This window comes from Pseudorasbora parva, chromosome 9 (assembly GCF_024679245.1).
Source record: "Pseudorasbora parva isolate DD20220531a chromosome 9, ASM2467924v1, whole genome shotgun sequence".
Classification (NCBI taxonomy): Eukaryota; Metazoa; Chordata; class Actinopteri; order Cypriniformes; family Gobionidae; genus Pseudorasbora; species Pseudorasbora parva.
The window spans coordinates 12,523,464-12,811,821 of record NC_090180.1 but is presented as its reverse complement, the minus strand read 5'-3'; the positions used below and the strand labels follow the sequence as shown (position 1 = coordinate 12,811,821).

Genomic DNA, 288,358 nt, shown 5'->3' with positions numbered 1-288,358 from the left:
TAACTTCTGCTATCGCGGATGTGAGATGCTCAGTTACAAAAGTCGCAGTTACAAAACTTACAAAACGCTTGACTGTCTCCCACCTGCTCCTCTTCAGAGAAATTAAATTCGCTGTCCCATTGATCATAGTATTTACATGAGGGGTTTTTTTTTTTTTTTTTGGCAGGAGTGCCTTCCGTCTTACGTCAATCATCCGTCTCTATTTTTATTTATTTTTTTCCGCGTTGTCACTCTTCATCTGACCTCACACACTAACCTCGCGATAACAGTAACCTACAGTACTGTAGGCTACTGCAGATGGCAGTTATCGCGAGGTTAGTTACAGAGCTCAGACTGGAAATGTTTTTGTTTTTTTCCCTCCGGTATTATTCTTTTTTAATAACGCAGGTTAAAATACGGGATATTTACAGGAAAACACTAATACGGGAGGACGGTGGGAAAGTATGGTAAAATATGGGACTGTCACGGCCAAAATGGGATACTTGACAGGTAGGCTATGGCCCAGTGCCCATAGTTGTATCCCTTAAAGGGTTAGTTTACCCAAAAATGAAAATTCTCTCAATAATTACTTACCCTAATGTCGTTTGACACCCGTAAGACCTCCGTTCATCTTCGGAACATAAACGAAGATTTCCGATGGCTCAGAAAGGCCTTCATTGACACCAATGTCATTTCCTCTCTCAAGACTCATAAAAGGCACTAAAGACGTCGTTACAAAGTCCATCTCACTACAGTTAGCCTGACGTGGTCATACTCAATTCTAGTCAGAATATGAGTCTGAAACCGCTCCATTGGGCTGTGATTATGAGGCGTGTTTCAACCGAACCAGGAAAGACATCAATTGGAGAGACCTTTATAGGTCTATCCAATTGATGTCTTTCCTGGTTCGGATGAAACACGCCTCATAATTGCAGCCCTATGGAGCAAACCAATCAGAGCAACGAAGTGACGCATTGTCAAATGTCAACAGACAGAGCTCAAATGCACTGTGTTGCCAAGTACGCGTTTTTTTCCGCGGTTATGTAACTATGTCCAAGGGTTGAAGGCAGCGTCTATTATGTGATATAGACCCATAAGTGCGAATTTTAGCAGGCAACCTTGCCAAAATAACACACATTTTACCCCCCAAACACCATTTTTCCCACGGAGAACCCCACGAGAAGCTATTGTTTAGGGCTAGTAGTTGGCGGGTTTTGTTGTAAAAACTTGGCAACCCTGTCTGCACACGCGCTGGAATAAACGATATTTGCCGGTGTTGTAAAAAAATAAAAGAATTTATTGATACACAGAGTACTTACCCAACATGATCATCATCTTTGAGAGAAATTATGAAGGTGAATGCATATACAAACAAGCTCTCTGTTTAGGATTCGAGTAAATATAATCCAAGCCCCTTTGATGACGTGCATGATTATGTTCCTGCTGATCATCTGTCCGTCATCGTCTAAAGCCCGCCCTGATGATTTCATTGGTCCGAACAATTTCTGTTCGGGGATAATTACTCCTCTATGGAGCAAGGCCAGACCGAATTGCCAGACCTTTTTTTTTTTTTTTTTTACGCAAAACCCCCTGAAATTACGATTTATATAGTGATGGGCCAATTTCAAAACAAATTTTAGAACGGTTATGAATCAGCATATTGATTAATGATTCGGATCACGTGTCAAACTGCTGAAATCACTTTGTTTTGAAATCGGCCCATCACTATATAAGTCATTATTTCGTGTGTTTTTTTGCGCACAAAAACTATTCTCGTCACTTCATAAAATTATTGTAGAACCACTGTAGTGAGATGGGCCTTGTAACAACGTCTTTAGTGCCTTTTATGGGTCTTGAGAGAGGAAATGACATTGGTGTCAATTGAGCCATGGGATTTCAACAAAAATATCTTTATTTGTGTTCCGAAGATGAACGGAGGTGTCGAACGACATTAGGGTAAGTAATTAATGAGAGAATTTTCTCATGCTTCTGAAACACCGGATCCGTGTGGACGAAACGCTGATGTGGTACAAATGTATACGTATACAGCTAAATGCGTCTCCGTGTGGACTGGGCCTTAGACCCCCCTTCACTGATAGTATGGCTTATGTTGACCTTTATTCTTGTACAAACAGAAGCATAAGGTATTGCATGACAATAATGTCTCTGAAATTTGACAATTATTGCATTTATTTCGAATCTTTAATAAAGTATGCAAACAGTGCGAGCATCACTACGGGAGGCAGAAATCGTTCGACTTGAAGTCTGTCATGTTTGTTTCTTTGCACCATGTGATCTCAGCTGTCTATTGTCCTAACCCCGCCCTTGTTATCTGATTATTGGTTAATTTAACCTGTCCTCCCTCGTTACCAGCTTTGTTTGCTCTCCCTATTTATTATCCTTGTGTCTCAGTCCTATGCCATTTTGTCGATTTATGTACCATTCATGTCCAGCCCTGCTTGATCCTAACATGCCCAGTCCTGCCTGATCCTACCGTGCCCAGTCCTGCCTCTTCCAGATTCCAGTCTTGTTTTCCTCCAGTGGGGTAGTTTTTGTTTGTCTTATTTTATTTTATTTTGTCAAAAGCCATTTCTCTGCATCTCAGTATTTGCCTTATCCTTCACCCAACCCTGTCAGGTTACAGAAATAGGCCTATCACATTTTTCTATCAATGTCCCTTTTTTCTCTCTCATGTCCCTTTAAACCCCCTTTTAGGAGCTTTAAGAGCAAAATCAAACAACAAACAGTGCTAATACACACTCAGTGTGCTGCAATACCAAAAAAATACTGATCCTAACCGTTATCTCCATACCGAAAGCTCTCCGTGTGGAGATAAAGGTTAGGATAAGGATTTTTTTTTTAGTGATTTGTCTTTTATGAATCATTAAAATATTGGTATCTGAGATGCCATAAGCCTTTAGTGTACACTGCAAGATTTTAAAAGATTAGCTTAAATGTGTGATATAAATAAACAGTGCTCATAAACGCTGTTGAGATGAAAATGAGTATTGGTTTGGACCCGGAAACTTGATTCTTTTTGTTCACAACATAATCGGATATTCATAAACTTTTTCTTTGTTTGTTGTCTGAAGAGAGTTCTGTATTTTACTTGGCAATGCACATTCAGAGTTACCATTTCAAGACAAACTTAAAAATGAATCATATGGCTAACTAAAAATTTAGTGGAACAAAACTAAGTCAATATTGCAGATAAATGAAAATAAAGCAAAAAGCTAAAGACCATGTCAGACTGCTCTACCAATGAGATGGTAGTTTTCTGGTCTAGTGCCACTGAGGTCTTCAACAGCCCTTTCAAAGCCGCAGATCGACAGCACTATTGATCTCCTGATTAATGCAGCACATTGCTATGAGCACTGTGTGTTAAAGGCACTGTTTTCATTTGTGCATGATATCTGGATTGCTGAATCCACAGAATCAAATGGCTCTGTTGGTACTTTTATTCCCAAACTGTTGCAAAGCTCTTTAATTAGCCCTAACATCTTGGATTAGCAGATATATAAATGATAAATGAAGATGAGATGCATCATCGTCCACAGTTTTATACTATGAACAACAATGTTATGAAAGCTTTTTCAATTGGTGAACTTATGTTAGTTGGTGATTAAATATGGAAAGGGGGAAAGCAGGAAAACGAGTGGGCATCTTGAAAGCACTACAGATTGCTATTAATATTTTTTCAGGTCAAATTGAATGTGTCATGTGAACTGGTCAAGTGTCATACCTGTTTCCAGGGAATTGTCATCTGTTATAATGTCAGTTTTCATTTTCCTGAGACTGCTTCTCTGGCCATTAGGCAGACACACTTCAGGTTTCTGGTTTCTGTCCGCCTCGCTGCTGAGTGGTTTGCATTTGGAGCTCTGTATAGCTTTGTTTTGAATCTCTACTTAGCCTAATATAATTCTTTGTTTATACTGCTAAATATAACTTAGACCCCGTTTACACGATGGAAAAATGCAGATATTTCCCTGCGTTTTGGCCTGTAATTTACACGAAAATGCCATTTTAATCCCAGAAAACGATTATTTCTAAAAACTAGGAGTTAGGAGAAACAGGTTTTTAGGTTCTCAAGCGTCACATTATGCGCCAGAAAATGCTTACGTCATGTGAGCGCCCTGTGTTTAGAGTTTGTTTGATCATGGATGCTGTCAAGCAGAGGTGGACAGTAAGGGTGCGTTCACCCTTGTAGTTCGGTTCGTTTGGTTCGTTTGGTCCGGACCAAAAAACAAAAACAAAACAAATGTAAAAATGCCAGTGTGAACCATACGGTTAGCGTTCACACTGGCATTTTTAACAGCGAACCTAAAGTTACCGAACCAAAGGCATAGGGAGACGGTAACAACCTGATTGGTCGGCTTATATGACGTAGGAGCTTGCTTACCGAACATTCAAAACAATGCTGTATGCTGGATTAAACGCGGTCATTTTACGCATGTACATATGGCATTATTTTTACCCGCTGATAACTCATGAAGAGCTCAATAAATGTTCAAAACATTCAAAACAGCAGCAGTATTTCCTCCGTTGTGCAGAAAAGAGTCGGGCGTCCCTTATGCAAAAGAGATGGCCGTTCTGTCGTCTGTACCTGCTAATAATGGGCAACACAGGTCCTTTGATGAGAAGAACCAGGTATGCTTTTTGTGCGTTTTGTCTAGCATTTTCGAAACATGCTCGTCTGACCAAATATTGATTAGGCACCTCCTCGTTGCTCCACGTTTGCCCTCTAACGTTAAAGTTATTCATTTTGGATACACCGATCTTTCCGCGTCGTCAAATCAGCTGACTATGCGTCGCATCTTGTGACATTACGTCCGGTTTTTGGTCCGTTTACATGTCTTTGGTCCGTGTTGCGTTCATATATCAATCGAACCGCACCAGAGTTCATTTGGAAGCGGACCGAGACCCATCCTTTTAGGGTGCTTTCACACCTGCCTCATTTAGTTCGGTTGAATCGTACTAGAGTTCGTTTCCCTCTTTGGTGCGGTTCGTTTGGTCAGGTCTGAAAGCAGCAATCGCACTCGGGTGCGCACCAAAAGCGGACCAAACAAGCGTACCGAGACCTCCTTGAAGAGGTGGTCTCGGTACGATTTCAAACGAACTCTGGAGCGGTTTGTTTGTGGTGAGAACGTGATCCGACCTCGAACAGAACCAACTGCAAAAGTACTGATCGTTTTTGGACTGAACCAGCTGCCGTAGTTAGCTGCGCTGACATTGTGTGCATGATATTATTACCTGATAGATCGTTGGCAATATTTTCGGAAGATGGAAGCATGTCGAGTTAATAATTAATGCACGCCTCCTCTTGAAGTGACGAGTGATGTGCGCTCGCCGTCTGCAGTGCATTAGAACGTTGTTTTCATGTCGCATCCGCGCTTCAGTATAGAAATGTTTTGTTTGCATACTGTGGTAAATACACACAGTGGTAGATTATGGCCAGGGACAAAACTGGCCCGCGCAGTCGTCTCTCCATAGTGTTATTATAGTTTGCTGGCTTTGCCTCTACTGTTGGAATTTTCCCACACGTAAATTCTGACCAATCGAAAAGCAGTTTAGGAAATACGCCATGGCCAATGAGTGATGTGGATGTTGTCATGTGCCTGCGTTTTGGTTCGTTTCAACTGGTTCGGACCAAAGCAATCAGTGTGGTGTGAAAAGGAACCAAAAAATCTGAAAAATGCAACAATGTTCGGATGGCAGCGTTCACATATGTTCAAATGAACCGCACTAAACGAGCAATCGCACCAGGGTTCGTTTTACCAAACCTGACAAGTGTGAACGCACCCTAACTCAGTACATTTACTTGAGTACTGTACTTAAGTACACTTTTTGAGTATCTGTACTTTACTGGAGTATTATTTTTTTCTGGAAACATATGACTTTACTTCACTACATTTGAAAGACAAATATCGTACTTTTTTACTCCACTACATGTCTATAGGTTGAAAGTCATTTCTGTAGCAGCTCTGAAAGTCGAAGGAGGATATTTTCCTTCTTCAAAAGGTTTTTTTGTTGTTGTTGTTGCAGATCAGGAATCACTCTTATAGGGTCATATACATTTTCCCAACTTTTTTTGAACACTGATCAGTTCATAGCAAAATGGAAGAAGATGGTTCCTAGGCACAAGTGTGTGCACCCATAGCCATACTTTGAAAGTATGTTTCAGGTTTTTTTTTTTTATAAAAAATTTAAGATTAGTTTAGTTGGCATACACTTGGTGCATGTCTTATAAAATATTACAAATATTAATGTCTGGGAGAAAGAAAAGAGTAAAGTTGGGAGAATATCAGATGTGTATCAGTGTATTGGATCCGTGCATTCTGCCTTAAAGTGACAGAAGCTTTGTAAAGAGCTTTGTAACTTATATACAAGTATGTAAATTTGTTTAAATTAGTCGTATGCTAGTTTGTCAGATGGAGCATCACTGAATGACTTAAACCATGATGACAGCGTGCATTTATACAACAATAATAAAATAATGTATTGGCATAAAAAAAGGAAATTTACTTTTGATACTTAAGTACTTTTGAAAACAAATACTCCTGTACTTTTACTTGAGTAAAAATCAGTTTTTATTAGGAGTAATATTTGACCAGTAGTACTTTTACTCAAGTAATAGAGTTGTGTATTTTGTCCACCTCTGCTGTTAAGGTGGTACTCATTTATACTTTTGTGCACACACTTTTAACTCCACTTCACTGTCTAACCATACAAACAAACCTCGCGTCATGTCTGTTGTTTTGTGCTATTTGTTGTTGTCGATTTTGAGGATTCTGATTGGCTTGCATTGCTTTATCCTTCTCCCTACGCTGCAGCCCAAAGGTTTGGTATAGTTATGATGGCCTGTCGAGCCCTGCACATTGCTAGTGTAACGGAGGCCAGCTAGTAGTTGCTGTGCAAGTAAACTTCAGTCCCCTGATCTCAAGAGACACTCTAGCGACAACCGCTAGAGGTTGCAGCCTTAAGCCTTCTTGTTAGAGGACCTGACTCTCATGCCAGCAGACTCGGGTTCGAGTTATGCTTGGAGCGGGCGATTCAAACAGGAGGGGTTACACTAGGTTCCAGTTGCAGAGCACCCGCAGCAGAGCAACTGGGTGACTGTGAGACGGCATAGTCTCAAGACAAATCACAACTGTTCTTTTCCCATTAGAACATTAAACAGGTTCTCCCCACTCAGTGATGCACCCACTGAGAAACCTGTGGAAATTGCCCTATTGTTATTGGGGATTCTATTGTAAGAAATGGGAAAATAGGGAATCCAGTCAACATTGTCACATGTTTGCCGGGAGCCAGAGCACCTGACATCAACCCTGAGAGCAATTTTAATAGTGTTAGCTTATGCTAAATGTAAATACTCTAAGATTATTATTCATTAATGATATACGACCTTGCCAGTTGGAGATCACTAAAACTAACATTAAAGAGAAGTGTGAACTCTCAAGTACAATGTCAGACACTGTAATATGCTCTAGAGTGATGAGATACATTAGACTGTTACTCAATGGCTGGCTGCTGAAGTGGTGTCCTGGAAATTACCCATATCGACAACCCATAGTTCATAGACAAATGGAAAAGTTTTTGTGGCAGACATGACCTGTTGAAAAGAGATGGTATTCATCCCACCCTGGGGTGGCACTGCTCTTCTCTCTAGTTTAAATTTGACTGTGTCCTATGTCAGGAAGCAGACATACTGGCTAAACTGACCATCTACTAGCCACCTCACATCACAGAAGTCAAATAAATCCCAAAAGATAGATAATTCTTAACCTAGATATCATCATAAAGAGACTGTGTCTGTTCCCCAAACTAGGAAATACAACAAACTCCCAAATTGTATTGATGTTCAACAAATAAAAAAACATATATAGTACAGATGAATAAATGCGGCACTGAATATTAGATCCCTTTCTACAAAAGCACTTTTTGTAAATTATATGATCACATACCATGACCTTACTATAAGTGTTTTTCATAAACCTGGCTAAAACCAGATGATTACATCACTTTAAATGAGTCTACTACCGCACAGCATTGTTATAAATATGAGCCTAGTCTGAAAGGCAAAAGGGGGAGGTGTTTGTGTAATTTATAGTAATATTTCCAGTATTACTCAGAGATCTAGTTTCAAGTATAATATTTTTGAAGTGATGGTGCTTATGTAACGTTATCTAGTTTAAGTGATAAATCCCATTTGACATTTATACTGGCCACTGTATACAGGCCATCAGGGCACCATACAGACTTTATCAAATAATTTGCTGATTTCCTGTCAAAATGACTGGCTGCATGTATACATGTTATACACTGTATTAACAGACGACACTCTACTGGAGTTAGACAACACATGTCAGGACCATTCATTGTTGTAATCAGGCGTTTTATATAATTTAGTCACATGGAATTGATTGGTGAAGAAATTCTGCAGCAGAGCGATGACATCTCAGATCATTATCTAGTCTTGTGTATACTCCATTTAGCCAAGGCTATCAATCAAACCCTCTCTTTCCAAATATGGTAGAAATAATAGCGCCAGCGTAAGTTCTAACTATAATGCCACGTCATTCATTCATAATAGGTCTGGACAATTACTGCTTGACACCTGGAGTTTATAATATTCAAAAATATGATTTATCTGACTGTACTGGTGCTGTTGAACAAGATACAACAAGATGCAGAATATACAAGATGCTAATATTAATATTATTAACAAAGTAAGAGGGATCAGAAAAATTGCTTGTTATTTTTTATTCTGTTCTGAATAAGCTGTTTCACATAATTAATGTTGACATATATAGTCCACAATACAAAATAATTGCTGAATATACACAAATAAATCAATTCAACGTTTAATCTTGAATCTCAATACTGTGTATTGTTATCTGGATGTTTTGTGACAGTTGTTCATGAGTCCCTTGTTTGTCCTGACTACTTGAGTTCTGTTCTTCCTCAAATTTTTTTAGCATCTTCTGCTCATTTAAACCCTTTTCAACAGTGACTGATTTTGAGATCCATCTTTACTAAGAACAACTGAGGGACTCAGACATATATTAGGTGAAAGTAAAAACATTCACTAATACTCAAGATAATGCATTATGGTAATGCTAGATGTATTAATATTTGTGGGCTATATATTTCCTTATTTGCTGTTCTTTCAATTTAGCATATTATACAGGCTTACACCTACTGGCTCTACTGCAAGGGGTATGCAAACATATAAGCAGAACTGTTTCTCCCAACAGAGTTACATTTATTGGTCTCATATCGATGCAAAAATGCCTTCTTGTCGATTGTGTCTTTGCTGTTTGTTCTGTTCAGCAGCCAATCAACTTAAATTATTTTTTTAATAGTCCACCAGCACTGGGACTTTTCAGTTTGCATCACTTACATCGTTACAACTGTTTCAAGTTACATTGTCGCACCAGTTAGCCTAGAAATCTAGACGCACCCTAGCGGCAGCAAATCTAATCTGCCCGCGAGTGTCGAACTCTCAATACTCTTCTGAGCTGTAAACACCAAACTCTGGTCGCGCCAATCACATCGTGTATAGAGTCGGTGGACAGGGCTTAACATAATGACGACGGCCGAGTTGCTTGCGTGCTTCTAGTAAACACAGAAACTGGTGAACGGCGGTCTTTCGAATCAGCTTTGACCACGACTCTGGAAGACTTGGAGTTAAGCTTTTCTCTGAGAAAAGAACAAAGAACGGCACTGAAGTCATTCTTAAAAAGGGAAAATGTGTTCGGAGTTTTGCTGACTGGATACGCAAATGTTTAATCTATCAACGAGCTCCGTTTCACCTCTCTGGTTGGTTGTAGCGCTATCCTATCGCGTGCAGAGGGAGTTTGAAAGACAACCGTTTATCCTGCCACCTCGGATTGAGCTGTCAATGGTGAGTTTCAGACCAAACATCTTGAGACCAAACATCTCCATCCAAACAACATGTGGGTCTGGCTTGTCAGGCTACGCACCAGTAGGTGGCGACAAGTAAGCCTATAGTGAGTCACTGATTCATTCAAGGAACGAATCACTACTACTGTTTTGTTTGGAGACATGTGACTGCTTCACTGCCACTTATTTTGGAAATATTTTTATTTTGTTTCACAAAAATAGAGAAATCAACTGGCAACATTGTATCTAAAATGTAAGTTAGGCCTACTCACTATTAATATACTGTTGTAGTTGTGCTGTTGGTCTGAATATTTAAGATATTGCAACTTTTAAATCTCATATCCTTAGCTTGCTTTGTAAACAGTACATTTTGCATTGATGTACAGCATTGCTGACGCTTTACACTGTTCATATTACAGTCTATGTATGTAACATTTTGGTAGATGTTTTGTCTAGATCATCTTACAATGCCTTAAAGTCACCATGAAATCAAAACGAACAATTTTTGAAAATTGCAGTGTTTATTAAGCGATCCGTGCACATCAATATATTTTTATTCATATGCCCTCGTATTCTTTAATAAAACTAATTTCCCCTCCCTCTTGAGGCAACATAATTTCTCTCCTGATGACGTGTTTGCTGGCATGAGTGCGGGACAACCTGTCATTTAGTCACATGAGATCAGAGTAATGGCAACCCACAACCATCTAATAATCCAATCAATTCCCATTGGACAAAATCAAGTCCTGCCCTACATTATGGCTGCTTCCGACCCCTAACATATAGTAGGCAAAAAACAGAATGTGTCCGAATTCACAATACTCATAAAAGAGTAGGCAAAATGTACCCGAAAGACCTACTACTTCTAGCGAGATTCTGATGTTTGCGTACCATAGATTAGGGCTGTGTATTGCCAAGAATCTGGCGATACAATGCGTATCACGATACAGGGGTTACGATACGATATAAGCATTTTTTTATATTTTTTTAGAAAGATTAATTTAAAAGAATAAAGAACACAACCATATGCATAAACCATGACAAGTAACTGTTTTATTTAATTAATACAGTATAATTTATATCACTAATCACTATTTTGTGCAATCTAAGTAAAGGGAAATAGTAAAGTGACTGCAGGATTCTTTATGTGTACATGTTTTAAAGGTTCACGGTATAGCAGTTTTTAATTTCTAAACTAGCAACAGAAAGTGCATAGTCCATTTGTTTTATATTTAATACTGTAAAGATGTTTTCTTTAACGCAATCTATTGTATAAAGTGCCATTTCAATTAGGATGAACTGCAGAGCTGGTGCATCCAAATCCACATCGCTATGATCAGGTGCTTTCGTTTTGCTGCCACCGCTCTCAGTTTTGGTGTGTGTTTATTTTGTTAATGAGAGGAAAATCTGCTTTATTCTATCGAAACGCTTCTCAGCAGCACGGATGACATTGGGATGTTAAACGAGCTCTCAGATTCAATGTTTCCTGAGTAGGCTACTGGGTTTTAACTTGGCCTATTTTGCAAACAAAATGACTCTTGTCGATTTCCTTAGTGGCTTCTTTGTAGCTGAAGCCAAAATGAGTCCACACTTCAGCTCTGTAAACCACGGGAGTGGAATAATTCTATCGTCTTGTGCATAGACTGTAAAAAAATATGGACGTAGTGTCTGTGATGTCACCCATAGGATTCCGATAAGCTGATCTGAAGCTGAAAGGGTTACTTCAGCGATTAGCATATGGCTTTGTATCAGTAGAGTATATTCGAATGATTGTGCTTCCCCCCCCCCCCCCCCTCATATCCCCCTGAGACAAGGGTTTATGCATTTTATTTCTGGAAAAATTCCTCCCATGACGCAAATGTCGTGAATTTGCGCCATCGGAGGAATTGTTGGCCAGAGGCCAAAGACTACAGCCAGCAGAGGGAGCCATTTTCAACTCGCTCGTGTGGGATGGGAGATCGCACTCACAGCACTCAGCTCGCAGCCTCAGGCATTCATATAAAAACGGTGTGGCCAGCAGAGCAAAGTACAGTGTTGGGCAGTAGCGAGCTACACGTAGCGACGCTACTAGCTTAACTACATTTTTCAGTAGCTTGTCAGTAGGTCAGTTACTTTTAAAACAGTGTATCTTTTCCAGTAGCTAACTACATTATACCGCAAGTAGCGGTGTAGCGCGACCAAAAGCTACATTCCGTTTTTGGGTTCTGAATCTGACGACCGACGAGAACGAGCGGTGATGGACGCTCAGCTCAATAATCTGCTCTATGCAGACGCGCTTCACTCCTGATCGAGCTGATCAGCGGTAAAACAACATTGTAAATAAACCAAAACTCAGCAGACTACTTGCCTCACAGATATGAGATATATCATGTATAGGCTATAGAAAGCTTGAAATGTACACGAAACCATTCGAAATGTAAATAAATATGCAAGCAAAGCGCCTGCACCGTTCACGCGAGCAGCTCATGATACTCTCAGCGGTTCCGTTCAGAATGCTGCGTTCCATCTCTGCATGTGCTGTGAGTTTAACCTGCATTTCAGACTAATCCTTACTAGGGTGACCACCCGTCCCGCTTTGCGTGTACCGTAGGCTACAGCATTTACACCCCTTGTCCTGCAAGTCGCATATTGAAAAAAATGTCCCACATTTCCATCTGTCTGTTAGTTTTTAATTATCATATTAATAAATGCATCTGTTCGGAAAACTACTGGATAATTCGGTATATTGGTTATATTGTTAATATATAATATAAATGAATATATAAAACGTTCAATGAAATAATTTCATGTTGATTTATATTTTATTTGTTCATTATTTATTTTGTTGGGTTTTAGTTGGACTTGGTCAGAACTCTTTCAGAAATAGTTTATCTGCATGATGCCTGCTGCCTTTGGGCTCAGTGAAATTACATTTAAATTACAAGTAAAATAAAGACATGTTATGTTACATTGTGATGTAATGATGTTTTCTGGTAGGGACTAAAGAACAAAATATTTTCATCAGCTGAAAGGCAGAATACAAATGTTTTTATTAACTTAGACATTGCATAACAGTTTCAGGTTATGTTTACGTGTTGGTAACATTTCTCAAATTGTCACACACAAACTTAGTAATTGTCCGACATTTGGTTTGTTTGATGGTGGTAAACCTAATCCTGACTCCTGAATTTTTAATTTAAGTTGCATAGATTTTATTCTTGCACTGATGTTACATTTTTAGCCATGTTGCACGTTGACAGTCAGTTTGAGATATAGGCTATATATTACATTATTGTGTTTATTGTATCAATTATTCAAATGATTCTGACAGTTTTTGCCTTTGAAATGACTGGAGAAAAAGGTGTCCCAATCAACCTGAATTCACACTATACTCTTTGAAATCAATTACATTGCATTATATTGCTTGAAACCCCAAATAGTATAACATTATTCATTAATTATTCAAAGTTATTTGTCATTGTAAAAAAAAAAAAGTAGTTTCAATGTAGCTAGCTACTTTTTGATCGTAACTTGTAGTGTAGCTAACTACTTTTTCAAAATGGTAGTTTGAATGTAACTTACTTTAACTTACAAGTAGCTTGTAGCTTGTAAAGCTACAGTTTCAGAGTAGCTTCCCCAACACTGGCAAAGTAAGTCATACTATATATAATGTACTTTTTTAGCGGTCATAGCTTAATTATTCAGAATAATTACCTGCTCAAGAGAGTAGGCTATGCGATTTCAGACGCAGTTTTTCTTCGAGAAGAAGACATTTCACTTGGACATATGTCCCAATGGGGAACAAACGACTATCACACCATCTGATTTTGTATGTGACAGCTTGTGACAACTAGCCCAAACCTTTTCAAAAACATGAACACTATGTAAGCTGTGACCACTTTTGTGTAGGTTAAACAAGACAGATTTCAAGCAGCTGTGTCGATGCCGCAGGGCTGTGATGTCTTTGAGGGAGTGAATGTTAGGGCGAATGGGAGATGGTGTGCTGGGAATGTTTTACATGCAGGAGTCGGAGAAGGTCTGCATAAGGATATTGATTACTGCTGGGATCACCGGGCAATGAGCATATCTCTGTCCAACAATGCAATCATCCAAACACCAATTGTAATTCACTAGATGCTATAGCCACATCAAAATGAGCCGCGTAATGGAGTCGGGGAGGGGGGCTGACAGAGGCTGAATGCATTTGCCCTCAGATGTCCTTCAGCTCATTACAGTCTCCATAGCACATACGTTTAATGCTCACAGCTTATAATGCTAAACTAATAGGGAAAACATGCTGATTACATTCATTAATAATCACACGGACATTTGATTATTGTATTTATTTAATATTTAGGAAATATATAGTGAACTTTAACATCTTTGATTAAATGTATATCAGTCATAAATACTGTAAATACTCTGTCATCATTTACTCACCCTCAAATCATTCGAAACATAGTATATAGTAGAATCAGAACTTGTATTTTATTTTTCTTCCCAAAAAACAGTTTGATTTATGCTTTCACTCAATAAACTGATCATGTCCTCGAGTTCAACTCACTCATTCAATGATCTGGATGCAGAGCAACACACTGGAGAAGATTAACAGTGATTATTAGCAATTAAAAAAATAATAATTCAGTCAAAGGAAGTCATATCACATTAGTAAATTGGACACTTTTTGTTTATGTAGCCTACTTTTAATTTCTTTTGAGGATTGAAAGCTCAGTTCCCCATTCATTAGTTGCATGGAAAATAGTAAGCATTATTCTGAGTTTCTTCTTTTGCTTTTAAAGGGATAATTCAGCCCAAAATGAAAATTCTGTCATCATTTACTCACCCTCAAATTGTTCCAAACCTGTATGTGTTTCTTTATGATGTTGAACACAAAATAAGATATTTTAAAGAATGTCAGTAACTAAACAGTTGATGGGCCCCATTGACTTTCATGCTATTTATTTTTTATTTACATGCTATATAAATCTCTTCATAAATCTTTTCTATAATATATATATATATTGAAGTCAATGAGGTACATCAACTGTTTGGCTACCCATATTATTTCAAATATCTTCTTTCTTCAGTTCAGCAGAAGAAAGAAATTCATAAATTCATACGGGTTTGATTCATTTTGAAGGTGATCAAATGACGACTGAATTTTCACTTTTGGGTGAACTATCCCTTTAACTAACAGAAGAAAGAAAGTCTTACAGCTTTGCAACAATATAAGAGTGAGTGAATAGTGATCGAATGGTTCTTTTTGGTTAAAAAGTGTCACAAAATCTAATCTTCTCCAGTAATTATAGAAAAGTGCATTAATTAAAAAAGATTGTTTAAGACCATGCCTATGGAATTATTTAACCTCTGAGAGGTGTGTGTTGAAAATACGAGATACTCGCCTGTCATCAGCTCAATTGATCCCTTGACAGGCATCACCTAACAACAAGTCAATCCAAAAAAGTTGCAGGCAGCGGCGGATTGTCAATACTCAATCAAGAAATGCCTTCTGGTGGTTAATGCTCAGGCTTGATCCTGGATAATAATGATATCCAGCTTCAGGTGAGGGCGAGGTTGTGAAGGTCTATCCTCCCTGGGTGTTCTGGATTGGCAGCAGGAATTAATCCTCCGCACCTGCACTTTGCAGACTGCCTCGTGAAACACAAAGTGTGGATTACACGACCAATGTTTGGACAAGGGGAAATGATTTCAAGGCATGAAATAGGGCTGAATTTTGCATGTTTAAAATTATAAGAGAGAAGTGTTGGCTGGAAAAGAAAGGACGTAATTATATTTTGCTGATAAAATGCAGGAGTGTTGGCAAAACCCACTGCATGCATAAGATGTTTTGCGCAACAATACTGTCTTGGTAAGTGAAAAGGGGACAAAACAGACCAGTATGTTCTCAAAGACTATAGTGATTGAACTGCTTTGTAGCCCATACCTTGTTGTTTTTAGCTCCTATGTGTTTTCTGACTATAGTCGAGCGAAGCTAATCGTCTTCAGCATATTGCCCTTTTCTGATGCCCAATACCAAATCAAGAAGGCATTTTGCACCAAGAATCCCCTTTTTATATAATCATCAAATGGCTCTGTTTCAGTAAAACGGCGCCTCTGTTAGTCAGGCTTGTCAAAGAAAAGTAAACAAACCTGAAACGCAGCTGTTCAAACTCACACAGAAATACACAAGTGAGCCGAGCAAAACAAACCACCAACACAAATGCTGGAAAGGAGAGATTGCTCTAGAAGTGCAGTCGGGTGCTCGAGCATTGGGAAATTCAGAAGGGATATGTCATTTGTCAGCGCATATCATATTTCTTGCATATGTTTTTTTTCTTTTTTTATATAGAGAAATTTTTGTCACTATTTAAAAGTAAACTTGAAATGATCATCTGAAAATGTATTTATACAATAAGGAAAATAATAATAAAATGTCTCCTTATGGTGATACTACTTTATCCTTAAAGGGGTACTTCAGCGCTGGGAAGATGAATCTGTATTTAAACTGGGTCCTCAATGTAGTAGAAATGTGAAATTATTTTTGAATTTGGTGCTTTCTAGACTCTCATGGGAATGAAAGACTACAATTCCCAGAATGCTTCGCTGCCCTGTGAGGCCATGCCCAAAGCCACCAACTTGATTACTGTGACTGAATTGGAGAAGACACTACAATTAAAAACTGAACGTGTCTGTTCAATATAATAAGTGAGTCACCGCGCGAGTATCACAGCACTGAGCACTAACTGCAGGATCAGATAAATGAGCTGATGAGCTCTCGTGATAAGAGCTGAGGTAATCGTGACTACACTCGCGGCCAACATTCACAACGTGAGTTCAGTCTGGCACGTTTCAGTTCATGCCTTTGCAAGCTTAAAGGGTTACTTCAGCGATTAGCATATGGCTTTGTATCAGTAGAAACCCTGGAGTATATTCAAATGATTGTGATTTCCCCCCTCATATCCCCCTGAGACAAGAGATTTATGCATTTTATTTCTGGAAAAATTCCTCCTATGATGCAAATTGACGATTTTTGCATCATCAGAGGAATGTTTGCCCAAAGGCTAAAGACTACAGCCAGCAGAGGGAGCCATTTCCGCATGTTTTGAACCCACGCATAGGGGATGGAGATCACACTCACAGCTCAGCTCAGCTGCAGGCACTCATTTAAACGGAGCTATGGTGAGCAATGGAAGTCTTTTAACTTCTCAAATTAATTTCAATGAAAGTTAAGCTTGTAAAGGCATGAACTGAAACGCGCCAGACTGAACTCGTGTTGTGAATGTATGCCGCGAGTGTAGTCGCGATTACCTCAGCTCTCATCACTCCTGCAGTCAGTGCTCAGTGCTGTGACACTCACGCGGTCACTCACTTATTATATTAAACACACACGTTTAGTTTTTAATTTCAGGGTCTTCTCTGTTCTCTAACTCAGTCACAGTAATCAAGTAGCGGTGGCTTTGGGAATGGCCTCACAGGGCAGTGAAGCATTCTGGGAATTGTAGTCTTTCATCCCCATGGGACAAAAATACATTTTCTATCTTTTCTCAGTCTAGAAGACACCAAATTCAAAAATAATTTCACATTTCTACTACATTGATGACCCAGATTAAATACAGATTCATCTTCCCAGCGCTGAAGTACCCCTTTAACTTTCATAGAAATTAATTTGAGAAGTTAAAAGACTTACATTGCTCACCATAGCTCCGTTTACATGAGTGCCTGTAGCAGCTGTCGCTGAGCTCTTAGTGTGATCTCCCATCCCCCGTGCGTGGGTACAAAACATGTGGAAATGGCTCCCTCCCTCTCTCATTTCTGTCAATAGGGGGGAGGGGGAGATGTGAGGGAGGATTTTTCAGGCGTGACTTTTTACTTTGATAAAGTCAAAGTACTCTCAGAAGTGCTGTTCTGCCATGCATAGTTCTCCTTTTTAATCCGCTTAGAAAAGCGCCACGTTTTATTTTATGTCACCACACTAGGTTGTTCAACTATTTGTGTAACTGTATTTAAATAGGGAAAACATGGAGGTGTTTGGTCACTTCTAACTTGATCTCTGTTTGGTACCATAGTGAATGAACTGGGCTTACTGGGCTAAGCTAAATGCTATCAGATCGTCACCGCGCGTCAGAGCGATTAAGTGCACGCACTCAGACGAGAGAGGGATGTATCAACTCGTTTTAGTTAAGGGAATAACATAGATTAATATGAAAAAGCGGTGAAGTATCCCTTTAATTTGCTCTCCCCTCTGCACTTCCAAAACGTTCGTCAATATGTCATGCTTCAGGTCAGGGGTTACTCTTAACTACGGCTAGTTGTGTAAATATGGATATTTTACACAAATGCATTGCTTCGCTTCAGAAGGCCTTTATTAATCCCCTCGGCCACGTGGAGCAGTTTTATGATGGATAGATGCACTTTTATGGACTTCAAAACAGATCAGCCATTCACTGTCATTATAAAGCTTGGAAGAAGCTTTAAGAATAATGAGAATAAATCGTCTGAAAGAATAATGTCATATACACCTAGGATGACTTGAGGGTGAGTAAAATTTCATTTTTGGGTGAATTAACCCTTTAATGCATTTTGATTTTTAAGTAAGGTAATTTTTCATAGTTGTCTACTAATGCGGCATTAACCAATGAAATTGTTATTTGCACTGGTTTTCTATTTATTCTGCTTATAGGAACTCTTTGTACCTGTATAAAAAGTGAGTTATCAGCTCCTTGTCCGACAGAACCATTTATAGTGGTGCTTCTTCTGCTGCCTTTTAGCACTAAAAGGAAGTCACATTCACCACAATGCAATGTTGAACTAGACAGCCATGAATTAATTGTTGCTGCAGCAAGGTGCTGTTCCTATAGGTACCATATTGATCGAATGGTTAAGTATGCAAAGCATCGGTTACACTTTGAGAAGAAAAACATCACCGTATACAAGAACTGACTGTGTGATTAATAGCTCCCTCCATATGAATATGTCATGGCAAAGTGAGTACGGTTTTACCCGTAAACACCTGGAGACTTGAGATGAGCGTGAAACGCTCTGTATGTCGTGTGAACACACTAAGTTTACTGCAAAAATGTTTTATTTAGTTCTCTTTGCACTTTTAACATCCTAGAAATGTAGAAATTACAACATAACTACTATCAATTCCTGAGGGATACTTAAAGGGATAGGGCAGCAGAAATAATCTGCGAATGAAATCTTTCTAAAAACTGATACGTTTACATGAGACCTTATGCACCAGACAAACAAGAATGTGGCCATGTAATTTTTTACACAATTTGAACTGTTGATCAAATAAATCCTGTCTTGATAAACTTTTGAATGGCAGTGAATTATTTTATGGTGTTTTAGAGATTATATATATAATATACACTCACCTAAGGATTAATAGGAACACCATACTAATACTGTGTTTGACCCTCTTTCACCTTCAGGACTGCCGTAATTCTACGTGGCACTGATTCAACAAGGTGCTGAAAGCATTCTTTAGAAATGTTGGCTCATATTGATAGGATAGCATCTTGCAGTTGATATTGATTTGTGGGATGCACATCAAGGGCACAAAGCTCCTGTTCCACCACCTCACAAAGATGCTCTATTGGGTTGAGATCTGGTGACTGTGGGGGCCATTTTAGTACAGTGAACTCATTGTCATGTTCAAAAAAACAATTTGAAATGATTTGAGCTTTGTGACATGGTGCATTATCCTGCTGGAAGTAGCCATCAGAGGATGGGTACATTGTGGTCATAAAGGGATGGACATGGTCAGAAATAATGTTCAAGTAGGCCGGGGCATTTAAATGACAAACTCAGAATAACAAGCCATGCAAGTGTGCTAAACACAAATAACAACCAAACAGAATAAAGTGAGGAACTTAAATATACAGTAATGATTAACTAAAAGACAAACAGATGTGCTGATTAGCGTAGGTGTCTATAGTGACTGATCAGTGGCAGGAAACCAAAGACAAAGAAACAAATGTCCATGACCTATAGAACACAACAGTGACAATAAGATATTATTTTGCAAAAAGATACGGAATGCCTGCCATTCTTAATCCATAGGGTTTACTATGGCATGGTCCCAACCTTTGCAGCTATAACAGCTTCAACTCTTCTGGGAAGGCTTTACACAAGGTTTAGGAGTGTGTTTATCTGAATTTTTGACCATTCTTCTTGAAGCGCATTTGTGGTCAGGCACTGATGTTGGACCAGAAGGCCTGGCTCACAGTCCAATGTTCTGTCGGGTTGAGGTCAGAACTCTGTGCAGGCCAGTCAAGTTCTTCCACATCAACCTCACTCATCCAGCGCAGTCATTTTGGAAGAGGAAGAGACCATCCCCAACTGTTCCCACAAAGTTTTGAGCATGAAATTGTCCAAAATGTCTTGGTATGATGAAACATTAAGAGTTAATTTCACTGGAACTAAGGAGACAAGCCCAATCCCTGAGAAACAACCCCAGACCATAATCCCCACTCCACCAATCTTTTACACTTACAGATAATTAACTACTTTTCACCAAAGCTTGCTCTATATTGCTGTAGATCATTAAACAGTTACAGTCCCTCAGAAATCTGTTAAGTATATAAAAATAAAGAGGAAAAAAGTTATAGATCACAAGATACTGACAACATGGTGGCTCTAGTACGTCTAGATTACATACTACACACAATACTACACACAATCATATTATATAGACCATACTTTTTTAGTGCTTGTGAAGAAATTAATTATTCAAAATCAGTGCCTACTCAAGAGAATATGCGATTTCAGATGCAGCCATTCCCATAGGAAAGAAAAATCCAACGTGAGATAACTTAAACATCTCAAATATTTCTCAAAAATGTGGTTAGTTCAAGATTAAATGGAAACTTTCGCTTGAGTCTCCTGTTTCTCACAATTGTCTGCTGAGACATAAACTCTAACACTCTCACAATGGTCTCCTTTAAAGGAAGTGTATGTAAGATTGTGGCCAAAACTGGTACTGCAATCACTTTCAAATGACTGTAGAGCGGTGTCTCCCTCTCCCCCTCCCCCCTGAGGTTGCCAGATAGGCTGCAGGATCCAGCAGGAACGTTTGTAGCTGCACCTGTGGTAACTAGAGCAGATCTGGCAACCCGGATGCCGAAATACTACTGACTTTGTGATTGGTAGATCGGTGGAGGGTGGAGCTTCAGGCCAAAACACAACATGTCGACATCAACATCAGTTGAGGGCTGCAACAACAACTTTTAAATGACAATATCCTGGCCGGACTATGTTGTCAGTAATATAAGTATTTGAAATTAACATGATTTCTTAATGTCAAGTGACATATCAGGGCCATTTTATGATTAATTGAAAGGCATTTCTTACATACAGTTCCTTTAAAGTTTTAGGATCTCAACAACATCACACACTGTGCTCAGATATTTCTCCTTAGTTAGAGTCTCTGGAATTTTCACTTTTGTCTCCTCTAAAGTTCCTCCCGCCAACTACTAGCCCTAAACAATAGCTTCTTGGGGGGTTCTCCGGGGGAAAAATGGCGTTTGGGGGGTAAAATGTGTGTAATTTTGGCAAGGTTGCCTACTAAAATTCGCACTCACGGGTCTATATATCACATAATAGTCGCTTCATCCCTCGGACATAGAAAACAACCTGTGAAAAAAACGCGGACTTGGCAACACAGTGCAGTTGAACTATGTTGACATTTGACAATGCGTTGCTTCGTTGCTCTGATTGGTTGTAGTTCTATCCAGTTGATGTCTTTCTTGGTTCAGTTGAAACACGTCCCATAATCACAGCCCAATGGAGCAGTTTCAGACTCATATTCTGACTAGAATTGAGTATGACCACGTCAGGCTAAGTTTTGACACTTTGTTAGTTGCATATTTCATTTTCTCCTTTTCTGCTGTTGGTTGTGCCTAGTGTACTGTTGTGTGGCTTTTCTTGTCTTGTTGTTGGATTACTCTCTTTTGTTTAGTTTTTTTGTAAGTGCAGTGCCTTTTAGTCCCTCCTTGCTTCATCTTCATCCAGGGGCCTATTGCACAAAACTAGGATAAGGGATGTCTTGGTGATCCTGGCTCAATTTATCTGCTAATATACAGTTATCTTTCGTTATCGTTATCGTTCTTGGTGTGAGTGTGCCTTCAGGGTACGTTTACATGACAGCGGTGTACTAAATTTTGCATACAGATGAAGAGATCACCAAGATATCCCGGCTTAATCCCTTATCCTAGTTTTGTGCAATAGGCCCCAGAACATTACATATTCATTCAGCAAACAATCTAGAAAATAAAACAAAAAATAATCACACCCACTTCTAACTGATGTGATTTGCAACTGCAATGCTTTCACTAATCTTGGGGATGTCGCTAAAGCTGTTTGTTTAGTGACATATGAGCTCCATTGTAGCAGGGTTGATTATTCTACTAAATTAAATCTGAAATGTCATTGAGCTCTGTAAAATGGTAATAGTTTACAATTAATAAACCATTGTGTTCTGTGTATAAAAAAAATCCCATCAGGACGCATTGGTCTAGAAGGATAAAATTGCAATAACAGGAAAAGGCTTTTGCACACTTGGGTGTGAAAAAATGAGTCATATTTACTTTGTACCTTAAAATAGAAAGATTGGTCTGGATATAAGAAATTTCCTGCCTTTTTTTCTGTGATGTATTTCCATGTGATCCCATGATTCCTCATCCCAGGGCCAAAGTGTATCTTCATCTCATCGGGGAGCATAGCTGTGTCATCTTTGTGGGATGAGATCAGAGCTTGGCCTCTGCAGCGCTGATGCTGCTTCATCTCCTCACCCAGGTGGCATTAAAATCAACCAGATCCCTGAGATGGCCTGCAGATTTAACCTCCGTTCGTCTGCTGCTCACTAAGCCATTGATTCTGAAGCTCAGCATAGGTAATGAGAAACATGATCACATATTCTCTTTGTGTGCTTTTGCCATCTTTCTGTGCGGATGACTTTTAGAGTTCTGATGCAGAATCAGCAAATTTGTAGCTGAAATGAAACCGAAGTAGCAATGGATCTTTTCTAATGCATTGTGATACCCCCTTTTCCATCAGCATAAACGGGTGCTAGTTCAGAGTCAGTTCTAGTGCCGGTTTGGAGTTGGTTCAACTGACGATTTGCCTTTCCACATGCTAGAGAGCCACCACAGAGCCAGATCTTACGTCACTGTATAGCCTACGTCTCATCTATCTTTCTCAGCAACGCTAGCGAGGCATTGGGAAACACAAACACACCAGGCTTGTTTGAGATGAATTGGCGCTGCGCAGACAGATCAGCGTATGATATCAAAGAACAGCAAGAGCGATTCAAAAGCATAAGGAGTCGTTTACGATCGGTCTGCACAGTGCCGATGCATCTTGAACAAGCCTTTCATCGGTGCAGGCTTTGTGATCCTACATCAGCATCAAAACACAGTGAATCCAAAGCATTCGTTCAGCTTGCCATAATTTGATAAACTGAGATAGACAAGCAGCTGTTAGCTCGATTAGCTGCTGTTTCAAAAAAGGCGGTCGCAAGTTTATTAGTCTTGTTGGTCACTGTAAACCTACCCCCAGCGCCTGACGCAAGCGGTTCTTACCTCTAGATCAGCAATGTTTTGGTGCTTAAAGGGTTAGTTCACCCCAAAATTTAATTGATGTCATTAAAAGACCTCCGTTCATCTTTGGAAGTTTAAGATATTTTATATTTAGACCGAGAGCATATGCAAGTGTATGCACACTATACTGTCCATGTCCAGAAAGGGAATAAAAACATCATCAAAGTAGTCCATATGTGACATCAGTTAGTTCATTAGATTCTCTTGAAGCATGGAAAATACATTTTGGTCCAAAAATCACAAAAACTACGACTTTATTAAGCATTGTCTTCTCTTCCGGTTTTGTTTTCGATCCTCAAATAAAGATTAAAACAGTTGTGAATCAGCGTATTGATTCATGATTCGGATTGCGTTTTAAACTGCCAAACTGCTGAAATCACGTGACATTGGCGATCCAAATCATGAATCAATACGCTGATTCACAACCATTTGAAGGATCGAAAACAAAACCGAAAGAGAAGACAATGCTGAATAAAGTCGTAGTTTTTGTGATTTTTGGACCAAAATGTATTTTCCATGCTTCAAGAGATTCTAATTAACTAACGGATGTCACATATGAACTACTTTGATGATGTTTTTATTCCCTTTCTGGACATGGACAGTATAGTGTACATACACTTGCATCTGCTCTCGGACTAAATTTAAAATATCTTAAACTGTGTTCTGAAGATGAACGGAGGTCTTACGAGTGTGGAACGACATTTGGGTGAGTTATTAATTATATACATTTCAATTGGGGTAAACTAACCGTTTAAGAAGCACTGACACTATTTCTGAACATTATTAGGCTCCGTGTAATTCATTTTAAAAACACATACCTGATTGACCAATAAGAATCAAGTACTAGTATAAGAATTTGAAATTTTGCCTTGGTTTCTTGTCTATTGTATTATTTAGTATGAAAAAACTGCAAGTTTATATCTTGTTCCAGGCTTTATTCCTATAAAAAATAACCATTTAGCTTAAATTTAATGGCTAGTATTTGCATAGTCAATAAATAAAATATAGTATGATACAAAATATACTATAACCTGAGAAAGCATAAACAGCACTATATAACATTGACTCAACGTTACTAAATCAGGGATGTCAAACTCAGTTCATGGAGAGCCACTGTACAGAAAATAACTCCTACAGAGGTCAATATGCGTTCTTGTCTGTACTTTTGTTCTCATGGACTTGTGAAACATCATCAGTCACTGCCCAAGTTTCAATTCAAAGTTCACATCTAGCCAAGTTCAAATCCCCAGATGTGTTCTTGTTCCGCACCTTTTATCAAGGATGCATCGAGAGGAGACTTGAGCAGACTTGAGACAGTCAGGTATCCCAGAATGCATCTCGCACTGACTAGCAAGCTTCAATAGAGGATGAGAAAACTCACATCATTTAAAAATACTACTGTTAATGTGTCACAAAATCTAGTTTTAAGATTTTTTCAGGTGAGAATGTACTTATTTAAAGCTCAAATCTGTGGTTTATTTATAAAGAGAGTGCAAATTTAAACAATAGGCTATGACGTTTTCGCAGTTGTGAGGTCCAGGCTCAGCGCTCAATAACAGAGTCTGAACCACATTTGTTTGGCCATTAATATGCTTATTTTTAATAAAAAGGAAGAGGTTGAGTGGTGTTTTATGACATATTTTGTTTTAGTGTAACCTAAAATATACACACAGAGATAAACGGAGTGTGAACAAGCTGAGTGATACAATCAAGAATACTGCTGTGACATTTGCAGAATCACCGGACTTGTGTCCTCCCGTCCTCTGGAGTTCTGTCTCCTGAGTCGAACCTGGCAAGTCTGAACTACCAAAGACACAAGTAAGAATTTTACGTACTTTGTATTGAGAAATGGCCAGAGTCTAGCGCCACCAACCCCAATTAAATACACCCGAACCCAGTTGTATGGATCACCAGTGGGGATTTCCACCCTCACCCTGAACGCGATTTCTATTGAGCCCCAAGATATCTTCCCCCCGGACAGAGGTCTGTGCGCGCTACTGCCTAAACCAGCTAATCAAGGCCTTCAGGGTTAGAAACTTCAGCTAGCACGCCTCTTGAAGCCAGGGGTGTGAGGTCTACATGCACATCTTGTACTAGCTTGCCTCCGTTACAATCGCCTGTCTAAATCTCACTCTAATCTGGGTCACTGCATCAAATGTAGCCCGTTGCACATCGTGCGAAATTCGGACCAGGATCTCCGGCATGGGAGGCAGGTATGGTAAGAAGGACGCTATAAAGGCCGCAGCTTGTAGCATCAGTCCCTAGCGCACCTCTTGTGGCCAGGGGAGTGAGGTTTACACACACATCTCTTATTGGCCTACATCTTTTAAATGCTCCCCCCTAAACCTCACTCCCACCTGGGTCACGGCACCAAAATGCAACCGGTCCTACTCAACCCACTCTGAGGGGGATTCTAACCAGGGTTTCTGGCATGGGAGGCAGGCACGCTAACAAGGACGCTAAAGTGGCACGCCTCTTGAGGACAGGGGAGTGAAGTTTACACACACAGCTCTTACTGGCCTATGTTGTTACACTTCCATCCATCCAGATTCATTTCATACCCTCTTAAAGGAACTGTATAGCCGCGTTTCCACCACAGGAACTTTACCTAGAAACTAGGAACTTTGGGGTGGTACTCGGTGTGTTTCGAACGCAGGAACCAGGGTCTAAATGAAGTTCCGGGTAAATATTTCCCCCTCTAAACGGCCCTGCCTTGCTAGGTAGTACTTTTTCAAAGCATTTTTAAAACATTGTCATTTTCAATCTAGCTTTACAAGCTTTCAGACTACGCTAGTTTTTTTCCCCGCCGTTTTTTCTTTTACCTTTTTAGTAAACCAATACATAACCAGCAAAAGCAGCACATCTTAAATCTTTGTTGGGGGGAGTCCCTTTAAAAAAAGTTTCTGGTGCAAATTGTTCTGGGGAATTTCGGTGGAAACGGGTTTATGTAAGAAATGTATTTCAATTAATCATAAAATGGCCCTCCTATGTCACTAGACATTAAGAAATATATATTATAACTGACAACAGTAGTCCGGCCAGGATATTGTCATTTAAAAGTTGTTGTTGCAGCCCTCAACTGATGTTGATGTTGACATGTTGTGTTTTGGCCTGAAGCTCCACCCTCCACCTATCGACCAATCACAAAGTCAGTAGTGTTTCGGCATCCGGGTTGCCAGATCTGCTCTAGTTACCACAGGTGCAGCTACAAACGTTCCTGCTGGATCCTGCAGCCTACCTGGCAACCTCGAGTCAGGGGGGAGGGGGAGAAGGAGACACCGCTCTACAGTCATTTGAAAATGATTGCAGTACCAGTTTTGGCCACAATCTTACATACACTTCCTTTAAAGTATTTTACAAAAAAACTTTATTATTCTGGCTTTAGTCCAAACATATGTCACAAATTAATTTGACAATGCATAGCAACAAACAAGTTTTGTGTTGGTGTTTGTTGCTATTTAGTAGGGGTGGGAACGAAAGGGCCTGTATTTCCCTGAGGGAATTTTAGCCCCATTGTTCCATACAATTAGAGCAAGAAGCTATTTAATGAGATGTTAGACTTTAAGAAATTATTCCACGATTCTTGTAGTTTCAGAAGATCAATAATCATTATCACAGTGTAACTGCCTTGTGACCCACAAATATCCAGGACTCACCTGATGCTGATGTGCATTATTTAAAAGATAGCTGAGGAGAATAAACAGACTGAATGCATGACAAGCCACTCAAATCTGAAGCCTGTAATAGGCCCCTAGTGGCTTTACCTTGCGGAGAAGATTTGCTCTGCTTACCCTTCCCAGCTCTGATAACATGCTGTTTTCAAAAACTTGACCTTGGGCGCTCAGGCGTAACCAGTCAAATCGCAGTGCTTCAGTCCAGTTGGGTAACGTTTTATCTCAGGATGAGCCTCTAATAAATATTTGAAATGTTGTGGCGTCCACAGTCCAGACTGTGTGGCTGTCTGATATGTTTTTTTTTCCGAGTGTTTGTTGCTGAATGCAACAAGTTCACTTTGTGCTGTATGACTAATGGGAACGGGCATAAAGCAGGGATGCCTGACGAACAGCCCAGGGCCTTCTGGGTACGCAAGTGTCCTCTTATTACTATTTCCAATGGTAAAGTGACCTGTCACACTAATTGCAGTTAATATCTGATGGAATATATCTAAACTAATTTGTTAATATTTATGATTGTATAAATGATATTCCACATCTTTAAATTCTTTTAAGGTGATGATGCAGATCTTGAAATGTGTTCAAACTATTGTAACTCTTTTTAAGTAGGCCAAAATTCCCAGTAAATAAGAGTATATAAATAAATGAAATAATGAATGTACTAATGGATAAACAGCCCATAAATAAATAAATCTTCACACTGGGTCGAAGAAAAGATGATAGACAGGTAGAATACTTGTTCAAAGTATTTTTGTCTTTTGGGGAAGTTGCGGAGAGGCAGTTTCCCTGACAACAACTCAGTCATAAATTATTGTGAAATTCCGTCAATCTGTCAACCCGTCGCATTGGAAATGTGTTCTTTTTTTTTTTTCCTCTTCATTTTTTTTTTTACGATTTTCAAAAGTATTTCATTACAGGCTAAATTATCATATCTGTCATATTTCTAGCCCAATCGCTCAGCTATTCAGAGATTCTGAATAATTTCCCCACTGTATAATGGAGAAGCACACAACATGTTATGATCATACACAATAATAAATTGTCAGTCAGTGAACCGATGACACAGGCAAAATATAAATGTAAAATCCAAATACATCCTAAAAGTAAAAACAATCGTTAGAGGGAAATTAATTGTAATTTCTGCCTTATAAGCTGACTTTCTGCAAGAGAAGTGAACCACATTTGGCTTAGTCTCAGGTGTGCAGGAGTCACTGTGAGTTTTCATTAAAATGTGTGTCACCCCTCCCCCTCTTCTAGCTTGCCCCGCTGTAAGCATATGGACCCCATACAGAGACCCATTACACTGGGAGAGTGAATTAACTTCCTGAAGAGAATGAGAGAGAGAGTCTGCTTCATGTATTTTCTGCAGCATACTCATAATCAGCTCTCAGTAATGTGTGTGCTTCACTGAGAGATCACAGACTGATTCATTTCCACTGCAAAACAGAATATTTAATATGTAGACTCTATTGAAGGACAAGCACGTTGAGGTGCACTGCACCTAAAAATAAAGGTTTCAAAAAGGGCTTTATGCAGAAGTGCCAACTATTATTTTTTTATTTGGTATTATTTTTTTATCAGCTCTTAAAGGGATAGCTCACCCAAAAAAGAAAAATGTCGTCATTTACTCACCCTAAAGTTGTCCCAAACCTGTATGAATTTCTTCTGCTGAACACACAAAAAGCTATTTTGAAGAATGTTGGTAACCAAACAGTTGATGAACCCTAATGACTTCCATAGTATTTCTTTTCTTATTCATACTATGGAAGTCTATGAGGTAGGGATGGGCATGATTAATCGATGATCGATAATTAATCGATAAGAATTTTGTCGATCACGTTAATTTGTTGTCAATTAATCTAATGATTTTTTTAATGGAGGTTGTAGTATGAGTCTTGAAGCAATTAAATGAATTTCACTGTGTGGCAGCAATTAAACATTTTGCCACCAGGGTGCAATATTTGACACCATACTCGGTTATTGGTGATCTTTCGTCATGGCGAACTGTGGCGTGGGACCATTTTGATTTAAAAACCGACATAGTTCACTGCAAACATTGCGATGGCGTGTATAAGTACAACACGGCCACAACTCAAATGATCTACCACTTAAACAAACTGTATCTGTCCCTGGTGAATGTTGGTGGTGGTGCATCCTGCTGGAAAAGTTAGTGGCAGAGGTAACTTACCTGTGCATCCCGGCAACGTCAATCCCCTCAGAGCTGGTGTTTCCGTGTCGTGTCCATTTTTATTCCAGCTCCCATGTTAACAGGTTAGAGTTTGCACACTGCCAGACGCGCTGGTCGAGCCGTGCAGAGACTGCGTGCATGCTAGAAATATAACCTACGCCTATTTTTCACGCGACACGCAAGCGTGTTGGAAGCGTTTCCAGGCTAAATAGGATAGGTTAAGATGTTTATATGTCATTTTGACACGAATGCATATTACTAAATTACATTTTGTATGTTTGAAAGTCTCTAGGTTGACATAAATGCAGATATAGGCCTAATTGTAATTTAAATTTTTAGTAGGCTATATATTTATGTTTAACATGAAGTATAGGCCTTCCCTGTACCACCTAGCAGCAGGGGCGCCGTGCCATACACGTTTCTGGTGTGCAAAGACATGCACAAAAAAAAAGACATGCACATAAACAAAAAAACGCCACGCAGCAGAAACGCATATGCACGCGTCGCGCACATATGTTCGGTTTGACTAACTGAACATAGTTTAACTGTCTGCTACAAGTTGATCTTGTAATCAAGGTCTCATCAAGGAAAAACACTGTATTTTTGAATTATAAAATTTAAATCATTAATTTTATTATAAAAATAAAGAGATAGTCGATCATTAATTCTCCCGCCAATTAATAAAATTTGATCAAATTCCCATCCCTACTATGAGGTCTAATCAACTGTTTGGTTACCCATATTCTTCAAAATATCTTCTTTTTCAGCAGAAATTCACACAGGTGTGGAACAACTTGAGGGTAAGTAAAGATGACAGAATTAAACATTTTTGGGGTTTACTTTCCCTTTAAGAGCTACTTTTAAATAATCTAAAGAACCCTTTTCCACTTTAAAGAATAAAGTGATATATATTTTTAATTGATTCATCTAATCATCTTTTTTTTGTGCATTGCACTTAAAATCTTTGCATGCTATACATTCCCTTATACTATTTTTGTAAATGGAACATCAGTATCCAAACATCTGATTTACCATGGCTTTTTCCAAATTTCAGTAATTTCAGAAATCAACAATTTTATCTTGTTACAAATATTACACATTTATATATATATATATATATATATATATATATATATATATATATATATATATATATATATATATATATATATATATATATATATATATTACTAACATTCTTAAAACACAATATTTAATTTTTAAAATAATAAGACCAGCATATGACCATTTTTTTTTCTTTAATTAATTTTATTTTTCTTATCCAGATTTCTTAGTTGTCCTCTTCTAAAAATAAACTCCACTATATTTTATGTTTTATCAGTACAGTTGTGGAATATAGTCGTATTATTTAAATCATCTTGTACTTGGTGACTGGTATTTTGCTTAAAAAAGGGGGAATATAAAATCTCTCACTTGACTTGGCCAAATTAACCTGTCCTATTGCAGATTTTAGTTAATTCCAAAGATTACCATTATGTGACCTGCCAGAATATGCTGCCCCGACACCACTCTCATTTGGGCCACCTGTCATTGAGGTACCAATCCTCTCAGACCCAATCAATCAATCAAGCTGCTGGCATAGAAACTAAAGAACAGCTCTCAGCAGAAACACGAGCACGGCCACGGCCATTTACACACGGTGATTACACACAAATAAGCTTAGCAAAAAAAAAAAAAAAAAGATTATAGCTGGAATAAAACATCATTGATCTGCAAATAACAGACTTCTGATATGAACTTCTGATATTCTCTTCTGATATGAAGAGAATTAGAGACATAGTTGATTGTTATTTAATCTCCTGGATTAATGCTTGTTTACCTTTGATGGCACATTATAAATTATTCCAACAAATGTACTAATGCCATGATGTTATCACACTATATGAGATAAGTTGTCACAATGGCTTTCCTGCAAAATGTTTGCAGTAAAATAATTATAAACACAAAACAGCCAAGAAGTTAAATATGACTTGTAATATATTGCTTTTGCCAACTAATTTTGTAAATTATAAATTGTATACATTTATTACATTTAAAGGATAGTTAACCTCAAAATTAAAATTATCCCATGATTTCCTTACCCTCAAGCCATCCTACGTGTATATGACTTTTTTTCTTTTAGATGAATACAATCGTAGTTATATTAAAAAGTATAATTTCTCATCCAAGCTTTATAATGAATAGTGAATAGTCCAAAAAAGTGCATCCATCCATCAAAAAAGTAATCCATACGACTCAATAAAGGCCCTCAGAAGTGATGGGTTTTTGTAAGAAAAATATCCATACTTAAAACTTTATAAACCAAATATAACTTCTGGCAGATGTCCTACGCAATTTTGCTCCTCTGTGCTTCCGCATTCGTCGAAACATAATGCTTCAGATCAGGGGTTACTCTTTCTACGTAATTCGAACACAGTTGTTTGTCAGAAGCTAGTTATTTTAGTTTATAATGTTTTATATATGGATGTTTTTCTTACACAAATGCATTGCTTCACTTCTGAAGGCCTTTATTAACCCTCGGACCCATGTGGAATACTTTAATTATGGACAAATGCACTTTTTTGGGCTTCAAAATCCGGACCTCTATTCACTGCCATTAGAAATCTTGGAAGAGTGAGGACATATAACTCAGATTTTATACGTCTGAAAGAAGAATGTCTAAAGCCCTGTTTATACCGAAATTACCTACAATTTGTCCCAGGAACTTTTTCCCTCTGACCTGTTTCTGTCTGTGTTTCCATCGCGGTCTGCACGTAGGACTGCGGGGAACTTTCCAGTTCCCGCTGGATTCCAACATCCATCTAACATCCATAAGCTTTATAAAGCCTGAACCTCGTCGTCAGTCCATCTGCACAATTTTTTAAACGTCATTGCTGATTTGAATAACAAACAGCTGCACGCACCACAAAAGACTTTTGAAAATGGTGGTTGAAATAAAATGCTGTGTGGAGTCAACCAATCAAAATGCTGCATGAAGTCAACTAATCAGCATGTTCAGAGCCCAAGTCCCACCCCCTGAAAGGGAAATATAGTCATAGTCCCTAGTTCCTGGGGGAAGTTCATGCAGTGCAAATGCGCCTATATACACCTAGGGTGGCATGAGGGTGAGTAAAAAAGTTGTCTGAGGTCAACTAATGACATTTGTGTGGTTTTTACATTCAGAAACATTGTATCTAATAAGTAATAGGCTATTTTCTACACTGGTTCTGAGGCTCTCTCCTGAACGCTGGGTTTTGATGAGCGTGAAGCACTGGAGACTTGAAAGTAAACGCCCACAGCTAGGAATGAATAAGATGTGCATATTTAATGAGCTTCAGCTCCTGTCATTATCTTTGTCAGTTCATTTCACATGAGGGAGGGGATGTTTTGAAAGTGTCAACCGGAATGATTCAAGTACGTCTTTATCAAACAAACACAATGATTTATTTCTCATCCAACCGCGATTGATTGGACTATTATTTTTGTATTACATAGCTCGCACAATCATTCGATATAAGCTCGAACTGCGCGCACACACATACATGTGCGCAAGCGCGCCCTTCTTATGTCAAGTCAAGAGAGAGAGAATAGCAGAACAAGAAAGGAATATTACATGCTTCCATTTTGGTAGCCCATCTGGAAAAAAACAGCAACGGGACTTTGGGCTTTGTGAGCCCTGGCCCATACATGTCTGAGTCCAGCGTGCTAAAGGTGTTCTGTTAGACATGTACACATAAGCAAAACAATCTATAACAATGCAATACTATTACATATAAAAACACGTTTTACTCACAAAAGTGTGTTGCACCATTCCTGCCGGATCCAATATAAAAGAATAGCATTGTGAGATTTGTTTACAAACGATCCCACAGTGAACTGAATTGAATATGTCTTCCCCACGTCAGCTGGAACTTCATTAAAAATAAAGTTCAACCACTCATTCCTAATATTAGGATCTGAAGTAAGCTTATGCAGCGATTGTGTTCTTCCACAATATCTTGCTATATTCTTCGGCATGTTTATTGCTCCTGGCTAGCGCAATCTGATGAGTCGGTGGGCGGGGCTACTGAATAACACGTGCTTATTATCCTGTAGAGGCGTGTTTCGTTAGTCGATGACGTAAATATGCGAACACAATCGTTTTCTGGGCCTGGTGCCTATAAAAGCTTTTCTTTGATTAACAAGGAAGTTTTCAGCTCTAAAACTAATGATGATTTGAGAAATCAACTTGATTGATTGATTTCTCAATTCATCACCCTTTAAGACACGAAACGATCGGTTTGTGTGAAAAACCGAAGAGCCTCGAATACAACACTATGTACAACAGCCGAGAGAGCGCCATCACTTTTGCTGGTTGAGGTGAAGTCACTTCACATTGAGATACGCCATATCATGCACATTTGACCTCACCCAGCGGAAGGGATGGCGCACTCTCGGCTGTTGGGCATAGTGGTGGAATCTTCATTTGTGTTCTCCTGAAGAAACAAAGACATCTACATCTTGGATGCCCTGGGGGTAAGCAGATAAACATAACATTTACATTTTTGGTTGAACTATCCTTTTAAACTTTCAGTTGAAATCTCCCTTTGTTATGTAGTTGTCTCTATGTTGTTGTGGTATTACCTACTGTAGAGTATATGTATGTTATTGAAATTTTAGTTTGAGGATAGATTTCACAAAAAGTAAACTGATTAAGAGGATTTTCATAACCCTCAACTCTTACTTTTTCTCTCTCTCTTACTTTTAAAGTTGCTTGTGTTGGGAATGAGCATGGGGGTTTGTATTGATGGGGAAAATCATGTGGCAGGTATGTGCCACAGTTTATCTGTGTGGAATCTAAACTGCAATATGCAGTGCGGTGTTCTGGATAGATGGGTCACAAACAGCTTTTGACATATTCTAAAGCTAGTGGACCCAGCCATGCAATTTTAATGCATTGTGTTGCCGTAGGGAGTCATATATTATTGAAATATTTCCGTGGACTTCCCTCGTGTTGAAAATGGCAAATTTGATCAAAATTGGTTGGAGAAGCCATTTTAAAACTGATGGAGCAGTCGGTAGTTACTTCATTACGCTTCGATTCATTTGTATAGTTTGAAATTATTAACTGAAACATTATTGCAAGCAGTTACATTTTAGATTTATCTTCGGGTTGTCTTTCCGCTACATGTCAAATAGCTTCCAAATTGTTTACATTACAATATAACATGTAATCTGTTGGTGTGTGATTTGTTTGCGAATCATTCATTCGTGATTCGGCAGTGGCATGTGTCAATACGCTTCTGATGCCGATTCTGTGCAGAATTTCATTCTGAGTTAGTAATCACATTCCTAGTGACAACAAATAAATAAAGTTTTTGCCTTGAGGCTATTTCTGAATTACGAGACCTTGTTTTAATCTACCCACCTGCCAATATGCTTTCTGTGATTATACACGTTCATAAATATTTAACTTTTTTTTTTCCTTGGCTCCATCGGTGTCAAAATAATTGATTTGACAAGTCGCAAAATAGTTGAGCTAGCTTTATTCATAGTGTCACGGCTGGTGACAGCATAGACTTGATCTATTTTTTGCACCGGCTCCAGTTACATCAACTAATGATTATTAAAATTGACGCTTTAAAATCGACTGCATTTTAAGTTGGAGCCGTCCTGTGAAATGTGATATTACAGATTGCATTTCAGCACATATCATTAGTCACGACAGGTTCATTGTGATACTTTGTTTAATTTCCACACTGTCATTAAAGTAGATAGTTCAGACAAAATTGTACATTTAAAGGGGTAATTCACAAAATGGGCTTTCCATAAATCTTGGCTTCCTATGTGGAAATAAATAAATATGTGCTACCTGACAAGAGAAAACAGGAAAAAAGACCATTGTCTTCCCTTTTGCCAAATAAGGAAGAAAATGTCAACACCTACATTGAACTGGGTATGTTGCCATCTAAGACCATTCCCAGCCTGCTCCTATTGGAGAGGTTTGACCTAAGTCAAATTCTGCCTGGATTATCTTACCCAACACTGGTTGAAAGTTTGGACCCATTAGCGAGACACGCAAACATGGCAGTCGGCTGTTAGACGTTTTTACTGTCTTTTTGTACTTGACTGTAATTGACACACCATTTCTTGCCACACTAATTTTACACATATTTGGCGCCACCTATTGTTACGGGTGTATTATTGACGTAAAAGTCTAGACCCGGTGAAAGTGTTTTTTTAGATGACTCTTAGAATATTTTTTTTTTTTTTATCGTCTTATATTCAGAACAATACGATACAGCGTTTTATCCCAGTGGTTCCATTGTATTGTTCATGGGTGCAAAATAACTGGGAGTGAGTTATTTTTTCGGATTCCAGAGAAGGATCCTGTGTGTTGTAGGCCAACGTGACATTATTTGCGCAAACATACACGCCACTTTCTAAAGCCAAGTGTCGTGTTATCTGTACGCATTCTGAGCTATCCGCATGTATGTGTACGCCGTGTGATTCCGTGTGTCTACGTCATGTGATTCCGCCAACCTGATCTCACAGAATTAATATTTATACCCTAATTTTTGTATTTTGGAGCAACTTACTCCACTTCTACCCTAAAGCTACCCACTCTCAACAATATAAAACATGTAACAGGGAAATAAATGTTCAGTCACATGTATTTATTGTAAAACTGACCAAAAAAACTGTAACAAAAAGTATTAATATTAAAGTATTAACTCGTAAGCATTCCAAGTCTTCTGTCATAAGATATCTTTATGTGAAGAACAGAGTTGATCTTATTGTGAACAGAACACACACGCACTTGTTAATATTTCTCATTCAAATGATACGCACGACGACTGTTTAGAATGACGCGATCGGTCACGAGACACACGAGAGCCAATGGCATTTTACAGTTAAAGCTGACGTAATGACGCAATTGGTCACGAGACACACAACAGCCAATGCTGTCAAAGACGATGTGACGTTTCTTCCGGCGGCAATATTTGAAATGTATTATTAATCTTTTGCGGATGGACTCGACTTTACTGATCATTTTTGGGGATTTTCTTCACACAAATCAATCGTTTGGCCTCGGAACACTTGGAATTTTTGTACTTTCTGAATAAATTGTGCCTGCAGTTGTATATGCCTGTTATATCCTGTTTTTTTATAATACACAAATGGGTAGGTTTAGGGAAGAGTTTGAGTTACTATGTTATTGAGTTATTATCAAAATATGTCTTTGTGTGTGTGTGTGTGTGTGTGTGTGTGTGTGTGTGTGTGTGTGTGTGTGTGTGTGTGTGTGTGTGTGTGTGTGTGTGTGTGTGATGGGTAGGTTTAGAGGTAGGGGCAGTGTAAGGGGATAGAATGAAACGGCATTGATAAACGATTATGCGTCTTGATAGCACGGCAAAATGGCATACGATTTGGCGTGTCATACATTTCATGAGATCAGTCTGTGTAGGCAGTGAAAATGCATGGTGCGTTCAGGTCCTCCTGGGATGTTCATATATTTACGAGATGAGAAGTTGTGTTTACGACATCATGTGCGTTCAAGTCTCTTTGGTCGGAGCAAGATGGCGGTGTACCTTCTTTTAATGGATTTCATGTAAATAGAGCAAGGTTTGTTAACTTAGCTTATAGAAAATGAAGAACAAAGAATGCCCATCATGTGAGTTTTAATATTTGAATTAATCTATGAAGGTAATGTAAACGGTAATGTTACATATTAATTATGCCAATTGTTATTTTACATTGCTAACTTACTTAGTTGTAAATGACAAAGCCTGACACGGCTAAATACCAGTTATATTCAACTACAGAGTTGCATCCATTGATTCCACCAAGTTTCTCACTGACAACTCATACAGATAAAAAGAAAATCCCGAACTTCCCACTGGTATTTACAGCTTTGTGGCGTTTATATGTGTTCAACTTGTAAATACGATCTTTACGACATGACTTGAATGCACCAACAGCTACGGACAATCTAAAAAACCTCCATGTTTGTAGTCTCCTCTTCAAACTGGATGACTACTAAAACAGTTTTAGCCCAAAGCAAAATACAATCGCGCACAGGTAAGAAGGCTAGTATTTTTTACCATAATGCTGTTTAAAAAGGAAACAAAATACAATAAAAACATTTATTGATAAACCTACAATTGTTCAGTTAAAAGCCCCCTGTCAATCTGACTGTCAGTGGTTTTCTTGAAAACCCTAGAGCTGTCAAAATTCTGCTGGATGATGTGTTTTGCGGACTTTTGCTGACAAAATAACTAGGAATCTCAGTCTTGGTAACACAGAGAAAGTGTAAAGTTCATTTACATACTACCGACATTGTAACAATACAAAGAGAGTTGAAAATCACAGAACTTAGGCTTTGAATCGACTCACCAATCATCTGAAATCATGTCACATTTCACAGTGATCTTTGTGTGTTGAGCCACCTGTAATGTGTTTATGTTAAGTCAAAAAAGTAATAAAGCAGCCGCAATATGTGCATGTGATTATAACCTGATGGAAAATCATCTCACAGAAGTGTGTGATGGGGTTTTAAGCACATGGGTAATGAGAGCAGAGGCCGTGATATGGCAGAGGTAGTCGAGGGTGGGCACGCGCTGCAGTACTCATGCTTCCATCTGCTCCTTCTCATCGCAGCTTGCTCTGCAGAGGGCTCAACGGGCCCCAGGAGCATTTGGAATGGGGCCCAGGGTCCGCCTCCAACATCGCTGGCAATTACTGGATAAACACATTTGAATTAGTGCCTGTATTTGGATTCCGTGGTGTTGTCATATCAGCTGCTGTCGGCTGTCAACAAACAGTCCATGGAAACGGCTGTTCAAACAATGGAGAGGCGAGAGCCATGGCTAGACGGTAAAATCTGTTGAAAGTTCCTTGAAATAATTTAGCCACATGTTGTGTAAATGTTTTAATAATATTGGCAGAGCATATGGATATGGATTTTTTTTTTTTTTGGATAGGGGCATGTTATCAATGCAAAGACATTCAATGGCATGATACTGGGCATTATATGAGGACTCTGCATGCTAGAATAGAATAGAGTGTTGTTCACGAGGCGTACACATTTTTGTGCAGTGCTCACATTTCAAGGTAATTTTTCTATAAAAAGGAAGGAACAATATTGGTTTACTTTTTTCTGCTTTCCCCTTGACTTTGTCCATGGATCAGCTTCATGCCACCTCCACCTTTGACCCCTGTGGTGACTGAAGAATGGGTAAATCGAGCAGATGAAATGATTAAACCAGAGCCAGTGGGGTGTACAGAAGACATCTGAGCACTCAACACATCCAACACACACATATTTACATAGTTAAATGAGGACATATTACTATAAGCAAACTACACAATGACACTAATTTTGTTTATTCAAAAAGGTATATTTTTGTATTTTATTTAAAATACAACATATCAAAGTTTGCTTATAATAATATGTATGGGTATATAAAAAATAGTGGACAAATTTTTCAAAAAGGAGTTTTTCAGAGAAAAATTATTGTTAGTTATTGAAGATGAAGTTATCATCATCTACAGTGCCTAATATCATCCAAAGATTCAGAGAATCTAAAGTAATCTCTGTGCTTAAGGGTCAAGGCGGGAAAACCATACTGGATGCCCGTGATCTTCGGGCCCTTAGACGGCACTGCATCACATACAGGAATGCTACTGTAATGAAAATCATTGCATGGACTCAGGAATACTTCCAGAAAACATTGTCGGTGAACACAATCCACCATGCAATTCACCATTGTTTGCTAAAACTCTATACAGTGCCTTGCAAAAGTATTCGGCCCCCTTGAACTTTGAGACCTTTTGCCACATTTCAGGCTTCAAACATAATGATATGAAACTGTAATTTTTTGTGAAGAATCAACAACAAGTGGGACACAATCATGAAGTGGAACGGAATTTATTGGATATTTCAAAACTTTTTTAACAAATCAAAAACTGAAAAATTGGGCGTGCAAAATTCTTCTGCCCCCTTAAGTTAATACTTTGTAGAGCCACCTTTTGCTGGAATTACAGCTGTAAGTCGCTTGGGGTATGTCTCATCAGTTTTGCACATCGAGAGACTGAAATTTTTGCCCATTCCTGCTTGCAGAATTCTATTCTACATTCTAACACCTGGATATGTTTATTTTTGAACCATTCCATCGTAGATTTTGCTTTATGTTTTGGATCATTGTCTTGTTAGAAGACAAATCTCCGTCCCAGTCTCAGGTCTTGTGCAGACTCCTCAGGTTCTTCCAGAATGGTCCTGTATTTGGCTCCATCCATCTTCCCATCAATTTTAACCATCTTCCCTGTCACTACTGAAGAAAAGCAGGCCCAAACCATGATGCTGCCACCACCATGTTTGACAGTGGGGATGGTGTGTTCAGGGTGATGAGCTGTGTTGCTTTTATGCCAAACATAACATTTTGCATTGTTGCCAAAAAGTTGACAATTTTGGTTTTATTTGACCAGAGCACCTTCTTCCACATGTTTGGTGTGTCTCCCAGGTGGCTTGTGGCAAACTTTAAACGACACTTTTTATGGATATCTTTAAGAAATGGCTTTCTTCTTGCCACTCTTCCATAAAGGCCAGATTCGTGCAGTACACGACCGATTGTGGTCCTATGGACAGAGTCTCCCACCTCAGCTGTAGATCTCTGCAGTTCATCCAGAGTGATCATGGGCCTCTTGGCTGCATCTCTGATCAGTCTTCTCCTTGTATGAGCTGAAAGTTTAGAGGGACGGCCAGGTCTTGGTAGATTTGCAGTGGTCTGATACTCCTTCCATTTCAATATTATTGCTTGCATAGTGCTCCTTGGAATGTTTAAAGCTTGGGAAATCTTTTTGTATCCAAATCCGGCTTTAAACTTCTCCACAACAGTATCTCGGACCTGCCTGCGCTTTAAACGGACCTCTGAGACTACCACAGTGCAGGTGCATTTATATGGAGACTTGATTACACACAGGTGGATTCTATTTATCATCATTAGTCATTTAGGTCAACATTGGATTATTTAGAGATCCTCACTGAACTTCTGGAGAGAGTTTGCTGCACTGAAAGTAAAGGGGCCGAATTATTTTGCACGCCCAATTTTTCAGTTTTTGATTTGTTAAAAAAGAATATTGCTTCAGAATAAATTATAGTTACAACATACACACACACACACACTAAATTAAAAAATATCGAACTTTTTCCCGGACAAGCAAATTTTTCACTCGGGCAAGTGAATGAACGATTTACTTGTCCGAAGAACAAGCACATGAACATGCTTAATCTCAAGCCCTGACACTATATTGCACTTATTATTACTTATTTGTTATTTCAGATGCCTTTTTAAAAGCCTACAATTGAAAAATTATTATATTATATATAAAATTCAACCCAGCAAACGGGCTAGGAGTGACTGCTGAAATACATCCATTTGGACGATGTTAATGTCAAAACAAATCAAATCATTCCACTTCATGATTGTGTCCCACTTGTTGTTGATTCTTCACAAAAAATTACAGTTTTATATCTTTATGTTTGAAGCCTGAAATGTGGCAAAAGGTCGCAAAGTTCAAGGGGGCCGAATACTTTCGCAAGGCACTGTATAGGTCAAAAAAGCCATATCTAAACATGATCCAGAAGCACAGCCGTTTTCTCTGGGCCAAGGCTCATTTAAAAGGGACTGTGGCAAAGTGGAAAACTGTTCTGTGGTCAGACGAATCAAAATGTTAAGTTCTTTTTGGAAAACTTGGATGTGGCATGTCATACGGACTAAAGAGGACAAGGATAACCCAAGTTGTTATCAGATTTGTTATCACAATTTGTACAGTGTCCCAACTTTTTTGGAACCGGGTTTGTATATATAGCAAGATATACCTGTAAAAAAAAAAAAAAATAATCCTCAGGAGGTCAAATAGATTCCCAAACTGAAGCTACTTAAAATCACACAAACATTTTTTGTATTTTTTATTTTGTAAAAATAAATATAATTCCATATACCCGGTGTTCTAGTTAAACAAGGACACTGGGTCACATCAATGATCTTTCTGGGATAATGCCATCTTTGCATCATCATTCACAGCAAGTGATCAATAAAGACAAAAAAAGAAGAAGTGATAAGTAGTGAGGTAATAATGCATTCCAGATCTTAATTCATCCCCTAGATTTTATTTTATTTTATATAAGAATAATACATGGACCTTCAGGAAACCTTTTCCAACTGTTTCCCCCCCTCCCATTTAGATGATTAGGAAAAAAAGTTTGTGGTTAGGCAGTCCACCATATGTGCACTGACAGTCAAGTTCACTGTGAGCATAATAAATTATAGAGCAAGGGACAGGGTTGTGGGTACAAGGGACAGTGTTGACGGCGATGTCAAAAAACATCAGTGAAAATGACATGTCTAAGCTTCTGACCTGCAACAGTGACACTTGAGCTTCTAATCGGAAGGTACAGCTCTCCGCTCCGTCCAACTCAGACAGACATGGGACAATTCAATTATTTATTGAATGCAATGGTGCTCTACAGTCTTATATATATCGCACACTTTCGTGCAATTTTTTACTTGCTTTCAATTAAGCATAGCTTCATCTTTTATCTTGTTTGACATGTTTATTTTGTCATCATTTGATATAACTATCAAAGCAAACCAGCAGTTTGAAGGGTGATTTTCACAAAACCTAGTTGGCGTATCATCTGGCCACACAGCGGTCAGATGTTTTGTTCATTTGACAAAGTACACTTTTTTTAATAACGATAAAATGTGAAAATTATAAAAAAGCTGCCATTGTTGTGGCGAATTTCGACCCCCTGCCAGATTATTAACCTCCTCATAAAGGTCGCTACCTGATTGCCTAATCCTAACCCCTCCCCCACACCTATTCCTAAACCAGTACTAGGGGGGTAATAATCTGGAGGTCAGAATTTGGCACAGCACCTGAATCAGAATATAGGAGGAGCTCAGGTTTTAAAGGTCCCGTTCTTTGCGATTCCATCTTTCAAACTTTAGTTAGTGTGTAATGTTGCTGTTAGAGCATAAATAATACCTGTAAAATTATAAAGCTCAAAGTTCAATGCCAAGCGAGATATTTTATTTAACAGAAGTTTCCTTTCAAAGCCGCTAACGGCTGGTTTGGACTACACATCTGCACTTCCTTCATGAATGACGTCACTAGAACCGTTTGTCGACTAACCCAGTCCCACAGTGAAATTCAAGCCCTGTAACACCAACGTTTCTTTATGTAAAGCACTTTGAGTACCCAGAAAAGCGTTATAAATTTTACGATTATTTAAAAAATATTCATCTATATCCTAAATCTATTATGAGGAAAATGAGTATCGGAAGCGTTTCAGTATAGAAAAATCTCTATTTTTGACAACACTCAGGGCTAGACATTAACATGTGTTAAAGAATTTTACTTGCCCGACGGACAAGAGCCTGATAAAAACAAAAAATAACTAGCGACTCACCAAAATGCAAGAATGATCGTACATTAATTTAGTGTAAGTGGCGATCGATAGTGGTGGATAACATATGATGAAATGACGATAACAAGGTGGCGCTGTTGACACTTGTGCCAACACTAGAGCGTTTAAACTGTTTCCTGAATACCATCACGACTGAAAATGACACTGCTTTCATATGACAGTTTCATAAACAATTCATTAACATTCACTTACATTTACATTCACTTAAAGTCACTTACATTTTAGATGCAATATTGAGTGCTTTTGTTTCGATTTCAGCAGCGAAAATCGTTCACACACAGCAGAACCATAACGCGTCTCACAGCAACAAGTGTGTTACTGAATGATTCAGTGTTTGAATGAATCGTTTGAATGAACCACTAAGACTGCTGCCACCTACTGGAGATTTATTTTCATGTTTAAACATACTTTCCAACATTTCTTTTTTGTCTATTCAAAACTACAAATCTCAAAACATTATTTAATGCAGTTGTAATTTTTCAGTGTAAATTAATGTCACAGTTCATGAATTCGTTGTCTCACACTTGTGTGTGTGTGTATAGTGCAGCTGCAGATCATCATCTCACCCTATTTAGACTCACTGCATTCTACCTGTCTTTGTCAGAGCGTTGTTTGGATGTTCCCTGTGTCCCACCTGTTCCTGTGTCTCTCCTGCCGTTGCCTGTGTCCTGAGTGTTCCTCATCATCGTCTTCATCATCACCTTCTTCATCCTCGAGGTCTGGGTTGTGCTACCAAGCGTTTCCTTCTCTCTGGATCTGCATCTCTTGTCATCGTCTGTGCTGCTGTTCTCAATAAAGAGACTTTTTACTTGCTATTGAATCCTGCCTTCTAGTATCATTACAATTATTTAATTTTATTGTTAACAGTGGCGGTTTCTTAATTTAATTTAATGTATTGATCAAATTTAACAATATAAAATTAAACCTGAAGTATAGCCTATATTTAATAAGATTAGGGGGGAAATGCCCTTTATAAAAGGTAAAAATATCACAAATTTGAAATGATTCAATAAAAAATAAATTAAAAAAAATTCACAAATATGCAGAATTAAATATGTCAAAGCTGATTAAACACTGGTGAGAATATTGCTTCAGAATAAATTATAGTTACAACACACACACACACTAAATTAAAAAATATCGAACTTTTTCCCGGACAAGCAAATTTTTCACTCGGGCAAGTGAATGAACGATTTACTTGTCCGAAGAACAAGCACATGAACATGCTTAATGCCAAGCCCTGACACTATATTGCACTTATTATTACTTATTTATTATTTCAGATGCCTTTTTAAAAGCCTACAAATGAAAAATTATTATATTATATATAAAATTCAACCCAGCAAACGGGCTAGGAGTGACTGCTGAAATACATCCATTTGGACGATGTTAATGTCAAGCCCTGTGTATATAGCCTATATATTAATAGAGAGTGAGTCAGGGAAACAAAGGTTACTCACTCTTCATATATCTGTATAATAAAGTTATTGTTATCCAGATTGTCATCAGACAAGTGTTGCCATGACGACAAAGTGGGATGGTGTGGTGAATGTCACCTTCGCTGTCTAAGCTCTCATGTCTGTAGCTCAGGTCTGTGTGTGTGTATATGTCGAGCTCTTGAGTGTGTGTGACGGGGCGCGGAGGGTGGCCCCCTGGGCCCCTGCTGCCCTGACGGCCCTGCCACAGCTGCACTCAGGTGAAACCGACGTGGTGGCAGCAGCATGAAAGCTCCAAAAACAGAAAGAAAACGTTCCTCCAAGATCAAAGAATGAACTCTGTTTCATGCTAACCAAATAGCTTGTATGGGGCGCTGTAGTAGAAATAACCAGAGCTCTCGCTAGATGCACTGAATGTGTTTTTCAATGGTTCTCACACAAATCTTTGGTGAAGGCAAACTTAAAGGGTTAGTTCACCCAAAAATGAAAATTATGTCATTAATGACTCACCGTAATGTTGTTCCACACCCGTAACACCTCCGTTCATCTTCAAAACACAATTTAAGTGTATCTACACTACTATACTCCAGATATGTCCAGAAAGGTAAAAACTTCATCAAAGTAGTCCATATGTGACATCAGTTAGTTAATTAGAATCTCTTATAATTAGAATATGTATGTATATATGTATATATGTATATATATATATATATATATATATATATATATATATATATATATATATATATATATATATATATATATATATATATATATATATATATATATATATTTGCCCTCATTGAAAACAACAAAAACTGTTTAGATAGAACCAAATTAAATACAAAATGTTTACATGTACTGAACACACACACACACACACACACACACACACACACACACACACATATATATATATATATATATATATATATATGTATGTATGTATCGTTACACCCCTATATATATATAGGGGTGTAACGATACACTCCTGTCACGAGTCGATATACTATCGCGATACTAATCTCACAATACGGTACATTTATTGATATATTTTAAGCAAAAATAAAAGGATGTTTTTTTATTATTATTATTGAAATAATATTATTGTTATTATATTATTATCAGGACACACAGATATTCCCCCATTGCATTACTATACATTATATTTAAAGGTGCACTATGTAAAAATCCTTCAGTAAAATATAAAAAAAACACTAGGCCAGTGTTACAAATGTTTCCAACAATTTGTAAATCGTGAGAAAATTGCTATTTTAACCAAGGAACCAGGACATGTGAGGGAGTGTGAACAAGTGTCACAGCAGCAGCTGAGCGGATGCACAGAGTAACGTCATAACATCATTTTAAACACACTCAAATTGATCTAATATGATAAACAGAGCTGTGTTACCTCATACTCATGGCCGAAATTGCACCAGCGACTGTGGCATAGTAAAAGTCCCGCTGTTGCGTAACATCTTATTAACTTTTAATAATCTTATTAACATATTATCTTATTAATTATATTAATTAACTTATTATCTTATTATGCCGCCACAGGGCCCTTACTCAGCTTTACAACACAATCCTGCTCTGCTTCATACTACAGTAATATTAATAATCTAGCGGACAGAAAAGTTACATAGTGCACCTTTAGCATTATGTACAGTATAGTATAGTATAGTATAGTATAGTATAGTACAGTATAGTATAGTACAGTACAGTACAGTACAGTATAGTAGAGTATAGTATAGTATAGTATAGTATAGTATAGTATAGTATTAATATAATGTTGTAATGTCACTGAAAATAGACCCCTCACGCAGTCCTTGTGCCACACGCGCACAGACTCTCCTGGTGCTTGCTATGTTCTGCCTCTCCTGCTATTTAATAAAAAATACTTGTACGAATAAAAAATCGAGGTTGCCAGACCCAAAACACTTTGAATAATCATACTACTAAAACTAAATGTGATATGGTGTCATTGTAAACCTGCTCATCTTACTTGGATTTGGATTTGACCACTCGATCAGTTATTTTTACGATGCACTTATGTTTTTTGGATCTGTAAAGTTTGAGAGGAATAGACTTAAAATGGAGGGAGAAAAATCTTTCTCTAGTTTCTTGAAAAAGATCTCATTTTAACAACGAAGAGCCTATATGAACTTTAAACATAAAGCCTTATGAATAAATGTTGTAAAATATTACTTAATGATATATGCATTAATTTTAAGTGTCACTGTTGGATTAACCAACAAGTTGTTTATTACTACTATTGACCCACTTCCCAGCATGCACTGGGGCATGAACCTGTCGATGCATTATTTGTTCATTCATGCTTTACATTGTTGTTGCTGATGTTGTTGTCATTTTTCACCTTGAGATATCAAAATGAGTTGATTGTTACCCTTGTCTGCTGCCTTTGAACACATCTTATGTTAAGATAATGCAACTTCCAATGGTTCTTTAAAGAAATCAGAATGCATCTAAACTTTTACCTAAAATGAAAATATTCTAATTGTTACCGTTTCACAATTAAATGGAGTTTTATTGACATTTATTCATGGTTAGGACTCATCAAAAGCTGCTCTCTGCGCTATTAAAGGCTATTGTTTAAGGGAATACATTTGTGTCACTTTTGATGTGAGACGGGAAATAGATTATGCATTATCTCGGGCCCTTTGGGTGTACTAGTCCATCTCAGCATTCGTTAAGGCAGGACCCTGCAGACCCTGCTGGGTTATGCTCTGCAATGTGTGGCCAGTATCTCTGACAGGTCATTATTGGCCATCATGCTGAGTGACGGACTGCAAGGACCGAGCTTGCATTCATTTCTTTTGCCTTTATTGAGGAAGAGAATCAGCTTTTTTCTCTCAGTCTTCATCGGAATGATCAGAGAAAAGCAAAACCAAGTACAGCGTGTTCAAAGTATCACAAGCATTTGTGCTGATGTGTGAGATACACCTGCACTAGGGCTGGGCGATATCTAAAAAATATCGAAATATCGAAATATATATATATATATATATTTGCCCTCATTAAAAACAACAAAAACTGTTTAGATAGAACCAAATTAAATACAAAATGTTTACGTGTACTGAACAGGTTGGGATGACCAAAATTTTAAATCATGATGAGTTATTTAATATGTATGTTTTAAATGTACTTTTATAATTACAATATAGATTTTAATTGTATCTTTGTTTTTTAAAATAAGCAAAATATGCAAATTACAAATAATATAACAAAAACTGTGTTTTTTTTCAGCTACAGTCAAGAAATAAACCAAATATCATTTTATATAGGCTATATAAAACTGTTCAGTCTTCATTCTATAAATTAACTAGAGGTTACACTGATTCTTAATAAATATATTAAAGTTGTTTAGCCAAGCATGGGGTGGCTTTTTGGGTGCGTCTCAATCAGCTCCCTAGTTCAGTTGTCAGGGCACTGATCAGGGAGTCAGCCCATTGACTTATGTCCTGATCAGTGCCCTGACTAGTGAACCAGGGAGCTGATTGAGACGCCGGGTAGTTGAATATGAGGTCCGGCCCTTTAAGACCTCCACGGACCAAATTCATTGTAACACGCGTTCTTTTATCTCTTAACTCTCTGTACGTTTACTAAAGATATACACTACTGTGTTTACCTTACTACTCAACAGGACGGACGTGCATCTTTACATTTGTTTGACAACTGAAACCCAATAATCCACGAAAGAACTGAATCGCGATCGTATTGTTGTCTGAAAGGTGTGTGCGCGCGCTTCAGGTCAGAGTCTGGCAGCGCGAGCACGTCCTGCGCCTCGCTATATCGTTCATGCACTCATGTTTCTGTTGATTTCTTTGTCATTCGCTGCGCGTTTATATTTAACTCTTTTGCTTCCAATGTTTAGTGAACAGTGGAAGAAGACCTCTGCGTTATCTGAGGTATTTGGGGGGGATTTGTTGAATTTTAAATATTCTATAATCACAATATTTTCAAATTTTACATCGTAGTCAAAATTATTGCGATATTATCGCTAATATTCGATATCGCCCTATGATATCGCCAAGTATTCAAGTATTTTAAAATCGTATAGTTCTTAAAGCTGAATTTCTAAACATTGGTCAAATAGAAAGGAGGACACAAAATGACAATGGTTTTAACTTGCGTGCAGCTTATTTATTGAAACGCCATTATTTAAAGTTTTGAATCTGCATGAATGGCAATAAACGGGTCTTCCTCCTGGTTGCTGATTCTGAAGGAAGCACGTCCATCTCCTCCAACTGTCACCTGTTTCCCAGTGCATCTGCCACCTTCCTTCTGACCAGAGATCACATCACAGTAGGTTCCTCCTGGCAGGCCAGTGTTCAGGGTCGCATTCAGCTCCCTAGAGCCCAAGTGAATATTATAGATTACATGCTGCTGGTAACATTGCGAGTAGCTACATCCACAGTAGCCTACACAAATTAGTTTGAAATACAGTATCTCTCAATAGAAAACTAAAATGTACCTTTCTTTAAAGAACTTTAAAGAAAATTCTTACCAGTCGTCATTGTTGAAGACAATGAACCCGCGATTGCCGCGGCTGAAAGAGATCTGGTTGCTTCCATTGTCCCACCAGTTAGAGAACGTCTGTCCATTTACAACATTACGGAAGGCCACCATGTTTCTGTGGAGAAATGTAAGTTTGCATTGTTTCAAACTCTTACTTTATAATTGCAATGACTGTACATTTTTTAGTACATTATGATTCAAATTTTGGGGTCAGATTTTGTTTTTGTTTTTGATGAAGTCTCTTATGCTAATCAAAGCTGCATTTGTTTGATAAAAAAAATACAGTAAAACCCATAATTTTGAGAAATATTATAATATTAAGTTAAAATTCATGTTTACTATGTTTAATATTTTTTTGTGTAATTTATTCCTGTGATGAAATCATTCTAATATGTTGGTGGTAACATTTGTTTTTATGTTGTGCTGCTTAATATTTTTTGACAATAACTCATCTTTGCAATGAAACTATATTGGAACTCACTTGATCTGACGCCATCTGTGCTCACACACCCAGCCGTTTCCACAGGTAGAGTCAGAGTTGATGGTAACAGGTTTGGTAGATCCATCACTATTGCTGGGAGGTCCTATCCAGTCATTTTTGTCCTGAGTAATGAAAAAGTGACTAATTATGAGGGGAGGGAGGGTTGGGGGATCCTTACAAGAAATATTAGCATTGTTTTCCCACTTGACAAAGCTTAAACATCTACCTGTCCATTCACAATGTTGCGGTCCCACCGATAGCTGGACATTACTCTGGTAAATCCGTACGGGTGGGCCAACATAAAGCCTACAGCCATTTTGTAAAGTCTAGAAAGAGAAGGATTACGGGTGAAAGGAAATGTTATGTTTCCATGTGGCATGCATGCATACAGTATACTGCTTTGTAAATTAAAATAAAATAAAGTTGTACCTGGCATCCCAGAATGTCACAATAGATGCACCTCCAGCACCGTGTCCTCTCTGGTTATCATGATTGTCAACAAACACCAGAGCTTTATCAGAAGGCATGAAGCCCCAGCCCTCACCCCAGTTCCTGAAGCAAAATAAAATCATCTGTTTCATCTAGTTTAGGTTTTACAATAAATAATCATGGTGAAATTTTTTTTTTTTGAATTAACAATAAAGTTACTTGTGTAATATCATACTCAATATCAACTTGTTTTTCTGTTTTATAGTTCAGAGCAACATTGAGACACACAATATTATCAGTTAGTATTGATAACGATACCATTAATATTATCATAGTAAATAAATGAAATCAGATGTGCTTTGATTCAATTGCTCACTCTCAAAAATGGTAACTCCATTCATTCCGGAATGAATCAAATGTGTGTCAAATGGATCATCTGTGTGAGTGATTCACTCACTCACTCACTCACTCACTCACTCACTCACTCACTCACTCACTCACTCACTCACTCACTCACTCACTCACTCACTCACTCACTCACTCACTCACTCACTCACTCACTCAAAAAAAACCACATGTGTTTATTTCCTGAATTAATCAGTATATTAAACAAATTGGCTGAGTGAATATTTTACATGCTTACTTAACAATGGTCACTTGTTTTGTCTTTGAATGAATCCGTTTAGAATGAATGGGTTGAGTGAATTATTCAATTACTAACACATAAATACAGTCACTTGTTTAATTCCTGAATGAATCGGTTGTTCCTTAGTGTTTTCAATGAATCCGTTGAATCAATGAATAACTTCAACTTTATTCATTTATAGCACATTTGACAGTCCCTCCAGTTTTTCGTGATTCCGCGATCGCTGAATACAATGCAAAATCAGAAAAATGACGCTTTTTTTTGCGATATTGCATAATTTGCCATTTCACCACAAAATAATCAATCAGTTGTGTATGACTATTGTGCATCTAACATAAAACATATGGTAAATGTGGTATCTTAATTATTTTAAAAAAACATCGCAAAATTTCATATTTTCATATTTCAAAATTTCATAATAATCATATTGATCGCAAAAATCACAAAAAAATATTGTGAAATCCTGGAGGGACTGATTTGACTGCAATTCCAATTGCTCAAAGTGCTTCACAATATCAGAGAGACATAAGCAATATCAAACTAGTTAATACAAAGGAATTTAAAACAAATTAAGAAATAAAGAATAAAATAGAATGCGTAAGGCGAGACAAATAAAGATCAAATGAAATAGTTGCTTGATACATTTATTATATTCTATCTCTAAACATGGTCTATTAAACACTAAATTAAAAAGATATGTTTGTAACTGAGACTTGAAAGTTGAAGCCTGCTGAATCTGCAATGGTAGGCTGTTCCACAGTTTTGGGGCGATGACCATGAAAGCTCTATCACCCCTAGATTTTTTTGAGGAGCGGGGAACTGCCAGTAAAAGTTTATCTCCTGATCTCAAAGACCTGACTGGAGTATGGTCCTTTAAGAGGTTGTTAATACAACTTAGCGCGATTTTGTGAAAAGCTTTAAAGAAACTATGTAAGAAATGTATTTCAACAATTCATAAAATGGCCCTGATATATCACTAGACATTATGAAATCATGTTAATTTCAAATGCTTACATCACTGACAACAGTAGTTCGTTCAGGATATCGTCATTTAAAAGTTATTGTAGCAGCCCTCAACTGATGTTGATGTTGACATGTTGTGTTTTGGCCTGAAGCTCCGCCCTCCACCTATCTACCAATCACGAAGTCAGTAGTGTTTCGGCATCTGGGTTGCCAGATCTGAACTAGTTACCACAGGTGCAGCTACAACTGTTCCTGCTGATCCTGCAGCCTATCTGGCAACCTCAGGGGGGAGGGGGAGGGGGAGACACCGCTCTACAGTCATTTGAAAATGATTGCAGTGCCAGTTTTGACCACAATCTTACATACACTTCCTTTAAAAATTAATAAAATTTTAAAATCAATCTTATACTGGACGTGAAGCCAGTGAAGAGTAGATACTGGAGTTATGTGTTCTCTAGTTTTTGTACCTGTTAAAAATCTATCTGCCGCCTTCTGCACTAATTGCAGACAAATAAGTGACCCATTCATACTTTTTACTCAATAAGACTTATTACGTATCACTATCACAGACTTATTATTATTCCTTATTACTTATCACCACCTTATTGCGTAACAATGTAACCTTCAGAGTTACCATTTGACTGGAATGTCCAAAGTTGAGGGATACAAACAGTGACAAGTCTCAGTGCTGTTGTATTGTGTTTGGTATATTGTTTGATCAATCAAATTTGAGGGTGTTGTATAATAAATAGCAATGCAAATCCACAACTTTACTTACTTGACGAAGGATAGTTTTTCTCCATTCCACTTGCGGATGACATTGCCCAGCTTGGCACCATACTTGAATTCCGTCACCCTTCCAATTCCATAATACTGATCTGATGTAATGGGCTCCCCACCGAGATCAATGACCTAATAACATAGCCGATAACAAGAACATCGCTATTAAATATTTTGCCACCTTTACACTGATGTTCCTTTTGGAAATAAATGGAAATACCTCTTGGAAGATAAAAGCTTTAGAGCCAGAGGGAAACCACTTAGTGTTCAGATTACGAAGACGGCCATAGACAGCAGAAAGATCCCCAGGCCACATGTGCTTGCAGGCGTCCACTCTGAATCCAGCCACTCCCATGTCAATCAGCTTGTTCATGTAGTCGACCACCTTACCACGCACATAGTCCTTCTCCAAAGCCAAGTCCAGAAGACCAACCAGACGACAGTTTCTCACCTGCCATTATTACAGTGATTAGAAAACCAAGACAACAAGAGACCAAACTGCACAATAAATCAGAGGTTGAAATGAACACTTAGACTTATCGTCTCATACTTGGTTGACATCGTTGTAATTCTCGATGTTTCCACTGCCAGTGTTGCATTTGCCATCATTGAAGTCCAAGTTGGAGTATGGCACTGTGGGGAAGTCCTTGTTGTTGGCATTGAAATATGAACCACAGCTTGAGTGGGTACCAGCTCCACCACCCGCTCCACACATGTGGTTGATGACTGCATCAACGTAGATGTACACCTACAAAAACAAAGCAAAGTGAATTTCCCGTTCGAATGATATGCAATGTGCTAGTTGTTCTCTATTTGTGAATAATAGCTGAATTTACCCCAACATTGTTGCACCTAGTGATCATGTCCCTCAGCTCATTTTCATTTCCTGATCTGGAACACAGATTGTAACCGATTGGCTGATATCTCTGCCACCAAGGGTGCCAGGGGTTTGTGACAACAATGCTCTCACTCGGAGGGGAGATCTGAAATAGAACAAATATGAATTTTTTATTATTACTATTTTATATTTTTACTTATAATAAAGCATTGAGTATTAACTACAATGATGTTTTTAAAAATACCTGAACTCCACCAAAGCCATTTGGTCCAAGGTAGCGCTCGCACTCCGCTGCGATATCAGCCCAACGCCACTCAAACAGGTGGACGATGGCAGTTCTTCCACTTTTAGTGTTTGGGTTGAACTGAGCGAGGCTCAGCCCGAGCAGCGTTGCCAAGATTAGAAGCTTCATCCTTCCCTGGTTCAGAGGGGAAAATAACAAAACAACCTAAGCTCATGTTTATATACAAAATGACATTTTTCCTCTGGCCAATCAGAGACCTTAAAGGCTGGAGAAAGACACTGCAGCTGAAAAACATTGCATATTTCCCATGCTACAAACTAAAAATAGACTTCTCTGAATAACCTTATCAGCATAAACATTATAAAACACTGTTAGGTAAGGAATGAAAAGTATCTTTGGGAATGGAAAAAAGTTTACCACTACAATCTATTATGAGAAAATACATTTAAACAATTAATAAATAAAAGGTTTATCCTTAATCATTATGACTTAAATGATCAGTAACTCTTACTGACATTAATAACACATTCTCAGTGTTAATAACCAGAACAAGAAAAGAAAGAAATACAGTAACCTATTATAGCATTTGCTGAAAAGTGCTGAAAACTTTTATCTGTGACTGCTCTTAAGTTCTTTCATTATATAACTCACTACTACTACTTATTTAGAGAAGACGGTGTATTACTTAAAATGTAACTTACTAAAAAACTGAAACCAAGCAAAACATAATATTTAAATTATACACCAATTATGAACATTTAGAATATGTACTTAATGCTAACTTCTACATTACAAATGTACTACTTTTAAAATGAAATAAAGAAATAAAATATAGCGTAAAGGGATAGTTTACCCAAAAATGAAAATGAGCCCATGATTTACTGACCCTCAAGTCATCCTAGGGGTTTATGACTTTCTTCTTTCAAACAAATACAATTGGAGTTATATTTAAAAATGTCCTGGCTCTCCCAAGATTTATAATGGCAGTGAGTGGAAGACAAAATTTTGAAGCAAGAATGCAAAGACATGTAAAATAAAACAAGCATTATCATGTTTTAAAGAAGACTGATTTGATTTAAGTGTTAGAAATAAGTAACAGATGATGAGCACAGCACAGGTAACACAAAACTCAGAGACATTTACAATTACACCCACCAATTAAAATGAATCATTTTTTTAATAGAATTTCTTGGTAAATGAGCTTAATTTAATGCCTTCTGAATTAACTGATCTTTTAAAAAAAAAAAAAAAAAATAAATCATTAAATCAATTCAATTATTAAATAGAAATAGCACATTAATGTTAAAGCTGCACTCTGGAACGGTTCCGTCCGCTAGAGATCGGCTATTCAAAACAAAGGCGTAGCTTAATGACACCAAGTTTATTAACGTTACTGTAGTATGAAGCAGATCGGGACTGAGTGTTGAGGGAGCTGAGCAAGGCCGTTGGAGCGATTGCTGGGCAACACACGAGCAAGCAGCGGGACTTTTATTATGACGGAACACAGTCGTGGGCGCCATTTCCTGCTTTTCCAGTCATGAGTATAAGGTGACAGCTCTTATTATATTAGATAAATTTTATTATGTTTAAAAGGATGTTATGATGTTACTCTGTGCATTCGCTTGGAAGCTGCTCTGACACTTGTTCACACTGCTAAGTAAGAGAAAAGCGCTTCTGCCAAATAAAACCGGAAACCGAGGGTAACGCAGATATGACGCAATTGACAGGTGACTCCCATCAGATGCCCCGGTTCCTTGATTAAAATAGCAATTTTCTCACAATTTACAAATAGTTGGACACATTTGGGATATTATAAGAACTCAACTGAACAAAATATATTACACTCTCTAGTGGTTTTTGGATATTTTACTGCAAAAATACTACATAGGGCAACTAAAAAAGTTACAACTGCATGACGTAACCTCTTTTTGTGTGTACATACGCTGGTATAATGAATGTTTTTGCTCAGGTGGCCAAAATTACCCCCAATCAAGATAAGTTTTACTCAGCAAGACAAAAAATAGAGGGAACATACTGGCCTCAAGCTGTCACACTTCTTGTCTATAAGCCAGTGGATCCTAAACTAGGGTATGCAAGGTGACAGCATGTATTCCTAACAGGCCAAATGCAGCATCTATTGTAAAAACAGGAAAATGTTAATATCCTACCGTAAAAGGCCAAATACATGACATCTAATCAAATGACCTCATCTCTTGTGACTGCAACCACCCAAGCAGGATGAGTATGATAGGTTGCCACAAGAGTATGCATGCATTAGCAAATCATGCTACATTACTGCCATTCTTTCTTGGCGACGTAACTTTGTAAAAGTGGGGATTTAGGACTTATTAGCATGAAAAACTAATTTATTGACATAGAGTGTGCATAGAAATCGATTTAAGACTCAAAACCTTGTCAATACAAAAACATAATCTGTGTGCGTTCTTGTTTTCAATGTGGATCACATATTATATGAGCAAGAATGCAATTGTTTCAGAATATCCACACAACTGCAAATGTGATGTTGATTTTATACAACAGTTCAGAAAGCAAAAGGGTAATATTAAGAGACATACATTATTGTCAATATTGTTTGCTCTATTTTGCAACAAAGCAGTGTTTCATTTGTGAACGAATCAGAAAGGTCAATGATTCAGTGACACATTCATAAATACAGCCACTTGCTTGAATAAATGAATGATTTAAAGAATTACTCTCAATTAAATTAACAGATTTTTCACAAAACATGACGCATTTAAAAGGGGTAGAAACAAACTTTACAAAGGGAAAATATACCTGGAAATCAATTTAAGGGGGCAAATATTGTCCCTTAACACTAGCCTAGAAATTTAGATGCACCCTAGCGGCAGCAAATCTAATTTGCAGTCAGGGTAGTCTAGCAACTCACCGTTGGATTGTGGGATGGATAAACCAAACTCTGGTCAGGCTAATCACACCATGTATTGAGTTAGTGGGCAGGCTTAACATGATGACGGCAGAGTTACTTATAAAAGCTGGCGGTCTTTCAAATCGGCTTTTGCCGTGATCCTGGAAGACTTGTTAAGCTTTTCTTTGAGAAAAGAACAAAGAACGGCACTGAAGTCATTCTTAAGAAGGGAAGGTTTGTCCAGAGTTTTGCCGACCAGATATGGCGAAAGTTAAATCAATCAACTGGCCGCTACACCTTCTTTGTTGATCTGGTTGGTTGTAGCGCTATCCAATTGTGTGCAGAGGCAAAACGCAACCGTTTATCCCGCCCCTGAGATTGAGCATCAATGGTATCAATGGTAAATTCCCAGACCCAACATCTTGATTGGGGTCTGGATTGTCAGGCTACCTTAACGCCACAATATGGAAGATTTCTGGATTAATAATATCTGGATTAATCATAATCAATTAATCATTAATCAATATCCCAAAACCACTAGAACAATGTTATATATTTGCTGACTTACATTAACAGTACATTATCCCACGTTTCCAAAAATATTTAAATCCAGAGAAATAAGAGAATTTCAACCAGGATAGGGACCATGTCCGTGCGTCGCCTATAAGTGACGTCCTACCAGTGTTACCCTTGATTTCTGGTTTTATTTAGTAGAAACCATGGAAAACACCAAAGACGCTTTATTATGTGTTTTATTAGACAGGTGAGCAACTGTTTGGATATATTCATCGACAGAAAACGAATCATTGTTATATCAACACAGTTAGTCTTATTGTTTACATCTAATTTTCTTGATTTACCTTAAGTACCATGTTTCACCATATTTATTAATATTAATTAATACTAATATTAATTTAGCTTACTGCAGTGAGCAACAAGTGTCTCATAGTAGCCGCAGTAGAAAGCAGAGTAGTCATACACATGAGCAGAAAAAGCGGAAGTGGTCGTCTGCAGCATAATAAAAGCGAAATGTGAAATCCAGGCTACGCATTTGTTTTAAACAAGAGATGTCTAGCGGCGACAAGTTTCATACTGTGGCTTTAATGGTAAATGTGTGACTGCAGTCTAGTGGAAAAGAGCCGACACGCAGAAGGATTTTAAATTCCTAATTGAAATGCCTGGCATTACAGTCTACAAACTTTATGATGTGACTGTTCTTGTGTTTGGCGATGCAGTTGTAGGTCAGAAAGCTGTACTGGTGGGATGATTTCACAGCCCTGCAATCCATCGGTGCCGAGTATGGCAGACGAGAAGTTTTGCTAAACAAGTTCCTCCCAAACTTTTGTTTATAAATCCATTAGTATTTAATTACTGTCATCAACAGCATATCATTTATAATATTCACTTTGTGCTCTAGGGAGCTGAATGGGAGCCTAAGCACTGGCCTGCCAGGAGGAGGTTCGAGGAGATGCACATGCTTTCTTCAGAAAAAAGCAACCAGGAAAACGACTTGAAAAGGTATGTTTAATAATTATGCAAAAATGCCTAAAGGCATTCTTGATTATCATGTTCTGAGAGGGCATCATTGTGGAATGATAATAATAATAATGAAAGTCATTTTAATTAAATCCTACTGTATAATTAAATTATTATATTATATATAATATTTTCTGAGATTGCATTGAATAATAATATAAAATATGATATTATTGAATAATTTATTATATTATAAAATAATTTGATCTGTGATAACAAGTATGAAATAAAAATAATAATGATAAATGTCATTGTGCATAAATAATAAATAATTGTAAAACTGTATTATTGTTCCACTCTGATATCATTATTATACTAATTGCAAAAAGTATTATTGTTTATAATACTACTAATACTACTAATTGTTTATTTTGCAATAATTATTTTAAAAATCCTTTATTTGAAATGTATAAAAAGTATTTGGTGCACTGGAAAAACAATAGGCAAGTACGTCATCCTAACTTATGAATAAAGGTGAAGCCATTATTCATGAGAATATTTACATTATCATTAATGTATCACAGTGTGTCATGACATCATCATTAAAGTCATCTTGACATTATTCCTTATTTTTTTAACATGACTGCTATAAAGTTGCTGTGTTGATTTGCAATGTGTCATTTACAATTTACATTTATATATTTAAAAAAAAAAAGACTTTCTGTGAGCATGTGAGAAAGTGCGCCAGCGCCACCATGAGACAGGAGATGGGTTTACAGACTGCATAACACATCTTGAAGTTATCTTAAAGACATCACAGTATGCTTACTGAACTACATTGCCTTTGATTGCAAAACTGTGAACTTTAAATCCAGTTCATGCTGATGAATGAGAGTCTGCAGTGAGCAAGTTAATGACTAGATGGCATTTGGTTAAGGACAATGTCTACAAACTCTGTAAACACCCATTAGTTTGACATCACACACAAACAACAGCCTTCATCAGTCAAGCGTTTGTTGTGAGATAATGTTATATACATTGAAATGAGTCCAGGACTTGACAGTCCAGGCAATTTTGAAGTTATCGTAAAGACAACTTTTATGTTGTCCCAAAATGTTTTGATAATTTACAGAACATAGTTAGATAAATGTTCCCTTTACCTTTACAGAGTACAATGTTTAGCTGTGTTTCAGTTTAGTGAGGATTTGGATTTTGTTTTGTGTTTAAATTACACTTTATATGATATCGTTGACAAATTTATATAGCATTACAGCATTACAAAAAAAACGTAATCATATTATTTGGCATAAGACGGATGGCAAATCTTTGTAAATGAGGGGAATAAGCAGCAAAGGGGCTAAAGCATGTGTTGGTGGATGGAAAGTTATCCACAAACGTACAGATGGAATCAATTTAATGGTCTCGTTTCATAGTAGTCAGCGGGAAGCTCAAGCAGAAAGACGTAACTGAGGGAAACATTCCTCTCTTTCTCTCTGTCTTGTCTAAATATTTAAGCACAGTATTAATGAGGAAATATAATTTTCTTGCATTTAAATTTCTGTTACACCTTTGTGTTATAGCCTGTGCAAGTTCATACCAAATTGTGGCTCTTTTCATTTTTGCAGCATTTCTTTTTTTTTCTCTCTCTCTCTCTCTCATGCAATTGACCACTCAAATTGTGTGATTTTCTTTTTATTGTACAACCCTAAAAATTCATTCATTTTGTAAAATCCATAAAATTTGCTATCCGCAAATTGACTGCCAAAAATCTAAACACATTAAATCTCATCTAGTTTTCTAACTTAAAGCCACAGTATGTAATTTTTCGCCATTAGATGTCGCTCATTCAAAACAAAGGTGCAGATTGATTACGTCTGGATTTCACTGAGCTTTTCTCATGCTTCAGACGTCGTGTACTTTTTCTGGTCCTGCGTATGTGGGGTAATGCAGCGCCTTTTTCACATATTAGTTACATTTTTTGAGTGTGTTAAAAGTTGGAACGCTGTTCTGTGTGTTCACCCAGCAGCTAATATGAGATTCTTGTTGCACACTACTGTCTAAGCTAGAAGGGCAAAACATACTCGCTGTCAATCAAGAAAATGATTGAATGATGAAAAATTAAGACTAATTGTGTTGATTTATATAACAATGATTTCTTTTCTATCTTTGAATGTATCCAAACATTTGCTCACCTGTCTAATAAAACACATATGGATTCTACAAAATAAAACCAGAAATTGTGGCTAATGCGGGTATGACGTCATTGATAGGCGACACACGGGAATGGTCCTGGTTAAAATAGCTTATTTCTCTGGATTTAAACATTCTTGAAAACATATGGGATAATGTAAGTACACAATTCAGCAAAATATATAACACTGGTCTAGTGGTTTTGGGATATTCTAGTCCAAATATCTTGCATATTGTGCCTTTAACTCTTAAATTAAGTGACTATATTAACCCTAATTATCACAGATTAAAGGTGCACTATGTAGTGTTTTTGCAGTAAAATATCCAAAAACCACAAGGCCAGTGTTATATATTTTGTTCAGTTGAGTTCTTACAATATCCCAAATGTTTCCAACTATTTGTAAAGTGTGAGAAAATTGCTTTTTTAACCAAGGAACCAGGACGTCTGAGCATAGCGTCTGAGGGAGTCACTTGTCAATTGCGTTATATCTGTGTTACCCTTGGTTTCTGGTTTTATTTGGCAGAAGCGCTTTTCTCTTACTTAGCAGTGTGAACAAGTGTCACAGCAGCCGCTGAGCGAACACACAGAGTAACGTCATTTCATCATTTTAAACACACTTAAATGTATCTAATATGATAAACAGAGATGCATTACCTCATACTCATGACTGGAAAAGCGGAAATAGCTCAGACGACTTTGTCCCGTCATAATAAAAGTCCCGGTGCTTTCGAGCCATGTGTTGATCAACAATCGCTCCAGCGGCCTTGCTTAGCTCCCACAACGCTCTGCCCTGCTCTGCTACATGCTACAGTAACGTTAATAATCGCATCCATGGACATGATTTCTGCCAGAGTCCTATCCCGATTATTTTCCATTGGCTTTGTTTTGAATAGGCACCCTCTAGCAGACGGAAAATCACATAGTGCAGCTTCAAAATGTACTAAAGCATAAGTTTTAAAGTAGCCTAGAAATCCAGACGCACCCTAGCGACAGCAAATCTAATTTGCAGCCAGTGTCGTCTAGCAACTCTTGATGGCTTAACATGATGACGGCAGAGTTGCGTTTGCGTGCTACTTGTAAGCAAAGAAGCTGGCGAACGGCGGTCTTTCGAATCGGCTTTGGCCACGAATCTGGAAGACTTGGAGTTACGCTTTTCTCTAAGAAAAGAGCAAAGAACCGCACTGAAATCATTATTAAAAAGGGAAGATGTGTTCAGACTTTTGCCGATAGGATACGGTGAAAGTTAAATCTGTCAACTAGCTCCGCTTCACATTCTTGGTTGCTCTGGTTGGTTGTAGCGCTATCCAATTGCGTGCAGAGGGAATTTGAAAGACAACCGTTTATCCCGCCCCTTGGATTGAACCCTGCCTTGGATTGAGAGTTCCCAGACCAAACATCTTGATGTGGGTCTAGCTTGTCAGGCTAGTTTTACAATATATCACCCATTAAATAACTGAAAGTACTAAATGTTTGTGTTTAACGAAACCAGTCCACACTAGTTACATGTAAACATTCGAACCCATCTTCCTTCAACTGACTAGTGTCCTTCCAGACTGTATGTGATTTTTGCTCGGATTAGTTTTGCCAACAGTTGTCAGAAATGCTTAAAAATTATAACCAAAATTCAAACCAATTCATTGCATTCATATTTTGACAATAGGAGTGTCCTGTTGGTTTCGAGTGGAAAGGGTGTCTGGAGCGAACAGAAGTTGACCAGATGATTCAGTGGCTGTGGAATTTATTTGTTTTTGATCATGGATACAGTTCACAGTATGTTCACAGTTTTGCCCCTTTTTGGTCCAACTTTCTGTCTTCGGCTGGCCTCATTCCCCTCAGACACACTGCCATAACAGTAGCCAAGAGAGGTTTCTGTCAGAAGCACTGGCACTGCCGCTCGGTCTGCTCCAGTACTGGGACAAAAAAAGAGACTCGCTTAGTACAGACAACTCAGCTTCACGTAGTCTTCAATCTCTCTGCTCTGTACTTTTACACTGCGTGGTTAGCCGTTCCTATAAATGCCTTTTCCAGTGGTTCTATTTGAGCTCGCAATTCTTTTTCTCTTTCACATATCGTCCCGCTCCCTCTTTTTGAGTTTGTCTTCTTTTTGAACTAAAATAAAACATTTATTCATTTCATTTATTCAACAGTATGGCTCAAAGAAAGATCCATGTAAAATCCTGTGTACCTTATTTCTTAAACTGAGGGGGATGGGCATGGTGCTACAAAAGTTCTCTCTAAATGGAAATTTTGATCACTCTGCACCTTGTTTGCCAGGCATCCCCTGATAGCATGATGAACGAATGGTCTTCAAAGGAGGAATATTGGCCTTGCGTGATCTGGCACTGGTATGAAGGTCATGGTCGGTCAGAGGCATGATAGGGCTGCATGGTACCAAATGGTCATCTTAGGTAACCTGAACATATGTGGTATTTCACAGCCACTATGTAAACTCTCAGAAGTATGTTTTTATTTTATGTTATTTTAAACTGAATTAAAATTCTTTAGTAAACGCAGCACATTTAAGTTTCTTTTTCAAGCAAGCCAAGCACATTTATTATCACTTACCTGCCATAAGAAACCTAAATCAGTTTTAAGCATAACCCTTTTATAACGGTTCAGACACGGATGGAATCATAAATCATTCCAAAATGAAAAAAATATTTACCAGTGATGAAAGACAAATAAACTGAAAGATATATTTTTGCTTTCAATTAAATGTATCTTATTTTAAGGGTGTATATAAGTGAAATAATCTATTTTTATATAGTTTAGTTATGCTGTATAATGCTGCATGTACTTTTGACCACTGGCTTGTAATCAAATTAGATTTTTGGCCCTTCCATCTCTGGTCTATATCTGAAATAAACTGTATGTAAAAGCAAAAAATCAGTGGTATGTTATGTTCGTATATGTGTGGTATGTGTCTGTGTGCGTGTGTTTGGTTCAAGTATGCCTTACGTTAGAGGGCAAAATGTCCCCACAAAGATGGCAGTATCCAAAATCCTTGACCTTTGCGTACATTACTTGGTCCCCATGAGGAAAACGGCTTATAAATCATACTGTGATGTTTTGGGTTTTTTTGTTAGTTTTTTTGGTGAAAATGCAGAAAGTTTTCTGTCATGGGTAGGGTTTGGGGATAGAATATGCAGTTTGTACAGTTTTAAAATCATAATGTCAATGGAAAGTCCCCATAAAACATGAAAACCCATTTAACCATATTTTAAATTGGAAATTTGTATGCATAAGTGAGATAAATCTGACATAACTTCTCATCAATTTTTTATTTTAAATGCAGAAAGTTTTCTTTTATGGTGTGGGTTAGGTTATAGTGTTTATATATAAAAACATAGAAGACTATGGATTGCTCCCATTTTGTTATTTGTGTGTGTGTGTGTGTGTGTGTGTGCGCGTGTGCGTGTGCGTCTCTCTCTCTCTCTCTGTGTGTGTGTGCGTGTGTGCGTGCGTGCGTGCGTGCGTGCGTCCTTGTTTATATTACCAAAAGTCCCCATAAGGATAGTAAAACCTGAGATTACCTACATTGTGGGGACCAGCCAGCGGTCCCCACTTTTCAAAAGTCTTATAAATCATATACGTTTTTTTTTTTGAGAATGTAAAAATGCAGAATGCTTCCTTTGATGGGTAGGTTTAGGGGCAGGGGCAGTGTAGGGGGATAGAATGTACAGTTTGTACAGTATAAAAACCATTATGTCAATGGAGAGTCCCCACAAAGATTGTGAACCGTGTGTGTGTGTGTTTTAGTGTACAAGTATGTAGCCGAACAATCCAGGAAGTTAACTTTGGCATGAGGCCACACAACTTTGATGGAGGCTCTTGTAGATTTGAATTAGGAGACAAAGATATGTGAAAAGGAGGTAGAGTTGGAAACAGAGCTTTTGTTGGCTCTGCAGTCAGACAGGGACTCCAAGCCGCACAAAAACATTTAAAACCCAAATTACTCTCTCTCCACTCTCTCCATGTGATCTTACAGAAGACAAAGGACCTGATAAATAATATGCTGATTATGAAAGGAGTCTGTTGAAGATGACATGGTTGAAAAGCAGTTTATTAATGCTGTCCTTGAAAACACCTCATATCATCACTGTCTATCAACTCTTTCCACTAGAGGACACTCCACACAATCAAATACCATATCGTATAATGACAGAGAACAGAATTGCTTTTCAAGAACTGATCTTTAGTTATTTTACATGTTCAACAGACAGTGAAAGGAAAGGCTATCATTTTACCAAAGGAAATGCTGCTTCCAAAATTACATACTTTGTCATAGGTTTGAAATGTATTTTTGGTGTGGTTTGGTCATTTGGTTTGAAACATACTTCTTACTTACACTTGTGTTTGATATAGTATAAATGTGTGTAGTATGAATGAAATTTGGAGATATTACATCTGCCATGTTGTCATTGTCATGTGAATGGCGTCAGTTATGTCGCTTCACTTGTTGCAGGGCAGATGTGATTTTGCGGGACACGTGTGTGAGAAATAAATTTTCTACTTGTGTGCTATGTAAATATTGATATACATTAGTTGTAAAGCCTGTTTGCCATCACATCTGATGACGTTGTAAATTGTCAGTACGCATTGTTAGTAGTGACGCGCTCTGTGACTGCCTGGCACTCAATTTTCCCAGATTCGAATGACAGTAATTTACTCTCCGGGACCTATTCTACTAAATATAATGGACTTAATAGCAGGCTAGTGTAAGTAAAAATAGCATTTTATTCTAAAATACAGTCATGCTAAATGTTTATTTTAATTAAATAAGAGGGATCATACAAAGCTTGTTACTTTTTTATTTAGAATAACATCATTTACGTAAAAGATGCTTACATATAGTCCACATTACAAAAAAAAAGCTGAATTTATAAAAATTGCATGCGTTTACTTAGACTACCCCTGACGGTGTCATTACCTAGATGATCCACAGCTGTTTTTTTTTGTTTTGTGATGGTTGTTCTCGAGTCCCTTGTTTGTTCTAAGCAGTTAAACTGCCCAATGTTCATCAGGTTTTCAGGGTCATTTGCGTATTTGAACCCTTGCCAGCAGTGACCGTGTGATTTTGAGATCTCCGTCCTGTTCCTCAAATGTTTAAACTAGAAAATGTATCATTTTAAGGGAAAATAAGTAGATTTTTAAATTTCATGGCAGCAACACATCTTAAAAAAGTTGGGACAAGGCCATGTTTACCACTGTGTGGCATCCCCTCTTCGTTTATAACAGTCTGGCTGTAAATGTCTGGGGATTGAGGAGACAAGTTGCTCAGAAATAGGAATGTTGTCCCATTTTTGTCTAATAGACTTCTAGTTGCTTAACTGTCTTAGGTCTTCTTTGTCGCTTCTTCTTTTTTATGATGCGCCAAATGTTTTCTATGGGTGAAAGATCTGGACTGCAGGCTGACCATTTCAGTACCTGGATCCTTCTTCTACGCACCCATGATATTGTAATTGATGCAGTATGTGGTCTGGCATTGTCATGTTGAAAAATGCCAGGTCTTCCCTGAAAGAGACAACATCTGAATGGGAGCATAAATATGTTGTTCTAGAACTTGGATATACCTTTCAGCATTGATGGTGCCTTTCGAGATGTGTAAGCTCCCAAATTCACACACACTCATGTGCAACCCCATACCATCAGAGATCCATGTTTTTGAACTGAGCACAACTTGGGTTGTCCCTGTCCTCTTTATTTTTTCTCTGAGAAATTCCTTTCTGATATTGCTCCTCTATCTTTTGACGCAGCATTGGGGGAATTGGTGATCCTCTGCCCATCTCAACATCTGAGAGACACTGCCACTCTGAGAGGCTAATTTTATACACAATCATGTTGCCAATTGACCTAATAAGCTGCAGATTAGTCCTCCAGCTGTTCCTTATATGTATGTTTAACTTTTCCAACCTCTTAAAGCTACCTGTCCCAACTTTTTTGGAATTTGTAGCTCTCATAAAATACAAAATGGGCCAATAATTGGCAAGACTTTTTAAAATGCCTCACTTTCAACATTTGATTTGTTATCGATATGATATTGTGAATAAAATATGATTTTATGAGATTTGTATTATTGCATTCCTTTTTTCTTATTGTGTCCCAGCTTTTTTGGAATCAGGTTTGTATTATCAGTGTTTGAATTGTGTCAAAGCTCTTTTTTTTCTGCCAGCGGCTATTTGCATTTACAGTATGTAAAAATATCAGTAGTTAGATACTATTTGCACCTCAGTATTTTAGTACATTATGAAAAAGTGATAATATACTGAAAATTATTAAATAAAGGTCACCTAATTGGGACAATAAAGCCCTCCCTACACCTAACCCTATCTGATAAACACTTTATTATTAAATATAACCGTTAGGCACTTCAATTCCACTTGTCACATATTTTATTCATATTTATTGAAAATAAATTCCTTTCCAATCTGATATGCGATGGGAAAAGGGAGAAGAGCGATTTTGGCAAAAGGCGAAATCAAACTCCGGTCGTAAAAAAAAGCGTAAATAAATCCCGAGGCGGGCTATAAGTGCATACTCCGATTTTTTTTGCACTTTACTTTTTTTGTGAGTTTCAGAACATGTTTCTTGCCGCTGAGCATTAACTCTGTGCGTAATTGATGAATGAAGACTTTTCTCTACAAGTAAAACATTTAAATTCGCTTCTTACTGGAGTATGAACCCTTTGGTGTCTACAGCATAAAATAGATTTTACGTGGAACAAATTATTGTTTTTTCTTGTGTAATTATTGTCCTGATTCATATATTTCGCTAATTGCAACTGTCTGATAGTAAGCTATATAACATTAAATAAGATAAGAGTTGCAGATCAACATTAAAATAATCTTGTGAATGTTCGTTTCTAAGATAAACTCGTTTTTGGTATCAGTAAATTATGTGTACCAAACATCTATCTTGCCATCTATCTTGCCTCTTGAAAATGAGGATCCACTTTGCCAGTGTCACAGTGACATTGCTCTCTGTAAATTCCTTAAGAAAAAAACATTGTGTACACACTCAGAAAAAAAGTACAACGCCAAGGTCATTTTTTGGGCCCCTTATAAAGGGTCCCTTTATGCTTATGGGAGATCTGCATGGGACCCGCCTTAAATTCGAAAACTGCCCACTATATATGGAAGTAGGCACATACAGATACAGAGAGAGTGACTCAATTTGTACTGAAAAACCCTCTTTCCCATTCGGATATGGTCATACGTTGACACTCACGGACCAGGATTTTGGGAGGGATTTCTCAGTGTGTGCCAAGCAGTCTTTAGCTTGGCACCAAAGGGCATGTCTCTAACCCTCATTTAGATTGGCCAGACCATTTTGCGTGTCTTCACTGACACACTGAACCGCCGCTCCCCCTGACATTATGCATTTTTCATGACTACAAGGTTCCCAGGCATTTTTAAGACTTTAAAACTAAACCAACCGCATGTGTGCAATCTTTGTCAAGGCATTCATTGACCCACTGGCTTCGTGATTGTCCATCACAGGGATTTTGAAACTGTATAAGCACTGCTTACATCCAAGACCATCATTAAGCAAGTGTTGCACATATTTGAAGCAAGCTTGACAAAGCCACAGTAGACTGGAATATGGTTCTGTGGTTTCATACTACTAACTGAAGCTTCTACTCTGTGACATCATGCCACCAATTACAGCGGTTTGATTGCAGGCTGTCGAAAATGAGCTGCAGGAAAAGCAGAACATTTATCACTTGAAAGCTTTTTCTGAAAAGCTCTGTGATGAAGGTGCGCTTTAAATTTTTTATTTGCAGCACTTTCTGCATTTAGAAAAAATTATATGCGCTGAATGTTATATTTATTTTTTATTTACTACTGTTTAATGAACTATTTGGGATCTGTAAGAATGTTTAATGTTTTTGACAGAAATCTCTCATATGCTCACCAAGGCTGCATTTTCTTCATCAGTAGAATACTAACTGCGATATTGTGAATGATTATTAGAGCTTAAATAGCTGTTTTCTTTTTGAATATGTTTTAATATGTAATTTATTCCTGTGATGACAGCTGAATTTTCAGTGTCATTACTCCAGTGCGTATTAGGTGTGACATGATTCTTCAGAAATTATTCTAATACGCAGATTTGCTGCTCAAGAAACATTTCTTGTTATTATTATAATATTGAAAACAGTGTTATTGCCTGTTTTTTATTATTTCTTTGGAAACCATGATATTTAAAATTTTAATATTCAGTGTTCTGTGATAAACAGAAAAAATAAACTGCTTTTATTTGCATTGAAATTTAAGTGATGCAGATGACATTACCCAGCATTTTCAGCTTTTTGTAAGTAGAGGACAAAAATGGTTGGAAGAACATCAATGTACACTACATAATTGTATATCCTCCCAAAAGTAAATCCACTTTTAAAGGTACAGTACCGCCTGGTTTAGAAACACTACCACTGCTTATGGGAAAAGCTGATTCCACATGAGGGAATTTGTCCTCTTTTTAACTGCTTCCAGATATGCTAAAAAGAAAAGCCTGTCACAGTTTTTTAAATCCATAACATCCATAGTTCATTTGTTTGATCAGAGCAGTGTCCCATCTGACACGTGTCAGCACATTTTTGACATGGCAGCAGGCCAGTTTTGCATATGGAAATGGTGCTGCTGTGTGCATATGGCTCGCTTTCCCTATCTCTTTCTATAAATTAGAGAAAATGTATTATAGATCAGAATTTCGGCTATGTTTCAAATCGCCATGCCCCTTCCAATGTCACAACTTGGCAACTCATGTATTTACTATATATAATTTAAAACTTCCATAATTCCAATATTTCAAACTTTTACTTGAAAGGCACATTGAAGACCGTTGGCAACATTGGTGTAAGAAATGCAGCACTGTCTGTTGGTAGCTTTTTAGGTTAGTGTTAGGTACACTCATCTAAAGGATTATTAGGAACACCATACTAATACTGTTTTTGACCCCATTTCGCTTTCAGAACTGCCTTAACGTGGCATTGATTCAACAAGGTGCTGAAAGCATTCTATAGAAATGTTGGCCAATATTGATAGGATAGCATCTTGCAGTTGATGGAGAGTTGTGGGATGCACATCCCGGGCACAAAACTCCCGTTCCACCACCTTCCAAAGATGCTCTATTGGGTTGAGATCTAGTGACTGTGGGAGCCATTTTAGTACAGTGAACTCATTGTCATGTTCAAGAAACCAATTTGAAATGATTCGAGCTTTGTGACATGGTGCATTATCCTGCTGGAAGTAGCCATCAGAGGATGGGTACATGGTGGTCATAAAGGCATAAACATGGTCAGAAACAATTCTCAGGTAGGCCGTGGCATTTAAACAATTCTCAATTTGGCACTAAGGGGCCTAAAGTGTTCCAAGAAAACATCCCCCACATCATTACACCACCACCAGCAGCCTGCACAGTGGTAACGAGGCATGATGGATCAATGTTCTCATTCTGTTTATACCTAATTCTTCCTCTATCATCTGAATGTCTCAACAGAAATTTAGACTCATCAGACCAGGCAACATTTTACAGTCTTCAACTGTCAACTTTTGGTCATGCAAATTGTAGCCTCTTTTTCCTATTTGTAGTGGAGATGAGTGGTATCCGGTGGGGTCTTTTGCTGTTGTAGCCCATCCGCATCAAGGTTGTGCTTGTTGTGGCTTCACAAATGCTTTGCTGCATACTTTAGTTGTAACAAGTGATTATTTCAGTCAAAGTTGCTCTTCTATTAGCTTGAATCAGTTGGCCCATTCTACTCTGACCTCTAGCATCAACAAGGCACTTTCACCCACAGGATTGCCGCATACTGGATGTTTTTTCCATTTCACAGCATTCTTTTTAAACCCTAGAAATGGTTGTGCGTGAAAATCCCAGTAACTGAGCAGATTGTGAAATACTCAGACCGACCCGTCATGCACCAACAACCATGCCACGCTCAATTTCTTAAATAACTTTCTTTCCCATTCTGACATTCAGTTTGGAGTTCAGGAGATTGTCTTGACCAGGACCACATCCCTAAATTCATTGAAGCAACTGCCATGTGATTGGTTGATTAAAGAAATTGAACCGGCGTTCCTAATAATCCTTTAGGTGAGTGTATAAGACTTTTTAGTTGACAGTTTTATGTAATTAAATCTGACTACTTTATCTAACACTTAATTTATTGATGTCACACACAAGAACAATCCTGAAGAGCCATTAAGTGCTTTTAAATTATTGCATATTTTAAAGATAATTTAACCGCTTTACCCACATAGGTAGAAAATCTGATGATGAATGTTTTCTTATCAATGGCCAAAATATGAATAAAAAATATGAGAAAATTACTCAAGCTATTTATGCAATTGGAACTCTGTGGATCACCAAGAATGCAAATGGAAACAAAGCTTTGACCACGTTGGTAAAGACCATAATGGAAAACCTGTGCGATTTCTTTCCAGTCAAACTGTTCCATCACACTATTGGAAGCAGATGCTTCAGGACAAGTAAAGTGTCAGCTTATGAATTGAAGAGGACACCAGTGGATCTCCCGTCCTGAGTGGGGCCATGAGGTAGGAGCACCTCCATTATCCTCATTTCATTAGTTTCAGCAATACTAGGCTCAATAAAAGTGCATAATAGTGCTTAACAGTGTTTATAGTCACAGCATCATCTGTAATCTTTTTAGTTGCTTAGAATCTCTCCAATCACATCCCATGATACTTTTATTAAATGTTATGCGAGTTTTTTCCAGTTCTAAGTCAAATATCCAGCATTCCGCAATTGTTTGATTTTTGCTGATGGACATTCTGTCTTTTCTCTCTGGGATGACCAGTCACCATTCCTTTCATTTTCCTTCCACTGAAAGTGATATGATTATGGTGCAGCTAATCCAGTGCATGTGTTTTTCCAAACCCTTGGCCAAAGCTGCCTCTTTGGTCTTTAGCTTGGGTTTACAGCAATAATTGGAAAGAAAATCAAACCAATATGTTTTTAATTTACGGTCTCTAGTGCAACTAGAAAGTGACATTTTTAAGTTTCTCTAACGTTTTCTAACACTTATATACACCAACAACCCCCACCCCGCATATTTTATTACATGCATTAAATATTTTTGTTAACAAATGTCAAAAGTCTCTTAATGTGACAATTCACAGTTCTCAAATCAAGATAGAAATGCAGGAATTATTAATAAAATTTATCAAAGCATAATGATTAAGAGCATTTATTTTACTCTCTCTCTCTCTTTTGTGATGGCACAGCCCTCCGAAAAAAAAAGAAAAAAAAATCAGAACAATATTTCATTTAATTTCATTTCAATGAGATAATGTAGTATTGAATTGTAATAACCCAGTTAGACCTTTAATTTAACTTTTAATTTTTTTTTAGATAAAGTCAGGTTATCTGTAAAAGTGGAACAGTGTTTATAGCAAATTTGTGACAGTTTCTTTTATTTAAAATTGTATTTTTTTATTTAAAGTGTTTTTTTGTTTTTGGACAAATGCCTAAATTTGGAGGCGAATGAGTGATCAATCACGCATTGTGTATTATCAATCGTATTAAGCTTCTTGTGAGCTATCATTTTTAAAGGGTTACTTCAGTGATTTAGCATTACACTTTGTATTTAAACTGGGTTATTAGTGTAGTAGAAATGTAAAAAAAAATGTTTTAATTTGGTGCCTTCTAGACTGAGAAAAGACAGAAAATATATTTTAGTTTCATGGGGATGAAAGACAACAACTCCCAGAATGCCCTTGCTTCGCTGCCCAACAAGACCACTCCCAAAGTCACTGCTACTGGATTACTAGATCACTTGCCCACCGCATTTATTTTCATAAAATCAGTTCAGTTAGAGAACAGACATTACAATTAAAGACTGAACATGTCTGTTCAATATACTGTGTGTGAGCTGAGCGAGAGTCACGGCACAAACGCAGCAGGAGTCAGATTACATTCATCACGAAATCTGAGGTAATCGTTACCGCGGCATTCATTCACAGTGCATGTTCAGTCTAGTGCATTTTAAGTTCATGTCTTCGGAAGCTTATAGGAATTAATTTGAAAAGTTTAGACACATTCACTATGCACCACACCGCTTCGTTTACATGAATGCCCGCAGCTGCCCAAGCTGTGCACTGTGAGTGAGATCCCACCCACCATGGACGGGTTGAAAACATGCGGAAATAGCTCCTTCTACTGGCTGTTGTCTTTAGCCTTTGGCCAAAAATTCCTCTGATGATGCAAAATTACGATATTTTCATCATTTGAGGATTTTTCCCCAGAAATAAAATACATAAAGCTCTTGTTCACTACTAAGTCAGTAGCTTTAAACAAATGGCACCACCAACACACACACATCAAGTTCCGCCCCCCCCTCTTCTGTTCCACCTGGGCTGCGTCCGAAACCTGGAAAATGCGGCCTTCGGAGGACACATTTCAAGGCAGGAGGGAATCAACTTTTGTCCGAATCTAATGTTTGCTTCACTTCCTGTCTCCTGAGAGACCTTCATCTGATTGATTTTTGAAGGCAGCATACATGTAGCATACAGGTATCCTTCGCTGCCTTTGATATCCCACATTCCTGTGCTTTCCTTTCAGTGACAGTTGAGCTTGGAAAATAAGATGGCATTCGAAAGTTGCGTTTGCTTGTCAGTGTGTAAATGTTTTTAACCAATATTTTCCACTTCTGATGTAGCTTCTAGCGACTTCTACCAAAGTTTGCACTATTTTGCTGTCGATCATTAAACTGTTACACTGCCTTAGAAGTCTGTCCGAAATTAGTTTGGTGAGGTGCCTTTGTGCACAAAACGCTGCCTTACAAGCCATTGTCTGATAAGGCAGCGAGGCAACGAGTCAGCTGCCTAGGTTTTCGGACACAGCCCTGGTGTCCTTTATCGTGAAGCACAGTTGATGATTGGTCAAGTTCCATGTCCATCATAATGAATGATCTCAATCAGCAACCAATCACAGCACTTAAACCTGAGTGACAGAGTAGAACAGAAAAGCGAGACAAGCAAACCACAGCGAAGGGGAGAAACACAACAAAACTACAAAAGGGGGAGGGAAACCAATTAAATCACGTAATAACCCTTTAATAACAATTCCAGTCTCGTACGAGATCTCTGCTCTCACGCACACACTATTTCCTTATCACTTCTCTCGCGTGTTTGGTTGTGAAACATAGTTTTCGGACCAGACAGAGTTGTCTGCGTTTCTTCCCATTGTAAAATCATGCAATGTGAAACCTGTCACCAATCCATCGTGCAGTGTGCACAGCAGCAACCGAATGCTACCCTATATAGTCGTGCAGTGTGAAAAGAACCCTGATCTGATGACTTTGTGCAGTGTGAACTCTTTTTTTTTTGTAGCAAACTTCTCGTGTTTATTACCTCTTAAGATGAATGGCTTGTTGGAATGTATTCCTCATATGTTAGTCGCTTTGAATGAAAGGGTCTGCTAAATGAATAAATGTAAAGAGCCTAACTACTTTTTCCAAATCACAAAGACCCATGTGGTTAATATTTGCAATTGATCACGAAACGTATTTGTTTAGCTTTCCCTGATGTCACATTTGCTGAGCCCACATTATACCAATCCCTTCCACTCTAAGGGCAACACTGAACGACCTTTAAGATGGTAATAAAGTATTAAATCTAAAAGACCCTCTCTAGAAGTCTTTGAATTTGCAGCACTTATACTGGCCATTCTTAAACTTCCTGTTTAGTCTGGAGAAGTCCCTGAGTGAATGGAGTCGTGAGGGAAAGGGATAATGTGTTTTCCAGAGCACCTAGTCTGTATTAGAGCCTGCAGTGTAAACCCCAAGTATGTACTTTGTTTACTTTTTTTTTTTTTTTCCAGAGATCTTGCTGTTTCCAATTCACTTTAAGCTGCATGCTGATTCACATTAATCAGCTTATCCAAATTAAGATATTGCTGTATATATAAATGTAAATATAGGATTTACTCCTCAAGACTGATTTGGTTTGTCTCTTGTGGTGTTCTTAGTCATTTGTAAAGCATGTCCCATGTGTAATCCTTGCTTCACCTCCTCCAATGGCTTTCCCTGTGTATCCACACCTAAGAAAACAGATACGACTGGCCAATGCTAATATGCTAGTAGAGCAGGGGTCCCCAATTTTGGTCCTTGAGGGCCACTGTCCTGTAGAGTTTAGTTCCAACTCCAATAAAACACACCTGAAACAGCTATGCTGCGTCCCAATTCGCCTAATTATACTACGTCCTAAAAAAGTATGTACTATTTTTGTGAAGAAAAAGTATATACTTTTGAGTGTGTAGCAGAAAAATATGCAAGCTTCGGGACATACTACTTCGCCATCTTTAACGGACTCTGTCACTTAGTTACGTGCATCCCTTCACCGTTTAACTGCCCTGTCAATCATCGTCAGATTCGTCACAGTTCAAATCCTCCACATTCAGATTAATCACCTACCGTATGGGAGAGAAATGTAGCCGCTCGTTGATCTGCCATTTGTTGGTCTTTAATGCAGAGACTCTTCTCATGTGTTTGCAGCTTAAATATAATGATGCATTTAAAAGTTAATGGCCAAATGTGTCATTACAAAAGTTCACAACACTGCTCCAGGTGATATATAATGTGAACAACACTGAATAAATATATTTTTGTTAGGTTAAATATTATTAGTTGGTCACTCAAACCCCTTTATCTAAACTTCTCTACTTAATCGTCGGACTCGCACATCCGCCATGTTTGTAGTTTTTAACGTCTTTTATCTGTGTTTGTAGTTCTAATCAAATCCTTGTCCAACTCGCAATGGGTTGTGGGCAATATCAACTGTTAGAGTGCCCATCGATCCGTACTTAGAATTCTGACCGGAAATAGTAAACCATCCAGGTATCTTTGGAATACTCTTTTCAACATACTACGATTTGGGACATACTAATTTTCGAATACTATTTAGGATGGATAGTATGCGAATTGGGACGCAGGGCTAATCAATGCCATATGCTATAAAGGCATTGATTAGCTGTTTCAGGTGTGTTTGATTGGAGTTGGAGCTAAACTGTGCAGGACCGAGGATCTCCAGAACCGAGATTGGGGACTCCTGTAGTAGAGAGTTGCCTATCTCTTACAGCCACCGATGTCAGTGAATTGACTCTATTGTAGTCAAAGTTGTTTAAACAATTCGTGCGATCATTTTAAAATGAAGAGCACTGGGAATAGGCTCTGCTGTAATTAATGTACAGACGTGCTGTGAACACATGCAGAGAATCTGGCGCTAATTATACAGTTCACAGTGATTTATCGTAAGCCATTTTCTCATTTAATATTTTATCATGGTTTTCATTTCTCATCAGCCTAGAATGTAAGATTTATAGGATGATTGTTTGTACACTATGCTGTATTTCTGAGCTACAAATCATAACAAGGACACAACACTATTGTATATGTTTCAAAGGGAATATATTCAAAACAAAAGGCTTCAGAGCACTGATGACATCGCTAGATTAAACCTCAGTGAAAACAGTGCTAATAAAGAACATGTAGAGACACTAAAACCACAACTACACCCTTGTAGGATCAATGCAAAAAGAAAAGAAAAAAAGATATTAGATTCCCATAGCATTTTGTTTTCAAAGAACATCTTTAAGGGTTAACTTAAAGTTTTTTTTAATTTATTTTTTTAGCATGATCCAGTACAGCAATGCACAGTATGTTTGATTTCAGTAGATTGGATGTTTCATGTGACACTCTATTGGTGTCTACAAGTAAAGCATGTGGCATTATTCAGTTGCTAAACCAAATAAGTGGCAAAAGGTGAAACCAAAAAGAAAATGAATTTCAACAAAAGCCTTTCTTAAAAACAATAATGTGTAATATAAACTCTGTGTAATATCTTGAATTGTAACATTTTTCTACTGTCTCTTTAAGTTGATGATAACCCAGCAATAGCCATAATTTCGCCGTCTTGGTTAACTAAAGACCCAAAATAGTCTTGCTATGAGTATCCAACTTCTAGCCAAAATAACTTGCAAGATGTATGATATTCCATCATGTAAGCAAAGTCAACAGTGATTACAATGTGTTTAGTTTGGTTTCATTTCTTTGACATGTTCATGTTCTAGATGACTATTCTATTCTTGGGCTATGGTTAGACATCTATTAAATGTTCATTATGACAGCCCAAATTTTGCTGAGTGAGCGCATGTTTTGAGTGGGAATGCTATACCAGCCAACGCCATGCTGACCAATGCCTGCTTCTTGTTCTCCAACTAACAATCTAAGCACTAAAGCTCAGAGTCCTCATCCCACAGTCATTAAAGTGTCGACCGGCGAGCAGGCCTTGCAACCAAAACAGCCTGCTTCTCAGGCTACAGTAAGCATTATAGTTCACTCTTCGGGTAAAGAGTTGGGGGAGGGGGGTGACTAGAAGAAAGGAAGAGGAAGGAAAAGAATGAGAAAGGGGCAGGCTGAGACCTCGTCCCTGCTCAATCACACACCAGATCTGTGTGTGACTTGATTCTCTTCATCCCCAGTTCCTCAGAAGAAAAGTTAGCTTTGACCACACTCGCCTTTTGCTCTTCTTCCTAGGAACTCGTTCCCGAAAAAGGGCACAGACAATCTGGGAGGATCTGAAAGGAAGGAAAAAGGGGCCAAGGACTTATGCAGCGGCCCAACACAGTCATTCCCCTTTTTTCAGCACCTGGTTCTATGAGGCTTACAATACAGTTTAACTTTGCCCACAGTTCCTCAAAAGGAGAGCTAGCTTTAGCCATACTCGCCTTTTTGCTCTTCTCCCTAGGAACTCGGTAAGAGCACAGATGAGTTGAAGTTAATGGGAAAAGGGGGCGAGAGCCCAGGCCTCAGCCCTGCCCAACCATTCTCCTCTTTTTTTGCCACACCCACAGCTCACCAATCTGTGTATGGCTTTCTCCTATGCTGCTGCCTTTACCGGCCACTCCTCAGAGCCGTGCTCGTCGTCTTCTCTTCTTCTTCAAGAACTTTAGTTATAATTTTTTAGGGATATACTTCCCAAACTGTTCTCACCTCTCTCAACCTGTGCACCACTGCCTCAACAGCAGTGCCAAACAGCCCAGAGGGTGGGACAGGGACATTAAAGGGTTAGTTCACCCAAAAATAAAATGTATGTCATTAATGACTCACCCTTATGTTGTTCCACACTCGTAAGACCTCCGTTCATCTTCAGAACACAGTTTAAGATATTTTATATTGATTCCGATATATTCTGTCTCTCCATTGAAAACGTATGCACAGTATACTGTCCCTATCCAGAAGGACCAGAAAGGTAATAAAACATCATCAAAGTAGTGTATATGTGACATCTGGATGTTGCCTAGCAACGAGGTGGAGAGGACGCTGGCTTTGTCTGTTCGCCGCTTCTCCATCCAAAAATCATGTAAACTGTACATTTAGAATTTGTTTTTTGTTTTTATGACTGTGACTAGTCAGTCAGAGCTACAGTTGGGACTGTTGCTGATTGCTGGCAGCCACTGAGAGGACGTTGTTCGCCGTTCACCGTTTTTCACTGCTTCTCTGCTGTTTTTGTGTGAATTCTTGCGGTTGCTTCTGGTTTGAAGGACATTTGATGTTGCTCACTGCGGCTGCTCTCTATTCTGGGTGTCGGCTGCTCACTGGTGGTCTCCCTCGGGCTTCTCCGTCTTGAATTGCGGCCGTGGAACGGCTTGGACTTCTGCGCCGACCCCAGTGTGTCCACAGAAGTGCCCGGAAATCTTTGTTTGCCTCCTGCATGGTGCTGCAGCAATTCCCACCATTTGGTCTTCATCTGCGTTTGCCATGCCTCGACAACGTCATCAGGACACTGCCGAATTGGGAATATGTAGCAATAGAGCCTATAGTGCTGGGAGAAATGTAATACATGGAGTGGACCACAGTGTACTGTGGAGCTTACAGAGATTTCCACCATCAGCTCTGTTTTCTGTTCAGAAAAGCTTTTAACTGTTGTGTGTTGGTTGATTGTTTAATTTATTATAATATATTTTTTTTTTTTTACTTTTTATTCATTTTTTGTTATTTTCCCCTTTTCTATTGTTGCACTTTGAGATTCTTTGGAATGAAAAGTGCGTTATAAATAAAATCTATTATTATAATTTATTATCTGCGGGTTAGTTAGAATCTCTTGAAGCGTCGAAAATACATTTTTGTCCCAAAATGACTTTATTCAGAAAATACATTTTCAGTCCTTAAAGAAATATTTGAACGGTTATAAAACAGCATATTGATTCAGGATTCGTATCACCATGTCACGTGATTTCAGCAGTTTGACACGCGATCCGAATCATGAATCAATACGCTGATTCACAACCATTTGAATCTTTTTTTGAGGATTAAAGACAAACACGGAAGAGAAGACAATGCTGAATAAAGTCGTAGTTTTTTATATTTTGGGACCAATATGCATTTTTGATGCTTCAATAGATTCTAATTAACCTACAGATGTCACATATGGACTACTTTGATGATGTTTTTATTCCCTTTCTGGTCCTTCTGGAAAGGGACAGTATACTGTGCACACTTTTTCAATGGAGAGACAGAATCTCTTGGACTAAATATAAAATATCTTAAACAGTGCTCCAAAGATGAACGGAGGTCTTACGGGTGTGGAACGACATTAGGGTGAGTCATTAATGACATCAATTTCATTTTTGGGTGAACTAACCCTTTAAGCAGAATAGCTTTATCTGACCCCTTGATACATGACAAATTAAACCAGCGATGTCTTTTTGTTGCCGCCACCATAGCAACTATGGACCAGGCAATACAGTGGACATTGTTTGGTGGCACAGAGAGCTTTATCTCATGAGATGAGGATGTCCCCAGGGAAAGGTAATTCGCTAAATTCCTTTCCACCTGAGGCATCCAGCCATAACCCTGCTTACTCAGCCCCTCTACATGCGAATAACTCAGAGCCGAACCACACAGGCTCAAGTCATAAATTTCACAAGTTCATCATATTCAGCGGTATGCTGTGTTGAGCAGGAAACAGATCTATTAAATGCATCCAGTTCAACTGACAACACACCTGATAACATCAGAATCACAGACACGCAATGATTCCTCGCTTTCCGCAGATGAAACAGATGAGCGTGCTTCAGCTTCTGGAACAAAGACAATAGAGCCCCGTCAGGAGAGGTGAGGAAAACTCCCTCAAGCTCTTTTACCAACTCCATCCGAGATTCCCATGATCATAACCTGTGTGCTGCCTCATGAAAAGAGCCAGCTAAGGGCAGTTTTCTCAGTGATAAATCACCTCAATGAATGCATCCATTCCTCTCGATGGCTGAACATGCATGCTCCACTCTCAGACAAATAACACACAGCTCATGACCATCAGCAGGCATTAAGAAACACAAGCATGGAGGAACATAGCGCTTTAATGGTCTGCTTGCAATTATTCTGCTTACATTCTGTACTTTTTTCACAGACTGCTGTCATCACACAGCACTCAAAAAAGCATCTTCCTGAAGACAAAGATGTTGATGAAGTGTTCTCAGATGCCCTTCTTATAAGCTGGAGTGCACCTTGTGACGTCATTGCACTGCGTCTACCATCAGCAGCGTCACATTTTTTACATTGCAGTACCGATTTGGTATCGCAGTCTGTACTTTTGACAACACTAGTTCAGAAATGCTTTCTGTAAGTTACACCACTGAGCCAGTAAGGAGGTCACATGCTTGTTATTTTTGCATGTTATGATATACTTGATTGTATTCACTTAAAGGGTTACTTCAGTGATTTAGCATTACACTTTGTATTTAAAATGGGTCATTTATATGGTAGAAATGTGAAGTTTTTTTTTATTTTATTTGATGCCTTCTAGACTGAGAAAAGACAGAAAATGTATTTTTGTCTCATGTGGATGAAAGACAACAAATCCCAGAATGCACTAGCTTCGCTGCCCTACGAGATCACTCCCAAAGCCACCGCTGGATTACTGGATCACTTGTCCACCGCATTTATTTTAATAAAATCAGTTCAGTTAGAAAACAGGCACTACAATTATAAACTGAACATCTCTGTTCAATAAGGTGTGTGTGAGCTGAGTGAGTGTCATGGCACAAACGCAACAGGAGTCAGATTACATTCATCATGAGAGCTGAGGTAAGCGCGTCCGCGGCATATATTCACAGCGTGTGATCAGTCTGGTGCGTTTTCAGTTCATGCCTTTGGAAGCTTAACTTTCATATTAATACATTTTTTCCCCCATGGACGGGTTGAAAACATGCGTAAATAGCTCGTTCTACTGACTTTAGTCTTTAGCCTCTGGCCAAAAAATCCTCAGATGACACAAAAAGATGAGGTTTGTGTGATCGGACGATCAATTGAATATACTCCTGGGTTTTCTACTGATACAAAGCCATATGCTAAATCACTGAAGTGACCCTTTAACCAACACTTTTTGAGTTTAGATTACATTATATAATTTTAATTATTTGTACCATTTCTCCTTGTGTACCTGATTGACTCGTATGCCCAACTGAATGAAGGACATGCCAGCTCCTGAAGTTCATTCAGTCAGCAAATCTTTGATACCCCAGTTTATTCAGTTAATTTCATATCAAACATGAAATTAAATGCTCATTCACAGTAGCCTGACAAGCCAGACCCACATCAAGATGTTTGGTCTGGAAACTCACCATAGACAGGGCTCAATCTAAGGGGCGGGATAAACGGTTGTCTTTCAAACTCCCTCTGCACGCGATAGGATAGCGCTACAACCAACCAGAGCAACAAAGGTGAAACAGAGCTTGTTGATAGATTAAACATTCGCCGTAACCGGTCGGCAAAACTCCGAACACATCTTCCCTTTTTAAGAATGACTTCAGTGCCGTTCTTTGTTCTTTTCTCAGAGAAAAGCTCAACTCCAAGTCCTCCAGAGTCGCGGTCAAAGCTGATTCGAAACACCGCCGTTCTCCAGTTTCTGTGTTTACTAGAAGCACGCAAACGCAACTCGGCCGTCGTCATTATGGCCCCGCCCACCGACTCTATACACGATGTGATTGGCCCGGCAAGAGTTAGGCCATTACAGCTCAGAAGGGTATTGAGAGTTGCTAGACGACACTCACGGGCAGATTAGATTTGCTGCCGCTAGGGTGCGTCTAGATTTCTAGGCTACATTCACAGCCCATACTATAATGATCTTTTGCTTGTGCGGATAGTCTTTAAAAAAGCAGGAAAGTGGTTGCATGCAAAAATATGATTCAGTGCAACTGGTTGACATATGTATTCAAAAACGTATATAAAGAATGACTATATCGAACAAATATTTCAAGATATCTATTGGAGGCTTAGTATACAGCATGCACAGCCACATTGCAATAGTCAAAACTTTGCAATAATTGCATTACCGTGCAATTTATGAGTTCATACAGAATGAATACAATGACATTGCTGCAATAAACAAGTAGATTTGACCACTTTTAAATAAATAAAGGGATTATTTTAAGCAGCTGGTTATTCTTTAGCAATGAAACTCATGCTTAGACTGGAACACATTCCAGAGTCTTGTGGTTTGGTGATCCTCCATAACCTACCCCACATTTTTACTCTGCCTACCTCAATAATTTCAACTAATGTCAGATAACGTTAAATATGACTGCATTAACCCTGTTGATCTCTCTCAACCAGCAGGATCACAGCACAACCATCCAGATGAGGATGAATTGCCAGAGTCATCTCAGGCCAAGACAGAAGTCAAGACAAAACCTCAAAAGCCAAGATGTTAGCAATGACCTAGTACAAGAAACTCTGAGGTCAAGATCTGACTGAAATCAGAAGGTTTGGAGCAGTGAACAGACAAGAGATCAGAGTTGTTGACTCATGTCTCAAAACCTGCGGTCGATCAACATATAGTATAAAATTATTTCAACTGCTTTTGAAGAACACACATCTAAAATGTCTGGCATGAGAGCGTATTTCTTTTGGGTTCAATTTGTACTGTAAGTTAAAACTAGTCAAACAAATTGAAAGGTTCGCTATGTCTAAAAACAACAAAAGTGAAGGCCATTCACTTACAATTATAGAATAATTATATAATGCATGGTATAACTTAGATGTATGCGCACTGATTTCTTAATCACATGGTTTATAGATAAATGAGAATAAATGTGGATCCTGCTGGCAACTGTATGTTCTGAATAAAAAAACTGTATAAAAACATTTAGAGTTGCATGTTTTTATATTCTCTTCTTGAACTCTTCTGCCTGTCCCAATAAAGGGGTCAGCATATGTTTAGGTTTTTTTTCTTCTTCTTTAGTTTTTAAGCAAAATGTCAATGAAAAGAAATAAGAAAATGATACGCTAAGGATTCACATAATTAGCATTTACAAACGTTGAATGGACAACGTTTGGGTTGATGTATTATCCATCTGAAAACCAGACAGAATGGTCTGGCAATGGTTACTCAAACCCCTATTGTGGGAAAAAAATGAATGCTGACTGCATAAGGTAGTGTTATCTATCTGACACATGGAAATCTTTCCATGTTCTCACTCTCAATACTTTATACAAAGCATGAATGTTCCAAGCTTGATAAATGTATTCGATTTTGCTTGGTTTTTAAGTATTAAACTTAATAATTCTGTTTAATTCTGTTGGCATTTTTCCCACTTAGCATCTTTTCTTAAAGTAAAACATGAGTTTGAACTCTGAACCCATCTTAGTGAATAGCTTCTCATTTTATACAGCATTTTGAAAGAAGATATACTACATGAAGCAATTTCTTTGTTTCATGTACTTTTATGGTTTCCCTCTGCATTTTCAAAAAGAATTCGCATGGCTCTAATTTATTGTGGGATAACACACAAAAATGGTTAATGTGTTCTGAATTTCAGTTACAGCTGTTATGCTGTCAATTATTCATCTAAACATTATACTGTGGAGAAAGAAACTGACTGCTGGATTATTACAAAGTCACCACCTGTCCGATGACTTTTAAAGTGTAATTATTTTCAGACGTCTGTGCCACAGCAATCCCATAAGCGGACTCTTTCAAGATTGTTTCTGGAAGGAATTTTAACTTGGCCATTAAGTCTCATCTGCAGTTCTCATTCATGTGGAGAGTATCTTTTCTGGCTATCACTGCTTCTTGAGGAATTTTAAATGGGCTACACAGGCCAACATTTGGTTTGCCTCTTTTATTTCTTAGCTAAAATTTGCCTGGTTTGACTACAATACCTGGAAGTGCCATCACACCTACTGTTATTCCAACCTTTCATATGGGGTAGTGGAGCAAAATGTAATTTCATCACGTCTGCAGCGGAAATTGCAGGATAAAATAAAAAAAATACACTGATATATAAATAAATATGTATAAAATATATATTTCCAAATGGTAATCTACAAAAGTGGAAAGCAACAAGAGAAAGTAAGCGGTTAAATGCTATGTAAATGGTCCTTATCCAGTCCTCTATCAGTGATTCAGGATGCAGGATGACAATCCAATCTAGGGCATAGATGACTCTTCTGGTAAACCGCTGTTCCATCACTATCATCCCGGTGTTGTATGGTCCCTCAGAGCAGATACACCTTTGCACTGAGCTTTCGGGGGAACGGTGTCAAACTTTTGAAGCTCTCATCAAAATAATGGGCGGATCTTTCCAAGACTGGTGATTTTCCCGTGTTCATTTCTTTTTCCTTACGGGTCAGGTTTAGTCCACACGTCCAACCCTCCTAAAGACTTCAGCTCTTCAGGGAACAAACGGGTTTCCCTTTTTTCACGAGAGCCCGTTTACCTTCAGTCTGAGAGACTGCTGGGCGGAGGGACTAAGAAGTTTGTTTTCGACGAAAACCAATTGATTTTTTTTTCCCGCTCATGGCAATGCAGAAATAAATAACAATAACAATCTGGATTGTGTAAAAGGAACGAATTTAAAAATAAGACACAGTTGAGGGCGCCGGTCATGGATAAGGAAAGGTGGTCCACGAGATGGAAAACGAAAAAGTGGCTCAGCAACTCCGCTTTAAGTGCAATCTTCAGTCTGACTTTTGTCCTTCAGGCAACACATGTGAGAGCAGGTAAGGAAAGCTTGAGGAGCATCATCGCGAGCCCTCCAGTGATGCTAGCCTCAGTATAGCCTGTATACTATTGTAAGGGACTTAAAATGTGTAAAATGCATTTCACCGTCAAAATATAATTAAAACACCGGCTATGTATTGTACGATTTATTGGCTGTGTCTCAAAACTACTGAGCTACCTACATAGACTGCATTTTTGGGTATCACGCGCGTTCCGAGGTAAAAACGCATTTGTAAACCAGATGAAGAGTATTTAAAATGTTTATTTTATTTATTTATTTTTTATTTTTTGCTTATTATTATGGCCAAATGTTGAATGAGGAAAAAACCTACTCGTAGGTAAGTTATAGGCTATCAGGTGCTTAAGTTGTGATGATCATTGCATAGTTTAATATCTTCGACCCAGTATATGATCTTTATTTTGAAACATATAGATTATTATATTATTTACAGGTTTATTTACTTCTAGTAGACTACATGATGCAGCATTTCAAATTAGGAATAGTCTTTCAAGACAAATATTTTATTTCAAGGTGTGCAGCCTACATTTATAGCCTATGCCAAAAAAGCCTCCTTTTAAGTTTTTTTATGTGGATTTTAAATACCCAGTTATCAACATCACATATGACCTTGATCTTCGAATTTTTACATATAGAAAATAATTGTAATGTAGGTTATTTCACAGAATAGAGATAAATATCAGAAAATAGTCTGCTCTAATTGTGTAACTGTTATAGACTATTTGATAAGTTCCTGAGGCAGCATTCATGGTAACTGCACTACCCTGCACACACCAGTGAAGGCACTAGAGTGCCCAGAATTAGATTTGAAAATTGTATTGCTCAGACAGAGAGAGATACCATTTCTCCACACTATCCCAGTCCACACTAAAGACCGGTCTGTCAGAAAGCTACTGTAGAAGTACACTCTGACTTTGACACATTGTCTTCCTTTAAAGTGGACGATTATTTTACAATGGCCACATCCATCATTTATATATTTAACCCTCCTGTATCCTATACAAAATCAAAATGCAGGCATTATACCCTTCATCCTCACCTGTGGAGATCACAAATAGCCTTTATACATTGTTTTTCTATAGTCTTTTAAAGGGGTTCTTCTCCTTAGCAAATCCAAAATATAATCATAATCTGTAAAGTGAAATATATTCCTTTGTTGTTATTCTGATGGCCATTTCAGATATGTAACATACCTCTTTCAAAATGGCTGCCTTATAATGTCTTCACCACATTGCACTTCTGCAGGCCAATTTGGTAGGTGGGGGGATTTTTTTCAAAGTAAGCTTTCAAATTGTTGGTTTAATAATAATCTTGACCACAACTACATTCCATGCATGAAAGCTGCTTTTTGGCTCTTGTCTTCCGGATTGTTTATTTGAACTGAAATTCAAGATATCTCTTACAGCAGTTCACAAAGTCCGCATGAAATATTGGCCACACCCACCGAGATATCCAATGATTCAACCAATGAGTATGCAGGGCCTTTTTTTCTTTTTTCTTTTTATGTTGGTCATAGTAAAAATAGGGCTGATGTTGAAGTACTGGGATGTTTCATTGCTTGTTGGATCAGATTGAATGTTATGATTTTTCTTGACAGGCCAGTTGATGATGTATCTCTTGTATATTTAACAGCATTTTGACATTTCAAACATTTGCCAGATTTCTTCAAGGTTATAGTCATTTCAGAGGCTAGATTACGCAGATGATAAATTATTTCCTGCTAAAGTCATATTTTATTGTGAATTGTCTGCCGTATCATTATCCATGACTCTGGCTCTCCCCCGGTAGAATAAATGGAAAATACAAAAAATGTAAATTATCCAGTACTTTTAATTGTGGAGTTGCATTAGGAGCAATATAGTGATTTGCTGCTTTAATGGATTTCGGATACTGACATTTTTTAAGAGCTTCTGTGAGAGGGGGGGTCCTGTTCCTGCCAATTCTCCACATCTGGAATATATGAGCCCTTTAGGTATGCAGTAATGCTGAGAGACATTCTGAAGAGCACAAAGAGACCTTTAGTTTAGAGTTTAGAAAAGAAAAAACAGTAGCACTGCATTTTGGAAGAGGCTAGTAAGACTTTCATATTATTACCCCCTCCTTCAAGAGTTTGGATATGTGTTATTCGTCACATTTAGAATGATAATGCAGAGGCTGCTCTATGTTTTGTCAGTGGGGGTTACGTTGAATGGAAACTTTCAACAGACTGATTTGACAAAGCTACATTAGGACCTCACCACATCATTAAGCTTACAAACGTGCACACGGATGTAGACACGCTGGGCTTTATTATGTGCAGCTGTTTAAAATCAAGCGTTTTCTGGCAAATATTTCAGAAAAATCTTTACAATGTTATACAAAACTATAAAACACCCAGATCTTTCTTAATATTTAAGCTGTTTTCTATCAAGAAGAGAGTAAATCAGTAATATTGTGAAATGCTATTAAAATTAAAAATATTTGTTTATTAAAATGCAATTTATTATTATTTATTATGTTATTTTCAGCAGCCATTACCCATGATCCTTCATACAAATAACACAAATATTTTAATTCATGATTATTTAATCAATAGAAAGTTCAAAATAACAGCATTTGAAGAAAAGGTTGTCTCTTCTTTCCCTGTAAATCAATTTAATGCATCCTTGCTACATAAAAGTATTAATTTCATTCAGAAATAAAATCATACTGACCTCAAACTTTCAAACAGTAGTGCATCATTTACTATTAAATATAGTCGCTTAGATTAACAATAAGTTCGTTTTTTCAGTGCATTAGGACTTAGTTGGTGGTACAGTGAGGAGAAGTTATCTGCAGGCTGTGCCATGCCGACACCATAATGTGTTCAGCATGTTCAGTAACCCTAAAAAAGCACCACCCTTCAGCTCCGGGCCACATATGTGGAACAGGAACTACTGGATCAGCACTTCCTGCACACTCTTACCATATGGTTAAAGAAAATAATCACATTTTACTTATTTTTACAAAAAGTTGCAAGAGAAGAAATGTCAGAATATATATATTTTTCTGCTCTTGAGCTTAAAATGAAATGTTACTGTGATGACCAAGTGTCTGCGTGACTTTTCCATTGTCTATTTTTAACAAACGCAGCTCATTGTTTTTCATATTTTATAAAGGTTTACTGGTTTTATTGTGCCTTACTCACAGTGTTATAGGGCTGATCTATCAAAGACTTCAGTATAATTCTTCTAAAGTGCTTTCCCAGGCTTAGTTGAGTCGGACAGGGTGGAAAATGAGCCCTTTTGTGATGTCAAAGCATATGAAAATAAAACCCTGATTTGTATCCAACACGAAGGAGTCTAGAGAGAGAGAGTGAGAGAAATGAGTCTTAACAACTAGTCATTCTTGTTTGTATGGTTTATTGTTTTTAGGCCTTTGAAAGGGATACTTCCTGTCTGCTGCCTGACCAGCAGACAAATGTGTCCATTCGACCTGACTCAGAAGTTTGTGTAGTCTCTGGTAGCGGGGAAGTCAGAATAGGAGTGTTTATGTGCTAGTCATCCATTCAGCCTCTGTTCCTATTCCCTTAAAACCTCCTGAGATTCAGAGACTTCACAAAACTCGTCATCCTCAACCACAGCGTTGGCAGTGGTGATGACAAACAGATGCATCTTAGGGACACAGAGTTGTGTACGGATAGTGATGGATGTAAGTAACCCAGCTGAAACTCTTATCTCCCTGACCTTGCGTACATCCTCATTCATCAAGTCTCGAGTGAGGCCGGAACTTTTCCTTTTTAAGGCATCAAAGACGAAGTCTAAAAGACTCAAGCAGAGCAATAAATCAGCGTGACATTACAGTGCTGCTCAGAGTCCACTTTACAGTACCAGCCTCTAAATTGCCATATTAATTATATCATAAATCTCTCAGCCTGTTCAAGCATTAGCATAGATTTGTTAAGGATCATTAGAAATGGGCCATTTGTGGGGTGCAGGCTGAGCGAAACTAGAACCATTCATATACGACACTGGCAGTAGCGACATGATAAAGTGTAGTACCTGACATATTGGTGGAGTTGAACTGCTTGTAAAAGTTTGGGGACGTGCTGTGCTGCCATAACCGTAGAGGAGCAGTGACCAGCACCAGTGACTTTAACTCCTGGAATGTTTAGCTTTGTAAATGGATCTGCATGTAGGGGGGTCAATTATCCCTACTGGATATTTCTTCACATCTTTATTGCTGTTCTGCTCGGGTTCCTTGTAAAAGTACGATTGCTTCATTGACGGTCACAGCGCATATGCGATGGCAGGGAATTATGTACAGTAAAAGCATCAGTCAGAGTTAGCGTTGTTGCGAAATGACGTGTGGCACCTAGGGGCAATTTTATGGGAATTTGTTTGTTCAAACGGCAAGATGTGGCCAACAAATGTCCTCCATTATTGAACGATAATTCACTGTAGATCAGCTGACTCCACACTGCGGTCATCATTCAAGGCAGGATAAGGATAAGCCTGGTTGCATAAGGGAACAATATGTATTGAAGCTGGCTTCTTGTTTTTAAACTTTGAAAGTTTAATAAAATTAAATAATAACCCAACTTGGAAGCAATTGTGAAAAGTAAATGGGCGATTTTATCTGAGAACAGTAGTTTCACACCAGAATCAGCCCCTCATCTGTAACAAATTAAACTTATCTTTGGATAGTGCTTCTTAATTTTTCTCTCGCTGTTGTTGTCTTTTTTTAGTTTTTTTGTATCCACTGACAGACACTAAAGAAATATTGTTGCTTTAGACTTTTCCTCATTTCTCATCCAGCCATTTTCTAGCAGAATTATGCCTTCAGTTAAACTCGATAAATGGAAATAACTGTACAATTGTTTTGCCTTGATGCTGCAAAGCTACTGATGCTAATAATGTTTGTTCACCAATGGAATTATGAAAATGACAAACGCTTTGATCATAGCACTCAATGTTCTGCCTCACAGCTGAACCCGTGGATGTGCTCAAGGTCTTAGACTTTAAAAGTTCACCTGAAGGAGTGAAGAAAACACAAGGCTTCTGCACCATCCGGAGAGGATCCAAACCAGATGTGGCCTACCGAGTGGACAAACGAGCTCAACTCAGCTCCCCAACCAAGCAGCTCTTCCCAGGTACATGATTAATGCTAATCTACTGTACTGTACTCTAATCCCTACTTACTTTTAAATAGAGTAACTGTTCTGGTTGGGCAAGGCTGTAAATCAAACGTGTGTAATTGGTTTTCTCTTGCAAAGTGACATTTAAGTTGTTTATTTTTTCTCTTTGAAATGCATCCAACAGGAAGTCCATAATGTAGCTTGACCGTCTCGGTTAAATTTATTTGGACCGTTTACAATACTAGAAGTCTGATGCCCAGACCTTGATGAAGGAATTAAAGCCATATTTATTGTTCCAAGAAAATGTCCATTAAGAAAGAGAGAAAGCTACTGTTTCGACTAACATAGGCTCATTGGAAAAACATGATTCTGCTTACCTTTACATACATGTCACTGCAGTTTCCAGTTAAAATTAATAGAAGTGTCAGCAAAACCCCAAAGATGTGCTCTGTCACTCACTAAGGGACTAGGAGCACTAAACACTAGGAGCTCAAATCTTACATTTGCTTCAGACTCAAATCAAATAGTTACATTTGCCTTTGTTAATACTTTCAGTTAGGTTTATGGTTGGGTTTAGTGTAGGTGAAACATTATTTTCAAAAGCCATAGCATTTTATGGCTTATGAAAATAATATGCATATGCATATGCATATAGCCTAACCTTTTAGCGCCATTCGCTAGGTATTTCATTTCCCAAACAACATAACAAAAAAAGAAATGTGTTTTGAAAGTGTTGAAATTTGCAAAAAGTAATGCAATATCCTATTACAGAAATGTCACTGCTGGCACATTTTCCTAGAGCCTTTGGCCCGAGTGTTACTTGCTAATCATCCATGACTTGTGAAAAGTTCAAAACTGATGCTAATTGTTGCTAATAGCCTGAGCCCTAAAACAGAGGTCAATACTGTATGTTCTTTGTAGCATAACACAGATTATGAACTATTACTTATTAAAATCATTCAAAAAAGCAATGTTTCATATGTCCCCGGCAAGTCCATGGTAAGCACAGTTTTGAATAAAGTTTTTATTAATGGTCAGAGGTGGACAATAGTGGAGTATTTTTACTTTCCAAGTCATTTTATTTTTCAAGTATATGTACTTTATCAGTGTTTTGGAAAACTTTTTACTTCACAACATTCCAAAACATAATATTGTATTTTTTACTGCACTGTGTTTCATATAAAATATTACGAAATACTTATTTACATTACAAATATAGTGCTGTATACGTTTACTCAAGTAAAAGTAATTAAAATTACAAGTAAGCAAGTATATGTTTAATGTAGGCTTAAGAGTTTAAAAAAAACAACTTTTATTTATGAAATGTAGTGCAGTAAAAAGTTTTATATTATACATTATGCTTTGGTAGTGAAGTAAAAGTTTTCCAAAGAAAAACACTGATAAAGTATATACTTAAAACAAGACAAAAAACTCCACTACTGTCCGCCTCTGGTAATGGGATGTTGAAATCTCTAATCATTTGCTCAGTCTATAGCAATAGCATCATATACGTTTACAAGTTAAGTCCTATTAAGTTGGACCCTCTGTTCTGTGTGTGTTGGGAATTTTCCAAATTGGCCAGACCGCAAAGGGTAACTGAGGCACAAAATAGCAGAAGATTAAATTAACAATTCTTTTTCTGTGATTTTTGGCTGAATTAAAATGGCCTCCAAACCTTATGGTTTCAGGACTGGAAATTTCAGTTAAATAGTATGTTGGCAAGAAGAAAAAAAAATCTCCCTCAAGGTTGGCAAAGAGAACAGCATTTCAGATATACACAGTTTGAGCATTATTTCCACACTAGTGATCATACAACCCATTTCATGGTAAATATGTTATGTTACCTGACACCTTGTAAAGTTAATGTGCCAACAGAAAAGACAAACTGTTTCATACTTCATTAAACCATCTCCTACAACTGATGTGTGGGGAAGGGGTTGTTGTAAAATGGCCATTGCATCACAAAGCCTATTTAGATCACACTACACTGTTCTGATAGTCTCTGCCACAGAAAGGAATACAAGCGTATGAATCATCAATAACAGCTTATGTTTAACCCACAATGTATTTCCTGTATCTTCAGGAGGAGTATTCCCTCAGGATTTCTCCATCCTTATGACTATCAAGCCAAAGGCAGGAACACAGTCCTTCCTTTTGTCGGTATACAACGAGCAGGGCATCCAGCAGATGGGTGTGGAGGTGGGCCGCTCGCCGATCTTCCTGTATGAGGATCAGCATGGGAAACCCGCTCCTGAGGATTACCCCCTTTTCCGTGCAATCAACCTCGCAGATGGAAAGCAAGTTGACTCTTAATTTATATTTGTAAAGGCTTTTGGTCTAAACTGTTTGAATACCTGAAGCTTTTCTTTGAGGAGTTTAATGTCAGTTTTAGTAGAAATCTTGTTTTAATGGTGTGAGTGTGTGTGTGTGTGTGTGTTTTTAACAAGCTGTAGTACAGTTGTCATCAACTGGCCGTTGAATGTGTTAGGATTAGTTATGCAATTCCCTTATGAAGTTTTCCTAGTGCCTAGTTTAGTTCACTGTGTTTATTATTGGAACTATTTTCCATCTGCCTATTCATTTATTTATCTATATACATATAACTAAAGTAGGAAAAATGTGTGATGTTAATATTCAGCCATATGTAACCAATTAAGCAAAGCAAACATTTATTTGAAAAGAAAATGAGAACAGCAGTAAGCTTCTGTGGTTCTGATTAGCCACATTGAGGTTTACAAGTGATAAAACAATGGTGTATTCTCACAATTCATGTAGTGAAGACCTTTTTAATTTGAGAAAAGAATGGTGTTAAACAAAAACCAGCTTGTGAAATATCTATAACTGAGTCAACATGAAGTGCTGAGAAAACGCCTTTTTAAAGGGTTAGTTCATCCAAAAAATGAAAATTATCCCATGATTTACTTACCCTAAAGTCATCCTATGTGTATATGGCATTCTTCTTTCAGACGAACATAATCGGTGCTATATTAAAAAATGTCCTGGCTCTTCCAAGCTGTATAATGGCAGTGACTGTTGGGTCATTTTTGAAGTCCATAAAAGTGCATCTGTTCATAATAAAACTGTTCCACACGGCTCCATAGGGTTAATAAAGGCCTTCTGAAGTGAAGCGATGCGTTTGTGTGAGGAAAAACATCCATATTTAAAACTTCATAAAGTAAATTATTTAGCTTCCGACGAATCGCCTTCCGTATTCAACTTACGGAAAAAGTGTAGCAAAAAAAGTGTAAGTTAAATACGGAAGGTGATTCGCCGGAAGCTAGATAATTTACTTTATCAAGTTTTAAATATGGATATTTTTCTTACACAAGTGCATAGCTTCGGTTCAGAAGGCCTTTATTAACCCCAAGGAGCTGTGTGGAACAGTTTAATGACGGACAGATGCACTTTTATGGACTTCAACAGTCCCAACAAATGACCCAACAGTCACTGCCATTATAACGCTTGGAAGAGCCAGGACATTTTTTATATATAACTCTAATTATGTTTGTCTGAAAGACGAACGTCATATACACCTAGGATGGCTTGAGGGTGAGAAAATCATGGGTTAATTTTAAATTTTGGGTGAACTAACCCCATGTTTTACACATGGACAGAGAGAGTGTTGTTTGTATTTTTCTTTCAAAAGATTTTATTTAGAAACGTCCTGTACTAATACAAAACTCAGTCAATGGCAGGCAGTTGTTTTTCTCACTATATAAATGTGAATGTATAAAGGACCGTACATGCATTTTAGTTATGCAAGTAAAAGCTAACAGTAACATATTTCATGCTACAAAATTCATGGTTCTTCTTTGTTGTTTTTCCTACCCAACAGGTGGCACCGTGTGGCTATTAGCATAGAAAAGAAGACCGTTACAATGATTGTGGACTGTAAGAAGAAGATCTCTAAACCACTCAGCAGAAGTGACCATGCAATCATTAACACAGATGGCATCACTGTCTTCGGCACCAGAATCCTGGACGAGGAAGTTTTTGAGGCAAGCAGCGCTGTTTTATAAAAACTCTGGTAGATACAGCCTATTCAATTTATGATTTGTGGAGCAGTGTAGGCCAAGGATAAACTCATAAAAAAAAAGGTTCAACAGCTGTGACTTGGGTGATACCCTTTTAGAAGGTACAACGTGTACATTTATTTACCCTAAGGGTGCATAAAATAGATTAGTATGTTTTGAAAGTACCCCCCCTCCCGTGACAGCTGTTGTTGCAGGATACTCACACTGTTTAGTGTCTCGAGTTCGTATGATGCTGGAAATTGCCAAATGATTTGATTTACTGCAATATCAAATGATGTTTGTGAAGAGACGAAACCTTTCATATTCATTTACGAATGATAGTGCATGTCAGAGGGTTTTATTTGTTCATAGATCATTAATGCTGAATACTTTTTGAACCCAAGATCACTCCCATGTATATTTACAATTGAATTACTCTACATATTTGGCAAATTTTAGCATATTTTGGAGAGCTGTGGGATTGGCTTATGAACACGGTGACCTGCTGTGATGTTTAAGAGAATTAGGCTAGCTGTGGTTGTTTTTTATTAAAGGAAGTTTTTCTTTCCCATAGATTTTTTTTATATCACAATTGTATTATTATTATGCATTTGGCAGATGCTTCTACTTAAGGTAAACATTTTTATGATTTCTTGCTTTCCCTGGAGATTGAATCCATGACACTGGCATTGCTAAAGTCATGCTCTACTATTTGAGCTAAAAATCTACTACTTTTTTCTCCTGAGAACGTTTCAAACCGTGCTCAGATTTCCCAAGATTATATCAAAGCTAAAGGTTTCAATATGAACTGGTCATTTTATCTCAGCTATGATATCCATAAGCATGTGTTACAGCGATGTTGAGGCTCTGTATTCTCGCTATATGTCAGTTATTGTCTCATTTTAAGTTTGCCAAAGGACGTTTTTGAGAAACACTAGAGGCAAAATGTACACTTGCTAAATAAATGCAACATAACTATCTTGAGCTAAAAGAGCAATCGAAAAAAAGAAGGAAAAAAAAAACATTTACGTGAAGATACAACTCAGTGGATGTACAGTACACACATTTACCCATTGAAGTACCCACAATTCTTGAAGTATTCCATTCACATTTCTCTTTGCTGTACTAAGCAAACCAAAACGCCCGATTGCGAGACAATATCTGCAGTCTGTCTTTGATGTGAGCTGAAGGAATGCTGTCTAATAAGAACAGCATGCTAAATGTTCGCCTCAGGTTAGAGATGTCGTACAGCACAGCAATATTTTGAAATTCTGATCCCATTTTTCCTCTTCCCTGCTTGTCCCAGTGTTAGTCAGAGGGTTGTGATGAGCCTGCAAAATAAATTGCCTGAGAGGTAAATCTGCCATAGTTAATGGGCTCATTTTCAGCAATCACTTAGCATTTAATCTCTCAGTTCTTCCACCCACTGTACGATTACTTGTAATATTGGAAACTGTCAAATATTGCTGCCCAGTGGTAAACAGAAACACAGATGTTTCAGTCAAAAGAGTTGCTGTGTGATGTGAGTGATGAATTATCAGAAGCATTGCTAATAGGTTTTAGCACTAGTTTTTAGCAGTTAATCTTTTGTTTTGTTTTTATGTCAAATATAAAATGCAAGATTGGATATTTGGCTGTGTGTAAAACAAAATACTGTAAATGGCTATATGCAGATAGATCCATTAAATAGCTCATAAGGAAGGAAGTAGGCCTATTAGTACACCCCCCCCCCCCCCCCCACACACACACACACACAAACAAACACTTATAGGTGTACTGCATTAAGTACATTTGTGGCTTTTCAGTTTGTAGATGAACCTTTCCGCTATGAAGAGAGTATTTGCACATGCTTATGCTGAATAACATTTAAGCTGTGTTTATTTGCATATGTGTGTGCTTTGGAAGAGAGCTCAAGGTCACAACCTACACACCAGACAGCCATATAAGAAACACATTCATATTAAACAGCCCAGAGAAGGAAATCTGATGACTTCTGTGATAATTCCAAGGGAAAACCACTGCTTTGGACGGACAAACATTATGATTTTTACCCACTTAAAGAAAAAATGAACCCACTTAGAAATCTTAGGGTGCCAGGATGATGTTCTGTTTAGTTGTTCCCGTTTTCTCTCTCTGTCTCCTTTGTTACTCATTATGTGCTTATTGATTGCTACTTGCTATAGTTTCTGACTAGTGTCGCCTGTGTTTCATTTAGTTCCCTTTGTTTTCCCTGTATATTTATAGCCTTTAGTTTGTGTTCTCAGTTGTCCGTTCACATTATTTAGCTTTATTGGGTATTCAAGTTTTACTGCTGAATTTAGATCCTGCCTCAAACGCTTTCTTCTTCTCCAAAAATAATGGCTCTAGCATCATTTTCTCTTCAGTCAGAGGAAATACTGAGCTCCCTCAGTCCCTCTCCCAAAATGGACAGGCTATTGAGAGTTATGTGGAGGAGTTTCACACCTTTTGGAGTGGACTGAACAGGAGCATCACACTACTGATGCCAGAAGGAGATTGCAGCTGGACCCTGGACAGTACATCAACATCGCTCTGTGAGTCTGACCAGGGGTGTCAGCCGTTACCCATGTCCATCCCAGTGGGTATATTGGTGGAGTTGGATTGCCTGGAGTGACTTTTTTGATTTTGATGACATAAAGCCAAGTCTCAGTAGTTACCTGCCTTGGTCTGGATGTCCTGGTCCTGTCTGAAGTCTTTCATGGTCTGCTGGTCCTGTCAAACTTTCAGCCTCCTAAGTTGCCCATCTTCAAGTCTTCTTTGTCAGTGCTGGTCACGCCCAGCTGATGGTCCCCACCGAGCCTCCCGTTCCCTCCACCTTTGCTGATCTCATCCAATTCCTCTGCCTCACCTCCACTGGCTCAGCTTCGTCAGCTTTGCCTCCGTTTGCCAAGTCCTTGTCTCCAACTTGGTCCTTCAATCCAGCGGTTCTGCCTCGGCTCTTCTTTCCGTCTGTAAAGCCCTGGGTCTTTGGCTCCTCAGCTCCGCCTGGGCATCTACACCTCTCCTAGCACCACCTCAATCAGTCCTGCTCCTGGCACTACCCTGGCTCCTCCCTCTTTCAGTTCCACCATGGGCCTTCATCCTGATGGCTCTGCTCTGTCAATCCCTGGCTTTTCCTGGCAATCCCTTTGCCGTCGTCTCCACCCTGGCTCCTCCCTCCATCATCTCCTCACTGGCGTATCCCTCCTCAATGGTATCTGCCTGCTTGCGCTTCTCCGTTGGACTTTGTTTCTGTTTATGGTGCAAGGTTGTGCCTTATGAGAGGCTTTCTGTTTAGCTATGCCTGTGTTCCTGTTTTCCCTCTCTGTTTCATTGGTTGCTATAGCTCCAATAACGGACATTATTTCACACTATATGGGGTAACAATATAAATGATCATAGGTTTTTCATTAAAATAATAAAACAATCATGGAAAATGGAACAGCAAATATAAAGAACAAAAACATTAAACCATATTAAACCATGTTAATAGTATAGCAAACAATAAACTGAATTTATTGATCACATTTAAAACAATTAACAGCTTGCCTTAAGAGATGTGTCACAATACCCTTATCCTTTCTTGAAAAACGTATTTAGTTGAAATCTGTCTTTAATTTGACTGGTCCGTGTGGTTTTATTGTGTTCTAATTGCACTTGCTTATCCATTTAGAGAAAACACACTTATGTAATTTTGCTTTTGACTTCATCTTATTGTGAAATGATACATTAATTAACTGGGATACATGCCTAGTTGCCTACATTAGGATACTAAATTAACTGGATTCATGCATTGTGACAATTAGTCCCCAAAGTATAACATTATTAAATCTTCTCATTAGAACTTCCCGACTGTTTAGATACAATTTTGAAGAGATTCACCATGCTCTTTTACCAAATTTCTTTGCAAGGACTGTTTGTGGAGTGGAAAGCATATCTTGTCACTCTTGGCCAAGAAAGTAGCCAAGCTTAGCCAACCCTGTAAGATATGGCACACATTTAGCGGTCTCTGGCCAGAAGTCCAGCATGTCATAAGGATTCCAAATTAGTGTTCCTTTGAGGACATGTGTTTGACATTGAGTGGATGGAAAAATCAAGCTGAGTACAGAACGCTTCGTTTTCTGATTATGACTGGGTGTTTCACTTTATTCTTGAAATTTTTAGGCTGTGTGATCATCTTTTGAATTGAATGTCTTTTTCCCCAATTCATTTGTTAGTAGCATATCTAAGAGCCACCTACAAGATCCAACCTTTCACACATTGTATTTTTAGTGTCTTTTCTGCTGGTTATGTTGTAACGCCAGTAGGTGGTGACAAATTACTATTTTTTTTATGAATAGTCAATTAATTAGTCATTCAACCAATTTGTTCAATAACCCTGATTCATTCAGGAATTAAACACCAGCTACCATGTAGCAGCACTTGTGATTTTTTTGGAACTATTTTCATTGAAAGTAACTGGCAATACTGTCTAAATTATAGGATACTTAAAATAAATTGTTGTGTATTGTACACTTTTAAAAATTAGCTCACTGTCTGACATGCTTTTATATAGTTGCTACTGATTTTTGAATCCAAGTTACACATTGACAGAGATGGGACCAAGTCACACATATGCAAGTCTCAAGTCTGAACCTTCAGTCTCCAGTAAGTCCCAAGTATTTTTTTCCTGGGCAAGTCAAGTCAAGTCCTGTAGTAGGTCAAGTCAAGTCACCTTATTATTGTAATTTTACCTGCAGAATCTGATCTTAAAGTGAAAAAACAAGATATAAGTAACTGTTAGTAAATTACAATAATTTGGATTTGCATTGTAAATATTCATGTATAGTAAAATACATCATTGAATCAAAAAAAATTGTAACTTCATAAAATTATTTAATTTTCACTTCTGCCAACAGTGTTTGAAATGTTTGAAATACAATAACTCTATAATCGCATCACTACAATCTCTCTCTCTCTCTCTCTCTCTCTCTCTCTCTCTCTCTCTCTCTCTCTCTCTTTAAAAAAATATTTTTTTTTTAAATTATAAAAAAAAAAAAAAAAAAAAAAATATATTTCACCCACTTAACATAGTAGAATCGAGCCATTTTTCTGTGTTCAGGTGGCAAACTTAGAAAAAGTAGCCAAGTCTCATACCGCTCAGATCAAGGGAAGTATTTTACAAAAATAAATCAAAATGATTTTGCCCACATTTGTCCCCAACACGATATTGGCTAGTGGCCACTTTAGCTATTACTACATTAGCTAACTACCAACTAACCAGATAACATTAACAAATTGAAAAGCATTTATTGGGCAGACTGGCTCTTCAAATGACGGACGAAATTGGAGGTTGACGTCTGGCTGTCCATGATTTTAATGCTGCATGTCTTGCAACACCTTGTTCTTTTGCCATCTTGTGATTGTTGAAGCTAAAAGTGATGACATTCGGTATCCCTCTGGCTGACATGTTGATGTGATATCTGATCTAAGTTGGCATGGTGTGCGTAAGGTACGAGGGGGCATGACTGATGATAGTGTAGTGAACCAGTCATGACAACGCTCAGCCTGCACTCCAGCTGGGTCAACTTTTAGTTTTTAAAATAATTTATATATTTTATATTCAAACTGAAAACTACATCGAGTCATTCAAGTCATTGTGTCTCAAGTCAAGTCAAGTCCCGAGTCTTTAACTTCCGAGTCAAGTCTCAAGTATTTAATTTTTTGTCAAGTCAAGTCACAAGTCATAAAAATTGCGACTCGAGTCCAAGTCACCATGTCACAAGTCACCATGACTGTGCATAGATCATTGCTGTCATGACGGATCATTGATGGAGTACTCATGCACATGCGTACAAGTTAACTATTATAAATATAATGATTTATAGGTTGTGAGGGATTGTTCAGGAAGTCTTGACAACAGCCCTTATTTTTGCATATCAGTTTTGTGATGCTAGTGGTGCAGAAACACTTTTCAGCTGTAAGTAAATGTTAATCACATTTTTGTGAGATGGCTTTTTTGGAGATTAGTTACTCTGAACTAACAGCATTCTTCATGTTGGATGCTTCATACTTCACATCTGTGTTTTAGCCTTTGCAGATAGCTTAAGCAGGTGTGAACCTGGAACTGTGACTGAAGGGAAAATATGATCATAGTGTGCTATGACTTGCTCGAGGTTTCACATCTGTTTAAGAAATATTGTGTCCAGCTTGGTGTTTTGTAACCCACATTTGCATTTCTCTGAGTATTAGAAGATTATTTAATCACTTTTTTGTTCCACTAAAAATAAAATTAGCATACAAGTGTGGAACTGAAGGAAGATCCATTTCATAACCAGTTAAAGCTATGCTAAGCTAGTAGCTTGCCAAGCATAAAATGAAGGATGTTAATTCAATTTCATAATTATTAGCTTCTGTAAAATAATGTGAAAGACATTAACATATATTCCATTTTTATTTTATTTATTGCCTCACTTTTGGTCAGAGCATCTATTTCAAGTTATCCTGTGTTTAATTGTTTAAGTAGTATAACGGGTGGGCCTATAAATGGATTCATTCCTCCTACTGTCACCAGATATCCTGTGGAAATACAGTTCAAACTATTCAATACCTATTCTATAATTTCCTCAAAGATGTTACTAGTGATGGGCGGATCGTAGTGTTATCCGCGGACGGACGCTATGGGTAATTTGCTGGTCTGGGGGGTCAAGTAATAAAGCAATTTTCCATAAAATTAGTTTTTCACATTAATGAGTTCAACGAAAGCAACAAAATGGCCTTAATTTGATTTATAATCAGCTAATTTTAAGACCAAAAGCCACTTGGGAGTGAGAGCGGCATCTGCACTGGTATAATTGTCTAGCTATTTTTAATGTGGACGAATGTGTGTTGAGTTTCAGTATGCAACGCTGAACATTTAAGTTTCATTTGCGGCAGTTTGCGCGTCAGGGATAGGGCCAATGAAACAGCATGGACGGAGCATTTTGACGTGTGGAACGTTTAATGGAACTTTATATACATGATATCTTCTAAATGTATACCATATGTAGGATTTTTGGATTCAAATATCCAAAAACCACTAGAACAATATTATATATTTTGTTGACTTGTGTACTTACATTATCCCAAATGTTTCCAAGAATGTTTAAATCCAGAGCATCCAAGAATGTTTTTAACCAGAACACGGACCATGTCATTGATCAATGACATCATACCCGTTTAACCCCCAATTTTTTATTTTGTACCATTGAAACACCAAAGATGCTTTAATATTTTATGTTTTATTAGACAGGTGAGCAGCTATTTGGTACATTCATTGACAGTAAAACAAATCATTGTTATATTGCTCAAACAGTTAGTCTTATTGTTGTTAAATCTCATTTTCAGGATTTACTGCGAGTACCATGTTTTACCATGCCTAATCTTGATCAAGCTTACTGCAGTGTGACCCGAAGAAGCGGAAGTGACCGCCTGCGGCATAAAAAAAGCTCTGTGAAATCCAGGCGTTGTTTTGAATAAGTGACATCTAGTGGCAAAATTACATATTGTGGCTTTTTTCTTAAAGCTGCACTGTCATTTTTCCGTCTGCTAGAGGGCGCCTATTCAAAACCTGTAGTTTCTGTAGTTTAATGATGCCAAGTTTAAGCTCAGAATCTTGGTACATGTGGTCTTCACGTCACAGCCAGTGGAAAACAATCGGGATAGGACTTTGGCTGAATTTAAGTTAATGGATGCGATTATTAACGTTACTGTAGTATGAAGCAGAACAGGAACGAGTGTTATGGAGCTGAGCAAGGCCGCTGGAGCGATTGTTATGCCATCGCCATTTCCACTTTTCCGGTCATGAGTATGAGGTAACACAGCTCTGTTTATCATATTAGATACATTTAAGTGTGTTTAAAATGATGTTATTACATTATGTTATTCGCTTGGCAGCTGCTATGACACTTGTTTACACTGCTAAGAGTAAAGCGCTTCTGCCAAATAAAACCGGAAACCGAGGGTAACGCAGATACCACGCATTTGACAGGCGACTCCCTCAGACGTCCCAGCTCCTTGGTTAAAATAGCAATTTTCTCCTGATTTACAAAGAGTTGGAAACATTTGGTATATTGTAAGAACTCAACTGAACAAAATATATAACACTGGCCTAGTGTTTTTTTTGGGATATTTTACTGCAAAAATACTACATAGTGCACCTTCAAAGCTAAGTGCAAAAAAATGCAGAAAAAGCTCTAGCTGTCAGTCACTAACTTGTGTGCGTGTGATGCGCAGCACCCCTGCTTATTTGAATCTCACACTTTAATCATAATGGATTATTACCTTATAATGTAGATCTGTATGCATGGTGTACTTTATCTGAATTAAATCATCTACATACACATCTCTTGCTTTTGCTCACATGCCACCCTTTCATATGCCATATAAGTTGCCGACCCTTGGTTTAGGCTATTAAAGACATTTAATTTCTCTAAAGAAGAATCTTTGTTTTAAATAAATGTTCATTTAAAAGCAAAATGCTTATGTGTAATATGTTAGGCCTACCATATAATTGTGCTTAAAGGGTTAGTTCACCCAAAAATGAAATTTATGTCATTCCACACCTGTAAGACCGCCGTTCATCATCGAACACAGTTTAAGATATTTTATATTTAGTCCGAGAGCGTATCCAAGTGTATGCACACTATACTGTCCATGTCCAGAAAGGGAATAAAAACATCATCAAAGTAGTCCATATGTGACATCCGTTGGTTAATTAGAATCTCTTGAAGCATCGAAAATACATTTTGGTCCAAAAATAACAAAAACTATGACTTTATTCAGCATTGTCTTCTCTTCTGGGTTTGTTTTCAAACCTCAAATAAAGATTCAAACGGTCATGAATCAGTGGATTGATTCATGATTCGGATTGCCAATGTCACGTGATTTCAGCAGTTTGGCAGTTTACGATCCAAATCATGAATCAATACACTTATTCATGACCGTTTGAATCTTTATTTGAGGTTTGAAAACAAACGCGGAAGAGAAGACAATGCTGAATAAAGTCGTAGTTTTTGTTATTTTTGGACCAAAATGTATTTCCGATGCTTCAAGAGATTCTAACTAACTGATGTCACATATGGACTACTTTGATTAAGTTTTTTATGAACTTTCTGGACATGGACAGTATAGTGTGCATACACTTGGATACGCTCTCGGACTAAATATAAAATATCTTAAACTGTGTTCTGAAGATGAACGGCGGTCTTATAGGTGTGGAGCCATTAATGACATCCATTTCATTTTTAGGTGAACTAACCCTTTAACACTGAAATTTAAATAATTGTAATGTGATGATTGGGTACGGGCCAGGTGTGTATTTTAACAGCAGATCCAGAGATCCGTGCATCTCTATCGCACACGTTGGCTACTCTCTATTTTAGAAATCTTACTGTGTATCCTTTACTTTCCTGACTGGCCTCTGCCTGTGACCTGCGCACTGCTGGGAAACATATTTTACTGTTTAACAGCTCCCAGTAGAGTGATAAGGTAACATTTTAGGCCTGCTTCAAGGCCTTGCAGCGGCTGCTGTTTGGAGGATTGCTCCAGAATGGGGCAAGTGAGTCGGGCTGGGGTGTATCAAAGCTTAAACAATCGTTTGTTTTTTTGCCTTATTACAAAAGTGTTATTCAAAGTGTGCATGGAATCTGTCTGCCTTTGTATGAAATGAAGCTGTTCCCCAGATCTCACCACAGGGACCGACTGCATTTCATGAAAATGTGAAATAAGATCTGGTGGGCATTAGATCCTTTACGTTTTCTGCTTTTGACAGTCAGTTGCTGTTTGTGCTCTTTTCAAACAATCTGCATTTTCCATGATATCATTTCAGTCTGTATTTTCCTCTGAGTCTTTCCAATCCTGAATATCTAGGTTAAAGTGTCAGGAGGGATAACTACTGACTGCTAGCCGTGGAAATATTGTGGACTGTACTTTGTGATACTAGTGGATCTCAGTTTTTGACTTAAAGCTGGTTAGGGTTGGTAAAGCACCTTAACAAATGTATTATGTTCTAGTTTGATCTGAAATTACATAGTTTTTTTGTTTTGTTTTTGGCTTGGACATAACTTGCAAAAACGCTCCTACTTGTTCTCCCAAACTCACCTATTAGTTGAATAGGAAATAGGTTAGTATAATGCTGGATGTTCTGTTAAGTCAATTTTTCTTTTTTTCAGTGAATGATCTTAAAATTATCTATTTTGCATTGTCAATTTGCATTTGACTTCAGTGTTCATTCCCCTATAGTCTGTTGTCTACTGTGACAGAGAGGTCACGTGGCAGGTCATAGTGACTGGAAGGAATACCTGGAGCTCCTCAAGTTATAATTAGAAAGTGCTGACAGTGGTAATCATACACACTGAGGTAACCTTTGGTCTGGTTCAGTCTCAGTGCACACATAATGAACCAAAACTTTCTTCTCTGGGCTTGACCCCTGACATTTAAAACACATAGTCCTCACCTCAAACAGCAGAATATGGCATTAACACTTCATCAGGTTGAGGTGATGCTGAGAATGGATGGATCTCATATGTTTAATTCATTTCATATTGTTAATCCATTAAGTTGTCATGCTGTTAGTGAAAATCACTTGCAAGCCTTTATCTTTATAGACAGTTTTTGAGATTGGAAACCTAGTAACCCCTCCTATATTTTCTATATAGCTTTTATTACAAATACATTTTTTAACCTTTTTTATACCTAAAGTAGCCTCTAGTAATGTATGCCAGATTTCACCAATCATTTTCCATGGATAAACACCACACCTTTATTACAATCAACTACAAGCTCACATTCGGATCTGCCCAAGGTCACCCTTTATTTATTTTTTCATTTTTTTCTATACCTACATTGCAACACTAATTCTGGAGCTAATTCCTGAATTAAACCATAGTTAAGGAGACCGATTGTAGAATCATAATGATGAATATGGTTGCAGATATGTTGAAATCAGCCGATCCATGTTTCCCTTTTTCCTCAAATTCCCAAACTCCTGCACCTTTGCTGCTATACTATACTGCAAACATCAGTAGCTATGAGAACTAAAGCTAAAGAACATGGCAGACTTCAGTTTAGTTCTCCAAGATGAGTTTTATGTACAAGCTAGTTCATTTTTCACACAGCCGGGTCAGACTAGAGTGTTGTATTTACTTTAATAGTGCTGGTCATTAGGTTGAAGTGATCTAAACAGTCTTATATAAAAGTGCTTCATGGCCTGTGGCATACTTGAGAATATTATTATTAACGCAGCAGGATAGAAGAATGCCATAGGTTGCTGTCTAATTACAGGAAGGGTACAAGAAGCAGGTGAAGGTTTTGAGAATGCATTGGTTGAGTCCTAGTTTTAGATTTTTTGTTTTGTCCTGCCTTATTTAAAGACAGACTGTGTTTACATTTGGCCATTTCGATTAAGAAGTGTGTTTGACCATTCATGTGACCGTTTGAAAGTGAACTTATTACATATATATATATATATATATATATATATATATATATATATATTTTTTTTTTTTTTTTTTTTTTTTTTTTTACATCTTATACTTGGTATATAAATACAAAGTATATATAGTTTAGATTTTATTCATTTCGAGCCTGTTCAGACTCAATAGAGCATATCATTAATGCATTTAGAGATGATAAGATTATGACACACATGAAGAAAATCAAACCAGAACAAGTAGCTGGTGAGGATTTTGATACTGATCTGTTGTTGGAAGGTTTTGGCCTCTATTTCAATATTCAGCATCCAGAATCTGAAATTAGGTCACTGTACTGTACAAGAAGTTTTTCTCTTTGAAAAGAATGTGTCTGTTATGAATTAATGCAGTGATTGTAAGACAGGGCAATCCCAATGGATACTGAAGTATTCAAAGTAGATTTATATCTCCCTGTTTCCACCAGTGTTTAGTCCAGAGCCATGCTAGTATATTATCTGGGTTCTTAGTAGCGAGGAAGAAGATGTGCCAGACGCTTAGAAAAACAACTCCCATCCAATGATGAAGAGTCACTGGATGGAATAAGCTGAAAAGTGAGATGTGTTTGACTAGAGATGGATTTTAGTAATGGGCCAGCACATTTTTGAATTCATGTTGTACTAGATCAGGTGTGTGAATGGTTTGTCTGACTATGTTTGAATGGGGTCACTGAATATCAATGTGTTGGCCAAGCCTTACTTGCTGTTCAGTGTATAGAGAAATATATGCGCTTTTTTAAAGGAGACACCAGTGCTATTATAGTATAAATTGTACTATTGTAATTGTACTATCTCCAATTGTAAATATTCATAATATTGTGAATTAGCTTTTATTTAATATTTTCAGTCTTCATTAAATAATATAGTTTAAATATCAGTGATTCTGTTTTGGCCTTTTGTCATTTGTATTACTTTTATATGTTTCTATTTAACTTTTATTTATTTTTATTTCTTCAACTTATTCCCGTTAGTTGCCAATTTAAGGCAACATTTGTAGTTTAGATTTTTTTTTTTTTTACAGTGTTATTGCATTAAACATGTTAAAGTGCTGTCAGATCGATTAATTGGGATTAATTACATTTAACCGAAAAGTTTGTGTTTACATGGGAGGGAGGGAGGGAGGGAGAGAGAGAGAGAGAGAGAGAGAGAGAGAGAGAGAGAGAGAGAGAGAGAGAGAGAGAGAGAGAGAGAGAGAGAGAGAGAGAGAGAGAGAGAGAGAGAGAGACTTTTAGAGTGGCCTCGTAGAGCAGCAAAGCATTCTGGGAATTGTAGTTTGCTAACGTCAGATGTAAATAAAGCTTGGCGGACCATACAGGGGTCCTATAATCATTTACAATCATTTATATTACCAAAGGTGCTTACTCTTTGATGGAAACTGAGGAGAAAAAAACAACGGCACATAAGGCAAGAGAAACAATACCTTTCATTTTACGTTATTTGTAACGTATATCTATATGAGGCTGCCATTAAGCTTGTTCAAGATCCATTGGCGCTGCGCAGACCGATCAGCGTACGACATCAAAGTACCGCGAGAGAGATTCAAAAGCATGAGGAGTAGTTTGCTCTACAATCGTTCTCGTGGTACTTTGATGTCATATGCAGATCAGTATGCGCAGCGCCAATGGATCTCGAACAAGCCGGCTTATGTGATATCAGAGCTCGTAGCTGGAAGTGCATCGATCAATCAATCTAGTGCGAGTTTATGGGTGGGGTCACGGGTTTAACTCCCGGTCCAATGCACGTTAACGGGAATAAGGTTGGAAAAACACGGGTTACGGGTTGCCTGGAACGCTATAGTCAGTGTGTGGGAAACACTATCTGTGAGAAAATCTGTGGAAATCTGTTGAATGGTTTAAAACATGCTAAAAAAATACTATAGTTAGTGGTAAATGAGACGTGGGTAAAGAGGAGAAGAAAAAACACATTTTAATTGCTTAGTTTTTCTTTACATAAGTGTATGACATTATAGTCTGTTCATCTGAGTTTAAGGGTGCTTTCACACCTACCTTGTTTGGTCCGGATTTTCGGACTTTTCAGTTTGGTACGAACCAAAATTACAGGTGTGAAACCTCCCTCGGACCATGGTCCGGACCAAACAGACGAAATTTGGTCCGACGTCAAGAGGTAGTCTCGGTCCGGACCAAACTGAACAAAGGTTCGGTTCGTTTCTTGTGTGAAAGCATTTTCTGTATAGTTCGGACTTTCAGACCATTTACAGGAAGTTCTGGTGTAGGATTAGTGAAAAAACACAGATTAAACTCACAGCACATGTAAGCAGCAGTGATCGCGCAGCATTTTAACCAGAACCGCTTGTGTAGCCTAGCCTACTCATGTCAGCTCGCGTGAACAGCGTGCTCTGATTGACTATATGAGTTTCGGTTTATTTATGAGATCGCTCCGGTTCAACACAAATGATCACTCCGTCACGGGATGTCTGCTATATTATTTATTTAAGCTTATTTATTAAATTCAGGCAAATGATGAAACATTTATTAAAATTAAGATTCAAAATACAAAGCTTTCTACAAAACAAATCTTAATGAAGTGGTCAAAATTATTTCTGACTCAATGTCTTTGACATATATTGCACATCTGTGCACGTTTCATAATCAATATAGCCTAGATGAAATTTAAAAATAACATTATAATATTTAAACATAACTAGGCTATAAAATAAAATACATTGTTTGGTTAAAAAGCCTATCTTCTAGGAGCTCCTCCTTTCCTGTCGGCGCCGATAAAATGTTTGCACAACGAGGACGTTCATTTGGTGGATTTGCCTCGAGTATAGTTGGTGCTGCAGATAGTAATGCCATAATATTAACATTATTGGCAACGATGCGTCTGTTCATTCATTCTTGTCAAAGTTACCCGCTGAATTGACAACACACTGACGTCAGACGCACGTCCGCTAACAAACCAATCAATGTTAAGATGCAGCCCACATAGATGATGACGACAGGACGCCAGTGCGTCATGTAAAGTTCTTTGGTGCGCTAACATAACTGCAATGTGAAAGCAAACCAAAAAGAACCAAATGTCCAAACACAAACTTTGGTTCGGACCTTGGTGCGGACTTTCAGGTGTGAAAACGCCCTAAGGGTGCGTTCACACTTGTAGTTCGGTTCGTTTGGTTAGTTTGGTCCGGACCAAAAAACAAAAACAAACATAATAGTCCTGGTCCGCTTAGCGTTCACACGGGCATTTTTAACAGCGAACCTAAAGTTACCGAACCAAAGGCACAGGGAGACGCTCACAACCTGATTGGTCGGTTTATATGACGTAGAAGCTCGCTTACCGAACATTCAAAACAATGCTGTGTGCGGATTACACGCGCGGGCATTTTATGCGTGTACATATGGCATTATTTTTTTTACCAGAGAACTCATGAAGAGCTCATGAAATGTTCACAACATTCAAAACAACGCCGTGTGCTGGATTAAACGCGATCATTTTATGCGTGTAACACATATGGCGTTATTTTTTACCAGAGAACTCATGAAGAGCTCATGAAATGTTCAAAACAACGCTATGTGCTGGATTAAACGCGATCATTTTATGCGTGTACATGTGGCATTATTTTTACCCGCTGAGAACTCATGAAGAGCTCATAAAATGTTCAAAACATTCAAAACAGCAGCAGGATTTCCTCCGTTGTGCAGAGACGGCCGTTCTGTCGTCTGTACCTGCTAATAATGGGCAACACAGGAACTTTGATGAGAAGAGCCAGGTATGCTTTTTGTGTTTTTTTTTCTAGCATTTTCGAAACATGCTCGTCTGACCAAATATTGATGAGGCTCTTCCTCGTTGCTCTACGTTTGCCCTCTAACGTTAAAGTTACTCATTTTGGATAACGTACACCGATCTTTCCGCGTCGTCAAATCAGCTGCATTATGCGTGGCATCTTGTGACATTATACGTCCGGTTTTTGGTCCGTTTACATGTCTTTGGTCCGTGTTGCGTTCATATATCAATCGAACCGCACCAGAGTTCGTTTGGAAGCGGACCGAGACCCATCTTTTTAGCGGTCTCGGTCCGCTTGTTTGGTGCGCACCAGAGTTCGGGTGGCAGCGTTCACATATGTTCAAATGAACCGCACTAACCGAGCAACCGCACCAGGGTTCGTTTTAATCGAACCAAACATGACAAGTGTGAACGCACCCTAAATTGCAACCTATGTTTTTTCTTCTTCTTCTTTTCAATAACCAAGCAAATCTGACAGCTACGATCATCATGTTTCATTGCATCAAAAAGCGCACTTTGACATTTTGTTCTTCTGGAGAAAAGTCTTATGGATTAAGTGTGACATAAGGGTGGGTGGACGATGACAGAATTTTCCATTTAAAAAAAATAACCTGTGGAAAGTGCGACTCAGTTGGACTGACCAAATTTACACATGTCAATATCTGATTTCTGCCACAGTTTTCTTACAAACATTTAAAAATCATAACATTGATTTTTAAAATGTGTTTGTCTCCTAAATGTGTGTTAGCTGCTCTTATTGTGAGATGTTTGTTGTACAGAGGGATGCCAGAGCTCTCCAGCGTGTACAAGGATTTATTGGTCATGCTTGCAGGAAGCATCCTTTTGGTACCATAAAATGTCTTCCAGCACCTTAAGCTCCTACAGATGTAGACCCTGTAATTTAATGTCGTCTGCATGTTAGCGTTCTCCTCCCCAGGCCACCCCGCTTGACTCGACGTTACATGCAAATCAAATCAAAGAAATGTTTGTGTTTATTTACCCCTGCCTTTCTTTGACTGACTTACTTGTTTACGATGCATTATGTCTAGCTTTGGCATGGCTGGCCCGAGTCTGTGTGGGTCAGCTGAGGTATTCTGCAGGCTCTACAGCAGTAGTTTACATTCTCAGCAGAGTCAGACAGTTCTCGCTTGAAGAATTCCTCGGGTTCAGCTTGTGCACGGAGCTGTTTGGCCTTTGTGTCGAGGTGGGAGAGGGGAGAGATCTTGTTTCCTTTTCTGAAATTTTCATGAAAAACAGAAGGCTTCAGATATTTGACATCAGCACGGGTGTTGGTTATTTTTCTTGCCATTCCTCAGTCATTAGCGCAGGACCGCTCTGAAATGTGACTCATGTTGAAGCACTAAGGACTTTTTTGAATGTGATGCAGATTAGTGGCCCTTCCGACGCGTCCTCACTCAGCGCTGAACCGAACTCTTTCGGTCTTATTGTTTTTTCAGCTGAACAGCGCGTTGGCCTTCTTCCTGTCTGTGAGCGACTTTTGAGAGGCTTGCTGGAAAAGAAGATCATGACAGAACAAAGGCTAATGCTCAATGCCCTCCAGCCACTTTTGATGTTATCACACATATAACAGGCTTTTTTGATTTAGGACAATATCAAGAGATGGTTTCTCTAAGAACACTAAACAGCTGTTTTTTGGAGGATTAAGATCTATCTATCTATCTATCTATCTATCTATCTATCTATCTATCTATCTATCTATCTATCTATCTATCTATCTATCTATCTATCTATCTATCTATCTATCTATCTATCTATCTATCTATCTGTCTGTCTGTCTGTCTGTCTGTCTGTCTGTCTGTCAGTTTATCTATCTATCTATCTATCTATCTATCTATCTATCTATCTATCTATCTATCTATCTATCTATCTATCTGTCTATCTGTCTATCTGTCTGTCTGTCTGTCTGTCTGTCTGTCTGTCTATCTATCTATCTATCTATCTGTCTATCTATCTCTATCTGTCTGTCAGTTTATCTATCTATCTATCTATCTATCTATCTATCTATCTATCTATCTATCTATCTATCTATCTATCTATCTATCTATCTATCTATCTATCTATCTATCTATCTATCTATCTATCTATCTATCTATCTATCTGTCTGTCTGTCTGTCAGTTTATCTATCTATCTATCTATCTATCTATCTATCTATCTATCTATCTATCTATCTATCTATCTATCTATCTATCTATCTATCTATCTATCTATCTATCTATCTATCTATCTATTTATCTATCTATCTATCTATCTCTGTCGGTCGGTCGGTCGGTCGGTCGGTCGGTCTGTATGATGTATGTAATAAAAATTACATGTATCATATTTATGTATAGATATCCAGAATATTTCTGAAAATTGTCTCTGCTGTCATTCAGGGGGACATCCAGCAGCTTCTTTTGGTGGCAGACCCTCGTGCAGCCTACGACTACTGTGAACACTACAGCCCTGACTGTGAAACCCCCCACCAGGACACACCACAGGCCCAGGAGCCCGAGGAGGAGGTCAGTATGCGTCTCGATCTGACCCAGACGAGCGTGTGTTTGTGTGGTTTTGTGATGATATATTGATGGATTATATTCGGTCTACACCCACAGTTTCTCTCTGGGGCTTTCTTAGACCTTGATTCAAAAACATTGCCAAAAATCTGAAATATGAATCAGAATTTTGTAGGGATGTGCACACAAAATTTCCTAGTTGTGATTTTGTCCTATTCAATTGTAAAAACAATGATCAAACTCTTTAAATAGTTTTTCCTTGATCATTTTTTCCCTCATATCCATATTTACATCTACAAATAAAACATTGTTTTATTAGAGCTGCAGGTCTGTACAAACTGTACTTGCGGGCTCTATTGTGAATCACAAATAAGACCTAGAGGGATTAAACTACACTGCTAATCCTAAATTGAAACAGTGCGGTTTGTCTGGTTTTTGATATTTAGCTTTTTCAGTGCATCAGTGTTTTCCAACAATATTTCACTGAATAACCAATGAGCTCACGGTGGAAACTATTTCTCCCCCTGCCACAGAGTCTGAGCCCACTTTTGAGTGGCGTGGAAATATATTTTTCTTTAATGACTCCTGCATGCTTGTTGGGAAAGTCAAGTTTCTCCTTCCACAGCTAGCCCTGAAATACCTGGAAAAGTTATGTCTCTCAGCTGTTAAAGAACTCCTGATTGTAAGATGATGATAAATCACAGTAACTGCTGCTTGGGGTATTGAGAACTACGCCACAACAGGGGATGGAAAATGTAGCTTCACGTATCAATGAGAACGCCAGAGACAAACCAAAGGACAAATTAATGAATTAACACAGTGGTAAAAACAAATTATATAAATATATTTTTAAAAAAAACCAGATGAAATATAGCTTAATAATCCAATTTAACTTACTAAATGCTACAACTCATCCCAGCATCAGCAATCTAATATCTATATCTATTAGGGAGACCAGAGAACTTTGGACAGAGGTCTGTTCTTTCCCCTGCAAGAAGCTCCCCTGCGCCGTACCAAATGCTTTAAGACACGTGTGGGAAATGGGGACGCGTTTTTAATGGCCCAAGACAATATTTATGCCTTTCATCCAGCTCGCTGGCTACAGCCATGGCAGGCTCCAAGCCTGGCAAGAACCTTTAATGCCGTAAACTGACTCGCAGCTGGATATTTCTTCCTTTTTGCTTCTTTTCTGCAGCCAGTGGAACGCAGCCAGTCCACAAGGCCTCAGTTCTTTTTTTCTGCTGTTATTTTTATTAGCTCAGCTGATGCAGTGGGACTTAAATCATCGCTCTCTGATGGACAAAGGCACATCACAGAATGCCTGTTAATTTAATATGCAGTACCTCACCTTATGCTTGTGCACCTTATTACAATCATAGAGGAAAACAAGCTCAAAATTGGAAATGTGTGTTTATAATTGCTTGCTTATAAATGACATTTAATTATTTGGAAGGAAACAATAGCTCTTTGTTGAATTGCTAAAATTACTGCCATTTAAGTACATTAACAACTTTCAAAAAGTTTTGTGTGGAAGTGGCTTGGGAGTGTTGCATTTAATAAGGACATTTTATGTGAAGCAAAATTATCCAATCAATTTATTATAAATTGCAACATACCATGTGTGACATACGCACTGTGAATATACCATGTGCATTGTTTAACTTTACACAACAATGAAATGTAAAAGACCTGCTCTGGTTTTTAACATTTAAGGGTTAGTCCAGAGTTTGGCGTTTACAGCTCAGACGTGTATTGAGAGTTGCTAGACGACACTCGCGGGCAGATTAGATTTGCTGCCGATAGGGTGCGTCTAGATTTCTAGGCTAGCCAAATGTCTATGTTCCTCAGCAACCTTAAACTGCCTAATGATGAACTATATTGCTTGTCGTATTTGTTTTTTTTTTGGCAATTATTAAAAATTCCCTTCATTGAATATTAAAAATGTAACTACAGTTTGCTGTAGTGGACTGATATGGCTGGTGGTTCAAATCAGCTATCATGGTCTTTAAGGGTGTTTTCACACTTGTAGTTCGGTTCTCTAGGTTCTTTTCCTTCAAAATAAAATATACATTTAGTCCTGGTTTGCTCAGCATCCACACTGTTATCTTTAAGACCAAACCTAAAGATACACACAAAAAAAAAGGCTTTATGACGTTATGTTTTGCGACAGAACTTACTGAATATCCAAACTGTGTTGCGTGCTGGGCTAAATGCACTCGTTGTATGTGTGTACATATAATAGTACATAGACCAGTTGAGAACTCGTGAAAAGTTTATAAGATGTATAAAGGAGTCAAAACAGTGACAGGAATTCCTCCGTTCCACACAAACAAAGATCTGCTGATCCGTCAGTGTTTCTGACGCCTGTACCCAACTGTAATGGGCATTATAGCTCACATGATGAGAAAAAACAGGTTTGCTTGAGTGTTATGTCCTTTCAGCGAAATCATTGTTCAGCATTCACACTTATTGAACCGCACTAACAGCAAAATCACACCAAAAATACCAAGTGTAAACACACCACATCTTTTCACTGCCACTTACCCAAATAATTTGTGCATTTTTACGTTTTAAAGAGATTTTTGTAGTTTCACAAGTATACTTTGCACTGCTTTGTCTCTTTTTTTTCTATTTTGTACTGTTAATTGTTGCTTACCATATATTTAATGCTTGTTATCTGTCACACAAATATTACAGGTTTAATCTCAAACATAGATGGCATTAAATCAGTATTGAATAATTTTGCTTTATTCATGAAACATGATTTGTATGTAAACTGTTCAATTGAATTCGATTGGATACTGAATATACAAATGGGTTTATGCAGATTCATTCTGCTCATGTTTCATGTAATCAACGATTTAGTCTGTGGTTTTTGTACCTTAAAATGCTTTTTTTTGGGGGGGGGGGGGTCACATAAGACATTAAATCAAAAATGTTATATGATTGATTTGATGTTTTATACAGATGGGAAGATCAACGAAATTACAAAAAAGATTTATGTAGTTTAATGATGATCACCCATCATGTAAATGGCATACACAAGCACATTTTGCATGATTTAAGTTTTTATCAGTTTGTATTATGTGTAATATGCCATTGATCCATATAATGCATCTTCCCTTTAGTATACAGTGACCACAAAAAGTATTTGAACACTTGTATGTTGTATGATGCATGAACAACATTGCATCATCTTGCAACATATAAAAATATTTAAAACATTTTTTAATGAAATACAGTGCAAACATTTTTCAAGCAAAATATTCATACAAAAAGTTTTAAAGGTTTAAAAAGGACAAAACAATAGATTTTGTATTGTCCTTTTTAATATATATATATATATATATATATATATATATATATATATATATATATATATATATATATATATATATATATATATATATATATATATATATATACATTTTTTGGACATCAGGTGTTCAAATATACGTTTTGAGGCCTCTATACTGTATATAGGGACTTGAATCTTTCTTTCTAACATGCATCCATTTCTCTCTCAGTACAATCCTGAATACACAGATTATAATGGGTTCTATGACTACACAGAGGAAGTGACTGCCACTGAAAATCCCACTGACAACGTCCATACTGAAACCAAGGTAAACACTCACTGTGTATCTGTATGGCCGCAGGTGACTGTCAATCACTGTGTGGGATTTTTTTCAGACTGTGTGGTCTCTGAATTATTACCCTCCACTGTTCTGTTGCCCTTATTCGCTTTGCACTTCTCTCTTCTCAAATGCCATCATTTTCATTCATACTTTCACTAGAAAGGTTTTGTTTGCTTTTATTTGTCCTCAAGAGGTAATTTGTTTCCACCGTAGATGTGTACATAAAACCACAGCACATAACTTATCATAATACAAATACATAACTTATCAACTTATCATAATAAAATCAGAACAATTACACACAAAAAAGAGAAATACAATTTTTTCCTCTTAAGGACAAATAAAAGCAAACTAAACAAAATGTAGAATCCAAATGTAACATTTTGCTAGACCTTCATGTTTTATCAAGAAAATATATTGACCATTCAGCTGTGTTTTGTATTGTTTTGTCAAAAAATAATGTACATGAGACAAAATACCTGTAGCTTTTTATTCTTGACATATTAGCAAAGCAGCAGAAATCATTGTCTCTTATATTAATTTCTGATGATAAATGTGACACTGAGGTAAAAGTTAAAAAAGCAGTTTTTTTTTTTTTTCATTGGTGGACAATTTGATTCATTTCAGATTGATTTAAACCATCTATTATGTTGAACTTTGTAATAACCGGTTACCGGTCAGCTGTTTAGCTGCAATTTTTACTTGCAAACACAAACTTTAACAACCAGGAATAAGCAAAAATTAAGAATAAAGGAACATTGTGTGATGTTTACTTATAGCCAAGCACTGCTGACACGGGTGACTACTATGTTGAGCAGGACTATGGAACTGAAGCCCCTTCGATTCCAGCCAATAAGGTAAAGATCTGCAAACGCTTACGTTTTATTTTCCATTGTCTATTTTAAGTGGGATTCTATTCAAAAAATGTTTTGCTGACTTTAGGAATCTAATGAAACTAATTTGCACCTTATTTTCTGATAAATTAGAGTTACTGTTAGAGTATAGATCATATTGTTATTAAACTATGAGATGCCAGCTGTACTTGAGGTCATTCATTTTGGTTTGTCTTAATGGACTGGTTGTACCTTATTCTGATTTTTATGGGTAAACAATCAACCCTTATTTATGTTATTTCCCAAGTTTGATGATTCTGTCACAGTTAGTTCTAAGACAGCGCAAAAATTAAGTCTAAATGAGGAACATCCAGTTTTAACTCGAACAGTATGTCTTGTATTTAGCAATGGCCAAATGTCTGCTTCAAATAATACACCTACATTGACTGACACAGCCTCATAAAGCACTCCTGGTATACAATACAAAGGCTGGGATTAACTCATTTTTTTCAACGCATTAAGGCCCCTGGGTGTGGAAAACTGTCAGACTTACAGCCAAAATAGCTGTCCATTTTTTTTTATTCTTAGTGAAAGGCACACAATATACAATTAGACACCAGTACAGTATTATCACATGCAAGTCTAGTGTGGTTTCTACATTTTATTAACTGAACGGATTCAGATTTTTATAAATATGCTAGCTGTAGGTTACATACACATTTATCAAGAATTTTAAAGGGTTAGTTCGCCCAGAAATGAAAATTCTGTCATTAATTACTTACCCTAATATCATTCGACACCCGTAAGACCTCTGTTCATCTTCGGAACACAAATGAAGATTTTTTTTTTGTTGAAATCTGATGGCTCAGAAAGGCCTTCATTGACACCATGTCATTTCCTCTCAAGACCCATAAAAGGCACTAAAGATGTAGTAAAAAGTCAATTTTACTACAATGGCTCTACAATAATTTTATGAAGCGACGAGAATAGTTTTTGTGCGCAAAAAAAAAACGAAATAACAACTTGTATAGTGATGGACCGATTTCAAAACAAAGCTTTACAAAGCATCCATCACTATATCAAGTTAGTTATGCAATATATTAGGCCCCATTTACACTGCATGGTTCAAGTGACCCAATTTCGATTTTTTCATCTCATGTGGCACAGATCGCATCTGACATGTGAACGTGTAAGCAGTAAAAAAAACGGATGAATTCCGATATCCTCAGATCGGATTCAGGCCTCACTCATATGTGGTAATAAATCCGATATGATTCGGATGCGTGCATTTGCGTCTGCCATGTAAGCGGTCAAATCGGATATCCTCCAGTAAATGCGAGTCGTACGTCATTGAAAAAAGGACGGAGGCGAATGACGTCAACTCAGGTAAACACAAACTGCGATCAAGGGCCAGTGTTGCCAAGTCTGCGGTTTTCATGCGGCATTGGGCTACTTTAACACAGTTTTGAGATGCAATTGGATGGGTTTTGTTATGAAAACCTGGCAACCCTGTCAAGGGCTCTCCTCTTTTTCTCTGCCTTAAGAGAGAAATGTTTTGCCGACCTTTAAAGATGTGTGGAACAGTGCAGACAGCAAAACATTGTACAATCATTTTGTCTGCGTCCATCGCATATCGCGCTGTTTTACTTCCTTTCACCGGTTAAGAACGTCTTGGGCTGTTTTGCCAGTGTAGGCTACAGTGTAAATGCAAATATCGGATACGGGTCACTTTTGAAAAGATGATGTAAGCGGGTCGTCAAAAAAATCGGATATAATCACCAAATCGGAATGGGCATCAAGACCTGCAGTGTAAATGCAGCCTAAGTTATGCAATTCCCTTATGAAGTTTTCCTAGTGCCTATTTCGTGTCGTTATGTTTTTTTGTTTTTGCGCACAAAAACTATTCTCGTCGCTTCATAAAATGATTGTTGAGCCACTGTAGTGAGATGGGCTTTTAACGATGAATATATTATGTGTTTTAATGATTTTAATTGGGTGTATGCATTTGCAGTCTGTTATGTGATCATGTTGCCATATACTTTGGTCTTCAGTTTGAACACCGTCTATTTTTCTAAAATAATGCTTTCTGTATATTATTATATATTGAACAGACATTAGATCAATTACACACTGTCCTGCAGCTCCAACGTATCTCAACAAACCTCCCTGGAAGTAGTATGCCTAGTAAGACCTTAATTAGCTGGTTCAGGTGTGTTTAATTGGATTTGGAGCTAAACTCTGTAGGCTAGTGGCCCTCCAGCAACAGGATTGGACATCGCTTAAAAGGATAGTTCACTTTAAAATGAAACCCTTTACTCAACCTCAAGTTGTTTCAAACCTGTATGAATTTCTTTTTTTCAGCTGAACACAAGGGAAGATTTTTTTTTGAAGAGTGTCACTAATCAAACAGTTAACTGGAGCCATTGACTTCCATAGTTTTTTTTCCTACTATAGAAATCAATGGCTTCAGTTAACTGTTTGATTAGTGACACTCTTCAAAAAATCTCCCCTTGTGTTCAGCTGAAGAAAGAAATTCATACAGGTTTGAAACAACTTGAGGGTGAGTAAAGGATGACATAATTTTCATTTTAAAGTGAACTATCCCTTTAAGCCGGGTGTACACTGTGCGATTTTGCCCACGATTTGGCCGTCTGAGACGAATTGAGCAAATCCTAAAAGATTCCTCTGATCCTAGGCTAAAATCTGACGTCTTCATTTGTTAGTCTGACATGTCCACCGGCAGCCGATTAATGACCACTGAGATCAAATTTTCCCTCTGACGAAATTCTGGCAGTGTCAGAAGATTTGCCGCACAATCCTGCAGTGTGACTTTTACGACGACGACAGTCAACTATCTCGATTTTCAAGACAATCAAAACGAGAGCTAGAGATTTCTTTCTAGCCACCATTTCAGTCCCGCGTGTAATGCAGCTCACTGTCACCGAACGCGTCATTCATTGATTATATAAAACTCCGGGCGAGTTTTCTTGCGTGTGTCCGTTTTTAGCACGCTTTGATTATCCCACAGTCTGACATTAATGGCAACTGAGATCTTACAGTGTGACATGACTTACATCGGGGATCATGTTCGTACAGTCTGACAAGGAACATTTGCAAAGGATTTTGAAAAATCGCAGAGTGTGCAGGACCCATTAGTCAGGACCAAAATTATCCCATTTAAAATGATGCTTCCCAGTGCATTTTCACCTGTAGAACTTCATTAAAAGAGTTAATTAGTTTGATTTGGTGTCTACATTAACTGTCCTCCCTGTTCCTTTCATTCATTGACCTCCCCTGAATGGGCAGAATCCTTCGCCAAAAGAGGAAATTGTAGATGACTACATAACAGGGATTGAAGAAGTTGGAGTGGATCCCACCATTGCCACCAATAATGAGAATGTTGAAATTGTGGAGTCCAAAAACACAGATGCCGCCGAAAACCAGGACTTTAAGGAATACGACATGAATGAATATGATGCAAAAGAATTAGACTCCAGCAATTATGACCATTCGTTCTATGACTATAATACTAATGAAGCCAAACCCACCGGATCGGCCTATGAGGAGGAGTTTGGACCGGGCCGGCCTGCTGAAACGCAGGTCACAGAGAGTAATGTGAGTTGACGCCTCCCTTCTTTATGCTGGAATCAAGTCAATTGTGTAGCAACTTATTGCCTTGCATTGTTTTTATTTTATGTTAATGTAACTTCATAACTGAGCTTCTAATGCTCCTAATTACTAGAAATATTGTCTATTTATACCTCACTGCTGTTGGATGTCTGCAGACACTGCAGCACATGAAAGTCTCTCAGTTGTAGCCATTTTGCTTGTGCTGTGTGGGAGACAGGAAATGAAATGTTAGCTGTGTGATTGCAGTGTTGATCTGATATAACTTGAGACTTATTTTCACAGTTTAACACAAGCACTCGTTCACACAGACACTTGCGCACAAGCACACACTGACCACAGTGGCTTTGTGCTCTTTGCCTCATTCCTGGAGAGAGATATTATCCCAGACCACAAACACAAAACACACACACTGACATACTGAATTTATTCGATGATGCTTGTGTTAAATGACTGTAAAAAAATTGTCAAATGACTTTCCCTGTGGGTCTTATAAGTGGACATATAGGAAAAGATGGAGTTTGCTCTTAATTTTTAATCATCCTTACAGTAGTGCCTAAGCATGTTCATCACTTAGCTTTATAGAGTGATGGAGACCATTTTAGGCATTAGCTGTAGTGCTTAATGTACTGTTTTACAGTTGTTTGGCCTACAGGAGTAGTACTTCCTCTGTCATTAAATTTCAGTTTGTTTTTGCTTCTGTTGTAGGTTGGTGGCGGCTATGGTGGTGAGAAGGGGCAAAAAGGCGAACCTGCAGTCATTGAGCCGGTGGGTAAACTCTCTGCATGAGGCTTTTACAAGTACCAAATGAAATGCAACTACTAATATAACGCATCGTATTTTTTTTCCCTCAAGAAAGTCTAGATTGTGGTAGGCTGCTAATCGTTATATGTAATGTACAATATGAACCAAAATATAATTAAGTAATAATATAAATGCATTACTGCTCAAAAGCTAAGGGTTTGTAAGATTTCCTTTTTTAATGTTTTAAAAAAAAAGTCTCTTATGCTCACTATGGCATCATTCATTTCATAAAAAATATAGTAAATAAAAGTAATATTGTCAAAAAGTATTACTATTTAAAATGATGACTCTTTTCTGTTTGAATATATTTAAAAATATTATTTATTCCTGTGATGACAAGGCTTACATTTTTCTTTGTACAGAAATGGGAAGATGGTAGTAGTCCAGGAAAGAAGATTTTTACATTAATATTTTCAAATGTCAACATATTCATCAGATTCTGACAGCAGCTACATCATTCTCTTTTCTTGAATAGTGGAAAACAGGAGATTGGTTCAGTTGAACTAATGAGCCACATCTTTGGGTTCCTCTTCGTTCTTCACAGATTTTCTTTTTATTTCTGCACTGCTCAAACTGTGAGATTTACGGCTTGCCCAGCATGCTACCGTACTCATGTTTTTCTTCCTCTCTCTTCTTCCATTCTTTTCAGGGGATGCTTATAGAGGGACCCCCAGGACCACCAGGGCCCGCCGTGAGTATCACCTTTTTCCAAGCTCTTTTCACACATGAAGAAACTCCAAAGGAAAAATTATGGAAAATATCAGCATAGAGCGTGTGTGAGTCTTTCTTTGTGTGTTATGTTGCCTTTGACGTTTTGCATGTCTTTTTTTCAGGGTCTCCCCGGCACTTCAGGTATACAAGGCTCCCCAGGCCTCCACGGAGATCCTGGTGAGAGAGTAAGTTGACATTTCTTGGAAAATCATCCCTTATCTGTGTTACTTACGATCATGTAATGCTTTCTGTGGTGATAAGACACCTCGTTCATGTAGACACTCCATTTATAGGTAACGGTAGCCTTGACAGAACTTTTCACAGCCCCTTTTCACTTTATTAGAGAAGTTAGTCATTTTTGTCTTCCACATAAAGACAATGGTAAAGTTTACATTGGTTCAAGAGAATAAGCTAATGACAAGCAGAATGTCGTAACTATGTGAACGAGCAGATATATAAATTAGAAAGACCTGGGAGACCACGTTGAAACCAGATCTGCTCATAAATCCTCACACTAACAACACTTACAGAAGACCAGCAGACCTTATAACCTCTAATACACATTAACACATACTTATTCTCCCATTGATCCTTATTTCTGGAGCTGTTCGCACCATTTTTCAAGATTGTAAATGCGCTGTGTTGATTATTGCACAGAGAATAGCTGTCCTCCATACAAACAAACAGCTGGATTTCCCCCCCCCTCTTTACGTGGTGGAGCTTGGCCTCCTCTCCCACCTCCCGCAGAGTTAACCCTACCATTGCATTCTGGGAAAGGCACTCCCACCATCACTGTCCTGCATCTCCCAGCACAAAGAGATTATTGTCCATGAGAGAAAGCGATTTCCCAGTCTCACTTTGATGTCAATCAGTTTCTTCTCATATGAAGCCAAACTGTGTCGATGAAAATACATAATTGACAACGATGGCCACTTCTCTTGATCGCCTGACCCTTTTACACCACACATTCTCCTTGCTATATATACGGAAGCACAATTGTGCTAGGTGTCAGTGTGTATGTTACATACTAGAAGGGACGTTTGCCCAGCCTTCACAATACACACGCACACACTTGCACAATTACACCGTCATATGGGAACAATTTAAAGTGAGCCGTCTACAAGAGGAGCGTGACATGCCTGCTAAAGAGATCTCTTCACAAAACTACCCTAGCAGCATTCCATCATATGTGTGTGTGTATGCGTTATAGTCCTTTGTGGGGTGTCAGTTTCGTTACGAGCGCGCACACACAAATAAACAACACAATGAAAGGAACTATAAACAACACAAAACATACATAAACCTCAGTATAAATATAAAGCGAAATAAACCTAAGTGTATTTTTATGGGATAATAACTGGGCTTTAGCACATTAGCTATTTTTGATTTCGTGTAAGGATCGCTGCGGAAATCTCCTGCAGTTTAGGTGCAATTTGTGAAAGTGCCACAGCATTTTTTTTTTCTGTAAACAGTTCAGTGAAGCTTTTGTGATTTTGTTTATGTGAACTGTTTAGGGAATTTGAGGAGATTTATGTTACCTAACTGACAATTTAAAATGATCCTACAGTATTTTTTCATTGGCTGGTGTGTATTTTAAACTTCAAAGAAGCAGTCCTGATGCTCTTTCCATGCCTATAGTTTTCTTTTTTTGTCTAGCCATTTACACGTTCATTTCCCACATGCTTTATGCCTCATTTCCTTCTGCTCTCCCTCCTCCTTTTCTTTTCGCAGGGTCCTCCTGGTCGTCCGGGTTTGCCAGGCGCAGATGGAGCTCCGGGGCCCTCTGGCACCATCCTCATGTTGCCGGTAAGCTTGTCCAACCCATACATTTATAAATGATTCTGATTAGGGACAAGATTTTCCAGCCCTTAATCTTAGAAAAACCACCAAAATGATCTCAGATTAGATGCAAATGGCCACTTCCTCTAACATCGGACAAATTACTGTCATTGCAAACGTCCAAGCGGGTTATGAATTGTTACAGCTGTGAAGAGCCCCAACCCCACCCAGTAACCCCACTGCACTCACGCTACACCCAGCCGCCTACCGTAACTTTACACAAATTGGCACTTTACAGCCCAGATGTAAACCCATAATGACAAGACTGACGAGGCCACTGTATGCTGTAGCGACTCCAGTGGCTCCTCTAAATTCCAGTGTGCAGTAAAAGTACTGAAATAAACTTGCGATTTCTGTGTTTGTGCATGTTTCTCTGACAGTTCCGCGCTGGTGGAGAATCTTCAAAAGGTCCAGTGGTGACGGCACAAGAAGCTCAGGCCCAAGCCATCCTTGCCCAGGCCCGGGTGTGTACCCATTCATGTTGCCTTAAAATATTTTTTTGGCTGAAACAAGTGTGTTAGGTGCAGATAATGTATATGAGCAAGTTTAAAGCGACTGTTAAAACCAAGACAGGTTTATAGTTCTCATAACACTCTACGGTACATGAAAATGTACCCACTGGCAGTAATTCAACTTATGTACTCTACTGCAGTTAATGTCAGCTTTGCCATCTTTATTATATATATATATTTTTTGATTATTTGTTTTATTCCTGCAGTTGACTATGAGGGGAGCACCTGGTCCAATGGGATTGACAGGGCGCTCTGGCCCTGTGGTAAGTGTCCCATCTTTAACTGACATGCATAAAAATTCAAAATATTTAGGAAAAAAATGTAATGTAATTAAATTATGCATTTTCAGCTAAATTAATTATATTACTGTATAATACCTGTATAATATAATACTGTATAATGTTTTTAGAAAATGTTGCTTTTTACCTAATGTTCTTTCATTCATTCATTCATTCATTCATTCATTCATTCATTCATTCATTCATTCATTCATTCATTCATTCATTCATATGTTCTGCTTTATAAGAATATATTCTTATAAAGCAGAATATATTTATATAAAAAAACATAAATGAATGGTGTCAATGGATGATGTTAGCTTAAATTTTTTTATTAATCTGTTGCCAGTGTGTCGATGACGATCTGAATCTGTATTTTTGTACATCCAGTTATAGCTTACGAATACTATTTGTGTTGTCCCAATTAAGTAAATTAATTATTTAAACAATTTTACAAACTTGTATAAAAATGAGGGCTTTCAATGTTAACTTGTTAACAAATGCAATTAATTTAAATTCGTTAACGCTTTAAAACAATTAATCACATTTAGTGCAAATAACTTACAGAAGTATGTGAAGCTGCGTCATTAACGTAATTTTCGTCATGCAGTTAGATGATGATAGAAGTCGGGATTTTATCACATTCACACTGAGGATCTACAGGACCTGTAACCCATGGAGGAAGAAACATTCTCTAAGGCCCTGTACTATTGGCACACTTCATGTGCACTGTCCGTTAAGTCCGCGAGACCGCAGGGTGTCCCATTTGTCCTTTTAGGTCTCAGAAGGGTGCTCTCGAGTGCCCCCCTTCGAGGTTAATATACGCCGTAGACGCTCACTTCTGCCGAGACCGCACTGGTGCGGGTTACGCAACGGACTTCTTTCCGGCAGTCAAAGCGGCATTACATTGGGAAAGTGCAGACTTCATTTGGCCCTTCATGACAGCAGTGAGGGGGTTAATTTTTTTTCATAATTTATTTGTTTACATTATATGAAGCCTTAAAGTTCTGCATAATTGCGGGTGTGCCCACTTTGAGTAACAGGTGGATAGCCATCTGCTGTATGTTAGTAATTGCGTCACTTCAGCTCCACCCCCGTCCCGCCGCTTTGCTCATTTTCTGTTATTCGGGCGTGACATGAAATGAAGCACTGGCAAGATGGCAACGGTCGGCTCATCTCTACTTTACGCTTTAGAACTGCTCCTCTTTTGGCGTTCTGTTCGGTATCACAGCTTGACGTCTAACATTAAAACAATCTCGTTCGTTGTTGTTGCTCTGTACACATACTATACACTGTGAATTATGTAATGTTTTTTTATGTAATGTTTTTTTTCATGGGTGCTTAGGTGTGTATTATATAATAGAATTATATGGACTCCTTATATTTCGTTATTTGGCGTCTTTTTTAGTCTCATATGATCCTTAAAAGCTTGCAGAAAATACAGTTTTGTGAGAATCACCCTTCAATCTGATTGTTTACTTTGGATATAGTAAATTATGAAAAAGTTAATGTTTAATGAGATAAATGGCGTAGTATTTTTTTCACGATAATTGTGCAATTTAATAAATTTATAAAAAAACAATATATTGATAACCCTAATGCAATTATATAATGTACAATGAAATTAATTTGTGAACAAAAAGTTCAGAAATTGTGATGCTTTTTTAGTTTAAATACATTTTATTTATATATTTACCTATTTATTTTTTGCAATATAGATGAGGAACACAGATGAGTCTGCTCTTTAAATAAACATAATCTAAAAGCCACATGCATGCCAAGATTTACCTTCATTAATGTCTTTTCCCATATCTTCCTTTTGAACTTCCTCCATCTGACATCATCACACAAACACTGATAGAAACATATGTTACATACATTCACCTCTATGATTTATAACCAGAAAGTGAACAGCTTTTCGGTGCTGATGTGCTTTCAATCTGTCTGCTGTTTTTTTCACGTTCCCTTCTCAAATTTCTTTTGTCATTATTGTGTTGCTGTATTTCATCTATTTGAGATGAAACCATAATAAGAATGCCTCTAGAATTTCTCTCATTCTTTTCCACAGCTGCCTCTGAATCAAATGCCCTTTAAAAGCAATGGAAGAGGAATGTGTTTGGGTTGCCAGCGTGTGACCCAAACACAGCTCCTCGCATATGATATTGGTGTTTAGAAAGGTGTGTGAGACGTAAAACTCATCTGTATGTGTGTGTTTCAGGGTGGTCCTGGTGCACCTGGTGCTAAAGGGGAAAGTGGAGATTCTGGCCCACAGGTGACTGTCTCTTCAGACTTTAGCGGCCTACTTTTAGCTACTGTCATTTTTGTAATTTTAATTTACAGTGTAGAATGATGCTCAGAGTATTCCTGAAACATATTACCTGACAAATTAAAATTAGTATTCTTAGAAATGCTTTGAACAACTTAGAACATCAGTGGAGAAAGCCATAGTTCAACATAACATTGTAATATAGGTTACATTAAATACATAATTCACCCGCTATATTGCTAAATGTACACGATTCTTCATATCAACAAAATAATATTCTGGGATAACCTGGCTTCTCTTGAGACTCCCCTGCTTCACAGCATAGTAATGATGATAAGCTAATAAAGCCATCCGCACATTGACGTGATTGGTTACAGCTAGTTTGTGACGTAAGAAATGCCATTCATTTCAAATCTTACTGGTTTTTGGTTCACTGGACTTTTAAGGAGAAACTACTCTGCAATGGTGTGTTTACGTGTGAATTTGCATATGGTTTGTATTAAGGCATATTAAAAAAAACACAGACATACATACAAACAACATTAAAAACTAAATTTTCACCACAGCGGTTCTTTAAGATGCGCTACATTGAAGGAGATATTGTAGTTGTGGAAAGCGTGTCATGCTCAGTGTTGCCACAGTTACTTTGAAAAAAGTAATCTGATTACTGATTACTCCTTTAAAAAGTAATTTAGTTACTTTACAGATTACTTGATTTTAAAAGTAACTAAGTAAGATTACAAGTTACTTTATTAGTTACATTTAGCAGTTGCCGGCAACACCCCTGCCGCCTAAACATAGAAATGACAACCGTTTTTGCCAACACTCACTTTATTGGAAGTGCATTTTTAACAGTAACGTCAACAATGTATCTCCTGACATTTTAAGTTGAAATAAAAAAATATTTCCTGAAAAAATACTATCCCCGAGATGCAAGAAGAAAGCAAAAATATATATATTTTTTATTTTTTACCAAGGAAAATGACTAAAATAGTAACTCACAGTGACTTGGATAAGTTACTTTAATGTGATTACTGGTTTGGAAATTGTTATGCGTTAGATTACTCGTTACTGGGAAAAAGTAATTAGAGTAACGCGCTACTGGCACCACTGGTCATGCCTATCAGAGCGCTTTCAGCCCACTCTGAAATACTGCTGTTAAATAAGAAATAAACTCGTGCTTCAGTGGAATGCAGTTGTAGTCATTATTTGTTGCAGATAAATGAACAGATTTGCTCTGCCTCGGAGCCCACAGGTGCAGCCCCATAAACTTTAACGCTGTCAAAACAATTAGCTTGTTGCTGTTCGAGGTATAGCTTATTGCAATTGAATGCAAAATATGTCGGGGGCATAAACACTTGTCCATGATAAAATAGCACTTTCTAGTGTAAAAAACATATGAGCTTCTACCCTGGAGCACAGAGTCTCAGTCAGCTGACCATGAGGAAAAAGTGTTGAACTGTAAGTGTTACTTTACATAAAAATAACGCTGTTCACAAATGCTTTAAAAGTAATGTTACAGTTTTTTAACTTGTCAAAAAGGAGGTAGACACTTTCATTACAGAATTCTGTGTGTTTTTTAAGGGACCAAGAGGACTTCAAGGCCCTATTGGACCACCTGGAAAAGCAGGCAAGAGGGTAAGAATTGGAAAAAATCTGCTTGTGCTGTCATTTTGTCTCTTGTCTTCCACACAACATGACATTAAAGTTGAAAAGGCAAAAAGGTGACATATACTTAATACATCTGCAATACTGCTGCTGAAGTACTCTGGCAAAACGAAGCTGAAAGCCTCTACGCAAGTAGCCCACTGTTCACGCTCCAACCCTGCACCAGATTTTCCGTGAAACTGTCTGTGTCTATTAGCCTTGACCTTAATTTACCTGTTTCAGCTTAACAGAATGACAGATGTCCGTTGGATTCGCATCCACATCTGCCAGTTTTGGTGCCAAACGTTTCTCAGATTCTCCTTTGACACAGTTTATTCACAGTTTCGTTATAAATGAGTCAAATTGCCACAATAACTCGCTACTCAAACGTGCTGTAGACTCAACACACCTTATTTAGGTTGTCTTTGAGGTGAATTCGCTCACTTCACGTCATCCCCTGTCTCGCATTGATTCTGCAGTTGTTTAAAACATATGTTAAGCACATTAACCTGCTCATAGAACATAGCATCGGGCTGATGATGCGACCTGGTTTTACAGGGCCGAAACGGAGCCGATGGAGCCAGAGGAATTCCTGGAGAATCAGGAGCCAAGGTAAAATGATCTCTGACTCAAAACCTCCACTTTAACACAGTTAGCATTGATCACGGTTTCAGAAATCAGTAGGGATGTTTGTTACTGTTTGTCATATAATTATTGATTTTGAAGTGAGTTAATTTGTACCCGTTAAAAATAATTACAAAATTATAATAAATAACAACAATAATGTAATTAATGAAACATTTATTTATTTATTATAATGTGATTATATGATGATTGATAATTAATTTAAATTAAACGATGTTCTAAAGTAATAAATAATAAACAAAAACAACAGTCTAATAATTAGCAGTTGAGGCCTAAAATATTAATGTTTAGTGGCTATGATTATTCATTTTATCCTTTGAGATAAAAAATATTTTAAAAATTAGGTATCCGATACTTAGCAAAACGAATTGGTAAAATTAAACAAATTCATAATTAAATATATTTTTTAAGGATATCTCATTTTCATTTATAATGTTTTAAGTATAATTATGTTTATAATAAATAATATTCATGATCACATTAATAAGTGCACAAAACATTATTATGGAAATTTGTTTCTGCCACAGAATAAAACATTTATCTCACAACTGTGAGTTTACATCTCACAATTCTGACTTTTTTTCTCAGAATTGTGAGTTATAAGGTCAGAATTGGGTGATATAGTCAAGAAATAAAGTCTGAATTGTGAGGTATAAACTCGCACATGCGACTATATCACGCAGTTCTGACTTTATAACTCTATAACTTTATAAGCAATAGCGACTTTATATCATGCAATCTCAAGAAAAAAAGTCTAAATTGTGAGATAAAAAGTCACATGACCTTTTTTATTTTTTTATTCTGTGGTGGAAACAAGCTTCCATACATTATGCATTATGTGAACTTTGACATCTCTATTGGCAGCTCTATTTTTATTCTCATTGCGGTTGCTGTCTAACAGGGGGACAGAGGATTTGATGGGCTTCCTGGTTTACCTGGTGAGAAGGGACACAGAGTAAGTGCTGAACTATTCGTAAGAAATCTCATACTTAGTTCCCCGTCATTGATGTAATAGCTGAAATGAAACCGAATTGTTCTAGACAGCAAAAGGCAAGCCTGACCACCACCCGTGATAAAAATGTCTTTTAATGCTCAATTATCAAACTTCCAGCTTGTTTCAAACAGTGCTTTATGATTATGGGAACAATTCTTGCCTGGTTTCATTTTATTCCTCAGCGGCAGTTTTCCTACTGAATCTACTGTATTTAGTTAACTCCGCTTGAAGCCCTTCTTGTCGACTCCTGCCAAGGCCAAGACTTGTACATTATAAAAATATTCCATGTCTGCTGCTGTACATTTTGTTTAGCGTGCTGACAGTCTTAGTGGCAGGAGAAGTTGACCTCATTATAGTGTCAAGGGGGGTTGTTTGGCGTGCTAGCTCTCCTCTGGCAAATGAAGGCTGCCCTCGATAGGCACAGCAGAGTGTGGCTTGCTTGGCCTGGGCCGATGCAGTGAAAGAGGCCCGCAGATCACAGGGGGAGCTGTGTATATTTCCAGACAGAGTGCTATCCTCCTAATCCTGCCCTGGGTAATTACAGGCCCCGCTATGTTATAGCCTCTTCTTATAGAGATGCAGTCTTATAAATAGTGGTCATGGGCCCTAACAATGCACTGAGCCAAAAGCAGGCAGGCAGGGACGGTAATAATACATTTACTCTTTTTCTCTCTCTGTTATTTCATCTCTTTCGTTTCCTTTCAGGGTGAGATAGGTCCCATCGGCCTACCAGGCCCTCCAGGAGAGGACGGACCAAGGGTGCGTTTGTCCAAGTGACACACCATTATCTCATTTTTATTTAGATTTGTATGTACTTACACACTGGACTGTTGGCAAGCCTGTTTGTGCTCTTGTTTGCAGGGCGAGGATGGTGAGATCGGACAGAGGGGAATGCCAGGAGAAAGTGTAAGCATCTCCATTTTGACTTTGAACTTTTGTATTCACTTCAAATCGTTTTTAGTATCCGTAGGCATTATAAGTGCGATTTATGACTGTTATCCAATATTATAAAGTAGCTTCTGTTAGCTTCTGGCAAAAAAATAACTGTTATCCAATATTATAAAGTAGCTTCTGTTAGCTTCTGGCAAAAAAATAACTAAATCATACAACTAAACAAATCCAAATTCCTATATATATATATATATATACTACCATTACAATTTTGGAGGTCAGTAAGATTGTTTTACTTGAAAGAAATTAATAATTTTATTCTGCAAGGGTACACTAAAAGGCATTTACGCGTTTAAACAGTTTAAATAAATTCAGTTTTTTTTTTATTGTCTAGTAATCAATGAATCTGAAGACAAAAATAATGATGCTGAAAATTCAGCTTTCCATCAGAGGAATAAATTACAGTATAATATACTTATTAAATAGAAAACAGACATTTGAAATAGTAATAATATTTGACAATGTTACTGTTTTTACTGTATTTTCTATTAATTAAATGCAGTCCTGGTGAGGGTAAGAGAGTAATATAGCCTTTTTGTATGATACTTGGGAAAATCCATGAAGTATCAACATTAAGTATGTTTTTGAGACTTTTGGATCTCTCAGAAAAGAAAATGAGGGTTAATCACCTAATTTCATGCCTAGCTATAATCACTCGTCCTAAGGTGTGCCCCACCCAGCTCTTTCCACCTCAAATCTCAGTATTTATTCCTCATTGAGGTAATGGCTCTGTACAGGAAGGGAGCCTAGCAGGTTTCTATTTTCTTGTTCTCTTTATTTCTCTATTTCGCACGACACACTAATGGTCTCACATATTTCACTCACTCTTTGACTAAATACTCTCCAACAGCAGAGATCTAACAAATACCAGAATCAGCCCTGAAGACGTGGAATCTAATTGGATCGAGTCCCACAGCAAATTTAGTGAACTTTTGGGTCCTCAACAAAAACCCAATTTGCCTTTGTTTCTGTTTTACATAGTTGTTTCTAAACCATTTTAAATGAAGTAATAAAAAGCATATTTAGGGATTCCTTTCTTTAACCTCATTTTCTGTTCTGACTGTAAAAATAAGTTTGTTCTCTGACTTAAAGGGATAGTTGACCCAGAAATGAAAATCCGATGTTTATCTGCTTACCCCCAGGGCATCCAAGATGTAGGTGTGTTTGTTTCTTCAGTAGAACACAAATTAAGATTTTTAACTCCAACCGTTGCTTGTATAATGCATGTCAATCAAGTCTAATTAGAATTAGACCCCATTCACATGCATTATATGGGAAATCAAGACACGCGTTTTCTCAGCGGGGCTTGCTTATTTGTTTTATTGAAATAACAACAAATAAAAATTATATTTTTGGCAAGTGTGAAGGCCCTTTCACACCAAAAGTGAAGGAAATGGAAATGTCACACCTGTACAGCAGAGCAGGGGTCTGTTATGCCATTCTAGTGTGCAGGAAAAGAGATAACGGGTAAAGAAACGTTAAAGTTTTGGCTTAGTATGATTGAATTCGATCATCGAATGGTTGACAATCGTTCATCGAATGGCAGTAGCAAAGACAGGCTTATAAAGTAACATTAAATACAAAGTATGTTACAAAGAGTTATTGCAGGCTTGCATATTATTTCACAGTTGTTAGTAATTTTTGAGGAATACTGAATCTGTTTTTGTGCAAGTGATGAGTAAATGCCTAGAATTACTATAACTATCATATTTGCACAGCACACTCAATGCCTCAACACTTATTCTCAATTTATCTCAAAATGGGGACAGACGAGGTGTCATTAAATAAATGGGAAAATAAAGTAACTTGGATTACTTATTTGAAAAAGTAACTCAGGTATTTTGCTAGATATTTAAAAGTAATGTGTTGCTTTACTAGTTACTAAGAAAATAAGTAATCTCATTATATAACTCACAATATTTTTAATGCGTTAGCCCAAAGTACAACACACGTAGAAGGGGGGCCCATGCTTCATATTCTATCCATCATGTGCATGGGGGAAAGGGTTGAATACCTCCTGTATTCAACATAACAATATAATGTATTCTTGTGACATGTCCATTTGTTGATCATCAGGGTCCAAGAGGACTGCTGGGCCCCAGAGGATCTCCTGGTACCGCTGGACAGCGTGTATGTACCACCACACCTTCTTAATTACATCTATCCAAATTGTATGAAAGTCACAACTAGACACTGCTGTGTTATACATATGCAGGGTCTTCCTGGATTGGATGGACCATCTGGCCCTAAAGGAAATATGGTAAGAATTTCCACTCCCCTTCTTTAATAGTGTGGTTATAACAGAATAGAGAGCCTCTTCTGAGCTTAAAGGGTTAGTTCACACAAAAATGAAATTGATGTCATTAATGACTCACACAAATGTCGTTCCACACCCGTAAGACCTCTGTTCATCTTCAGAACACAGTTTAAGATATTTTATATTTAGTCCGGCAGTGTATCAAAGTGTATGCACACTATACGGTCCATGTCCAGAAAGGGAATAAAAACTTCATCAAAGTAGTCCATATGTGACATCAGTTAGTTCATTAGAATCTCTTGAAGCATCCAAAAAATATTTTGGTCCCATAATAACAAAAACTACGACTTTATTCAGCATTGTATTCTCTTCCGGGTTTGTTTTCAATCCTCAAACAAATATTTAAATGGTTATGAATCAGCGGATTGATTCGCGATTCGGATCGCGTGTCAAACTGCTGAAATCACATGACATTGGAGATCTGAATCATGAATCAATTCATAACCGTTTAAATCTTTGTTTGAGGATTGAAAACAAACCCACAAGAGAAGACAATGCTGAATAAAGTCGTAGTTTTTGTTATCTTTGGACCAAAATGTATTTTTGATGCTTCAAGAGATTCTAATAAACCAACGGATGTCACATATGGACTACTTTGATGATGTTTTTATTCCCTTTCTGGACATGGACAGTATAGTGTGCATATACTTACATATGTTTTTGGACTAAATATAAAATATCTTAAACTGTGTTTACGAAGATGAACGGAGGTCTTACGGGTGTGGAACATCATTAAGGTGAGTCATTAATGACATAGATTTCATTTTTGGGTGAACTAACCCTTTAAGGCCCCATGAAGTTTCCTGGTTAATTGTCCTTTACCTTCACCTCTGACCTCTCTGAAACATGTTTATTGTCCCGAGCAAGGATCACATCTAAATTAAGCTATTAGATAAGAGAAACACAGTAGGCCTGGCAAAAGTGAGCTAATCTTTGACCTGGAAGCGCTAAAATATAGAAGGTATGAAGTCTGCCACTAAAATATGCAATACAGTAAGTGTAGGAATCATACATCGTTTCCATAACAGAGTTCAAAATAAATCTTTTCATTACTACTATGCAAAAGTGGCAGGCCTTCTGGTGCACCCGGTGTCCGAATTCACAGACTCGTTTTCATTTACTTCTTCAGGTGAATTATATTTGTGGACTAATGTAGGGAATCGTGAATGAGGGTATACAAGAACTGTGTTTGAAATCGCCACCTACTGTATACCCTCATTCACTATTCCCTACATTAGTCCACTAATATAGTCCACTTGAAGGACTGAATGAAAACGAGTTAGCGAATTCGGACACTGAGTTTGCAGGAAGGACTGCTACTTTTGCGTAGTTTGTGCTTCTGTTTAATAATCATTTGAAACTTAGCAAACTTGCAGCTCCAGTAGTAATGAAAATATGTATCTTAAACTCATGGAAACTGGCATGTATAAACAGTAAACAATTGATTCATCAATTAAAAAGCCATTTCTCTGATATAACTCTGATGTTACGCTGTACCCACATTGGACAAGTGGTTTGGAAAATGGATGGATGATTCAGCTGCAGGTGGCGTCTTCTGGCGAGACAAGAGAATAAAATCGGCATGACCCTCACAGTGCATTATGGATATTCTCTAGCCGTTGAGTGTTCATTAATTGTTTCTTTTTCGGTTATTCATTAATTGTGGTCTGTGAGGGATTGGAGTTGGTCTATGAGATTGGCTAAAAACTAAATAAATATTAAACTAAATAAATATATAAAAATGCAACTAATTAGATAAGTACATTTTATTTTATTTATTTGAGTCTAAATCAATTTTAGAAATCATTTGAATTTATAGAGAGCACCAGCACTGAATTAAAAAATTAATTATGAGGCAAATGATCAATCAACAGTGATTTAACCGGTTGTGTTAACATTAATTTTGTGATTAGGTGTTCCTGTTGTTTAGCTTCATTAAAGGGATAGTTCACCCAAAAATGAAAATTCTGTCATAATTTACTTTCCTTCATGTTGTTCCAAACCTGTATGAGTTTCTTTGTTCTGCTGAAGACAAAATGAGATATTTGGAAAAATGTTTGCAACCAAGCAGATAGAGAAACCGTTCACTACCATAGTAGGGGAAAAAATACAGTGGAAGTCAATGGTTGCTCTATCTGCTTTGTAAACATAGCGCACAGTTAGGCATCAATATAAGTATAGTATGTTTGGTTAAATTTCTTAGCAAATCAAATAATTTCATTAGTTAAGTTAATTTCAATGAAATATATATATATTTCATGTAAAATTCATATAATTTTTTTTTTTTTTTTTTTCGATAGTTCACTTTAAACACTCTACTAACTATAAGTAACTTGTAAAATACATGTCAACTAATTGTTAGGGGACTGTTTGTGTTCGGGTTAGTAGAATAAGTTGACACACTTGCAAAGTTACTTATAGTCAATAGAATGTCTGTTGGGGGACCTTGAAAATAAAATGTTAGCAGATATCAAGCAGGCAGTCCACTAATATGCTAAAGAGAGTTAGTTTACATGTAGTGGCAAAGTGAGTTACTAGTAGACCATCAAAATAAAGTATTACCAAATTTGTGTAATCATCTTATTTTAGCAGCTTTTCTTTCAAGGTCTCAATCTAAGTACAACCGCCTTTCTTACTGCATGCAGTTTGTTATAAAAATGTTACCCATCTCCATCCCTGTTCCTCTTACTCAGTGGTTAAAAGCTGCTATAACAGATTTTATTATAGTAGGCTGTACAAATCAGGAAGGAAGGCCAATGGAAAAAGATGGATTTGCAATTTACACGTGTCTGTTGTTCAACATGTTGAGTATTTTTTGGAGTTTGAGGTATTGGGGCTGCTTTTTATATCTGTCAAAAATGTCAGGCTGCCTGGAGCAGTGAAGTGTAGGAATGATAGTGTTGTGTACTAAAGTGTTTCTATTAAATGTTATAACAGGGTCCTCAAGGAGAGCCTGGACCCCCTGGGCAACAGGGTAGCACCGGTCCACATGTAGGTATCAGTCAATCGATCACCTTTTGTCTGCTCTTTTCTCTCTCTGTCTTTTTCTCAGAAAACTTGTTTTAATCTTTGTCTAATACCTTTGAGGTCATACATCAGTGTGCTCCTAAAAGTTGACCAAAAATTACCTATTGTAGATATATGTACAGTGCTGTTCAAAAGTTTGGGGTCAGTACTTTCTTTTCTTTTCTTTTTTTGAAAAGAAAGTAATGCTTTTATTCAGCAAGGATGCATGACATTGGAATTTATCCTTTAAAAAAATGTATACCTTTATAATGCTGCAAACATTTTCTATTTCAAATAAATATCCAGCAAAAAATGTATCGCTGTCTCTACAAAGATGTTAAGCGGCATTTTACAACATTGATAATAATAAGAAATGTTTCTTGAGCAGCAAATCAGCATATTAGAAGGATTTCTGGAGGATCATGTGACACTGAAGACTAGAAAACTGGCTGCTGAAAATTCAGCTTTACCATTACATTTTAGACGCACCACAATGTTTCTTTTTTTACTATAAACTGATTTGACCCTAAACTTCTGAACGGTAGTGTAAATGGACCAAGAATATTGATGATTCATGTTTTAGCTACTACACACATTTTTGTCCAATCAGATGTTCTCTAGAATGAGAGTCCCTCCCCCAATACCATCCGCAACTGACTAGCAAGTGGCAAATCATGTTCATCCATGTGATGTACAATAGCGATACCTTTTTGGCTAGTTTACAAGAAAAAGAGAGACCACCCCTTCCATTATCTCCCACCCAAATTTCCTATTTTAGGAAAGGAAAGCACATGTTTAATGACTTTATGGGTCCATTAATTCTCCTGAATTCTCCTTTCCTGCTCTTTTTTCCCATGTGTATTCAGTATGTAGAGCCGGATGAACTGTCATTGAAATACTTAGAAAAAGCAATGAAAACTGGTACATCCATTCATCTAAATCCACATCCTGACTCCATAAGTTTGTAATAGGACTCATATATTCACACACTCACGCACAGACACAGAATAATGTATCCTGTTCGACATTGTTTCTTAGATTTGACTGAGAGGTGGTCACACAGCTTTTTTCAATATACATTTCACTATCAGATTTCCCCTGAAAACTCCATGTTGTACTGTCTAACTTTGTAAATCTTGTCTTGCAGGGTCTGCCTGGTCCTCAAGGCCCGATTGGTCCACCTGGAGAGAAAGTGAGTTTGTGAATAAGATCTGTTCGCCCCAGCAGCTATCGTCTTTGTTATTACAGGCGGCGTTTTTCTGCCCTAACCTTATAAACGATTCAACAGACTTCTCGGTTTCCGAGCTGTAGGTTGCCTTCAGATCACTGCTGACTAGAGAAAAACCACACACTCACACAAACACACACACACACGCGCACACCTCAAGACTCGCTAATGCTTCAACAAGCGGGAGATATGCTTACACACAGAACTGTCATTGGTTAGTCTCTCAGACAAGCATTTTGTGAGGGCTCCTGGACAGAGGCCAGAGACAGTCTGAAATGTGACTCCAGAAGTGGTGGAGTGTTTCCAGACGTACCATATGATTAGATCTCTTCCTTACCAAGAGGAAAAAGATGATAATGAAGTGCTTTAGAATTGAACTGCTTATAAAGTTGCCCAGTGAATCACTTGGGCACACCAATAATCGCCGCCTTAATTGTGTGTGTTTTTCCTCCCTCTTTCGTACTTCTTTTCTCACTTATCCCTCTCTCTCTCTCTCTCTCTCTCTCTCTCTCTCTCTCTCTCTCTCTCTCTCTCTCTCTCTCTCTCTCTCTCTCTCTCTCTCTCTCTCTCTCTCTCTCTCTCTCTCTCTCTCTCTCTCTCTCTCTCTCTCTCTCTCTCTCTCTCTCTCTCTCTCTCTCTCTCTCTCTCTCTCTCTCTCATAGGGTCCCGGTGGAAAACAGGGGCTCCATGGGCTGGCTGGGGCTGATGGGCCTCCTGTAAGTGGATTTTTCTTAAATTCGTATTCTCCCCTCCCCTAATTCTCTGAGTTCATATCAAAAATGCTTTGCATCATCACACATCATTAGCCATTAACCAGCTTGATAATCCTGGCTTGAGGGAAATGTGTATTTTAATCACACAATTTAGAATTAAAGAGTTGGCTGCATTTCAATTCATGAGTTGAACATTTAAATTTGAATGAAAGGAAGTGGAATTTACTGAAATGCAGTTCTGAGAAATTCAACACAGACACAACAGAGGACTTTCATCAAAATAAGCAAAAACAGAGACTTTCTTTTACACTCTTGATGCCTGTTTCATGTGGATGGACTAAATTTTAAAGGCTTTAGATTTTATATAGCGCATTCTAAGATTGTTTTATTTTGCCATGGTCCATATATATATATATCGTGATATATATATGTATGTGTGTGTGTGTATATATAAGGGATGCAACAATACAGTTAGTCCACAGTTCAATACATACCTTGGTTTTTAACCATGGTTTTTGGGTCGTTTTTTTTGCTATTCGTTAGGCGACGGGAACAGATTTTTTATTTATTACAATACTCTTTCTATATTTTACTTAAAAGACTTGAAAAACGTTACTTAAACTTCGAACTTTACTTAAAAAAAACCTTGTTCACATTCTTAGTGTATTGTATAATATAAAATAAATAAAATATATATAAAGATTTACAGTGGCAGCTCAGAGCTGTAACAGCAGCATTTAAGTGTGAAATTGAATGAATGAATCAATGTAAAATTAAAACACTACATAAGCTACATAAGCCCTATTCGCACAGACCTAGTATTATCTGGGGACCTCTGGTGATTTGTAATAATTGCAGAGAATGTCTGTGATCTTAATCCGTGCGAATCGGCCATGTCTGTAATTTGTAAAGTAAAAATTCCCCCGCAAAATACCTACCGTATTTCGCCGAACACCAAGGTCATAATGTGGACCGTTATGAATTCCCGCGCGGATTATACTTTCACTTTAGAATGAATTTTGGGGGCAAATTGCTTGATTGTTGTGTTTAATATTAATATCAATACTATTCTTAATGAAAAACATAACAACAGAACAGTACAATGACAAGGTCGCTTAAATGGGCGCTTTTACATATGTAGCTTTGAAAATGAATCTTCCCGTATATTGTCAGCTTCTTGCTCGTGATGAGTTAAATCTGACTCCTGCCACTGGTCTGTGTTTAGTTCAGTTTTTAATTGTAGTGTCTATACTCTATTCTCTTTTTATTACTATAAAACTATCAAAACGATATTGATACATATGACTGTTTATGATTTCATAGAGCTATATCTATAACGAAAAAAACATTTACAAGTCTTGACATCATATCCAGGAGATAAGTCAGTCAATTTGGGTAAAATCACAGGCTTTGCTTATCCTGTGCGAATTTCTAAGTCACAGAGGTCCCTAGATAATACTAATACCATGCCAATTCCATGATTAGGCTATAACTCTGACACCAGCATTTCAAGCGTGGCTAAACACCCCCTAACTTTAGTGCATATAAGAGAAATATTTAAAATGGAGAGAAATAAAAAGAATAAATTATGAATTATTACTATATATATATATATATATATATATATCTATATATATATATATCTATATATATAGATATATATATATATATATATATATATATATATATATATATATATATATATATATATATATATATATATATATATAGTATTTTATTATTTATTTAGGTGCCATTATTTAGTAATAACTAATATGTAAAATGTAGCCTATAGAATTATTATTTTTATAAAATCAAAATCAAAATGATATCAAATTTTTGATATTTTGATATGATATTTTTTTTATTGATATTGATAATATAATGATATTTATTTTAAATGTAATTAATATGTACTGTTTATTTTGGTAGATTTTTTATTTATTTTAATAAGTCAATAACAGTTTATGCATTTAATAGTATTCTTTTTTGTTTTTTCATTGTAATGTTGAATGTGAATTGTTTTAGAAAATATTTAAACATCTCACAAATAAATAAATCAAAACTTTTAGGCTAAGATTTTTTGGTTCTTGAAAGAATATGCTACATGCTACATTTTTTTGACTGAAAATCTAGTTAAACCAATAATATTGTAAAATATTATTACAATAATTTTCTATTTGAATATATTTTAAACTGTTATTTGTTCCTTTGGTGGCAAAGCATTGTTTTAGCATAATATCTTAATCATATGATCCTTCAGAAATCATTCTTATGCTGATTACCTATTTAAGAAACATTTCTTATTTTCTACAATGTTAAAAAACAGCATTTTTCCCAGTATTTTTGATAAATTAAAATTTTGACAAATGGCAAATTCCAAAATATGACACATTTCAAATGTTATCACGTTTGAGTAGTTTTGATGATAGTTTGATCGTTTTTTTGTTTTTTTTACCTTATCGACCTCAAAGTTTTAAATGTTAGTGTATGCTGTGTATGATGACATATTTATCATGAAAATATGTAAATGTTATTTAATTCCATTTTTAATTGCATTTTTATTACTTTCAAATGTTAAATTCCAGTCACATTTTTTTAATACCTCACACTGTAAAAAAATATTTAGAAAAAAAGTTACCTGGTTGCCTTAAAATTTTGAGTTCATTGAAATTAAAATGTTGAGTTAATACAATGAAATTTTTTTGAGATTCGACAACCTTTATTAAAATATTATTAAAAGATTTTGTAAGCATATTGGGTAATTGTGTGTTTTATTTCTGATGACGCAGTGAAACATGCCAAATAGTGCTATTTTCATGATTTATCAGTTTTTTTTTTTGTTCAGATATAATAATATTTGAGTTTCTATTTATTAAACAAATGTCCTTCATTGTATCAACTCAAATCTTTAATTTCAATAAACTCAACATTTTAAGGCAACCAGGTAACTTACTTTTTTAAGTTAAACCAACAAAACCAACATTTTTTTTTACAGTGCAGTTAAAATACAGTTCTTAATCATGCACTAACTTAAAAAGTAGGTTCCTGCACTGAATGCTATTCATACTGCATATTACTATACACTGAACTCACTAGACTGAACCCAACAGCCTTTGCCTCATGTTACTTTCAGACTTTGAGTGAAGATGCTTTTGTTTGTAATCCTTGCACAGGGTCATCCTGGGAAAGAGGGTCCTCCCGGGGAGAAAGGAGCAGCTGTGAGTGTATTTTTAATTTGTCTCGAAAAGAATTGTCACTCTAAGTTCCAGTTATTGACCACATTTCAAGTGCAAAGCCACTAAACGCCTTTAAGGTGCTATTTTGCAGCTGTCTTAAAGCTCTGTTACAAAATTAAAGCCATTTCTCTGTCTCTGTAATTAACACTTAATGTGTAGCCCCTTCAGAAGTTTAAAACCTAATTCCTCTCTATTAATCCTGATTGGTTCAGTGTTATTATATTTACTCTCTTCCTATAGGGCCAACCAGGTCCTCAGGGGTCCATTGGCTATCCCGGCCCCCGAGGTGTGAAGGTAAACCGCTTTGATTATCTTCATCACACTTTTTCTTTATTATCCACATTATGTGCCTCTTAGTCTATCCATTAGAGCCTATATTCATTGTTCTGTCCATTTAGGGTGCCGAGGGCATCCGTGGCTTGAAGGGCCATAAAGGCGAGAAGGTAAGCAAATGACCCTGTCCTCTGTCACCATTAATGAGCTCCTGGGTCAGCCTCTAAAATGAGTCTCACAGATGACCGAACATTAGCTAAAAGGCAATTTCAGGGACTTTCTGCACCTAAATGGCCTCAGTCGTGTGTTTGATTCAAAAAATCACCTATGACTGGATGTCAGTAGAGACAGCAGAAAAAAAAACATTTATAATATCTTTATAATATGTGCCAATTATTTTTTTGTATAAACACAATGATGTGACTTTCAGGCTGCATCCTCTGCAGTGGCCACCAAGTGTCAGTGTTTCATTTAGAAAGAGCCATGATACTTTTATGTCTTTAAAATGTATCGTCATTGTAATATGTAATATTGTACTCAATATTTCAAATTCTAGAACACTTCTGAGAGAACAGATGTATGACAATGTAGGATATGATTTAATTTCTCAGTCTAAAATAGCATGGACCAACAAGTTACACCATGGCCACTAGATGCCAGCATTTAGCCATTATGTTCTTAGAGAGTTTTTGATTTAAGATCTTTAAGTCTATCTATCTATCTATCTATCTATCTATCTATCTATCTATCTATCTATCTATCTATCTATCTATCTATCTATCTATCTATCTATCTATCTATCTATCTATCTATCTATCTATCTATCTATCTATCTATCTATCTATCTATCTATCTATCTATCTATCTATCTATCTATCTATCTATCTATCTATCTATCATCTAATTATAATTTTATTGTATTTCCTGTTTTTAACTTTAATTTTTTCAGGATTATCATCTTTTATCTACAACACCCCAGACTCCCCCCAACACAGCACCCCCAACACCCCAACCCCCAGTTTATTTTTTCGACACAACACACACTGATCTTTTTTGCTTCTCGATCATATCTATCTTAGTTTGCCTACATAAATGATCTCCTGATTGATTACAGGGAGAAGATGGTTTTCCTGGGTTCAAGGGTGACATGGGCCTCAAGGGTGACAAGGTGAGTTACAACTTTTATTTAATTAAAGTTACATTTAATTTCAATCAGCACTCATAATCACTTGTTTGAGATGATCCATTTTGTTTGTAATGAAACTAGTATAATGTTTGTCCATTGTTGCTGGTGTTCAGGGAGAGGTTGGTGTTTTGGGCCCCAGAGGAGAAGACGGACCAGAGGGGCCTAAAGGTAAATCAGGTCCCAACGGAGAGACTGGTCCTATGGGCACAGCAGGAGAAAAGGTCAGTTTTTAACTCATTATGTTGAATTTAATGGCAAAGTACTTAATATGACCAGCGCTGGAAAAAACAACACTAGGGTTTTTGGGGCACTTAAGTGTCTGTCAGGAATTATTAATATATGTGTGAATTAAAATCTAAAATGACACTGAACTCTTAACTCTTAAATTGATTCTGAACACCGGTTTTAAAGGGTAGCCAAATACTCCATTACAGCTCCCATATGTTTTTGCAGTTTGTACAGGGTGCTGAAATGCTTTATTGTTACTCTATAAGGCCTGGTGATTGTTTAAAAACTCCAAATGAAAGTGTGCAGACCTAGAGTGTGTTCTTATTTCTGTTTTTAGGGAAAACTTGGTGTTCCAGGTTTGCCTGGCTACCCAGGAAGGCAAGGTCCCAAGGTAAGTGCTGACAACTTTCCTGTTGCGTCTTCTTTGTTCTTTTTAAGTTATCTATTTATTTATTTATTTATTTATTTATTTATTTATTTATTTATTTATTTATTTATTTATTTATCTATTTATCTATTTATCTATTTATCTATTTATCTATCTCTAGGTCATTGTTTACAATATAAAGCAATCAAACAATTAGACATTAACCTTTAGTGAAACTATAAAGTTATCATCTCTCATAAACAGTGCCATTGTCTGTACTGCTTCATTTCTATTTGGCCATGCGCTGCATTTGACATGCAAGGCCTGCTGTTCTCTGATAGCCTGTGTTAACAGAGTTAATAGGATAAACTCATTCTCCATGACACTGGCTGCTTTATCTCTCAGCCACCCAGCATGCAAGAAGTGCAGACCTGTGAACAGCCCATATAGATACAGTTTGTGTTTGTCAGCTTATTCAGTCTGTTCAGCCTGCTAACTTTGACAAAACAATCATTTGATTCAGTATACAGGCCGATCAATCCATATAGCTTATGAAATGGCTCCTATTTAGTTTGAATAACAAGTTATGGAAAGTGATACTGAAGTAGTCTACAACTTGCTCTGTCAGCTATTTTCCACTCTGGGTTTCCATTTTCCGCATTTTTTAAAGTAATGTTTGGCCTGTTCAGGGTTCTGTTCAGAGTATGGGTGGAGTTTTTTCCCTGGAGAGATGAGTTGGTTTTTTGAGTCGTGTTTTTTCCTCTCACTTATATTAGGGATCCACAATATATCATCCACAATACACCCCCCCCCCCCCCCCCCGACCCCACCACCACCATTAGATATTTAATTGTTATTCTCATTTCTTAAAGATGCAGTGGGTAACTTTTGTAAAAATGTATTTTTTAAATATTTGTTAAACCTGTCATGTCCTGACAGTAGGATATGAGACAGATAATCTGTAAAAAATCAAGCTCCTATCAGTGGCCCTATTGCCATTTGCAGAAATACACCGCTCCCGGTAAGAAACAACCAATCAGAGCCAGGAGGGGTGTCTTAGCAGTGTCATCCAAGCTCGTGTGCACGCTGATCACACACCCTTTCTTGCACAGCGTGCAACAGGCATTCAAATTCAAGATAACCGGTGTGACGCAGATTTGCTTATGGCGGACAAACAATCCAAACTGCCAGTTCCTCCAGTGGCACCTGCTCATAAAATAAAAATGGGTAAACGGAAAAAAGGCAGATGACAGTGATCAAAAAGAAAGATTTAGATAGAGCCCGGAATAAAACGAGGGTAAATATCGGAGCGGCTTTTCCGAGGTGGAGGGAGCTAACGTTACGTGTCCTGAAAGGATTAAAAACCAGAGTTAACCACATTTCTACTTGACAAGCAAGTATCCCTGCTTGATTTGTTTCATTCCTCGAAGTCGCTGTGGCTGTGAGTTCCTCGTCGGAGCCCATTAACTCTCAAAACTCTAGCCACATAACATACCGATAAAATGTCCTGCACTGTGCAAAGCAACTATTGAAACCTACTAATTCACTGGCTTGTCATGTTGTTAAATAATGTACCAGTACTAGCAAACCTTATTAAGCATTACATATCGATAGAATAATTACTTGCATACTGTAACGTTAGTTGCCGTTATATTATCTTACTAGCTATTTATTACTTTTAGAAATAGTGCAACGTCATATAGTTACATTACATGTATTGCAAAATTCGTAATGTTGTGAGGACCAAGTTTGTAGTCAAAGTATGGGGAGGCTATAGTCAATGTAGATCATATTGTTGATGTTTCGTCCGTACCAGTGAATGTGCCATAACTGTTTACCCAATTCGTCATTGGTGGCCCTGCACGTTCACGGCAGGCTCTGTTGTGATGGAAAGGAGCTGTGGAGGGAGAGCTGTGGCGCAGCAGAGAGCAAGGGGGAGTGACCAAGCGGCAACCTCCCACAGTTTCTCTTGAAGCCAATACAGAAGTAATTTAAACTGTAAGTCCTCAGTTTAGGAATTGCTCCTGAAGGGCTCAGAACAGGCTCCAGAAGGGAGCAAATTCTCATTGCGACCCATGTTAAAGTTCCCAACTTTACAGCAGAAAAAAAACATGTTTACAGCCTGGGACAAATTTTTGGTCTACGGATAATTTTGCCCTTTATGACATCTGTGAGCGGAGCCACTTTGACAGGTGGATCGCCATTTATCTGCTGTCAATTAGTCATTGCGTCACCTCAGCTCTGCCCACGTCCCGCCTCTTTGCCCATTTTCTGTTATACTTGGCACGATGATGCGTTGCCAAGATGCAAAGGCCAGCTCGTCTCTACTTTGCACTTCAAAACTGCACTCCAGAATCCTTTGGATGCCGTCACGGACATTACGTCCATATTGTTTTACAGTCTATGGGAGTGACCTGTGAGTTGTGCTTGTTCAAATTTTCAGGCTAAGTCAACGTTTTCTAAAAACTCCCTACAGCAGCTTTAATTTATAATTAGGTAATTACATAATTTCGTCATTCACTTTAAGTTCTTTTTTAAAACACTAACAATTTAATGATATTTATAATAATATCTAAACATAAATTCATGTGTAGCATTTAAAACAAATGATGTTAGTTTTTAGCATATATATATATATATTTTTTTTTTGGCTGAATTTGCAAGTGGACAGACCGAATGCTTCTCCAGAGAGGAATCCTTTTATTTTTAGTATTAAAAAATGTCTGTGTGCTGCTGCGTGTCCCTGTGTGTGTAATAAGCAGGGTGTGTGATTTAGATATCACAAAAAAATACTTCAATCAATGGCGCAGTCATTTTCAGTTGCCTCGATTTAGCAAAACTCGTTTTCAGACCAGCACACCCATGGGGGAACAGATGGGAATGAGTTCATTTGCTATTTAAACGTGGCACTGGATGAGAAAATCTGTTCAGTCTGTTGTGATTGGTCTACTGCTTACATCATGTGTTTGAAACTAAACGGCCATTATTACAAATCTGAATTTCAGCTCCTGAGACTTCCCTAACACTCTTTCACACAGTAATATGAACATAAGCTATGGTGTCGATTTTAACATATCATTTTGAGCCTGAGTCCTCATCCTTGGGAAGTGAATGCAAAGTAAATCGCACTACTAAAACTTATTCTCGATGTCTTCTCGACATGTCGACAATATGAACTAAACTTTGAGGCCTCAGCTCCAACTACAGTGTTTGAGGGCAGGTCAAAGTAGGAGTTCGTGGGCAGCCAATGAAGACCATAGACTGGCATTATGGAAACTTGTGTAGGTTTGTGCAGGAAGTGAATCTTGAATTACTGACGAGTTCAGATTTGGTTCTTTCTTTTGGAAGATAGTAACTCCATTTATCCTGCACTTTAATCTTTGAAACTTAGCAGACCTTTTACATTCACTAAGAGCTTTATTACACACTCCATGAAAGGTAATATCTGGAAAAGCATAAAAGGGGCATTTTTAAAATTATATGTTAGACATCTTAAATAATACATCAATTGGAAAATGTAAAGCCCAGAGTGGAGCTTGAACATAGTGATTAGCATTGCATTTCAGTATGGATGGGAAATTAGTGTTGGTCCACCTCAGTATTCAACTTTTGTGTGTGTGTATTTGCAGTTGTCTATTTGATTTGCTCCATTATCTTGTGCAGGCGACCATCCTGTGAAATATATTACTGATGCGTATCCATTGTGCATGGGCTGTTTCCCCTTATTTTCCTGCCAAAATAATTCAACCTTTAATTTCATCTCCTGTCCTTGTGTTAACAAGCGTGCACAGCTCATGTTTATCAACTCCAAAAGCTTGCCCTTCGAGTATCACTCTCATAACGTTAGCATTAGCTGTAATGTTGTTGAATTATTCCTCAAGGACTTCCTCTGTGTCAACACAGCTTCACTTTTGTTCAAAGACCAAATTTTTTTTGGCATGTTTAAAAGGTTGGGACGAATATTGGATACTTCTGAAGTGAGTGTGTCGTTTACGCTGTGTAGCTGAAAACTACTCCCCTCAATGTGCCTAATAATCTGTCTCCATCTACAGGGCTCTACTGGTTTCGCTGGCTTCCCTGGAGCCAATGGTGAGAAGGGAGGAAGGGTACGTATAAGGCCTTTTTGATTTTTACTACAAAATTAGATTTCTATAAGCATGGTACAACCTGGCGAGAGACATTTCTATTGTATGTCTTTGGTTCTGATTACAAACAACCTATGCCAGAATTTGACTTGTTGACTTAGAACTCAAAGTTATTGTAATGTTAGGGTTGTAATTTTATAGCTTGTTTTTTAGGGTATTGCTGGTAAAGCAGGTCCCAGAGGACAAAGAGGACCAACGGTATGTAAATGAACAAGTTTGAATCTTTTCAGCAGAAAGGAACCCTTGTCTACAAATACTAGTGTTGCACAATATCACAATTTTTCACAATAAAATAGTTATCGCTAATAACACTTGATCTCAGGGTCCCCGTGGTGGAAGAGGTGCCAGAGGTCCAACAGGAAAACCTGGACCAAAGGTCAGGCTTCATCAGTCCTGATTCAGCTCAAAAAATGTATGCTATCTGCAAACGTTTTCTTGTAACAGGCGTCTTTGTTTCTGTTTTTAGGGAACATCAGGAAATGATGGACCATCTGGTGGCCCAGGAGAGAGAGTAAGTGATGGTTGAATTGTTTCTCCAGTTCAGTTGTATTAATCAACCTTTAAATTTCCCTTAATTTTTTTCTCTCCATGTTTTAGGGACCCCAAGGACCTCAGGGCCCTGTTGGATTGCCAGGCCCTAAAGGCCCACCTGTATGTGTTTTATAATCAACTTCATATGCTTTTTAGTTATTCTTAGTTATTCTACTCTTTGACTCACATTAGTATGGAAGTCCATTTCTGCCACTTATGAAAATAAATCATGCATCACATCAATTCACATAAATGACTTTTTATGTTGTAGTTATGCATTTATGGCATCCTAATCTTGACAAAAAAAGTGATTCTTGTATGTTAGTAGTTGAAATTATAATTATGACTTTTTATCTCATAATTTTTTATTTATATCTTAATTACGATTTGCTAAATCATCATGACATCATGTTTTTTTTTTTTCTTATGTGGGCGAAATTGGTTTCCATACATTTGGCATTGTCTATTCATTCATTCATTAGCCATTTCAGTCATATCCGACTCTTAGTGATTCTGTGGGCAGTCTCTTCCCATACATGAGAGACTGTCTATGAATTTTCTTGGCAGTGTTTTTTTGGGTAGGTTGCCAGGTCTTTCCCAACCCTCCCATTACATGACTTGGTCTCTCTCTCTCTCTCTCTCTCTCTCTCTCTCTCTCTCTCTCTCTCTCTCTCTCTCTCTCTCTCTCTCTCTCTCTCTCTCTCTCTCTCTCTCTCTCTCTCACTCACTCACTCACTCACTCACTCACTCACTCACTCACTCACTCACTCACTCACTCACTCACTCACACGCGCGCGCGCACATTCACACCTACAGACCATTTAGCATCTCCAATTCCCATATACTGCATATTTTTGGATTGTGGGTGAAACCGCAGCAGATACATGGAGAATATGCAAACTCTACAACAGAAAGGCCTCCTGGCTCAGCCAACTCAAATGACATGTCTAACTGGAACCAGTAACCACAAGTCTATAAGTCTATTATATAATAATTAATGTTTTAATCTCAATTAATCTCAATTTTAATTTTGTAAAACCCTCAGGGGCCTGCTGGAAAGGACGGTTTGCCCGGTCACCCTGGACAGCGAGGAGAGACTGTGAGTATCATTTTGTCTTCATAAGCCTTTCCTGTCTCTGGAGTAAAGATGAAGAAATGTTGTGGACTGTGTTTTTATGGTGTTTTACCTTTTAGCTGCTGACAGTGTCAAATTGCTACACTGTTCTTGGCAGCTCTATCTATCTTTCTATCCATCCATCCATCCATCTATATATCTGTCTGTCTGTCTGTTTGTTTCTAATTAACAATGTCAGATAGATGGACTGCTAAAAGTTGCAGTATTATAGTGATACTGACTTTTACTGGTTTAGGGAAGTGGATGTAACAGAAAAATGGATTTGTACAGTTTAGTGATGTTTACATTCGATCAGATTTGTCTTTATTCTCAGATTACTTTCACACTCGTGAGGACTTAAATAAATTGCATTTAATCTCTCACAATGACTATATTTATCCCACCACAGGGTTTTCAAGGAAAGACTGGACCTCCTGGTCCTGGGGGTGTTGTTGGCCCACAGGTGAGCCTTAGCAGTTAGTGTTTTATATAAGCAGGAAAGAAAATACCAATACATTGCTCTGATAAAACATATCCTGAAGTTGGCCAGAAGTTTAAATAAAAAACAGTTTAAATTGGAATTTGACAGGGCTCTACAGGAGAAACTGGTCCTGTTGGAGAGAGAGGACATCCTGGATCACCAGGGCCCCCTGGAGAGCAAGGTCTTCCCGGAGCTGCTGGCAAAGAAGGTGGAAAGGTATGGTCTGCTAAATATGTTCACTTAAGATCATTCAAGGGTAATAATTGGGACAAATTCACATAATGTTCTGTCCAATTTATAATGTGTAGCTGGCAGATACTGCTTAGAAATAGCAGCTGTGAGATGGAGATTGGTGTTTTTAAGTTAGAGGACTAAATCTCATCGTTTCTCTCCTTGAAGGGTGATCCAGGTCCTCAGGGGGGTTCTGGGAAACCTGGCCCTGCCGGATTGAAAGGGTTCCCAGGACAAAGGGGACTTCCTGGCGCAGCGGTAAGAACAAACGAGTTCATGTCATGTGCCCCACCAAATGGCCATTAGCTGCTTAACCGCCTGCTGTTCATGCAAATGCTTGCACTGGATGAATGCCTCAGGAAAGAGTACAGTCCTAACTATAAGACTGAGGCTTGTGGAGATTAACTGACATATTTAACATGCATTAAGACATTCAGCACGTTCTTGAGACACAACTTGCATAGAAATTCCACTGTATTGCAGTACACAATAAAACCAATAATATGTAAAAGGAGGATTTTGATTTCATATTGACTTTCATGCAGAAGGCCAAAAATATAATACAAACAAATAATTGTGTACAAACAGAATCTCTTGCAGATGCATTTTAGACAAAGAGATTTAATTTTTAAAGTGTTTCAAATATCTAGTCAGATTGTACTGTCTCCCGGCCACTTCAGGACACCAAAAGTGTCCAAGGTGCTCAAATAATATATTGCACTGATGATCAAAAGAAAAATGCTAACCCTTATCTCACTTTCAATCCGTTTTAGAGATCTAGTTTGACATATTTATTGTCCCTCTGATGTGGTACTCTGGGCCTGTAAATTATTTTCTGCATAACAAACTGCCACAATTGGGCAACTCAAAAGAAGTATGTCATAGGGACTTTGGAAATGTCTATTCTAGTTTTTCTTCATTAGGAGTATTTAGACTGTGGGACTGAATATAATCAACAAGTTTTGTTTTTAGTTTAAGAAATAGCGTCTGCCGCCTTCATTAATTTCAGTCTCCACTAGTTATATATTTCATGAATCAATTGTTGCTGAAAGTCACATTTGAAACTCAAAGCCAGTATGATTTCAATAAACAACAGTTGAATTTGCCATCACTTGTTGTTTTGATGTTTACTTTTAACTGGTTCATATGTTTTTCATGACTCAGATTATGGCTTGATGGGAGGAGAGTGACGTGCCCTTGGCGTCACATGGCACTGCACTGCCAGCGATTAGTTTCTGATGTAGAAAATAGGGAGATTGCCAGTTTAATAAACACTCTGGGTTGTATTTCTAGTAGACACATAGTACAAACAGCTGCCATACACTGGCACAAGCACATTCAAGCACACATGCAGAGACTCAGATGCCACTTTGACAGATTCTGTAGCGCTGCTCTCATTACAAAATTAAACCTCTCTCTCCCTCCCTCTTTCACAGGGTCCATCTGGTCTGAAGGGAGGCGAGGGTCCACAGGGTCCACCTGGCCCCATTGTAAGTACCTGTGTTACCATGGAAACTCTGTCACTGCAAACGATCAATCTGTAAGCTTTGCCTCTATTAGTGAGGTGACATCAGGCAAATTCGAGACCAGGCGCAGTCAGCAGGTGGTGAATTTAATGACCAGTAATGTTGGCACTGAGAGCCCAGTTTGGTGTGTGATCTGATCCCACACAGTCTGATCAAGCTGAGTCAGGCCTAATTAGTAAGTCCGTCACTACGTCAGTAATTGCATTTGAATCATACATAAATATGCGGCTACTGTACACGTGAAAGCAGTTAAATGCACTTTGGATATTGATGAAACGCTTATGATACATGTTTAGTGTCAGAATAATAGACCTACTATATATTAGGCCTTGGAGTGTAAATGCAGCCTAATATAAAGTAAAATAAAAATATAACATTGAACAGGAAAGAGGGGAAAATATATTTGTTATATATTAATTTTTTTAAAGTATACTTTAAAATATGTACTTTAACAATTATATAATACTTTAGGTTTTAATACATTTAAAGAACTTTGTTACTATTGAATATTTATAGGTTTGAAAGTGGGGTCAAGAATCATGGCGTTTCACTATTATTGCTTTTGATTTCTTGAATTTTGGTATGCTGACAAACCTCATATAGAATGTAGAAAATAGAAAACTGCATTCTGTATAGCAGTAACATTCTCCCATTAAAGTAACTGCTGTCTGTCTTTCTCATAGTTCAGTGAAGACGCAGCAGTACAGTTTAAATCCATCAAAGCTTCAGCTGTGCGCTATGTGAAGCCCCTTTCAGCTTGAGGAAGATTGGTGTAGGGATTCATTGTCTCTCGTGTGTAAAAGACATCTGTACAGCCTAGCAAGAAACATCTCTAAAATCAGAAGGATTTTGAATCAGTGGCCCACCCACACCAATCAGCGATCTTATCTTTGCCTAAATAGACCTCCCGCAGATGCCTGAATTGAGTCACTGGAAGCAGAGTACAACTTCTGAGAAGTTTCTAACAAAGGGTTGAGTCATTTTGTACAGTGTGTTTTCCAAGATGTCTGTCTGGAGTGTGTTTGTGCGGTGGTGTATGAGATGAGAAGTGAGTCAGGCTGTATGTTGTGTCAGCTGGACAGACGGTTGACTGGGCATAGTCTGTAGTGTTAGTGGACGACAGTGTGGAAATGAGCAGGAGCTTCTATGTTTATCCTTAATTTGTTGGGTTGAGTTTTAGACATTATGGAAAAGCTTTTCCGAAGATGTAAACCCCCATGAAGACCCTCATAACTCAAGTCCAATTCCATGGTTTTTTTTAAGACAAGTTAAGATTAGTTTAAGTTAGAATGTCATGTGGTGCAACTCCCAAAAATATCATGATATTTATACATTAATATTATGCAATCTAATAAAATATTAAAAATAATAATAAAACACTTTACTTAAAGCCATTATGTATAATTAATTATAAATGTATTTTAATGCATTCATTTTGCCTTGTAATGCACCTTATAATGCATCATGGTCTCATGAATAATTGTAACCACAGATATGTGTTATAATACTTTGCTATATGTTATAAAACTATGTTATAATAATCATTGCTAGAAAGTATAATTAAAACATGACAAATAAATAATTTCAGATGTAATAAGGAATCTCCAAATATTATAATGCATTTAAACGTAGGTAACAAGAGCGATATAATGCCTAAATACCTTTTATAACGCATTATACAAAAAGGCTTTAAGAAATTATCAATAAATTATTAAGATGTGTGCTCCCATAATTATTCAAGAAAAATATGTTGAGAAAAACTGAGACATTTTTCTGCACTGCAATGACCTTGTCCCCTCACTATGTTTGGAAGCATTAACACTGATGGTTAATGCTGTGTATATGTTTTAGCATGTGTTTCTGTGAGTATGTGCATGCATGTGAAAGCAACCGGAGGTCCTCAAGTAAAAAGTGGATAAAGCCCTCGCTCTGAGAGCTGTCTTTAGTTCTAATCCTTCAGTGCTAATAGATGCACTAATGGACTATTTCTGAAAAAGGCACGCTACACGTTGGTTTTGAACCAGATAGATCACTCTCAGATAAACTACAAAAGGCCTGTTCATCCACTCCAAGAAAGAGATATATTTTAATGTGATACGCAAATGCAGAAAAGGGATCTGTGCATATTCTTCAGAGCCAAAACAAACTACTGAATAACGGTTCCTACATGGAACTCCTGGAAATATCTGTGACATTTAAAACTGTCATTTTCAGGCCAGGAAAATTCATGTAACTTTGAATAGATTTTTTGGTAACACTTTTTACAGTGTGTTACGTGTTACATGTACTTAGGATAGTATTTTATGCATAATTAATAGTAAACTATGCATAATTACATGCAACTAAACCAAACCTAATCCTAACCCTATAGGTAAGTAAGTACATGTTGTTAATTAATATTACTCAGTACTTAAATATATAATGACACATTAAAGGGCTAGTTCCGGAACACGAATGAAGATATTTTTGTTGAAATCCGAGAGCTTTCAGGCAGCTATTTAATTAACTCTTTCAAGGTCCAGAAAGGTAAACATAGTTTAAAAAAAAGTCCATGTGATTTTGTGTGGTTCAACCAAGCCTGCAGTCTCCCTCTCATTTACTGAAGCTTTCGCGCCTCGATCGCCCCCCGGTGACCGGTCCCAGTATAGCCGCCCCTCTGTGTTTTCTAATGGACGCGAGGCAAACTAAATAATAAAATTACACTTCAAAAAATGTTCCCCAAAGTTAGTGTATGTCACTGAAGGCAGTTATCATCACGATGATTTCATTTCAGGTGTTCGTTTTAAAAATAAGTTTAGTTTTAGTTAGTTATTTGATGCTATAAAAACGGGGGGTGTGACGTCATGATTGACAGCTGAGACTGACGGCTTCTCTGAGTGAAGTTGTCACTGAGGCACTAACGGACTTTTTTCGAAATTTTTGGGAGCAGATTAGATCTTTAGCTTTAATTTCTACATTTCCATAACTGTTTATTTCACACCAACATAATTCATTGTTCTGCATCTGCGAGAGTGTGGGCGGGCTTTTGAAATCGCGGCTGTACTTCCTGCTCTACTTCCTGCGCTCTACTGCGCAACTCCGGTCCCGAAATCGCTACTGGGCAGACTCGGTCCCAAGATGTCCGCGCCGTGCAAGGGCGCCTGAAAGCTTCAAATCTGACAAGCGGAAACGGATGATGTCGAGTCGTCCATATTTTTTTACGGTCTATGGGTTCAACCTTAATTTAATGAATCATCGAGAATGCTTGTTGTACCAAAAAACAAACAGCAATAACAACTTTAATCAACAGTTTCGTTCTAGCCTGTGTCAGTCTCCTATGCAGTTTCCGTTGTAAATAGTGCAGTGCTCTCAAAATCTACAGCAGCCGATGCGGTTCATGTGAGCACCACGACACACTGTATTTGCCAGCGTAGGACACTGTACTGGCCAAAACTAAACTGTTGAATAAAGTCATTATTTTTGTTTTTGTTTTTTTGTGCGCAAAAACTATTTTCATCGCTTCAATAAATTAAGGTTAAACCTGGAATCACTTGGACTATTTTAACATTTTTAATTACCTTTCTGGACCTTGAAAGTGTTAAATAAATTCCTGTCTATGGAGGAGTCAGAGAGATCTTAGATTTCTTAATCTTAATTTGTGTTTGCTGAAGATGAACGAAGGTCTTATGAGTTTTGAACGACATGAGGGTGAGTTATTAATGACAGAATTTTCATTTTTGGGCGAACTAACGCTTTAAGGACTGTTCCACGGTTTCGTGTGCAAAAATAGTTTACAGTTCATTGAACAAGCATGAAAAACATTGTTTAAACACTTTCCAATAAAGTTCAATAAAGCTATCTTTATTATCAATAATTATCTTTAAACTGGAGTATCCTGAAAAAGTGAACACCATGACTTTCTTTCTTGTAAATCATAATTATGTTAATTATCCTATTAAAGCTGACTGCATCCCAATTGGTTGTGTGACACAGGGGTCACCAGGAGAGAGAGGAGCAGCTGGACCAGGAGGACCTATTGGTCTAACAGGACGCAATGGCCCTCAGGGACCCCCGGGACCCGCTGGAGAGAAGGGTGGTCCGGTGAGTGAGCATTGTTAAGCTTGTAAATTTGAAAAAAAACTACTGTTAGTTAGTAAATTGTCTCAATGAATAAGAATAATAATTAATGTGAATTCATGTAAATTGGGCCATTATCTAATTTGTTGACGAGATGAATAGCAAAATGTGGCCTAATTTACCTGAATTCACCCCGAAGAAAGTAAAATAGCAACTGTGCTTTTATCAGATGTGTGGAAGCGAATCACTAATGTCTATATATGTCTATATATTCCTGTGGGAAATAACATGGACCAGAGGGGAAGTGTTTTAGTTCATTAAAATTCATCTTTTCAATAAACACATCTACCAGAGATAGCTTATCGAGTTTAATGCAGCATCCAAACACAAACTTAATTCAGTAAAAGCTGAAATCAATTAGTTGACTGAAAGGTTCTATAATAATTTCCAAACATACTCTTCTGCATAGTGTATGAATCCTGATAATTAATTGTGGTAGATCTAGACTCCCTGTATTAACTGTATTAAATATTCCTCATAGCAACGCAGAGAGGATCTGTATATTCAGTCTTCAATGTAAAATGTTATTTCTTCACTTCACTCAGGGTGAGAAAGGACCTGCTGGTCCTGCCGGTCGGGATGGCATCCAAGGTCCTGTCGGTCTGCCGGGCCCAGCCGGACCTCAGGGCCCACCTGGAGAGGATGGTGATAAGGTGCAGCGCTTTATTCCAAACTTCACAGCATGACATTTTAATTCATAGACATCATACCCATCTCGCATCTGCACACAAACTGCACATTAGTGATGCTGCCAACAGAGTTTTGTCTTATCCATCACTATAACCAAACAAGACACAAAATCATTACTATAGTGAAATGTTGAAACCAGTGAAATTGAGGAGCACACACACACTTCTACACACATGCACATAAACCAAGTAAACCAATGTGCTTTGAGGCTAATGTATTCCAGAATCTATTATCGCCCTGTTAAATGTAGAACGGGGCTTTTTTAGATCCTTATCACGTCCCAAGACACATTATTCTTTTCGGCTGTGGCGGCAATGGTGTTGGAGGGGCCAAGTAATCAATTAATTGCAAACACACCCCAAGGTCTTGGTTTTACTGTTAAATTAAAATCTCTGGAGCAAAGTTTACTCTGCCATTGAGGCTGAATTGACCTTGAGGAATTTTTTGATGACCAGGCAACAAGGGAAAAGTTTTAAACAAAGCTTCAGTTACTGGATTTTCAAAAACATTTGTATTATTTTTTTCAGGGAGAAGTTGGAGAGCCGGGTCAAAAGGGAAGCAAAGGTGACAAGGGTGAACATGTAAGTTAAAAAAATATTCAAACGATTTATAAAAAATATTTGATTTACACTGAGCAATACATTCGTTAAGGCATGTATCAATCTTAACGTTAATGTTAAATATATGCACAAATACAACTGTTCATTGTTAGTCAATGTTAGCTCAAGTCCATTCAATAATATTAACAGATAAAACTTTTAAGATTAATAATGTATTATTAAGTGTTGAAATAACATTAATGGAAACTTATTGTGTTATTTATTTTATTTATATTATATATTTTTGGTCACACTTTATATTAGGTGTCTTCAACCACTGTGTACTTAGTACTTAAAAAAGGTATAAAAACAGTTTAGTCCACATTTTGGGAAGAGACACAAACGCTTTATATGATAAGCAGATTGAATTTTGGCTTTTATTCACATATAAACATTCATCAGTGAACATAAACTCAACCATACTTGAGACAGACACAAAAACAAACCTCATTGGTTCTTGAGGAAGCTCAAACGTGTTACATAACTAGAGAATTAGCCTCATTGGTTCTTGTGGAAGTTCAAACGTGCTACATAACACAAGAGAATGAACCTCATTGGTTCTTGAGGAAGCTCAAACATGCTATGTAACACAAGAGAATGAACCTCATTGGTTCTTTTGGCAGTTCAAACGTGCTATATAACACAAGAGAATGAACCTCATTGGTTCTTGAGGAAGCTCAAACGTGCTGCACAATGCACGAGAATGAACCTCATTGATTCTTGCTAAAGCTCCAATCCGCTGAGTAACACGCAAGAATGAACCTCATTGGTTCTCGCCGTTGCTCAAACATGCTGTGTAACACACGAGTAGGAACCTCATTGGTTTTCACACGTCAAGAATGCATGCTTGAGCTTCCGTTAGTTTACCACAACTGTTGTGTGAGTTGTTGAATGTTTATATGCAAATAAAAGCCTAAATTAAGTCTCTTCAGCATATAAAGCAATCATGTCTCTGTAGAAAATTTGGACTAAACTGCCAGATTCATATCAATTATTAACCAAGTGTCAAATTGGTAGTCTGTCAAAGGTGTTAAAGACACTTAATAAAAAGTGGTACCATATTTTTTTTACTTTATTTATTTGTTGCATTTATTATGTATTTGGATGCAAAATCAACCCCATTTTTAACAAATACTATCTTAGGCACGTATAATGATCATATGAGATATAGTTTCTTTATAACCAGTCCTTAACATTGCCCTGATTATGTCTGTGCTGTAGGGTCCGCCAGGTCCAGGAGGTCCTCAGGGTGTAGTTGGAGCTCCAGGCCCTGCTGTGAGTACTTACAGCTGTTCTATTTAGCCATATGGGATGAAACTCAAATGTTTACCTCTCTTAACAATTTCTCTGAGTTTATAGAAGAATGGAGGTCACACCAGTATGTCATCTTTGTTACTCCAGTAATTTCACACATTACTACTAATACGTATTTAACCGAACTTAAGTATTTAAACGAAAAGTTTATTTTTATTCGGGGGGTGGTGTGGCCTAGTATTTAAGCTAGTTTTATTTTTTTTTTAAAAATCAAGGTTTGAATGTTCCAGGGTGATACCTTAACCTTGTAACTGTTTAAACCAATGTTTAGTCATAAATCATAAAAACACTTGTATATGATCAAATCATTGCAATGTTGTAACAACCTTATAGGGAGAGTGACAGTTATGTCAACTGGACAAAATATTCCATCACCATCCTGATTGTTTAATCCTGGCCCACACTGCTCCAGCAGAATTTTCCCTGTATTAAATACAGTATGGGTGGGTTGCACCAATAAGGATTAAATTAAGCACGTTTTAGGTCTGATCAAGGATTATTTAATCTGGGGTCGTATTCACAAAACATCTTAAGGCTAAAAGTAGCTCCTTCCTTGCCTATTTAGGAGAAACTCTTAAAAATAATGGCCGTGTAAGTCCTATTTTTAGGACTCCTAAATTTTCGCTTTAAGAGTATTTCACAAAGCATGTTAGCACTAAAACTAGCTCCTAAATCCATGATATGCTAGGAGTAGTCAAGAGGTCTACTAAGACCAAATCACTAAACAACCCTAATGGCTGTTGCTGCAATCCGCCCAAAGACACTATACAACATTGAGGCAATAGTGAAATAATGTCAGATTACCTGTGGAAGTTGTTTTTATTATTTCACACTTACAAATGATTGAATAAAGTAAAAGAATATAAGCGTATTTGATGTGCTGTCCGAAGCGATAGAGGGCTCTGAGCTCCGTAATTTAGCCCAAACCCAGAGTTCTCGCAGACCGCAGACCGGGAGTGAGGAACAGAGTGGTGGAGGGATGCAGAAAACTGTGGAGGTAACCAACGTTAGGCGAGTCGGCGCTCTGCGGTGTATATACCTCTTCTCACGCTAAAAAGATAGACAGTTTGAACATGCTCCTCACAAACTTTGTTTATAAAAGATAATTTTCGCTGACATGTTAGTCTGACAATTAGCTGAACATATATTAGTTTAATTAGTTTTTTAAAATATTTATTTGACTACAGCAACATTTTTATTTTAAAATCTTTATTTGAATATGGCAACATTATTATTTTAAACATTGTATTTGAATATAGCAACATGAAACCTTGTTCAACAAAATATTTCTATAATTAAATCGCATACAGAGATCTCTCTCCTATCAGCCAATCACTGTGGTCATAGTTAGCAAGCGTGATGACATCATCCATAGCAACAAGGTCAACCCCGCCCTTACTCTTATCTTAAGACTTCTCTCTATTCTTTAGTAAAAGTTGCTCTTAGCAGCTTTGTGAATAGGTTCTAAGAGAAAACTCTTAACTAAGAACTTTTACTGCCTTAAACTCTTAGTGCTAAGATCAAATGTTTTGTGAATACGGCCCAAGGGCTTTATTTTAAATTGTGTTGTGTTGCACCACTTAAATTTAAATCCCGATTAACAAATCGGGGACTGGAATTTAACCTGCGATTAAAACCTCCTTTTACGATACATTTTCGCTGCCATGATGGATTCTTTATTGACCAGCAGAAACTCTCTCTGACTTAAGTAGCTTTTGCCAATAAAGGAAACAAAGTTGTAAAATGTCAGCTGTCTTTATAAAGCACTACATATAGAGACTGTTACAGATCAAGCAGGCAATGAAACATTGCGGCAGCGAGTGCTGATTTCACAAGCATGGAAATACATTTATAGTATCAATTAATGGAGTATATTGTGAGAGTGTAACTTGGCGGAGTGACTATCTCTGCTCTTGACAGCGCCGCCCATTCTGTTTGATCTGCTTATTTTTAAGCACGGTTTAAAATTCGGTGCAACAGAATTATTAGATAAACCTTGATTTAATCTTGGTTTAAGAATAATCCTTGTAGGTGAAACAACTTGCCCTATAAGTTGCTTTGGATAAGTGTCTGTTAAATGACTAACTACTCACATTTGCTCAGTTTTGCCTCTGTCAGACAGCCTGCGGAGTTGATAAAGCAGCAGTGTGAGTAAGTAGTCAGGGCCAGGTGGCACACAGTTGAATGTTTAAAGTTTATGACTCAAGCTGAACACTCCCAGCTGGGCCTCTCCATTTCCTTGATACATTAGCTCTATAAAAGCTGATAATTACACTTATTCTGTGCAGTTATTGGAAACTATTCTGCTTTTCTACTGAATAGGATCTTACAAATTCGGAAACGCATGAGACGGTAAATCTATTAGATGACTTAATGATGTTAATGCTGCTAAAGATTTTAGTCACTTAAATATGAGCAATATTTGACTGAACAAGTATTCTTTCTATGAGTACGTTTTGGTTAGGATTGTCACTTGATTTAAAAGAAATCTAATCAAATGAGTTATTTTGTCACATGCAAACAAAATACAAAGTTCCGTCATGAAACAATAGATAGTGCAGGTTATTAGGTCCTTAATTCAACCTGCTTGTAAACACTTGATTCTCTATAAGGCACAGCTTATTGGTTTCTGCTGTTTAAGTAGCCAATAAGCTTACTTAAAGGGGTACTTCAGCGCTGGGAAGATGAATCTGTATTTAAACTGGGTCATCAATGCAGTAGAAATGTGAAATTATTTCTGAATTTGGTGCCTTCTAGACTGAGAAAAGACAGAAAATGTATTTTTGTCTCATGGGGATGAAAGACTACAATTCCCAGAATGCTTCACTGCCCTGTGAGGCCATTCCCAAAGCCACCAACTTGATTACTGTGACTGAGTTGGAGAAGACACTACAATTAAAAACTGAACGTGTCTGTTCAATATAATAAGTGAGTCACCGCGCGAGTATCACAGCACTGAGCACTAACTGCAGGATCAGATAAATGAGCTGATGAGCTCTCGTGAGGAGTGCTGAGGTAATCGCGACTACACTCGCGGCATACATTCACAACGCGAGTTCAGTCTGGCACGTTTCAGTTCATGCCTTTGCAAGCTTAACTTTTATAGAAATTAATTTGAGAAGTTAAAAGACTTACATTGCTCACCATAGCTCCGTTTACATGAGTGCCTGTAGCTGAGCTGAGCTGTGAGTGTGATCTCCATCTCCCATGCGCGAGTTCAAAACATGCGGAAATGGCTCCCTCTGCTGGCTGTAGTCTTTAGCCTTTGGCCAAACATTCCTCCTTTGTCAAATATCGTCAATTTGCATCATAGGAGGAATTTTTCCAGAAATAAAATGCATAAATCTCTTGTTTCAGGGGGATATGAGGGGGGAAAGCACAATCATTTGAATATACTCCAGGGTTTCTACTGATACAAAGCCATATGCTAATCGCTGAAGTAACCCTTTAACTGTATTATCCTTGAAGGTAATTCTTTATGTACAAATGACAAACATGACGCTTGTCATGTTTGATTCGATTAAAACGAACCCTGGTGCGCTTGCTCGGTTAGTGCGGTTCTTTTGGTAAATGGTAAATGGACTGCATTTATATAGCGCTTTTATCCAAAGCGCTTTACATTTTTGCCTCACATTCACCCATTCATACACCGACGGCGATGCCAGCCATGTAAGGCGCCATCCAGCTCGTCGGGAGCAGCTGGGGTTAGGTGTGTTGCTCATGGACACCTCGACACTTGGTCAAGTGGAACAGGGGATTGAACCACCAACCTTCTGGTTTGTAGACAATCTACATGAACCACTGAGCCACTGCCGGTTCTTTTGAACATATGTAAACGATGCCATCCGAACCCTGGTGCGCACCAAACAAGCGGGCCGAGACCACTAAAAAGATGGACCTCAGTCCGCTTCCAAACGAACTCTGGTGTGGTTCGATTGATATATGAATGCAACACGGACCAAAGACATGTAAACGGACCAAAAACAGGACGTAATGTTAAAAGATGCGACACTACAAGTCAACTGATTTGACGACGCAGAAAGATCGGTGTATCCGAAATGGCAAACGTGGAGCAACGAGGTGGTAAAGTGCCATCAATATTTGGTCTGATGAGCATGTTTCAAAAATGCTAGAAAAAACTCACAAAAAGCATACCTGGTTCTTCTCATCACAGACTAGCTGTCACTATTTTCTACGCACTTTTTTGTGTTGTGTTGTGGTCCAAGCAGCAAGAAATGTGATTGGCTGTTGTCACTTTGACGATCGCGTCAGCACCAAGCTTCAGCCATGCCCTCCGTGAAGTGTTAACGCCTACGTCTGAATGCGGCTTTAGTCGGTACAGACAATGGAACTGCCGTCTCTTTTGTAGCAGATCTTCATTTCTGCAAACAACGGAGGAATGTTTTGAACGTTTTATGAGCTCTCAGTTCTCAACTGGTAAAAATAAAACCATATGTACACACATAAAATGATCACGTTTAATACAGCACACTGTATTGTTTTGAATGTTCGGTAAGCAAGCTCCATTGCAAAATATACGTCATAAAAGCCGACCAATCATGTTGTGACCGTATCCCCATGCCTTTGGTTCGGTAACTTTAGGTTCGCTTTTAAAAATGCCAGTTTGAAGCGGACCAGGACTATGTTTTGTTTTTGTTTTTTGGTCCAGACAAAACTAACCAAACGAACTGAATTACAAGTGTGAACACACCCTAAAACTCCGACCTAAGGGAAGCAGTTGAAATACAGTACATAGTGGGTGGGCGACAACGGAAAGGACTAACGGGATTAAAGACAACATATTTGTACTTAGGACTATACTACTCAACTTACTCCTATTCTCTATATTAAGATTGCCATACTAACAAATAATGGAAAATTTAAGACAGATTCTATAAAACAAGTGTAAAACATTTCCATAAAATAAACATCCTTATTAAAAGTTCATAGTTTCCTCAGAAAATACATACTCTTTCCCTCTAATAATGTCAGCGTTTGCCTCAAATTTTATTTTATCATCGAGCTCGCTGCTCAATCTTCAAATACTCGGTTATCATTTACCTTAGCAGTGCAGCACTCTTTCAGAAATCCTCCACCTTCCCCAGCTCCACTTGTATAGATCTGCAATGAGTAATTCATGTACGTTATTGTAAAGCAGCAGCATGTCTTACTTACTCACAGCAGTGTGTTTTGTACATGCAATAAATGCACGTTCTTAAATAAGCGAGTTTTCAACTTTTATCTGCAAGATTTAGCCTTGAATCACATTCATTCTCTCTCTTAAACATGTATGGCAAGTATACAAAACGGCTTTACCTGTCAGTCAGTGCGGTTATCAAAACACAAATGCTGTATATAGTCAGATGCGCTACATGTTTCAGAGTGAAACGCACCAATGTGTTCATTTATACACAAGCAGCTCGCGATCCAATGTTTCTTAGAGCACCTCGTTTTGCTGTAAATGTCTTCAACATACAATTGAAAATGCAACACATGCCAACTATTTTCTCAGATTTGTAATGAGAATTGCTTATTAATCTATTATTAACAAATTCATATCTATTATTAATTACTCAAGGAAATTATGACAGCCGCAAATATTAGTGTTGCATATGAATTGTTCTGTAAAAGTATTTTTTATTTATTTATTTTAAGAAACACTTAAGGAGGGACGGTCTGGTTTCTCTTCTTCTTTATCCCTTCACTGATTGCATGCCTGTATATGATGTTGATTAATTAAGTGATTTTTTTTTTTTTTTTTTTTTATGTCCTGTAGGGTAAATCAATACTGCATTCCATCATAGTCTCCGAAACAAGCACACCATCTTATCCTGCAGTGACTTGCCATTCAGTCGTCTAACCTCACATCTCTTTAATAACTTGATCTTCATTCTTCATTTGTTTGAACTGTACCCCTTCCCCTTCCACTGACCCTGTAGAGAAATCAGCGTCAGAAATGAGGGCAGCACATTCTCACCCTTCATAATTCCTCTGGGCATTACTGAATGGCACATCTTTTCAAGCTTGACTTTTGATGTCTCTGGGGGTAGATTGCATTTTCATGGTTGTCTGCACCGTACAGTAGAGTATGAAAGACATTCTTGGGTCAGAAAGTTGTTTTTTTACAGAGTGTGTTGTACTGTACTTCTCCACCATCAAGGGTTTGTATCGGTTTCAGATGTTAACTGTCAGTGTGTTATAGTTTGTCTGACTGTTCTGTTTCTTATGAAGGGAAGCGACGGAGAGTCCGGACCCAGAGGTCAGCAGGGTATGTTTGGGCAGAAGGGAGATGAGGGTCCCCGTGGTTTCCCAGGTCTTCCTGGTCCCGTCGGACTGCAGGTACAGTTATCATCTTTACATTAATCTAAACACACCTATTATGGATCTGCTGCAATACACAAAGACTGTGAGGCAGGATAATTGAGCAAGGAGTGCAATAGCTATTTTTAAAATCTGGATTCAATTATGCTGCTCAAAACATGGCTGATTGATTCTGTCATTTTCAATTTACTTGACATTTTGAAGGTGAAGTACCATGAATTTGAAAAAATCTGCGACTTTTTATGTCACTAGCACCACCAACTGGAATAGCAAAAAAAAAAGAAAAAAAAAAGAAAACTTGTCTTCCTCTGCTTGGACAAACAGATAATTCCATTCCAATTTCATGTCATTGGTTGTTGCAAATATTGAAACACAGAAATGTATATTTCAAATTAATGCTGTTCTTTTAAACTTTCCGTTCATTAAAACATTATGAAAAAATCATGGTTTCCATAAAAATATTAGGCAGCACAATTGATTTCAACATAATAAATGTCCTTTGAGCAACAAATCAGCATATTAGAATGATTTCTGAAGATGAAAGTAATGATGCTGAATATTCAACTTTGGATCACATAAAATTACATTTTAAAACACAGTCACAGTAGTTAAAATGCAGCCTTAGTGAAAAAAATTCTAATAAAAATCCCACTGATCCCAAACTCTTGAACAGTAGTGTAGCTGTCTCCGTGTATATGGGACAAGGTATTATAACTTTGGAAAAAACACACACTTCACCTTTATGGGAATAATAAAGAAGTGAATTTCAAATAACAACAGAGCCTGCTACTCAACATAGCAATATTACAGAGTCACTCAGAGCAATTGACTAGTAATCAAAGGTAATAGGAAGAGTGATTCATCCCAACTGTGCTAATTGTTTGTGCTCTGCGTCTCCTTGTTAGTGCCTCACACTGATCCTCCGCCATAATGATTTTTGATCCGAAGAAATTAACCATCTTAATTTGTTTTCTCTCAAGTTTTTAAAAACTTGCTAATGGGGAGAGATTTGGCTTTATTAGAATGGAGACATTCCATTATCTTTTCAAAACTGACTGGAAATATAACCTATTAGTGTAGTTTTGGCATTTGGGAAAATTGGCTCCTTCAAAATGACTGTGAAATAACAATTCTGTCTTTTTATAGTAACATAAAATTTATCATAACAATAAGCAGTAAGATAAACGTTAGCTGGTACCAAAGAGCATGGCCAAATACAATGACCCAGAATAATCCTTCTAATTACAGATGTTGACTATTAACAATGAAGAGGCATCTGTTGGTATATTGTTGGGTGATATTAGTCTGAATAGCATTCAAACTTCGTTAGTCAAGCAAAATTATATTGTAAAATGAACTGTTTGCCAAGATTTTCCTTTTTTTGTGTTTCATATTTCAAAGTGACACAGAGTGTGACACATTCACAGACACACACACATGCAAATGCAAAAACTGCCATGAGGTTCCTTCTACTGCTAATTACCAAATATTGTTATTTGATTAATAGTGTTTACCCAATGGCTCAAAGCTATAAATGTATATTATTCATATTCAGCACTGTGAGACTGATTGTTATTCTAAATTATCATGTTGTTCATTGGGGAAGAGGAAACATATCCACGCATCCTCTCGTTACTGAACCTTTTAGCATTTTTTGAAAATTGTAATAAGTGAACTCTAACTGGTTATATAACCTGGAATTTTGTCAGATTAATATGTAAAACATGTTTTCTTCTAGGGTTTGCCAGGACCACCCGGTGAGAAAGGAGAGAATGGAGACGTTGGCCCAATGGTAAGTTTGTAGTTGTCAAACTTACCATTTTTAAGTCTATAAAATATATAGAATCTGCCAGAGTTTAATGTTTCAATCTATTTGACAAACTGCTGTTTCTCTTACAGGGTCCCCCTGGTCCTCCCGGTCCCAGAGGTCCTCAAGGTTCTAGTGGCGCAGATGTGAGTTTAACTGTTATATATTTGTATAGAAACTCTGAAGGGAATCAAAGGCTATGCATTCACACTGTACATTTTTTATATTGACAACTCCATTTACCTACTGGTAAATGTCTTGAATCTTGAGTCTTGAAATATCCCATTCAAACAGCTTCTTGCTGTAGCATCTCAAATACTGTCAGTATGAACCTGAGCCAAGCCTGAATTCCCTTACCAGAAACCAATATCAAAAATGGTGACCTCTATAAAACTGAAAAGTCTTATCACTTTTGATACAATATGAGTCAAGTCGAGTTTACCCATCAAATCTTCATAAACAGACAGCAGCTTTTAAATCTGGATGAGCATTTAAGTTGTGTGTAGAGCAGTGATCTAAAAACTTTAGATGACACTTAACTCATATCTCCATTCCTATAAGTTACCAGTAGCGAAACACAGCGAAAACTGCAACACATGTTAAGCAGTGCACAGCGGCTCTCTCACACTGTATGACATGACAGACTAGTTGTCCAGTCCAGTTCCGTTCACAGAGTGGGTTTTCTGAGAATGTGAATGAGTCCTGAAAATGTACTGGTGTGGTTATAGAATGGGGTTTTCACTCTTGTTACTAAACTGAACTGTGAGTAACTGTATTAAGGACTCAAATACAGGATTGACAGCAATATTCTTCTGCTGTGTGAATGTGAAAAGTGTGATTTGAATCAGCTATGTTGTTATTTGTTTAACAGGGTGCTCCTGGCCCCCCTGGAGGTATTGGTGCAATGGGTGGAAATGGGGAAAAGGTGGGGTTTTCTTGAATAAATCTCTTCAAAATATGAATATGCATACATATTCTTGTAGTTATGATTATGAATGTACACAGATGTCACAACACGTAACGTTGACCAGGTTAAACCGAACTTATTTCCCTTTATCTATTCCCCTCAGGGTGAGACCGGTGAGGCAGGTAATCCAGGACCACCAGGAGAGTCTGGTCCAGGAGTAAGTATATGTTTGTGTTTGATTGATGTTGATGAGCATGATTTTATGGAGGTTTGCCAGATCTGATCTGACCTGCATGTAATTGAGGCTAATCTATTGACATTCAGGGAACATACTGTAACTACACAAATCCTTCTGTTTTCAAAACTGAACACATAAAGCAAATGATCTTTATGGTATAATTTGCACTGGCAAGATAAGGATGTTGCACTCCTTTGCAATGAATTCATTTTACTCTGCTTTAGAACAGACATATTTCCTCCAGCTAGTATATGCTGTGGTGAACATTACTTGCATTCCAGATGGTTGGATCATCATCATTCTTTTTTACCCAGGGACATTATTTTGTCTGCAGCCTGATGCACCGACCTGTTTATGTGATATCGGCATCTTAAATGCTGATTTTTGTCTGTTATTATCTATCTTACTATTACTTTCCGTTTGGAACAAGAGTTTAAGGCAGCATTCAAAGTTCGTTTTGACAACCTTTCCTTTCGGAAAAGCTTTTCCGTTTCCTTTTTACATTTATTATTTTTATACTTGATTGATATGAATTTCAGTTTGGTTTAATTCTAATTTACCTTTGATTTTTGTTGGCTAATTCAGTTAAAATTCAGAAATTCAGTTCATACAATTCTGAATGGTGAAACTATCCAGAATGACCTTGTAACCACTAAGCAATAAGTTACCTTACAAGCTTTGCTGCCATTTCGACATACAGAATCGAGCCAAAAGTGCAGAACTAAGCCACCTGACGCTCAAAAATGGCCCGACATTGACCAACCGCCAGCTTGATGTGTTTTAACTTGGGTTTTAACTTTATAGCCAAGAAAAACTATACAGTTGATCTTCCTGTTCATTGCATTGAAAACAGCATAGCGCCAGCGTTGGAATACATCGTTTTTTTTAGCATAATTGTCATAGATGGGTGAAAGCAGGATGTTGATAGTTGTGTTCTTTCTTAGGGACCCAAAGGTGAGCTTGGAGAGAAAGGAGAAGCCGGCCCACCAGGAGCTGCAGGACCCGCCGGTGCAAGAGGACCCCCCGGAGATGACGGCCCCAAAGGAAACCCAGTAAGTCTCTCTATGACATCCTAAAAGACACCCTTCATCTGTTAAACTGAAATAATACTGTATGATGATGACTGTATGATGATTTTTTTTTTTTTAATTTAGGGTCCTATTGGCTTCCCTGGAGATCCAGGTCCCCCTGGTGAGCCTGGAGTTGGTGTAAGTTCAATTTGGAGGCATTCACGTACAAGGGTTTATTCAGCTTAAATAGATTTCATTATCAATTAATTGGCTATTTACACTGTGCACGAATGACCTATGATTGCCATATCTCTTTGTGGTTGTAAAATAATTAAATTTCTGTGAGAAATGCATTTAAAAATGTTGGAAGTAACAGAACGTGGGAAAAAATATGTGGAAGTTTTACAAAGCACTGATTTATATATGCTGCTCAAAACGCTCACATATTTTGGTGTGTCCAAGCTTCCACTCACGCACATTAATATTTTAAACCATTTTGTTTCATAGTGTTTAGCATATAGGCTTTGTTGTGCATTGTGGGATATCATTAAAAATAAATAATCAACAGATCGTCAGTATAGTCATTAGTTACAGGCTCAATTTTCAGGCTATATGCAAATGTTCGCAGAAAAAACTATTTATGTGTACAAACAATATGACACTTGATGGAAAAATTAGGGCAATGTTGTGATGTAATGTCCTGTTTTACATAGGGCCTGGATGGTCTTCCCGGAGACAAGGGAGATGATGGAGAGGCTGGTCAGCCTGTGAGTGATGCTCGACTCTCGATTCAAACATAATAAAACTTGCTAATTAATGTATTGAATTTTTACACCACAGGGTCCATCTGGTCCATCTGGTGAAGCTGGTCCTCCAGGACCCCCTGGAAAGCGAGTGAGTACCTCACCAGGCATTTTGTTCATTTGGTTCAGCGTTGGGGAAGCTACTTTAAAATTGTAGTTTTCAAGCAACAAGCTACTCAGAATTTAAAGTAGTTTGCTACATTAGAAGCTACAATAAGTACTTTCAAGCTACTTAGAGGGACAATATTTTATTTACAGTTATTAGGTTACAAGTAACTTTGTATATTTAAAGTAATGTAAATGTAGTATGCATTTGCTTAACATTTTTTTTTAAATGCATAACCAGACCATTGTAAACTGTATAGGATATTTCTCTCATATCCTCATTATGGAGAAGATGAAAAAACAACATTTCTCACATACCCAAAAGAAGAGAAAAGCAAAATCCTTGCACATGCTCAATATCTAAAATGAGAAAAATAGGTTATGTATCTAGTGGTGATGTATTTTTTTATATGTTGTATTGGGTACAACTATTGTCTTGTGTTGTGCGATTAGTTAACATACCAAATATTTTGTTTTATATTGTACCATAAATCAGGGTACAATATGTTATGGACTAATGATGGTTCTGAAAGAAAATGTGCAGGGGCCCTAATGTTGCTATCGTAATTAAAAGCAACTTTACGTGTTTTAAAACGTGCTGCCTGTGGTACATAGTGTACATTTAGACACAAAACTTGGTGTCTTTACCTGCAGTATGATATTCACATGTAGTGTTGATCTGAAAGATCTTCTTCACCACTTGTAAACCATAGCATATATTCCAGTATTGTAGGTAAATTATTAAACTTAAACCAGCCTTATTTTTATTCTACAAAATGTAATCAGGCTGAATTACTCAAATTCTCCATACTGAATCTCAAGCCAATTTGGACCATTTTTTTTACCATTTGATGAATTCGTTGAAAGAACAACTCAAAACAGTGAATCATAGAGGTATAGTGTTTAATGGCGCTACAGTGCTACTTGGTTGAAAAAAATGGGTTGTTACTGAAACGACACTATTTAAATGTTTGATGCTACTGTCAAGTTACTGAAAAAAAATGTTTTAAACTCATAGCATTATTACTTGTAGTTAACTACTCCCAACACGAAATTGGTTATATTGTTATTACAACTCAGACGTAGGGCCTATTTTAACAATCTGAGCGCATGGCCAAAAGGGTTGTACCTAGTCTCTTAATGAGTCAAGGCACCCTTTAAATAGCACATCAAATACTGCACTGTTGACTTTAGAGCAGGTTTTTGTTGGTCAATGGCACAGTTGTTTTCAGTTGCCTCAAAATAGCAACAAGCCAACAATGTGCCTGAACACACCTCATTTGCAGACTAGCACAACCATTGGTGAACACATGGTCGCGCGATTGCATCTGCTTTTTAGACAACGAAGTGAAAATGATAACTGCATCATGCTGAAACTAGCAACAAGCACTTGCATTGCAAAACATTTGAACAGACTGTAAGTGTCAAATTGACTAATCTTTTGACTTGGGCAACTAGAGCAAACCCCCCACAACACCTTAGCAACCACATAGATATGTACTAAAACACTCAAAACAATGGGGTTTGCATGGGCAAGCACCACTGTTCATTAAGAAAATGTAAGAATGTAACTTTTATTAAGAAAAAGTAAGAATGTACCGTTTGTATTACACCTTTGTTTTTCCTTTTGTAATCTGCTGAAACACATTTTTTAAATAGGTTTATGAGCTTCTCTTGTAAATTCATGCTAAGAAGCCTATATTTTATGTGGCACATTTATTTTTAACAGATCTGAACTACACAAACAATAAATCTTTAAAAGCGGAGCACAGTCAGGATTTTACTGGGTCTTCCCTCGGTAAATTGTTCCCAAGTGACTAAAGAGTGCACACTGTGCCTGGGAAACGTCATTCCTGTGAAATCTCAGCATAGCATAAAACCCGTGTGGGGGAAAAACTGGTCTCCTCACATCAGCTTGCATTGCTCAGGAACAGTTGGGCTTAGGCTGACATTTAGACAGTTCTATTATAGAATGTTGACCAAAGTGGTTTGAATGACAGCACTGTGATGGCAATGTGATAGCCGAAAGGAAATGGAATTGTCATTGTCAGCTCTGGTGCCATCCTCAAGATTTGGCTTAGAAAAGATTACATTTTAACTCTAAAATGTATAGTCTTCTATGATCTGATGTATTTACCACAGTGAACTTACAGTTTCCAGTTTCTTGTGACTTGTTTTCTAAAGTGAGCTTTATTGTTCCATAAAAGTATCAGCAGAGCTGTGAGCTAATAGCAATAAAAGTACATTTTGGGGATTTCCATTTTCACCCATCTTGCTTACAACTTAAATAGGTCAGCGAAGGAAGCTGGTTCATTTGGTAGATCTCTGCCTTCTCTGACCCTTACTGATCATGGATTTTTAGGCAGTTGCACTTTGCTAGCTTGATATCATCATACTCAGATTCTAGTCAGAATATTAGTCTGATACTGCTCAATTGTCTGTGATGGGGTGAAAATGCCTCTGCACTCAATTGGATAGACCTACAACCAATCAGAGCAACGGAGTAAGTGACGTATGTTAAGCGATGCATAGTTGTCAACAGAACTCAACTGCAAGAACATTGGAAGAAATATTAGAAGATGATGAGTGTAAACGATCTTTGATGGTGTTGTAAAAATATTTAAAGGATACCTGGAGTACTTACCAACACGACCATCATTTTTGAAAGAAATTGTCAAGTTAAATGCATTTACGAGTGCAAGTTCTCCATTTAGTAAACTAATTCAACCCAATCGCTATTTGGTGACGTGATTTGGTTCATCATCTGTCCATCATCGTAAAAGCCCGCCCTGACAATTTGATTGATCCAAACAGCTCTGGTTTGAGCATAGCTGCTCCACAACGGATCAAGTGTAGACCGAACTTCCCGACCTCAAATGTTAAGGGCAGGGCTACGTTCGGCTGGCATCCAGTCTAGCGCTGCACTGAATTTATGCATACACTGAGAAACCAATCATTAAGTCTTTCACCAGCTGATCACCTATTTATCTGAATAATCATGTTAATAGTGTTCACAAATGTTCACATTAGTGAACACATTAGTGTTCACATTAATTCTTTCCTTGCCAGCGTTTAAAAAAAAAAAAAAAAATGTTTACAAAAATGTAATAGCCCATAGAATATTTTGTTTAATGAATATCTGAGCATGCAATATATCAAAATAAAGAGCTGACCCTCTTCTTAAAAAGAAAAAAAAAGTAAAAAACTTTTATAAACTTTTAACGTTTATAAACTAAACTTTTATTTTAGCTTCATGCATTCCTTTTTTCAACACTTGAATAAGTTTCATAAAAAAAGTTACAATTTAAACAAAAAGCTGAGAAAATCACATTTTATGAAAGACTGCATCCCGATCAGATTCAGAACAGTGATCAAACACAGATGGAGTAGGTCGACTTCATGAACACCCCTAATGCTTGCACAGTCCTGTAGCTCGTCTTGCGTCCACATTTAATTCAGTAACATTAGATCATTTTGATTCATAAGCTGTTTAATGATGACGATCACATTATTTTACATATACATATGATTACTTGCAATCTTTCTTTTACTGCGTCATCCTCGCGTGTTTTAGTCAGGAGATTTTGTACTCATTCAGAAGATGCGTAATAGCGCCCCCTAGCATCTGACAGTGAAAACACGGAAACAGAAAATTCAGTTTTTGGCTGGGAAGCGTTTTTCTCACAAATAAAAATGGCCGTTAACTTTTGCTAACATATTCACTCAAAAATGTATTGTCTTAAATGGTATTTGGTCTTGTGTTCAGGTAAAAATATATAAACATTTTAAAAAAAAATCAATTTGCTTGAATAAATACTGTGTACGAAAAGAAACGTAGTTTCTCAAATGTTGTTACTTTGTTTGCTAATGGGTAGCGCAATAGCTAAGCTCAATCTCATAGATGTCTTAATGGCATTTATGTTTATATAGCACATTTCATACACTATGGTAATTCAAAGTGCTTTACATAGAATTAATTAAAATATAATTACATATAATTAAAATAATCATAAAATAATCACAACATATGCAAGAAATAAAAATATAATCCATAAGAAACTACCTAATCTCTAAATTTAGGGCTCCCCTGTCTGAATGGAGTAGTCAGAGAGCTTCGGTTATAAAGTTTCCAGAGCATGCTTTTATGAGATATCAGTGAACAATGGATTCTAAAAATGTAGCTTCTATATGTCATGGGGAAGAAACGGAGGGAAAAAGAAAGTACACTGTCTTGTTGTGCAGCAACTTTTTATTGTTGATAGCTCTGTATAGATATCTGCTGTGGAAGGTTTTGTTTTGAGTTGTGTGTTTCTGTCTTCAAGGGTCCTGCTGGCCCAGCTGGTACAGAAGGCAGGCAAGGAGAGAAGGGTGCAAAGGTAAGACTAATTCCATTATTTAAAATAACACCCGAACAACCAAACAACATGATTGTCATTTGTAATGCAGCGTAAATCGTTCGTCCTCCTGAATGTTTGATTTGTTATCTGCCCATGCTTTTGTCTGTTGAATCCAATCTCACGACACTGACTGGTCCTGACTTTTAAAATCCTCATTGAAAGATCTGAGCACAAGAAAGCCTAATTGGATGCCAGAACAAATTAAGCTTATAATACAGGTTCAGTCACAGGAAGTGACAGGAAATCTATGTTTGTCTTCTAAAAGCTTTAGTTCTTCAAAATGATTTGCTGATCCAGTGTTATTATTAATTTTATCACATTTGCATGGATATCACAGGTGCTCTTTAAGAAAAAGAAACAATTGCATTGATATGTGTTAAATGACTAAAAACATTAGATATATAGAATGTCCTTAAAAGATATTTCCTCACCTTATAATTTTTTTATTTAATATAATGCAATTATTTATCACTTAAGTAAGTAGCCACCGAGTCAGCCCTATTCATGCCATGTTTTTTTTTTTCTGTATTGATAAGTACATTATCCCTTTTCATCACACAGGGTGAGGCCGGTGGTGAGGGTCCAGCGGGCAAAACTGGGCCTGTTGGCCCCCAGGGGCCTCCTGGAAAGTCTGGAGCTGAGGGCTTACGTGGCATCCCTGGGCCTGTGGTATGCATTTGGAAACTGATATCTCATATAGTCCAAATTGTCTGCATAATTATATTAGAGCAGTACGCAAGAATCTCTTAATTTTTATCATTAAGCTTTTCAAGTTGAATCACTCTCCTTGTCTATTCAGTAGGTTTGAGTATGTGTGCCATGCATTCATTTTTGCAATGCTTGGGTGTGTATTAATGAGCTGATGGATTCTGTCTGCTCTTTCAGGGTGAGCAGGGACTTCCTGGAGCATCTGGCCAGGACGGTCCTCCTGGACCAATGGTAAGAAGAGACAATGAGACACCATTATGTTGTTTACTCAGTCTAAAGGTTTAAAAGTATTTAGGCAAAATAATAATAATTTTATATATATATATATATATATATATATATATATATATATATATATATATATATATATATATATATATATATATATATATATATATATATATAAAAGTATCATTCATAAGTCTATGACAAATGTATGTGTCTTGACAAATTCTAGGGTCCTCCTGGTCTTCCTGGCTTGAAAGGTGACCCTGGTACTAAGGGTGAGAAGGTATGTTTTAAATAAATAATATTTTTGAATGTAGTATTTATTTAATACAAAAGATATCTATTTGTTATTAATAATAATAATGAAAGCAAGAAGGAATGTTTCTTGGGCATCAAATCATTTGAATGATTTTTGAAGGATCATGTGACAAGACTTGAGTAATGATGAGTTTATTTCACCTTTCATATTTATACATGTAATTGTAATGCCGTAATTATGCAATGTAATGCACCTTATAATGCATTGTATGGTCTTGTGAATAATTGTAACCACGGTTATAATACATTATAATACTTATCTATTTCCATGATCTGCGATTTTCGCTGTCCTCGCGTGAGCGCTATCGTATACAAATGTTGGGGGCGTACATATTAATGATCCCCAGCGATTGCGTCACAGATGGCGTTATGTTGAGAATCGCCAGTTTTTCCGTGGTGTTTTTCACAAACAAGATTTACATATGAAGGAGGAAATAATGGTGTTTGAGACTCACTTTATGTGATGTCCATGTACTTAACTCTCGTTATTCAACTATGCCATGGTTTATTCAATGTTTCATTCTAGGACACCTTTAAACTTACCCACACCTGTCCCTAACTTTACCCGTATCCACCTCAATATCAGCAAAAATGTAATGCAATACAATATGAACACTTTTTTATGTAAGTACATGTTAGTTAAGGCCATCTAATATAAAGTGGGACCAAAGATATAATGTATTATAATGTACATTATAAATACTTTATTATGCATTATAAATAAGGGCTTTAAGTAAAATGTTACAAATCTTACCGACCCCAAACTTTTGGATAGTAATTCATATATTTACATTGGTGCCATAAACATCGCCAAAGAGTTTCTGCAGTTTTTAAAATGTTTCCTTTGCAAAATATATCCATGTATATTTACAATAATGCTGAGCCCTGTTGAAAGTTTATGAGAGCAGCTGGCCTTACTGGCATCCCTATTTCACATAACGACAAGGAATAAACAAGCTCTTAGTGCTGTAGATTAAATACAGTGTCAGACAATGATTAAACTGTTACTCTGCCTGCGATACATAATCAATGCGGTATAACTCTGTAAATCTATTTTATGAGCGGAGACGTGCTGAGATGCCAGAGTGTTTTCGGTATTAATATTGTGGAGAGGCAAGTACAGTAGCTATAGCTGTAAATATCAGGTGTTGAATAGAAACTAAAGCACTTGAGTAGCCTTAAATTGTGCCTTAAATATGATTTGTATTGCACACACTGACTGCGGTAACAAAACAATGCTTTATTTTTAACATGATAAAATACATAGTTTGATATTTCAGTATTTTATTGTTTTTTTATGCTATTGTTCCACTGAACATTTCAGTCTATTACTCTCAGTTTCAGCTCAACAGAAGACAACCGTGTCGTTATTCAGCTCAAGTCAGTTCAATTGTTAATGATGTTGCAAAATTCGTCATTTATGAAACAAAGTCGATTCAGCTATAAAGCAGCTCTGAAGAAGAGCTGTAATGTCATCATCTAGTTCAGTTCAGTTTTGTTCTCATACAATAGTGTCAGTCAGTGCAGTCAAATCGATAATCGATACTCCATCAGGTGACAGAAACAGGGGAAAAAACCTTGGGAGAAACCAGCTTCGGTCTGGGAGCCAGTTCTTCTCTGCCAAATAATTCTGGGTTAAATACCGCTTGCACTCAATCAAAAGCTGGAATCTGCGGAATCACAAAAAAATGTTGTCTGTATGTTTACTTAAAAAGCATCTGCAAAATATACAGTAGGCTTATGTGTGTTTTCCTCTAGTTTACACTGCTGTCAAAACCTGTGGCTTGGTATTAAAGTTTCCTTTTACTCTTCCAGGGTCATCCAGGTCTGATTGGTCTGATCGGTCCTCCTGGTGAGTCAGGAGAGAAGGGTGACCGAGGACTGCAAGGACCCCAGGGGCTTGGTGGAGGCAAGGGTGATGCAGTGAGTGCTTTTTCAATACACCCGAGTTAGTTTAGGGTCAGAGTTGTGCTTTGGTCTGCTCCTCATAAATGCTGTTTTTTAAGAATACACACTTAGAAGTGTTTTCTACATTTTTACAATGATTTATGTTCATTAAAAATATGTATTGATTCTGCCCTAAAAAATAGGAATTGCTTTATTGATTTCAGGGTCCCGTTGGTCCTTCTGGTCCACTCGGTCCTCCAGGTCCTCCTGGTATTCCTGTAAGCTGTTTTTTTTTTTTCATTATTATTTTACTTTAGCACTAAGATTGACCATATTTGTATGCATATCATTTTTTGATTAAGACCCATTTTCTGGTCAAACCTCGATTCCACAGCTATTATGAATATATCCTCAATGCATGCTATCACCAAGCTGTTCTTTTTTTGTAAACCTGAAGTTGTTTGCCAACTCTTGCCATTTATACCACTGCATTGGAGTTATTTTGGGTAGTAGTATTTTTATGAATTCTTTCATGAACTCTTTTTAGATGTTATAAATGTTTTTACATTCATTAAAAGAAACATGTTGCACATGATTAAAACAGACATACAGTATGCCAGCTGTCTTGTTTGATTTCAAGAATCTTGATCTAGTTTTAGCAATAAGGTTAATGTATTTTTGCAGTGTGCATGTAAACATGGTACATGTTTTCTTTTGTAAATTTAACATGTGCTAAATTGATTTCTTTGTTGTCTCTATCTTCAGGGCACTCAAGGACAGAAGGGCTCCAAAGGATCAACTGTAAGTGCTGAGCCTCTCTATTACACACGGTTAATGAGGTTGTTCATATATTTTCCAGTTATAATCCATGTTTCTGTTTCCCAAGGGTTCAGCTGGCCAGAAGGGAGATCCTGGCTTGATTGGACCACCAGGTCCTCCGGTAAGAAAAGTATTGTATTGCATAAATTGTATTGAGAGCTGTGCTGAAAACCTAATTGACATGCTTAGGTCTCCAGTGGGACCCTAGAGAACTGTCAGTGATTTGTTTTTGATTATCTTTCACTAGGGCCCAGCTGGTGACATCATCCAGCCCCTCCCCATCCAGACAAGTAAAAAAGCGCGGAGGTCACCCGACATGCAGGATGATGAAGCAGCGGGAATGATGGATTATGGTATGGAGGGAATGGAGGATGTGTTTGGATCCCTCAACAACCTCAAGCAGGACATTGAACGCATGAAGTTCCCACTGGGAACGGAGGATAACCCCGCCAGAACCTGCAAAGACCTGCAGCTCAGCCAACCAGACTTCCCTGATGGTGAGAGAAAGTTATGCGGTTACTTTAGCAAAGATAAGGCAGAGAATTATCCCTTTTTTGATTGTATGACATGCACAAGAGACAGTTAAGTCTGTCTGAAGCAAACTAGGCTTAAATAGGCTTAATACTTAAAGATAAAACAGATAAAGAGGAATAGATGCATTGGGTGAAAAAACTATAGAATTTTAACATACATTTTCTTCACTGTAGGACATTACTGGATCGATCCAAATATGGGATGCATAGGAGACGCCTTTAAAGTGTACTGTAACTTCACTGCAGGAGGAGAAACTTGCGTTTACCCTGATAAGAAATCCTCAGGGGTGAGAGGAACTCATCTCTGCTAAATCTCATGATTGGTATTAAAATAAATCAAGAATAAAGAACTGTATTATCTTGGTGAATTATTTGATCACAGTTTCCATTTATTCCAGGTTAGAATATCAAACTGGCCAAAGGAGTCCCCAGGATCTTGGTTCAGTGAATTTAAGCGTGGAAAAATTGTAAGTGCCCATTTTTCTCTTCTATTATAAATTTCATAAACTTTGAATCAAAGCTCAGCAATTTGGTCATGAATGTCTCTATTGCTTGATAGGTGACAGTAGTTTAGGATTGGGAATCAAGAACTGTTTTTTTCCAGAACTTGTCAGTTTACTGAATGATTATTAACTTACTAAAACACTAGTTTTGTTGCACTAGCTAAAATATCTTAAAACCGCTAAAATATCTTACAAAAAATATTATTTTGCTTATTTGTTTTATTTTAGAACTAATTATAGAAAGGTGCTTTCCAAAAAGTACTATAAGAATTGTTAATTGGATCAAGGAACCAGAACATTTCCATCGATTTTCATCCCTACAAAATTGGAAGTTCTCCTTTCGGTCAGATGTCTGATCCTTGTATTCCCTGTGTCTCAGTTGTCTTATGTGGATGTTGAGGAGGGCTCGATAAACTCAGTCCAGATGACATTCCTCAAGTTGCTCAGCTCTTCTGCCCGGCAGAACTTCACATACATATGCCATCAGTCTGTGGCCTGGTATGACGCCAAGGCTGACAACTATGACAAGGCGTTGCGCTTCCTGGGCTCTAATGATGAGGAAATGTCCTATGACAACAACCCCTTCATCAAGACTCTTTCAGATGGCTGCTCGGTAAGACTGCTGTTGATTTTAGGAACAATTTTGGATGATACAATAAACCAATATTTTTTTCCTTTTATAGTAAATAACAATAAATGGCAGATATTACAATTCTGTACTATTTTGTCTGAAAAAACAAAACCAAATTAACTAATAAATTACCTAATCACTTTTTTAAATGCTGAAAAAGTTAACTTTAAGTGAACGATAGATGATGGCAAAGGTAATCTTAATGTAAAAATTCAGACCATATATAGAATATATCCAATATGGGCCGTATGTAGCCCCGCCCCTTTTCAGCGTTGTGCTCATTGTGTTCTGTCTTCTGGTTTGTATTTCCACGGCATGAAGGCAAGATCTTACGGATTTGAGTATGAACCGCTCATTTTAAATCTTCAGTCTACTGTTATTTGTTATGACGTCCGTTTCAAACATTGCAATGCTCATGATAACTTTTGTTAACTCTACAGTAAGTAAATCCACTTCACCAGCTAATTACTCTTCGACAGCTATGCCATGAAAATATACAGAGCTACTGCAGAAAATTCTAAAGATGGCTGCCTGCTTGCTTCTTTAGCACATAAGGTCTATAGGGTGTCACTGATCATTTAAAAAAAAGATTAAATGGATAACATAACCATCGATAACCAGTATATCATGTTTCCTAACTGTACTTAAGCAATATAACATGAACAAGAATACCGTTGTGCTGTTGTATAAGTGTTGTTTTAGCATTAATTACAGTATGTTGTTATAGTATTTATTAATATTTTGAATGACATTTTAAACTTTTCCATAATTGCGTTTTGTTTTTTAATTTAGCTCTAATTAATTTTTATATCAGTTAGTTTCTAATATTTACATTTATTTTTTAAAGCTACACTGTGTGATATTTTCCCCCATCTAGCGGTGTAAAGGTATATGACCATCCAGTGAATAATAGTTTCTGTTCCTCTCAATTCTGATTTCGTTTTAACTCCTACGGTGGCTGATTTAGTCCAAGATTAACATGGCTTCCAGTTCGACCTCGTTCATGACTGCCATCGAGTGTTAAAACGCGAAAAGCGAAGCTTGAATTTATGGGTATGTCCCTCTTTGGCTAATGTACTTTCAAGATGGAGGGGCAACATGGCGACCGGCATTCGAACCCCTCACCCGTATGTATTTTCATTGGCATATTATAAACTTATGAGAATACTTTACTTTATTACTTGAAAGAAGTAAATATACATTAATGAGCACATATTTTTTAAAGTATAAGTGTTTTTAGCTAAGAATAAACTTAAAAAGTTACACAGTGCAGCTTTAAGTTTCCATTTTCCATCTAATATTTATATTTTTGTACTTTTCAATTCGCGAAAAATATTTTTTATAGTTTTTCGGTTTATTTAACAATGACACTAAATTGAAGTGGTATAAATGGTGAAACATCTCAATGCTGTTGAACTGTATATCAAATTAGAGGATCAGATCGAACTGTTGTAGAGTGACGGAACTAGAGGTTTAAACATGGGGTGGCCAAGGCTACTTCAGGGGGTCCATAGACCAGAAGAGATAAAATGAATGTGAAGAGTGATCAATTGAGTTCTTCAATGTGGCTTTATCTTAACAGTAATACACACCGTGACTACACAGTGTGTATTACTAGCATAGATGTGCAAATAATGTAGGCTGTTAGGCTAAATTTGGAACTCTTATTTCTCCTAATTATCTGATTATCTGTCTGCTGATGGAGCAAAAGATAATGTTAAACCGGGCGCACACTGTACAATTTATAATAGTCCTTTACGATTGTTGCTTGTCAGACTGTACAAACATGATATTCACTGTAAGCAATGTGACACTGTAGGATCTCAGTTGTCATTAATGTCAGACTGTACGACAGTCAAGACGCAGTAAAAACAGATGCCCGCAAAGAAAAGTCAAGTTTTACATCATCAATGACATGTTTGGTGACTGTGAGCTGCATTACACGTGGGATTGAAATGGCTTGTCTTGAAAAACACTTTGATGGTCACCAGGAGAAGTCACACTACAGGACTGTGAGTCAAATCTTCTGACACAGCCAGAATTTCGCTGGAGGTCAAATTTGATCGCAGAGGCCATTAATCTGCTGTTAGTGAACATGTCAAACTAATGATCCGATTTAAGATTTCAGCCTAGGATCAGAGGAATCGCTAAATTTGTCTCAGATGGCCAAATCGTGACCAAAATCGTACTGTGTACCTGGCTTTACACACTGACTTTCATCAAAGTTTTTCGGGAAACTTAATTTCGATTGTAAACCTTAAACATACTCCAAATAGGCTATAATGCACACAGGACGAGAATTTCATTTTTGCCGTGGGGTGGCCAATCAGATGTCGGGGGTGTAGTCTGGCTCCACCGCTTGTTGTTTAATGGTGCTAAAAAGCATTTCAGTAATAACATGAAATTCACCTATTTCTGTTTCAGCTGAAGCAGGGATATTCTAAGTCTGTGATGGAAATTAACACTCCACGCATCGACCAGGTGCCCATCATCGATGTCATGTTGAATGACTTTGGGGAATCCAGTCAAAGGTTTGGCTTTGAGGTAGGCCCCGTCTGCTTCCTCGGCTAAAAGACACCCCTCTCTACCTTTATGGCAAAGGTCAAGGAGTGTGGCCAGCCAAGAGACCCCCAACCCGCCCCCTCCTTGCGCCACAAACACACACACCAGCACCCGCACTGTGTAATCTGAAATGGAATATTCATCGCCTTGGTGGGATCCCAGTCACATGACTGAAAACCTGCAATTGGAATCAAACCGAGAGAGAGTGAGAGGACATGAACTACCTGGTGGACAATGGCGCACTTTCAGGCGAAGGAGGAGGACCCACTCCTTTATCATCTCACCACTCTACCCAGCCTAGAGCCTGTAGGAATCTTTTCCCATTTCCAAACTCTTTTAAACCTTGTTTTTTTTAGTCCCATTCCAAACTTAATCCCAGCACCATTCACTCTTGATCTCAACCCTTCCCCTATCAAATGAATTCCCAATCCCGTTCCTACTCGTTTTCCCTGTATCCTTTTCGGATCCTCCTCCAGGTGCTGCTCAGAGAAAGACAACCACAGTGGTGTGCTCTTGTTGTAAACACCCAAACACTTAAGGTGCTATTGAAAGTGCATTTTTGGTAATACTGTAATTATTATTTTGTACAATACTGTTCTTTCTCAATTGCCTTTAAGTCTTGCATGTATATCAAAATTGAATTGATGAAATATTGATAACCATAAAGAGTTTTTCTTTCATGTTTGAGAACCAACAGTGCAACCAAAATTTTCCACAAGATGTCAATCGTTCAAATATAAAATAAAGTCAGCATTACAAACCATCCAAATTTGTAATTATAAAGTATCCATTTTTGTAAATATTGACCAATTTTAAGCACTTGGAGTTTCCATTTTATCCAGGAATATACGGGCATGTCTAACGTAGTGAAGGATTTCCTGAACGTGAGTTTTCCTCAAGTCTGCAGATTTCCACTAGCTTTCTTTTGTCCTCCAGTGGTAGCAATGGTGCTGTGGTAATCGGTGACTCTACAATGCTAAAGAAACTTGATGAAAAGTAACTTGATGTCAGATTGAATTTCTTGACAGTATACCTCAATTTCTTAATAGACGTATCCAATTCAAAGATGTTCAACCCTGTACATACAGAGCCTTGGTTAGAGAATCAAGTTTATATATTTGAGGCAGGGAATTTTAAAATAAAAAAGACTATTTGTTAAACTTTTGTTTGGTTATTTTGTGATTGCTATGATTAACCCGTTTAGATATAAAACTACTTTTCATCAGTATTAAATACGGATTCTGGACAGTATTGTATTAAAAGTGATAATTGTTTACTCTTTGTATGAATCATATCTGTATGATTCACTCAGTCATGGATTTTTTTTTTCCTGTGCTGTATGTGCAAAAGCTCATTGCGTTCTTCGTTTGTCTTCATATTTAAAGTTTCTGTGGTAAAATGTGTTCAGGTTGTATGGTTCTGTAAGCTGTTTTGATTGCTTTATCTTTCTTTTACTTCCATTGTTTTTTGTTTTTGTTTTTTGCGGTTCTGTCTGTGTCCCTGAAAACCCTTCAAATATATGACAATAGACTCCGAATTTACACGTCTGTGTAACATACTTATAATTTATGTAAAACTTGGAATAAATGATCGATTACATTTCAAGTAGATAATCTACTGTTTCAGTTTTGCTCTAACCAACAGAGATTGATCAGTTTAGTTCAAAAGCACTCACTCAATCACATCATTTAAGCCATTACGTCATTGGATGTAAAGCATGTTTGATTTATGAGGAATGTCTTGTTGATCTTACACTAAATCTTTTAGTTCCAATCTCACAGAATGATGCTATAAAGCTGAAATCTAGAAGAGAGTTAGATTTGCTGTTTCTTTAATAGCTGATGTTGCCATGGTGCTATAGGTGAACAGCTCATGCAGAAGTTATTCAGCCGCTGGAGTGAAAACTGGCTGTGATAATTCACCGATTGAGCAACACAAAGCTATGAGAACCTGCATACCTTGACTTGGATGTTAGTCACCATGAAATCAAAATTGGCTATTTTATTTATTTATTTATTTATTTTTATGGAATATTGCAGTGTTTATTATAAACAATTTATCTTTGCACATCTTTTTTTTTTTATTGGTGTTTACTCATAATCTTTAATCAAAATAACTTCCCCCTTTCCTCTTGCAGCATCATCTTTTCTCTGGTGATGTGAAGTAGCACGAGGGCAGGACAACCTGTCACTCGCATGAGATCGACCAATAGCAAACCACAACCGTGCAATGATCCAATCAATTCCCTATGGATGGATGGATGATGTCCAGCCCTATTTTTGTTCGAGAAACCGCTTCTCTGGAATGTGTGTCACAAATTAGGGAAGAAAAGTTCATTACAACTTCCGTTCCATGCCAACTTTAACATTCATGTGTTCAGTGAACTAATGGGCAGTGTTGGGGAAAGTTACTTTTAAAAGTAATGCATTACAATATTGCATTACTCCCTCCTTAAAAAATAACTAATTGTGTTACTGTTTATGGAAAGTAATGCATTACATACATGACTTACTTTTTCTCACCTGGGCTTGCTTGTTTGTTTTTTTAATAACAAAAAAAGTTCTAGATTGTCAAATGTAAATTTACGATTTCTCTCAACATACTAGTCTATTCTATTCTACATAAATAGAAAATAGTAATAATAGAAAAAAGTAACTTGCATTACTTATTTGAAAAAGAAACTAATTAGTTAAAGTGTTACTTTGCACATTAATAGGACTCCCAAATTCCTGTTCTATTCTTGAATTTGACTTTGAATTGATGTCAAAAACAGGATCTAGAATTCGATTTTGAATTAAAGGAAGCAGAATTAAAATTCAAGAAAAATTCAAAGAAATTCATATGCAAGTCCATCTTGCCATAGCAGCTTCATCTGCACCTGTTGAGAGACTCTTTAGTGTTGCAGGACAGATCTTCAGAGCAGAACGCTGCAGACTCGATGATAAAACACCCGAGGAGCCACTGAGAATTAGATGCAGCACTGTTGATCAGTGAGTTTTGATGATAACTGCATTAACAACATTTTTGTGTTATTTAATTACTTTGAAAGGAAAATAACATTGGAACAAAACTAATTAAACTTGAGGGGGTAATTTATTTCATTATTGTATATATTTAGAACAAAATGTATTCAGGGTTAAGGAGTGACAGTAAAAAATTAATCATGGGTCTTGCACTTTTCACCAAAAAAAGTAAGGGTGATAATTAAAAAATATTGTGTATATTATTATTATTATTATAAATGGTGGTTCAGTGTTGTATAGAAATAAAACCAAGAGATACACTTTCCTAATTTTTTAAGGAAACGTAAGCAATTTTGAAGCTTGAATTTAGGAACTGATTAAGCTGATAAAATTAAGGAAAATAATGTTACTTGTTTATTTTAAGAGAATTGAATGAATGAATAAAGCATTTATATAGCGCTTTCATATGTACTACTGTACACCCAAAGCGCTTCACACTCATGTCAGAGGTCTCTCCTCAGCCACCACCAGTGTGCAGCATCCACTTGGATGATGCGAGGGCAGCCACAGTACAACGGCGCCAGTGCGCTCACCACACACCAGCGATAGGTGGAGAGGAGAGAGGGTGATAGAGCCAATTCAGTGGATGGGGATTCTTAGGAGGCCATGATTGGTAAGGGCCAATCGAGGGAATTTGGCCAGGACACCAGGGTTACACCCCTACTTTTTTACGAGAAGTGTCATGGGATTTTTAATGACCACAGAGAGTCGGGACCTCAGTTTAACATCTCATCCAAAGGACGGTGCTCTTTGACAGTACAGTGTCCCCATCACTATACTGGGGTGTTTGGACCCACACACACCACAGGGTGAGCGCCCCCTGCTGGCCTCACTAACACCTCTACCAGCAGCTACCTAGTTTTCCCAGTTGGTCTCCCATCCAAGTACTGACCAGGCTCAGCCCTGCTTAGCTTCAGTGCGAAACCAGTCTTGGGCTACAGGGTGATATGGCTGCTGGCTTAGAATTAGCTCAGTTGTGCATTTTTATTTAGAGACACCATTATTAGTTCCCAGCATGCTTTGCATATGGCTGCAAATGGAGATTAATATTGAAATGAAGTGTTGTTTAATGTGTTTTTGAGTGAAGGGAATAATCTGTTAATGTATATTAACAGATATATGTATATGTTCATTTATGTTTGACATTTGAAAGAATTTCTGTTATGTTAAAGGTTTGACTGTTACCATTGTGCAGAAGAGTAGAGCTTATGGTTTAGGTTGTGATGTGAATAACTGCAAGTATTATTATTATGATGATAATTATGATTATGAATAATGTTGCTTTGTTCAATGAGCAATAATTTTGCTAATGTTAGTGCAATAACAAGTTCAATCAAATATACTATTAATTGAATAACATAACTGAAAGTCAAATATAAACAGGTCATATTCATGGTCGTTAAAAATCCCAGGATGTCCTTCGATAAAGAGTAGGGGTGTAACCCCGGCATCCTGGCCTAATTTGCCCACTGGCCCCTGTCCATCATGGCCTCCTAATAATCTCCCTCTCCTGATTGGATTGGCTTAATCACTCGGTCTCCTCTCCACCAATCAGCTGGTGTATGGTGAGCATTCTGCCGCAATATGGCGGCCATCGCATCATCCAGGTGGATGCTGCACACTGGTGGTGGCTGAGGAGATTCCCCCCTTCTATGTAAAGCGCTTTGAGTGCCTAGAAAAGCGCTATATAAATGTAATGAATTATTATTTATTATTATTATTATTTACTCTAATTTATATATTTTATTTTTTCAACTTAAATTAAAAAAGCACATTCTACTAATAATATTTAATTAAGTAGATACTGTGTAATATGTTTACAGTGTAGATGCATGTAATGAAATTGTGTTATTAAATTAAAAAATCATGGTTATCGTTGTATTACTGAGGTAAAATGTGTAATTCAATTAATTACTAATCATATTAAAAGGAAATTGCTTTGCATTTATAAATCCAAACCACATTTATAATGAGTAACTTATAACAGTAAGCAATTACATTTCTGATGTAACTGTCCTAACACTGAATGTATGTGAGAGTCAACACATTCTCTGTTGTGTGACTGTGGAATTTCTTTGAATTGTCATTAATTTAATTCCACTTCAAATTCAACTTCCTGTGGGGCGGAGTCAATTCAATTCAAATTCCCATTCATGAATTGAATGGAGGCCCTCTGATGAGGAAGACAGTGAAATGTGCAGTGTTGAGGGGACCCCAGGGCCGGTTTGAGAACCACTGCCTTAAAGGAATATTGGTTGAACCCATGTTGCTGTTTTTACATCACCCCCAAGTGTTTACTTATGTTTTGCAGAAATCGACGCACAGATGGCATAAGTATTTTAACATCAACAACACTACCTTTATATTGGAAATATTTAGAAGATTATAGTAGAAAGAAACCCTGGAAATACCAGGGAAATGTACCATTTTGATTTCCAGGAATTTAAATGGAATTGAATGTTAGAAGACTTTTTTTTTAAATTCCCAGTTGGTACATGCAACAGGAAATATTCCCAAATAACATTTATAAAACTTTTTTTTTTTTTTTACTTAGACTAAGCAGTATTCATGAACGACTGGGAAATGGTTGGGATCTTTGTATGTGCCTAAAAAAAGGGGTCAAGACTTTCATGATGGTGGTCATCAATCAGGAGTCATACAGTACACACAGCCACTCTGAATTTAAACTGTATTTGTAAGAGCTAACGGTAATTTAATTACAGAAGTACATTCAAGGACCTGGCATTAAATCAGCTTTTTGTCTTTCCATTTTGCCTTTCGGCTCTTTGATTGATGATTTGTGGTATAATCGAATTTAAATAGTTTGAGGTCATCCTTCATGTAAAAACACACACACACACACATTGGTTTTTGTGACATGTGGGGACATTCCATACACGTAATGGTTTTTATACCGTACAAACTGTATTCTCTATCCCCCTACACTGTCCCTGCCCCTAAACCTACCCATCACAGGAAACATTCTGCATTTTTACTTTCTAAAAAATAAAATAAACTCATCCTGTATGATTTATAAGCATTTTGAAAAGTGAGGACATGGCCATTGTCCTCACAAGGCACCCTCTCCTTGTAATACCTATGTCATACCCATGTCATTATACACATGTCACAAATGTGTCCTCATATTTCACAAAAGCATGCCCACAGAGAGAGAGGTTTAGGGTTGGCATTAATAAAACTCAACATGGTAAGTACATTTATTTAATGTAATTTTATCATGAGATTTTAACTCACTTCCAACCGTTCCCTTACGAAACAAAAATATATTGCAACATATCTGAAAATATCATGCAATATATTCACATATATGGGATTTAATATTTATATTTATATTGCAATATATTGAAAGCAGCAATCATTTGTATATTTTGCAATATATTGCATGAATATATAATACATTTTATAATACCATCAATATATTATTCCATCTATTAAAATATATTTCAAGAAAATATATTGGTAAATATATTTTCCTTTCGTAAGGGTTGCTATACCCCATCTAGCCACAACCATAGACTGTAAAAAAAAAAAAAAAAACACCTTACCACACAATAATATTAATCTCCAAGGCGCATTCAAAAAGCATGCATGTTGTGTAAATGTGAGAGCAGACTCAGATGTTTTTACTAGCATTTCGGGGCTTGAAAATGGTAGTAGGTTGAAAGATTCATAGATTGTCTAGCTATATGGAGGTACACAAATCTCCCAGGTTTCATTAAAGGGGGGGTGAAATGCTGTTTCATGCATACTGAGCTTTTTACACTGTTAAAGACTTGGATTCCCATCCTAAACATAGACAACGTTTCAAAAACTAATGTTGGACTTTTGATGGAGTATTTCTGTGTCAAAAATACGCCTTCTGGTTTCTCACAAGTTTCGGAGAGTATTTTTCGAGTATGGGTCGGCTTGACGTCAATAGATCGGAAGGTCCTTGTATGGGCCGTACGGGCTCTTCTCCCGGTAGGGTGCGCGCGCACGCGTGACTAGAGCGAGAGAGGAAATGCACGCCCATAAACACTCTCTCAAGGTGCAGATCCAGTCATCCGTGAACACTTCTGACGCGCCCTATGGTCGCGCCGCGCTCCACTTTATTCCTATGGGTGACGTCGAGCGACTTCAACGCTTCAGCACAGCATTCCGGGAAGGCAGCGCTGCATTTGAACCGATTTGAACGCAGAAACGACGGAAAGCTTCACAACATCGCTTCAGTCACGTTGCAAAGTGGATTTCCACGGTCACTGCTGTCACAGGACTTCACCAAATCATACCAAAGAAGTGTGTTTTTGACGGAGCGGTCCCAGCGATAAAGGTTCGGTCCTGCTTTGGAAGCAGCCGATGAGTAAAACTGCTTCAAATGTCTATACTGTTGGCTCGTCGCGTGAGTAAACATCAGTAAACGACACGATCGCGTACTTCGTCATTCAAATGCGCTAACGTTACTCCATTGCTGTTCTCTGAATAACGTTACACTAGTCTGACATGCAAAACCGTTTTGCTTGCTACTGCTAAGGTTTAGTCGCATACAATAGTCCATAAACCGAATCATGTCCTCATAAACTGCGAGTAAAGACACACAAATGTTGACAGGCCACTAAATACAGTACATACCACAGAGACGGACGTCCTGCTGTTGCTGTTTCTCCTGTTCAATTTATTTCAGCCTCCGGATCTGATTCTGGATCATATCTGTATTAGCTGAGAATCGATAGCCATGAGTTTCTCCAAGCTTGAGGACGTGCGCTCCTCATTCTTTAGCTCCGCCCACACGATACGCCTCCAGGCGCTCGTTTTTTTCTGGAAAGACTCGGTACAGCCTATATTTATTTTATAAATATAATAAAACTAAAGACTTTTCAGAGATATGAAGGATGCAATGCTACTCTATAGGTACTCAAGATTGACATGAGATTGACTGAAACTGAGTGTCCCCCCCCCCCCCCCCCCCCTTTAAAAATATCTTAATTTGTGTTTTCCGAAGATGAACAAATGTCTTACAGGTTTGGAACGACATGAAGGTGAATAATTAAAGACAGAATTTTCATTTTTGAGTAAACTAACCCTTTAATACTTTGTGTTCATAATAGATACAGTTTCCTCCTTACACTGTGTGTTCCAAATTATTATGCAAGTGACATCAGTAGAATTTGAGTACAATAAACATTCAGATTTTAGCTTTTCAAAGAAAATGTTTGTTTGTTTCATTTCTCATATAATTTTAGATAACTGGTATCAAACTCAGACAGGTTAATTAATACCTTTGCCAGGTCTACTTATGTAAATGGAAAACATAAAGAGTTTATTCAACATTATTAAGCAAGTCAGCTCTCGTGCAATATGCGGAGGAAGAAAGATCTTTCTGAAGATGAAAAGCGTGGAATGGTGCAATGTCTTGCAAAAGGCATGAAAAAAAAAACTCACAATTTGCAAAAACTGAATAGAGATTATTGAACTATCAAACGATTTGTGAATGATTTAGAGAGCACAGAAGAACTTTTACAGAAAAAGGCTAAATAAAAGGCACAATATATATGATTTTTTAAAATAAAAATATCAGAAAACACTAGAACAATGTTATATATTTTGTTGAATTACTTACATTATCCCAAATGTTTCCAAGTATGTTTTAAACCAGAGAAATAACCAGAACACAAATAATATTCGTGCATCCCCTATCAATGAAGTCATTCCCACATAACCCTCGATTTCTGGTTTTATATTATAAAAAACCATATGAAACACAAAAGACACTAAAGACTAAAGAGATAATGTTTTTCTCGGTTGTCAAAAACGCTGCAGGTGCATGAAAATGTTAATCTAGGTTCTGTTGTTGAGCTGTTCATTATGTTCTGCTGTTTGCACAATAAAATAAACATGTGAAAAAAGTATTTTTAACCTAGGTTTTTTTTTACCTAGGTCACTTGTCAATTGTATTTTTATTTAATGCCAATTCGATATTATAATCTTATCAGTTAACGGTTAATAATCGATTAATGAGCATCGATTGTCGGTCGGGAAAACTAACCGAATGAGTTACCCCACATACGCATGGCCAGAAAAAGCGGAAGCGGTTACCTGAGGCATAATAAACGATCCGCGAAATCCAGACGTCGTCAATCTATGCCTTTGTTTCGAATAAGTGACCTCTCTAGTGGTGAACAATTACATAGTGGCTTTAAGGGAAGTTTCTGTCAAACAAATTAATTGAATTAAAAGGACAGCTATAAAAAAAAGCCACTGTTGAGTGGCAAACTGTTGGAGTTTCTGGAGTCTCAATAACCTCCAGGCAGTTAAATGTGCATTTCAGCCACCCCTAACCAAAGCTTCCAAAGAGAAACATATAATAATTTGGAACACAGTATATTTCATGACTTTTTAGATTATATTTTGTGTATAATACAAACAGTAAATCAAATGTACAGAAAACACTTAAAGGGTTACTTCAGCAGCATATGGATTTGTGCTCCCCCCATATTTGCGTCATCTTTGGATTTTTTGGCAAGAGGCTAAAGACTACAGCCAGCAGAGAGAGCTATTTCCACGTGTTTTCAACCCGCACATAGGATAGGAAGTGGGAGATCACTCACAACTATCGCAGCTGCAGGCATTAATTTAAACGGATGCTAAGCAATGTAAGTGTTTTAACTTCTCAAATTAATTTCTATGAAAGTTAAGTTTCCAAAGGCATGAACTGAAAACGCGCCAGACGGACTGAACACGCGTTGTGAATGTATCCCGTGTGTGGGGTTGCCAACTCTCACGCATTTCTGTGTCACGCTCTCACGCTGCCCAGCTTAATCTCACGCCAAATTGCCAAACCTGCTTTTTATATTAAACAAAAGCTAGGCCTATAGCTTTTACTATTATTATTATTAAGTTTTAATGCGAAATTCGAACAATAAATAGAGTTTTGGCGCTAATTAAAGTCAGAGGCGTTGAAAAGCGGAGTGGCAACATGCTCTCATCTACGGCAGCGCGCGCAGTCACGTGGTACATGGAGCGCTCAATACTTCTAGCGCGGTGTCAATGCATTTGAATGGCTTAACACACAACACGGTACACAACAGTTTCACTCTACAGATGTTTGCAGCAAGTTTTGGTAAACAGTACAGCTTATTGTGCATTGATTATTAAGTCAGCCATATTCACTGGATCGTTTTATTATGGAGAGTGATAGAGATGCAACATTGTTGACATTAATTTTATTCTTGTATTTAGCCCTCAGGTATCTCTTATTGGTCAAACTAATACTCATTGATGGTCAAATGTGGCCATACACAATCAAATAAGTGTTCTATATTTTAGTTCAATAATGTTTATTGAATATTTTGAAGAGATCTTTTGGTAGGCTACTAAATACTACTTGTGCAATAATTATAGTCAATTAATGACCACTTAAAATATATTTCTTCTAATATTTTTATTATTTATATTTCAATTTTTGTAGTAATTAAGGTTAAAATAGAGAATTCTAATTCAAAGAGGTAAATTAGAGTCATTTTGTTGCTTAAAAAATAATAATGTTAATTTGTAATGCCATTACTTAGGTGCCTTATGGCTCTTTAATAAATATACATGTATCTAATCTAGTTGCTCAAAAACAGTCTTGCATTTAAATAAATATTTAGATATGATCAAACACTAGATTTCTTTAAATGTGAAATTTTAAAACGTTAATAACTTATGCATCATATTAGGACTTAGTATCCTAATATTTTTAGTGAATAATGATATAAGCATGCACAAGTGAATATTAATTAATGCGAGCACATATAATTTGACCGTTTCAAATAGAAACGTTTAAAATAGTGCTAAAAAAAGCTAATTGTCCTTATTATGTACAGTAAGCTATATACTACATATGAATTGATACTAAATTAAGTTTGAAATAGACCCCCCCACACAGATTAAATGTAATCTGACCCTTGCAGTGCTGTGAGACTCATGCGACGACTCGATAGTTATATTGAACGGACACCTTCAGTTTTTAATTGTAGTGTCTGTTCTCTAACTCAGTCACAGTAACCCAGTCGCGGTGGCTTTGGGGATAGCCTCACAGGGCAGCGAAGCATTCTGGGAATTGTAGTCTTTCATCCCCATGAGACAAAAATACATTTTCTGTCTTTTCTCAGTCTAGAAAGCACCAAATTAAAAAAAAAAAATTCACATTTCTACTACATTAATGACCCAGTTTAATTTAAATTTGCTTACACGACTTCATTGTGTGGGTGTCACTAACTGAAGATGGCGACGACAAGAAAAGATTTCAATAAGCAATGTACTTTAATCCAAAAAGCTCAGTTACTGACAGAAAGGGGTGACAGTGTGTGTGTGCCTAAAGGCAGACATCAACCGACAACTAAGGTGGACTGAACACAGAAGAACTAAATACACAGAGGTAACGAACTAAATAATGTGCAGCTGTGGAGGAGGATTACTGTACATGGGACCAGATGGGTGGCGGGAAACTCAAACAAAGGAACACGAACTGAAGTATTACGTGCTAAAAGTACAAGAACAAAACAGAACAGAACAAAAGGGGGACCGTGGGGGTCTGCATGGTGATATTATTATCGTAATTTTTTGGATTAGTGTATATACGTTTTTTTCCCTATGGAAAAAGTACATCTAGCTAGCACTATGACATAATAAGCCCAAAGCCCCTCTCATCATCTTGTGCTGTTTGAACATTCTCAAAGGAGCATCAACGTATGCCGCACGGTCCTATAGTAATCAGAATGCTGAAGTTTAATGCAGAAAGATGTCACATCAAAGGTCCTAACAGCTACTTGTGAATGATTGCCTTGAAATACCTTTATTGTATTATTCATTCCTTCCAAACTTCAAAGATACTTGATCACTTCATAAAAGGTGACTGTCAGTGTCCTCAAAAGATTCAATTTTCCGAAGTTTTTCTCCTTGAGCCAGTAAAATAAATCTGTATGAGGCATAAGTAATGTGCCTAACATAAAACCATATTGGTTACACAATTTAGTAATGAATATGCTTGATTAAAGTTCTAATAAATATGCTGTTTAATGCTTTACTGTTTTATAAAAGCAATAAGAATACTTAATTTCATTGTGTATTATTGATGTAGTCACAGCCAAAGCAAACATTCGTTAAAAATGAATAATACATTTGCTTGATTAAAGTTCTAATAAATATGCTGTTTAACACTTTACTGTTTTATAAAAGCAATAAGAATACTTAATTTCATTGTGTATTATGAATGTAGTCAGAGCCAAAGCAAACATTTGTTAAAAAACATGTTAATTCAAGAATGTGCAGTGCATCCGGAAAGTATTCACAGCTCTGCACTTTTTCCAAATTTTATGTTACAGCCTTATTCCAAAATAGATAAAACGTGGAAGAAGTTTGTTTGAAATCTTTGCAAATTTATTGAAGGGGTGATGAATTGAGAAATCAACTTTCCCTTGAGCTTTTGATATATAAAAGGTCATGGTAATATAAGATTATCCTGTAAGTTTCAGAGCTGAAAACTTCCTTGTTAGTCAAAGAAAAGCTTTTATAGACACCAGGCTCAGAAAAACTCATGGAGGTGATCGGCTCGCGCTAGCCAACAACAATAAACATGCCAATATAGCAAGATATTGCGCTATTCCTGGTTGTGGAAGAACACAGTCGCTGCATAAGCTTCCTTCTGATCCTAATATTAAGAATGTGTGGTTGAACTTTATTTTTAATGAAGTTCCAGCTCACGTGGGGAAGACAGGTTCACTGTGAGATCGTTTGTAAACAAATCTCAGGTTGCTGGATTTGCAGACATTTGAGATTAAAACACAACGCTATTGGATCCAACAGAAATGGTGCAACACTTATGTGAGTAAAACATGTTTTAAATGTAATAGTATTGCATTGTTATAGATTGTTTTGATTATGTGTACATGTTTACAGAACATACCTTTAGCACGCTGGACTCAGACATGTGGGCCAGGGCTCGCAAAGCCCAACATCCCGGGCTGTGTGTTTTCCAGACGGGGTACCAAAACCTAAGCCAGTCAGCAGGCCGATTAATCTCAAATAGTGAAATAATATTCCTTTCTTGATCTGCGCTGGTCACTCTTAACTTGACATTTGAAGGGCGTGCGTGTGCGTTTGTGTGTGTGCGCGTTTCGCGCTTATCGGCCGATCGTAATAAAAAACATATATATATTCCAATCATGCATCCATACATACTGTAATATGAACAACTATTACTGAAAATATCTATAAAATTTTACTTTTTCTTATTGATGTCTCACCAAAGCTGTGGTTTTCATAGTAGTTAAGCTCACCTTAAATTACAGCAGTGTATAACCACAGAACATCAATAAACTGTACATGTATAATATAGTTTTTGTATCAAATGGATTTAAAAGTACAAGCCAGTAATGCCTGTGAAGCAATATATTAGTGTAACACACAATCTTATACAGCTAGTATGCTAAAAATGTTCTGTAGCACCTGCGCTACCATCTTGTATATATATAATATATAATATGCTAAAGTCTTAACATTAATCTCTTGATTTTGAAGTTATACATATCGGAAATAAAGGCTTTAACATATCTCGGTGTGCAATGGTCTGATTAGCTTGAAATTACAGGAGGTAGTAATAAACACATCAATTGATTTTTTTTTAAATAATCTTAGCTCAAAGATAGTAGTGTGCTTACTTGAGCTTAATGGGTATGTTTACCATATAGATTGTTTCACAACAGCTTCACTATCATATTCTGCTGAAAAGCAGCTCTATCAAGCCAATAGTGTCATTATTCGGCGCAAGACTGTTCAGTATTGATTTAATTTAGTTCCATAACTGTAAAATTCATCAGTTGTGCATACTGTATATAAAGTGTATTTGTGCACATGTTCATGTGAGTTCTATGACATTGGCCGAATTAAGCTATCCAATTTTTCATTATCAATATGGCAACCTGTCCTATTCTGACTACTGTGGCTACCCTGTCCAATAAAATACATGTGATTTCACACATTAAAATAAGGTAAACATTTTTCACATATGTGTGCAAGGTGTGTATGTGGTTAATCATTTGATGTTTGGGTGCAGTCTTATGCAAAAAAGTTTTTTTTCTTTTTTTTTGAAGATTTAAAATAGTTCTGAATGAAGTGTTTGCTTTTGCAACAACATATGTGTGACGTTTAACATGTTGTGTGTGTTTTGGTTTTGTGTGTAGTTTTGAGGAGTGGAGTAACAGTGTGTTAACAGTTGCTTAATTGTTGCTTAGTGCTGCTTAGTATTTTTGTGGAAACTGTTATACTTTTTTTTTTTAAAGAACAGATTACATTTTTAAATCATTTTTTAACAATGTAAAAGTCTTGAAAAGAAATATATGATTATAAATGTTTAATTAGCTTTGGTAGTTAAAAAAAATCAGAGTGATGGAAATGGAGGAAGACGGGTTGGGAGGAGGAGAAGAACTCAAATGATGAGCAACTACACATGACAAAAGCGTTTATTTGTCCTCTGTGAGTCACTGCTCTTATCCAGATCTGGAACTTGTTTAATCATCATTACATTTTCTGTTTAGTCATGGCTGGTATATTTTACAGTTAGCTCATTTCACAGAACACAAACTTCTGGCAGAGGCTTAAATCTTGTTTGCGTTTATCCTGCCTATTAATTATTTAAAAATCTTATTTTGTATTCTTTCTTGTAATGCTTCCTTGGGTATTGATGGGTACAATAATACCATGTGGATTACACTAAATACAGCATATAATATACAAAGCCTTACTGGGAGAACAGCAGCAGTCGTAGTATGAAAATGAAAATGGATTTATAGCCAAATGTTCTTCAAGCGGAAAGTCCATTATTTTTGGCTTTCCTGCCACCTCAATGTTTGATGTGCCTAAGTGTCCAAAATAAATCAGCAAAGCTTATTTGCCTTTATTGAGGCAGCTCCTGTCTGAATAATGACTGGTGAGCCGCTCCAGCTCATGAATAACGTCTGTTTGTAAATGTTCTGTGTGTGGTGTTTGTGTGTGTGTGTGTGTGTGTGTGTGTGTCATGCCACTCTTGTTGGGAACACCTTTCATTCAGAGCTCTAGCAGGCAGCAGCTGTGGCCAGCTGCCAGACACAAACGTGCTCAGAGTTAATGTGTTAGTGTGATTCAGGCAATGTACATTGCCTGCTGGGTCAGGGTCTCAGCATGCGGCAGCCTCTTTCTCTTCGCCTTTCTCACTCTTTTATTCACACAGTGTCTTTTAATTTAAAAACTTTTATGCTCTTCCGAGGCCACTACAACATGAACCGTAATCAAAGGCAGCCAGGCCATTAGTGGAGACCTGTTGAGGAAACCAAATGTCCTGCGCTCACACCTGTGCGACCTCTTGAAATCAAATAAGTGTTAGAGAGAAGACTATTTATTCAAAGCACTGAGAAACGCCATTAGACGTTTATCTTCCTCAGTAGTTGGGATGCAGTGCTGGGTAGATTACTTAGGTACTGTAGCCCATTTCTAATTACAGATTACACAACAAAATTTTTACTTAGCAGTGTTGAGTAAGTTACTCTAAAAAAGTAATTAAAGGTTATTTGCGTGTTTTCGATTATGTTTACAGTGTGCAATATAACATGAGTTCATGTTTCACGTGTTAAAAAAACAGTATTTTTCACACAATTTAGTTACCTGTACAGCACTGTTTTCTCTGTCCTAAAAACGGCCTGATGATTTCCTTGTTCTATGAAGTCCCTCCTTCAGAAATACGTAACGAGTTCTGATTGGGCCAGCGCTTCCCGTGTTGTGATTGGACAGCAGCTTAGCGCACGTTGTGTAAGTTCCCTATTGTAGGCTAGCCTGCAATTTTGCACATTTTGAGATCATTCTCATTAAATGCACAGTATATAAGTTTTTCTGCTATAGCTTGATGACCCTGTGAATAAGCGTTGAATCATGGGAGAGAGATCTGTGCGGCCTCTGAGCTTTTATTTGGTTTATTCTGCAGTTTGCCACTTCTGCTCTTTTTGTTGCGCATGTGGGGTAACGCAGTGCTGATTTACTTAAAACAATCGTACTAAATACATTTGAGCGTTTAGAAAGTTATGTTAAAATTACCCTGAGTTCGCTCTGTGCCTGGTATGAGAGACTTGTGGCATTTTGCAGTAATCTAGATTGATATTAGAATATCATATTAATAAAAACAGGATGACTAAATGATAAATTACATGCAATTAATCTTAAAATATATCGCATGATGGAGAAAGCTCTCTCTGATTATGTTATGTTAGCAAAACAGAAAACAGTGTTGTCTCTGAGGCATGGTAAAAACATTACTCGCGGTGAATCAAGAAAACAATCGATTCAAACAATAAGATTAATCCTGTTGAGCTGTATAACAATGATTCGTTTTCTGTTGATGAATTTATATCCAAACAGTTGCTCGCCTGTCTAATAAAAGACATACTATGTTAAAGCATCTGTGTGTCCATGGTTTCTATGGAAATGGATAGCACAGATATGATGTCATGTGACAGCTGTCATTACACGGTCCGTAACACTGGTTAAATTAGATTATTTCTTTAGATTTAAACATTGTTGAAAATGTTTTAGTTAATATATGTTAGTTAATATAAGTAATATAAGTTCAACAAAATATATGAAAAATATTTAACATTGTTTTAGTGGTTTTTGGAGTATTGTGTCTTTAATTCTCATTCATTTACACAAAGTCCCTTTAATTCCCATTGGGAACTTTTCAACCCTAGTAATACGCAGGATAATGTACAGTCAATGTAATTTATGTATAATAACATTTATTCTGGCAAGATTCATTTTGCAATAATGACTGACTTTAGTGCATTATCCTTTTTGTAGGCTAGTTCATATTTCATCCCTTCTTTAATTTGTTAAAAATCCACCCATATGTTTATAGAATAACGAGAAAGATAACAGCTCATTGGGGCATGGTTATTGATTTTCTCTCTCTCTCTCTCTCTCTCTATCTCCCTCCCTCTCTCTTTCTATGGTTGACATGTTGGCTCGCGGTATGAAGACAGCGTCTGAGATGTCTGTCTGCAGCTGCTTTGAGGTTTGATACATAGCTAGATTGATGTGTTCTGGAGGGGTAGGCACCTCCTGGAAAGTCCAAGGTGACTCCTGCAGCTTCTGCTATAAAGGAGAAGAGTTAAAAATAAAATAAAAACACTACACTGTGCACTATACACAATTAACCATTTAAGGTTAGAACTTTGAAGTATTATAATTTTGAGGGGAAAATAAGTTGCTTTTAAATTTATGTCATCAACACATCTCAAAAAAGTTGGAACAAGGTATCCCATCTTAACAGTCTGCAAACGTCTGGGGACTGAGGAGACAAGTTGCTTAAGTTCAGGAATAGGAATGTTGTCCTATTCTTGTCTAATAAAGGCTTCTAGTTTTTCAACTATCTTAGGTCTTCTTTGTCACACCTTCCTCTTTATGATGTGCCAAATGTTTTCTATGGGTGAAAGATCTGGACCCATTTCAGTACCCGGATCCTTTTTCTACACACCCAGGATGTTGTAATTGATGCAGTATGTGGTCTGGCATTGTCATGTTGGAAAATGCAAGCTCTTCCCTGAAAGAGACGACGTCTGGATGGGAGCATATTAGGGCTGTCAGTGAATATTCTAAATTTTAATATATATTGGAATAGTTTTTTTTTAAAAACTAATTTCGAAATTTTTAAAGTTGGGAAAAAACGCCCGTGGTAGTAGAGGCGTGGCTGCTTTGCGAGCGGCCACACTAGCGTGCCTGAGGGTTCAAGGACAGGTCACAGGAGTCATACTGTCAGGCACAGCGTCAACACTGAAAGTTGACGCGTCTTGCATGGAAGATGGCAGAAAGTGCAGAGCCCAACTCGACCGTTTAACGTTAAACAGAAACATTATTAAAGTGTAGGCTACTGTACTGACTGAATAGCTTCCACTGGTTTGATTATATACCGTTTCATGTCAAAGAAAAGTTCAATGTTTACCACAGCATAGCTCGCTTGGAGTGTTCAATATGCTGTAAAACTTAAATTAATAATATTTGTTTCAATCACTGAATGAAGCCTGCTATATTTGGGTCGCGACCCTAAATTGCTTGCACAAAACTCTTGATCAGCACTTAAAGTTTGTTCATTTAAACCGTTATGCGCAGAGAGCGTGAGTTGAGAGCGAGAGAGTGAGGTCTGCGGTCTTGGCCATTAGTTAATTTACTTGTTTTTGTGTAAGTAATACGTTGACAAATATGTTTAAACTTAAATAGACTACCTATACAAGTAATGTCTCTTTGTATATATTTGTCCTGTTATTGACGTAATGCACATTATTGACAAAATGCGCAACCAGATGTTTGAAAAGTTCGAACATTCTGGGTTTTTTTTTAGAGGCAATATTCGAAAAGTCATTTTTGAGCAATTTTGACAGCCCTAGAGCATATGTTGTTCTAGAACTTGGATATACCTTTCAGCATTGATGGTGCCTTTACAGATGTGCAAGCTGCCCATGCCGCACACACTCATGCAACCCCATACCATCAGAGATGCAGGCTTCTGAACTGAGCGCTGATAACAACTTGGGTTATCCTTGTCCTCTTTAGTCTGGATGACATGGCGTCCCAGTTTTCCAAAAAACTGACCACAGAACAGTTTTCCACTTTGCCACAGTCCCTTTTAAATGAGCCTTGGCCCAGAGAAATTGTCTGCACTTCTGGACCATGTTTAGATATGGCTTCTTTTTTGACCTATAGAGTTTTAGCCAGCAACGGTGAATGTCAAGGTGGATTGTGTTTGAAGTATTCCTGAGTCCATGCAATGATTTTCATTACAGTAGCATTCCTGTATTTGATGCAGTGCCGTCTAAGGGCCCGAAGATCACGGGCATCCTGTATGGTTTTCCCGCCTTGACCCTTAAGCACAGAGATTGTTCCAGATTCTCTGAATCTTTGGATGATATTAGGCACTGTAGTTGAAGATAACTTCAAACTCTTTGAAATTTTCCTCTGAGAAACTCCTTTCTGATATTGCTTAACTATTTTTCGCTTCAGCATTGGGGAATTGGTGATCCTCTGCCCATCTTGACTTCTGAGGGACTCTGAGAGGCTCTTTTTATAACCAATCATGTTGCCAAATTGACCTAATAAGCTGCAGCTTAGTCATCCAGCTGTTCCTTATATGTACATTTAACTTTTCCAGCCTCTAATTGCTACCTGTCCCAACTTTGTTGGAATGTTTAACTCTCTTGAAATCCAAAATTAGCCAATATTTGGCATGACATTTCAAATGTCTCACTTTCAACATTTGATATGTTATCTATATTCCATTGTGAATGAAACATAAGTTTATGAGATTTGTAAATGATTGCATTCCTTGTATTTCACAATATGTACAGTCTCACAACTTTTTTAGAATCGGGTTTGTATTTATTTATTTATTATTTATTTATTTAACTTTGGGTAGCATTTACCATGTTGCAGTAATTAATCTAGCTTAATTACAAATAAGATACCCAACATGGCTAACACTGTTTACCATGACATCCGTTTCTGGACCCAGATGGTGCCATCAGACTTCACACTTATTTTAAATTGTGCAGTAATAAAGAAAGTAATTTCACTGACATTGATTAAACTGATATGACACTATAAAGTAAACAAAATACCTTCTCTTTTGATTAAGAAACAGATAAAGAGAGAATCCTACCTCTAAAAAAGGACAGGCTGGCCACACGTGTTGCCAAGCAACTAATTGAGAAAGCTCATGCTCTAACTTCTGATGAGGTAATTTTAGCATACAGGTCTGTATCTGTCCACAATCAGTAGATATGCTTGTTTTCTTGGTTAATGATGAATGTGAGGCAGTTCATAACCTTTTGTACTATAGCATACTATTCAGAACATTAATCCACATTTATAGTTAGAAATGCCCTTAAACTTTAAAAGGCATTTTGCAGGTTAACTTTTTCCCCCAAAATTATATATATATAGTTGATTCTAATGTTTTAATCGCTGAAATTATGATCCTGCCGCTCTGTGAACGCACTCATTCATATTACTCATTCATATGATACACACAACTCTTGAGCATGATGCTATCAGTCACAAGACACACAAGAAACAATGACATTTTACCATCAATGCTGATGTAATGATGCTATTTGGTTTTAATGAGGAAAAAAAATACAAGGGCAGATTAGAAACGAGAACTTTTGAAAAAAGGGGAAAAAAAATCAATTGTTATATTGATTGTATTACTTTATTACAAAAGGTAATCTTGGTAATCTTTGTCGCCTTTTGTCACCTCTGATTTTTCCACGCTTGGAAAACGATAAAAGGGTATCCCGCTCTTAAGCTTTATGCTACTTCTATCGTGAGAATGACTATTGAAGTTTATAACACAGCAAGTAGACGGCATCTTGAACTCTGTTTTCTTCCCTCTATGAAAATGTTAAATTCTGGCGGCCGTTGGTGTCGCGGCTTCCCAAAATTCTTTGCGTTCACCGTTCCACCACTGAGAATACGTAATGATGACAACACATGCACTGGCTCCCTATTAAACATCGCATACATTTTAAAATCTTGCTTATTACTTAGAAAGCACTAAATGGTTTAGCTCCCCAGTACTTAAGCGAGCTCTTAACACATTATACTCCATCACGTCTATTGCGGTCTCAAAACTCTGGCCAGTTGATAATACCTAGAATATCTAAATCAACCGCAGGTGGTCGATCCTTTTCCTATTTAGCACCTAAACTCTGGAACAGTCTTCCTAGCATTGTTCGGGAAGCAGACACATTCTGTCAGTTTAAATCTAGACTAAAAACACATCTCTTTACTATGGCATACACAGAACATTTTAACTTTCATTGTTCAAATCAACTGACTGATTGTTAGGCTGCATTAACTAGGTCAGCCGGAACTGGGAACACTTCCCATAAAACCTGATGTACTCGTTACATCATAAAAAGAGTGGCATCTATGCTAATGTTAGTCGAGGTTTATCCCGGATCCGGCCCGTGTCCGGATCGGATGGTGGACCTGCGCCTGGACATGACCAAAGCATCCTGGAGTGTCTGCTGAGACCGTGTCAATTGGTGTCTCTGAATTTGCCTCACCGGCATGTCGTGCTCAAAAAACCTGGCGCAATAACTCCGATCTTTCAAGTATTGATACTTTTGTTTAATTGACGCATCCTAAATAAACCCTAAATAATCCTAAATAAACCATCCTAAATAAACCCGTCTCTTCCGTGATACCCTGAAATTTTGAATATTCTGATCTAGTATGATTTCTGACCTTTAAGGTTGCCAGAATAATAATCATACACGGTGTGTTAATAGGCCAGAGGAGAACTGGCACCCCGACTGAGTCTGGTTTCTCCCAAGGTTTATTGTCATGCCCTGATGGAGTTTTGGCTCCTTGCCACTGTCGCCTTTGACTTGGCTTGCTCAGTTGGGGACACTAAAATTATGATCAAAGTTTTTTTTTTTATACAAAAAAAAAACTATTTATACAAATAAAATTTATGAATTAGGTTTTAATTATTTCTTTAAACTATAATACAGATCAGCCAACATTGTCGCTATATATTTTGCTCCGTGAAAAGCGTCATTGATGTATATTTATAACATGTTTGTGAAGCGCTTATGATTGTAGCCAATCACAGACATATTTGATGAGCATGTGAGCACAATGGCCAGTCAGAGGTTTTTACGATTCCGAAGATACTCTATAAAGACAGTACATTACACGTTTACGGACAGGCACCATCTTGGAAAACAGTCTCGACGAGTCGAGCCACGGACGCTGTGCTAAGTGAGCTGGTCAATATGAATTAAGTTTGCGAAATCTTATTACATGGAGATTTTATTTTTATTTATTTATTTTCTCTGTTGCGTTCAGTGCTTTCTTCCGGACAATATGAGATTCCTCACAGTTCATCAATTAGCACAGCATTCGTGGCTCGACTCGTCGAGACTGTTTTCCAAGATGGCTCCTGTCCGTAAACAAATAATGTACTGTCTTTATAAAGTATCTTTTTATTAAACTGTTTGTACACTTAACTAAGTTCTCAATGCTTCGGTTTTGCATGTAGGGACCCTCATTATGCTACTGTGTTAGTGTGAGGCTATTTTGAGCCTGGTTAGTGGTATTAACTAGCCATTTAATTTCACTTACCCTGTGCCCCGTAGATAAGCGCTATAAGCTAATCTGTTTTTAGAGATAAAACTCTTTACATTCGATTTTCATGAAAACGCATCCCACAGAACGATCTACTCTGTAACCATCTGTTAATTACCCCTAGGTTCATTTCTCACCGGAGTTTTCCATTAATGTATTTCTATACACTGTTCAGGCATTACATTATGACCACTGAAAGGTGAAGTGAATAAAACCGATTAATCGCTTCATCACGGCACCTGTTAGTGGGTGATATATATTAGGCTGCAGGTGAACATTTTCAACTCAGTTGATGTGTTAGAAGCAGGGGAAATGGGCAAGCTTAAATTATGAGAGTGAGTTCGACAAGGGCCAAATTGTGAAGGCTAGACGATTGGGTTAAAGCATCTCCAAAACTGCAGATCTTGTGAAGTGTTCCCGGTCTGCAGTGATCAGTATTAATCAAAAGTGGTGCAAGGAAAGAACAGTGGTGAACCGGCGAGCCAAGGCTCATCGATGCACGTGGGGAACGAAGGCTGGCCTGTGTGGTCCGATCAAACATACGAGCTACTGTAGCTCAATTTTCATAAGAAGTTAATGTTGGTTCTGAGAGAAAGGAACACATGCATCGCAATTTGTTGCTGATGGGGCTGCATTACCGTAGACCAGTCAGGATGCCCATGCTGACCCCTGTCCACTGCCGAAAGCGGCAACTATAGGCATGTGAGCATCAGAACTGGACCACGGAGCAATAGAAGAAGAAGGTCGCCTGGTCTGATGAATCACGTTTTCTTTTACATCAAGTGGATGACCAGGTGCATGTGTGTCGCTTACCTGGGGAACACATGGCAGAAGGCAAGCCAGTGGAAGGAGTGTAATGCTTTGGGCAATGTTCTGCTGGGAAACCTTGGGTCCTGCCATCCATGTGGATGTTACTTTCACACGTACCACCTACCTAAGCATTGTTGCAGACCATGTATACACCTTTATGGAAACAGTATTACCTGGTGGCTGTGGCCTCTTTCCGCAGGATAATGCGCCCTGCTACAAAGCAAAAATGGTTCAGGAATGGTTTTAAAATCCAATCGAGCATTTGTGGGATGTGCTGAACAAACAAGTCGGATCCATGGAGGCCCCACCTTGCAACTTACAGGACTTAAAGAATCTGCTGCTAACATCTTGGTGTCAGTATACGACAGCACACCTTCAGGCATCTAGACTCCATGCCTCAACAGTTCAGGGCTGTTTTGGCAGCAATATTAGTATCGGTATATATCATCTGATATATCATGTTTTTTTTTTTTTTTGGGGGGGGGGGGGGGGGGTTTAATCGGTATATGTCTGCGGTATGACCATAAAAGTTCCAACATCAATGTTGTGACGTTAAAGGTGGTACAGGTAAGTGCTGCTTATGTTCATTATTACTGTAATGTTATGCACTTTGAAACATGAGAGAGCTCAATGTGCTGCAATTAAAGAAAACACATACAAATAGAAAAAACACCAGCAAAAAAAGAAAACATCTTAATCAGCTTGACAACAGATTCACCAGCTGATGACAAAAGAAATACAGCACTGCAAATACTTAAATACAAAAAGTCGCTGCAAAAGTCCACAACACATGCAAATACAAAAACGTGCTGCAAATACTCACAACACATGCAAATACAAAAACTCACTACAAAATAGGCCTACTAATGCACATACGATCAGAATGTTAAGATAAACAACAACAAAAATCTCACCTTTCGGGTGCAAACCACTGAAGAGTAAACATTGAACATTCCTAGCCAGCCAGGTAGCCTACGTCACTTGTTGGCGTTGCCTTATAACACTTCCGTTGTGGTGGAGGGACCAAGATGGCCACCTGAATTGACGCTTTTTGTATTGAAACTTGTTTCTAAAGATTACATTCTTTTTATTTATAATGTTGTTTTGTTAGCTAACCCTTTAACGTGACCTTTAACATCTTTGGATGGGTGAAAAAAATAAAATAAATATAAAATAAAAACTTCCGTTGTGGTATGCCAGTCCCTGCGCCAGGACAAATGATTTAGCGTTACAAAAACAATATTTATAATCGTAAAATATTATTATGTTACAGTGCATCCAAAGGCAGTGTCATCATCAGTTTGCCAAAAAGAACATAACTTTCGAATGTTTTGCTCACGTGGTAGGGAGCAGTAGCCTAGAAAGCTAGATGCACCCTGGACGGGCCAATCACATCGTGTATAGAGTCGGCGGGCGGGGCCATATTGACGACGGCCGAGTTGCGTCTGCTTCTAGTAAACACAGAAACTGGCTAACGGCGGTCTTTCGAATCAGCTTTGACTGCGATTCTGGAAGACTTGGAGTTAAGCTTTTCTCTGAGAAAAGGACAAAGAACGGCACTGAAGTCATTCTTAAAAAGGAAAGATGTGTTCGGAGTTTAGCCGACCGGATACGGTGAATGTTTAATATATCAACAAGCTCTGTTTTACCTTCGTTTCTCTGGTTGGTTGTAGCGCTATCCTATTGCGTGCAGAGGGAGTTTGAAAGACAACCGTTTATCCCGCCCCTCAGATTGAGCCCTGTCTATGGTGAGTTTCCAGACCAAACATCTTGATGTGGGTCTGGCATGTCAGGTTAAGGGAGCAGGGTTTCTTTTGTACATTTTGAAAAGCTAATGTTCTCTTCAGAACGCTATTTAACTATTTACACACACACACACACACACACACACACTCACACACACACACACAAATCGTTCTACTCGCGTTTCATGCATGAGGCCAATTGTTTACATAACATATGCCACTGTAAAAAAAAAAAAAAATCCAAATATATTTTCTTTAAAATATCGTCATTACAATTCCCACCCCTATTGAGTAACTAATGCATTTAAGTTATGTGTAATCTTTACTAGATACAAGTCGTGATTTTATCCCTTAAGTTAGCCTTCTCTCCTGTAGGAATATTTAGGTTTGGATAATGAAAGAGTAACCCCGCACTGAAATGCTATAATGATGTAATATCCGCTGAGAGTCTCGCACATCTCTCAAACTTTTCTGCTCCCAGAGCGACGATGACAGCGCACGCACTTTCAGCGGCTCTGTCGAGGGTCTCCGATCCCAAGAAACTGACAAGAAGCTCGATCTGAAACATCGGAGAGTGAATCCGCTTGTAGCAGAGACGTAGGAGGGAGACTCGAGGCAGAATGCGGGCGCTGTTCGTGGTGCTGAAACCGCTGTGTTTTCTCGCTCTGCTCGGCTACTGCCCTTCCGCGGTGAGTGATGCGCACCTTACACACTTAGACAGAAACTTGACGTTTCTGAGCCCAGGCAGCTCCTACCACAGTGACTCATAGAACAGCATACACGCGAGACTAAATGTATATGCAAAGTGACAAACAAGGCTGTCACTGTCATGTTGTGATGTCTAAATGAGAATTATGCGTTCTTTTGATTATATCCTTTTAATGACAACCTCAGAGAGAAGGAGAGGAGGAAATGCAGTAACACTTAAACTGGGATATACAAATCTTGATAGATGTGGGATACTCTAAATTTGTTTTTAAACATCTTGCTTTCCATTTTCTGTAACTTTCTCTATGACTGCAGCTCAAATGGCCACATAATATTATTAGACTCTCTGTTATAGTGAATGGGCTACCGCGTGCATTAAAGCTTTCAGCGCGGAGTCTGATGTGCTTTCAGCACGGAGTTTAATGGTTTTAAACATCCGTCTGTACTGACATTAGCTGTTTATTTACACGTTCCACACTTCATATTAGGTATCTTTTTTAGATAAATGCTATTTAAAAAATATATATCATGTGATACAATGCAATTATTGTGTACATGTTGGTCTTAGTAAATATCATGATGTTTTCATTTGCTGCTGCTAAGGTTAGGGGTAGTGTTATCATAAGGTTTGTATTAGGTTCTCTGTGGGACAAATACACAGTGCTTCTCACAGAACAAGAGTTACCATGTAGCCCCCCCACCATCGCTCTTTTTCTCCCATCATTTCCTTTCTCCGCACTAGTACGGCTATTATATTAGTAGTATACTGTTTTCACAGCAATGCAAATCAAGATGCATGTTTCCTTCATTAAGTGCAAGAGTAGCCTATAATTACAATAAACATGCAGTGTTTTATATATAAATACAGCAAGCTATCATTGTAATTTTAACAGTAAAAAAAGACGAAGTTTCAATGTATTATTTTAGTACTAATATAATTTGTTATATTGAGACTTCAGTTGTAATCTATACCGATCATCAGGCATAATATTATGACCACTGACAGGTTAAATTAATAACACTGATGAGCTCTTCATCACGGCACATGGTAGTGGGTGTATATTAGGCAGCAAGTGAACATTTTGTCCTCAAAATTGATGTGTTAGAAGCAGGAAAAATTAACAAGCTTCAGGATTTGAGAGAGTTTGGCCAAATTGTGATGGCTAGATGACTGGGTCAGAGCATCTCCAAAACTGCAATTATTGTGGGGTGTTCTCAGTCTGCAGTGGTCAGTATCTATCAAAAGTGGTGCAAGGAAAGAACAGTGGTGAATCAACGATAAGGTCATGGGCGGCCAAGGCTCACTGATGCACATGGAGAGCGAAGGCTGGCCTGTGTGTTCTGATAAAACAGATGAGCTACTGCAGCTCAAAATGCTCAACAAGTTAATGTCGGTTCTGATAGAAAGGTGTCAGAATACACAGTGCATCACAGTCTGTTGTTTATGGGGCTGCATAGCCGCAGATGACCAGGATGCACTATGGGAAGAAGACAAGCCAGTGGGCGCAGTTTGATGCTTTGGGTCTTGCCCTCCTTGTGGAAGTTACTTTGACCCGTACCTTCTAAGCATTGTTGCAGACCATGTACGCCCTTTCATGGAAACGGTATTCCCTGATGGCTCTTGCCTCTTTCAGCAGGATAATGCGCCCTGCCACAAAAACAAAATGTTCAAAAGTGGTTTGAGGAGCAAAACAATGAATTTTGGGTGTTGACTTCGCCTCCAAATTCCCCAGATCCACAAAATCCAACCGAGCATCTGTGGGATGTGCTGAACGAACAAGTCCAATCCAGGGAAGCCCAACATTGCAACTTACAGGACTCAAAGGATCTGCTGCTAACATCTTGGTGCCAGATACCACAGAAAACCTTCTAGTGGAGTCCATGCCTTGATGGGTCAGGGCTGTTTTGACAGCAAAAAGGGGACCAACACAATATTAGGTCATAACATTATGCGTGATTGGTGTATATCTACAGTATTGGATATTGAGGAAATGGTTTCTTTCGTAGTGTTCTGATTCTATTCTCAGCACTACAATTAATCTGTGTGAAATTCCTACGGGGTTTTTTAGCACTGGGTCAAGATCAGATCTGCAGCACTGAGGCATGGCCAACTGTCTGTCATGTAGCACGAATTTCATATTTGACTGCAAACCAAAGAAATCCATAGGATCTGTGAGTGTCATGAGGATCTCTCATCCAGTCTTAATAAACCCAGCTGCAGGTCTTATTTGAGGAGCAGAATCCCTCTGCTCATATCTCATAATGCCAGTGAACTAGCAGGAAGTACCCATCCAACTTGGATATGTTACAATTTGCTGAAATTGCAGTTAGTTGTCAGTTGCAGCAGCATGAGGAAGTGTGCCAGAATGTGTAAAAAAACCTCTCTTTATTTCAGCTCTCCTGTAAAAGGCTAGTCCCCAGAGCCGGCCTTTCAAAGCCCGCTGCGAGAGTAGGAAAACATGAATGTGGGTGTTTACAAAGCCCCTTTTTTGTTGCAGACAATCTAGGGAAATTTTGGGGGATGAATACAGAAAGAGAGGCTTTATCATGAAGGTGTTGCAATGGGGTGCTATTTGTTGTCAAAACACACTATTTTTGGCCTGCCATGTTTTAGTAGCATGTGCTTGAATTGGTTTCAGAATACTGATGAATCAGAGTCAATCAAAATGAATATTCAATGAAGTACATATAATAAAAGCACAGGAGAAATATAGTGCAGTTTCTATCACTTTTTATCACAATTGTAAAGGTATTCATGATGTATATTATAATGCATCATGTCTATTAACCAAAGTAATATGCATCATAATATATTTGCAGATACCTTATTACATCTGAAATTGGTTTGTCGTGTGTTTTAAGGTGTAACTGTGAATAGTATTATAATATATTATAACTGTGGTTACAAATTATGCATTTAGTTGGTGTTTAAAATCAACGTTTAAAAATAATATAGTGTGTTCAGTTCAGTCTTAGGATGCTTCAGCTAGTCGTTAAGTGCATCCCCGGCTTAAAGGGTTAGTTCACCCAAAATTGAAATTGATGTCATTAATGACTCACCCTAATGTAGTTCCACACCCGTAATCTTCGGAACACAGTTTAAGATATTTTATATTTTAGTCCCAGAGCATATGCAGTCAATGCCCACTTTACTGTCCATGTCCAGAAAGGGAATAAAAACATCATCAAAGTAGTCCATATGTGACATCTGTTGGTTGATTAGAATCTCGCCTATGTCATGTGATTTCAGCAGTTCGGATCGCGTGTCAAACTGCTGAAATCACGTGACATTGGCGATCGGAATCATTGATCGATTCACTGATTCATGAACCTTTTGAATCTTTTTTGAGGAACCCAGAAGAGAAGACAATGCTGAATAAAGTCGTTGTTTTTTTTATTTTTGGACCAAAATGTTTTTTCGATGCTTGAAGAGATTCTAATCAACCAACTGATGTCACATATGGACTACTTTGATTATGTTTTTTTTCCCCTTTCTGGACATGGACAGTACAGCGTGCATAGACTGCATATGCTCTGGGACTAAAATATAAAATATCTTAAACTGTGGTCTTACGGGTGTGGAACGACATTAGGGTGAGTCATTAAAGGTGCCCTAGTATGAAAAATTGAATTAACCTTGCCATAGTGATATAATAAGAGTTTAGTACATGGACATCATATACTGTGAGTCTCAAAAATCATTGCCTCCTACTTCTTATGTAAATCTCGTGAATCAAAAACACCACGGAAAAAAAGTGCTTCTCAACATAAACCCAACCGTGAGGCAAGCGTTGGGGATCATTTATATGCACGCCCCCAACATTTGCATCTGTCCAAACAAGCTGAATCTACTGGTGGTAAACAAGACACTCGAAGATAGCAAAAACGGCTCTCATGACACATGGTTGAGGTTTATTATAATCGGATACCACAACAAATCGTTCGTTTGTTCGGCCCATTTCAAGCAAGCTTTACTCAGTGTCTTAAACTGAATAAAGTGGCAAATATATTCCTGCAAGCAGTAAGTAATTTATCCACTTATTGACTAGCTGTTTAAACAATTTCTGATTCAATTGAAAGTTTCTTAGAGACCGCATTGTCTAGGTGATTTTGAATTGATATTTCATGTCGATATTTAATGGTTACACACTTAAACTGATCGTAGTGTTTATATATTTATAAGACTGGCCAATCTATAGAGCAATGGCAAGGAAAACTAACTTTATATCACTTCAAGAGCCCCCTTGTGGTCGGGAGCATTTCCATTGAGTTGTGGCTCGTTTTTGTTGTGTTGTGGCGATTTCGTTGTGTTGTGTTTAATTTAGTATGGCTGCACTACTGGGCCACCATACTCCTCCGTATAAAAAAAATTGTGTCCACCTGAAACCGCAAAAGACTCTATGAAGCACTGTAAAGAGCATGCCAAACAAACAGGTGGCAATATAACCCTATAATAACCGTAAAGCCATGTTGGCCATGGCCAATCAGAAGCCTGGAAAAAAGGTCATTGTCTGTTCCGGTTTTGACCCAACAAGCCAAAATCTCCGGTTTCACTGTCCACTCGACACCGCAGCGACCAGAGTTTCTAAAAATGTTCACCCTGTCAGGAGTTTTTGGTTTCAGTTTCCAGATAATGCGTTTGTGTGTGGTCGAACAGCCAAACCGCAAAAAAAAGATGCGGTTTTGAAAAATACCCGTGTTCGTGTGGACAGGGCCTAAAACACAAACAAACTGAATAGCCTGATATCGACGTGATCTGGAACTCCATTAAAAATAAACCATCCACTTGTTTATAGTATCTTTCTGAAGTCTGTACAGAGAAGCAAATGTTCTTTCTTTGTTCCATTCGTCCTGTTGTTGGCAGACTCAAGTGCATGGAGTATGTCAGAATCTAAATGCACATATGTAGGCTAAATCGAGTGTAGATAGCATCGCTGATTATAATGGGTTCTGTTTGCTTTTGACGTGATGCTCACATCCACTGACTGACATTTGAGCTATAATTTATATCTATTTGTCAATGCCCTGGGGGCAGTCATGCAAATGTATTTGCACGTGACCACAGATTTTGCGATATAAAACGGGCCATTTTTTGTTTAAATCTACAATATGTAATTTTTTGCTACTAGAGGTCGCTTATTTAGATTGAGGCAAAGATTAATGACGCCTTGATTTCGCAGAGCTTTTCTGATGTGACGACCATATCTGCTTTTCTGGTCATGTGTATGTGGGATAACGCAGTGCTGTTTTCTCACATTAGATACATTATTTGAGTGTGTTGAAAGTTATAATGCCACACTGTGCGTTTGCTCTGCGGCTACTATAAGACACTTGTTGCACACTCCAGTAAGCTAGATCAATATTAGGCATGGTAAAACATGGTATTCACGTTGAATCAAGAAAAAGGGATTTAAACTATAAGACTAACTGTGTTGATTTATATAACAACGAATTGTTTTTCTGTTGATGAATGCATTCAAACTGTTGCTCACCTGTCTAATAAAATATAATATATTAAATCGTCTTAGGTGTTTCCATGGTTTCTACAAAATAAAACCGGAAAATCTGCGGGTATGATGTCATTGATAGGTATTGCACTGACACGGTCCATGTTTTTTATTAGCTTTTTTACACATTATTATCTTCATATAACAAATGTAATGAGTTATACATTGAAAACTAGATGGCTAGTAAAACAAAGCACTGCTAGTGAATGGTGTGCCATGCAAATGTATTGTAGTTCTCATGAAATATCCTCATTTCAGTTTCACTACCTAAAGTATGCCTGAGGCATAAAAATCAGATGATGTCATTGAATTTCATTGCATTTAGAATGTCGTTTGAATTTTATATTTATTTTATTTGTGGACAAAAAAAAACATTAAAGAGGTGGTTCACCCAAAAATGAAAATTATCCCATTATTTACTCACCCTCAAGTCATCATAGGTGTATATGACAGTATACAAACGATAAAGACGAATAAAAACTAAGTTATATTAAAAATATCCATATTTAAAACTTTATAGACTAAAATAACTAATGATGGAAAGCTGTGTGCAATTCGACTCACGGCAAAAGCGTGATGTATAAAAGCATCACATGCTTTGACGCCTCGCAGCGTTTTAAATATGGATATTTTTCCTCACACAAATGCGCCACTTCACTTCAGAAGGCCTTTATTAACCCCTCTGAGCCGTGTTGAACAGTTATATGATGGACAGATGCACTTTTATGGACTTCAAAAACGAAAAAGCGATTCACTGCCGTGTTAAAGCTTGGATTAGCCAGGACTTTTTGTAATATAACTCTGATTGTATCCATCTGGAAAAAAACAATTTATGTACACCTAGGATGACTTGATGGTGAGTAAATCATGGGCTAATTTTCATTTTTGAGTGAACTAACCCTTTAAGATACCTCACGCATGCCTGTGTTTGTGTGTACAGACCATCAGACCAAAGGAAGGCTGGCAGGTGTACAGTTCAGCGCAGGATGCCGACGGCCGCTGCATCTGTACGGTGGTGGCACCAGAACAGAGCTTGTGCTCCAGAGATGCAAAGAGCAGACAGCTCCGCCAGTTACTGGAGAAGGTGTGTGCGCACACATTGTGTGTCTTAGATCACTATAAAGACGCTTTATATTGAGATCTGGTTCGGATAACAAAAGCTCTCATTGCAGCGATTTGAGAACATTATGCTAGACTGCTCGCCATTGTCATCTGTTAAGAATGCCGCTGGCTTCTCTGCAGCTGATTGTGGAGGAGCATAAAGATGATGGTAATGCGTAAAGGCCTGAAGGGAGTTTAGGCCCCCTCTTGTTCCTACTTCCTACGCTTTTCTTCTCTGTTACAGTAAGGCCTGTAACATTCAGCGATAGTTATTGGCCCATAAGACACCACTGTATTTTGTTATGTTTTGGGGCAGTGGTTTTTAAACCTGTCCTGGAGGACCCCCAGCCCTGCACATTTTATATGTCTCCCATATTTGGCACACCCACTTCAGGTCTTGCACTCTCTACTAATGAGCTCATGAGTTGAATCAGGTGTGTTAGATGAAGGAGACATACAAAATGTGCAGGGCTGGGGGTCCTCCAGGACAGGTTTGAAAACCACTGTTTTTGGAGGATGCTAGTAAAGGAGGTAAGGGTTAACCGATACATAGTCATTTTTTCTTCCCTTTTTAAATGTGTCAGTTGTGGTAAATGTCTCTGAGATCTCTTTATCTTTGCTTTAGTTGTGTTGAGTGAAATTATGAAAATGCGGAATTCCTTGGAGGCATAGTGTCAGGGCTGATTTACACCAGTTGGAAATATAATTTAAATCTATCACATCTTCCTTTTTTGCAGTTCAAAGAATGATTAACGGATCCTTGCTTCATCTTCCTCTCTTTAGATTCAGAACATGTCGCAATCAATCGAAGTGCTGAACCTGAGGACCCAGAGGGATTTCCAGTATGTCATGAAAATGGAGAGCCAGATGAAAGGACTCCGATCAAAGTTCAGACAAATCGAGTCGAATCGGAGAACATTATTGACTAAAAACTTTCAGGTGGGCTACCATTTAAGTCAGAGAAAATCAATGCTCTTTTTTTCTCACATGAACAGAGCAGTTTGAAATAGCCACACTCTTGCTATTACTCTCCAAGAACGAAGGATCAAATCCCGCTTAAAAGCTTCTTGTCTTAATCCTTCACAAACATTTGAAAAGGCCACATGCAGTTCAACATTCTTGGAAATCCTGTAAACCTGCAAAGGTCATGTTTCATTTCCAGGCGGTAATAATCACTGCGGTCTAACGTGTCATTGTTCAGAACGTCTTGCGAGCTGTGCTGTGCTCTCACATCTGTTTCTGTTAATTCAAGCCAATCTCATCTCATTTGATTCCCATTTATATATCCGTCTGTTTTTTTCAGGAGCTGAAGGGGAAGATGAATGAACTGCAGCCGCTGATTCCAGTGCTGGAGCAGTATAAGACTGATGCCACGCTCATCTCCCAGTTCAAGCAGGAGCTCAGGAACCTGTCTCTGGTGCTGACTGCTATCCAAGAGGAGATAGGAGCGTACGATTATGAGGAACTCCAGCAGAGGGTCCTCGGCTTAGAGGGAAGACTGAGGAACTGCATGAACAAGCTCAGTGAGTTTTAACTCAGAATGACTTTGATGGCATTTTCTTATATGGCATGGTATGTACATTCAGACAGAAAATACTCTTTTATATAATACTCATTCTCCAATATATCAGCCTGTGGTAAGTTGATGAAAATCACGGGGCCCATCACCGTGAAGACATCAGGAACGAGGTTTGGAGCATGGATGACAGACCCTCAGGCTTCACCTGTGAACAACAAGGTATTCTTTTGCTAAGCAACTGAGCCTGCTGAAGCATTTTCAGCAGTGCCTTAACAGCAGCGTTGCTTCCAGGATTTTTTTTTCTTCCATTATTGTTCCTCTATAAAAAAAAAAACTTCTATAAAGAGTTCAAAGACATGAACATAACCAACAAGCGCTGAGATCACTCACAGCATATAACATTTGATTTGAAACAAAAATCAAAGGTAAAACTGTAATTTAATGATTTCATGGTGGTATAACCTGATGCATTATGAATGATTATTTTGAACTTTGTTTTATTTGATTATTTTAAAACTTATTTTAAGTTTTAAAGGGGTGATGAATTGAGAAATCAACTTTCCCTTGAGCTTTTGATATATAAAAGGTCATGGTAATATAAGATTATCCTCTAAATTTCAGAGCTGAAAACTTCCTTGTTAGTCAAAGAAAAGCTTTTATAGACACCAGGCTCAGCAAACAAGGCTCTCAAATCAATGGCGAAGACCGATGAAACACCACCTCTATGTGTACAATGCTTCTGTAGCCCCGTCCACCGACTCGTAGAGCTAAACTGATTACGTTACCGAGCTATAAACACGCAGTAGATAGCAAGATAATCATTTGCAAACAAGACACAGGTCGACGCTGGATTTGCAGACATATTGAGATTAAAACACAATGCTGTACCTTCTATATTGGATACGACAGGAATGGTGCAGCGCATTTTATTTGTGATAGTATTGCATTGTTACAGATCGTAATGACTATGTGTGAGTGACTTGTCTAACAGAACATACCAGCACACTGTCACAGGCTGGAGAATGCCTTATTTGTTGGTTTATTGTGATTCGGGTTATGTGTTTTCCAGACGGGCTACCAAAACATAAGCCCGTCGGCAGGCCGGTGAATCTTAAATAGTAACATAACATGAAAAATAACTCATATCCACCGATCGGGTGGGCCAAGTGATAAAAAAAAATAAATCAATCACGGCTGGATGAGAGATAAATCATTGTATTTGTTTGATAATAAGTTTTAAGACTGAGCCCTGTTAGAGAATTATTCTGGCTGCTTTCAAAACAATCCCTTAAAATTAACCCCCACATGAACTGACAGAAACTCATTAAATATGCAAATCTTATCCAATCCTAGCTGTGGGTGTTTACTTCTAAGTCTCGGCACGCCCATCAAATGCCAGCGTTCAGGAGAGAGCCTCAAAACCAGTGTAGAAATTGGTTTTGTCATAACTAATAAGCAATAGCCTATTGCTTATTAGTTATGTTTTTTACTTTTTAAATGTAAAAACCATGCGAACGTCATAAGTTCACCTCAAACAACAGTATAAAAAATCCAGCCAGTTCATGACACCTTTAATGTTGTCCTTTTGTTTAACAGCCTGGGATCATTTTTTTCTAACATGTATACAGATACATGTAAGTGTTATACATCATTCAAAACTGTTAAAGGGATAGTTCACCCAAAAATGAAAATTACACCATGATTTACTCACTCTCAAGAGAAATATCAAAAATGTCTTGGCTAATCCAAGCATTATAATAACAGTGATTGGGAGCCAAAAATTTGAAACCCAAAAAAGTGCATCCATCCATTATAAAAGTAATCCACACGGCTCCAGAGGGCCAATAGAGGACTTCTGAAGTGAAGCGATGTGTTTGTGTAAGAAAAATATTTATAATTAAAATGCTATAAAGCAAAATATCTATAGCTTCCCCCAGACCACCTTCCGTATGAAAACCTTCCGACTTATGAAAAAAACATAACTGGCACAACATATGATGTCGGACATAGTCTATTTTTTGGCTTCAAATTTTGGGCTCCCATTCAATTATGATGCGCATTCTGCCGTCTCTTTCGCAGTGAAGTCTATTTTGAAACGTACCTAAAAAAAAAAGACCTTTAACTTAGCGTATTCTTGCCACACAGACATGAGAGATATGTCTTTAGAAAGCTTGTATATGAATACTTTTAATTAAAGTAAGTCCACCACACCCCGGCCCCATTCACATGGTGAAATTTGGGTAATCTACATGCATCGCACATGCCCACAATGCCACAAATTTACTGAGCGTCTTCTTCAGTGTCACATGCTCCTTTAGAAATCATTCTTATGTGCTGATTTGGTGCTCAAGGAACATTTCTTATCATTACCAATGAATATTTTTGCTACGTACATTTTCAGGATTTTTAGATTAAAGGAAAGTAAAAAAAAAAAAAAAATCATTTCAAATTTGATTTTGAAATGATGCTAATTTACGTCTTCTGCAAAAGAATAGCTCTCTTATACTCAAAGCGGATGGTGTCTTGAAAGGTGTATTGCTAAAAAAAAGTTTCTGAATCGAGAAAATTAAGGAGATTTTTACTTCCTGATTCCTATTGTTGTGCTTTATAAATGATCCATTTAATATAATTAAAAAATTCAAGTTTTTCAAATGTTGCTCATCACATTTGTAATGTTCTAATGCAGGTTTGGTACATGGACAGCTATACAAACAACAAGATTGTCCGGGAGTACAAATCGGTAAGCGACTTCGTAGCTGGGGTTGAGTCAAGAACCTACAACCTTCCGTTCCACTGGGCGGGCACGAATCACGTGGTCTACAACGGCTCCCTGTACTACAACAAGTACCAGAGCAACATCATCGTCAGATACAGCTTCGATAGTGGCAGGGTCACGACCCAACGAGCACTTGAGTCTGCTGGCTTCCACAACGTCTACCCGTACACCTGGGGCGGGTTCTCCGACATTGACCTGATGGCAGACGAGCTCGGCTTATGGGCCATCTATGCCACCAATCAGAATGCAGGGAATATAGTGATCAGCCAGCTGGATCCTTTGACCATCCAAGTGCTAAACTCTTGGAACACAGAATACTCCAAAAGAAACGCAGGTGAGTCGTTCATGATCTGTGGCACGCTGTACATCACCAACTCCCATCTGACCGGGGCTAAGGTGTATTACTCTTATTCCACCAAAACCTCTACCTATGAGTACATGGACATCCCCATCCATAACCAGTACTTCCACATGTCCATGCTGGATTACAACGCCAGGGATCGTACACTTTATGGCTGGAACAACGGCCACCAGGTACTGTTTAACGTCACGCTGTTCCACATTATTAAAACTGACGACTAATCCTGAGAGAGCCACCCTGAGGTGAGGGGAAAACTTTCTGCTGATGCTTTCTGCAGTTACATTGATCTGTAATCACCATTTGGTATTGCTGTGAAGTAATGGATTTTATATATATATTTCAGTCAGAAGATGAGCTTAGTTTGAGGTTTAGTGTCTCTGGAGATGTCAGTAAGCATTGCACTCCTTCATTCATAAAACAATCGCGATTAAAGTGACAGACTGACAGACTTTTCAAGCTCTATTTACTGTAAATGTTGTTTGTGCAACTTTCAGTGCGTAACAGTGGTATTCAGCTGTAATACTCCATTCAAAAAAGAATGTAATAGACTTACCATTAGAAACTTGGAAATATTAAGTTAAAAATATATATATTATTATGGAGACTATATATTGATTTGTCAGACTGCATCTCTTAGTTTTAGCTTGTCAAATATTTAGGGAAATTAGGCATATTTTTCAACTCTTTTTAATGACTTCTAAAAAAAATAATAATTGTAATTTACCCTCACATTGTTCCAAAACTGTAAGGTTTTCTTTCTTCTCTGAAACACACACACACACAAAAAGATATGTTGAGAAATATATCCACAGTTTGTCCACACATCAATGAGCTCCAAATATATTCTTTCATGTTCCACAGAAGAAAGAATGTCATACAGATTTGGAAAAAACATTCCATGCTGAAAACATTTCACAGTGTACAGTGTAATTACAATAAATAGTTGTTACATTAAGTGTTCATGGTTTGAAGTTGTTTCCTTCAAAATGCTTTGCATTCAGACATATCCCAGCTTTCACGCAAAACTGCAGACAGCAATAATGTAGTCAAATCTAGTGTGTTCATTCTAAAATGCTATTATTCAATAACATTATCTGTGAATCATATTTTCAAACATAATGAATGAGGGAATTTGAGATTCACAAAGGACTTTGTGATTTTGCTTTTGATGAAAGATTTTCATCAATAACAAAAAGAACAATAAAAAAAAATGTCTTTCCTATTTTAAAAGCATGAGAAAATTTTTGATTTATTGTCAAAAAGGATGATCAGATGGAAATATCTGGAGTAAGATAGTAGTGTTTTCTGTTGATAGTAGTGATGAAGATTCCGAATGTTCTAACATTCACACAGACTAGCTAAATATGCTGTTGTTTTCTCAACACACGCGATTCACTCAGTTCATTGCCAGAGGATGATCTATCAGTATTCATAACCTTCAATGACAAATATCTACAACAAAGTCATTCATTTTCCCCTTAAGGAACATTTGGTGATGTTGTTTCACTTCCCATCTGCTGATTCAGAAACAACTAGAGCTAGTTTGTCGAACACAATTTCACTTCAGTCAACACATCTCTGCAGGCCCCTGAATCAGAGAAACATTATTCAGCAGAGTGAGAATAAGTACGTTTATATAAGGGATAATACGCAGCCAAACGGATGTTATCGCGAAATAAACCCTGACAGGGATCACAGTCAGGTCTTGTATCCTTCTATATTTTGAAAGGGTTCAGTAACTATCTCACTATACTGTACATTGCCCTCCTCCAAATTAATAAAAAAAATAAGCATAAAAGGTTTAGTTTTAATGTTGAGTTAAACTGTCCAATCACAATCAAATATTCCAGAGATATAGACATAGTTATAATTATTAGTATCATACAATTATTTTATGTAAGAAGTGTGGTGTTCTCTTAAAAAAAGAAAAAGAAAAATGAATTTACTATTTAACAGGACAATACAACGGCAAAGAAATCCCCAAAAAGTTTCTGTGTACCAAAAATTGATCCAAAATTAATTTTTGAGCAAGTACATAACCAGCCAGTGTTCAAAACAATCTCCTTACCTTAGCCTGATTCACAACTGTAAGCTTGTAATGATGTGTTATAATTCGAGTGGCACTGGTGGGTTTCTGCTAGAAAATCGAACGTGGGACGGTTCGTCTTTGTGTCATTACATCATGTCTGTACACTCAGAGAAGGAGTCCGCATTGGTAGGCTATCGCATGTGAGGATGCTGCAGGTGGTGGATCATTTATAGCCTTTTATAACACTTATACACACTAAATACACACAGTCACGCAATACTGATGTTGTTAATATTAACAATTTGAGAACAAAGTATAACAATGATAATAATTGGCATATGAGCTAAGCGATCATTAGATTTAATCACTGTTGGTAGTGCGATTTAGTGTTACTTGTTCAGATTACATTTTCCAGGAAAAATTTTTTTTTTTGGTTGCAAGATATGAATCTTGCCTAGGGTGCCAGAAAGGCTAAAACGGCCCTGAGTACAACACTAGGGTGAGTAAATGATAAATTTTAATTTTAGAGTGAACTGACCCTTTAAAAATAACTTTTTATTCCACCTTTATACAACCTTCAAGAAATCGGTGCTGTAATTCATTTATCAGTGAAAGCACACCACTGTAATCCTGATTCAGTGTACATTTTTGCTTTTTTCAGTCAAATAAAACATTACAAAGCTCTTACTTGTAGGAAATCGTAGCTTAATCTTTTTTACAAATGCAGGTGAAGTTTGGATCAGTCCACCACTTGCCCATTCAGTTCTATTCACACATCACATTAAAGATGTCTCTATGACAGACAATATAATCACTAACTTATTATGAGAAAATTAATGAGGGTTCCCTTGTAATTTGTCGCGTGTGACCTAGCTCCGGTCGGCCCGGTGCTCTGGGGTGTCTTAGTGTTGACTACAATGCCCATGACTGGTCATTTGACTGACAGCTCCTGGGCAGATGAATCGGGCAGACTGTCACCCCGTATCAAAGCCAGGGCAGGTGCTGACTGAGACAGGCCAAGCATAGCATATAAGGCCAACAGTAAATTAACTTTCTCAACACCCCTCTCAGCAGGCAGCCAGAGATGCGACTTTGAAGAAGAAAATGAAGGGGGGTAGAGAGAAAGCGAAAAAAGACAGGAGAAGAATAGCGCAGGCACAGCGAGAAAAATGGAGTAAATGGACTTAAGTTCTTGTGTGCGAACAGAAGGGCTGTGGGTGTTGCAGGCATATGAAGTTGACTCAGCTCTCAGGTGGAGTGTCAGAGTGACTGGGTCTGAAAACATTAGACATGATGAAATTAGTCACATGTGACATCTCAGAATGTGCGTTTACTAGCTGCATATAAACAATATTGAGTGAAGTCGAAAATGTGGTCAATAACTGTGCGCAGCCATTTCTTATACAATCTTTTGATTTAATAAGGTTTAATACACACACACACACACACACACGTTGGGTTTTTATGTTTTATGGGGACTTTTCATAGACATAAGGATTTGTATACTGTACAAACTGTGTGTCCTATCCACTAACTCTACCTCTAAACACAACCCTCACAGATAACATTACATTTAAAAAAAAACATAATTTAGTATGATTTAAGCTGGTTCCTCATTGGACCAAAAATGTCCCCACTAGACCAAAGATTTCTGGTATTGCCATATTTGTGGGGATGCCTTGTCCCCATAGGTTTACCTGAGCTACACACATACAATATATCCCAATTTATTAACCACTTGAATTAAAGGGTTAGTTCACCCAAAAATGAAAATTCTGTCATAAATTACTCACCCTCATATCGTTCGACACCCATAAGACCTCCGTTCATCTTCTGAACACAAATTAAGATATTTTTGTTGAAATCCGATGGCTCAGAAAGGCCTTCATTGACACCAATGTCATTTCCTCTCTCAAGACTCATAAAAGGCACTAAAGACGTCCTTACAATGTCCATCTCACTACAGCGGCTCTACAATAATTTTATGAAGTGGCAAGAATAGTTTTTGTGCGCAAACAACAACAACTAAATAACGATTTATATTGTGATGGGCCGATTTCAAAACCAAGTTTCGAATTTTATGAATCAGTGTATCGATTCATGATTACATGATTATGGGTCTTGAGAGAGGAAATGACATTGGTGTCAATGAAGGCATTTCTGAGCCATTGGATTTCAACAAAAATACCTTAATTTGTGTTCTAAAGATGAACGAAGGTCTTACTGGTGTTGAATGATATTAGAAATAGTAATTAATGACAGAATTTTCCTTTATTGGGTGAACGAAAACCTTTAAATGCTACTTAGTCCTTAAATTGCTATATATATTAGCTAGATTTGAGTGATTTGTTATAAGTTAATAACAACATCCAGTATGAGGTTTGTGCGTGTGTTATGGGAATTTTTCAGATAAATGACCATAAAATGCAACTGTTAATAGCTAAAAATAGTGAGCCTGTCTCATTAACTCTTTTCAAGATTCAGGATTCCAGTTGTTGACTCAAGAGAGCATGCCCTTCCAGCTATAACAGCCCAGAGCTGCCCTAAATCATCTTCAGCATATCTCAATGTTCTCATCCCCTTTGGTCATGGAAATGAAGGTCAGTAAGAATCACAGATTAAATCTCATGTATCAAGGTTTCACAAGCATCTGCATTTTATCTCTAAATGCAAATAGCCGGACAAACATCTCCACTGGGGAAAAGGCTGTTTCTGATCTACAATCAGCCCAGACAGGTCCTCTCATTTATTATGTTAAAATAATTCCCCTCTTCTAATTTCCCTCTTCAAATCCGTCTGGCAATGAAGAAGCATTTACTTTATTTTTATTATATATATATATATATATATATATATATATATATATATATATGTATATATATATATATATATATATATATATATATATATATATGTATATATATATATATATATATATATATATATATATATATATATATATATGTATATATATACATACCAGATGTTAGTTCCACTGGTATTCAATTCAATGTTAATTAACCCGTTCCTGAAGTCTCCTTATTTTTTTAATGTGTTCTACATTATGTTAGTTACAAACGTTTTCAAGAATTAATTTTAATCATTTTTTTTAAGCTAAGACTAATGCGTGTTTGAGGAATCCGAGAACTTTCGTTCTTATAGCCAACAAGTGTTAGCAATGTAGCTTACAATGCAATGTTTCTTTCTCACAGCTAATTCAAAATTCATTTGTATGACTGAAATGTGGGCTGTTGTAGAAAAACATACCATTCTCTTCAAGTGATGTTAACCATAAATCCAAAACCGCCATTGTAAAAACCCATTAAAGATTCCCTAGGGAATTAATGGCTAAAAACTGCTAATTATTTTAGGAATTTTAGTAGTCTGTCTCGAGAAAGAACAGCATGAGAAACATGAGTTCTTTGGAAAGAGAGTGAGTGCTGCCTCCTAGCGGTGAAAAACGGTATAAAATTGATTATATAAACTGTACAATGACTTTATAAAAATTCTCTCTGGGACATCATCGGACTTTTTAGCAAGCCTGGAAAATTGTGTAACAAAACCCCTGTGTTGTCTGACTGAACTCATCGCTCGCTCATTATGAAAGAAACTCACCCATTACTTCCAATTACAACAGCATTTACTCTCTGCTTCCTGCACACTGTTCTGTCAGTCAGCGTAATTAGCGCAGTTGTCCCATCCTCAGCACCTCCTGATGTATGCCTGGTTCTATGGCTAATTATCCACTGTATTGATCACTGGAGACAACTGTCTATTTATTTCCAGCAGTTGAGAGCACTTCCTCTCTATTTGACATCCTCATTAGGATTCAGCAGAAGATAGTTTGTGGACTGATAACATCTCACTCAACGAAGGCAAGTCAGGGTTACATATGAAGAAGTATGGCCTGTTCTGCTCACATGGACATGCTGGATGAAAACACTGATTCTTTCAGAGGCTGGGAATCAATTGTGTGGCATGGATTTCACCTGGAGGACTGGAAGAGACATGGAGTCATTAATAGAGTTGCCTATTTTGAGGTAATTCGCTTGAATTCCATTTTGGCTTTATTTTTCTCCCTCAGAGATGTTCTGTTTTAAATGGAAACATTTACATATCTGGATGCAATGGATATTTCTGCATTTAATGAACTGTTTTTGTGTGGCATATGTGTCCCTGTGACTACAATACAATTAAATAATATAATTATTAGAACAATTACAGTTAGATGTACTAAAGTTATCCAATATTTTACTGATATTCTCAGACCCTATCAGTGTCAGGTCTACAATGTATGACTTGATATGGGTCTCTATCTCTAAAGAATAACAACACTAATAAATAGGGTGCTAAATTAAATATTAATGAATTTCATAATGAAAAGCAAAATGTGTAATAGTTTTATTTAAAAAATGATATCAAAAATCTTTGATTTTGCCACATTTTTTAAAACTTTTTAAAACTCTTTGAAAATATTTTAATATGTTGTTTACCTAAAATATTTGACTTTTTAAAGCTATTGATACTTAACAGAAATGTTCAAGAAATTCCATGTAAGCTTAATAATAAGAATTATTATTATTATTATTATTATAATAACACTTTACAATAATGTTTTAACATTAGTTTGTTACATTAGTTAACAATGACCTGCATCTCTACAGCTTTTAACTTTTTATATTTACATTTTTTTATTAATATCAAATTGTATTTTAACATTATTTAATGCTCTGTGAATTAAGATGCAATTTTTTATTAATTATCATTAACAAAGACTAATAAATTCTGTAAAAATATGTTGTTCATTGTTAGTTCGTTAACTAAAGCATTAACTAATTATTATTTATATGATGTAGCATTGATGTAGATTATTTAGTTAGCATTGCAGCAGAAATAACTTTAAAATTATAGTCATTTATCAGTTATCAGACAAAAATACCAAAACAAATGATCCTTATTGTTAGGTGATCTCTATTCAACTCTATCTCTACCTTAACTCTGTGTTGATATGTAATAAATAAGCATTATCTATTTGAAAATGAATGATTAAAACAATACTTAAAATGATTATTATTATGTATCAGGACATGTTTTAATTTGATATGGAAGAGGGTTCCTGAGAAGGACTCTGTCATGGTCTATCTCTGTGTGTGGTAGTCATCTATTTTCACAGTAGGGCTGATATCTCAGTGCTGTGCTCTGTATTTTTCTTCATACTTAAAGCTGATAATCAAGGCTAGAATATCAATGAAAGTCCATATATGATTAAAGCTTGACGGGGGGGCCGTCTCCCCTTACCAGAAGGATTAAGCTCAAAGCACTTGATGATATGATAGTTGGCCGTGTTATTGGAGTTCAGCGGTGCAGCGGGGCTGATGAATTGCCCCTCACCGTCAGAGACAAATTTAGACCAGCTTGTAGCTCCAAATCCAAGACATGCCCCTCACGTCTCTTCGCTGGCGGCCGCCCGTGTGCATGTGCCTGCAGAGACATATTTCTGCAGACACAGCTCAAATACTCCAAATAAAATACCCCAGGCCCTGTCTTCTGGAAATAAAAAGTCATGCGTGATTGATAGCGTTTGGAATCTCAAAATGCGGTAACCTGAGCAAAATTATGCAACTATGTCAACAAGATACTCTGTGATACTCAACTCGATATGCCAGTGAGGTCATCATGAGCATGCCATCTCTTACCACTTGACTGTCCGATCGTTCCCCCCGCATCAGTACACAAACTACCAAAATCAGGGCTCAACTTCAGCCCTCAGCAGGCATCATGGAATGTGTGGACTTAAGGAATCTCTTCACCGTAGCCCATTTCATAAAGGCCAGGTGTGCGCACGGCCTGAAAGCTGGTGTCACCAAGGATAAGAATTATGTCTTTTTTGAGGTGGAGATCCTGGACCCCAAGAGCAAGGCGCAACTCTGCTACCTGGATAAGGTGCGTTGGCTTGCGCACCTTAGTGCTAGTGTTTGCATTGAGTTGTGTTGTTTTAATAGTATACATATACTTAGTTATTATTATTTTGAAATACTTTTTATTTTTATATTGTCTAATTGTATTTTTATATTGTTATTTTGTTCGTTTGTTCAATTTTGATTCGTTTTTTTATTTTTTATATTTCAATTATTTTTATTTTTATTTCCAATTTAGTCACTGTAGTACTACTTGTATTACTTGTACTACTCTAGTAGTTGAAAAGTAAATGTTTCACATTTCTGTGTAAAGTTTTTTCATCAAATAAAAATATTTTATTTTATTAGTTGTTTTTCTTTTCCAGTAGTGTGTATATACATCACTGGAATTGGGTCTCAAATCATATTTAAGGAAACAATATGTCCCTTTGTTTCATTTCTTGAACTTTCTCAGGTGGAGCCCAACGCCACAATCGCAGAGATCAAGACATTGTTGCACAAAATTTGTAAGTGATTTTGGTTCTTATCCTCCTAAGACCCAGATTTTTTTTTTTTTTAGTATTTTTTTTCATCTCATTACATTGTTCAGAGCATAAGAAACATTTTGAAAAAAATATATTTTATTTATTTGTTATGCCACGTCCTCATAAGTGGACACCAGGACATGAATTTTTTTAAGCAAACTTTGTTTTAAGATGATTCTCAACCATATGTTATGAAAGATATAAAGGAACAAATTGATATGCCATTTTACTGTATGCAATATGTGGCTAATATCTATACACTGTCTCTAATTTTACATATTAATGTATTCTTGGAGCAGCATGTAAAGAAAAATTAAGTGGAGTAATAGTTGGCTATATTTTCATAATAATATGTAAGATTTTATAGGACTATTGATATGTAATTTATTTCCCTATTCACTTGATGTGTCTGATAAACATGATTTAAGTCCAGCACGGTGTCCTCTATAGTAGACATGTATGAAATCGATGCCCTGTTTTTTAAGTCATATTTTGATTATAAACCCCATAACATTTTCCTAAGATGTTGATTTATAACAAACAATTAGTCAGATTTAAATGATAACTAGAAAATCTTATGAAATATTATAATATTTCTATAAGAGTGCTCTTTACAGGACATCCAGACTTAAACCGGTGACATGTATGGTGTCAGAAAAATTCACTCAAATATAATGTCCTCATACATGGACAGTGGCACCCAGGAGGTTAAACAGGCAAAGACTAAATCTGATGCTTACATATATGTAGTATTATGACAAAGCTGTTGTAAATATTACAATTCTTGAAATCCCTGCAGATCCCAAGTTTTATCCATCAAGACAGGCACTGAAGCTGCATCCTGGTAAACATACTTTTTATCTTTTGTTGAATATGTTCTATTCTATTCTATTCTATTCTATTCTATTCTATTCTATTCTATTCTATTCTATTCTATTCTATTCTATTCTATTCTATTCGACATCCTTTGTTTACCAGCATTGCAAAATCTTGAAAGTTTTTGAAAGTTCTATCAAAGCCGTAAATGCACTGAACTCCACCAAACCTTCAAAGGAGAAGGTAAAATAAAAGAATATGTATAAGAATTAAAGCCCAATACAGTAGCCAGATGCTTTTGCAATCTCAGATCTGCAACAGCTGTGGCACACATGTGCACGTCTGCATTTCTCTGGCCAGAATGTCAGGCATCATTTCACACTGGAGAAGGCGAGAGTGAGAAACACTTTTATTAAAAAACTAAAGCTGCTTATATATACGCATTATTTAGGAACATGTTGTTTTTATAATACCTAAACTTAGGTGCATTTCTCTTGATATTTCTTTATGTTATGACTGCCATGATTGATTGTCAGAGGGAAAAGCCCTCAGTGATGATGATGTGCTGGAGGATCTACCGGTTGGCATGACCGCAACAATGTTCTTCCAGGACCTCGGCCCACAGTTAGGCTGGACTATGGTAAATCTGATGCACACTTATTTAGACATTAGCAATTCATATTGTGTGCATGCCTGTAATGTTTTTTTGGGGGGGGCTGATTGTAGGTATTTCTGGCAGAGTGTCTTGGGCCGCTTTTCATTTACCTGCTGTTCTACTATCGGCTTCCATACATCTACGGGCCTGAGTACGACTACACCCAAAGCCCATTGAAAGTTGTCAAGTAAGTTCAGAGTGAAAAATCTTGTTCATTGATGAACGCTGGCAAACAGAACATTTATCACACTTAAATTTAGTTTTGTTATGTATTTAGGTTGGTTCAGTGGTGTATTTTTGACTCTAGATGCTACCGCATGAAACACATTTTCATTTAATCTGTGAAAATAATTGATGAATAATTTACCAAACGTGTGGCAAACAGTTTGCTAGTGGTTTATATGTGACCTTGCTGATACAGGCTGGCTTGCTGGTGCCACTCTCTTCATTACATTAAGAGGCTTGTGGAAACTATTTTTATCCATCGCTTTTCTGACGGAACGTTACCTTTACGCACCATCATGCTGGTATGTTTATGTCTGTATTTTTCATGTAATATATTCATGATTTTTTACTTTTTGTCTCTGTTTTTAATATGACCCTTGCTGTTTTTAAGCACTACAAAATAAGACGGCATGATTTCCAAAAGTCTTATTGTTACAATCTTTCCTGTCTTGGCACATTAGCTAATGTGTCTGAAGTGCTTATGACATTGGCATTAGTTCGGTGGTGTCAGTGAAGCGTTGAGGAGCTTAAGGGGGGACATTTGGCTGCTTTCCATTAAGTGTCGTCTTGCTGGTTTAAATGATGCCCCTACAGTATCTTTCTTACACACTGGGAATCCATCTGGTTTGTCCATATGGAAGAGTCGTTCAAAATATTGCCTGCACGTGTGAATGCTAACCATGCAAATGAGAGCTTAAATGAAGTAAAACATAGCTACAGTATACAATTAAGGTCTTCCTTTAAAATAAAGTCAGCTATTAATCTTTGAGCAGTTACTGTGTATTGTATGATCCTTACACAAATGTAAAATGTAATTTCTTTAGCTTTGTCTATACTACTGGGGGTTTGCATCATGGCAGGCATATTATATCAACCATCCACTCTACACACCACCAAGTAAGTCCCCATTATATCACATATTAGATTATTTTGTGTGCCTCAGATTAACTTCTGGTTGTTTCTCTAGGCTATGGGAGACTCCAAATCTACTCTGCACTGGCAATGTTTTTGGTATGTCAAAAGCTCTATTAATTAAAATCTTTTTTAAAAAAATTTTTTTTATTAATAAGTGAGTGCAAAATGTGCAAAACATGTGCAAGTCAGATTGCTTAAAATCAAGCAGCTTTACCGTATTAAACATGAAAAACAGTGTCAGTGTCTCGTTTCATCAGAAGTACAACTTAATTTTATACTATAAAGCGGCTCTCCAGTGTGCATGTTTCACTCGAAGGAATGAAGAGGAGAAATAAACCAGAGAAGATTTTCATGTGAAAGAAGGTGGAGCCTCCTAGTACACCTACCTATTATCTAAACGCCACGGACCAATGGAGGCACAATGGTATTTACCAGGCCTGATTTGGTTCGAATTGGTTTGGTCACATCACATCATTTCGGGGCCTTAATGCCTAGGGGTGAAGGTACTCCACACACTCCATAAACCTGCTCAATCCACTGTGCTACAGACTGCTTAGAAGCTGCAGAGCACCTGCTGTGTGCTCCAAAACAGACAAACAACTGACTGTTCAAATTTATGACAATGGCCTGAGCGGTGGACATAAATACTAAGGGCCCAAACAGGGTATAAGATATTTAGCCTCTCTTGATCTGCTGATTGAAAAGGTGGAGGATAGAAGGCCTGATGGACCACTGAATGTGGGACTGAGAAAAGCACCTTCAGAACATAATCTGGCCTAAAATGTAGAATAACTTTAACTCCACCCAGCCAAATCTGAGCAGGAGAAAACTGTTTAGGGAGGAAATTGCAAGGAGAGAGCCAACTGGTAGAGTCGTAGCTTTACTTAAGAGGCTAAATGCTGGAGAAGGGTCCAGCTGCGGCTTGGGCTTTCCCGTCATGAAACAAGAATGCCTATTGGTAGTTCCTGGTAGCGTCTCATCGACCAATCGCAATGAGGTTCTCAAGGCACATGGGTATGATGTCATTTGCTTGAAGAAGAAGAAGAAGAAGGGGGCGTTTCAGTCTGCGAAAGCGGAAACCCCCACCAGCACGATAACGGCAATTTGTGGCCGCAGTTGGATGATTTTGAAATGCTGCCATACCCAGACCTTCCAGGACAAAAGCAAGGTCCCAAAAAGAAACTCTGGACCAGGAAAAAGACCTATGATGTCTCTTTTAATGAGTATGTGGCTAGCAGAAATGACCGCCTCATACACCTTAATTGTAGATGGAGTGAACACAGCAGAAAAGTAGTAGGAACTTGCAGGAACTCCAACACTGAACCAAAGGGGCAGTTAACTGGTTCCAGGTGATGTTGTTTGCACCACTTGGAAAGTAGGCTTCACTAGAAGGCATACAGTCTCCTAGTGGATGGAGCCCTAGCGCTTAGGATGGTCTCATCAACCTCAGTATAAAGATCATAACCTAAGAAATGCCCCCCTCCATATTTTGGGTCGGGGTAAATTGTGTCCCCTGCCTGAGACAGAAAATCCTTTCAGAGAGAAATCTCCCATGGAGAGCCATCCAGAACAGATATCAGTTTTGAAAACCAAACTCGGGCTGGCAAAAATGAGGCCATAAGCAAACCCTGCACTGGTGTCACATCTCCAACCCCAAGGGTAATGAAGGTGTGAGAGAGAACAGCAGACAGTGTCGAAGTCTCTGTTGCTAACAGGTCCACATCTCTGCTGGTGAGAGCAGCTTATCCTGAGTCCAGAGCAAAACCTGGCACACCAGTCTGAACAGAGGGCACAAACACAGACCACCCAGCTGAGTCTGAGTGTAAACACTAGCCGAGTATGGTTGAAACCAGGATCTCAACCTCAGTGTGGACACTGGCTTGGCCGTGCTCCTCAGAAAAGAGCCAAGCAGGAACTGGGCGCACTTATAGAGAGAAGCTTACAATGCACGCAGGCGGCCCAGCAACCTCGAGAGTGAACTGTGCTCTGCTTCCAAACAAACAAGACAAGTCGTTCCAGTCCTAATGTTGTGAGGACATGGAGAAACACTTCATAAATTGCTTGTTTGCCATCATTCCAAACTTTTAGACAGGCAAGCAATATATAAGATAGACGATTTCATGTCAAATGACTAGCAGCAGCCAGATTTCACATGGTCACGCGGAAGTGTTTCCATAGCATCAATAAAATGACGCATTATTGTTTCCTCGAAAGGGAACCACTTATGGTTCATGGGTTAACAGAGATCTTCACACCCTTGCGGTGAACATTTCAAATAGTTATGCAACAAAGTAACAAAGCCGGCCCGTGTTTGATTAAAGGTCCCATGGCATGGAGTTTCCTGGGGTGTACTTATACTGTTAGTATGGTTTTACATAAATAAATGTCATAATTTAGCAATAATCATTTTTTTCTATACTGTTATTAGCCCTCTGTCTTGAATGCTCTGTTTCAAGGGAGCAAAATACTTTCACCACAACTAACAACAAACACGACATCGACATGAATACAATAAGAGCTTCTGTTAACAGCGTCATTCAAACGGCAGTTTGGACAAGTGTGCACTGCAGATATATGTGTGATTGACAGATGCAAACATTATAAAGAGTGTTCTTTGATCGCTCTCTGTAGTTTAATAATATAAATAACAGATTTGTTTCATGCTACTAACAGAAAAGATGTGAGGTTGATCGCTTTAGTCACTGGCTTGATTCACTGATGCATCAAGACGGCCAGCAGCGGGACTGACAGTATTCAACAGTTTAGAAAGAAAGTCTTTGTGAACTTGAATTATTAGCTACACATCAGAACTCACTGATCCCAGATCAGGCATTAATGAACACTGTTACTCACTGTTTGTGGCGGTGCTGTTGAATCCGTATGGTAAAGCCATGTCCTGACATCGTGACTGATAAACTGAATCCTTTCTCGACTGATTCACTGGGCGGGCAAAGCAGAGGAAGGGGAGGAAACCTTTCCTGGTATGACCTCATAACAGGAGAATTTAAGATCGGCTCATCTGAGTTCTCATTTTCTCAAATGCAGAGAAAGACAGCCTGAACTCGGTTTACACCAATCAACATTTCTAGACACTTGGGAACAATATTCAGGCTTGAGGAACTTATATTAATGTTGAAAAACCTCATAAAATTTCAATTTCATGCCATGGGAACTTTAAATCATGTGACTTTGACAGTTTGATACACACTCCAATCACTGATTTGAAACTAATTGTTCTCTAAGATTTCAAAGCTTTACAAAGCAGCATTTCAAAAGTTGTAATCAATAGTGAAAACTACCTCCAGCTGTGCGTACCATGAAACTGAAGGTTTGTTGCCACAACAAACAAGAACTACTGACCATGTATCATCCAATATGGCAAATCTCTGGGGAATCACTGGTTGTAAAAACAAAGAAACTGTTATTTATGTGTCCATCTGCTCTGATAAGATGTCCTCTATCAATTTGACACCAGTGCCTCCTACCACTTTAATCTGTGCAGAAGAGCAGAGCCAAAGCACAACCATTTTCCTCAGCAAGATGCATGCAGTTTTATTTTTTTTTACCAGCTAGAGAGCCACAATTTACATAGTGTAGCTTTCATTTTAGATAGCTGTTTTTTCTCCATCATCTCTTTGTCTGTTACTTTTTTATTCAGGTCTGTGAGTTTGGCAATCTCTCAGTTCATCTGATTCTGAATCGAATCAGCTGTAATGGTGAGCCCTAATAAAGATTCATCTCTTTAGTTGAGTGGGTGCTAATCACGACCGATCAAGACAGACAATTAAACCCAGTGATTGTGATGAATTACCATTTCTTTCTTCCTTTTCAAAAAGGGAATGTGTGGGTGTATGCTGTAAAATTATATCTCATTAATATTTGCTTCAGAGAACTAGATAGTCTCCTGAATGAATCCTTAACTCTTTAGTTTCTTGAATATTATCCAGTCATGTCCATATATAACCTTTTCATTATAACCTTACTATCTTCTCACACATCGACAGGGTCCAGGCCTACAGAGATTCCTTATCCCACAAAGAATCCATTCACTTGGCTGTTTTTCTTCGTATCCTGCCCTAACTACACATATGAGGTTTGTCAAGTGTACGGAGTAAGCTTTTTTATGTCAAAAAAGCAGTAAATGAGACGTTCCGACCATCTGGGGTTGTGTTCACATCTAAGAGCAGATATATTACATATTTGTGAAATGTTTCTGGTTAAAGTATCATGGTCTTGAGAAATATTGTTTTGTGCAGTGATGTAAAATTTGAAACCTAAATTTATTTCCAGGTGGGATCATGGATCAGCTTCACAGTCATGACACAGTGTGTTCCAGGTACACAGCATTGCAAACCGTCTGCAGAGGGTCCAAATGTCTGAGAACACAACTCATAAAAATCGAACTGAAACCTGGGATTTAAACAGATACTTCACCGCTTTTTCATATTAAACTATGTTATTCCCTTAACTAAAACGAGTTGATACATACCTCTCTCGACTCAGTGTGTGCACTTAATCGCTCTGAAGCAGATTAAAAAAAGGAGAACTATAATGTATGAAGGAAACGCACTTCTGAGAGTACTTCGACTCGAAGTAGTCCCGGCTGAAACATCCTTCCTCACATCTCCCCCTCCCTCTCTCATTTCTGTCAATAGGGAGGAGGGGCGTGACTTTTCAGGCGTGACTTTTTACTCCGCCGAGTCGAAGTACTCTCAGAAGTGCTATTCCGCCATACATGATAGTTCTCCTTTTAAATCCGCTTAGAAAAGCGCCACGTTTTATTTTATGTACCATACTAGGTCGTTCAACTATTAGTGTAACTGTATTTAAATAGGGAAAACTTGGAGGTGTTTGGTCGCTTCTAACTTGATCACTGTTTGGTACCATATAGTGGGCATAGTGGGTTAAGCTAAATTAAGCTAAATCAGATCGTCACCGCGCGCCAGAGAGATTAAGTGCACGCACTGAGATGAGAGAGGTGTGTATCCACTCGTTTTAGTTAAAGGGTTACATCAGCAATTAGCATATGGCTTTGTATCAGTAGAAACCCTGGAGTATACTCAAATGATCGTCTCTCCCCTTCCCCCCCCCCTCCCCTCGATTGTACTGCAAAAGTTCAAAATTTGCCTTTTTTACAGTGTACATGTAGTTAATTAATATTACTCAGTACTTAAATATATAATTACAGTGTAAAAAGTTGAGTTACATTGTACCTACTCAAATAAGTAATATCTTACTTACTATTGAAATACGGTTAGGTTTAAGGTTAGTTTCAGGACTCTTTGACGAATAAAGAAAGTTCATTTATTTAAAATAAAAATATTTTGTAACATTATACATCTCTTTACTGTCACTTTTGATCAGTGTAATGCATTCTTGCGGAATAAAAGTACTAAAGGGATAGTTCAACCAAAATGAAAATGCGATGTTTATCTGCGTACCTCCAGGACATCAATGATGTAGGTTTGTTTGTTTCTTCAGTAGAACACAAATGAAGATGTTTAACGCCAACCGTTACTGCATGTCAGTCGTATAATGCATGTGAAGGGTAACACAATCTATGAGAGTAAAAAAAACAAAACATGCACAGTCAAATCCAAATTAAACCCTGCCGCACAAAACAATCAGTTTGTGCGAGAAACCGAACAATATATCACCGGAAGTAAGGTCTGTACACGATTTGGCATCATTTGCATGTGCAGACCTCACACACCAGATCGCGCAAAAGACTGTTGGACATAGCGGTGTATTAGAGGTAAAACATTATATAAATACTGTTCGGTTTTTCACACAAACCGATCGTTTCATGTCTTAAGACATCAATGTGTCGTCACGAGCCGTAGGGTTTAATTTGGATTTGTCTGTGCATGTTTTTTTTACTCTTATAATTTTGCTACCATTCACATGCATTATACGACTTACAGACAACAGTTGGCGTTAAAAATCTTCATTTGTGTTCTACTGAAGAAACAAATTCACCTTCATCTTGGATGCCCTGGGGGTGAGCAGATAAATATCACATTTTCATTTTTGGGTGAGCTATCCCTTCAAGCTCTTTCAGATAGATGGACAGACAAACGGTAGTGTCTGAATTTTGGACCCTGCTGTATATATTTTATGAGTATATATTTTGCTGGACCTGCCTGATAAGTCCTTTATAATCCTTTATATTTTTGCAGTTGGAGTTTTTGCTTTTTTGGGGCTTATTCAGATGACTATATGGGCTCGGGAAAAGCATAAAACCTACGGCCAGCAATTCGAAGACTATCCTGACCTGAGAACGGCCATCATTCCACTCTTCTTCTAGATCTGTTGGATAGAGGATGAACCTCTATGCACTTTTGTCATTGGACTCTTCATCAAACATCGTACTGCAAGCAGCAAAATTAGTCTATTCTTTCCGTCAGACCTTTTTTTCAGACACAATTAAGTCTGTGATATACTCTCCGAAGCATGGTAATGGTAATATTTTTTATGATCAAATTATATTAATGGTAATTACTATTAGTTATATTTATTATAAAGAGGCTTACTGGGCATAGACTGAGGTTATACTGCGAAGTCGAGGAAGATATACTACCCATACAACAACAGTGTCGGCCCAGATGCCACATATGCATCCCAAACTTTAAAGTTGGCTTGACATCAAAGAGTAAGTTGAGTCTTGACTGAAGGTCTTCAGACCATCAAGCAGGAAACATGATGTACAATGTGATCCCGTTTTATTGTTAATTATTCATTTTTGTATTCCATTAAAACATTTTGCAGAACAAATATGAAGTGTTTTTGTAGTAAAGAAAATGTTACTGAAGATTTTTATTTCCCAGAAATAAGTGATTGCTATTTTTAAATGTCAGTATTTTCAAGACATGGCATAATAACAGTCTTACAGAATAGTGTTTAGTGTTAATGAAAACCATCGGTTGCATATTAAAACTATATTTGCTTAAAAGATTTAAAGGGTTTGGCTGTTGGTAGTTGGTAGTAGTCATAAGTGTGTATTCACTACGTAAACCCAAAACACCTGCAAGCAAAATAAAGTTGAGTGTGCCAGCCAGCTGACCCTAAGGCCATGTCCACACTAATACGTTTTCATTTGAAAACGTATACTTTTCTCTCCGTTTTGGCCTTCCGTCCACACGGAGACAGCGTTTTAAGTGAATGAAAACGTATCGTTTTGAAAACGCTCTCCAAAGCGGATACATTTGAAAACGTTGTCTTCGCGTCGTAGTGTGGACTGTGAAAACGGAGGCTTTTAATAAGAGGGATGCATTTTTAGCCATGTGATGCAGTCATATGACCAATTCACACTTTATATTCATGTGTTACTCGCAGCAACAACTCCACCTCACTGTCGGCCCGTTTAAAAAACTCAGTGCCTTTTCTCGACATTGCCGCAAAATTTCAAAGAGTAAATAAACAAGTAGCGGAAATGACGCAAGTCGAAGCGTCTTGGATTTGCTCATGCGCAGTACGGGGATGTAAGCGTTTCCAGACGTTTCAGTGTATATGAACATTTTTTGGAAAACGATTGAAAATGATAGTATGGGCGCGGAGCGTTTTTAGACGAAAACTCCGTTTCTAAATTTATCCGGATTAGTGTAGACGTACGCCTAAGAGAGAGTAACAATAAAAGTGACTTTTTTGAAATAATGAAATGCTACAAATCTGCATGTTTCAGTTTTTGATTTCAGATGTCAAATTTATTTGAGCTCATACTGTTGATGTTTAACCAGTACAAAATCATGGTATTATCAAAGTTATATTAAAATGAAGCATTTTGTTGAGTGCGTACACAGGCCCTGCTGTAGCAGATGCTCTTTCATTCGGCATTAGATAGATTTGTACAACAAAGAAAAATTGCAACACTAATATTTACAAATGTATAAACATAATGAAAATTTCCGATTTTATGGGAAATTAAAGTAAGTTTTGTGTGCAACAACTCTGAGTTTTAACAAGAGTTTTATACATCTACTTCACCTGACCTGCATCAGTTCATCAGCATTAATGGGTATTTCTGAAGGGGAAGGCCGCATCCTACCGAAACTGCGTCCTCCCGGTCCATTCCTTCTGAGGCTTGTATGCTAATGTCCTCCTCAGCAATTAAACAATAGAATGAGATGGCCTAGTAAGTGCGCATGGCTACGTAACGCACGTTCCCGCCCCACAATTTCCATTTGAGAAACACCCAATGTGTCAATGAAGGATTCCTTTCATTGGATGGAGATTTACCTTTGGCTCAAAGGGCAGATGTTCAAAAATGTCAAATATAATCAATAAAAAAACTATGCCATTAAACTTAATATAGATGCAGTTGGTTTTGTGTATAAATACATATATAAAAGGCTTTAGAGAACTTCATAAACAACATGCTGTCAGCCATGAGCTACTCAATCACTGTCACTTTGAAGCATCTGAGTTCATTTTATCTGCGTTTCGACACGACTCTTTGTAGTGGCGAGATCTTTTTCTCCCGTCTTAGCCCAGATGCTCTGAGATGAGGGGAGACGGTATCTTCGTCTCCTGACTGTTGCTTGGCAAAACTCACAAACACCTGTAAGGCAGCAAAACAGAACAGTCCTGTCAGCCAAATCTGCTGAGCAAATCGAATTTAAACCAATAATTAATTTCTAAAGGAAGGTCTCTTAAAGGGTTAGTTCACCCAAAAATGAAATTCGTGTCATTAATGACTCACCCTAATGTCGTCCCACACCCGTAAGACCGCCGTTCATCTCCGGAACACAGTTTAAGATATTTAATATTTAGTCCAAGAGCGCATCTAAGTGTATGCACACTATACCATCCATGTCCAGAAAGGGAATAAAAACATCATCAAAGTAGTCCATATGTGACATCAGTTAGTTAGAATCTCTTGAAGCATCAAAAATAAATTTTGGTCCAAAAATAACAAAAACTACGACTTTATTCATCATTGTGTTCTCTTCCGCGTTTGTTTTCAAACCTCAAATAAAGATTCAAACGGTCATGAACCAGCGGATTGATTCATGATTCGGATCGCCAATGTCACGTGATTTCAGCAGTTTGACACGCGATCCGAATCATGAATCAATCCGCTGATTCATGACCGTTTGAATCTTTATTTGAGGTTTGAAAACAAACGCAGAAGAGAAGACAATGCTGACTCAAACACTTTGATTCACTTCATTCGCTTTGATGATGTTTTATTACCTTTCTGGACAGTATAGTGTGCATACACTTTTAATGGAGGAACACAAAAGCTCTCGGACTAAATATAAAATATCTTAAACTGTGTTCTGAAGATGAACGGCGGTCTTACGGGTGTGGAACGACATTAGTGTGAGTCATTAATGACATCATTTACATTTTTGGGTGAACTAACCCTTTAACATGCTGTCGACAGCTGGTATGGACATTAAAGAGAAGTGTTGCTAGATGCTTTATCAAATCGCACCTGGTCTAATGTGGTCTGAGACACAGAGTAGTCCTCAATGTTTAGTCGCTCTTTGTTGGTCAAGACCAGCTGGAAGATTCGAGCCAGAGAGGCGGCGGCGATTTCATACTGTAAAGTGTTGTAGTGTTTCTCTCGCTGTATACAACCCGGAAAGCTGCTCTCCATGAAGGACTCGGCCGGGACCAGATCAGGAGATAGGCCTGGTTTTGCAGCTTTGATCTTCATCGTGACTACATAGCCACCTCCAAACCTGTCGCAAGTTTAATCAATATATACAATGCATGTAAAATCAAGTATGCACTTGTTTTGTTGACCATTTGATAGATATTGTTATGCATATCAGCTTGACAATTTTAAGGGCACCTATTATGCCCTTTAACCAGTTCAACTCTGCGCCACATTTGGGTCCAAAGTTGCATACGTCATAATTATTCAAAATAAAAATGGGATTTCATGCTTGAATGTTTAAAAACGTATTATTGTTCAAGTATCTGACATTGTTGCAGCACCTCTCTTCCCAGTCTGTCTGCAACGTTCTGTTTAATTCCGGTTTCTATGTTCCGAAAAGCCCAATGTGCTCTGATTGGTCGGCTGGACCAGTGTGTTTTGTGACTGGTCAACTGCTTCTAGCGCGTTTTAGACAAATGTCACACCCCTTACCATAAACGTGAATTTCAACACACTACTAATGCAACTCAACCAGGCTTCATCCACTGTTTTTTTAGTATACTTGGGTGGGAATTATTTAAATGGGGGATATTTTGACATGTCCCAAATAGAAAGTAGAAAGCTTCAGACTACAATCCAGGCTTTTCAAGGAGTTAATGCGCACTGATATAGAGAATACCTCCCTTTGGACTTTGTAGGTCTCTTTAATGCATAGACAGCACCATTGCACACTAAAGAAATTTGAAAACGTATATAAGCAGAATAGGACACATTTAACACCGGAAGAACATTCACGTTGATTTGTGGTAATATGGAAATGGCTTGGGTTTTCATAAAACTTTCCAAAAGGACATACTCACTTGTATTTCAGATGCTGGATTGTGCCGAGACATTTAAATGTCCCATTGACCATGATGGCCAAACGAGTACAGAGGGCTTCACACTCTTCCATACTGTAAATGCAAACAAACAAATAAATAATGTGCAGAATATTTACATTTTTTTAAAATAATAATTTTTAATAAATTAAAATAGTTGGACAATTTATTTTTCAAATATATATTTTTTTATTTTAATTAAAAGGATAATGATTAATAATTTACAATAAATAACTATTTATTTAAAGACACATTTGACGAGTCACTTAAGAACTATCCATGTCACTACATTTACACAGGGATTCAAAAAAGATATAAAATATTCACAGTAATAAATCACAGTATATGATTCACAGTATGTGATTTCAAACCACAGTATGATTTCACAGTAAAATGTCTCATATTGCTACTGATTTACTTTCATTTACTGTGAAACATTTGTACAGTGTAACTGTTAAAAGAACTGTGGCAGTCTCAAACAGTGCAACTGACTGTATTCTTCTTTAATTATTACACAGCAAAATAAATGCCTTTCTTCCATAGTATTTGTGTCTGTTTTCCAATCAAAATATCTCAAAATGGTTAAATTAAGATACATTTAATAGATAAGTAAAACGGCATAAGATAATGGGCCCTATCATACACCCGGTGCAATGCGATGCAGATGTTTTTTTGCTAGTTTCAGCCCGACGCAGTTATCGCTTCCATGTCCAGTGTCACATTGTTTAAATTTTAGAAAATAATCTTGATTTCATCATTTTTAAATATTTGAGTCACACTTAGATTCTCACTATGAACCACGGATTTTGCCTCAGTAAACTCCTAATTACTGCTTATTAATAGTTAGTTAGGTAGTTGTCATGTTTAGGTATTGGGTAGGATTATGGGATGTAGAATAAGGTTATGCAGAATAAGGCATTAATATGAGCTTTAAACATACTAGTTAATAGAGCGGACTGGATCTTAAACTAAAGTGATATTTGGACTGGACGAAAAGCATTTTTTTTTTGCAGTGTCAATTACAGCCTGTTTAGGAAACCCAGACTAATTCTTGCCTGTGTGATGTCAAAACGACTGCCCTCCCATCACGGATGATACTCAGAATGGCGGTCCACAGGAACCGACGGGAGTGAGGGTCCATTCCTGTGGTGGGCTCATCCTACACACACGTACAGCGTTACATTACACCAATGTTTTGTTTTGTGCAATGACATTGAGAATGCTAGGAAAAGCATACCAGAAGCACTAGAGGAGGACAGCCAATCATAGCAATAGCAGTAGACAGCTTCCTCTTGTTGCCCCCGCTGTAGGTACCAGCACAGTTTCCGGCATATTCAGACAGACCCAACTTCTGAATGCCCCATTCAGCCACCTACAGAAAACATACAGTCATACATAATGATTGTACAAGAATGCTTTAAGAATTTCTAACAAAGCCTAACATATAGTAGTTATTTGCATAGGGGTACATTTCAGGGGGGTCTGGACCCACCTCATCTAAGGGTTTGTTTCTAAGGAAATCTAAGGACAATTGTCATTCAGACCCCCACTACAAAATATTGAATAACTCCGTAAATATACATCCATCACATTAAATATTTTGTCTTTTTTTCTTAATTCATGACTGTCTTTATTCAGAAACAAAATTAACAAAATCTTGGAAATTTTCTTAAATTTGGCAGATTTTGAATCAGAATGACTCAAATGAGTTTGTCTGAGAGCCTTCATACACACAATTAACTGCAGACACTGAAATAACACACTGTGTGGTACAGAACACATATTTTGAGTGTCACTCATTATTTCCCTTATTTTCCTAAAGATCCACGGTTGTCCCTTATGTTATTTTCCAGAAGTTGGCCACCCTATGCTGTATATAAATCCCCTTCAATATAGTTGTTGCTACCTCAGGAAGGGGGAATCAGCAAAAAAAAAAAAAAAAAAAAAAATTAATGATAGAGTACCAGCACCTCTTTTGGGCCACTTAAAGCACTGCTTAAAATAATTGTGTAAGTAGTAAATACAAAATACAAATACAAAATACAAATACAAAAGCAAAAGGGGAAAAATACGTTTTAACTTTAGAAACATTTTGATTTCCTCCTCTCTTGCTTCACAGTGGTTTTGTCCACTGCGTACTTCACCTAAACACACAAGTCCAGTGGGAAAGAACAGTTCTTCAGTAGTTGTGGAACTCCATTAAGTAAACTTTGCTTTAAACACTGGATGAAGCGATTATTTTCTCTTTAATACAAACGGTGCGAGTTATGAATAAATTAGCAAAAAAAAAAAAAGATAATGTATTTTTCCATGGGTCTGATTTCGTTGCGATTATTGATGGCCAGATTAAATGACAGAAAAACGGACATGAGATATTTTTTTCAGTGCAACAAAACGCCACACATATCCTTACAAGTATAATTTTGGCTGCATTATTTGTGTCCCCCTTAAAGCTATACTGTGTGATATTTTCCCCCATCTAGCGGTGTAAAGGTATATGACCATCCAGTGAATAATAGTTTCTGTTCCTCTCAATTCTGATTTCGTTTTAACTCCTACGGTGGCCGATCGATTTAGTCCAAGATTAACATGGCAATCCCCCTCTTCACATTCGACATGGTGTCATCGAGTATTAAACCGCTAAAGGCGAAGCTTGTATTTATGGGTATGTCCCTCTTTGGCTAATGTACTTTCAAGATGGAGGGGCAACATGGCGACCGGCATTCGAACCCCTCACCCGTATGTATTTTCAATGGCATATTATAAACTTACGAGAAAACTTTATTACTTGAAAGAAGTAAATATACATTAATGAGCACATATATTTTTGAAAGAACTAAGTGTTTTTAGCTAAGAATAAACTAAAAAAGTTACACAGTGTAGCTTAAAAATTGCCCTTGAGAAAATGTATTTATTGTCAACCCTGTTAGATAAAATTTATGTCCATGGTTATTTGTGTTATTAATGAAATGTGGAAACTTCTAATTTCATTTAAGTACGTGTTATTTCCCAGGTGTGTCATGTGATCTGTAATGAGTGAATGAGGGGTCAGACTGTGAGTCTCACTCTGCTAATCTCAGATTCAGGGATCCCGCGGAGGCGGGCGTACAGGTACAGGTGCTCCCTCCCCGTCAGCAGTTCATCTATGGCATCAAACTGAGGACAGTAGCCCATGTTCTGGTGCACATCCAGTATGCTGGTAAGAATACTGAAGAAAAGCACAGTTCATGATAACAGTTTACATCCATGTAAGTTCACAACTAGTGGCTCCTTAGTTTGTACATTACCTGTATCCTGCTACTGATGCCTCCCCTGACGTCACATCTGTGTCTCCAGTTAGCATTTTAAAGGTTGTGGTTTTACCTGCACCGTTCACACCAAGAAGCCCAAAGCACTGCACAGAACATTTAAGTTAAATACCGCGTCATTGTTCAGTGGTTCATTTCAACTGAAGAGCAGCGGTATGGTTTAGAAATTACCTCTCCCGCTGGAACTCCTACACAGATTCTGTCCACTGCTGGTCGTTTTCTTCGCCTGTATGTCTAAGATCAGACTGCACATTTCAGCATGGTAATAACCATACAAAAAAAAAAACCACTACAAATTCAACACTGACATTGCTTACAAAATATACTCCAAAAATGGATGCTTTTTATCTTCCGGTCACTTACTTTTGACAAGTCTCGAACCAGCAGGATGTCATTCTTGTTTCCTCCTTTGTAAATGCGCTCTCTCTCCTGAGCTACATCATCATCTTCATCTTTAACAGGGCTCTTCACATAGTCTGACGCCCTACACAAATAATAGTTACCGTCATTTTCCTAACAGGTACAGTAAACAAAAAGTAATATTAAACAGATCCCATTTTAAAGCCAACTTTTCTTTGAATGTTTATTTTGCAGTTGCAGTAAGGCTAGTTCACACCGCACAAACAAACGGTAAAAATACATTTGTTGGGTTTTGTCAGATCAGTCTGTTACTACCCCTGTCACCGTCTGTTGCCGCTGGTCGGGGTTTGTTTTCACCCGACTGAACATGTTCAATCAGCGTTTGTTGGTTTCTGTTGGGGCAGTGTGAACATGACATTTATTTTTCATAGAATTCTAAATCCAACCGCCAACTTGTTTATTGGTGTTTGTCTGTGCGGTGTGAATGGGCCTATAGTGTGAAAGTCTGTACTGAGAAGTATCTCAGAGGATCTAAAATGTCTTTTTGCCCTCACCAGAGATCAAGGAAAAACTTGTACTGGATGAGCAGGTTAAGGATGAAAAACACCAAACCCTCCACAGCCATGCAGACGAGATTCTTCCCCACAAAGTTCCATCTGAACGGATCCATGGAAAACTCCTCCCCTGCACCAAGATTTATTATATAGTTATAGCCAGGACAGGTGCTTCTTTTTTTTTTTTTTTAGGGGCACCAGTAGCAGATCTGGATCACTTATGACAATAGGTAAGATAAAACATGACCCAAAAAATTACTTAGTTCATATATTAACAGTGCTGGTTAGACTTTTTTGTTTAGAATTAATATACATTACCATTTAAAAATGTGGAGTCAGTAAGATTTTTGTTTGATTATTTATTTATTTATTGTGAACAAATGAATACCTTCATTCTGAAAGTAGAAAAAATGACAATTTTTTGTAACTGTAAAAGTCTTTGAAAAGTCTGCTATTATTCCGAAGTTTTAAATTCATTAAACCTGCAAAATTATTCATTAATTGAGCAAATTCACAGAAATATCAGCTCTTAATAACGCCTCAAATTACGAGAGATTTTTATTTTATTTTAGTTTCTATTCATCAAAGAATCTTGAAGAAAAAAAATATCACTGTTTTCACAAAAAAATAGTAAGCAGCACAACTGTTTTCAACATTGATAATAATAATAAATGTTTGAGCTCCAAATCATTTCAGAACACTTTCCGAAAGATCATGTGACACTGAAGATGGGCATGGTGGATACTGAAAATGCAAGAATAAATGACATTTAAAAATATATTCCAATTATTTTAAACTGTAATAATATTATTATATTATAGATCCCACTTTAAATTAGGTGGCCTTAACTACTATGCACTTACATAAAAAAAAATACAATTGTACTTAGTGTTCATATTGTATTGCAATACACTTTTGCTAATACTGAGGTGGACACGGGTAGAGTTAGGGACAGGTGTGTTGGTGTGGGTCAGTTTAAGGGTAGGGTTAGGTGTAAGGGAAGGATCAACAGTGCAATTATTAATGTAATAACAGAAATGAATTACAGATGTAATTACTTGCAAGTATTTTTAAAAATGTAAGTACAATGTAAAAACATGTATGTACACAATAAGTGCAGTGTATAAAATGATTAATTTACATGTTAGTACATAGTAGTTAAGGCCACCTAATATAAAGTGGTATTATATTATATTATATTATATTATATTATATTATATTATATTATATTATATTATATTATATTATATTATATTATATTATATTATATCATATTTTTAATAGACCAGGTGTGGAAAAGAGCTACTGACATTTTGATGAAATATCATACTGGTTTCAAAGGAAAAAGATGCAATTCAGATGGATTTAGACAAGAGAAGGAATGTTTTCTGGATTTTACATATGAAGTTTCTTATCTACATACTTAATAATAATAAAATAAAATAAAAACGTTATTATTGTTCGATTTTTTATTCAAGTCAACTTGGGTCTTAGTTAAATGGACATGATGTTTGAGAGTAAGGACATTAAAGAGCTTTTTTTTTTAGGTGAGAGATTTTACACAACAATTGATCTATCATTAACTGGTCTTGGTAATAGACAAACATACCAAATCGGGCGTAGACATCAGTCACTGCCTGGTTCATGGCCATATCAATGAGACCTCGACCGAGACAGAAGTGAGGGAAGACCAGTAACACCTTCTTCAGCACCTCATTAAACATTAGTAGAGACTGAAGGGTTTGTGAAGAAGAAAAAATGCAATTATATAAAAAATATAATGGATTTTTTTTTTCTTTAATGCATTATTGTGACTAAAAGGTACTAAATAAAAATGTTATATAAGAATTGTATATAAAAACAAACAACCTATTACCCTATTGTTTTCAAAGAGCTCTAAGATGAAGGTGATGGCGCTACTGTTGATACCAATGAAAAGGTTAATGCAAGAGAGGGACACGTATGCCGTGCTGGGGACATTGAAGATGTAGGACATGGGGTACATCATTGGTGTCACTGACCACCTGCATAGTGAAGAGTGAAAGAATAATCACTGTTGTGCTTGGCTGATTTTCTTAAAATCATTAAAGCAATGGCAACCTTCATAAGTCGCTGACTGACCCATAGAGACCAAGCAGAGCGACCAGCGCTGGCAGATTTGTGGGTGATGTGTAGCACTTCTTATCAAAACCCACGAAAATGGCCACAACCAACATTGTGCTGATGGAGTAGTTCATCTGGCACAAACAAAAGAATGGGATATGAGGAAAAAAAGCAGTCCAAAAACATTTCACAATGACTAATGATTGACATTTTACAGAACTGTCCTTGTTAACATTCTACGCTGATGAATCTCACCATGTCCCAGAAAAAGTTGGCGACCCAGTAGACAACCGGGCTGACTCCACTAACAAACTGCAGATGTTTGGCCTTGGTGACACGTTCCTGAATGAGGTAGAGGATAAAGCTGGCTGGGATGAAGGACATGGCAAAGATGACGCAGATGGCCACCACTGCATCCACTGATGTGGCGAGACTGTCCGAAAGGAAAAGCAGCTTTTACTACACAAAAGTACACTTTATAAAAGTGTACACAGTTATACAGTAAATAAGTATGAAAGCAGGAGTGCACTTGAAATGTATTAATATCAGATCGTGTTTCTGATTTCATGACTACATATACTACCATTTTAAAAGCTTGGAGTTAGATTCAACATTCAATGATAGATAGGTACAGTAAAAATGTTAATTTAACAAAATAACATGCTGCCATCAGTTTTACAACAATGTTAAGCGGCACAACTTTCAACATCGATAATAAAAAATGTTTCTTGAGGAGCAAATCATATTAGAATGATTTCTGAAGGATCACGTGAAGTAATGATGCTGAAAATTCAGCTTTGCCATCATAGGAATACATTACATTTTAAAATATATTCAAATAGAAAACCGATATTTTATATTGTAAACAATCTGACAATGTTACTATTTTACTGTCTTTTTTTACTGTCAAATAAATGTGGTCTTGGTGAGCAAAAAAGTCATTAAAGCGTACCAACCTTCTTTTGAACGGTTGTTTACATCGCTCATATATCACTAATAATTGAACGTCAGATTCTTCATGTAAAGCTTAAAGGGTTAGTTCAGGCAAAAATGAAATTTTGTTGTAAATACAGTGCAGCGCTTTTAAACGGTATTTACAGTGTAAACTGTGTAGGAGACTGGCACAGGCAAGAAGAAATTGTTGAATAAAGTCGTTAATTTTGTTTGTTTTTTGCACGCAAAAAGTATTCTTAACGCTTCATAAAATTAATGTTGAATAAGTGTAGTCTCATGGACTATTTTAACAATGTTTTTACTACCTTTCTGGGACCTTGTTAATTAAATTGCTGTCTATGGATTTCAACTTCATTTGTGTTCTGAAGATGAATTAAGGTCTTACGGGTTTGATTGACAGGTGAGTAGGATTACTAAATATTTTGGACACCGTGTACACCTGTATTTAGTGTTGGACAGATGATGTAAACTGAGCCTATCAATTAAAAAACATTTTAACGTGACATCTGACACTCACACAGTGACTTCCGAGAGCTGCTCTTTGGTGAGGTTGAGCGGGTGGTTGATGGCAGTAATGCCGTATTCTGATGGGTTGGCGTGAGGTGGAAGGTAAGCACGGAGAATGGCGTTGTTTGCTATGTTCATGAAGGAGACCATGGCGTGCCAGCCTTTGTTATTATACCACACCTGTTCAAAGTTAGGGAACCAAGAGCAAAATAAAGTCAGTGGAAAAATATCCTTGACATTTATGATTAATCATGGTCCAAATCAAAGGTCCATTAATCAAAGTGTCCAAACACATTTTGGGACATTACATTGTTAAAAAGGTTGTTTAACTTACCTTAACATTGTACTCACTCTCCATGTAATGCAAGAAAGTTCCTAATTCGGTCATGGCTGACTTTGAATAGGGGCCCTAAGGAGACAAAACAATTCAACAGTATACTGTGTGAGCAGAATAGAGAGTAATATATTTAAATGCCTCTTATCAAAATCTCATGATCATTTGTGTGTAGCATAAACAATATCATACCCCTGTAATATTCATCATCCGTCCAAGCTGGGAAAAAATATCCTGGATCTGCTCAGGGTCCACATCGAGAATCGGTAGTTGTCCACCAACTGAGAGTCCACCATACCTATGAAACAATGGGTTTATTCGAGCAATTTGTGTTTGCACATTAACATATTCCACTGGTTTATTTTTGTTTTGTTTAATAGAAAGGAAATTGTCTAATTTGGTTCTGTGACTGATCACACATCTATTTTAAGTTATTATACAGTGTTTCTACAAGACAAATAAAAAATAAAATAAAAATCTATGCATAATAATTACAAAAGAATTAGCAAAATGGTGTTTTAAAACATTTTAGAAATATATCATGTCACACTGGAGGACGTCATCTTCCCAAAATATTTTTATTGAAGTCCCCAGCGTATGATTTCGGTAAAATCCAGAAGCATTCTGCCAAATTAATTTCTTTGATTATAATGGGTTTTCCACAGATATGGTTTCAATTGGACAATTGTTTGACAGGAAAATACCGGAAGAGAGATTGTTTTGGCTCTACATCAGCTCTAGAGGAAAGTTATTGTCCAGCTGAAGTAAGTTTTTTTTTTTACATACAACTAAAATAAAGAGAGAGAAACTTTACCTTTGTTCATTCACCCAATATTTGCTCTTCAAGCTGCATATAAGGACAACAGCAGTCATTAAACAAAATGAATACATCAATACAAACACGACTAACACTGAAGTTTTTAGAACAGCTCACCTGGTCTTGATGAGCTTGGGGTAAGTCTTCACTAAGTAGTCAGAGATATTTTTGTTTGTCATGTCAAGCAAAATGTCCCCTGTCGGCTCTCTTCTCTATAGTAAAAAACAAAACAAAAAAAGATGTATTAAACGCACTGCCTGAATATTTATAATTACAATTAAAATATTTCAGTTGCATCTGATGCTGACCTGTCGAGGTGGCAGTCCTCCAGCTCCAGCCGGACAGAACGGCAGCATGGTGAGCTTTGTATCAGTGCTGCACTCACAGGACGGGGAGGGGTTTTTTGTATTCCACTCAGGACTCAATAAGATGTTACTGACCTCAGGAGACACTGGAGGAACTTCCCAATCAGAGGTTGTGTTTAAGCAGGTTAAGAGGTTCCTGCAAGCACATATTCATATACATAACATAATATAATCGACTTATAATAATTTTATTGCAAAAAATGTATGTATTTTTAATTATTCACAATATTACAGTTATTTTAAGTAGTTTAAGTAGAGCATATAGGGAGAAAGACTCGATTATATACACTACTGTTCAAAAGGTTTGGGTCAATATGATTTAAAAAAATTTTTTTTTAAAGAACTCTCTAATTCTCACCAAGGCTGCACTTTTTTAATCAAACATGCATTAAAAACAGTAATTATTATATTACTGTATGTATTATTACAATATAAAATATCAGTTTTTATTGTATTTTAAAATATATATAAAAAAATAATTTCTGATGTCAAAGCTTAATTTTCAACATCATTACTCCAGTCTGAGTGCTGCCCTCTTAAGTTTGAACGGTGGCTACTGCAGTTGAATTTTCTTATTGAATGTTGTTGGCCATTGTGACAAATGTTGGCTCTCTCAACGGCTCACTATTACCCACGGCCCTGGCACGAGCTCACCAGACCTTTGACATCAGGAGTTAACGCCAGCGGCTCGAATTGATAAGGCTCTGGCCCTGTGTCTACAGACAATTCACCCTCCTCCACTTCAGGTGGAGGAGGAAAGTCCTCTACTTCAAAAGATCTGTTGCAGAACCACTGCCGTCACTCAGTCATTCTTCATCTTGGCAAGTCTGACAGCGGTCAATCAATCCGTCACTGTGGGTCTCAGGTGTACAATCCCCCCTCAACCCTGCCCTCGGTTCATCCCCTCTGTCTCCACTGGGCTCTGTCCACTTTTCCTAAAAAATTCAAATATTGCTAGTGGGTTGAGTTAGCCTGTGAACAGGGGTTTAGTTACCCATTCATATCAATATTGAAAACAGTTAAAGGTCCAGTGTGTGAATTTTAGCAGCATCTAGTGGTGAGGTTGTGAAATGCAATCGACCAGCGCTACAACGGCCGAGACAGAACACAAATGTCGTCGTCGGAGAGAGCAGAATGACTTGTTTGATAAAAAAGTTTTATTTTTGTAACATTATAAATGTCTTTATTTTCACTTGAAATCAATATAATGTGTGCTGAATAAACTTTAAAAAAATAAGAAAATAAACAAATCTTACTGACCCCAAACTTTTCAATGGTAGTGTAATTTACTGAGAATTTGGTAATTAAACAACTAACTTAAAACAATACTGAATTGTGGCACAGGTGCATAACCCTGAAATGTTTATATTATTATACATCTACAAAGATTTTGTCACGCTCCATTTTAAAGATTAAATTTCTGTCATGACAACTCTCGGTAATATGGTAAGGAGTGACAATGTTGATATGTTTGGTCTTGGCAAAATTGATTTTTGACTGCTGTAGGTTATTGTTGCTGTTGCAGCACAGCACGACACGCTGCTGTGAGCAAGACATGACAAGACAGGACAGCGTACATAAATTACCCGAAGCAGATCTATACAAGTGGAACTGGGGAAGGTGCGAGGTTTCTAAAAGCATACGGAACTGCTACAAAAAATGTATTTGTGATTTTAAAAAAACAAGTATTTAAATGTTGAGATACAGCCGTAACCAATCAGCTGTGTCCTATAGAAAATGATGTGATTGCAGGCAGATTGGTTTATGGACCTATTAGCTGTGCGATATAGAGTTTCATGACAGAACTTTGCATAAATCAGAACTGGATAGATGTACATCGGCTCACTATATTCCCCAGAGTCAATTTTAAAATAAGTATGCTCATAGTGTAGTTTCAAAACCCCTTCAGACCAAACTTCAAAACTCACACCAAGGGCGGCTGATTGGTCATACAGCGTGTTCCCATGCCAGGGTCCTTCAGCAACGTCTGTATGAAGTGCTTCATTTTTGGATGCGATGGCTGCTCATTACTGAGATACAGAAGACCAGTGATAAATTCATCTCACATGAAAACATGCAAACTACTTCATAAGCAGATTCTTAGAGTTTTTTCATGTCTAGATCGTTTGGAGTGTTTGTTTCGGAACCTGGTGTGTTTTCTCCCTTAGTTCAGTTTGTTTAGGCATATGTGAATTGGATCCGCACCAAAATAATGAATGGAAAATCCGAGATTGCATCAATAAGGTGGTTTTGGCACAATTGCAAACAAGTGGTTTATGAGTGCTTTATTTGTGGTGCGAAAGCAATCTGAACCGACGGACTAACGAATCAAGCTGTATGACAATATGTAATGGGTAATTACGCATTTTGCATGAAAAGCAGCAGTGTTTGTATTGCTAATGCCTCTCAAAATAAATTGCGAGACAAAGAATAAGTAAAAGCCTTTTTTTGGCTGAATGAACAGATTTCAGAACAATTGTACAGAACACATACAAATACAAACAAAGCTTTGCTTTTTGCTAAAAATGATGAAGTAAAATATGATGACCGCTAGGAGCATAAACAAGAGCCATTGAGAAGAGAGTTTACACATACTTGACTTATATGAACCAATTTTGGTCCATTTAGAAATGTTGCCTTGTGAAAGTAAACTGAACCAAGAAGAAATCACAACATTGTAACAATGTTAATAATAATTTCGGCCCATAGCCTTTACAGCTGATAGACAGGTGATCTCACCTGAAGAAGGTCAACTGTGGTCCGTACATCCATGGAGTGAGGGTCAGACTGGGATACTCTCCAAATGGTGGGACAATCATAGTGAAGACCAAAGCAATAAAGACAAAACTGGATGGCAAAACAATCTACAACAAAGCAAAATGTAAAGAAAAAAAGGAAGAATAAAAGCTTCAAGTATATTGAATATTTTTCAGAAATTGTACTTTTGTGTATGGAAGAAAGACAGTCATTGAGGTTTGGAATGGCATGAAGGTAACAGAATGACCCTTATTGGGCCAAATTTCCTCATTTTCATAACACTGCGTCCACATGCAAAATTCAGCTTACCTGCGCAAGAAAATCTTTGTGGCTGCGTATGGCATGGTGAAATCTCTTGACCAGAAGAGCGTGGAACTGCTTGAGTACCAGGCTAAAGCCTTTAACCTGCCTGGAGGCTCTACCGGCACTGTTGTCAGACTCCAGTGGGCTCCCCACACCATTAGCATCTGTAAACCAGACCAGATACGGGCATGATCTAATTAGACCTGCTGTAAAAACTGCGTAGCTGCTCAATAGCATTATATTTTGGCTGCTGGTTTGCCCTGACCTGGCTAATTAACCATAGGCAACTGACCACATTAGTTGCTTTAACAAGCAAGACCCCATCATTTTACTAGCTTAACCAAGAACCATTTTCAGGAAACCAATCAGCATGACTGACCAGCACTAATCAGCACAAAACAGCCTGGACCAGCAAGGAAATGAACATTGGTCTAAGATGGTGTGCTTTCTGCCAAGAGCTACTGTATCTCAAGAAGCTTTCTTCAGATCTCTACATAAAGCATAGCACCTCAGTCAAACCCTTTATAGCATCCTGTTAGCTTCTTAGTACGAGCGCTAAGCAAAGCTGAGATCTGGGATCTCGATTCACCTTCAACATTACTCGTAGCCTCTCCTTCTCTCAAGAAACCATTTTTCCTCTGTTGTAGCATCCATTGCTCTGAGGGGGTAGTTGTACACAGTCAAACACAAGGATTTAAAAGTCAATCATAAACTACTTCGTAAACTCCTGGTTTATGGAAACTACAGGACTTGAATAAACCGTGAGATATATTACATATATAATGGCTGTAAATATAGGTAATATGAGGATTTTTACCTGGTGTGACAGAGCTGTTGGCTGCCTCTCCATCTGATGTAACTTTCAGAAAGATCTAAATGTATACAACACAAATTTCTTAAATCATTAGTGAGTACACACTTATCTATACAGCAACTTTTGCACAGTAACAAGCAGTGCTATATATATATATATATATATATATATATATATATATATATATATATATATATATATATATATATATATATATATATATATATATATATATAAAGCTGCACTATGTCATTTTTCCATCAACTTGAGGTCGCCTATTCAAAACAAAGGCGTAGTTTGATGATGCCAAGTTTGAGCACAGAATCTTGGGACATGTGGTCTTCACCTCACAGTCGGTGGAAAAGAATCGGGATAGGACTCATGTTCATGGATGCGATTATTAACTTTACTGTAGTATGAAGCAGAGCAGGACTTAGTATTTTGGAGCTGAGCAAGGCCGCTGGAGCAATTGTTGAGCAACACATGGCTCGCAAGCACCGGGACTTTTATTATGACGGGACACAGTAATCGGCACTATTTCCGCTTTTACGGTCATGAGTATGAGGTAACGCTGCACTGTTTATCATATTAGATACATTTAAGTGTGTTTAAAATGATGTTATGACGTTACTCTGTGCGTTTGCTCGGTGGCTGCTGTGACACTAGTTCACACTGCTAACAGGTAAAGCTGAAACTGAGGGGAACGCAGACAGGACGCAATTGACAGGCGACTCCCTCTGACGATATGCTCAGATGTCCCGTCTCCTTGGTTAAAATATCAATTTTCTCACAATTTACAAATAGTTGGAAACATTTGTTATATCGTAAGAACGTCAAAATATTTAACACTGGCCTAGTGGTTTTTAAGTATTTTACTGCAAAAATACTACATAGTGCACCTTCAATATATATTTTTTCGGTTGTGATTTTAATTTTAGTTTTAGTACTTTTATTTTCATTTTATTATTTTTAAAAAATATTTAATTTAGCTTTAATTTATATTCGTTTTAGTTTATGTACTTTTAGTACTCTTTTAAGTTTGAGGTTTTTTTTAACTAATGTTTATATTTCATTTAAAAAATATATTAAAATATTAAACTTTTAATAGTGATGGTTTAAAACTTTTCACAACTGACTGCAACTGATTCAAACACATACATAAATGGATATTAAAATTAGACACAAAATTTAAACACAAAAACTGTAGCAATATAAATCCCACAGTCTGTTGACTGTTATCACTGATGGTAATGGTTGCTTAAGCTAATGCAGAAAGAAATGATGTCCAACCTCCTCTAGCGATGTGTCAGATATGCCAAAGCTACTGAGGCCCATGTCAGCCAGCGTTTCCTCCAGTTCTCGGAAAAGGCTGGCGTACGCACGATATTTAAAACCTTTATTAGGGAGTAGATAGGTCATCTCTTGACCGATCATTTCAATCAGCTTCGCCTCAGGTACATGATGATGAATCAGAGTAGTTATGCTCTCAACATTCCCTGTACAGCGAAATACAAAAAAATAATTATTTTTGAAGAAATTATGTTTATATCACTACAGTCATGACCAAAAGTGTTGGCACCCCTGAAATTTTCATCCAGAAATGGATGGCAACAAAATGAGAGTTATGAAGTGGCTAGCAATGAGTCCAGATCTAAATCCAATTGAACAGTTATAAAGTGGCAAGCAATAAGTCCAGATCTAAATCTAATTGAACACCTGTGGAGAGATCTTAAAATTGCTGTTTGGAAAAGGTGCCCTTCCAATATGAGAGACCTGGAGCAGTTCCCAAAAGAAGAGTGGTCCAAACTTCCTACTGAGAGGTGTATTATGGTTGATGGTTATAGAAAGTGAAAAGAAATCTTAAGTTAAGGGTGCCAATAATTTTATCCGGCCCATTTTTGGAGTGTTATGTGAAATTATGTCAAATTTTATTTTTTTCAGCTGTTTTTTTTTTTTTTTTTTTTTTTTTTTTTTAATAGTTTTTTATGTTGTTCCAATACACACAACGGAAATAAAAATTTATAGCAAAACGTGTAATTTCAATATTTTTCTGTGAGAAAGAATTTCAGGGGTGGCAAAACTTTTGGCCATGACTGTATATATTTTGAGTTGTTACTCCACTGACCGTCTAGTATTCTCTCAGGCTGTAGAGTCTGACTCTCCTCTTTATATCTAGTGCAGGAGGAGCAGTTGCAGGAACACTCAGACGCACAGTCACACTCATTCTGAAGAGCACAGGAAAATAACTCTTATTGGACACAGTCAAAAGTTACATTTAAAGGGTTAGTTCACCCAAAAATGAAATTTATGTCATTAATGACTCATCTTCAGAACAGAGTTTAAGATATTTTATGTTTAGTCCGATAGTGTATCTAAGTGTATGCACACTATACTGTCCATGTCCAGAAAGGGAATAAAAACATCATCAAAGTAGTCCATATGTGACATCAGTTAGGTCATTAGAATCTCTTGAAGCATCAAAAATACATTTTTGTCCAAAAATAACAAAAACTACGACTTTATTCAGCATTGTCTTCTCTTCCGGGTTTGTTTTCAACCCTCAAAGATTCAAATGGTCATGAATCAGCGGATTGATTCATGATTCAGATCGCCATTGTCACGTGATTTCAGCAGTTTGGCAGTTTGACACGCAATCCGAATCATAATTTAATCCGCTGATTCATGACCGTTTGAATCTTTATTTGAGGTTTGAAAACAAACCCGGAAGAGAAGACAATGCTGAATAAAGTAGTTTTTGTAATTTTTGGACAAAAATGTATTTCCGATGCTTCAAGAGATTCTAATGACCTAACTGATGTCACAAATGGACTACTTTGATGATGTTTTTATTCCCTTTCTGGACATGGACAGTATAGTGTGCATACACTTATATACGCTCTTGGACTAAATATAAAATATCTTAAACTGTGTTCCGAAGTGTTCTTACGGGTGTGGGTGGGACGACATTAGGGTGAGTCATTAAAGACATACATTTTATTTTTGGGTGAACTAACCCTTTAAGAACCACAGTCCAAGATTTGTGTTATTTTGAGGGGTTTTCTTCTTCTTGTATTAGAAAAATCAGATAAAAAAAAGGAATGAAAAGAATGAATAGAACATTTCCAAAATAGAAAATACACAGTAAAGTGTGTAATTTATTACACTTTATCTATTTGTGTCAGAAGATTTCAATTACAATACACATCTTTAAGGGCTGTTTTCTCCACTTCAGAAGCACTTCAAGCCTCATTCCTATCTATATTCTGAAGGGTTTTACAGAGGGGTTTGCTCTTTAATATTCGATTGATCTATATAACATTTTAAAATACTACTTTCTGATTTATGGAGTGATAAAAAGATATATCCAAAATCACTAAAATTTAAACTGGTTTTATACAATGGTCAGATGTGTGCAAATTAGTGCATTTTTATTTAGACAATGCCTTTTTCCATTTTGAAGTATTACCATTTTAACATTTCAGAAAACTTGTAATACTAAACAAATACCTTAACGTATGTTATTATCAGCTGGGTAATGATTTGTGTGATTAGCAAAAATAATAATGGTTTGTTTTATATTTACCTTTGGTGTTTTACTTTAATCAACAACATGGCGAACTGTCACAGAAATCTCACCTCCTTCTTGCGCTGGTCTTTCATGCGACGCACCAGCGTGAGGTAGAAACCCACTCCAAAGCAGTTCTTCAGAAAGAGAGGAGAGCCACTGCAGTGTAATTTCCCTTTAGAGATAATGGCCACTCTGTCACTTAACAGGTCTGCCTCGTCCATGTGATGAGTGGACAGTATTACTGTGCGGCCTGGATGAAGAGTATGGGTAGGAGAGTGAAAGAGATGACAGAGATAGTGAACAACAGGAGGCTCAGATTTGCTGTACAGCCTAAAGTCTCTAGCAGTGATTATCGTTTGAATCCTGCAGTGTTTTATTTGGCCTGAAGGTGGCAGTACCTGTGCGGTACTTGAGTAGCAGGTCCCAAATGGAGCGTCTGGCGTATGGATCCACTCCTGATGTCGGCTCATCCAATATCACCACCTTAGAACCGCCCACGAAAGCCATCGCCACCGACAGCTTCCTCTGCATACCCCCTATTGACAACACATACCAAAACACAAATTGTTTCTAACACTGACTTCATACACATTAGTGCTTGATGTTTAAGAAAATGCACTTAAAATTGCATATATTGTGAGTACAGTCATTTGAGGCAAAATGATACCTAGGAATTGTCTCAGGAATTAACATTGGCATTTGACATATCATTATGCAAGGCAAACCAGTTATTCACCTCACAGTAAAAAATAAGACATGTAATTTTGAGATAAAGTTGAAAATAAGAAATAATATTGTGACATTTCGTGAAATTTTCAAATTAAAAATAACAATAAAGAAAAGAAACCAACATAAAGGCAACAATTTGCTATGACAAGCCCGTTAGTCTAGCAAAGTACACATAGCAAGATGATATGCTAGCAAAGTCACAAAATATACAGTAGTATATTTAACAAAGTGACTTAATAATTAATAAAAGGTAATAATTACCTTTTATTTGAGTATTTATAGGAGTACAGGGTTTTTCATGTAATTTGAGCGATTTTAGTATGGAGTAGTATGACTCCAAATGTAGTGAAATTAATTTGGCTGTTAACAGTGAATACTGAAGAATATGTTTAAAAAGCTTATAATGTGTAAACAAATAATGTGCAAATAAAAAAGGCTATGTAAATTATTAAAGAGTGATCTATTATAAGGGAAAGAGAATGAAAGATGTGAATAAATCTGTTATGCCGCATACACATGCCTTGTTCAGTGCAGTGTTCTTTAACTTCATTCAATATGTCTGTACTTTAAAAAATCTTAAGGCAAATATGGTTCTCTGTTTTCATATATTTTAAAATATAATTGGTTTCCTTTTTCAGTATTATTTTATTAATAGAAAGTTCAGAAGAACAGCATTTATTAAAAATATAAATCTTTTATATCATAAAAATGTATTTACTTTTTTAGCATCAAATGAATGCATCGTTGCTGAATAAAGGCAACATCATTTCCATGTTTACCCTAAAGGAGAAACTATGTTTTATCCCTAACCCAGATTAGCTCCAAATAAGAATCTTATTTCCAGTACCCCCTATCTGTCTAAAACACAGATCCTGTGGGCAAACTCTAAAACCCCTTAATAACAGATTACAGATTACCCGATTATTGTCTTAGGTTTTTATTCAGACCCACCGGAAAGGTTCTGTGCTTCCTCGTCTCGTTTATGAGGCAATCCCAGATCCTTGAGCATGTCCTCAACCTCCTGCTCGGCCTCCTTGCGCTCACGTCCCTTCATCAGAGAGTAGAACAGAATATGCTCCTCTACTGTCAGACTGAGTGAAATAAAATGAAACATTCAAAGTATTTATAATCAGACTGCAGTATTTATAATATTATGTCCACTTGCAAAGAAAGAGCGCTTACTGTTTGAAGAGGATGTTGTACTGTGGACACATGCCCAACGATTGTCTTATGGCGTCCATTTCTGTACGAATGTCCCTCCCATATATGTAAGCCGTTCCAGAGGTGGGTGGAAACAACCCGGTCAATATGGACCTGGATAAAATATGGATAAAAAAATGTGTCAAAGATGATGCAAACTAGATAGTCATCATTGTCATCAAAGGATAAAGAGAAGGTAAGGACGCACAAAGTTGTGGTCTTTCCTGCCCCATTGTGACCCAGGAAAGAAGTGATCTGGCCCTCGTAAAAGTTCATGTTGAGACAGTCCACTGCAGGTCTGGAGTTTCTAGAATACACCTTCACCAAGTCCTGCACTGATACTCCTATTAACAACCCCTCCGGCTCTGGCTCAAAGAATGGATTTCCTGCAGGAACATACCCATATGGACACATGTACAGTCTTTTTGAAACTTCTATCCAGAAAAGGTTTTCTCAATTCAAATTTTAAATGGAGTACGACCCAACTGTCATCCTTACCATCGTGCACTGGCTGGATTTCCTCTTGTTGAATCTCTTCATGCGTTTTTAGCTGCTCCTCCCGCTCTTTCTCTTTCTCCATCCTCTCTCGTTTCTCTTTGTGCTTGCAGTGCTTGCTGCTGCGGGAACCATTGCATTCCCTGGGCTCCGGCGAAAGGCCACCATACTCAGCATCCTCCTCCTTCTCCAAGTTATTTATCAGAGGCTTTTCAGGGTCTACAGAGAAACAGAGGTGTGTTCAAAATAAATCTAATGTAGGCCCCGTTTACTCCTGTATATGATGCTGCCAACTTGTGATCGAATCATTCAAGATGAATGTTTATGTCAAAGAAATCAACCATACCTGGATCTGGATTCTGTGAGGGTAAAGGTGTCGGCTTCAGCCAGTAAGAGGGCTGCAGAGGGAAATAAAATGGCTGACCGATGCCATATTGGCCTGAAAAGCCAATGGAAAAAAGTAAGCATTCATTTACAGTAGTTTAGCAACATTCAGTGCAAGGCTTTATAAGAAACTGACCTGGAAAGATGTTGTCCAGATACCAAGCCAAAACAGCATAAAGAACTGCATCCAATAGCATCATCCGAATAGAAGTGAAGAAGGAGTACTCATCACCCTCTAGAGGACTTGTACGAATATTGTCCCACTGCAGACCCAGGCCTTGCTCCTCATAGCGGGATAGATACTCTGTCCCAAAACCGAAGGCCACTGGAGACAGAAAGCTCTGGAAAAGGTGGACCGTTTTACAAAACATTAACTACATGCCAGAGCCATTTTGACCACTCAGATGTAAAGTCCAAACATAAATGAATGGCTTTCTAAATTAAAATAGTTTCTAAATTAAATAAGACTTCATACTAATTACATTTATACAATGTAAAAAATATATTTTTAGTTTAACTTAAAAAGTAAGTTACCTGGTTAGCTTAAAATTTTGAGTTCATTGAAATTAAAAATGTCAGTTAATACAACAAAGGAGAATGGTTTAATACATAGAAAATCAAAATATTATGTTATCTGATCCACATTAATTATTTAAGTTGTGATAACAAATCATGAAAAAAAAAAACATTTTTCAGTGTAGCAGTGTTTTTGTAGCAGTTTCTCAACCTATTTTACTTGAAGGCCTCACTTCCAGGTTCTACGTCAGAATGCCGGCTTTGTATTGGCCGATTCTGTTCACGTCACCACAATGATGCATGTGTGTGTGGTGCTGATGCAGGAGTTGGCTAATATAAAGTCGGCGTCCTGACATAGAACCCGAAAGCACTGCATTGTGTTTACAACATGAATAGTGTAGGAGGCTGACACAGAAGAGAAGAAACAATAAAGTTATTTTTGTTGGGTTTACTCATTGCTTCATAACATTAAGGTTGACCCACTGTATTCACATGGACTATTTAATTGATGTCTTCACTACCTCTCAGAGGTGGACAAAGTACACAACTTCATTACTTGAGTAAAAGTAAAAGTATAACTGGTCAAATATTACTACATTATAAGCGGAAGTGGGAGTAAAAGTACAGAAGTATTTGTTTTCAAAAGTACTTAAGTATCAAAAGTAAATAAAAATCCTTTTTTATGTCAACGCATTACTTTATTATTGTTGTATAAATGCACACTATGCCATCATGGTTTATGGGGCCAGAAATCTATCATACTTCATTAAAAAGATTTTTGTTAAAAGATAAGCTAAGGTCTTACGGGTTTGGAATGACATATGGGTAAATAATAAATGATCAACACCCCCTGGTTGAGAATCACTAATTTTTAGGGGTTTTGGCAGGTTTTTTTTTTTTTTAAAGGCAGGCGTTTGAGATTGGATCGAACTGAAGAGAAGTGGAACACCATAACGGACTCACCACAGCTAACTTCATGTCCTTGGTAATGCGGTCCTGCCAGGCGAAACAGAAGATATGAGGGAGGTACAGGGTGAAGTAGATGATGCCACTGCAAGCCGCAGCCAGGTTGGCCTTATTGAAGAACACACTCATGAGAAAACACTGCATGATAGTGGCCACAGTGAACGTGAGGAGGAACAGGAACACGATGATGGGATCGCTGTAATTGAGCACTTTTCCAACCTGAGCACAAAGACATACAATAATTAGGATACTCTTCTAATTTAAAACTAATAATTGTTGTATGTATTGCATTGAGGTAATGAGGAAAGAAGACAGTTATTGACATACGAATCCATAATTGCAAAATGTGGAAAGTAATCAGTTCCAGAGAAAAAAAACAATATGTGTGAGTGAGAGAGCGACAGAGACCCTCTGTATACATATGTACTAACAACATACATCCAGCAGAGGTCACAATGCGACAAATCTGAGAAGGCTCAGAAGGACAGTTTTCATCAGTTATCACATTTCTTCCTCACCATGATAATGGCAGTCAGCAAAGCAGTGCTGGCAGACATCATGAGGAAGCTGTCAATGAACCATGTGTACCAGATCACACTATTAGAGACGCCCATGCCCTTCAGTGTCTCCTTCAGCCTCATCTCCTTCTCCAGCACGATGCTCTTCACCACCATGGACACGGAGTAGATCCAGGCCAGCACCATGAAGATGGGGAAACAGCGATTTAGGGTCAGCATGAACCTTGACATGGGACAAAACAAACAAGATCCATTGGATTAATTTAAATGAGAATTATAATATGCCATGAACTAATGCAACTGGAGTGATTTAGTTATTTGATCATTGCTATACTTCAATACAGACTTTAAAGGATAGACCACCTAAAATGAAAATTATGTTAACATATACTCGCCCTCATGTCATTTCAATCTTGCATTGCTAAACACAAAAAAAGATATTTTAATAACTAAACAGTTTTGGGTCCTCTTGACTTCCATTCTATAGTCAAAAATATAATGGAAGTCAAAGGGAACCAAAACTACCTACAATCTTCTTTTGTCTTCAATAGAAAATATCATCATTTCAGCCATCACTCACATGTCATCCACGTAGCAGGGGTAGGGCATCTGCTGCACGTAAACACCTAGAGGCCAGTCATGACCTGTGTGTAGCTTGAGGATACCATGTTCAATCATGTCCTGCAGGTAGGCAAAACCTCCCCAGATGTAGCGATGGTCCTCCAGAGGGTCTGCCCTGGGGCCAGGGTCCCAGTACCTAATAGAAAGGAAAGATAGGAAATGTTTTCTTAAAGTCCTCATGAAATCAAAATCGACTTTGTTAGCACATAGTACAGGTTAATACTCAGAAACAAATAGTTTGTTGCGGTAATCTTTAATCAAAATCTGAAAAGCAACTTCCGGTCTGGAGTGGCATTCCCGTTCCAATGACGGTAGCTTGATGGCTTAGGTTTGAAAATGCTTAAACCCTCCCCTCCAGCCATTAGTCTGCTATGAGTGAGAGATGGAGCGCTGAAGTAAAATCCTGCCCTCTGTTCAATATTCCGTTTCACTAGGAAATACGTCACAGCACTGAAATAAAATCATTTGCAACTTCCAGTTCACTGGGACTTTAATGGGTGGAGTTAGTAGTTTATTGCTAATTTAGTGTTACATTTTACAGATCAGCAAATCAGCAAATCAGTACATTATAATGATTTCTGAAGGATCACAGGACAATGAAGACTGGAGACTGCTGAAAGTTCAGCTTCACCATCACAGGAATAAATCCTTAATCAATCAAAGAAATGCTATGTCGCCTAATAAAACTCTATAGACTGTCATTGGACTACTCTGAGATGAACATACTTCAAATTCAGCCTTCATTGCTGTGTAATCCAACATGAATGACTCAAAAATGTACAACTTTAATCCAATAAATCTAAATACTCAGGAAACACTTCAGGTATAATGAAAAAGCACACAACACATTAAACAATGGTGAGAACCAACAAGTGACTAAAGAAACGCAGAGCTTTATATACACAAGATAAACAAAACTATTTAAAGGGGCAAATCATAAGCAACTGATAACCTAGGAGTAGAACACAGGGAAACAATGAGTTAAGCTAAAAGTCCATGAAAACAAAGCTTAACCCTGACAGAGCAACTCCAAATATGAAATTTGTTACTTTAAAACAGTCCCTTTATCTTAGATCATCACGTGTCTCTGTGCAACACACACACACACTGTAAAAAAAATCAGGTCTTCAATTGAAAATGTTCTAGTAACTGAAAGATAGCTAAATTGAATTTCTGTGAATTAAATTGCATCAATTCACAGAAATTCAATTTGGCCAACTGAAAAATTTAGATGTGATCAGTCACCAGAAAATGATCAATTGGAGTACTTAAGTATCAAACGTACTTCAAAAGTACTTAAGTATCAAAAGTACATTTCTTTTTTTTTTTTATCTCAACGCATTATTTTATTATTGTTGTATAAATGCACACTATGCCATCATGGCTTAAGCCAGTCAATGATGTTCCATCCAACTAGCATACGACTAACTCATTTAAACTCATTTAAATACTTGTATAAAAGTTACAAAGCCCTTTACAAAGCTGCTGTCACTTTAAAAATGAGCATTTTGACATCAGTCTTCTTCCATTTTGCTACAAACTATAAATAAGTGTTCAAAAAATGCTGGGAAAACATTAAACTTCCCGTGACCCTACAAAAGTGATTCCTGATAGTGATAAGCTTTCTGCAAAAACCCAAACACCTTTTACATCCACTGCCTTTCAAAGCTGCTACAGAAATGACTTTTGACTTTGTGGACCGTGATAGAAATGTAGTGGAGTAAAAAGTGCGATATTTGTGTTTCAAATGTGGTGAAGTTAAAGTCATACGTTTCCAGAAAAAATAATAGTCAAGTAAAGTAGATACTCAAATGTGTACTTAAATACAGTAATCAAGTAAATGTGCTTAGTTACTGTCCACCTCTGCATTCTTGAATGAATCAGTGGTTTTGAACAAACATGTTAAGTGAATGATTGTTTTACTGGAAAGACGTCTATAATACTCAAAGCAACTGTAGAGGTCAGTGAAATGCTGTATATGAATATTCCAGGACCGTGACACTTTAGAGAGTATTCGTTTTTCATATCAATGTAAATAATTTTAAACCTCCTAGTTTGCTGGAAAGGTTTCTCAAGAAAGTCAAAGCCAAGAAAGTTTCTGGATACATATATTCTGAAATTTTGCAACAAAGCCTGTTTTTCCACAAGTTATCAAAACACAGCCTATGATTAAAATGAATAGGAGAAGTGTTACACTTACACCACCCACACACATACACACACAATCACAATCTGTAATTCATTTCACAGTGGTTTTTTTTGTTTTTGTGGTGGCTGCACTTTGCATTATGCCCGCATAATAAAAACACAACAAACACACAGTGTCATTGTACCCTCTGCTGTTTGTCTTCGTGTGTCAAAGAGAGACGGCTACAGAGATGTGACCAGACTAACACCTGCAGGCATGTTTTGTGCTCCAGAGAGACTCTCAGTAATGAGTGGTGTCACTTTGCAGTGTGCAGCACACATGGAGAATGTGATTGTGCCAGCTCTTTCTCTTCCTATAACAATAGTGTGTTGAGCAGTACCTTACATGAACAAATAAGAGAAGATCTTCCATTCTCTCCTTACACAATAAATGTTGTATAAAATCTGACTTAGTCGGTAGCACTTTATACAGTCCTGTTTCCCATGTACATACGATGTTGTTGTTATAATAGTAATTGCAATAACTGGGTAATAACTGTAACCCTGAATCTAAACCCAACAAATGTTGTTACCTTATATTACCCAGTACTATAAGTACACTGTAATTAAATTTACTGTAAAATAAAGTACAACCAGGAAGTCTACTAAAAGGTTTCTTTTCTTTGAACAGATTCAGTTTCACACTTAATAAAAGTCTCTTAATCTGGGTCTCATAAACTACCCAGCCAGACCCTATAAAGAACAACCTTTATTAGATCAAATGAACAATCATGTTCAACATTCTTCTCACCTGTCTTTGATTTTGTTGGTACGTTCCACTGCATCAATGTCCATTCGGATCTTGAACTTGACGTGGCGGGGCAGATCTGTAGTCCAGGGGTATATGTCCATGAAGACCAGACCCGCCCAGAACTTATTCTCCCCCAGCAGGTGCAGAGCCTGATGGGTCATCAGATTCTCATCCATGTGACCCACAAATTTATCCAGACTTATACACTGAGAAGATATAAAAAGAAGAAGAATTTTTTATGTAACAGGTCATTCAATAAACAAGAAATTAGTAATCATCTGTTTACAGTTTAGACACAATATTGCCAGTTACTTTGTCTATTTTGCTCTGCCAATGGAAATAGTTCCAAACAAAGAACTCATGGAATAAATCAGTGTTTTTAATGAATCTGTTGAGTAGTTTTTAGTCACGTGACTGTCCTGGAGCCCTGGAGGGCAAAACAGCCTTAGAACTGCAGTACAATCCTGTCAATTTTTTTAAAATATGTGAACAAGATGCAAGTTTTGGTCACTTGTGGTCCGTATACAGTACCTGCTGCAGTACTGCAGTATTTCAATCACTAAAAACAGCTACGTTAAAAACAAGGACGTTTTTAAAATGCTTAACGTGAAAAACACTCATATAGGGTGAGTTGCACCAGCAAGAATTAAATTAAGCAAAGTTTAATACTAATTTAGAATTTGCTGATATGGGTTTTATTTTAAACAGATTAACTATGGACAAATACTGATCGCGATGAACCGACGACAGGCTAAATAATCCTTATTAGTTCAACCCACCCTTAAAGCGCCTTACTATAATAGTGATGTTAAAAGATTCAATTCAGTTTACACCTTTTTGACGATCCATTTATACAGGCGAGTAAATAAGTCAAGAATATGAACGCAATGCATTTTCTTTATAATGGTTTTCGATGGGAAAAACACTTAACGAGAAACCTTGTGTTCTATTAATATTCTATGTTCATTTGCTTGCCTGTACAAAGTATGCAACATCAAAAAAGTGTATATTGAATTTGGTCTTTAATTGACATTAAACCCTACAAACCTGGTAAAAATGATTGGCGGGTAGTGGAGGAAACCCTTGTTTTGCCCTCCAGATGGGCTTTCCTATAATTGTGTGACATCACGTGAAAACTATGAATTATTTTTGAACAAATGGGTTTGCCACTTGACTTGTCGCCACCTATTGGCATAACAATGTAAATTGTTTTTAAGTGTACCCATAAGATCCCATCACATCTAGAGTTCACAAACACAGACAAGCGACCAATCAAAATCGAGGACTGGAACTAATAATGTTGCATAATAATGTGCATGTTTGTGTCGCGCTTTCAAGAGCCAAAACCGCTCTCCATGTCGCAGGCCTCTCGTTCTCAAAGCGCTCCAATGACATGGGAAAATCACAGAGTCTGTGTTGGCTCTTCACTGGAGGAGGACTGCTGTACAATAGTTGAGTGAACGGCTCGCTCTCACATCCCATGCCATCGCACTAGAACCGAGAGGCCTCCTATTTCATGTGCACCATATCTAATGGAGTCATTCACAGTAATGTACAATGCCACCAGAGGTCCCGAACAAACAAGTGAATGGAAAGATTCAATGGGACCCCCCGCAGGACTTGCATGTTCTCAACACATTTCAATTAAAAAACAAAACATTCACATTCAGGAGCGCTCAGCTTGAAATCACACCCCTGAAAAACCACAAATAAACCAAAAATGGAGATAATTAAGAATTGTTTTTGATCTAGTAGCTCGTGGTAGCTTATGAGCAGGGCTGAATGATGTCAACTATAGTTAATGGGCTAAACGAGCAATGTTTGTTTGTAAAGCATGATGGCTCGCCGCTTGGACAGAGACAAAGGGAGGCTGGGTCGCTCTATGATCGGTCTCTCCCACCATCACCGTCCCAGTCTAATCAATTTGTGAGAAGAGGCCTCCAGATTATGAACAGGGGCCGGTTGTGGCTGGGGAGGTGAGGTAACAGAGTGAAGCTGAGTGATTTGCCCCTCTTGTTTCTCAATGAAGCCCCCCGTCCACAAAAACAACACGGAGCTGGCAAAGGGTGGCTCTCCCATCCACTCTCCACTTAATCACATCCATACAATAGAGGGGCCTGCATGCTGTTGACAGCTTGCTTGTTCTTTTCCCTTTCACCCATCTGGCCACGGTGGGCTCTATATAGCTGTGCTAAGTGGTCTTTCTTGTGGTGATCTGCTGAGAGCAATCAGCACTCCGCAGAACGAGAGCTGCGGCGCTCAGAGCTAAAGAGCCTCATTCTGTGAAGTGAGGAACGGTAAGGATGGTTTGAGGAAATGCTCTACATGGGGCACCGCTAGACCTTTTCATCTCTTCTGGAAAGAGCTGAATGTTTTAGATAGGCAAGGTTAAAGGATGTACAGTCCACCTGTGACCTGTTGAATAAATTATTGTTTTGTTCCAGAATGAATCAGTGTTTTTGAATGTAAATGAGTAAATTAGTGTTTTTTTTTTTTTTTTAAGGCTGTCGTCACCTAGCATAATTGCAGAAAACTGAAAAGATACTGTAAAGATAGTTGATATAATATAAATATTATTACAGTTGTAAAAATAATTCACCACATACACCAAAAGAAAGATGCTGAAATTGGATTCAAACAATGCTTGAATCCAATGTCATTCTGATTACTAAGATGCATTCGTCTAGCTTGATTATGAAGGAAACATGTTGTTGAGGTGGTGGAAAGGAGGAGTATTTATTTATTTGCAATTTCTTATTTATGCTTGAAGCTAATCTGAATTGATGGCTGTTCTCACCTCACTGTACTGGTTGAACATCCGAATAGCCTGATCAGCCAGACTGAAGACATTTCTCCAGTCAAAGTTTGTCATGTTCATATATCTCTTGTGTTCTGGACCATTGTGCAGGAAGTTAAGGATGTCTTTGGTAGAGAACTCTGTTTCTTTAAGACGCCTGTCCAAAAAGTCCATCACAGTGGGGTTTCTAAGTGTGTCCTACGGTGGGGAGGAAAAAGAGAAAGTCAGAGATAGAAATTTGGGACAGTAAAGACTCTTATGCTGCATTTATGTGATCAAAAAACCCAGTGAAAACAGTGTTTTTTTGTTATTGTTTTTTTTAAACACATTAAAATGCTGTTAAAATATGTAATAAAACTTTGTTAATACATTTTAAAATGTATTTATTCAAGCTGAATTTTCAGCATCATTACTTATGCTGATTTGGTGCTCAAGAAACATTATTATTAATGTTGAAACAGCTGTGCTGCTTAATTGTTTTTAGGAGCCAATGATACATTTCTTTAGGATTCTTAAATGAAGAGAGTTCAAAAAAACATTATGTATTTGAAATATAAATCTTTTGAAATATTATAAATATATTTAATGTAAGTTTGTATTAATTTAATGCATCCTTTCTTCAAGCTAATCATTCTTAAAAAAAATCTTACCGACCCCCTTTTTTTTGCAGCAGATTAAACAAATAATCTTAGACAATATTTGAAAATAGATTTACTTATAGACACTACATCATGAGAGATAATGAAAATGAAAACTTAATCCCACGACAGATCATACAGAGACTGAAGTAGGACAGTGGATTAGATATTCAGAAGTTTGTTGTCATAATGTGGCATGTGAAGTGATAAAGAGCGATGTGTGTGTATGAGATGAAAAGAAACAGATCCATTACCCGTATCATGTTCATTTGGACGCTGTTCTGAAAGAACTCCCAGAGCTGTGGTCCCACCTCTTCCCAGACCTTACCGATTTTCTGCAACCTTTCAAGCTCCTCGAAAGTAGTGTTGGCCTGGAGAACACACACACACACACACACACACACACACACACACACACACACACACACACACACACACACACACACACACACACACACACACACACACACACACACACACACACACACACACACACACACACACACACACACACACACACACACACACACACACACACACACATTAATATATGCAGTGTCAGTGTCATACTGTCTACAGGGCACCTTAGAGATGCACAATAACAAAATATTTGACTCAGCAATGTTCCAGCTCATTGAAACAAAAACAACCCTCCAGATGAAAATATAATTTAGTGTAACCCTGACCATTGAAGCACACAAGATGCTTGCTGGATTATCTCAAATTATGATGCAGGAAATAGATTTTTGTCTCCACTGTATTCCATTCAAAGGTTTGGGGTCTTTCTTCTTTTTTTTTCTTTTCTTTTTTTCTCTCGAAATGATTACTTTTATTTAGCAAGGATACATTACATTGATCAAAAGTGCCAGTAAAGACATTTAAAATGTTACAAAACATTTATATTTCATATAAATGCTTTTAAACATTCTATTAGTCAAAGAATCCTGATAAAAACATTGTTGTCATTGTTTCCACAAAAATATTAAGCAGCACAACTGTTTTTAACATTGATATTAAAGGGTTACTTCAGCGATTAGCATATGGCTTCGTATCAGTAGAAACCCTGGAGTATATTCAAATGATTGTGCTTTCCCCCCTCATATCCCCCTGAGACAAGAGATTTATGCATTTTATTTCTGGAAAAATTGATGATGCAAATTGATGATCAGGCCGTTTTTAGGACAGAGGAAACAGTGGTATACAGATAAGTCAATTGTGTGAAAAATACTGTGTTTTTTTTCACGCAAAACATGAACTCATGTTTCATACACACTGTAAACATAATCAAAGCTTTGAAAAGACGCGAAAAATGGGACCTTTATCTTCTCAAATCAATTTCTATGAAAGTTAAGCTTGCAAAGGCATGAACTGAAACGTGCCAGACTGAACTCGCGTTGTGAATGTATGCCGTGAGTGTAGTCGCGATTACCTCAGCTCTTATCACGAGAGCTCATCAGCTCATTTATCTCACTCCTGCAGTTAGTGCTCAGTGCTGTGATACTCGCGCGGTGACTCACTCATTGTATTGAACAGACACGTTCAGTTTTTAATTGTAGTGTCTTCTCCCGCTCAGTCACAGTAATCAAGTTGGTGGCTTTGGGAATGGCCTCACAGGGCAGTGAAGCATTCTGGGAATTGTAGTCTTTCATCCCCATAAGACAAAAATGCATTTTCTGTCTTTTCTCAGTCTAGAAGGCACCAAATTCAAAAATAATTTCACATTTCTACTACATTGATGACCCAGTTTAAATACAGATTCATCTTCCCAGTGCTGAAGTACCCCTTTAATAAGAAATGTTTCTTGAGTGGCAAATCATATCAGAATGATTTCTGAAGGATCATGTGACACTGAAGACTGGAGTAATGATGTTAAAAATTCAGCATTACCATCACTGGAATAAATTATTTTAAATTGTTAGAGGTTTCACTTTATTTTGATGGTCCCACATTCGGTTTACTATAAGAAACGTTGTGCCTACATGTATACTAACTCTTTTATTAGAGTATTAGTAGAGTACATTTTATTTTAAATGGCAATAATATTTCAAAATATAACTATTTTTACTGTATTCTTGACCAAAAAAATGCAGCCTCATAAGCATAAGGGACTTATTTCAGAGAAAATCTTACCAACCAACCCCAAATATTTTTGAATGGTAGTATATGATTTAGTTGACAAAAGACTCTCTCTTGTGTGAGAGTGTGCGGATATTTAAATCTTACACTCTTTAATATCTTTCTGACTGCCGGGGAGTCTGGGGTGTACAGGATCTTCCCCATCACCAGAGGCTTCACTGAATTCCACACGATTTTGGTAACAGGGTTTGACTCCAGGGTCTGCATCAGTGCATTACAGAAAGGAGCTGTGGGCCACAGAGAGAGTGAATGAGCAAGAAAAAGAAAGAAAGTGAAGAAAAGAAAGTAAAAGAAAAAAGTAAAAGAGGTAAAAAAGAAAGAAAGAAACAGTAACAAACTGAAAGAGACAGATCAACAGCTCTCACTTGCTGTCTCATCGTAGGAGTAGCTCTCGTGTCCTCTGGAGTTGTTGATGCCTAGGAAAGCCTTGTAGTTGTTGTCCTCATACCAGTTAAAGGAGAAGACCCGGGTGCCCTCGCCCTCAGGGTATCCGCAGAACAGATCTGACACAGTGGACATCAGCTGACTGAAGGAAGAGGGACCCCCAGGCTGGAAGATTGAGTACAGGACCCGCATCAAGTCTTTGGAGCTGGGCCTCTCTGCAAGCTGTGAGAGAAAGGACATTTTAATAAATATAAACTTTTACAGTCTGATTAAAAAAATAACAAAAAACTATAAAAGCTACAGTATGTACATATTCATCTATGTAAGGGGTCAACCTAAAGGGGTCAACCTAACTTTCAACCTAAAACATCTAATTTTATTATGGGGTTAATTATCTATTGAGTTTGAATTACATGAATTTACTTGTATAGGAAAAAGCAACTTGGACATTCTGCTAAACATCTACTTTTGTGATCCACAGAGAAAAATACCGCTTTTAAACAGTCTGAGTGTAGTAAATGATGGTATTTTTTCTTAACTACATCTTGAAGGGTGTCTTTAAGTCATTAAGGCTGTAATAGCACAACTCTTACTTAAGAATATTAAATATAAAACTTAATGTATGCCTAAAAACATACACTACCGCATAATTTCAGGGGTTAGTAAATTCTAGAATTTTTTGAAAGAAAAAAAAGTTTACACAAAAATATTAAGCAACACAACTGTTTTCAACACTGATAATAATAAGAAATGTTCCTTGAGCAGCAAATCATCATATTAGAAGTACATATAAGAACATATCAGAAGTAATGATGCTGAAAATTCAGCTTTACCATCACAGGAATCAATCATTTAAAAATGTGTTAAAATGGAAAACAATTATGTAAAATTGTAATAATATTTCAAAATATTTCACACTATTTTTACTGTATCTTTGATCAAACACGAATACAATTTAATGCAAATAAAAGACTTCCTTCAAAGCATTAAAATATATATACTACTGACCCCAAACGTGATGGACGTTAGTGTGTCTCTTCATTCTTTATTATTACTTCAGAATAATAGTACTGTTATCAAGTGGAATTTTAAGAATTTTATATAAAGCTCTTTTAAGGCAAGAGATGTGCCCTAGATGGTCGCTTACAGTATGTTGGCTAATTGTTTGACTGACCTTGTCTGAACCTCTCCATCCAGGTCAACATCTTTTATCTGCCAGAACTATTCTCAATACACGTGAGAACCTAAAGACGCATCTCTCTTTGAAGAGGATAGCCCTAGATAAACCTAGAGTTGGGGCTGAATTTGGCATCCTGGAGGTAAATATAAGGTGAGAACCACATTTGCAGTTTATCTGATGTGAATTCTGCCATGTACATGATTAATCTAATCCAACCGGTAAACTCTGTATAGGAATAAACAACACACAAAAAGATATTTTTTTAAAAAGTGCTTTTTTGTCCATATAATGTCAACTGTTGTTTTGGACCCCACTGACTTTAATAAAAATAAAATAAAATAAAAACCTTAAATGTTCTTCAGATTATCTTTGTTTGTGTTCCACAGAAGAAATCATGCAGGTTTGGAACAACGTGTGGGTAATAGAAGTAATAGTGCATTAAAGAAAACTGTTTTAACAACAATATTAAAGACGCAATAACGTAATCTGATGTTATCTCTGATGTTAAGGAAATGCATCAGGGAGAATTCCTGTAAGGGGCAAATATCCTCACAGCTGTTATGCTCATATTCATCTCCAGACTGAACCACAAAGCCTAGCAAACACTGTCCTGTGTCAAAATATGAGTGAACGTGAGATCCAGCACTTTTCCATGGGTCGTGAACTCTAATTCACACTATGATAGCCACAGTAAGTCAAACCAGGTCAAGATAAGTGTAGGTGAAAACATGAAGATTTCCATAAAAGCTTTAAGTATGAGTAATGAGTCATTGCTCAACCTCTGCTAAACTAACACTTTTACTCCCTACTTCTCATTCAAACATTCAGACCCACTCAGCGCAGATGGATTTAGTGATGGGTGATAGCATTAGTTGGCCAGGCTTTCTGTCACCCAAGCAAAAGGGAAAGAAATGTACTCCACCTACAGGATGTGACCTCAGTGGAATGTCCTTTCAACATAATAATAAAACAGGAGTGATGACACACATGTATGTACACACATGAACTGGTCATATAAAATGATTTCTGCCCTCTTTACGAGACTTTGGTGATTGAACTGTACAACTGGGGTTCTTATGTGATAGAAAAAATTATCACAAGCACACATTTTCCTAACCTCGCTCTTGGAGCTTTTTGAAGAGATGAAGGGAAGTGAGGAGCTTCCTGGATGCTAAAATAAGGGTCTTGAAAGGGGGAGAGGAACTGAGCTTTCTCAAGCAGTCATACCTCCTGAAGCTTGTCGGACACTGATGAAAGCACTCGACCCCAGAACTGCAGGTCCATCCCAGTCGTGTGTTTATCCAGCACCATGGGCAACTGAACAAAGAGAGGAGAAAAGACACCTTTGAGTTTATATGAAACCAATAAAAATGGAAATCTCAGAATTTATTAGGTTACTTTTCAGTATTTATAGATATAAGTAGGGTGAAGTCAGCTAAAATGGGCCACATTTTGGTAAATGACTTATAATACCATCAAATAAGCTGTGTATGAGATCTAATGATATTTTTATAAATTAGCATGGGTCTCTTAAATATGTATATACATTTTAAATGTGAAAAAGTATAATTGGTTTACAATTATGAGAGTTAGAGTATAAGCTGGTACCTTCTCGAGCCACAGCATAACATTCAGGTAAAATGGGCCAGCTGTTCAGGTAAAATGGGCCAATATAAAAAGAGAACAAAACAAATAATATTGGCCGATTTTTTTATATTTTTAACAGTAAAGTGACACTACTGTCTTTAGTGTGCCACCAAAGCACTATAAAAAGTATTTAATTAAACAGAAAGTCAGACAAATATTTCATTAAAAAAAATGCTAATAAAATGAACTGATCATACTGTATAGGTTTGTGTTTCTGTATTTTGTGTGCATGTATGCTTGTCAAATATTTTTCAAACATTTTGTTAAAGATTAGAACATGTTTGAAAAAAACTATAATCTGTATAAAAGTGTATGCGTGTCTATGGAGCCCATTTTAGCTGAATACTGTGGCCCATTTTAGCTTAACCAGCCATTTCGGCATAAAATGATCCTTTTCACAAAAATCGAAGTTTCTTTTTTAAATTAAACTTTTTTATTTGAAAGAGCATGTCATAACCTTGTTCATAAACCTTTGCTTTGTTGGTAGGCTTACTTATAATTGCTTTAGTACCCTTATTTAGGATGGATGAAATGTACTATGTCAGGCTCACTTAGGCCTACCTTACCATTTCTCTGACAAGCTTCATGTAACTCTCTGCTCTGCCTACCATAAAAAACTCAGACCAATCAAAACTATTGTTACATGTCAACAAGTGTTGAAGTAACAATGTAAGATCAGTTAATGTGATTGGCTGTAAAAAATTAAGAGATATGATGCTACAACCTTATTTGGCCCATTTTACCTGATGGCCCATTTTAGCTGAGTTCAGCCTACACAATAGTAATGTTTTTCAATATGTAATTTTAATACTGTTGTAAAATTAAAATACATTACATATAGACCCCCATTTCAGAGATTTTTTAAATGTCTCTTAGCAATGCGCATCCATCTCGCGAATGTACAGTAGAGATGTGACGGTGGGGACATTTTCCCACCGGTTAAACAAAGTGTGATGTGACAACACCGGTAATAGTAGGCTATCTGGGCTTTTAAATCACTAATTCTATCTAACCAAAAGGAACATGCGCATTGCCGTTCAGGCATTAATAACGGGAGCGGATGTAAAGCGAGTGCTTTCAATGAATTCCTACATGAAAGTTATGCTTCCATATGAACTGAAAACACCGTGAATGACAGCTCGTCAGTAAATGCGCACTCTGTGCGGCCAAGCAGATTTTAGTTTCGGTTTAAAATTAGCCTATTATTCTTAATGAAAAACACAACACAATGACAAACTCCCTTCATTAGTGGCTTTTAAATTTCACTTTGAAACCAAATCTTCTGCGATCATCTGTCAGCTCAAGATCTGACTCCTGCTGCTGCGACGCTCGTTCGGATTATTTGAACGGCCTGTTCTCTAACTGAACTAAATTACTTTATTACTATAAAAAAATCAAAACCACGGTGTACAGTAGTCTTATTCTGTCATCTTCACCCAAGTGTTGTTTAGGCTACTTTAATTTGGCTCAGCAGCGTGCACCTCGTCTCTCGTCCGTTCTTCCCCATAGCAATTACATTTGGCCCGGATCCGTTTTAAGCCCCTTGCCTCCGTTTTTATCTTAGAGAAGTTTTGTGATTGTGAACCAGATCCGTGCAAGATAGAGCTTTCAGTTTAAACATTCTAACTGCCATCAGTTCAGTATTCATATCATATTACAGATCTGGCCCAGATCACTTTTTCCATAGGTAACCGAAACTGAAAGACATTAGCTGTGTCTGACACTGATTTGGTTCAGATTTGCAATATGAATCTGAGCCGATACTGTTTTCACATAGGCTACACTGGTGTGGCCCGAATCTGTGATACATATCTGAGCTGACTGCATTTAAAAAGGGCTAAAAACTGCTCTGGCCCATATCTGCAAAACGGATTTGAGCCAACACTGTTTTGACAGAGACTGATGTGGACCGCATCCGAAATACTTTCTCAAACTGTGTGAAGAAATAAACATTTTCAAAACAACATGGTTAGGCTACCTGTCTGCATATTTTTTTTCTCCTATCTAGAGCATGAGATAAATGCATTGTCGTTATGCTGAGCAATATTATCAGTGTTTAAAAACTATACAGCAACATTTTGTGATGCTACGTCCGTTACAGCACAGGTCCGTTTGAGCTCCGTTTTAGGTCCGTTATCACGTAGGCTACTCAGCGAAAAAGATCCCCAAGGACCGACACTGGGCAGACGAGCTTTTGTGCTGTTGTTGAGGCTAGTGTAATAGCAGGGAGTGATTGAAAAAGTGCTGGTAAGTTTTTTTTATTTTATTTTTACCAAATCGTGGAGCCCTAGTTCCTGATATCAGCATGTTCAAAGTTGTGAGTTTTTGCCCTTCGTTATGTATATTTGGATTATGTTGTGTTGTAAAATAAATACAAACACAAACACTTTACATTCTTTGTTCTAGTTCCTTCACAGTCCCACCTGATAGGGTCATGAGGTGAGGGGTCGTTGTCTTTCCAGGTGTGAGGAGATTAGAAACAAATAAGTCTTTATAATATAATCTAATTCATTATAATTCACTTATCCTCTGCCATTCCCAAATCAAGGGTCGTATATAGTGACCCAATAGCATAGCATATATCGAAAACTAGAGCTAATCAACCATTTTAAGAATCATTTTCATTCTCAGTGACTCAACGTTTATTCAGGTGCATTTTGGCTGTTGACAATTGTAATTAATTATTTATTGTCTATTGTTTAATAACAAAAATCTTTTTATTAAAGTATTTTTTGTTGTTGCATTTTTCCATTTATTAAATGCATTCTACTTGTTTTATGGTATATCATTTATTGGTACATATTATTCTAAATTAAATAAAAAATGTTTGCCTTCATAATCTTTCATGACAATCTAATAAATTGCTCTGCCTCTTCCTCTGAAATGACTCGCCAGTTCTACTAACACCACTTAGGCCATGTCGGTGATTTGATATTGTTTTACAAAAAACAGTTGTGTTGGGTACTGTTCTAGCAAATTTACATTCAGGTCTGGATCTATTCAGCTTTGTGAGGCTGAGACCCACTCCACAATGTGGTGTGTTGGTGTTTAAGAAATGAGTAAAGAGAAGCAAGATAAGAAATAACTTTTTCCCAAAAGCTTAACATCATCTTAAGAGACAGCAAAACTACCAAAAGAACAGCAACTGCTTCTGCAGTCCTCATCACCAGGGGGAGAGTCTCCATTAATCTCATTAGTAAATGAGGCCAAGCAGTTTGTCATCATGCTAACGCTTCCATCTGCTTTGGCCTAAACCTGGCTGAACCTCACAGAGGGGGAGAGAGAGAGACAGAGAGAGACTAAGAAAGAGAAAGCTGATAAGTAGTGTTGTTTCAGCAGTGGTATTCATAGGTCTTCTAAAATCTAGCAACAGGTAAGTAGGTCTGGCTCATGATCCACATTCTTGGTTTAGTACACCACCTGCAAACACTTATGATGTGTTTAGAACAGCTTTTCCATAATTCCAAAGCATGTGATACATCATGTGACAACTGTACAACTCCAGTATACAGAATACTAAAGAGGAGTACATTGATGATAGTTAATTATTGTTGACTCTGAGCTACATATTTCCAAACTTTCTTAAAAAAATATGGAAATTTCTCGCTTTAAACATGTATAAGGCAAAAAGAGAGTGAGTTACAAAAAGAACATTATAACACCACAGTAACCATTTAGCTGATTATTGGACCCATAATTAGGTTACAGTCAAACTACCGGTATTCTAGTTGTGTGTGTGTGTGTATTATATATTATAGTATTATATATATATATATATATGGACATATGGATATATATATCCAGCTTAGCTTCAGTTCTGGCAGGTCACATTAGTACAGCTGGCATCAGCTGACTGTCAGCTGATCATGTCTACCTACAGGAATACGACGTCTATCACAGCATACATATAGAAGCTCTTTCAGTACTATCAGCAGCTATCACGTTTCTCCAGAGTATTCCAAACTATTTCATTTTATAACTCTATTATTTTTATTAATGTATAAGTTATTATAATTAGAAAATGTTTCTGAAGGAAGTCTCTAATGCTCACCAAGACTGCATTTATTTTAAAATTACATTAAAAGTGTGAAATATTATTACAATTTAAAATATTTGTTTTCTGTTTTAATACGTTAGTAATTTATATTAACTGTAATTTATTCCTGTGATGGCAAAGCTGAATTTGTCATCATTACTCCAGTCTTCAGTGTCACATGATCCTTCAGAAATCATTCTAATATGATGATATGATGTTCAAGAAGCATTTACATTTTATGTAGTCAGCTTTGAATGTACAATCAGGTCAAAGGAACTCTTATTAACTGTATTCTCAACATTTTCAATCCATCTTGGAATTATTATTTTCAGGCATTCAGTTTTGTCATTTTTGGGGCTAAATTACATCTCGTTTTATTACACACCAGTATAACAGTTTTCTGTGCAGCATGTGTATAGAGAAAGTGCCATGACTGACCAGTCGGAAGAGCTTGAAGAAGTCTAAGTTGGCATAAAGTACATCCTCAATCTTCTGCAGTCTCTGCTGGGAAAGGGCACACATGGCGCTGTGGACCCCGTACAATCCTCTGCGGCTGGGGAAGATGAGGAATCGCTCCAGAAGAGCTTGACTGCAGGCGATCTCCTTCAGAGTCAGATCCGGGACACCATATGCAAACTGGAAACAGGAACACATTTTTGGGCAAAGTTCAGCATGTCCAGAATGAATGCTTTGATTAGTGAAGGTGAGACTGCCCAGAAGTAGATATTTTTTTATTGCTCAAATACCTGTTACTCTTTCATAGTCTTCTTGAAGACTTAATCGGGGTCTCAGTTACAATATGTTTCATTGGAATAACTTTGTTTTGCATAAGCTACAATAAAATCTTTGACATTTCTGACTTTTGATTGACATATTTTGGCATCTTGCCAAATCTGAGCACAGTGTGAAACCCTAAAAATGGCAGCTGTGGCAGCAGTACAATTTAAATATATATTTTAATTATTAATCTAACTTTATTTTAAACTGGTAAATCCAACAGCCATTTTTTGCATTTTGTACTTTTAACATATACTAACATCCACCATAATTACACTAATGGTAAATACACTAAAGAGAAAACTACATTAATTAAAACCCATCCCAAGTAGGTTTTCCACAAGATAAAGGAAATACTAGTCTAATACAGTGTCATACACACAAATACACAACACCATCACGGTATCATGACATACAAATTAATTAGGTATGCACCAATATGAACATTTTGGGCGATACCGATAAGTCTTTATATCAGAAAGCCGATAATCAATATATTGGCTGATGAATCTAAATACAAATTTTGAGAGCCTGATTACAAAATCAAAAGGCTCACTATTAAAAGCCATATCCTAAACACTACTATGGCATAAACCAAACATATACAGTACAGTAGCCTATCTGAACCTGCGTAAGATTCCTAAATGTTTAAAATAAATGTTACACTCCTTTGGCCAGATTACTTTTATATAAAAAAGTACTTTTATATTTATATAAAAAAGTAAATATTAAAAAAAAGAAATAAAAAAGAAAAGATTAAAAGAAAAAAAAAAAAACGTTTTAATACAAAAACTGTATTTCGTAGGACAACAATTTCGGATAAGCAGGAGACTTAATAATATGGTTATATTTGATCTCTATTTAACCTACAGCTGTCTTGACGAAAACATTTATATTATTTAATTTGTGATATTTGTATCTTAGGGATATGTATGAACTCTAAACTAACTACGAGAACAATAACAAAAACAAAAGTCTCAGAAAGATCTTCAGATTGATTATGGTTTGGTCTGACTTTATGGTCACATTATTAGATTAAACATTCTAATACAGATTTCCGGAAATATCTCTATACTATACATTGTGTATCACAATATGTCGAGGTGCACTTAGCAGTGTGTAGGATCAAAGCAGGCTACTTAAGAGTGCTTGAATCACTGAGACAATGGACTGCACCATAAATCAGTCTGTGTGTGAGAGGCCACCGTGAAACAAAAGAAGACGTACGTCACCAAGACAATAACATACAACCTCAGGAAAGGCTCTCAGTGACTGTTAAACACCATAAAACACAACACAACCTCACAGTTTTGCTGGAAACATCTAGTGAGTCCCCATTGGGATTTTATGAGGATGTGACAGTGTGGCAAGATTTCTTTTGCGGTGGAAGCTGACAAAGCATTTATGATAACAAACGTCTCAAGAGAAGCAGCCATTGTGCTTTTGAAAAGCAGCAGCCTAAAAACTTACATTTGCCATGACTTACTTGCTCAATCCGCAATAGTGAATTTGTAAGATCATGCACAACAGCTATTGAAAGCCCAACGTCCCGCAGTAGGAATGACGTCAGAGTCTCGTCGTCCTTCAGAATGTCCTCCACTTTCAGTCCTTTACCTGTCGGAACGGGGGAAAGGAAAGGACATGAAGGACATGACAAAAATCATAGATTTTTTTTAGAAAGATTTTTTTTAGATCACAAAAATTGCTTTCTTAAATGAAATCCTTTTTAAACTTTTACTTGAGACAAAAGCAAGTAAACAAATATTCCCCTCTTTGTGGCCTAGTTATATGTGAAACGGGAAGAATGCATTCCACACCTTCTTAACTGAAGCACTCTTAACATTGCAGCAGTGTGCTGACCAGCGTGTATAATGACTTTGACATATATTCACTCAGAGGACAAACTGTCCTGACAAAGTACTTCAATGGATCATTTGATCACCAAATTCTTTGCTGAACGTTTTGTCGCTCAACAGCACATACTCTGTGCTGAAAGGTTACGACATGGGGGTCGTGTGGAGAAAGTGCTGACAGATCCAACTAATTCACTGCAATAAAAGGTGTTTAGAGATAAACTAAAATGGGCTGTTACATAAAATATATGATAAGACAAAGTAATTTCATATGACATTAAAAAAAGAGGCAAATAATGACGGATGAAAGATGAAACAAATTGTGTCCTTCACTCAAAAAAATTATGTTATGATGCTGTTCACTTTATTTAAAGAAGGTGTATGTAAGATTGTGGCCAAAACTGTACTGCAATCACTTTCAAATGACTGTAGAGCGGTGTCTCCCTCTCCCCCTCCCCCCTAACTTGAGCAGGAACGTTTGTAGCTGCAGCTGTGGTAACTAGAGCAGATCTGGCAACCCGGATGCCGAAACACTACTGACATCGTGATTGGTAGATCGGTGGAGGGCGGAGCTTTAGGCCAAAACACAACATGACAACATCAACATCAGTTGAGGGCTGCAACAACAACTTTTAAATTACGATATCCTGGCCGGGCTACTGTTGTCAGTGATATAAGTATTTGAAATTAACATGATTTCTTAATTTCTAGTGACATATCAGGGCCATTTTATGATTATTGAAATACATTTCTTACATACTGTTCCTTTAAAGCTGCAGTCCGTAACTTTTTGCACTTTAGTGGTTAATAAACAGAACTGCATGCATCTTGCGGAAGAACATTGCAGCCGGAGCTACTTCTCTCTGTTTATGTCTATGGCGGATCACGCAGGTACTGTGCTCATCCGCAGCGGTACCTACCAGTCTGGCCTGAAATAGTCCAAATATAAATACTTATTATAAGTTTACCATAATGATTCAGGGTAAGACAAAAACACGGTTTGGAAAATGTATTCATGTTGTACATTCTCATTATATAATTTTTGTAAATCTTGAACACAAAACAAGTTACGGACAGTAGCTTTAAGCAATTCATATTGATTTAAAACTATTAAATCAGGTTTCTGGTTGAGATGTAATTGCTTCATGTTATATTGACTTAAAACCATTTCTCTTTGACCTAACTTGATGATTTTTTTTTCAAATAACATGTTTCAATCAAGTAACCCACACAAAAATTTCAGTTATTTTGGTATTTAAAAGTTTGTGTTATGTTAATGTTACCATTGGTTTACAAGGTTACCATTGTGATGAAGTGTAGAGCCTGTGCTTGGGGTGAGGACCTGCTAATGACGATTCACGTTGTTTTAATCATAATAAAAACAACTACTTTGGGCATGCCATGGATGTCACAAAACCATCCTCTGGCTAGCCAGTAAGATTTTGTAAAAGGCTTTCTTGTTAGATAACATTTGTAATTAAATTCGATTTTTTTTGTTTTGTTTGATATTCATTTTAGAATAATTGAATTTAATAGTTTTGGACAAAAATAAGAATGTTAACGTGATTCAACTAAATTGCATTGAATTTACCTTAGGTAAAAAAAAAAAAAAAGTTTACTGAAATAAACAATGTTAATTAAATTCAACATTAATACTTTTATTATTAAATTTATCAAGTTACAGTAAAATTTTTTACATAGTTACAAAAAATTTATTTTTTAAATAAATCCTTGAACTCTATTCGTTATCCTGTAAAAAATATATCCCCGTTATAAACGAAGAAGAAGAAGAAGAAGAAGAAGAAGGAGAAGAAGAAGAAGAAGAAGAAAAAATTATTTTAAAATATAACAAAATAGAAAAGAGCTATTTTAAATTGTAATAATATCTCAAAAGAAGCCAGGATATCCCGAAATATTCTAGCCTAGAAACCTAGATGCACCCTAGCGGCAGCAAATTTAATCTGCCCGCAAGTGTCGTCTAGCAACTCTCAATACCCTCTGAGCTGTATTCCCCTAACTCTTGCCGGACCAATCACATCGTGTATAGTCGGTGGGCGGGGCCATAATGACGACGGCCGAGTTTGCGTGCTTCTAGTAAACATACGACTCTGGAAGACTTGAAGTTAAAGGGGGGGTGAAACACTCAGTTTCAGTCAATCTCATGTCAATCTTGAGTACCTATAGAGTAGTATTGCATCCTTCATATCTCCGAAAAGTCTTTAGTTTTATCATATTTATAAAAGAAATATGGGCTGTACCGAGTCTTTCCGGAAAAAACCGAGCGCCTGGAGGCGTATCGTGTGGGCGGAGCTAAAGAATCACAAGCGCGCAAAGCGGTGACGTCCTCAAGCGTGGAGAAACCCATCTATCTCAGCTAATACAGATAATGATCCACAATCAAATCTGAGGCTGAAATAAACTGAACAGGAGAAACGGCAACATCAGGACGTCCGTCTCTGTGGTATGTAAGTTACTGTATTTAATGGCCTCTCCACATTTCTGTGTCTTTACTCGCAGTGTATGAGGACATGATTCGGTTTATGGACTATTGTATGCGACTAGACCTTAGAAGTAGCAAGCAGAATGGTTTTGCACGTCAGACTAGTGTAACGTTATACAGAACAACAATGGAGTAACCGTTAGCGCATTTGAATGACGAAGCACGTGATCGTATCGTTTACTGATGTTTACTCATGCGACGGTAGCCAATAGCAGAGACATTTGAAGTTGATTTACTCACCGGCATCTTCCAAAGCAGGACCGCTCTGTCAAAAACACACTTCTTTGGTATGATTTGGTGAAGTCCTGTGACAGCAGTGACCGTGGAAATCCACTTTGCGACGCGACTGAAGCGATGCCTTGAAGCTTCCCGTCATTTCTGCGTTCAAATCGGTTCAAATGCAGCGCTGCCTTCCCGGGGCGCGACATAAATGTTCACGGAGGACTGGATCTGCACCTGAGAGACTGTTTACAGCGTGCATTTCCTCTCTCTCCCTCTAGTTACGCGCGCGCGCACCCTTCCGGGAGAAGAGCCCGTACAGCCCATACAAGGACCTTCCGCTCTATTTAACGTCAATTAGACCCATACTCGAAAAAAACTCGCCGAAACTTGTGAGAAACCGGAAGGAGTATTTTTAACACAGAAATACTCCATCAAACGTCCAACATTAGTTTTTGAAACTTTGTCTATGTTTAGGATGGGAATCCAAGTCTTTAACAGTGTAAAAAGCTCAGTATGCATGAAACAGCATTTCACCCCCCCTTTAAGCTTTTCTCTGAGAAAAGAACAAAGAACGGCACTGAAGTCATTCTTAAAAAGGGAAGATGTGTTTGGAGTTTTGCTGACCGGATACGGCGAATGTTTAATCTATCAACAAGCTCTGTTTCACCTTCGTTGCTCTGGTTGGTGTAGCGCCATCCTATCGCGTGCAGAGGGAGTTTGAAAGACAACCGGATTGAGCCCTGTCTATGGTGAGTTTCCAGACCAAACATCTTGATGTGGGTCTGGCTTGTCAGGCTAGGTATATTCTGTTGATGTGAAATATTTATATGATCTGTATTACGTTACGATGTTATGATAAATTACATGCCTTTCTCTACTGATGTTCTAAGTTGGTCAAAGTGTTTTTGCGAATGGGAAGTGTCTGTGTAAAAATTAGCAACATATTATTAGCTGTTTCGGCCAATCAGGCTAATCATATTACTGACTTGTGAAGAGCGATACCTTTGTGCAGCGTTTACTTCAGTAACTCGAGTAAAAGTTGAGCGAGTAGGTCTCTGAGCTGGTGTGAGTGGAGGCGGGGCTAATTTGCATATTCATGGCTCCACAAATACTAAATAAAAGCAGATTAGATTTAAGCTATTCTAACAGGGGGTAAAAAACCCATTTACATATGTCATTTTCGCAATCAAAGAAGAGGCAAAAATTATTAACTACGGGGAACTTTAAGACTTGAGTTTGTCCTCACATTATGAGGACTAGTCATCAACCCATTAGAGGGAGCAGGAAAAGGAAACCGGTACAAGTGGAAGCGCAAGAGAGGAAATGCCCACTCTCTCCATCCATCATGCAGATCCATTAAAGAGGTCCCATCAGTTCCCCTGAGGGCCGGGTTAATGGGTCAGACTGCAGATCATGCGCTACATACCTGCCACCAGCTCAGGATGGGTGCGCATCGTCTCCATGAAGTTACTCATGACAGTGACTTCCTGCCATAGACGACCGAGTTGATGGAACTCAGTGTCGTTGAACAGCAGCTCCTGAGAATCCATGTAAAACCGTGCCAGACTAAGAAGGGCAGAAGGAAATGAGCAACGATCACAGACTGGAAGTTGGATTGGAAGGCCATTAAATACAAACATCTCCCCAGCAAACAGGGAACATTCTCAGAACCTGAGCTAACATTGTGCCTCTCTCAAAGTTATGACCAAACATTCTTCCAGTAAAGTTAATAAAACATTTTTGTTCAAGAGAATCTGGTCTATGCTTAATGTTCTCAAAAATCGTCTATGGAATGTTTTTACCTGAAACTGTTAGTTGGAGGCTCATCAAAAGTTTTTTAATTGTTACTACTTGTTTACCATTATGATTGCGAAAGGATAAAATGGAATGTATACTGAAGTTCACATAACAGGATTTATTTAAAAAAAAATGTAATGGACATGTTTAACATTCAGAGAACATAGATATCAAGATAACAAAATATAGATAACAAAGATATCACATTGTTATTAGCAAACCGATTATAGAACATACATTTGTTAGCTGGGTCTCACCATTTTATGGTATTAACTTGAAAAAAGGCAGCTTTCTTATGGGGATAAGACCAAATTTACTGTTAGTTAGACCTCCTGCAAAACTCCTCTGCATGGGAAGGCACATTTTTCATCCAAACTAAATTGTGTCAGAGGACTATCTCTGAACTCTGAATGCCAAAACAACATGTGCAAGATAGGAAAATCTTCCAGATTTGAGCTGCTGAGGAGTGTCTGACTTACATGGAGTTGTGGTAGTTGGAAACGACCCCAGGCGACTCTCCTCGAGTTTGATGGCGAAAACATGGGTTATTAGCATTGCAGAAAATCCCTTGGATCCAAGGCAGGATTCCCGTTGAGGGCATAGCCTTGCTGGGAAAATGACCTGCATTTACAGATATGATGAGCAAGCTCTCAGTCATCGCAGACAGATGTTGATGGAAACATTTTGTTATTTAAAAAAAACATTAGCAATATCTGGCTGTGAGGTTGACACTGCACACCCGGAACTAACAATATATTTAATGTTTATTCTTACATTCATGTTGGCGATACAGGGGATTTGCTCTTCGTAGCCAAACAAGTCCAATGAATAAAACCACAGGCCACAGAATCTCAACCAGGAAGCGAATCTGTACACAAAACAAGAGAGCCGTATGTTCAGAAACACATCAGAAAAAAGGCAAGCTCAGGTTATAAACATTAGATATCATGAACTAACATTAAACAACACTATTTTTACTTACATGAATTATATCATGTAAACATTTATTCATCTTTATAAAATGCTATTGTATACATTCATGTATTTTTTAACATTTCAAACACAAACTTTGTCTGGCTATCACAAAACCAAGCTCAATTTAAAAAATGAACATTGGTCTGGGGAGTCTGCTCTGTATTTTCTGCTGCACAAGAGGCGTGATCAATGAGCATTATTCAAATGACTCTGTACCCAATTGGATTGTCCTTCAACCAATCAGAACACAAGAGGCGTGATCAAAGGACAACCACCCATCGCTTCTCTATCCGTCATTGTGTTAAACCCGCCAATAGTGCGTCAGGTGGATAATCCAGTCTGTGATTGGTTCCGGCAAAAGTGTAACAGAAGCAGTACAGATGAATATACAGGTTTCCAGACTGAGTTGCCGGGCGAAATCAAATTGCCGGAAGATCAGGGTGGGTTTACCCAGTCTAGCACAAACTATATATATGATATATATATATCAGTTGTATCAGCCCACAGTAAGCAAATTCTCCATTCTTCTTTACAATGGTAACCCACTGAATTTAAATTGTTCTAATTCCAACATAACTGAACCTTAAACCCTATTACACAATATCAGTTCTCTCCCCTTTGTCATCTTGCTCAAAAAAACATAAAATAACACTTGATTTAGCCATATGCAAATCATGCTGGGAACTAACAAGGCCTGCCCAGTTTCAGTTAATGCAACACAAATCATTAATGTAATCTCCAAACAAACAGATTAAGTTAACATCAAATTTACATATATTTAAGTGGATTGAACACAATCAAATTAAGTTAGGAAAAAATGTAAAGCAATTGTGTTGCTTTAGCTAATTTTAACCAAGCAATTTGAACAAGCAGTAAAAAAGTTGGCTTTGTCCATATTTGAACCAACCATTGGTTTGAAACGACGAGCATTTTTTTTTAGTACACTTTGAACATTTTGAGTAAACACTTTTTTAAACCATATAACACTCAGTTTTCAGCTTCAAAATCGTATATTTTGGTTTTGTGTGGTATGTCACACCTCATTGCCTAAATCCTGCACTCAGAACCAAATTTCTGAGGTTTGTATCACATAAACAGAGCGCTCTAAATATAAGCTGTCCTGAGGCTTTAGAAACTACAGCCTGCAATGATGATTGTTTTGTGTCCCGGTGAATCGGTTAATTGTACCTTTTGTCTCTTGCGGAGTGTCCAGTTCTTCCAGAGCAGCAGACGGATCTGTCTGCTTGTGTTCATGGCTCCAACTTAACCCCTTGTAGGGGTCACCAACACACACAAACCTGGCAACACATCACATACTTCGCACTCAAAATCAACCTGAAAGAAAACTTGCAGAACTGTTGTTAGTCATAAATGTTGTTAGCATTGTAGCTTGTTATTGTTAGCTTTACATGTGACCAGATTTTACATGACCAACAGTCTTCCTTTATAAAAACAGCTGTTTTTTGTGCTTGGAGACTTTGTTTGTCACGTGAAATTGGGTCACAAATCTTTAAAGGAAAACATGGGCCTAGCATTGAACCACTGAACTATTTTGAGCCACAGCAATGACTACAACAGCAAGACCAAAACAGCGCAGCCGTCACAGACAGAGCTGTTATTATGTCTGTTAGACGTCTAATTTTCCAGTGATTTTTTTTTTTACACAAACACTGATTAAAGCTCTTTGAGTTCAGGTTCAGATAAATGTTGCATCTTACTGTCTCTTTTGACAGACATATCGAGTTGATCTTTATGACTAAATTAATATGAAAGAGTTAAAAATAAATAATTAAAATGCATTATTTTAGGTTTCACAAATTTTCCCAACCTGTCATGAATGTACACTACTGTTCAAAGTTTTGGTGTAAACTATAAATGTCTTTACTGTCACTTCTGATTAAATTTATGTGTCCTTGCTGAGAAGAAGTAATCATCTCTTTAAAAACAAAACAAAAAAACATTATAATAAAAAGTAGAATAAAATCTTACTGATCATAAACTTTTAAACAGTAGTGTATGAGAAAAATTGTATGCTTACCTCAGTACTGAAAAGATTTGAGTCCCTCAACATTCGTATATAAAGGTACATAATTACAGTCCATGATAGTTGCTGAAACACAACAGCCAAAGTAGCTGCTCCTGACTGACTCAGGTGATACGGCTAATCTGATTGCCTTAATCTGCAGGGTTAAAATGGCCATCAGCAAAGCCCTCCATTTTAACATGACTACACTTTATTGACATGAATGTGGTGGATTGATGGTGCATCAGGAGACACTAATAATGTGTTGCGTTATATTATTTATTATATGGACATTTGGAGAATGTGTGCTATATTTTATATCTTCTATTTTTGTTTCTGTCGGATGAGTCAGAGCTGAGCGGCTCAGTGCTGGAGCTCAGGTGACATGCCTAATTAGGGATGAGGAGGGACAGAGTCTGTTCTGGACAGTTACAGATACACATGGAGTGAAGACAATAGGCAAGAACACCTTCTGTGAACAGGTCACTGACTCGGCCTCCCCCTGAAATACAGCAGCTAAACTAACTGTTGACATTGAATATTGAACATGCTCACCGGATTAAATCATAATAAAGTGGTGGGGACTGATACAGGATAGTATTTATATTTTGTGTGGGGATATTGCGAAATTCACCGATCAGGCATAACATTATGGCCAGTGAAGTGAACTGATTATCTCTCCATCAAGGCACCTGTTAGTGGGTGGGATATATCCGGCAGCAAGGTAACATTTTGTCCTTCTTGAGGTGTTAGAAGAAGGAAAAATGGACAAGCGTAAGGATTTGAGTACGTTTGAGAAGGGCCAAATTGTGATGACAAGACTATCAAAAGTGGTCCAAGGAAGGAACAGTGGTGAACTGGCGACAGAGTCATGGGTGGCCAAGGCTCATTAATGCACATGGAGGGCGAAGGTTGGCCCGTGTGTTCTGATCAAACAGACGAGCTACAGCAGCTCAAGAAGTTAATGCTGGTTCTGATTGAAACATGTCAGAATACACAGTGCATCGCAGTTTGTTGCGTATGGGGCTGTATAGCTGCAGACAAGTCAGGGTGCCCATGGGCACGTGAGCATCAGAATTGGACTACGGCGCAATGGAAGAAGGTGGCCTGGTCTGATAGATCACGTTTTCTTTGATGCCCGGGGGTGTGTACATCACTAACCTGGGGAACACATGGCACCATGATGCACTATGGGAAGAAGGCAACGTGGTGGAGGTATTGTGAAGCTTAAGGCAGGATTATGCTGGGAAACTTTGGGTCCTGCCACCCATGTGGATGTTACTTTGACACATACCAACTACCGAAGCATTGTTGCAGACCATGTACACCCAACAGCAACAGTATTCCCTGGTGGCTGTGGTCTCCTCCAGCAAGACAATGCATCCTGCCACAAAGCAAAAATGGTTCAGGAATGGTTTGAGGAGCACAAGTTTGAGGTGTTGATTTGGAGTGAGATTTGGGGAATTTGGAGGACAAACAAGCATTTGTGGGATGTGCTGAACAAACACGTCCAATCCATGGAGAACCCACCTCGCATATTATAGGACTTGGGGGATCTGCTGATC

General features: G+C 37.5%; 5 protein-coding genes across 8 annotated transcripts; 3 read left to right on the top strand and 2 right to left on the bottom strand.

Annotated features, from left to right (window-relative positions):
- Window positions 1-48,370: 48,370 nt before the first annotated feature.
- Window positions 48,371-53,340, bottom strand: amy2a (amylase alpha 2A). Its single transcript, XM_067453970.1, has 10 exons — window positions 53,152-53,340; window positions 52,906-53,052; window positions 52,620-52,817; window positions 52,290-52,520; window positions 52,068-52,201; window positions 49,681-49,803; window positions 49,478-49,577; window positions 49,252-49,373; window positions 48,760-48,885; window positions 48,371-48,603 (listed from the first exon to the last, which is right to left on the bottom strand). The coding sequence occupies exons 1-10, from the start codon at window positions 53,317-53,319 to the stop codon at window positions 48,414-48,416; spliced, it is 1,539 nt and encodes a 512-aa protein (XP_067310071.1). The 5' UTR covers window positions 53,320-53,340; the 3' UTR covers window positions 48,371-48,413.
- Window positions 53,341-83,360: 30,020 nt separating this feature from the next.
- On the top strand, window positions 83,361-181,176 carry col11a1b (collagen, type XI, alpha 1b). The gene is made up of 67 exons (XM_067453969.1): window positions 83,361-83,721; window positions 88,687-88,851; window positions 90,920-91,133; window positions 92,672-92,834; window positions 110,470-110,595; window positions 114,117-114,215; window positions 115,007-115,084; window positions 118,367-118,675; window positions 119,396-119,455; window positions 120,141-120,182; window positions 120,325-120,387; window positions 121,934-122,008; window positions 122,422-122,505; window positions 122,760-122,816; window positions 125,050-125,103; window positions 126,682-126,735; window positions 127,303-127,356; window positions 128,291-128,344; window positions 129,089-129,142; window positions 129,245-129,289; window positions 131,411-131,464; window positions 131,550-131,594; window positions 134,589-134,642; window positions 135,805-135,849; window positions 136,548-136,601; window positions 139,775-139,819; window positions 140,078-140,131; window positions 140,236-140,280; window positions 141,225-141,278; window positions 141,410-141,517; window positions 141,862-141,915; window positions 145,944-145,997; window positions 146,190-146,234; window positions 146,359-146,412; window positions 146,503-146,547; window positions 146,634-146,687; window positions 147,613-147,666; window positions 148,091-148,144; window positions 148,271-148,378; window positions 148,562-148,651; window positions 149,830-149,883; window positions 153,892-153,999; window positions 154,581-154,688; window positions 155,253-155,306; window positions 156,546-156,599; window positions 162,870-162,977; window positions 164,698-164,751; window positions 164,859-164,912; window positions 165,638-165,691; window positions 165,837-165,890; window positions 166,856-166,963; window positions 167,066-167,119; window positions 167,635-167,688; window positions 167,762-167,815; window positions 172,152-172,205; window positions 172,788-172,895; window positions 173,112-173,165; window positions 173,392-173,445; window positions 175,296-175,403; window positions 175,592-175,645; window positions 176,133-176,168; window positions 176,254-176,307; window positions 176,434-176,683; window positions 176,894-177,006; window positions 177,118-177,186; window positions 177,602-177,835; window positions 180,278-181,176. The coding sequence occupies exons 1-67, from the start codon at window positions 83,607-83,609 to the stop codon at window positions 180,422-180,424; spliced, it is 5,442 nt and encodes a 1,813-aa protein (XP_067310070.1). The 5' UTR covers window positions 83,361-83,606; the 3' UTR covers window positions 180,425-181,176.
- An 8,779-nt stretch (window positions 181,177-189,955) lies between these two features.
- Window positions 189,956-218,108, top strand: olfm3b (olfactomedin 3b). Of its 3 annotated transcripts, none has more exons than XM_067453110.1 (7): window positions 189,956-190,088; window positions 205,663-205,870; window positions 212,337-212,480; window positions 213,281-213,436; window positions 213,801-214,020; window positions 214,129-214,235; window positions 216,703-218,108. In XM_067453110.1, exons 2-7 carry the CDS (start codon window positions 205,802-205,804, stop codon window positions 217,372-217,374), a joined length of 1,368 nt encoding a protein of 455 aa, XP_067309211.1. In that variant the 5' UTR covers window positions 189,956-190,088; window positions 205,663-205,801; the 3' UTR covers window positions 217,375-218,108. The 3 variants fall into 3 exon arrangements, with proteins under 3 accessions (XP_067309211.1, XP_067309212.1, XP_067309213.1); XM_067453111.1 differs by lacking the exon at window positions 189,956-190,088 and adding an exon at window positions 205,173-205,184; XM_067453112.1 differs by lacking the exons at window positions 189,956-190,088; window positions 205,663-205,870; window positions 212,337-212,480 and adding an exon at window positions 212,974-213,028.
- Window positions 218,109-221,684: 3,576 nt separating this feature from the next.
- tecrl2b (trans-2,3-enoyl-CoA reductase-like 2b) lies at window positions 221,685-234,980 on the top strand. Of its 2 annotated transcripts, XM_067453109.1 has the most exons (14): window positions 221,685-221,782; window positions 222,969-223,222; window positions 225,075-225,125; window positions 225,555-225,606; window positions 226,424-226,468; window positions 226,977-227,080; window positions 227,167-227,282; window positions 227,517-227,622; window positions 228,145-228,217; window positions 228,288-228,331; window positions 231,894-231,951; window positions 232,240-232,328; window positions 232,526-232,571; window positions 234,415-234,980. In XM_067453109.1, exons 2-14 carry the CDS (start codon window positions 223,085-223,087, stop codon window positions 234,540-234,542), a joined length of 1,050 nt encoding a protein of 349 aa, XP_067309210.1. In that variant the 5' UTR covers window positions 221,685-221,782; window positions 222,969-223,084; the 3' UTR covers window positions 234,543-234,980. The 2 variants fall into 2 exon arrangements, with proteins under 2 accessions (XP_067309210.1, XP_067309209.1); XM_067453108.1 differs by lacking the exon at window positions 221,685-221,782 and having other exon boundaries at window positions 222,852-223,222.
- Window positions 234,981-235,981: 1,001 nt separating this feature from the next.
- abca4b (ATP-binding cassette, sub-family A (ABC1), member 4b) lies at window positions 235,982-286,071 on the bottom strand. The gene is made up of 50 exons (XM_067453968.1): window positions 285,959-286,071; window positions 284,570-284,663; window positions 284,275-284,416; window positions 283,425-283,564; window positions 278,910-279,037; window positions 277,085-277,282; window positions 272,191-272,280; window positions 269,765-270,005; window positions 269,487-269,626; window positions 267,518-267,634; window positions 266,626-266,823; window positions 263,829-264,034; window positions 260,850-261,026; window positions 260,270-260,492; window positions 259,749-259,970; window positions 258,406-258,610; window positions 258,232-258,324; window positions 257,889-258,104; window positions 257,599-257,776; window positions 257,373-257,504; window positions 257,142-257,281; window positions 255,860-255,997; window positions 255,530-255,711; window positions 254,019-254,118; window positions 253,184-253,389; window positions 251,897-251,951; window positions 251,669-251,737; window positions 251,086-251,243; window positions 250,759-250,883; window positions 249,948-250,049; window positions 247,963-248,155; window positions 247,772-247,866; window positions 247,652-247,684; window positions 247,030-247,135; window positions 246,838-246,912; window positions 246,514-246,683; window positions 245,298-245,475; window positions 245,061-245,176; window positions 244,816-244,963; window positions 244,549-244,672; window positions 242,940-243,069; window positions 242,389-242,509; window positions 242,197-242,259; window positions 242,005-242,111; window positions 241,784-241,925; window positions 239,955-240,089; window positions 239,773-239,876; window positions 238,700-238,792; window positions 237,672-237,921; window positions 235,982-236,792 (listed from the first exon to the last, which is right to left on the bottom strand). Exons 1-50 carry the CDS (start codon window positions 286,022-286,024, stop codon window positions 236,664-236,666), a joined length of 6,993 nt encoding a protein of 2,330 aa, XP_067310069.1. The 5' UTR covers window positions 286,025-286,071; the 3' UTR covers window positions 235,982-236,663.
- Between the last annotated feature and the right edge of the window lie 2,287 nt (window positions 286,072-288,358).

Coding starts and splice junctions, on each gene's coding strand:
- abca4b (XM_067453968.1), bottom strand. CDS start 286,024: ATGAACACAAGCAGACAGATCCGTCTGCTGCTCTGGAAGAACTGGACA. Junction 247,685..247,771: donor CCCAAGCTCATCAAGACCAG/GTGAGCTGTTCT, acceptor CCTTATATGCAG/CTTGAAGAGCAAATATTGGG. Junction 240,090..241,783: donor CTGAATCTGAGATTAGCAGA/GTGAGACTCACA, acceptor TGTTTTCTGTAG/GTGGCTGAATGGGGCATTCA.
- amy2a (XM_067453970.1), bottom strand. CDS start 53,319: ATGAAGCTTCTAATCTTGGCAACGCTGCTCGGGCTGAGCCTCGCTCAG. Junction 49,374..49,477: donor GCAACATTGTGAATGGACAG/GTAGATGTTTAA, acceptor TTCATTACTCAG/GACAAAAATGACTGGATAGG. Junction 48,886..49,251: donor CACAGATGGCGTCAGATCAA/GTGAGTTCCAAT, acceptor ATTTCTCCACAG/AAACATGGTGGCCTTCCGTA.
- olfm3b (XM_067453110.1), top strand. CDS start 205,802: ATGCGGGCGCTGTTCGTGGTGCTGAAACCGCTGTGTTTTCTCGCTCTG. Junction 205,871..212,336: donor TCGGCTACTGCCCTTCCGCG/GTGAGTGATGCG, acceptor TTGTGTGTACAG/ACCATCAGACCAAAGGAAGG. Junction 213,437..213,800: donor TATTGACTAAAAACTTTCAG/GTGGGCTACCAT, acceptor TGTTTTTTTCAG/GAGCTGAAGGGGAAGATGAA.
- tecrl2b (XM_067453109.1), top strand. CDS start 223,085: ATGGCCTGTTCTGCTCACATGGACATGCTGGATGAAAACACTGATTCT. Junction 231,952..232,239: donor GAATCGAATCAGCTGTAATG/GTGAGCCCTAAT, acceptor ACACATCGACAG/GGTCCAGGCCTACAGAGATT. Junction 232,329..232,525: donor GCCCTAACTACACATATGAG/GTTTGTCAAGTG, acceptor ATTTATTTCCAG/GTGGGATCATGGATCAGCTT.
- col11a1b (XM_067453969.1), top strand. CDS start 83,607: ATGGATAAGGAAAGGTGGTCCACGAGATGGAAAACGAAAAAGTGGCTC. Junction 131,595..134,588: donor CTGGCCCTAAAGGAAATATG/GTAAGAATTTCC, acceptor ATGTTATAACAG/GGTCCTCAAGGAGAGCCTGG. Junction 136,602..139,774: donor CTGGGGCTGATGGGCCTCCT/GTAAGTGGATTT, acceptor ATCCTTGCACAG/GGTCATCCTGGGAAAGAGGG.